We start from the raw sequence: 249,244 nt of genomic DNA, 5'->3' as shown, positions 1-249,244 counted from the left end.
ATTAAACTTTATAGAAAAGAATCATTAATTCAACGCTAAAAACAACTTACCAATGTACAATCATGTCTCTTCAGTGCCTACATGCTGTATTGCATATTTACATCCACCAGAGGGCAGCACATTATGACAGATTTACATGACAGATTTCACAGTTCTTGTGGGTGCCAGTTCTAATTGATTCAGAAAAGAGGTCATAACTTGTGTGAAACCAAGACCGCTACCACATTATTCAGGAATGTTTTGAGGCCAGACAAGACATGAGATACTAAAATAAAAAATATGTCCAAGACCGAGCAGTGGAGGAGAGTGAGGCCTGACGAAAGAGTTGACGCAGCTCGAGTCAACATGCTGGATGCAGGGAAACATGACAGCATACCGGGCTGCTTTTTGCTTTAATTTCTCACAGATAGCCTATTTAATTGAAGACAAAGATAGCGTTGGTTGTTTATGGGTGGATCCTCGATCCTCTGATTAATATTTCATTACATACAGATGTCCAGAGGGGAAACACATTGATGTATTTTTGATCAGATCACTGACTGATGGCTACTCCCTGTGGTCCTGCAGGTGCACTGATCTAATCACTGTGGCTTCACATGGAGCTTTAATTTCAAGGTGTGTGTGTGTGTGTAGCAGAATTGACATTTGCATTGGCTTGAGGTGTAAACAAGAGCTATAGCCAACATGACACGTTACTTTAGAATTTAGGCTGGCTCACAAATCATTTATGATCTCTAATTGTATTGTCATTGAAGTCCTTGAGTCATATTGTCAGAGTTTCGGTATGCATAGGACTTACTTCTCGTAAAATCTTTAATTTATGCTATATTACACTGTAATGATACTCACGTTCCTCCTCGTATACTGTCATTAATTGATGGAATATTGTCTGTGTTGAAGGTTTATTCCATGTAGATAAATGACAACAAAAAGAACTGTAAAAAATAAACAAGAACATCAACACAAACGGTACAAGTGAGAGAAAGAAAACATTCAAGAAAAAAAGAATAAGCTTCAAGATCTTGAATGACACAAAAAGGTGACAACAACACATACACAATGACATAAGCATGGTGTGGATAACGATTAAGAGCGAGAAAACTTTTTAAAATAATACACTGATAAATGTTCCAATGTCTCGCTGAGTTTAACTTGAAATTTCAGATGCCATTAAAATCAGACCATGAGAGAATGGTGCTGGGAGCTTTAAAGAATTGGAAAAGCAATTAATGTTCTGGATTTCACGCTACATACAAAGACATATTGATACTCACAGTGTGTGGGAGGTGTGTGTGTGGTATATGTAAGTATGTGGGTGGTGGTGTTGCAGGGATTGATATTTGAATTGTCAGCACATGTGAGTGATTATACACCACTGTGCACACTGAGGTGTTTGTGTTTGTACTAGCTCATGCATGAATCGTATAATTGGGTCAAACCGCCTAATCTAGTACATGAAAACTCTCTCCCTGTCTTTCTTTTTGCCTGTCTCTCTCTATACAAATATATACTGTAGCTCCACATATCATTGTTCATCACATGTGTTAAACCCTCACGGCGTCTCATGACACATTCGTGCTTCTTGACCTGGTGCAGCCATGGTGCTGTATGCCAACCATGTGCTATGCAGTAATTAACTCTTCTCCAGCCGTTCCGGCCATTAATGCTGTAAGGAGTGAGGTTGAGTAGAAAGGGCTATTTGTCCAAAGGTCAGATCAGACAGTCAGGCCTATTGATGAGATGCTGGAGCTAATCAGGAATAGTGTTTTCCATGCCCTGAATAGCAGCGTTGATGACGTTTTTTGAGGGAGAGAGGAACCCAGTGCCAGACAAAAGTACGGCTGTTCCCCCTCGTCACCGTTGCCACAGTCAGATTTTTTGTTTTCACATGATTGGGGCATCCAATTAAACTGCGTCTTGGCTGTAATGTCAAATTTTTGGCTTAGCATATTGCATCATTGAAGTGCTGTGACTTCAAAGGAGATAATGTTGATTTGGGTTTACAGAGATTGTTCAGTTTAAGGGACCAGAATCTGACAAACCCATGGATGCCTTTCTTCTGTCTCCAGGTGCAGAAATTGTAATTAGCACATGTATTAGTAAAAAATTAGTTCATATCAAATCTCCCACCTAATCCTCCAAACACCTCTCAGCAATAAAGTTTAACCGCATCCACAAACCACATCCTCCAAAAATGACCATAAAGTTGAATCACCACGTCTCTGAATCGGTTACAACAAAAATGGTACATTATAACCTTCATGAATTAAGGGTTTATTGCATTGCCTGTTATGTTAGACTGCATTAGTTTTAGCTAGGTGTATCTAATTTACTGGCAACTGAGTATGAATTACTTTCACTTGTGCCATTTTTGTTTGGTGGCTGCAGTTTGGATGTGGCAGGAGGGCGGTGGTAGGGTCAGCCTTTCCTCTGCGGTGTTTCCCTTGTTGATAAGTTGTGTTATCTGATGATGTGATGACTTAAGGGAGGGGTTGGAGCCATGGGCTTAACCAACATACACTCACTGTTTACCTGCGAGCTAACCACTTGGAAACAAACACTGTACATTTAAACATGCAAACACATGTGTGCACGCCATAAGAGGACAAGTACCGTTCATACCTTTTTAGATACAGTCTATGGTTCATCCATCTTAATTATATATTTTACTGTATTCAATACAATTTGCCATATTAGCATAACAAATCAATGTTTTATAAAGCTCTGTGAAAAGACTTTCCCAGAACTCTCTAAGGGCTTGTCAAGATACACACTGGGGCCAAAATCTCTAGTCTTTCCTTTCTTTCTGTCTTTTTCTCTCTTTTTCTCAATGCCCATGTGCTATATGCTATTGGTCCAGCCTGCTGAATGGGCCCCAGTGTTCGCCCTCTCCTTATCATGTGACCTTTGATCTGTTTGGACAGCGTGACCAACAGAGGCTACAAGGAGAAGAGAGCAAAGAGGAGCAAAAAAAAATAAAAAAAACGGAGTAGAGGAAACCAAGCACAATCACAAAGGAACTAAGTGAAATGCATGGATAAAAACAAAAAGTCTTCGGCATGTAACAAGCATCAAGATAACATTTATGTGGATAAAATGAAAATATGATCTGTAGGGTCATGATACCCTTTCGGGGTTTCACTGTGTCCCTGTTAAACTCTATATTGACCTCAAAATATTGGTCCATGACTCATAACAGCATGGCTTTGTACTTTCCCACATGAAAGATATGCCACACTTGTACCACCCAGCCTACACACTAATATCTCATGATGCAAGCTTACTTCTACATCAAGAAAACTATATGATATGATATCAACACAATATTTCTTCCAAAGCTCCATTTTTCTGGAACACCATGGCACCACTTTTGGGAAGAACTTGGGTGTTACGTTTAGGTTAAAAATAGCATATTCAGCCTTTGCCCTCGTAACGCTTTGTTGTTACACCCTCCCTGCCGTCCTCTCACCACCCTTTTACCTCTGCTGCCTCTCCTACTCGTCACCCTGCCCCTGTTCTGCTTCTCGCTATTGACTTAATGTAACAGTCCCTACTTTTTGTCACTTTGCATTGACTTTATGCATGCCACAGTTGACCCATTACAGTTGATATGAATCCAGATTTGCCATGCTAGAACATAGAAACTGAATTTTATGGCCTGTGGATTTCTAATTAAATTGAACATTTTTTACATATCCCTGAAACTGGAATTCAAGTATGGGAATAGCAAGTGACTGATAGTGACTGATAATTTGCCAATCCCAGCTATAATAATAATAATAATAATAATCTTTATTTGTAGAGCACTTTTCAAAAACAAATAGCTACATGTCATATGTTATTCTTTGTCATCTCGTTGCTTTGTCTCATACTCCTTATACATTTTAAGCATTTTATTATTCCACTTCTTATGTATAAATGTTTTTTTTTGATAATATGTTACCCACCTTTTTCTCAATTTTGCATGAACATTTTAGTGTGCACCATTAAATCTGATCTTTGATCTGTAAGCAAGACAAGTATGAACCAAGACAAGCAGACTTATTCAGCTTGACACAACATTTTTCCAAACATTAAAACAGGGATTTCATGCAATCAAGTTTTCCCACAATTTACTGGCTTGTGCCAGACAGATGCTGTGACACTGTGCAGTTGTGTGTTTGCCCAGTAGAGGGCTCAAGCAGCACCAAACTGCTGGGACATCAACACAGAAACAACACATCCAAATCAGGCAAAAATAGCTCTCAATGAAACATGCAAGACTTCTGTAAAACACTCCTTTCCCCTACAAGTTCCACTTTCTCTCCCGGTTTAATCTGCTTTCTTTCTTTTAAATGCTGCGATCTAAACTAATTTCCAAGTTGAATTGAGGATTTTTTTTTGCATTTTGACCACTTTAAACTGAAAATGAAATGATTTTCTTCCTAAATCATACTTTCGTTTTCCCTGTGGGACTGAATCATACTCATTAAGCACTGTCCATGGCAACCAGGCAACAACAAAAAGCCTCTGCCACCCTCTTAACCGCCATGGCCACTGTTGCCACGGAGACCCATTCAGATGCCCGGTGGTGACCTCTGACCTGAGGGGAGGCTGGTGAATGTAGCTGAAAGGGGTGGCTGGGCCGGGGCATCTGGGGTATCATCTGGCGCCTAACAAAGCCCCTCGCCAGCTGGGGAGGAGGGCAGGAGATAGAGAGAGGGAGCTGGAGGAAGGGGCACAGAGGAGAGGGGAGTGGAGAGAAAGAGAGAGCGCCCTTTTCTTCTTGCCCCCTTCAGAGAGAGTGGCCATTGACACTGTGCATCTCATTAAAATCTGTGCACCCCACTCTCCCCTCCCCTCCTCCTCTCTCTGGAGCACAGGGCCCAAGCAGCTGCCTGTCCTGCTCTGGCCATTCAAGCTCAAGTGCAGTCCACTGCAGGAAAGAGAGAAAAAAGGCAGACAGGGAGAAGGCTGGGAGTTGGGGGAGTGACGGGGGGTGGAAGAGGCCTTAGACATATGCCACCACCACTGGGAGAGGAGAGGCTGCACGGAGAAAGACATCGCCCTGCTGTTATGTCTTCAAATGCTTTCTTTTTCTTTCTTCTGTAAACTGTTTTTCAAGTTACAATAAAACAGAAATGGTGCTGATTAGAAAGGCGATGTGCACAGAGAAAAACAGCTACTTTCCATTTTGAATAATGTCCTAAAACAGTGCATGCCTACTGTATGATTTCAAAGCCCTCCTTCCTTCTTAGACAAAAAAAGAATGCCAGGCACAGCATGCATCCTGAGCTGTTTAATTTTCTTGTGTATTTTTGAAAGATGTAAGTAAGCTCAAGAGTGATGTGATGTCACCACGGCGCCAGACACAGCCTCATCCATGTGTCGATGGACAGCAGGATAAAACATGCAAACAGCTGCCGGGTGGCAACACGCGTAATCACAGACAGCAAACAATGACACACACACCCATCAGCCTCCCAGATCCCCTCTGGTGGCCCTACACCCCCGAAGGACATTGTGGATATGCACGGGGCTCTCAGAGGGTCATGGTCATGTAGTGTGTGTGTGTGTGTGTGTGTGTGTGTGTGTGTGTGTGTGTGTGTGTGTGTGTGAAGCCACAGCAGGACTGCTGTCAAAACAGAAAATCTTCCATGGGGTGCAAAAGGTGGGGGATCTGTAATAAGGGAGGAGAGAAATTACTGATATGAGAGGCGGGGCTTAAGTGTGTGTGTGTGTGGGGGGGGGGGGGTATGCTAATGAGATGATAATACTGCAGGTACTGGGGTATGAGCAGAGCTGCAATTACTCAGAGGACTATTACGTTTTTAGATGTGTGCATATGTTCATTTGTACTCACAAACACACTTTAGGCATGTGATTGTTTGAGGGATGTGTACAGAGCTGATAGACATCATGTCTCACATGTCTGCAGAAATCCATCTCAACTCTCCTTCCTCTGTTTTTCACTCTTTTTAAGCTAGTTTGGATTCCTGAATTCAAGAGTACAGCGACAGAGCCCCTTGTCCCCCACTCTCTCTTTCTCTCTCTCTCTCTCTGTCATCTCCGCTGATGAATGGGGCTTTGCGTGTGTATTTTAATTACTACTCTGTCGAGGTGGGAATTGGCCATGCATTAAATTGGAATGAGACACATTTTTCCCCTCAGCAGGGGAGGGAGGAGAATGGAGGGTAAAAGGAGAAGCTGGTTACTGTATATTAATTGAACCATCCAGCGGCAGAAAGTTCTCACATAACTGTGCAAGGCTAACAAAAAGGGGAGTTCGGAGAGAAGAAGTGCACATTTTTACATGCAGGATGAGCTATAGAAGTTTACTGAGAGGTTCTGTTGGATTTAAGTGAAGGAAGTCACATAGGGAGAGCACTGCAGGGCTCCAGCATGGTTGGCAAGGGCATATGCAGTTATGATGAAGGTCTATCTGTGTCAATTACCTGATTAAAAAGGACATTACATAGGTCATAGTCTGCCAGTAAAGCTTAGCAATATCAAAGAAAATTGAGCTTTGAATCCATTCTCTCTCTCTCTCTCTCTCTCTCTCTCTCTCTCTCATACACACACACACACACACAGGCATGGTATTAAGTGAACCAAGGAAAGCATTAGTGTTCCATTTTGTCTGTTTTTTTCCTCCAATTTCAGGAAGTGAAGTAAGGTCCAGTCTCGTTTCCTGTTCTTTACCTCAAACAGCACATAAAGCATCCTAGTTCTCGGGGGAAATGGTAGAGATGTTAAAGTTTATGACCCTGAAATGGCTGATAAAGTGTAAATACCCTTGGGATCCCATAGGGCAAGTTCAGTGATACCAGATTTTACAGCACGACTTCGATGTTTCACTCCAACACATGGGGGATGACTGACAAATGATGTGTAGGTTAAATATATCCAAAGAACTTCTATTTTCCGGCAAAGCCCTGTAATGAAAAACATATTTATGCCAACAAGAGCAAACGGTTAATCTTTCAATAGTCCAGTTCAACTGATACTATTACCAGTGTGACCAATAACCATCTGAGCTGTTTGATGTGGTTGTGTCATATTTAACAACTTTATGAGTTAATGAGTGAATTGCCTGCACGCTCCATTAAACAACTAACTGATTCTGTACCAGAATAACTTTTGTTGTGGCATATGAGGTGGCAAAATGTATATCATGCTCTAAAATAATGTTACTCATTCTGTCAAGTAGGAACTTTGGAGAAAGGTGGCTCATTTTGGTAGTAGGTAGGATCCCTATCAGAAGTCTGCTCATCTTATTCCTATTAAGCTTCATTTGGTAGTCCATGTTGATAGATATTTCCCACTTGACAGGATAGTGGGCCATAAAGCTCTTGTATTCCACTCTGTATGCAGAGGAAGTGACTCATATAGTCAGTGGTGGATTATGGGATACTGAGGGCTGCAAAGCATTCACTAGTTGTGTCCTCTAAATCACAAGAGGGCTTGATGTTCTCTGTCTCTGTTGAATTCAGTCAAGAAATGTTGGTTCTGGATGCAGACACAGTGGTGCACTGTTGGGTCTTGTGTTCCAGTCATTACATGTAGTTATGGCTATTTCCTGTGTTGGTCCTCTTTAAAAAGGAGGGTTTGTGGAAGATATGTGCTACAAACAACACATGCACTGAATAACGCAACAAACAGTGTTTGCTATATCAGTATCATTTGGCTTGTAATCTCTGTAATTGGATTTAGCTTGAATTGAACTTTGAACACAGTCTGGTGCAGCATGGATCATAACAAATATAAAGTTACAGATTCTGTGGATTTTCAACATGACAGCTCAGAAATCAATTTACAGGCATCTGAAGAAACTGCAAAAAGCGTAACAAATGCTGGTCTGCAGTGACTTTATGCTAAAACATGCCAAAGGCAAGAGTTAGATTTTTTCTAAATGACATCTGATAAAATGTTTGTGTGGTGAGTTTGGTGTTGCTGAAACATTTCAAAATGGAACTTGTCACCTCTTACCTGTGGGCTGAGATGTATTCCCGGCCAGGGCCGTAGCTACCATTGAGGACGTGGAGGTCATCTGTACTGACATTTTAATAAAGAACGTATGAAAAATGTTCGTATTAAATGATATTTAATGGTCTGATTACAGTATGTTTAGACTCAGCGTACTTAAACTTTTTTTAAACTACTTTTAGATCAACAAAAATAATTTATTTAAAAATAAAATATAAAGGATAGACTATATTTCTGCCATAATTGTGTCCCTTGGTGCATTGTAGTGGATGTAGACTCAAAACTTTTAAGATCCTGGCTAAAGACCTGTTCCCACCAGCGTACATACAAAACACCAGATTTTTTATTTAATCTACGTGATACTATCTGACCTTCAGGCTGAAAATACATGTCTATAGTAAATAATAACATGAAGTGAAGCTGATGTTGATGTTTATATCTTACTGTATGTATCCAAATTTAACTGTATTATCCTTTTAGGGATAGAAACTGATTCCAGTCCAGAATCTCAGAGCCAGTAAATGCTGCCTAAAAGAAACCTTTCTATAAATAGTATTGACATCATTCAGGTCACATTGATGGAAGGTCACTTCAGAAAACATGACTCCTGTCAGTTGGATATTGGGGGGGGGTGAAACTTAATAGGATCTCAGCACAAGGTAAGGACTTTGGGGTGCATATCTTATGGCAGTGTGTGCCTTCACAAAATTCTATATGGCTCTGAAGTGTAAAACCCAATATTGCTCACATTTTCACAGAGGTGGACAAGGTACACAACTCTATTACTTGAGTCAGAGCATAGATACTCCTGGTCAAATATTACTTCAACATCTGGGAACGTTGTTCAGTCAAATTTTAACTTGTTAAAACACGTGTGTGTGTGTGTGTGTGTGTGTGTAGAGGAGCTCAGCCCTGACACAGAAGGGGCTAATAAATTGCACCAAAACGTTGAAAAGTACAGATGAAAGAACAAGTAACGTCTAAGCTTATCAATACTGCAGCCCCAGGTCCTGTTTAATACCATGGTTTGGGTATACCTCATACCTACTAATAGTACTGTGTTTATCTGACACAAGATTTAAACATCTATTTCAGGAAGGACTTTAGTCAGTAACGTTAACGCTGCATTTTTGCAAGCTAACTGTTAGTATTTGTCAGCAGTGGATTTAGGACCCAGTCCCACTATGACAACTTGGTGGGCATAAGAAATTCCACGTGAAGAGCACATCGTGTGACATCGCATATTAGAAAAGAAAAGAAAATTCTACTGTTGACTTCAAAGCTATTCTTCAAAGTAATGAGTAACTGGAAACTGCTTGAAAATGTAGTGGAGTCAAAAGTACAATAGTTGTCTTTCAAATGTAGTAGAGTAAAAGTCAGTAAAATTTAAAAAATGTACTACTTAAGTATAGATACTCAGAAAAATTTACTTACTTACAGTATGAAGTCAACTTACTTCGTTATTGTCCATCCATACATTTCCAACAATTATTTACTTTCTCATGATAAGACCATAACCGGTCTCCCAGTCAGTGGGCTTTAACTCAAGGACTGAGCCGGATCTACCATGTGGATAATCTGGGCACGGGCCCCCTGTGAGGTTGTTTAAAATGTAAATGAAGTCTTATGATCATCTGTTTCATATTTCAGTTTGATGACTGGCCAGCTATCGATTCGGAGCAGCCCACAATGCACTCTGTAGATTGGCTACTGATAAAAGTAGTTGGGCATAGAGCAGGTGATCTACACCATCCTGATTCACAATCCATTTTTCTAAGAACAAGTTGAGATTAAAACAGTGGAATTAATTTGTAACTGATCCATGGTCAGATAGATTGTATTTGCGAGTGTAACATTAGTGTTCGTGGAAATGGAAGCGGTAGCAACCGAAAGCCCTGCGGAGCTGCCAAGAGAAAGAATAAAATGGATAAGAGAAAGAAGCGGCTTCAATAAAAAATGTCCCGCTAGTAAGTAGCTTTTTCAAAAAAGCAAGAAATAAAGATAAGCAAATGTTAGCTTGGAAGCATACTCTACCAGCTTTGCTCAGCCTCAGTAAGTTTACTGTAACGTTAGCTAACTATAGGAAAGAATTTGAAAAAGACAGAGATGACGCCCGTCAGCAAACAGATTGAGGTAACTCCACCTCAAGCTCAATGGCAGTGGCAGGCACCATGCACTATGGGGATTGATTAGAGAGAGCATCAGGGAGGAAATTCTTCTCAAGGGGATTTCAACCTTTCAGAATCTGTCAACTAACTATCCAGCATCATGGAGGGGGAACGAGGCCATCGGAAAAGACACGCTATTATTATATTATTATTATATAGTCACCGTCCACCAGAAAAATATATTTCTTTGCTTGTTGCTCGCTGGAGGACTTGAATGGCTACTTTGGGAAGAAGTTGCCCTGCTCACTTAGTGACTGTTCTTTTGCAAACTGCACTCAGCAGTGTTGTGTTATGACATTGTTGTATCTTCAGTCAGTCATGTTTCAGAAATATTAGTGTGCTTTCTGCTTGGGTGATTTTCAGTGAACACTAGTTTGCCATAACGTTAGTATTGAGCCCTATACACTGCCTTGGGATGATTTAATTCATTGTTTCATTGTATTGTGATTTTTGAGATGGATTGGTTTATTGAACTGGACAGATATACTTGCTGCCTGCTCAGCTGGACTAGTCATTCAACTTTTCACCAATATGTATGTGATTTAACATGTCAGCTTGGCTAGAAGTTCAAATAGCCTAATTAAGGTGGGCTTTAGCATCGTGTGTGTGTCTGTGAGTGTTGGTGGAGTCTGTCTGGTGGGGTGAAGGTTCTATCAGGGTCTTGTAGTTTGCTGGGTGTCAACAGCTTTGTTATCAAGAGTGTGGGTGTGCAGATGGGAGGAGGGTCATTCGGAGCTTCAGTGTCCAGGGGCCCCCGGGGACTTGCTCAAGGCTCAGCTGTTTTTAGGGGATTCATAAAGTTCTCTTGTGTTGGAAGATGAGCGTGTCCAGCTGACTCTGGTTCTGGGGCGAATGCAGCCTTCACATGATTTGACTGGAGGTTGCAGAGGTCAACGCATGGTCATCAGCCAGTTTCTGATAACAGGCCAGACGGGCAAAGGACAGGAAAAGCATGACTTCGCAAACAACAAGTGACCCTGAGTATGTTTGTTTATTTGTCCTCGTCTGTCCATTTTATTCTCTCAGACTTTCTCTGTCACTCCCCTTTGAAGTGTGTTATGCTCAGCTCTCTTCAACCAAGCACTTCTCCTCTCTCAGTATACTGAGTGCTCCAGAGATTGTTTTCTGAATTATTGATTTCATGTTGGGATCTGTAGGAGTGCTTCCTAGAGAGTGTTGAGTTTCTTAGGCCTGACGACCTGGAAGTAATGAGAAAGGATGTTGAACTATTAGGACCCTCGAAAACGAGATGGTGCATCTCAAGGGGTTTATCCTAATAAATGAATGTGATTTATTATTATCCCCAGTTTTAATTAGTTCAACACCAACAGAGTAAAAGAAATTTCACCAACTCTAATGCTAATGAACAGGGGTGTGACGAGATCTCATACCATAAGATCTCGCGAAATTAAATTATGACGATGTTTCTTGTCAGGGAAAAAGCTGTCTCGCGACATTTTTCACATGCTATCAAGCCACACATTAATTTTCTCACGCAGTGAAATGCAAATGTAATGATACTGATAAATACTGATAAGATAGACTCACAGAGTGAATCAACTTCGACCAGCTGATGCAACATCGGTGTACGCCCTGATAGTAATCAACCGAACCTCACCGCTCACGCTGTGAGTCCAGACAGCTGTAACGAGTGGTAACGAATAGCTGGTAGAGGTTTGCAACATAAACATCTAAAAACTGAGGCGCAACCTTGTTCTGTTTCGGACTGTGAGCTGCACTTTATCAGAGCTGCTGAAGTTAAAATGTGTGTGGATCTGTGGTGAGATTTCTGCCTGATCACAAGTGTTTCACTTACTTTCGGTTTCACATGCAGTCCCAAACTGTGTCGGTCAAACGGTCTGAAGGGGATAACGTTACTACCAGCGGATCAGTAATGCACCGCAGAGTAAAGGGCAGGTAGACTTCTCATTAAATGATGACGTTAGTGTGGTAATATTATGACTTTTTTCTGTACATGTCAGAGAACACAGTGGGAGAGATTCTGAATGTGCAGAAAGTTTTGAAGATGAGCAGAAAAGCTGCTGAAACACAAGAGCTAATAAAGTCCAGGAGTTTCTAATTGAATTAATCAGTCAATCAATCAATCAATCAATCAATCAATCAAAATTTATTTATAGAGCACTTTAACAGCAATCACGAAGTTGCACAAAGTGCTGTACAGAGATTAGAAAGAAAAAAAAAGAGCAAACATCAATTTACAGGTTATCACATACATATAATGTATACCGTTAAAACACTAACAAATGAGTTCAAATTAAAATAATTTATTATTGAGGTGAAAAGGTGCCACAGTCACATTTAAAGAGGTTACTTCCCCAAACAAAGACACTAAAGAGGAGGGAAGACTAAATCATGACTCAGCAGGGATGATATTAAATAAGCTGATCTACAGGAGATACAGATCTGAGAGCTGCACAGAATGACTGAGAGCTGCACTGACTTAGATTCTGGTAGAGTTAGGCTATAGAGTTTGAATCGTCACCTGCCACTTGAATTCTGTGTTTCTCTTTACATAAATAAAAAAAAAACTGGTGCAGAAAAATTCATCAGAATGCAGGAAATTAAGTGTTTAATGCTCTTTTATATAATTCAGCACTAGAGAGTTCTTAAAAACAGTGTTAAAATCTCGTCTCATCTCGATCTTGTGAACCCAATCTCGAATCTCGTCTCATGGGTTAAGTGTCTCGCTTAAGAATGTTTCGTCATGCTTTTAAACAAATGTATGTCAGATCCACTTTAAAAAGAAGTATTGATAATCTGATTACTATTTAATAACTGTGATCAAGAACAGTTACCAGTTTTCAAACTTACTTTAATCTCGTTAAAGTAATTTGCTCCATCTACCTTCTTATCCTATCAACCCAGCACTAATCTTCAGATTATAACAGAAATACAGTCACTGAAAAGTTCTTTCTGTCCTCCATTTCCCCAACTTTTCCCCCACCCTTTCTTTCGCCTTCGCTCCTGCTTTTCCCTCCCTTTTTTTCCCTCGTCACCTCCTATTTTTCCCACTCCTTCCTCTCTCCCTCCTGCTCTCCTTCTCCTCCTCTGTTTATTAATGGAGTATTGGCAGCGAGCCAGAGAAAGCCTTGGTCCGTAGGTCTTCCCTCCTTGGCAGAGCTCCCAGTGTGTGTGTGTGTGTGTGTGTGTGTGTGTGTGTGTGTGTATGGTGGTGGTGGGGGGGCTCTCTCATAATCACTGCCATTCAGCACCTCGGCGGAGTGTGGCCGTGTTTACATGAGAGGGGTCAGGGAGCAGGCAACAACTCTCTCTCTCTTTCACTTCAAACACATGCACACACAAACAAATGAGTGTGTGTGCACACACACAAACACACGCAACAACAAATGTCAACGAAGAAACATGGCACATAGTCACATACATATTACCGGTATGACTCTACACTCTGAAACTTCTATCTTGGTGTGCGACACAGAGGTTAAAAAGTTCAGTTTTTAGTATTAAAGATGACTTTATTCATTCTGTCAAAGATACTGTAATATATTTTATACTGTGACTTTTTGAATGTTTGTTTGGCTGGTAAGTTTCCTTTTAAATCACATAATACCTCAATCATAATTACACTATGAATCAACAAGGTAGGCTACATTAAACTGCTTTAAGGGATAGTTCAGGTTTATTATTATTGGATTATTTGATTGTATTTTCATAGGATCATTCCAAATAGTAATAATAATATAGCACTCACCAAACATAATTGTTGAAATTTGGGACCACTTTCACAAAGATATTCTGTTTTAATTTGCCCTTAGATTAGTCATATGCAACTTTGACAGTCACCACCCCACCCCGAGGCAAACTCAGAGCTAGGAGACATGGTAACAATCAGGGACACATGCTGATCAGTGGTGCTAGATGACAAAGAACAAAAAACATGGCTCAGAGTTTGTGGTTTGCTGTAGTGTGAGTAATGAGAATGGAAAGACTTTCTCGAGACTGCAAGGGCCCAGCCACATTAAGCCAAAGCATCTCAGTTCTGCTACAGGTGTGTTGAGCTTGCGCAGTCAGCCGTCTTTTTGGTATTAATTTACCCCCAATTCATGGCAAATGACAAGACAGCTTTGTGCAACAGATTAACCCACCATGCTTGTAGCTGTGCACACTTACAGTGTTCATGTGCAATAAGGGACAACATTTCTGGTGCACTCACTTTCAGTATTACCTCAAAAAAAGATGGTTCAGACAACTTGTTCTAATTAACAGTTTCAATACAGAACCTGTTCTGGCTTAATGTCACTGTTCTGCCCTGTCATATGTTATTTTTAGATCAATTGACAACTAACAATACATACTAGTAAAAGCAGCAATAAATACTATTAAGAGCTAATAGCACATATCGCATCAATGGGGTAAATACCTAAGGAAGGAAGGAAGAGTTAACAAAAATTGCAATCAATACAGGGTAATTATAAGGGGATAAAAGAAGAAGAGCACAGGAAGTGCATGTTAGAGGTTAGGAGTTAGAGTGTTATAAGGAAGAGATGAGTTTCCAAGAGCTTCTTGAGGTTAGAGGACACCCCTGCTCTGATGGCGTGTGTTAGCTCGTTCCACCATCGTGGTGTCACAGATGAGAACAGCAACAGATTGCTTTGTGTGAAGGGATGGCAGAGCCAGGCAGCGTTCGTTGGAGGAGCGTAGTGGCGGAGAAGGAACGTAAACTTGTATTATGGAGTTTAGGTAGATGGATGCAGACCCAGTAGTCACTCTGTATGCAAGCATTAGTGACTTTAATCGGATTTGGGAGGCCATGGGTAGCCAACACATCACTTGCTTGCGTGTCAATCAGGACTGCATTTAGTGGGTTGGTATTTATGACTAAAGGCACACTGACATCTGAAAAGCTGGCACATGTTGAAGCCATAATTTGTCTGCATCGCCCCGAGTGGTGTCACATATATGAAAAACATAAACTGTGCCAAAGAGTTCTATGAGAAAGTGTTCATGTAAATCTCTCAGTAGGGCAACCTGTATCACAGGTTTGAATGTACAGCTTCCCTTTGCTTACATTGTATTGCAAGGAGGTAATTGTCTTTGCACCAAAGATTCCCCCTGGCATGGAGGAATGTGGCTCGTTCTCTGTCTTGTTCTGTCTGTTTTCACTCTGTAATCTGTTACTCTTTTTTTCTCTCTCTCTAATAGCTACTCTCTGCTCTTCCCCCTGAGGGCCTGCGAGCCATTCCCTTTACATTTGCATGTTAGGAGTGGGCATGTGAGCAGTTCAACTGTCTCTTTGAATCTCAAATAGCCCAGGGATACACTACTCATCACTAGACGGCAATTCTGCTTCCTGGATGAAATGATGAAACACCTTCAACTGTGACATGAACTACCTTTGGGGCTGTCCAAACACAATTACCATTTTGCAGTGGTAGAGAGTTAATATTCATGATCTTGGTAACTGACTTTGGAGTGTGTTTTTATTAACTGCTGCGGGACCAGTGATGCCTCTTCTACCGGTTCCTGTTAGTATGTGTGTACAATATGTTTATGGTATTTGTGTCTGTATGTGTGTGTCAGCAAACATGTGCCTAAAGTGAGAAGTACATTTGCATCAGGCACAATAGACTGGCTGTGGGTTTTTTATTAGTTGTAACACCATTTAACATAATTTATTCATAACAAATCCCATTTAGTTTGATTTAGTGACAAACACTGCGAGGGGGACTGCTCCTGCTGTGACCCAAGTGGCTTACAGGCTGATTACATGTGACCCATAAAGTAAATTCAGGTAAGTCTGCTGTTTTCTCACACTACATGCCTTTTCTTTCCCAACAGATTTCCGTATTAAACTGTACTTATGTAATCATATGGGAACAGGACATTTATGAGAAACAGAAAAATGTTTATGGCATGTTCTATCTTTAAGACTAACCCTAAACCATACACAAGCACAAATAAGGTTGCTTCTTTCAATGGTTTCCTTTGTTCAGATATATTAACATATATAGAATATTAATGTACTTGGTAATAGTATTTTTTGTGTTGAACCAATGACAAATGTAATGGTATTCATACTGATAATATATGTATAGTTATACATGGAGTTGCCCATTCATTGCATTAAATGAGTAGATAAACTAGAACATTTTAGATAGACTTGTGAAAGCAGAAAGTTGCTTTGAATCAACCACATTCAATTATCAGAACTGCGCTGTCAGGAGCATCTTTTTCAGCCAAGAGGAATGATAGCCCATAGCTGATTATGACACAACATTGCTAAGGAGTGAGTCAACAGGGCTCCCAGGAAAAAGTAAAAATTTTAATTAAGTTTAATTGCCTGAAAACTAACGCTTGTAGCTCTGTAGGTATGATTGTTGCCCATATGAGCTCTCAACCTTTTGGCCTGACACAGAACCCCAGCCACAGAACAGTGCGAACCTCTGAGCAGTTCAGGTATCCCAGCAAGGCACAGCACAGGATTACAAAGACTTTTACAATATGAATGGCAGCAGGAGAATCTGTGGCTACATTTTTAGGTATTAGATGTGCTTGAACAGTTTCACATGACAAACTGACATGACTCACTGATGAAGTCTCAAAACGGCTGTAAAAGCTGTCCTTTTTTACTAAAATTGCTCCAAAACTATAAAAGATGACAGAGTACAAATTTTGAAGTTCAAAGACCTATGAATGGTTTAAGGTTTGAACAGAGTCTGGAGCCCAGCATCAGAGCAATTGTCTTAACAACATTAACATAAAATCATGATTTTCAAAAAAAGGGACAGCAAGTGATTCTGCAGAAGGATTGTTGACATTTGAATTCAACTGCGAAACAAATACACAAGTGACTTTGTAGTGGAAAGTGGTGAGGACATAAGAACTCAGATTAGGGGGGTGATGATACACTTGGATCACAAGACGTGAAGACGTGCAAGAGGAGAAGATTTTTAAAACTATTTTGAGGAAAAATGAAATGCTCCCCCAGAAAATTGGAGCATTAAACACTTAATTTCCTGCATTCTGGAGACAATTTCTGCTCCAATTTACGGTGGAAATGTCTGTATTTATATAAAGGGAAACACAGAATTCAGCTGGCAGGTGACAATTCATAAATATAAAAAGATAACAGAATATAATACAGTAATCAGCTGCTTGTTTTTAGCTTAAGCTACTTTCTTTGGACAATGCACATTTGTTTCTTCTATATTTAAATTGTGCTGCGTGTTTTCATATTGTGCAATTAAATCTTTCTTAAAACATTTTTATTTGTTAGTTAACATTTTTTGGTGCAAGGTATTTTCAGAAAAGTTTTTAAAAAATGCTTTCAGAGAGTGATGGGGACAAAATCAGCAATTTCAAAAAGTGGTGGGAACATGTCCACAGCGTCCCCAGTGTAAATGACACCTATGCAAATACACCCATACACAGTTTTCAGTGCTTCCTCAGAAGCTCCATCCGCCAAATATCAAATCTCTGAGGTTTCTCCAGCTTTGAAACACCATCGACCTTGCCTGATTATATAACTTTCTTCCCTGTTTATACTCTTCAGACTTTGTGCGGCAGTGTTCACGAGAGAGGGAGAGATGTAGCCTATTTATAAGAGCAGTATTCAGTAGTTACAAAACATTACGTTAACGCCACTCTCTCCCGACGAGTCCAAGCATCAGTGGCAGTAGCTGCTGGAGTTTCTTACTGTAAGTTTCACGTTGCTGTGCTGCTTCTGCAGTTGCTTCGTTAAATCAGATGAAGAATTGTTCGCTGTTGAAAGCTTACACTAGACGACAATGTTCTTTGCATCTTAAGTGCAATTTATACTTCTGCGTCAAATCGACGGCGTAGGTGACGGCATAGGCTACGGGGCTACGCAGAGGCTACACCGCCGCCTGACGTGCACCTCCTCCAAAATGTAACTACACGTCGAGTCGACATGGAGCGTAAGCTCTGTGATTAGCCGGCTGGGAAGCCTCGCAATGCCTCCGATCCGACCAGAAGTACCCCATGCTTTGAAGGACATTTACTAGCGGCCAAAACGGCGGCTGTAACACAGTGAATCAAATAATTGACCGTCGCAACCCGAGCGACATGACTCGTTTCGCTATCAAAATGATCAGCGGACATTAACAACAAAGTCCGGTCCAGCTGAGCTGTCGCACAGTTGTGGATTCACGTCAAGGATGGTGCGTTCAGTAACGAGTAACGCAGCGTTACTTGCCTTAGTAACTAATAATAATATTACTATTTTAGAAAAGTAATTAGTTACACTACTAGTTACTGGGAAAAGTAATATAATTACAGTAACGCATTACTTCCCAGTTTGATGTTTACATGGTGTTTGTAGTGCAAAAATGTGGGACTAGTTAGATTCAAAAAGACATACAGAAAAACAGATTTGCTGAACAGGAACAATAGTTTGAGTCCTGGCCTTTAGCTCATGTTAATAATCTACCCTCTGCCTCCCAATAATTCTCTCTTTATCCTTCTGTTACACTACTGGCATTTAGCTCTCAGAGTGACCGACTCATCAGCAATCTGCTTATACCAACTGGGTCATTTGCACCTAATGAGATCAAGGAACGGTGATCCACTACGAGCTTGAGATCACACTAGCAGCACTTTCTATTTGAATTTATATGAACACAACTGCCCTGTCTTCTAGTACTTATCATAGTATCAAAGTTTGTCAAACATTTGTGATGAAAGGCAGCTTGAAAACCTGTTTTGTATAAATAACTCAATAGTCAGTGTGGCCATTGACCAGTAGGTTTTAAATAAGGTCCAAAACACCAGTCCCACCTTTTTCCTTCATTGTTTTTCAAGAAACGGCAGCACTGAGCTTAGAGCTGGTTTCAGTAATTCTCCAAGCAGATTAGGATGCCTACTACATGCTTGCAGAGGATTGGGCACATGGGCAGGAGTCCAACAATACATCAAGACAGATTACCTATCCATAGTGGCACACGGCTGACCACAGCTACAGGAAAGACGTATTACTGCTCTTATAGTCTTACATTTAAAAACACTCAGGCATCAGGCATTCACAAACACTCATTATGCAACTCTTTGCAGCACATGCACACTGTACAATGCACACACATGCTAGCACACATACCAACATGAACACACATGTACACATACCCCACACACACCAGTACCTGAGCACTTGAGCATGGTCATCTGGTATTGATCTCTTCTGTTTGTACAGAGGTCATATTGCATTCTTGACAAAATTATCAACAAAAACAATTATATGAGCATTCACATGGATGTAACAAGGCTTGTTTTCATATTAGAGAAAATCACCTCTGGTGTGTAACGTAACCTTTAAATGGAAATGCCAACTGTGGTTTTCTCCAGTGCATTTCTACACTTATTTCATTTTTGGGTTTGCCGTGTTGCTTCACTTACTCCTGTGTCTGTTTGTGATTTCCCACATTTCCCAAAATGCCTGGTGTCAGTCCTCAGAGTACCTGTTTCATTCAGCTGTGGGTTGTATATGTAGAGAGCATGGTAAAAGTAGTCCAATCAAAATGTCCTGTCGTTTCAATGCATGCTGGTCTATTGTGCCCCCACTCACTGAGGAAACTGGCAACAAAATCTACTAGATGTGAAGACAGACAAACAAATTGTCTCAGAAACAGAAAATGAATCTGTGATACCTGATCTTTGTACAATATTAGGATATTCTCTTCTCACATAAACAGTCAAACAGAAACATCACAACAAGGAAAACTGCATAATAATTCCTGAACCTGTAATGATTTACAACAAAGAAATAAGGGATTTGTATGCAACTTGAATTTATCTCCATGGCTGTAGCCAGGTTTTAAGGAGTTCTGAGTTCACCTATATGCCATCCCCTACCTACCTCAGAAAACTAAGACCAAAAACAAAAAATGCTGTTTTAGTTTTAGTTTAATTCTCATTTACTCATTTTTATTGTTTAACATAAATGTCTAAATGCTGTTTAAAGCCTTCTCCACACTCCACAGTACTTAAATTCTGGTGTGGAAATACTAAATCTTTTACTTATGTAGTTATTATTGTCTCAAAAGTAGTAAACTAGTAATAATAATCTTTATTTAAAGAGCACCTTTCATAAAATTGTTACAATGTGCTTAGTAAACTAGTAAACAAATATTTTTGAGTCCTAAAATACTGAAATTAGCTTATGAAATACTCACCCACTTGGCTAAGGTTTTAGCTAGAATGTAAACTCCCACTAGATTGCTAAAACCTCTACATTTCTACAAAACATTACCTCAGTGCCCTCAGTGGTAGCTACAGCCCTGTCTATATCATGAACACAAGTATTAATTTGAACTATGAGGAAAAACACTGAACATTTCATATGTGACCCATCCTGATCTGCTCTGCTGAGGGAAAAATAAACACAGAGCTGCTGGCTATGTTTGCCTCTATTATTCCCAAGACTGTTGTTTCCTTCCAGAGCTACAACACTATAGGTTCTTATGAAAAAAATCACACTGGGAGTCAGCTGTCAAATAACCTCATATATGTTGCACAATTGCCCATTCATTGACTCCGAAATGTTCATACAAGTCATACACACATGCTCGAAGGGTGCTGGTGCTGCACTGGTGAAAGCTCTATCTGCCTGTCCACATACAGCAGGTCTGACCCAGTCTAAGGGCTCGGAGTCCCAGAGGGCCAGCGAGGGTCTCAAGGTCCCCGTGGTTGAGAATAGGTGATCTATATTCATTGGCCCGCTTTGGAGAAACCTGCTGTTATGGCCTCCCCACCCCCCATGGCAGACCAGACCAGGGACCTGCATGAGTGTACGTGCTGCTCATGGCACTAATGCAGTCTGACAGAGATGAATGGAGCTGGACCACACGGCTTTCAGCAACAAGGGGTCCAGAGACCTGAGAGCGGAGGGAGACATCTGCATAAAAAGGCAGAGAGAGAAGAGATGGAGAAAATGTAGATGGGGGGGGGGAGAAAAGATGTAGAGAGGAGAGACTGCCGGAGTGAGGAGAGAGAGGTAGGGAGAGGAACAGATAAAATATGGGAAAGAAGGACTATAGGGGGGAGGATGTAGGTGTTGGACAGGGCCTGCAGAAAAGATGGAGGAGGGGGATGTACAACCCACTCTTCATTGGCATTGCATCTGTGTTGGAGGTGAGGATAGTGGAGATCATTAAGGTAAGAGGATGGTAAAGACAAGAGAATGGCGACACTGAAAGAAGACATAATAAAGTAAGAGAGGACAGAAGAGGGGGAGAAAAGATTGACCATGCAGCGAGGAGAGAGAGTGATGGGCAGGAAAGGATTTTGCAGAAGAAGAAGGAGGAAAAATGGGAGCGGGCGAGCAGGGCGAACAGTTTGACAAATGGGGGATGGTCCCATTAATGTTAATCAAACAGCCTTGACAGAGCCTAATGAGAAAGTTATTCATGATTTCTCCTCATGCTCTCAGTGTCACATGTCCACTGCAGAGCTGGAGTGGCAAGAGTCGGAGTGTTCATCTTTGTTATACATTACTTAATGACATTGTTCTCTCAATTATAGTTTCCCACAGAAAACGTGATATTTCAAAGTAAATACAACAAGAACGAGAAAGTATAATCAAATGTGTATAGGTGCCTGCCGGGCTGCTGATAACAGCAGGCCTGTTTCAGCTCAGGGTCATTTTAAATCAGATTATATCAGAAATAAGCTTCTATGTTTGTCGCCATACACGACATGGCACAAGTATAAAGCAAGTGTGGATTATACTGATCAAATGAAAAGGCTCTCTCTCATAGAACTATCCTCACATTTTTTGAGATCTTTGCCTTTCTGATTATTTCCTACTACTCATTAGAAAAAACACCGACTGGGTGAAATTGCTCTAATACACAGAATTTAAGCGTAGTGAATGGTAGACTATGTCTTGTGGGATTACATTTTACATTCCAGGTTTTTTATTCTTAATGTTTCCAAGTGTTTTGGAGTTTAATTTGTCTTGTTTGTTTGTTAGTTAATCTTTTAGCAAGATTTTCAAAAACACTGAAAAATTTCACTGAAGTTTGGTGGATGGTAAGGTCATGGGTCAACGTAGAAAGCCTGAATTGAGCATCATCACAAGTTTAAATATGTGATTCTATATCTACTTGGGGCATAGACACATCAGACTGGAGTTTGGTCATAACATTGGTCATTGTCTGAGATGATTCACAAACACACAAAGCCACTTATCACATGTTTAGTAAATAAACAAAAACTGCTAAAACATTCTGGCAGAATGTTGACAATGTCAAATTTGTGTGAACAAAGCATGGTAAAAAATTGAGAAAGTAATTGAACTTTGAAATGCTCTTTTAATACATGGTGGATTCTGTTATGTCATTGTGAAATACTGACTGTTACATAGAGTAGGATGTGGGTGGTTTCAGGCTTATAGGATCTGTAAAGTATTACATATGTAGCTTTGTAGAGTGACTTTAAGACCACCATGTGTACACCCCATACCTGTGAGGATGTGCTTGCATACAATCTTTCGTTCCCTTTCTGCAGGGCGTCTGAGGTGGCAGCAGCGATGTGTTTATGTACCATATGCACCGTGCTGGTTCCCATTATGGACACGGGGCTCTCTCACCTCCCTCCTCCACTCGCCATGATTAACAGCACTCTCCTGTCAGACTAATGAACATGCCAGAAAGCAGAGAAAGAGAAAAGACCTAGAGAAAAAACAAAGAGTAGGTGGTTAAGAAAGAGGCAGAATGAGAGGGAGATTGTGAGATTCAAGAAAGGAAATTAATAAGGGAATGAAGTGAGGGGGGGAGAGGAGGCTACAGTAAAAGGGGGTGATGAGAGAGGGTGTCATTGTAGACAGTCAGCCATCAGATCTTGAAGCAATCAAGGTTTTATGCAGCGAAAGCAAATTCTCTGTATGGAGAGAGCCTGACCTGCATATCAGAGGTCAAAACAGGAAATAATGTAAAGAGAGATCCACAAATACTATAGGTCTTTATTGAAGAAGTAGATATACTGTAACACTAGCTAACAGAATTGTCATTGTTTCACTTGATTGATTTGTTTCTGCAAAGACAGGCCAGTTTGAGTCAGATGCTGAAGATGAAATTAAGGTAAACACTAGTGGACTGGTTCTTTTATAGAAAGGGAGTCCAACATATTTGGTATCGTTTTAAGTTTTATGGTTTGTCTTTAATACAAAATAATCATTTTCATGTGATTCTAAAGTTGATCACACGAGAAAGCAAATGCAAAACATTCATGACAAGATGTTTTGAATAATTTATTTCTCTGTATATTATGAAAAGAGCCTAGCGCATATTCATTCATTTGTCATTATGTGCTGATGTGCTGGTTTATCTGGTGTCTGTTTGTTGTATGTTGGAGGGCCACAATGGGAATAAGGCATTGGGCTTTATTGTTTTTCTATCCAAAATATATTTAACTACTGCAGAGCAGAGAGGTATAGTGCATTTTTAAGCAATCAAATAAAATATATGAATAAGCAATGAGCTATTCTGTAATTTCCTGCATACACACCGGCTAATTAGACCTGACCCTGAACCTCATTTTCTCTAGCAAATGTAGTGTTTATTCCTTTTTGCACAATAGAGGAGACCATACTTATGTGGTTTCTGAATTTTCTGAAAGAACTGCAGAAATGTCATGATTTGCTGTGAAATGTAGGATGAGAATGGGCTCGTTCCATCTGTCAGCCTTGTACCACTCAGACTGTACAATGCAGCTGCAGTCAGCCTTGAGTTAAACAGTGATGACAAGATTATTAAATCTGATAGTGCTGCAGATGTTGTGCTCCTGTTTTCTGTGTTAAATGAAAGAGAACCAAGGTAAGATGATAATGATGACCTCGGTGAAGGCCCAACCAGTAAATGCCTATTTGTACAGCAAATGAATGCATGTACAATGTCACATTTGAGCACTTTGAGAATTAATGTCCATGAATGATGATCAGGAATAATTCCATCAGCTTGTTAATAAATCATTTACTGCCGCTTCCCTGTATCTGGGCAAGATTAGTGGGGGAAATTCAAAAAATTAGGTTGCTGTGGCAACGCTAATGACACCCACCCCCTCTGTCTTCTTGTGCTGGTCCTTTCCTCAACATACTATGTAATTGCAGCTGCTGCAGAGGTTGGTAGTGCAAACCCTTATGGGAAAATCTTTGATTTAATGTGGTGTATATGTGAGGTGGCGTTTGATATGTCGAGAAGAAAATTCCACACTAAGACACTGGGAAATGGGAAACAAAGCACCAAAGGCCTTTTCATGGAACACGTTCTCATTATCTGATGAGTGTGTCAAACAATGGAAGAAATTCACGAGTACAAACGCTAAAACAAACATTTTACATTGTTGGCAAAGCAGTGTGCAGATGCACAACAGAAGTGGATAATCAGTTGATGAACTGCGGCATATAAAAGTCTCATACAGTAAAGTTATACAGTATGTCAGGTGTTGTCACAGTTGGGTGAAAATTTTGCAAAACAAAACTACAAAGAAAAGACATTTCAGATTGACCACTGTGCATTTTTGTGTTCATCAAGCGTCTGGTTTTATAAGTCCAAGGTCTCAACATGCAGCCCTGCAATCATGCAGATGAAGTGACAACACAGATGTGTTTGTGCACTTTAATGCAAGTTTCATGTTTAGTATGGTGAGACTGCTAGACGACTGTGCTCACTATCATTCAAATTAAATTCCTTTTTTAACTGGGGTCTTCTCTTGCTCTTTAAAATTATGCAATTCTTCAGAGCCAATCAAAGTAGCGATTTCCCATTGATTAAAAATCATTAGCCTTTTCCTGTGTGAGCAAAAGGCAGGCACAGTGATGCTTAGGCCACATCCATCTGACTTGAATGAAATGACTGAGGAGCTTGGGCTGTTGGTGCAGTGAGGGGCTTAGACCTATAGGCTGATTACTGATTACCACAGTACTGCTGAGTATGCTAAAGCACACAGGCTCAAGGTGGGCTGGGTCACTATGATTAAGGGAAGGGGAAGGTGGGTGTTGTGGATTGGAGTGCGAAGGAGGTGAGAGGGCCACTGAGACCCCGCCAAGAGAAAGAACTGCTGAAGTGGACGGAGTAACCCCATTCCAAGCTAAATCGTCTCCCTCCTATGCTCCCTGCGTTCCTGCATACGTATACAGGAAAATTCATTAGGAAACTGTCCCATTTTTAGAGGAAAGAAACCAGGAAATTACATAAATATAAGATAACTGCAATGTTTGGAACATTGCTTGAGGGATTCGCTGTTAAAAGTATCAATGCCAGAGCTTGGCCAATTTTAAACACTGGAATAAAAAGGCCACAAAGGAAACCAGGAGCGAATCCTGTCAATAGGTTTAGGGTCATGAAGTCTATTCTTGAGGGGAAGAGTTTCAACAGACTCGTAAAGAAACACACAAAAAAATTTGCTTTAGTAGAGGAAACACTCAAAAAAGCTTTAACTTTAATCCAGCGTGCATGTGTGTGTGTGTGTGTTTTCATCTGTCCCGTTGAGGTGGCTCATGGTTTTATTGCCTGTCGACTTATTGCCATGGTGTAACTGTCCAATCGCTGGGGGTGAGACAGTAATGAAGTTGCCTTTTATTGGTTTAACAGTCAAAGTCAAGAGGCCACTTCCCAGCTGTAGGACACAACTTGTATGCAAAGGTATGTGTGTGTGTGAGAGAATAAGAGACAGGAAGCAGGAGATAAAGTGAGTGCCACTTTATTGTTTATATACCAGTATATAATTGTAGAAAGAATATAGGCTTTCAGGCACACACTGTACACACATGTAACACAAGCAGTAACCCATCAGAAGGCTTCACAAGTGTTTTTGAGCCTATTTTTTCCACTGTTCCTGTTAGCCACTGGGTTTCATTCATTTAGCAGACTATCACAGCTTGGTTTAATTCTATAATAATCACAATGAACATCAAATCTGTTAATCTGTTGAAATGTAATAAAGTTACATTGCCTTGTGTGTACCACAATGTAAATGGTCACTTCTTCAAAATGCATATTTTCTCACTTACCTCTTGTGACCTCTACCACAGTGAGGTCTTGGCACTGCGTCCTTCAAGACATGTCGAGTTTTATGTTTTTTGTTTTTTTCAATGAGCACCACAAAATAAGTTCTATTAACTTCCACTGCATTGGGGTGGAGGTAAAACAAATCCCAACCCATTGACAAATAAAAACCAAAGAGGTTAGTGAGAATAAAGGTTTTTGTAACTAAAGTGAATTTGCTATCTGAGCGCACTTTTGACATGTAACATTGACACAAGCCATGCAGACTTGATGTTACACCTTTACACATTTCAAGCAGTTTTTAAAAGTCTGCTAATTGATTTTCACGTAATACAGGAATTAATGAAAACCAAAAGCGTCTTGGAAAGTCAGAAACACATGAACAAATCGAAAACACAAATTGGTTTACAAAGTCTGTAGATGTAAAGTATATGTAGTATTGTAGTAAATAGGCTAAAACATGAAAAACAAGTAGTATTAATTAAAAACATGTCTTTTTGTTTTTATGAAAAACAGCCTTCAGGGGCCATTCAAAGAGGACTGACCATTGAAGAAAAGCCACAGTCGAGGATCTTATGACCTCAGTCTCACTGCAACACTAAATCAATAATCTTTAACACTGTAGCTATGCAATGCTAATTACATACATAATTTTTTTTTAAATCATTACACTGCGTCCGACTAAAGGGGAAGCTAAAATGTTTGCTTTAATCGATTGCACGGTGCCCTTCTTACATATCACTGTACCAATGCTTTTGAGATATAGATCATCCACACTTTGTTTGTGCTCATCTGGGGAAAATTGATATTGCTGCGGAAGCACATATTAACACTAAATAGATAAGCTCCTTGTCTTTTGCCTATGTAGAAATCTGGAATCCACTCGTAGGTTGCAAGCCACAGCATATTTACCCTCCTGCCTGCTTGCCTGCCTGCCATGCACACACACACACACACACACACACAAGCAGTATTGCTGCCAGGCAGGGTGGAATTACCAGAGATGCGCTTCAACTTGCCCAACGACATTCCCCAGAAACCATGGCAACCTAGAAATAGTGAGAGCGTGTGTGGTGTGTTTACCTCCCTTTAAGGATCTCCAGTGCCCATCAGCCTCACACAGTCTGACTGACTGCACCAGCCCTCGCTGGAGCCACTCCACATCTTTCAGGAGCTGAATAGGGTCAAGCCTGCATGGCAACAATCTCTTCTTCCTTTGTGGCTCTCAGGAATCCTTAAAAGGAACCAGGAGGGCATAAAACTCATTCACTGACTCACCCACTCACTTGCACACACACACGCGCGCACGCACACACACACACACACATGCACGCACCTTCTTCCTTTCTTAAACACAGGGACATGTACAGCTGCAGAATGTGGTGGTCTTGTGAGAGTGGAAGGGTAAGTGCAATGCAACCTCAAACTGACCCTTGGTTGAATGCATTTGTGCACTCCCACACATGTACACACTCTCTCTAAAGAGGGACTCATAGGGAATCCAGCGTCACCATCCAACCCTTTCCAACTATCCAACTATCTTTAACTCTTTCCAGTAGCTGATATATTTTGATACCTAGGTTGTGTGCAGTTGGACGTGGATTCTTGAGCATGGCTGGCAACGGGTGGGGACAGCTAAGGGTCAGTTTACACATCTCTCCCTCTCTCTTTCTCTCCCTTTGCTCAATTATTCATACCCTATAACATCCTCTCCTGCTCCTAGCCAATCACCATAAGCAGAAAATGAGGAGAGGAGCCTTGGGGGAGGGCATGGGGAAACTTGGGAGTGAAGAAAGAACTGGTGAATCTGTTGGCTCTCTAAGAAGCTGCCACTTACTCATTCACTGTGGGCTCCATTATCTCCTGGAAGGTATCAGACGCGGAAGTATCTGATTCCACACACGCATGTACACATGTACACATGTACACTCATTACATACAGCAGGCCCTCCCTCCCCCCAATGCACACATGCTCAAGGAAGCCTTCACTGAGCAATACTGCCACAATTGCTGTGTAAGCATTAGCATAGTAATGGTGTCTTGAATACCGTGTCACGCACAGCTCTTAGGTTATTAGACCCACTCCAAGTGCCTTAAATATTAAAATGACCCTATTCATTCTATGTGTCAATGCAACATTTTTCTAAGGGCTCACTGATATTCATGGAATATATGCAACTCACCGTAAAGCAGGCTTTCTGTGGGATAACATGTGTGAAAGTGCAGAGGTTTTTGAGCAGGAGCCGATTAGAATTCTTGCCTGAATGAAAAAAATAAAGTGGCAGAAGGACCCAGAGCAATAAAAGACTGCTTGGCTTGCAGAATGGCTTGATATATATTGGAAAATAGAAAAACGTTGGCTAGGATTGCTAAGTCCATTTATGTCAGTGCTGTGTCTGTTGTGTCAGCGTTAAGCGGACTAAATAGAATTTCTATTTAGGAGGAAGTAGAAAAGGTCTGTGTTGATCGAAGGTAAAAAAAAGAATAAAAAGTGGTGTAGGCAAAAAACTTTAGGATACCTTTTCATCCAAAAAGGTATATATTTTCTATTATGTTTTTTACTTCACAATAAAAAAACAACAAATTTAAAGGTGTACTCCTCCAGTTTAGTAACACATTTTCATCAAGTTGGGGAACTCGCAAGAGATAATAAATGCCAAGATATCCAGATTTTTTATCCCTAATATATGTGTATACTATAAGCTCCAAAAACACTGGATACTACATGTCCCATAATGCAACTTAATGAAGACTTTTTGTAGGACCTCTCTGCCTCTGCCTCTTTCAAACCCCACACCCCCAGATTGTAACGCAAGCTGTCTGTCACAAATCACAATGACATTATCAGGGCAAATTTATTTCAAACTTTTGAAAGCTGGGTGCAACTGAAGACATTAAAACAGTGTTGTCACAGTGTAAGAAGCACTCCTCATGATGAACAAAGTGAACTTAATGTATACAATTGGTGGAGTATGAGGAGCTGCCTAGGCCAAAATTGTATAGCCATGTGCATGACAGTATGTATGTGTGTGCATGACAGTATGTACGTATGTGCGAGCATGTATGTATGTATGTATGTATGTGCAGGCGAAGTATTCAATTTTGGCCTAGGGGCTTCTCAAAGTGGAGTGCCCCTTAACAGACACTAGTCTACAAACCTATGAACCCTGAGCCATTTTGTACCATATTAGTAAGGTCAGCTCACATTAGTTACCATATTAAATTGATGAGACTTAATCTATCCATGAAGAGCGGTTATATATTAATAGGTTTAATCAGCCATATAGTGCATCATTAGTGGCATTTAGTTAATAGGTTCATTAAAATGAAAAATGTATTATTACTATATACAAAAAATTTATTACTAAACTTTTATGTCATTTTGTTTCCGTTATTTATCACAAAACAGATATACTTACATTGCATGAATATTGCATATTGTTGTGAGGAACTGAGCAAACAGCCTAATCACTGTTTCTCCTGTGTCTCTCTTCCCACAATGCACCCTGGTGGCTTCAGGGCAAAGGGTGTACGTCTGTGCCGCAAGGGACTTTTCTCCTGCGCTGTAACACGTAGCCCTTACCTTTATTCGACTCCTGTCTTCGTCTCTGTCCTTGGTCATCCTCTGTCTTTAAACACAAAGTAAAGAGACTGGAAAAGCAAGGGGCAAGAGAGAGCAAAGGGACAATGAACAAAGGCTTTAGAAAACTGTATTACATTATGGGGAAAAAGAGCAAGGCAGGGAGGTAGCCAAAAAATGGGAAAGGAAGGAAAAGAGGGGAAAAAAAAGAGAAAGGAAAGCAGATCAAATTCTGTCCAATTACAGCAGGAGCTGGGGCGTAAAGTGAAATGGTTAGGGGAAGGAGGAAGTATTCTTACTAACCTAATGTAAGCAGACAGAGAGCAGAGTGGGGGGTGGGGGTGTTGAGGTCAGTGGATGTTGAGTCAGAAGGGTGAGAAAAGGACAGGGCTGTGAAAAGTGATGGAAATGAAGAGGTGACAAAAGTGGCAGAAGACACAAGAAACTAAATTCCAAAATAATGATGAGTAGCTACACCAGTGCCAAAAAAAGGAATATGAATGGGTGCATTTAGGCTTATGTGTATGTTGTGAACAGTAGTTCTAAACTTCTGTTGATTTCTAAAATCTTTACTTTAACAACAGATTTATTGAGAATTTTTTTCAAGGCAACAGCAGTTTGGAATAAACTAAAGTCAACATTAATCTACAGTTGCAGGACAAACATGTCACTTGGTGTCCACACTATAAACACAGGCGTATAGGGACTTCTAAAAATAAAGCTAACACAAAAGATAAAAAAAGCAAGTAAATCGACAAAGTACACAAGATAGGGGATCAAATAAATTTTAGCAGTAAAGTAGCATTTATAAACTACAAACATTTAATTAACCATTTATGACAGACTATAATGCAGATGCAAGTCTTTATAAACGTTGTTGTCAACAACTATAATGGAGAATGGAGAATGTCTTTAGAACAACTAAAATAAACAAAAAAAGCTAAGTTTATTTTTAAAGAAAGAAAAACAATATGCTGCTGTGATAATAATGCACATGCATAAGCTATAGTTGCAGCTACCTACAAATGTTGGCTAAATTAACACATTACTGTTTTGACAGGCCTATAATACAAACGATGTAATACCTACCATTTGTAACTGTTAACTAACAAAAAGTAGAAGCTGATTCTGAATAACACAGTTCCTCGTGTAATAACTCCAAATGAGCATGCAAAGTGGGCCCTTTATTCGGCAAAAACTCATTATTTTAACATACATATAAAGCCGATAACAGCTTTGAATAGAGGGTCCCTTTACTCCATAGCCTCTGGGCCTTTAATGAGGAGGAAAAGGGAAAGAAAAGGTATTTTTCTGAAACTGATACACGTGTCTCTTCACAGAGTTTACCGCTTGATCTTCTAACAGTGCCAGATCTTCCAAGGCTCTTTCATGCCATCATCGTTAATCCTTTTGAAATACTCAAACTCTGAAATGTTTTTTACTCTTCTTTCACATGTACTGCTTTGATTTGTATATAGGGTCAGAAACAAGTGATCATGGGGGAATGGAGTATACGGGAAGCACTTAAACTGACATAAAAGAGAGTGATATATCCTACGTTTTATGTGAACTCTGATTGTGAATGCGCTTATCTGTTTTTCTGCTGATTTTTTGACATTGTAAAACACAGGAGGCATGCAGTAATGTTATTACTCATGTTATTAAATGAACATTTATGTTTTTAACTGTATGTAAGCAGTGGCTAGTAATCTAATTGTTATTTTTTCCACACAAGATTATCTGTGATGGTGCCTTTGCACGTGTGAGATGAGTGTTAATATGCACACTCTGATTAACACTCAAAGTCAGCCAGTGAATGATAAATTAGGAGCAAGTTTTAATTCACTCACCACCAAAAGGAAATTACAACCGCAATATAAACACACACCTACACACACACACACACACACACATACATACACTGAGGGGAAGAGATAAACAAATTAGTACAAAGGGGAGGAGATTAGAGAGCAAATGAGTTTACCCATGACGCTGATTGCTCTGAGACAAATACCTTTCCCCTCATGATTTCCTTGCACTGTTTATGACTTGATTGTACTGTATGTCTCATTATTGAGAGCAAATGAATGAGAAACAGTAGCGAACAGTGGTTGACCTCATATTTAGAGGACACTTTGCATTGTGAAGAGGTTTAATGTTTGCCCTAAATGTGGCTTTAATATTAGACTCCTGTTAACCAAATGAAGGATAGCTGCAATTAGCAATTGATTTCATGATCAATTAATCTGTTTCCTTTTTCCCCTTTTAATTAATGGTGTATTTGATTAAACATCATAAATATGCCCTTCACAGTATTCCAGAGCCCAAGATGACGTCTTCAGTTTACTCGTTTCATCTGGCCAATAGTCCAAGATTTTTCATTTACACTATAAAACAGATAAAAGCAGCAACTGCTCACATTTGACAAGCTGGATCTAGAATATTGAATGTAGAAGTTTGAAATTTTTGCTTGATGAATGACCTAAATGATATCAAAATTGTTGTTAATTTTCCTGTTGATTGAGTGATCAATTGAGTTTTAAAGGTCATCATTGACCTTGAGAACAACAGCTGACAAAACAATCTCACCTCAAGGCCTATTTAAACTCTATCAGACTTTCTCAGCACCAGGACACAAATGATTTTTTCTAGTGTTTTAAAATGTTTTGTCTGCGGCTGCTGAAACTTTCAAGCCAATGTGGACAAGATATGCTAGGGAGATTAAGTAAATAAATAAAATTTGAACATCTATGTATCCGCAACAACTGGGTATATTTTAGCTGAGACTGAGAGAGGTGAGATTGTTTTGTCACTTAATAAGCAATATTTTCATCCCTAGACTGAAGCTCCTTATGAAGGAGAACTGTTGCTAATTTTCAAAAAGGCACCAAGACTTCACAGACATAAGTTAGTTTTTGAAGAACCTTCAAATTAGGTGTGAAGGGCATCCAGCCTTCTTACATGTCCTTGGATCAGGTCATAAGTATTGCAAAACTTTTTAGAGATGACAGGAAACATTTACTCAAAGCCACTCAGATTTCTCTTAAAGACAACCACCAGCATCCCCTCACAAAATAAAGTGGAAGAAAAATTCACAACTGCCATTCTGACTGAACAAAAACCAAAAACAAAGACTGCACCTCAAAGCAGATCAGCCAGTCCCTAATTCTTATTTAGCTCTGAAAATGGGATAATGATGATAATGAGTATGATTACCAAAATGGATGTCTTGGAGCACAATAATCTAAACTGTCCATCACAAAGAGAAAAAAGGATCTCTGCATTTTTGTGTGTGCCTGTGTGATACAGCTTACAGTACTACTTTGTAAATGAACTGGCATTAGCATGCTCTGAAAGGAGTAGAGCCGGGGTTGAAGGGAGCAGGTGAAAATCTCACTTTGAATCATTTCCCCTCCCGGTCCCTGCCATTGTTCCTGTCCTCACACATGGCAGAGGCAGAAAGAAAGGATCCTATTATTCTGGCCCAAGCCTGTTCTCCTCGTTTATCGTTTAAAGAGGGGGAAGAGAGGGGGAATATTCTGATGGAAAGCAGGGCCTCTGTGGCAGCCTAGCAGTTGTGTGCCAGCTGAAAAGACTCCGCGGGCTGAAGCTGCGGCAGTGCCCACCACCTGCCGAGTTCTTTCTCCTTCATCTCTCCCTTCTCTCCCCGCTCTCTTTCTCTGCCTTTCACCGTCAAGCGCTCGGTGACTCAGCAGTCCAGGTTCAATTCAGGCTGAGGCCTCATGAAAAGAAAAAAAGAGCTGTACAGAAAGAGAGAAAAAAGATTAATTTCTTGAGTGGGAGAGTAAAAAAGGGGATGAAAGAAGCAGGCAGATACATAGGTACTGTATTTTGTTTTGCATTGAAAGCAAGCCTAAGCTGCACCTGGCTCTGGATTATTAAGTGATTTTCATGGGTGTTGAAGAAGGACAAGGTTTATCTGACTCTATCTGAACCACAACGTAATGCTGCTAGTTTGTTTAACACACGCCTTTTTGGCCTTGTCTTCTTGCCATACCTGCAACACAGGCCTTGGGCATCCTCCCCATGCTCCATAAAGAGACCCACTGAATTTAAGATCAGGTATTGATGTTGTGTACTCAGCACCCATCAATGCTGATGGGTTATTGATGGAGTGAGTGAATCCTTGTACCGCACCAACATGAGACCAGTACTGTTGGGGAAACATCTGCGTGTGTGTATCATGAAATAATGAGATAGAAAGCAAGGTGTTGTCATATATACGTCTGCACACAGCCAAAAATCAATGAAATCCTACACAAATGGAGATATATACATTGCCTGCAGCACTGCACTTTTGTGCCAAGACACGTGTCCTCCCAATGGGATGGGATCCATTGCACTCTTCCCTGAGGAAGAAGAAGAAGGAGGTTGGTTAGTTGCATGGATAGAGTGAACGACACCGCAGGGGCCAGGGAGATAAAACAATGCAACTATGAAGAAGAGACCTAGTGTTGGCACCCCGGCATGAACAGGACATAGCTGTGGTATCAGAGGGGAAAGCAGCAGTGAATCAACAATTCCCCGGATCTTTCCTCTGCTCTACCAAGAGCAGCATCTTATAATGGCTGTGAAGACAACTCCGGGCTCCAAGGCATTAATTCAACACATTGTTAATAATTGATGTGCATCAAAACATTGACGATATATATGCACACATAATCAGAATGCATGAATTCTACTTGTGGGTGAGGCAGTCCCTCTCTCAGTGGTTTTATCAATATAGTTCATAGGCAGCTGTACATCTTATCTCATTCTTTACAGCACGTTTGGACCAATAGAAGCCTCTTTGCATTCAGTTTCTGCCTGCACAGGGTTCTCACTACCTATAATCTTTTTTACTTAGAACTTTACTAGAAATACATCGGGTGATGGAACTGCACATCTCTTAAATCTAAAATGTCTCAATCTTTATAAAATCATGATGTTTTGCCAAGCATTGCTGAACCCTCAGAACATGAATATTCCACTCAGTACAAGCATCATATAGCTTCAATTAAGTACTAGAACAAGCTAATAATGTCAGAAAAAATAGGGAAACATGTATTTTTGATACATTTTAAGACTTTTAAAATGGAACAGAAAATACATATGGTATTTTAGGACATACACTTTCTTGCAAAGAGTTAAGAAGAGTGATACCACTGACATTTCTGTGCGGTAAATTTAAAGCTTCAGCCAGCAGCCGGTTAGTTTAGCCTAGCACAAAAAACAGATACAGGGAGAAGCAGCTAGCTTGGTTCTGTCAAATGCAAACAAGACCCACCTACCGGCACCTTGAGCACTCACTAATGAACATGTTATATCTTTTGTTGAATCCGTAAAAAATGTGTAAAAAATACAAGTTGTGGTTAAAACAGAGCCACTGACCAAGGCCTGGAGTCCTTCTGCTAAATATCAGCATGGAGACAAGAGGGTCATCTGGCACTGGAGATAAAGGTGGGTGTGGGTAGTTTGTGTGTGTGTGTGTGTGTGTGTGTGTGTGTGTGTACACCACTTATAACAGTCCATCTCCCTCGTCCACCATGGGTAGGCCAGGCATCTCTCATTCACATTCCTCAGATTATGGAGGGCCATCCCAGACTAGCAGAGGCAAGCCTGGACCCACCTGGGCAGAGCCTGGTAAATTCCACTCATGCTCGCAGACCCACTGGGATAAGAAAAGCTGGGGAGAAGTGGGGCCATTTTTAGGAATTTCCCACCAGATAAAATCAAAAACAGCATTTAAATCAGACAAACTTCATGCTTGTTCTCAAGGACCCAAAACAGCACTCCACATGAATGTCTTTGCACACACTCCATGCTCTTACTATTGTGTTTACTTGGCACTGATGTTAAGAGGGAGAGGGGCTCGGGTGGGGGAGGGCAGGGAAGGGCTATCGTCACCAGGGCCATTGTTTCTCAGCGACCCCCATTCAGGGTCATTTAGCATGTGACACATCTAGGGGCACAGAAAAGGAATTCATGTGCCAGTTCCCTACTCAAACCTGAACCAGGATGATGAAAAATAAGGCAGAAGTGATAAAGGGGAAAGAAGGGGGTTAGCACAGGGAGAGTGAAATTATAGACTCAAAATTAGGGACAAGAAAACAACAGAAGAAACACATAATGGAAAGATGGCAGTGAAATACACCTACATAAAGCAGACAAGAATGTTAAAGGAGATCAGCTACATACATGAGGAGGGCGTGTGGATGCGTATGTGTGATCTATGCAAGTGTGTGTTTACTTTAAGTGAGGGTCAGCCCAGCGGCCCACAGCTAAGGGCATTCCTGCCTGGGCATCAAAAGGAACATAAGAACGAGACACTGAGGCGGAATCTGACATTTTGGGAAAATGTAAGATGTCATTTTTGCCTTACGCTGAGAGTTAGAGAAGAAGATTGACACCACTCTCCTATTTGTTTTTCATTATTATGGTCAAATGTACATGCTGGACAGGCTGACAAATAGATCGACCAACATTTATTTCATTGATTCCCTCTTGCTGTGAGGCAACAGTGCTAACCACTGCCCCACCGGGTCACGGGGGGCTGGAGCCAATCCCAGCTGACATCGGGCGAAAGGCGGGGTACACCCTGGACAGGTTGCCAATCCATCACAGGACCACACATGGACAAACAACCACTCACACTCACACCTAAGGACAATTTTAGAGACATCAATTAACCTAGCCTGTATGTCTTTGGATGGTGAGAGAGAACCCACGCAGACACGGGGAGAACATGCAAACTTCACACAGGGCAACCGGGGTTTGAAGCCAAGACCTTCTTGCTTTGAGGCCACAGTACTATCCACTGGACCACCAGTCCAAGCAGTGATGAGGAATCTGCCGAGAGCTAATCATCATACACTCAGTGAACAAATCAGATACAGAAATGTACATGAACATGAGCTTAGCAAGATAATACTAAACCTTAAATGATGTGAGGAGGAAGTTTTTGTGCAGCAATCAGTGTTGGTATTATCAGGAGAGTAAAAGAGACAGTTAATAAAGGCCTAAAACACTTGTACTGTACACTTGCATATGATTGAAAAATACTGGTCACCTGGTAGCAAACATATAAAGCATCACTAATCCAATGATTCAGGAGTTTGAGGCATCATAAGGCAATGAGGTACAAAGAGGCCAGAGACTTCATATGTCCCTGTGCATGTTAGCATTGTATCTTTTGTCTATGAAGAAAACCACAAACGAGTTTTCATTTCACAGGAATTAAGTATACTTGCACACCAAAACATAACATGTGTCACTGAGGCATATTCATAGAATGTACAAAAATGAACCCCCGAGTCAAAGCGCGCAGGGTAGCAATAACTGAACTGAGAAAGAAGAAAGAAAGAAAGAAATGTGACCTGTGAGTTGGGAGACATTATCCATTAGATATCATCTACAAAACAGGATCCCTTACACCAAAGAACACAAAACTCAGACAAGTCAAACACAGAGTTGGTTTTCAATCAAGCTTTTAATGAAAAGATCATAAAATAACAGTTTATTTTTCCTCACTGCTGTACATTAAGACTGCAAGGTTGTGAGTGCTGAGGTCAGCTGTATTACACTTTTATGACACTTTGAGTTTGCGAGCCCCATCGCTATGCACAGCGGTGGCTCTGACCTGAATACGAGCTCTCTGAGGAGTGGAGATAAAGAGAGAGCCCAGCCTGGGTGCTGCCAAAAGCCACAAAAGGTTCACAGAATCTCACCACTTAAATACTGGTGTGTGCATGTTAGGCTGTGTTTGAAGTCTAGACGGTGGCATCTGCATTTGCTTGAGTGGAGGTGTACATGCATGCATGCCAGCAAAAGTGCACCTGGATGTGTACACCTTTGCATGTGAAATGTGTTTGCCAAGGGGGAGGGCTTCTCTGCCTTTAATTATTCATCAGCAAATACCCTACATGTCCATTTCAGAGGCTCTCAGCCCACAGATCCTGATACATTATTGAGAAGCTCTTCCTGAAGAAAACCGGAGAGGAAGCATGATACACGCACTTCATGGGCCGGTCCACTAATCAACTCTTCAAGTAATATCTTTTTAGCAGCTAATTATGTTTTTCCATTAATGTAGTGCACATCATGGTGACACTGTGCCTTTGCGAATTAAGTTTGAAAAAACTAGGTAAATTAATGGTACATATAAAATTATGCTGCAACAAACTCCATTTCAAAAAGCATATTTTGGTTACAGATGGACGGCAAAAAAAAAAAAAAAAAAAAAAAAAAGTATAAATGCTGAGATGTAATGGCAAGATAGCACATGTAAACACAGAGTTTTGAGGTAAATTGGTGTTTTCTGTTTGTCACTCACTACTGCACTACATCACTGGATGTACAGTAAATACTCATGTGAAATGCAAAATGCAGCAGAGCTGATGATACAGTCACCTGTGCAGTAAGATAGATTACAGAGGGTCAAAGAGCTAAAGCAGGGGGTCAGGTGTATCCGAGATAAAGCACGGAACAGTAAAGCTTAAGACATGCTTTAATGGCACTGGAGGCCATTTTAAAACTGGCTTTGGTTTAGCCTGCCAAGGTAAGAAGGATCACCTCCATAATAACTGGAAAGACCAGCCCCACTACTTTACAAAATGCCTGGAGAGAAACTTAATAGTAAAAACCGTACAATGTGTAACAACAATAATACCATGAAATGAGATGGAAACTTGAATGCGTAGAGCAGAGTCCAGTCTCTCGGTTGGCATTTCCTGCTTTGTATATTCATTTTTAAAGCTTTTGTAACACTGCATAATGATATGATATTTCAGCATTGACACAGGAACAATGATGAGGTAAGAAGAGAAAGACAAAAGAATAAACCGCCAGTTAAACGGAAACTGATACTTGAGCGCCCGGATCTTTCCAGAGGCTTTGAAAAACATACAAAGTGCACTTAGTAAAGCTATCTCACCCAACGTTTCTAAAATAAATGTAGAACTATCAGACACTAAAAACATAAACGTCATGTAAAAGAGATGGAAGAAGTGGCAAGTGGTTTAAGACAAGAAATGTAACAATAGTCACATGAACACTACCGTTCAGCGGAGAGAAGCAATGATAATGTGCATGTTTCTGCTGTGTGAATGGTTTTTTTGGTTTTTGTTTTTAATGGCAGCACCCAGGGAGAGCAAGCTTGAAAAGATACAGTAGCCTCCTTTCTGCACAGGCAGGTCACAGTGTCCCGCCTGTGTCCACAGACACACACAAGGGGTTAAAGTTCAACTCCCCTGGTGCGCAGTCATTCAGTGAGAACTCGAGAACACATGGGCAAAAACACCCACAGTGAATCACATGAAATAAAAACCCTACAGACTGTCAGGTGGAACTGAGAAAGAGATATTACATGCCATAGACCATTTTTGAATTGGGAAAAAAATAAATCAGTTCTCCCACAAAAAAAGTCAACCTCACAGATTGTGGTTAATGGCTATGTTCTGTGTCTTAGTTTTGATTCTCAGCTTGAAATCCTCAAAACAAAAAAAGGGGGTCCTGCCACCACCTCAGTCTCACACACTGAGCATATTCTTTGCAGAGGTGAGGGCAGGACCAGAAATAAATACATTCATCACTGACAATAGACATTTGATAAAAAAAGAACACTGTCAATAAGTGTTTGCACCAACTTTGTATGAGGCCCGGCCAGCCAGAGGTTTGTGCTGCTTTTACCCACAGAACACAGGCAGCTAAAAAAAGAAAACACAAAAAAAAAAACACAATAACATTCACAGTTAAGACTACCAGATAAGCCTGTTTACATGCAGTGAACAAATCAAAGCTACATTCCCCAGATAGGTTTCAAGAACCGCCAGCATAAGAGATGTACCATGTTACTAAAACAACCCTAACCATTCAAGCATCACCCACCCACTCCTACATATTAAGAGACCCAATCAGCCGAGGTCGTCCTCAAGTGCATTTGGGTAAACACAGAGACACAACATTGAGCTAAAGACCCTGACTAACAATGCCTTTTGATTAATACGTCAAGGACGCACCCCATTTCTGCGGTCCCATCTGAAGACAGGCCAGAGGGCAGGGGGGACTGGGGCGCAGGGTCACCCCAAAGCCAGCTGGTAGAAGGGGGAGGGGGATACCCCTAAACCACGCACCCCTCCCATTAACTGAATATGCAGCAGTTCAACCCATGTTTGACGCTATGTTTTTGTTATGGCAGCAACCTCTGTGGAAAAGCATCTTTAAAAAAAATTTAAAATACACACAAAACCACCTCTCTGGCTGGCCGAGCCTCAACTGAGGTCTGTAAAACTGTAAAAGTTCATGTAAACAATGAGATAAATACATATGTTTCTTTTTTAGAGCCACACATGGTTCCATAATCATTCAAATGTGCTTTGGTTTAAAAAATAGTTTGTGGATTTGGGTATGAGCTTTTTTTTTCTTCTTAGTTCTTTGTACAACTTTGCAACTATTTCTGAACATACTGTGTTACTAACTAAAATGTAGACTTGTTTCGAGCTGCCTCGCCTTTGTCAAGGCTCTTTGTGTTAGTTGAAAAAGTACCCCCCGTTTGTCTTAAATATGAAACTAGTGTTTTGCTTTTCCCATGATTAAAATACAGAGAAATCGATACAATACTATGTCTTACAAATGTAGCTGAGAGTCTGCATTCACAGATGCAGAACAATCCCTGAAGTATTTGAATAGTAGTAGTAGTAGTAGTAATAATAATAATAATAATAATAGTAGTAGTAGTATGGTCACAGTTTGGAGTTCGTAGTTTTTTTTTTCTTTGTTATTTCAAACAAGCAAGCATTCGAATGCAGCTGCAAAGTCTTTTGCAGAGATGGCTAGAGATCTTGTTGTACAAAAACACCTTTTGCATGACAGACATTTTGCTGTACTGCAGTAAGTGCTGACAAGTACAATAACGTTTGAAGGCAATGCATTGTGGACTCCCTCTTAAGCTAGAAGAGGTCACAAGCAACAATGGAGGCAACAAATAACATGTTTGTGGTAGGGGGGTGGGGAGTGTGAAAAATTCATAGATGTACCATGCAATCACTAAACAGCAACTGCTTAACAGCAAGACACCAACATCCAACATAACCAAGTAACAATTCTGGGAGTCCAGGACGCAGGTACCTTAAAACGGTAGTGATGTATGTGTAACTGTAGCTGCATCCCTATGATAACAAACATTTCACAGACCATAACATGAGGACGAAAGAGGAATAAAAAAAAAAAATTGAAAAGACCGTTAAACCTACATAATAGAGGAATGCCTATTCCAAAAACTTGTAGTGAAGGTTCATGCTCCACAGTGTAACTGTTAAGAGTAGATACACTGGACAGGTTTCAGTGAAACCCACAGACAACAGAGGGGCCACTCCCAACTTATGGTGGTTTATGATGAGGTAAAGCTTTAGAGGTTTAAAATAATTTAAAGTCATTCTGTGATACAATGGAATACAATCAGAAACAAAAGGATGCTGCGGGAAACCAATGAGTTGTCCAACTGTCCAGTGCATCATTGCTTCTCCCTTCTTATTACAAGTTTTCACAAGTCTGGCTCAAAAAAAACAAGCAACTTGAACTTCACATTAAAATTCTGATTATAATTCCTATCTTTTTTTTCCTTTTTCTTTTTTTGGTCTGAACAGAACACATATAATGTCATCAAGTCCTGTTTTTAAAGTCAGGGAATATAAAGTGATAAGGACTCTGGATACAAACAAAAAGAAACAAACAAACAAACAAACAAAAAAAAACACGTTCAGGAACATGTTTTTAAACGTTACCATTTTCGTTAGGTGGTAAGTTTTTATTATACCAGCCCACCAATCAGCACAAGCTTTCCTTGCGAACCACAAGAACCTTCCTCAGTATCAGAGACATTGGCCAAAACTCCATCAAAAGAGCAGATTTCTTTGTATGGACTTAGAATATAATTCATAATTTGTTTTATACAGCAAATAGAAATCAAAAGTGAAATAATTTAGTATGCTATATATCTTAAGTACATCTTTTTAAAGACTTTGGTTATGAACTTGTCTAGCAATGTTTGTTAGTTAGCTCTGTTCTCCTCAACATTCATAAGATCTTTGGAACACTATACATCTACACTAACTAACCACTATTTGCTCCATACAGGAAGCTACAGTACACTTTGAGGTGGGGCCACAATGAGCAGGGCACCAAAAAAAGCTATATTTGACAAGTAAAAACAACAGCTAAAAACAATATTAATGTGTAAAATCTATGAGCATTAAAAACCTGTGTTGAGAGATGGGCAGGTTAAAGCATTAGGTGAAAAGTTACCATAATCTACACACTTTTTACAATTAATTACATAGAAACTTTCAACTAATCAACAGAGTTCGTAAGAGTAATCAGAGGTAGCGAGGTCACAAGCCTATATAAATAGACTTCTTTTTCTGAGGGGAGAAAAGCTATACAGACAAAAAAATAAAACGTACCCACTGAACACGTTCAGTCTAAAACACCATCTTCTTGCCCCAATCAAACTACCCCACCCACCCCACCCCAACCCAACCTAAATCCCACCCCTCCACAAGAAAAACCCCAAGACCTTCCAGTTTAAACATTCACTGAAACATTACAAGTTCTTTAAGTAAAACAAGTACCTCAAGGGGTTCATCTTTCAAACCAGGGTTCATTCCTGGGAGCACTAGCAGGCAAAACCGAAAACAATGAAAATTTCTCTATATTACTGTGAACAGCTGTAGTGAGGACTTTGAGTATTTGTAGTCTGTAGAACTAAAACTTAATCCAAATGTCATCCCAACATGAACCTTCTTTCAGGACTTTCATTTAAAGCATGGAGATGGTCCCAAACCCAGTTACCACCCCCCCCCCCTTACACACAGATGTTACCAATGTAACAATGGATATAAAGCTGTAAGGGTAGAAATAATCTTTTTGCTGAATTATTGCCAGTAATGTTTGCACGGGTTTTTGGTCAAAATAGCACTGTAGCAGTAATGAGGGGGACTCATGAGTTATCAGTTTGAGGAACAACAATGCTCAAAGGTAGAAAGGAGAAAGGCTGCTGAGGGGTATGAGGTGAGGGGACTTGACATTATTTCAGTACCCACATTCACATTTGACAGACTTGCAACGCAGGCCAGAAGTCATGCCACTCCACCATGGCTTTGTGACTTTGGAGAGAGACAGGAGTAATTGTCCCTCTAGAACTCCTGAGAGGTGAGCAGACGTCAATGACATAAATGATGACATGATCCTTGCATCAACAAGATCCCACCGTCACCAAGAGCCCAATGTTGGCTAACAGCTACATCTTTCACTTAGCCAGGGTGTAGTAAACTGGAATTAATATGTTTAACTGTGTGTGTTTGCATGTGAATGTGTGCATGTGCGTTTCTTTGCTGTTGAGATGTGAAAAGGGTAGAGACATGTTTCTTTTTTTCTATTCCCAGAGTTCTTTGGCTTGATGCATTTCTAGGAGGGTGAGGTGTGCATTCTCAGGTGACTGATGAGGTTGCGCTGCTGGGTAAACTTCCCTCCACATAGCTGGCATTCATACGGCTTCTCCCCAGAGTGTACACGCATGTGCTCGGTCAGACGGTACTGGCGTGTGAAGCGCATGCCACACTCTTCACATGCAAATGGCTTTAGACCAAGGTGGCTGCGCATGTGGCGTGTCATGGTGCCCCTCTGGGTGAACATTTTGCCACAGATGTTGCAGGGGAAAGGTCTGGTCAGCCAGTGGCTCTTTTCATGTTGTCTCAGAGTTGCTGGGTCTTTGTAGCTCTTACTGCAGACTGTACACTTGAATGGACGTGTTTCAGAGCCAAAGCTTGAAGGGCCAACAGGGGCAGAGAGGTCCTCTGCCTCTTCCTCGTCTTCCTCTTTCACGAAGGTCCCTCCTTCCTCTTTGATGTAGAGCTCATCTTCAGTGTGCGTCTCCACGTGAGCATTGAGCTGCTCAGAACTGGGAAAGCCCTTACCACAGGGAATGCACACATAGAGGTTGTCTCCGAATGCTGGCTCAAAACCTTCCTGCCGGTACACGTAGTTGGCGCTTTGGTGTCCGCCTCCTGTTCCTCCCCCACCTCCTGCACTCTCTCCGTCACTTTGCCCACTCTCATCACTATGGTCCTGGCCATTCTCTCCGCCTTCTTCTTCATCTTTACACTGGAAGGACTGGTCAGAAGCAAAGCTGCTTCCACTGCCCCCTCCAACCCCAGTGGAACGGCCATCTTTAGGACCCACTATCACCCCATTAACGAGCGGCCTGTCATGATCTTCAGACTTCAACCCTGATGCCTCTCTTTTAGGCCATTCGTTCTTGCGAGCACCCTGCCGGGATTTCTTCTGAGGTGGGGGACCATCAGTCTGGCATTGAGTTTCCTCTGAGGCTTTAGAGGAGGAGTTGAGCTCCATGGTCTCTGAGCCACAGATGTCTACACCTGGTAGGGTGGTAGAGGAGTCATCCAGTGAGGCACTGTTGGTTGTGGATACTGAGGCAGATTGAGGGGATTCTTGGGAGTTGCTGTGTGGGCTGAGGGCATCAGTGGCTGTGCCCGCAGAGGGAGGGCTCTTCTTTGACAAGTCTAGTCCAAGGTCTGGCTCCCCGGCACTTCCTCCACTACTGAGATGACCATTACTGCTGCCATTCCCCCCATTCCCATTCCTTCCAGAGCTGCCAACAAACATTTCGTCATCTGAGAGCTTGTCTCGAATTCCTTCATCTGGCTGTGGCTGGTCGGCATCAGAAGGGGTCGGAGGATAGTGGTTGATGGGGCCAGCAGGGGTAGAAGAGGAAAGGCGCTGGTTGTTGAGGCGTAAGCGGCTAAGGGGACCTGGAGTAGAGGGTTTGCCTGGCAGGGGTTTCCCACCACTGCGCTTGAGCTTCTTTCTGCACAGAGCAGCGAGGTCATGGAGCTGGAGGTAGCTAGCTGCAGTTAAGAGGGCACTGAAGTTCTGCTCACTGCTCTGGTCCGATGAGGACAGGAGCTTCCCAGTGTAAATGAAGTCCAGAACTTGTCTGAATACAGAGGGGTTAACCATCTCTGTGTCAAGGTTAATGAGGTTATCGTGGAGGACCAAAGATTTGAAGTAAATGCTGCTTGCCGCCAGGATGTTTTTGTGGGCACGGAAGAGTGCATTCTCCACCACGATGATGACATCACACAGGAAGCCCTTGGCTCTCTGCTGGTTGAGTTGCAGCAGCAGTTGTTTGGCATGATTTGGCAGTTCCATTTCCACCTTCCTTCCTTCTTTCCTTCACTCACTCTCTCTCTCTCTCTCTCTCTCTCTCTCTCTTCCTACACGTGCACCACCTGAAGCTGAAAGAAAGAAATGAAAGAGGTTCTTAGTTTTACATCGTAGAGGAAGTTCTAGATACCATGACAGGTTGTTCAATACAGTGTGCAAGCCACAGTAAAAGACATGATAGAAAAGTAGTGGTCTTCAACAGAGCACACAAAATGTTTCCACACTCGAGATGGCAATTTATAAAAAGTAAAAAAATGCAGCATGCACAGGCTTAGCGGTATAACAGCCAGGATTTTCCCTGCCATTACATATTAGAAAGTAGCACGCAATTTCGCCAGTGAAAGTAATCCTTGACCAGTCACTCAGTTTGAATGTCGGGCCGGAACTGGTTGTTTGCTAATGCGCAATGATAACTGCTTAGGTACTATGCCGGTGTTATAAATTTAAAATGTTCCATACACTGCAAGTCCATAAGCCTATCTACCATACGCGCCGCTGTAATCGTCATCAGTTTATAGGCTCCAAGCAGTGGAAAATAAATCAATAACCCAACAATAGTAGAAACATGCTAATTGTGTTTAGAACACACATACAACTCACTGGCCCTTGCTGTTCGGTTAGGGCTTGATCATCAGCTGGTTCAGGTGTGTACATAACTAACCTTTTTTAAATTTTTTAAATTTTTCAAATTTTGTCTTTAAGCTTTTTGGGTGTTGTAATAACAATGGTCCAAAATTATATCAAATTGCATAGTTTAAAACCTTCAAAGCACCTAAGCCTTCTAACAACCTGGGGAAAACCCTGAGGGCTTGCATTGTTCAAAAGCAGTATGTTTTTGCACAAGTTGGGTTTAATCTTTAGTTTATTGCAGCCTTCACTGGGATTAGGACAGTTACAGTGCTTGCATGTCTGACATATCTAACAATTACACTGCATGTGTTTTGACTCCCACTGTGAGTACATCAATCTCAACCTTTAGCTCTCATGGGGAAATTAGCAAACTGTTAGCACAGCGTGCCACATAATCACACAGCGAGCTTAGAAACTGGAACCCTTCCCTCCCTCTCGTCTTCCTTTTAAACAAATTGCAACCCTACATGGATCAAGTTCTGATTGTACACATTGCCACTGTTCTTACACAAAAGCCAAAGGGGTGGAGAAGAAGAAAGGGTGAAGTAACTACTTTTCTAAGGTGCCTCAGCTTCTCTTCCTTATCTCTGTGGAGTAACTCTAGTTTCGGTGGGGTGCCCTCTTTGGAGAATCGGCTCCCTCGAGTCTCCATTAGGTCATGGTAATGTCAGCCCTGCCCCATTGTCTGCGGGTGGGGGTCAGTGACACAGCAGGGCCAGGAGGAGGGATTAGGTGACACCTGAGCAGGTAAAACTACACAGGAGCTGGGGCAGAAAGGGGGGGGGGGAGGGGTGGCTCAAAGACAAGGGCAGCAACACCTGATCCTCCAGAGAGGGACTCATTTATGGAATTAGGACAGATGAATTTAATTCAGTGTTAAACTACATACTGATGACCTACTACATAACACGATGCTCTATTTACAATCTGACTGAACAAAAAACACAAATTTTGTTAAAAGCAATTCAATGCAATAGATGCAAAGAACCTGTCCACTGCTCAAGCGTGATGGTAACAGCAGTAATGTGCTTAAGTTGTAGCAGCAGAGTCTGTCCTTGACTTATGTGTAACGTGTTCTCTGAGCCCTGGACATGCTGGGAAAATGGACACACATCTTTAATGCCCCTGATCAGAGCAGGTTATACTGTATTGCAGGAGATTACGCAGTAATGCAGAGAAATGCTTAACTCAAGCATGCATGTAAATACATGCCATATAGACCTAGTGCCAACCTAGAGATTTAGTGAAAATCATGTTTCATAAAGATGCAGCAGCAAAGAATGGAGTGGTTCCAATACTCAGAGTGACAGAAGCGCCAAGCTTGAATGCAAAGACATACGACTGAACTCTGTTTATCAAAACCCCCTCTGGAAAAGGGTTCATCTGAAGGCTGAAATTCAAAAGAATGCATCAGCCCAAAGCTGTTTCTCAAATCACAGAACCAAGGGCAGCTGGTACTGCCCGTTCTCGTGTTTCAAAAACTTCACTGTATTCTAACCAAATAACAACTGCACACAGATAAAGAATGTAGTTCAGCATCCCCACAAATTTTGCTTCATCTGTTCACCAACCAGTCAATTCAGTTTTAAATCAGGTTTAGCAGCCTGTGTTGGATCTGTATGCTTCATCAAGGAATCTGACATTTGCACAATAATTACATGCTTCACAAAATTCTTAAAGAAAGCCTTGGGTATACTGGCCACAGCCCTACAATTAAGCTCTACAATTACTACTAACACAGATGAAAACCACAAACTGCCATTGAAGGTGATAATATATGAAGCAAATTTGTCAGATCTGGATTGTAAGGTCAACACACCGCTGCAAAAACAGTTTATTAAAGGCAACACTGAACATCGTTCAAGAACAATGAGGTGGAAATTGTTAACTGGACATAGCTGGCTCTGTTGGAACAGTCGGGCTAGCTGATACAATCAGCTGGTGTGAGCATTTCTCTCATGTCCAGGCCTGGGCTTGCCTCCTCTGCTTTGACACTTCTACTCATGGACTTCTTCCCCTCCCCCGTCTTTCCTCTGCTCTTCTCCTCCTCTCTCTCTATCCCCTTCCCTCACCAGCCTCTCACCGGGCATGCAGACACATCCCCGGAACAGTTTTCTGTCCCCAACGTGAATTATAATGAGCTATTCTGGAATACATAACCCAGATCTGCAGTTAATGGCAGAGCGTGCTACAGAGGTGGACAGAACTAAACCCTGCAGGCAGTAATGGAGAAGAGGGCTGCTAGAGAAAGAAGGGCCTCTGCTATGATGCCAGCCAGGAAGCCATATATCAGTCAAGGCTCTCTCAACATACACACACACCTCTGCAGGCTTTGTGGGGGGATTCTAGAGGCTTTTCCAGCAGGCAGGCATAAAAAGGGGGCTGGGCTCAAAGTAGAGAAGGGGGAAAAAAGCCCTCCCTTCACCCCCTCCTCTTCTCGTCCCTCGTTTTCTCTCTCTCCTCCCCCCATCACCCACACGGCTACCCTCTCCCCCGGGCCCCACCAGTGCTGTGCTGTGCCGGCTGGATTCCAGGGAGCCGCTAATGGATTACGGCTGATCTATATGCAGTGAGGGTGGGACACGTGTAGGCCCAGCTCCCCTTCTAATGGTGCTGCCCAGGAAAGCAGGCTTAATACCACAGGGGACAGGTAGGCCTGCACCATCGTTGCACCTCCATGGCCCTCTTTTGTAGAAACATTTTTAATGCCATATCTAGGTTCTGTTACAGCGTCGGAGCCTCACAGTAAGAATGTAAAGTTAGGGATGGATAAACAATTTGGAAGACCCTACTAGAACAGTCAGAACGATGTTTCCAGTATGGAGGATGAATAGTTCATAGGTATTGCACATATTTGGACATTACACATTTACATTGCACATATTGTAATTGCTAATCGTTGCTGTTCTATATTTTTTTTATTGTCAATTTATATATTTATGTACACAATATTCTCTTCCGTTGCAATACGTCTGCACAACACGAACCGGAGTAATGCACATGTAAATATCTGCCACATTGTTCTTTCTCTGAAAATAGTTCTATTATTTTTTCTCTATTCTTTTATTATTCTTATACAACTTGCATTTGCTTATTCCATATTTATATATTTCTACATTTATTTATGTCACCTGTCTAAATGAAGCACCTTATCACCAAAGCAAATTCCTCATATGTGTAAAACACTATTTGGTAATAAAGCTCCTGATTCTGATTCTGTATAATGTTAGGTCATTGGAAAGTAGCATTTCCTGCAGGGTTGGATACGTGTTTTTTAAGTCCTCAACAAAGGCTGGCAGGGAGGTTGAGAGATGGCAAGATAGCTGGTCAGGAGGGCTGTGAGAAACAATACTTGCCCTGTCCAAATATGGCACCACATACCAACCAGACAGCTCTGGGCTTGGACTACAGATAGGGGTAGATGTTGCCCTTCAAGCACAGGCACAGGATCATCTTACCTTGCCTGCAGTGTTAACCTTTTCAAAAACTGACTGTGGCTTAATGATAGAGGGGGAAACCTCATTTTAAAAACACAGCATCCTACCGCTTATCCTCAACCTTGACTTGTTTCAGGAGCCTGCTGATGAGGAGATGAGCAGACCGCAATGTTTACACAGACTTGACGGACACGATCAGGACAACATATCCGTGTGTTGATTTGGGACTAAACTAGTGAGCGTCAAAGTGTCCCCAGCAGTTACTTAATGTCGGGCTCCTCTAAATTAAACTGGTTACATCAGAGACCTGCATGATTGGTTTATGGATTAAACAGCAAGCTAGTAAACCTTTTAGAGTCAGTGTTCATGTAGAAAAGGTGACTGAAAGAGCAGTGGGCTGTGGCACTAATCTCCTGAACAGAGTGTAGAGAGCCAGGAGAGAGGGCAGAGGTGAGGCAAAGTCCTGTGGCGCAATAACAAAACACACCCTACTACTGTGAAAGGTCATCTGCTAAACAACCAATAGAAAACAAGACTGAGTAGGATTTAAAAAAATATTCAACCTAAGCTTTATTGCAGGGTTATATTTCACAGTGATTCCTTTAAACAACATACACAGACTTTGTAAAACTGTATAGATGGACATAATGCAGGGAATGATGGGTAAAAGAGACAGATGTGCATGTCAAGATGCTTTGAAGCAGACAGAGAAAGAGAGCCAATCATGTACACGACCAAATGGACTGCTGTGTACACGCACTCACAGAGACAGCGCACACAGTACACACTTAAATACACACACACCAAGAGAGTATGCTTGTGGGCAGAGGGAGTGGGGGAGGGGCTAGGGGGATGGTACAAAGCCAGTTTGAAATACAAATACTGAGCAACCACCACTGAGCCATTTCAACATGGCTGACACTGCTGCATGGATATGGTTGATCCATGCAGGAGTTGTGGGTACTGCAATAATCTGAGTTTCACTTCTCTCTTGAGTGAGTGACAGTACAGCTCACAATACAGGAGGAGATGAAAACAAAAAGCCTGTGCTTTTTGGCTGCCCTCTCTATACATTTATTTTCACTTGTGTGATATCTCCTGCTTCGGAGGACATGCCGCAATCCTATCACAAATGTTTTGATAATGATTGTAGTTTTAAGAAACACTTTCAGAAACTTCAGTCCACACTTAACTGTGCTTAAATGCACTCACAAACACAGGTTACTGGCGCAAATCAGGTTAAGGCAGGAAATTGGAGAATGTGTTTATATGCACTGCAGTAACCTGGTGATTGTAACATTTGACGCTGTCATATATATTTAGTGTATTATTAATGGAGAATATTTTTTCCCCCAGAGCATTAGGTTTGGCATGTTTATTTCAGTTTAACTGGAGTTTGGATTGGTTACATGCACTTTACATAAGTGATGTTTGCTTTTTATCCAGCCACACTGGTGTCACAGCGATACTTTGCTGGTCTGTTTCCATAATCAGGTTACTACAGAAAGTTGACACAGAGTTTTGTGTATGCAAACATCCAATGTCACCAACACGAAATAAATTTAATCCAAAATTTTGTGTAATCTAAACTGTAACTAGATACAGTGATGCATCTAGTGCAGTACTGTGGTGCCATGGAAAGCAGAATGTGCAGGGGGTTTTTTTCCAACAGAGAATATAGAGGGGGAAATAAAAAATGAAGACACCTGCTCCTTCAAATTAAAACCTTCCAATACTCATGTCTCCATGGCAAAAGTTTGAATAGCTCTGATGCAGAGGATCTGCTGGAATTCTGGACACTGATCCAATTCTGGTTATAATCTCTTCAGAAAAGCTGCAGTGGGGATGTCCTGCATCACAAAGGCTCAAAACATTAAGACAAAAGGCTGATCTGTCCTGTCTTACAGACATGAATTTACTGCAGGATTGTTGGATACAAATGCTAAAGAACAGGTGCATGGCCCTGGTGCTGCATGGCTGAAGGGGGAAGTACATGAATTACAGTGTCCTTAGCCTGGATAGAACACATCCAATTAAGACTCATTTCCTGGCAGGCAGTTCAGCCATGTTGCAGACAAACAAGTCCTGCCCAGGGTGCAGTGGAATGAAAAGAGCCTCGTCCATTTCATCACCGGAGGGGGCCAATGGTTGCAGCATAGCCCAGATGTGCCAGTGCTGTGCAGCATGGGAAGAACAGGCAAGACTCTCTCACATTCACACACACAAGCACATGAATTCTCTTACATGTGCACAACTCAGCCTGTAACGAAACCCATGGATCCATTTGCGTGAATTTGTGCAATGGTCTAAAGAAAACTCATGTCTAAATAACACCTTTTGCATTTCAGGATTTTCTAGCAGCAGGGTTAGGGTTAACACCAGTGAAAACAAAACTAAAGGTTTTTCTGAAGATCAGATGATAAAGTAGTAGCAGGAGTCTTAACCTTTTTTCCTACATAACAACTTAACATGCCAAGATGTCCAATTAAAAAGACAGGCAGGACAGGCCAGAATGCCAGATTTAAGTATGGCTACAGGTATGATAGTATCTGCAGGCAGAGTTCAGCAGTCATGTGCATAAAACTGAAAGCACAATGCCAGAAGACAAATACATTTGCAAAAATACCTCAAAGTATGTTTCACTTTGTCATGAAGGGTTATCGTTTAAAGAAAAGTAAATATAATCAATGTTCACTGCACATTTTATGTGACTTATCTTATTTTCTGGTTTGACAGCATTTTATTGAATCTCAAATTGAGTGATGAATCCATTGATTAGAGGCAATTGCTTTCAAATGCCTTATTGAATATCTTTTGCTTTAGCTTTCAGCAATTTCAGGTTGAAAAATGTATACATGCATACATACAACATTTAAATAATAAAAAACAAAAAATCTGTGGGTGTTCTTTGTTAATAAAAAAAAAGATTTCTTGACTCTGAGATTAACAAATCCAGGTATCCAGATCTCTGCTGTCATGGGTTAATGTATGTGTGCATCTACATTCTGTCTCCATACTGTATTGTATTTTGTGGCTTGGTTGCTGTATTTAAAAAAAGTGTCCCCTGGACAAATTAAATAAAGACTGATATGAGACACTGAGACTTTCACTGAGACTACCAGCAATACTGGCTAGCAACTGGCACACACACACACACACACACACACACATGCTGCTTCCAACTGCATACCCTTGCCAAAAATGAGGTAATCAACCACTTCACTAAACAAGTGAACATATGATTGGTATGATCAACTGACCTCTGTCTTGAGAGAATGAACTTTGTTGATGAGATAACCCCCCCCCCCCCCCCCCCCCCCCCCCCCCCCCGCCCCGTAAAAAGCAGCAGATCCACATGACCTGGAGCCTAATGCTGTGGCTCAGGACAGAGGGCATGTTGGGTAAGAAGAGATCCTGTATGGTCCAAGGTTTTACAGAGCTGCCACCCCTCCTCCTCCTCCTCCCCCAACACACTTTAAACACAGCATAACCTTCTGGCTATCAGCACTACATTCCACAGACTGTTTCTTCTTCTTAAGGAACAACAACAACCCTGCCCTGAGGTACTTTAGCCACTGAACGAACCAAACCGCCCTCAAACAAGCAGCACAGAACAGACGGGACTGTACAGACACGACAGCCAAGCACAATCTATAAGTCCTCGTCTAACCTGTCAGCAGAACATATAGCCTAAGCAGCCTTACTGCATTGTGCTGCCCACACACACGCCACTGTAAGCCACGATCACAATGTACACAGTGCGTGTGCTGAGAAGGGGAAGGGACAAGTAGGGTGAGGCAAGACCAACCAGCCGATCATGAGGATCATGAGGCACACACAGGTCTCAAAATACCCTTCAGGCCACACTTTGTAGTCCATAGTAATCAATGAATCTACTCACACTGATCAGTTGACTTGACTTGGTCATTTTAATGGCCTAAATTAACTTGTTCAACAGTTATTACTAAATGTGCATATGTATAATGTATATTTAACAGCTACAATTTGCCATTGGTTAGGCTTGTGACTTTATTACACTTTTTGGTCAGTATTTCCCTCTCATCTCTGTTGTGTGTTTTGGTGGCACTGCTAGCTTGTTACACATCTGCTACATAAAAAATAAACATAAATGAAACATTTTCAGAGTAATACTTCATCTACTATCTGAAAGAGGAGTGGTCAGTTAAAATGTAACTCACACAAGTCCATATTTTTTTTTGTATACCTAAACACTTTAAGCTTTTGAAGCTTATTGCGGTTACAGATGCAGCATTGTCATCATCAACCACGTAAGTCAGTACAGGAGCCCTAATCACAAGCCTCAGCAGATTTGACTATCTATATGAAGTGTAAAATGTATTTGGATGCAACTCATCAATCCTTCTTGTGCTTTTATTGCTGAAAAGCACAATTCAGCTAACTGTTTGGCCAAACTGTAGGCTGGCTGCAGAGCAACTGCACATCAACAACACTTCTGGGTGGGTGTAACCAGCCAAAATGTAGTCCTACAATCTTCATATTACAGGCTACAGCACCCTGCAACTCTGAGCAGGATAAGAGGCTGTAAAAATAGATGGATTTATCTCCATATTGCCCTAAGGTTGTGACAAAACTTCCCCAAGGCAAGAGTCTGGAAATGTCACAGCATCTACAAAAACAGTGGAACCTTGCATTTTTCAGAATGCCTACAAGTTTATGCCGACAACAGCACTGGATGTATTTGAGAAACATTTATTACAAAAACTGGCTAAAATACTGCCTCACACACTGTTGTAACATGTATAACAGGTATGCCAGTTCCATTAACTACAGAATACAAGTGTCTTATTAGAAGCACATCTTGTGCACTGTGTATTTTTTTTCCTTGAAACTAACTTATGTAAAACCTATAGATCTAAAAACACAATAACAGGGAACCCACATTACTAACATTCCTGTGCCTTATTATCTCCATGGCCTTTTGTACTTTAACAACACTAATCACCTGAGAAGCCAAGCAGCCTTTACACCTGAACACATACATTGTTGTATTAGCTACAAAGAGATTTGTGATTGGTTTGAATTAGAGTTTAATAACCAAATATGTGGGTGTTTATTTCTTTTTTTTAATCATAACGATAATTTACGACCAGGAATTAATATCATGCAATACTGTTTCTATAAAGCACAGCTGTTTTTGGTCACAATGTAACGTTACACTCACACGGTGGCCGATCACAAAGATGGTCGATGTATAGCAGTAGCCCATCTATAGGCTATAAAGACACAAACAATCTCCTGGATCGATAGAATTTAACGTTTTAAACCAGAAAGTAGCTGCGTCTACATTGTACTGGATATATTTGCAAGTCAATCCTTTTAAATCATTTTTAATTAGGATAGCCCTACTAAAAAAAAGGTGACTTAACCTACATATAAAAGATGCAGGTTACACTACAGGCATCGACTGTAACGGTTATAAGGAACATTGCGCAAAACACATTGCGTAAAAGCCACAGAATCAGTCCTGTTTAATTTAACACATTAAGAGCAATGTACTGCTATTTGACAAAAGTCAGTGTTATGATCACATGAGAGCGATCGATTTAAATGAGATCGTCAGCTCATTACTATCCTAGGCTACATGTTTGTAAACACTTGAACATTTTGGAGTATAAAACATTAATAAAACGAGGTTCAGTGTGAACACATTCCTGTGAAGCGCTGCAACGAGCAGTTTGTGGATCCTTTCTGTCGCCCGATGTGCTTTGCCAGCCTTGTAATTATTAGGTACACCCTCGTCCTGTGGGGCTGGGGCATCTCTTGCTTATAAACCTACGACGCCAAAATAAACGCCGCAAAATTTGCAAGCAATTTACCTTGCGTTTTCGAGAAGGGGCCGCGATAAGGTCGAGCAATAAAGTGGGATTTCTCGGCTTGCCAGGCAGGCTGGTACAGCGAGAATATACACCAGCGGAGCCCCTTTTTGTTGGCACGACATAGAAAAAAAATATCACCGTAACGCCGAAAACCCTTGCGGTGCTTGCAGCAGGGAAAAAAACCGATCCAACCAAAACAGACATGAAAGCAGCACCGTTACGCATTTACAATCCACCTTACAGACAAATCATTCATTTTAAATACCTTATTACATCGGTAGGGTCGTTCTCAAGCGTTCTTTACCATCCTCTTGCTCATCTCACAGCCTTCGGGACGCCATGTTGCAAGCTTATGACGTTAGGCTTCCTCACCCCTGACCCACATTTGAATAGAAACCAGCCCAGAGTGCAGCAGAGAAAACATCCCACTGTGGGAGGGTTTGGCCAATTTCTCAGCCCAGGACCCTTGGCAACTTTACCTGCAAGATGGCAGAGAGACAGAGAAAGACAGAGGGAGGGCTACATGCCCTGTTCAGACTGTGGTCTTCTTCTTCTCCCAGCAGCGCGACTAGCCATAGCCATGGTTCTATACTGCTGTATGCAGGTCTACGCTGCAAATGTCTGACGTGACAAGTTATCATGTATAATGTATAGGCCTTATTCTCGAATTAAAAATAATTAAACAAACCAAATGTGTTATGAGAGGGTGTGAGAGAAACCCGCACGTTTCGAGAGCAGTTTCACCTACATGCTAATAACAATCTAGTGAATTGATTGATCAGCGATCAAGGGATTTCCTTTTTATTATAGAAAATGTTTGAATCAAAATGATAATGAAATCATCTTATATGACTTTAGCAGGGTTACATATAAAAAAGCTCGTTTCACTGCTGCAGATTAGGTAGGTAAACTGAGATTTTTTTTACTATGTTTCTCTGCAAGTAGCCTATTCACTAGTAGCCTGTGCAATTTCAACATGCAATGTATTTTATGTGCCTATCACAATCACCGAAGACAACTGCATCAACCCTGTTCATTCTTAAATCAATTTATTAGTTGGATTTAAGATAACAGTTGCAATTTGAGACTTCAAATTTGTCCTCAAAGCAATAACAAATCTCGGCCATTCATCATGATTGATGGCCAAATTATTTATAGGTATCTGCAGAAAGGAAGAGAGAAGGAGAGAGATGTTTCTGAGTCAAAAATTGGGCACCAGATGTGCGGAAGTGTGGTGATCTGTTGGCTCCTCCCCTTAGCACAGAGGACCCAGACCAGCCTTCAGCCAATAGAAAACAAGATCCAACCTACTCATGGTCTCACCTAGACATACCAATTATTGGACCTCTATCAACGAGATTACTTTGATGATGCCACTTGGCTGCTGAGATAATGGATATTGTTGCCCATCGCCTGCAGTGCGCTACAGAGACACAGATTGATCCACACATTGCACCAGTTTAATCTCCCATGCTTTATGCTTATAGTTCAAATTCCTTGAATATCGAAGTTATGGCGCTGTGCCAAAGTGCTCTTCTGACACTCAGTGGTTACCGCGGAAACTGCATCCTCTGCCTGGAGGCTCAACACACTGAGTTGCATAATCAAGGTTCGTCGACTCACTGCATGTGTTTCTGGATTATTGGTTGCCTAGGCTGCACCGTAGTTGAAGATCCTTCGCGATCACCGACAATGGCTATGAGGCAACCATGTGAAAACCCTCATAAAGATAGGCAAAATAAAAATTCCTAATTGCCCATGTCCGATGGGAATTTATACCAGAATTCAGTTAAAACAGCCAATCAGCCTGGCCACAGCTAATCCCCCTTTTGCCAAGTTTCAGTGACACATGGTTAGGTCTGCTTTAGCAAAAAAAACATGTTACTATAGCAAAAATCTATTTAATTAAGGTGTCAGGAAAATTACCAGTCTCTGGAAATATGCTGGAGGCTACCAAGTAATAGCTTAATAAAAGATTCGTCCAACTTTGTCCTATGCATAGGCCTATTTCACATTTAAATTGTTTCCAGTAAGGAAGCTTATAGATGTTGACAATTAAATTAAAACAAAATGGCTGTAATAACAAAATGTTGGCACAGTCAAGTTTCCCTTAGGCTATTGATTCATTTTTACTAGAGATAACCTACCTACTATAAATAACTAAATTAAAACACGTGTTTGTCATTTCCATCAGTTTTTTTGTGGAACAACATTTCTCATGGCAAGACATTCAGACAACACACTTAGGCCTAATAGAGACCTGAAATTCGTTCATTGCGATTTGAAAACAACAATGGAGATATTGTGCTTAACAGATTAGATGTGCTGAGCACATGATTAAACATTTCCTCTTCTTCCAGGAAATGCAAAGCCTGAATTGTCATCGTTTGACAGCAAGCGTGCTTTCAAATGAAACTTCCTCTTCAGTCTTTGATTAGTTTGGTTATAAAACAACGTTTACTTTGACATCCATCCTAGTTTTAAATTACGCTGCGGGACCTGGGTAGGTATAGGGCCAAGTCGTCCAGGATGTTGCCTTATGAAGAGAAAGAAAGAGAAGGGAATCAATTTCAGTCTCAAGACTCAATAACGTAGTATACGTACGTGTATAATAGTTGCCTTGGTGTTTCCATGGCAGACAAAAATACAGCAAGATTAAGAATTTCAAGTAAGATCCAACAACAACAAAAAATGAACAGGTCAAAACACATAATATCATAAAGTACAAAACTCTACTACAGTGTAACCGTGAGCTATTCATGTCAACAAGTGTGAAAAGTGGTAAACATGTGCAGGAACATTCAGAATATTGTCACAAATACATGATATTGGGGGTCTATAAACTACAATGAACTAATAAACGAATCCTAATAAAAATAAGTTTTCTGCCACGTTTATAAAGTGATTCTGAGCTTGGATAGTTGAGTAAAACATTTGAAAACTTGATTAAACTATCATGAAAGCCGTCTTAGGATAACACTGAGGAGCTAACAACGTGTCTCGTCGAACATCACCACCCTCTTACCTACTCTTCCTACAGCAGGGTCTCCACACTTTAGTGAGCAGGTTTGCTCTGAGCGCCGTGCACCCTCTGATGTACAGGAGGGGGGTCAGGGCAGCATTAACTCTGGGCAAAATGCGAAGAGGGTCAGTGCCTTCGTTCTTAAAAGTATAACACGTTGAACCAATGAAATTGCAGATGATAACATGACAGAATATGGGAAGCCACGTCCCCAAGAAAAACACAGCCACCACCAGTATGAGATACACCGATGAGCGCTTGCTCTCTCTCTCCTCAGATGGCGGTTCCCTCTCCAGCTGGAACCTGGCTATTACGAACAGTCTAATATTCAGCCCTATCATTATAATCACTGTGAATATGTTCCCCACAAACGTACCAATGCCCGTGATCTTTTTGGCTACCCCGACTGTGACCAGGTTGTGCACAGCCACGATCAAAAAAGCATAGACCCAGTAAACAGAGATGACCAGCAGGGTCCTGTTTCGGGTCATGCGCTGGGAGTATTTAAAAGGTGACACCACCGCGTGGTACCTGTCTGCCTGCGCGGCCAGGATGGCCATGTAAGACAGTCCTAGAAATGTGGGTGCAATATAAAAGGTTCTTGTCGGGGAGTCGACGTTATCCCTCACATCAAGAACGCCAACATAATAATATGACACGCCGGTGCAGATGTCACTGAAGCAGGTGCTCAGCATGTACATGAAGCGGTTCTCGCTGCGCAGCGCCTTGTGCAGCAGTATGGAGAGAGATACAGACACGTTGAGGAAAATGATGGTTGCAGCCAGAAAAATGCTGAAAAGAACTATCAACACATTGCCAAAGCTTGTTGGGGGCACCACAAGAGACAACACCTGGCTTATGTTACTCATCGGTGCGGTTAAAACGTGTGTGCAACTGCGGGTTTAGGTCTTCGTTGCACAGGAAAGACCGGCAGCAATGCAGCTGTGTGACTGTACAGCTCCCATTTATCTGGGAAGCGCAATCAGGCTTACAGGTGACTTTAATTCCCATGGACAACAAGTCAACAAGCTCCTGACAAAAACATACTGAGTTCAACAACTTCTTAAAGTAGGCCTAACAGGCCTAAATATTACACTGTAGTAGCCTACAATTTTCTTTTATCATTATCTCAGGTTATCAGTTTTAGGTTGACATTATCACCACATATAGTCCAGACTTCAGTGCCTCTTATGTTAAATTCTGAGGGGAGGAACATACTATCTGAAAAGATGATGTAATTTTGCAGGTTCTGCAATTTCACCCAAAGTCTGGAACAGCCTCCCTCTGGGTCTGAGGACAGCATCAAGAAAGGTCTTTTAGAAAGTGCAATAAACAAATCTTGTACCTAGAATCTGTCATTGCAACTTAAATACAATTATGTATCACATTGGCATTTAAAAAAAATCTTTCTCTTTGTAGAGTCTATTACTGAATGTAAACTAACCGTTGTTCTTTTAAATTGACTGCACTCGCTTTCTAATTATTCAGTTGTCTATTGTTTTCCTTTAATGTAAAGCACTTTGAAAAACATTTATTAGCTGACATCAACATCTGAAACTTCCTGCTTATTAACATGTTAGGACACAAGAAAGTAGAGAAAGTATAGAGATTACTTGCTATATACTTTGAACTGTTTTATGCAGCTGTTTCCAAAGTTTGTTGCTTTAGAGGCACAAAAGAACAATATTTAATAGAGAAAACTCCCTTACTCTTCTCATCTAACCTGTCTGCACTGAGCTTGCCTAACAGCTGCATAAGCCCTCTCCAACAGGCCTAATTATTAATAAGGTTAAGTAGCCTGAATATTTGGGCTTTTTTGAAACATGTAGAAATAAAACATAATTTGTTTGAATTAGTAATCACTGCTGCTGGAGACGACTCATGATTCATAGTGTCTGGATCCACAACAGTCTGAACAAAGAAGCTGTGTAATGCATGTGTCAACTGACATGACAGACTGACTTCTTTAAAGTGGTTAACGCAAATTAATGTTTCAGTGATGTCATATTTTTACACTCTAGACCTCATAGCCTATAAATCCTATTGTCTGTGCAGGATTTCATTTCAAGTGTATGTTTGTTGTTTGATAAAGAGAAAGCCTCAGTGGATAAAGCTGTGAACCAAAGCACCTCTACATCATGACATCCACTGGGAGGGCCAGTTTAAGACAGGATCAAACTTTAGGGTTTACTACTATTGAACTGAACTGACCTGGGAATCCAGACATTAAAAAAACATTCACAGGCAGGTATGGGACAAGAGTTTTACTTATTTGGTAAGATTAATGATTACTCCAAACAGTGGAGAGAAGTTATAGGCCATATAGCCTAGTGAAAAAAATATGTATTGCTCCCTCTAGTGGCCGAAAAACGCTTTGAATTCAGTCGGGTGAATATAGATCAAATGATTAACTTCCAAGGGGACAGACGTCGCAATATTAAGCATTAAAAAACATAAATGCTCAGATGTTTGTAAATGTTTGCAAAATGTACCTGGATTAAAATAAAACACGGTGTATTGTTGTGGCATGTGTTTACAGTATGTTGGTTAGCCTCCATCCATCCATTGTCAACCGCTTATCCTGCGTACAGGGTCGCGGGGGGCTGGAGCCAATCCCAGCTGACATTGGGCGAAAGGCTGGGTACACCCTGGACAGGTCGCCAGTCCATCGCAGGGACTCACATAGACAGACAACCACTCACACTCACATTCACACCTAAGGACAATTTTAGAGACACCAATTAACCTAGTCTGCATGTCTTTGGGTGGTGGGAGGAAGCTGGAGCACCCGGAGAGAACCCACGCGGACAACATGCAAACTCCACACAGAAAGGCCGGGGCAACCGGGGTTTGAACCCACGACCTTCTTGCCGTGAGGCAACAGTGCCAGTTTTTATAATTAAGATTGCCACTTCATGTCCATGCTTGGTAATTTGGATGAAATATGGCTATAATCATTGTCTACATTTATTAACACCTGAAAATTGGATTAGAGAGGACAAAACAGACATTTGTGCGTATTCTAATCATTCTCATCATCCTCCATTACAACTGTGAAAAAGGAAAGCCTAAAAAGCACTTAGACAGTCCTGCACAATAAAAAAGCACTTTCTCATTAAACAGATTGCCAGTTTAAGCAAAAGACGTTTTGTAATTTTGTTGAAGAATAGCAATGTTGAAACTAGAAAAGTTTATACTCTGCTCCGAAGAGAGGCATGTGCACTGAAGTCACTGAGGTCTGGTTCAGGATTATCCAGGGATAATAAGTTAATCACTTTTGTTCAGACTTTAAGGTGAAAAGAACTGATAGTTTTTACTCTCAAGGGACTTACAGTGAATAGGCTATCTGGCATTCGGCTGTTCCACCTGTTAACATAACACTTGTTTATAGTAAAGCCCCTGCGCTCTAGGGATGAGGAAGGATGCTTAAACTCTGAAGAGTATCGCCATTCATCTATAAATACAATGAGTGCGCGTCTTCTGGCGGAGCGTAAGGATGCTCCTCAACGCCACCGTTCCTCTATCGGTGGCTTTCGGCACTCCGGAGGACTTCCTCATCTTCATCTTCCATATCCTGTTCGCCACAAGCGCCGTGCTCGTCGCCGGCTCGGTGGTCATCGGTATATCCTCCTCCCGCTCTCTGCGAGGCCAGAACCGTTTTATATTCATGCTGAACACGAGCATTAGTGACACTCTGACCGGCTTCTCGGTCTACTACCTCGGCCTCTTCGACGTGCAGGAGGGCTATCCCTCGAGGAATGGGACTTACTATATTTTACCCTCATTTCTAGGTGTCAATGTGTTAACATTCCTCTTCGCTCAGTTTGACAGGTACTTCGCCGTGTGTCATCCATTCTTTTACAACCGCTACATAACGAGATCTTTTGTCATTGGGATTTGCGCATTTTGCTGGATTTACACATACTCTATCCTCACCGTGCAGAACATGGTGCCTGTTTCAAAGGCGGCTCAAATAAACGCGTTCGGTGTAATGACTTTACAGGTTATAGTTCTCATTAAAGTGTTGATGACAATTAAATTATATGTTATTGCCAGGAATCATCTGGTGAGAGAGGCGCCCAGTGCTGAGAGAGACAACAAAAATGAGTCGCTGCGCATCATTGTGTTTGTGGTTATTTGCTTCTTGGCCTTGTGGTGTCCATCCTTTGTCAATATAATTTTCAGACAGTTGAGCAGCAATGGTCTGAGGTTTCGGAATGAAGCCACTAACCTGTTCGCCACCATGGCGCGTCTGAACGCATTGGTCACTCCGGCTGTGTACATCTGGGGCAGCCCGGCGCTGCGGGCAGCCGTGTGGAGAATTGTGTGGCGGAGGGTGTGCCCCAGGCAGAGGGCAAGGTAAGAGTCGGTCTGAACTTCTGAATTGAACATTTTACTATTTACTCGCGTTATATAGCCTACCTACTGTTTTAAATCACTAAGTATTTGCTTTTTCTGTCCATTTTTTGTCTGAATAAGAAATAAGACAATTACTGTAACTCTCTCTCTGCCCACCCTACCTCTCTCTTTCAGAATTGGCTTAAACTTTGATGAAGTGACAAGGAAACGATAACGAAGCCGCCAGCATCAACATCATCATAAGGAGTATGGACTAAAGAGCCAGATCACGTGGCTGACGTGAAAATTGTTTCAATGACTGAATGAATTTATGTGAGTTTTCAATCGTTATGTTTTTAAAATGTCTGAAACAAAACGCACTTGCTAGATTGGTCAGATGAAGTTTCTGCGTGACAATCTGGATGTGAGAGTGAAATGTGGATTGTGTTTGAGATTAGGAGAGGGCTGTTGGTCGAAAATTCTCCCTGTAGGCCTATGTGTCACTGCCACATATTTCGACTGCAGTCCATTACAGTTTGGGACCAAGCCCACTAGTAACATTTCACTTGGGAACGACGTATTGTTGTCCACATGAAACACATCTATCATAAACGGGTTACATTTATAAGGTATAGGCTATACAAAAAAAATTAAATATTTAAATAAACCTTTCTGTAATATCTGCCTCTGCTTATCTTGAACTTAGTTTATGGATTGTGTTTTATTTTCTCTAAAATTCATCTTCATCCAGGTGCTAACATTGCATTTCCCTGTCTTCAGTGTCCTATTAAAATGTGGATGTCATTTTAATTATTAAACGTTTTGCAATAACAGTTGTTTAGTTCATCACACAACAGTAGCCTATAACAGAAATGAATTTCACCGTTAATTACCAATTCTACCGCACAACAAAACGTAAACATAAACGTTTGTTTAACACAACGAAACGAAATTTGAGCGAAGTGAAAACGTTTAAAGATAATGGACCCACCTTCCATTCAGGGGTTAATGTGACTATCTGTGTGAGGGAATCTGTATCACAGCACTGTGAATGTAAATATTCCTAGGTCTGAAAATATATAGTCTATTCAGCGTGGATAAAGGCTCCAGGCTATACCTATTCAGTTCAGGTGGATCATTTGTTCTGCTTGATGTCAGTTCAGCTGCTCGCTGTGCTGATCCCCGGTAACGCGATAAGCTATCATGCTATCATCATCAGTGACGGGATGAAAGTTTAACTGGACTGGCGGAAATGTCCGGTAAAATGTAAAGTTATGTTAGTTTATTCTGACTTATGGTAGGCTACCATTCTGGTATTTGTCCCGATCGTGTTCGCGAGGCTTCAAGCCGCGAAGCTGTCTCAGACTTGCTGCTTGAAATTGCCACAATTGGGCCAAAATACACAGTGATGCACAAACTGTAAAACAAAATTATGAGAAAGTAAACATGGGAATTCAGTGGTTGGACATATCACAGTTTAGTCATGAAATTGACATTTCCGAGCAGCAGCCAGCGGTGGCAGACCGGAGCGAGTAGGCTAGGCGGACTTAATCCTCTGTCCATCTCGGCGAAATAATGAACACGATAGCCAACAGGACGGACTACACTAAAACTGATTTTCTAACAAGCAAAGATAAACTAGGAAGACTCAACTAGGAGAAATAGCACAAGGTGAGGCCTATATGTATAAGTTCAGGTTTATGTTCGGTCGCAATTTGAAGGAAATAGCCTGTAGCCGCAAGCGACAATGACCGCGATCCAAGCAACTCCTGAAAAACATTTGACATTTTCAGAGGAAAAGAACAGATGCAGATGACTTAAGACATTAAAGTGATGAAAGAATTTAGTCTTTGAGATAACTAAGAAACGCAAACTTGATTTTTACAACTTCACCTTGAGATCTGTGTCATTATATATGTCATCTACTGGGTGAAATGTTCAACCCACCTGCAACATTTTGTGTTTCCAAGTTTTAAAGTTTAAGTTGCACAAACACTTTTTAGCAGAGAAAAATAAGAAGAAAGTGTCACAGGATCCAAACAAAACTGTGCGCTTAGACTCTCTATGATCTAAACACCCCCATTGTCAGCAAGTCTGAATTGGTCAGTTGGGGATTTGAACCCCCGCAACATCAAATCTCCAGAGTAGGTGACTTACTGACTGAGCCACAGGTTGCTTCCACGCACCGTCTCACAAGATGAGTTAGTGGCGTCACATGTGGTTGACCCGGATATTTTTGTCAGTTTAAACTTAAAACACTTACAAGAGTTAAGATGTTGGTGAGAAAATTCTGCAAAAAAAATCACACATCATTCCAAAAATATTTTGGTGGCATTTGATCCAAAACTGAGAAGAAAAAAAAAAAGGTGCCAACTGTACAAGTAGCAAGATATAGATTATCACTGCAGACTCACCGTTAGACCGAAAACCCTTTGAAACACTTGATATCGGCCATCTAGAGAATGTCTGTGTTGATTTTGGTAGCGTTTGAACAAAGACTTGTGGAGATATAGATTTTAATTGATTTAGAAAAATATAGAGTGACTGACTTCTGAATTGACCATATGGTTGCAGTGAGGCAAACGTCACATATCAGTGGATGTCTTTTTTTGAAGTTTGAAAAGTGTCAGGTGAACTGGCGGAACCGTCTGGGACAAAGTTTTAGAGAAAAGTGATAAAATATTGCATAATTTGACATTTTTAGAGCAGAAGACCACCTGCAAATAGGCAGATGAATCCAGAGATTAAAATAATCAATGAAGTTTGACTCTAAACGAAGCCGTTTCGAGATAATTGCAAAAACGTAAAGTTGATTGTAATAGTGCCACCATGAGGTCTAAGAGTGCCATTTTTTGCCTTAGTAGTGGGTGGAATTTGCAACCTATTTGCCAATTTTGGTGAGTTTTCGTCCAGCAGTTTTTGCTGCCCAAACACTTTTAGCGGAGAAAAAGACGAAAGAATAATGACAACAAAACTTCGCTGCTTGGATCCCTAATAAATCAGGACAAGAGTAGGCCTACGGACTGGAGTCAGTGCTTTGGACAGCTTTCTTGATGCGGCCAGCCGCATTCAGGAGCAGGTCGGCGGCGTGGCCCTGACGCTGATGATCGCATAAAGCAGCGCTGACAGATGCAGGTTCAGGACCCTGGTCAGCTCCGTCCTGTTGTTGTTGAAAATAGTTTCTCCAGACGGGCCGTGATGGTTTATGGTGCTATGCTTTCATAAATACAAGATAACTTAACGTATGTAGCTTTTTCCTGTAGTTGTTTGTTTGAATGAAATAAAGGGGATTTTTCAAAACTATTCAAAATAAAAAATGATCACATAAGGAAAGGGCGATGGGACGTCATTTACGGTCCACACGGTCATTGTCTCCTCCTACACGCCTCACACCCTCCAACATCACCATGGATCATTTACAGTCTTCATAACAAAAATAACTGACTTTAAAACAGGAGTGTTACTCTGTTTTTGTCGCAGTTCAGATTGGGCTGCTTCTGCGCACTCCTATCATGATCCTCTTTATCAACATAACGCTCATTCCTCTGTGTGTTGACTTTAACAGTCCGGGAGATTATTTTATTTTTATTTTTCACATCATGTCCGGGATTAGCACTGTGCTAGTGGCCGGTTCAGTGGCATGTGGTATTATTAACACCCATGCACTTTTAAGACAAAACCGGTTTATATTTATGCTGAACACAAGTATTTGTGATACAATGACCGGCTGTGGTATTTTCTATGAATTTCTCTTTGATGTGCGGTTGGGCTTACCTTTCATGAATGACACTTACTACATGTTACCATCTCTTCTTGGAGTTAATATCATGACGTTCCTATTCGCCCAGTTTGAACGATATATTGCCGTGTGTCATCCATTTTTTTATGGTCGTTTTATCAGCATAAGAGTGATTGTGGGTGTCAACGTGTATAGCTGGGTGCATGTTTACGGTCAGCTGCTCGTACAACACATGGTGCCACTTTCTACAGCCATGAAGATCGCAACATACAGCAGAATTAGTTTGTTGCCGATAATTTTCATAAAAATAACCATAACAATAAAGTTGCTTATCGTGGCGAAGTACCATCTCCTCCGAGAGCCGCCGGGCCGGGAGAGAGACAGTAAGAAGGAGTCCTTGTTGATTATAATAGTGGTGGTGGTCATGTTTTTTCTGCTGCTGTGGGGCCCATCCTTGCTCTATTCGATTGTATCTCAGATGACGGGGAAAGACTTTGTCTTTAAAAACGACGCCGTTAACCCAATGAAAAATTTAACCCGCAGCATCGCTCTGGGTACTCCGTCTATCTACCTATGGGCGAGCCCTTCACTCAGGACGGCCGTGTGGAAAACCGTGTGGAGCAAAATCTGCTGCTGCAAAAGGTTGGTCGGACTTATTATGTTAAGGGTAAACTAATGCTTTATTGACTGAGGAGTGTTCAAACTTGACAGAGAGTTCGTTTCAATGGCTGCATCTCCAAATTAACATAAATACAATTGAAACAGAACGTATTCAATTCCACCCAGTGTGAACATGCGTTATTTTGTAGGTTACTTTAATTTTAATAAGCAGAATGCAATGAGAATGAAACTGATGATCTAATTTAAATAACAGTGGCCGGAGGCTTTTACTGACAACTGAAAACTGTGGCAAAACCACAGCAGTGACCTTTTAAATGCAATGTAAATAATTGTTAATAATTTACACTGGAATTCAGGAAGCCAAAACAATTGAACGGCAGTAATACAGGCCTTTTCCACGGCAGATATTTTAGGTTTCAGGCCCCTGGTATTATGGATGACGTCTTGTCACATAGATTTTCAGGGCCAACCCGGTCTCCTATAAATTACGTGTATATGCTACTAATTTGCAACAGCAAATTTGTTTTGGAGGAAACGTTATGTCGGCAGGATTCGTTTTTCCCTCAATATTATGAGGATACGTTGTTAACTAACATATATTAATTTGAGCTTACCACAAGATACCAGCTCTTCCAATACAATATCAGTTCGTGCAAATAAGGCCCTATCTAAATGTATAGTTTGGAGTGACTTCACTCAAAAAAACGTAGCTTGTGGACAAACAGTAAACCAGATAATTAGATTTCTAACAATGTTAGAAACTGGTGTTATAAACATAATTTCTAAGAAACATACACGTCGCGCAAATTATTGTTTTATAGTAGGTCTAGTGAAAGAGGCATAATAAATCATCTAAATCCTGTAAAAGCTTTAACATATTAGACATGTTTTTTCTTTACATTTTAAATTATGACCAAATAAATTATGATTTTTTTGTATTCTAATACAATGCAGGTAGAATTTGATGTAACTTTATTGATTTAATGGCAGTTCAAGTTAACTATTTTTGAAATAGCCATGTTACTGTTACTTGAATTAAAATTAAATGTATTTTTTTAAGAATTAAAAAAAAGAAAATCTATAAATGCTATGGCCTTTTGGATCTGGTGTATTTTTTGTAGCAAGTCCTGGATTATTCTTTTAAGGATTTTAGCACAATGTCTTTCTAAATGTTAACGCTGGAGAGTATCATGTCAAACTGTATTTTACATACAATATAATGATAAAAAATAATTCACAATTGATGAACATTTTTGCTTATTAAGTTGGCGGGATGATTGGAAGATTCATAGTGACAAAGATGACCTCTTTCTGTCTTTTTGAGTGTTTACACACTTAGACTTAGTTAGCATAAGCTATTTTTTATTTTAAAATTGACCCCTTGGCGTCTCCTTTGAACGCATTGGGTATCCCTTTAGTGTAGGTTGCTAGCTTGACCGGATGTTGCATATTCTCTGTGGCTAATATGACTGCGGAGCCCTACACGTGCAAAAACGAGGCTGAAGGGTAACCATGGCGTTCAAAAGCGACGTCAAGGGGTTTTTGACCAAGCATCCATATGTGACGAGTTGGGATGAGAACAGGTTGCTAAAGGGCCTACTAACCAATACTGACAAAAGCTGTCTCCATGTTAAACAGGTAGGATATGACTTGAGGACCTATCCAGAAATACCGAACAAATGTTTCCATCTATAGATTGCTCTGTAGTATCAACTGCAACAGTTTAATCGAGGAGGACTAGGGCAGAAGCATGCCTACATCAGCCCTTCATCTGAATTCGCAGGTGTCATCCCAAGTAACGCTGGATCCAGAATAGTCAATTTTCTCATTATAAATTGTGAACACAGATTTGTTCATTTAAATCCGTTTTTAAAACTTTCTTATCCAAAGACAAAAATAAAATAAAATAAACTTGACCTTCTGGTTATAAAGTTGTCCTATACTCTTTGTGACATAGGCTAAATAAATTATAATATATTACTGTTGTGTGGTTGCAGAGGGAAGGCCAAGGATGGTTTTCTAGATCCATATTACCATGTTATGTCAGCCAAAAATTTAACTTTTTTAATATTTCCCCACCAAAATGTTGTTCTAGGCCGGATGGAAAAGGCAGAATATTAGAAACACCTCTCAATATAATGCAGTGCACCACCACCATTAACTTTGACCTTAATGCTAAAACATATAAGTGAATTAACACGTTTATGACTGTGTAAAAAAATCCTGGACATTAAAGGCACCATGAAAGTAGATTTTATCGCAGGTGTACCTCATAAAGTGGTCACTAGGTGTAGTTGGAGGCAGTGGCGGCTCCTGCCAAATCTCTCGGGGGGGGGGGGAATTGTTGCGATGATGGCTAAGGTGACCAGTTCAATGGTCTTAGTCTACTATAAGACAAGGATTGTTCCTTAGGCTACATACTGTACAGTATTTGTGAACAGCTACATCCTGAAGTTCATTGTCAATGTCTACAATGAATGAACAGTCCACAGTTGGCTCCCCGTGGCCTCCAGAATCAAATTCAAGTCACTAATGCTTGCATACAGAGTGACTACTGGGTCTGCATCGATCTACCTAAACTCCATAATACAAACTTAGGTTCCTTCTTGGCCCCTATGCTCCTCCAACGAACGCCGCCTGGCTCTGCCATCCCTTCACACAAAGCAATCCGAGTCCCGGCTGTTTGCATCTGTGACACCACGATGGTGGAACGAGCTACCACACGCCATCAGAGCAGGGTCCCTCTCTAACTTCAAGAAGCTCTTGAAAACTCATCTCTTCCGAGAACACTTCCTCTTATAACACCTCTAACATGCACTTCCTGTGCTCTTCTTCTTCTATACCCTACAATGATCTTGTATTTATTGCACTTTTTGTTAACTCTTACTTCCTTCCCTAGGTATTTACCCCATTGATGTGATATGTACTGTGAGCTCTTACTAGTATTTATTGCTGCTCTTACTAGTATGTATTGTCAGTTGCAGATCTGTATTTGATGCTTGTATGTCGTTCCTCAAATGTAAGTCGCTTTGGATAAAAGCGTCTGCCAAATGAGTAAATGTAAATGTAACAGATCTTTAGACCTTTGGATGTAAAGGCAACTACTTCAACAATAATGAAAAAAAGAATGACTCTCACAATCATCTGATTTAGCAGTGACAAACCTTTTATTTAGGATCAACAAATCCAGAATAAAGCGCAGTGGCACTGGGCTGATGATGTGTGATGAATAAAATTATTTACAGTTAATCTTGCGTTACTGGTAAGGGACTCTTCTCAAGTAACAGGCTACAGTAATGTAATAATGTCACATGTGCTGTATATGAAGGTGGATCAAACATAGCTAATCTTAAATATTTAATGGGGTACAGAGGAGCACAGTATTTATTTTCATTCTTTAAGTTACACACATTACACAAGACTAATAAGGTAAGAAGAGAGTAGTAAAAAATCCACTTGTTATCCTGTAGATATACAGTATTATTAGGGGTGTGGGCTGTATGTACTCTATAATCGCACAGTAACAACGAGCTATGTGCTGTTCTCCCATTCTCACTCTGTATTTACACAACAAGGCGTGTAAGGGGAAATATAAAAAGGTATATTATATTATTTTTGGTTTATTTTCTGTGTTGCTTTCCTTCTTCTTCTTCTTTTTACCCTCCTCAGACAAGATGCCAGTGGCGGCCACATCATGCTACCTCCTCTTTCTTCTTCAGTTTATGGCAATAAAAGAAAAAAACAACACATCAAATAATTGTTAACGTTACTGGTTAAGTGCAGCTAACTTTAAATTTACTCCACCACCACACATAAAACATGGCTTAGTAACAATCACATTTAACACAAACATAAGAGTCGGCTTAATAATAACTATAAAGATTATTAGCTTAGCCTATGGCCTTTTACGAAGCATAAATTAACCTAGTGGACTTTTCCTCTCCTCATAGTTTAACAAATTAGGCCTAACGTTACATGTATTACATACAGATGGCATTGCAGCGGGAAAAAACTGCCTTTACATGAGAGAGATCTGGGCGATTTACAACCAGACTGAAATCGCATCAAAAGAGGCGGGACTCCCCGGAACAGGACTTGGCGCTGATTGGACAGCGATATTCAGAGACAAGCTGTCTGTCAAAAAACAGTCACAGCTAACCAACAGTGTGGTAGAAAGTGTGAGAAAAATCCCCTGCCTTTCCCGGCTCGGCGGTGCGTCGCCCGGTCGCGCTAATGAACAAGCCGCCCCTGGTTGGAGGTAATTTAATTGAAAACCAAGGAACAGAATTTGCAAAACTACAACACAATATCAACTGACATTTTAAGGGCCATCAAATGGGCCATGTTTTATTTCTTAATCTTGAGGCATCTTCCTGAAGACCAGGCATATGAGGGAGGGGGACACTGACATTTGGTTTGTGTTATGATTTGAATTTAATTATTATAAAATTTGCGCAACTTGTGTATATATTTCATTATGAAGTGTGCATCCTCTCTATCAATACTGTAAAATCTATAGGCCATTATGTTTATGCTTATTTCATTACACCCCCACCCCACCAAATAAAATTGGAAAACTGAAATAAAAAAATGTAGCCTAAGCCAAGAGTTTTAATTGACAATGTCTTAATAAACAAAAAACAAACAAACAACAAACAACAAACATTATCTCACTTTCCATTGAAATGGAAAGTGAGATAATGTAATTTCTCATGGGGAAAAACAGCCTGGGTTCATGGGCAGTGGCTTATTAATCAGATATATATAAATACATTAAATTCAACCTGCATTATTGAAAGAATGCTCCTCTCCAACATCACTGAATCTCGAACTGGAGGAGTTCCCCTCTCGGTGAACTTCGAGAGTCCTGTAGATTATCTCATTTTTATTTTCCAGATTTTATTCGCCACAGCTACTATCCTCGTAGCAGGACCTGTAGTCATTACCATCTTGGCCACCAGAGCGCTCCGCCTCCAAAACAGGTTCATTTTCATGCTGAACACCAGTGTGTGTGACACGCTGGTTGGGTTTTCTGTGTATTACATCGGTCTGTTTGATGTTCAGGAAGGCTATCCTTCGAGGAATGGGACTTATAATATTTTAAATTCTCTTCTTGGGGTAAACATGATGACATTTTTATTTGCACAATTTGACCGCTATTTTGCCATTTGTCATCCATACATCTACACGCGCTTTATAACACGGCGAGTGACTATTTCTATAAATGTCTACTGTTGGCTTCATGTCTATGGTCAGCTGATGGTTATAAATATCTTGCCACTTTCCAAAGCAATACAGCTGTATGTTTTCGGCATTGTCAGTTTACAAGTCATTGTGCTCACCAAAGTGATCATGACTATCAAACTGTATGTTGTTGCCAGATTCCAGGTTGAAAGAGACCCTCCCAGCGCAGACAAAGAAAGCAAGAAGGAGTCATTAAGAATTATCATATTTGTTGTCACAAGCTTCTTGGTGTTGTGGGGCCCCTCTTTTGTTAATATCATCCTCAGACTGCTACTAAACGGAGGGCTGACATTTAGAAACGAGGCCACCAATCCTTTCGCCATCATGGCTCGTTTAAACGCTGTGTGCACACCGGCAGTGTACTTGTGGGGGAGTCCGGCTCTGAGGAAAGCCTTAGTGAAGACAGTGTGGGGAAGAGTGTGCCCAAGATGCAAGAAGAGGTAAGAGGTTAAATGTCGCTATTCTGAATTAAGATGCCATTCATTTCTCTCACTATTACACTTTCACTAAGCAGCTGTTTGCTGCTTTTTTCACAGAGTGGGCTCCTGTCCTGTGATGGGAAATGGCAAAGGAAGGCCTCTGAAGATTCACTGACTGTGAAAATCTGTTCCGATTTTTTATTTAAACTGTAAATGTGACAAAAGATATAAGTCACATGTTGCCCCGACAGTTTTGCCTGACCGTAAAGTTCAGTTTGGGATTTCCGTGCTTTATTTAGGCATTTTAAGGTTTAGGCTACTATTGTAGTTAGGGTAAAGTATAAAACACATTTGGCTTTCTAAACGACCTTTCCTTCCAATAAAACATGTTATACAGGCCTAATAATAATATTAAAATATTTTAACTAGGCCAATGTATTTTGAAGTATAATAGGGGATATTAAGTAGGCTAACCTATTGAGTTGTGTTTGCACAGCTTGGTCAATATGGAGTGGAACATTTAGTGTTACAGTAGCAACTAGTGAATGTAAATTTTGGGTTAACTATTGAGTTCAAATAATCGACTATTATTTACATTAAGTACATTATTTAATGGATTGCTATTTGTAAGGAAAGTACCCCCAAAAAAGGTCACTCACTTGTCCTTATAGCCTACTTTTTTATTTTATAATGTGGTTAAATACAATGTCATAATATGACATAGCCTATTATTGCTTTAACGAACACACTTTTCCTCCAGGCAAGAAGAAGCAGAGCAGGGCTGTAACGTCGATAATGCTGCAAGACTTCACATTTTAATCTGTTCTGTTAAAGAGCTCATGATCAATTGACTTTACGTCCCCACCTATATTTTCAAAGACGTTAAAATATTCAAAACATTTAAAAGTAAACGAACTGTCCAACTTTCAGTCTTCATTCTGCTCTGTACTCGGTGTCCCAATGGCCTATATAATACTAAGACACCTTATGTTGGTTTTTCCTTTAATTTGTCACCCATCTGTAAATGACAGAACAATCACTGTGGACAGATCCTGGTACTGATAAACCTACCCGGTGAACACCAAATTAATAACTGTAACATAAAAGCAAACGTCTCTTGGTTGAAATAGAGTTTTAAGTCCACGGCAACATTTTATTAAACGAGATTTAACACAAAATGAGGATGAGGTTTAATTAGGCTATTTATCTGCAACATGTCTGGCATTGGCAAACTAGATTAACACATACTTTGTTGTAGTTTCTTCTCCAAATTTTTACAAGGTGTATTCATATCACTGTGTTTCATGATGTCTCTGAGCTGATAAAATAATCGCTGCTTTTCAACATTTTACGAAAAACACACATAATTTAACACAATAACAAATGCTGCTTGAAGAGATCGCAGCACCCCCTGCTGGTGTTTTGAGATAAAATACTCCAAACGATTGATGCACTCGCAAATTAGACTGTTAATGTCGTGATGTAGTATGTCATCTGTTTCATTTAGATCAAATATTTTTTTTTAAACAAAGATGTCTCTATCGGGTTATATTGGGCCCCATATTTTCCAACAATCCTGAATTTGTTATAGCAATTAGCCTAGGAAACATGTTATGTTCCATACATTATCATATAGTAGCCTATCATTAGACCTGATTATTTTTATATTGTTGATGCATCAGGATGAGGATATATTGTTAAATGACAGCACACCAAAAATCATGTAGGCCCATAACAGCCGAATGTGCTGCATAAAACGATGATAAAGTGGTCGTGTCTTTCCAGGTTAAACTAAATTCTCTGCAGGACTTCTTGCACTAGGCTGGTGTTAAAGGGAGGATAAACGTCATTAGATCATAGCATCTCAATAGATCAAAGATGGTGACTTCAAGGTAGGAGGTCTATAAAATAGTCGTTGCACCACCTGCGCATGAACAATGCTCCACTCCAACATCACGGACTCTTTGACGTTTGGAGTTCCCCTCTCGGTGAACTTCGTCAGTCCTGAGGATTATTTTATCTTTATATTCCAGATTTTATTTGCTACAACTACTGTTCTCGTAGCAGGAACAGTAGTCATAGGCATCTTGGCCACCAGAGCGCTGCGCATTCAAAAAAGATTTATTTTCATGCTGAATACTAGTATTTGTGATATGCTGGTTGGGTTTTCGGTATATTATCTTGGTCTGTTTGATGTTCAGGAGGGATATCCGTCTAGAAATGGAACTTATAATGTTTTACCGTCACTTCTAGGGGTCAATATACTGACATTTTTGTTTGCACAATTTGACCGGTATTTTGCTGTGTGTTATCCATTCACCTACAGCCGCTTCATAACAAGACATTTTGTGATAGGCATTAACATCTACTGCTGGGTTTATAATTTTGCCCACTTGCTCGCTAGGAATTTGTTGCCACTTTCCAAAGCGATACAACTGTATGTGTTCAGCATCGTCTTCATTCAAATAGTTATACTCACCAAAGTGGTAATGACTATCAAACTGTATGTTATTGCCAGATTCCAGGTTGATAGAGACCCTCCAAGTCCCGAGAAAGAAAGTAAGAAGGAGTCTTTGAGAATTATAATATTGGTTGTTATAAGCTTCTTGGTGTTGTGGTACCCCTCTTTTGTCAATATTATCGTCAGATTTATGGTAGGAGGAGGTCTGACATTTAGGAACGAAGCCACCAATCTGTTCGCCATCATGGCTCGTTTCAACGCTGTGTGCACACCGTCCATGTATATCTGGGGGAGTCCGGCTCTGAGGGAAGCCGCGATGAGGACAGTGTGGGGTAGAGTGTGTCCAAGATGCAAGAGGAGGTAGGGGAGGCATAAAGGCACATGTTCATCAACACATACTGGGATTTTTTATCATTTGATGCAGTGGTTGCTTATTTAAATTGTCTTTAACCCCTTTTTTCAGAGTCGGTTCCAAAAAATGAACGGAAATAACAAGAACCCGACGACTCCATTCAGTACGTTCTTCAACTGTAGCCTATTTGTTTTTGCCATCTCGCGTTTTCTCTATCTTTTCTCTATCAACAACGGAGTCCGTTTTTATGCAAACACTATTTTCTGAAATATTTGTACCTTAAAAGGTCGGGCTAATGTTTCATCTGAATTAACTGTTGATTTAGTGGCAGCGTCCCTTTAATGATCCAAAAGATCGATCAGCCATTAGGCTACTATTAAATCTTAGAGAAGTAGTCGTACTGTAGTTTCTCTCCCCGTGAATCTGAAAAAATTACATTATATAAGAAATGTCAAACAAAGTGGAAAATAAACCTACGTAAGCTTTATATAAAGTTCAGGTACAATTTTAAATAGTAAATACGTTTGCACTAATCAATTATAGCTACTATAGGTGGGCAGAGCCGGAATGCTCAACTGGCGAGTGGGTATCTGGGTGATCTTATCCAGATTAACATAACAAGTGGACAGCTCGTTGTGCTGGGGGTAGGGAACATTAGGTAAAGGAAAAGCCTGGTGTTTCCACTGTGTTTCCAGCCATGTTAAATGTAAATTAGCCTATCTATAGGTTAATATGTAGATTGCTGTAAGGAGTGTCGCTGTCCATGGTGTGTGGTGCTGAATCGCGGTTAAACCTATATGTAAACACAGTAGAGTGATGAGCACACAAGTCATGCTATTTTGGCTTTTTGATGTTTCTTGCTGTTACACTGTGAATCTGTTATGGTTTTGGCAGTCAGCTTTAATAAATAAACTAAACGTTTACGGTGGTGTTAATGTTGTAGGCTACGTGTATGCGTATATCCGCTTTTTATACTCGGAGGTTGCGGCCCCGGCCTGACTGAGCAGGAGATTTGTTGTGCATTGACCTACAAATATGGAAAGCTTAATAATATGTCCATAACTTGAGATGTAAGTATCCCAATTGATTATTGATATGTAATCTTTAAAAAAAAAGATTAAGAAAAGCAACGGCTATGAAGGTTCGTTTGGAAACGGGAGACGAATAAGAATCATACCTGGTGTCACATACACAGTGGATGCAGTGGCCTTTCCACAAATAATTTACGTAGATGGAATAAGCCAGACCTCTAGCTAAATATTTTCACTGAAAATAATGCTTTTGTTCATTAATTAATCATTGTTATTTTTTTCAAAATGTTTATTATGAATTAGCCCCCCCACTTTTTTTAATTTTTTTTTTTACCGAAAATGTAAATGAACATAAACAAGTTTCTACTTTAAATTCACACATGAACAAACAATAATTAAGGCTTTTCCCCCTCATATTTTTTCTCCATGTGAAAAGACCTTAAATAAAAGCTCTTTTCAAATTCTTCATTTAAATACTTGAATTAAATGTTTGTTGTAAAAGGGCTATCTGAAAAGTTTGAAGCATTACTATTGAGGTCTAGCAGGTGGTGTTAACTTTAAATTCTACAAGAACCTCTTTTACTCCATGGGAGTGCAAAGGCCAACGCTTAGATGACGTCAGATTAAATCTCTCTGATTCAAACATTCACGCTAAATAAATAAAAGAAATAAGAATTTCAACCAACCCTTCTTAACGTTTTGTAGTTTAAGCAAAAAGAAATAAACACACTTAGACTGCCTTCTATGTCTATGTGTGAGCTTTCCAGGACACTAATACATCCAGCTTATTAAACACACTTACCGTATTGCAGACTTATCAAACAAACGTACCTTATTGCAGAATTTGGGGTGATGGCAAGCCAAAAATGTAGGAAACATGCATTACTCTAGTTGGCTTAAACTGGTGTTGCATAGTGTATTTGGTCTCGCGTGTATTTCAAAATACAGCGGTAGATGTAGCAGGAATATTAAAGCCCAGTGAATTACTAGTCCAACAGTAATGTGGCAGGTAGCTTGTACCCGACACATAAGTTACTCTAGGTAACTTGTACCTTGGACCAAATAGTGATTGTGTTTTTCAACACTGCACTCCAGTTATACGCATGTTCCTCTATGTTATTCATTCATCAGTGTGCAACCTATCTACAGATATCATATTTTACAGAGGTTTAGACAAATATTAGTAATCAGTTCCTCACCAAGCCCAAGCTCTCTGAAGACAAGTAAAAAACCTCATCACAAATTCATATGAAATTGTCAGAACCACCCCTCCACCTCAATGGAGGACTTAATGGAGACATGTGTATAATTTTATACTTTGTTTCCATGTTTGGTAACGTGCATTATCTAAATACTTTATATTTTTTATGTTGCTTGATTACTTCTTTTGTTTGTTTTCTGCAGCTACTGAGTTATAGGTCATATGAGGGTAGGGGCACTGACATTGGATCTGTTTGTGTTGTGATTTGAATTTAATTATTAAAAAACGTGCACAATTTGTGTATATTTTTGATTATGGAGTGTGCACTCTCTTTATCAATACTTTGAAATCTTTGAAATTTTATCTTTATGTTTTATTTTATTTCATTACACCCCCATCCCACCAAATAAAATTGGAAAAATAAAATAAAAAAACGTAAGCCAATAGCTTGATGCTCATGGGATGCATGGGGGAAAACCAATGCGTTCAGTTTGGGTTCATGGGCAGTGGCTCATCAACCAGCTATAGCCTACATAAATAGGCCTACATTAAATTCAAGCTGCATTATTGAAAGAATGCTCCTCTCCAACATCACTGAATCTGGAGGAGTTGCCCTCTCGGTGAACTTCGAGAGTCCTGTAGATTATCTCATTTTTATTTTCCAGATTTTATTCGCCACAGCTACTATCCTCGTAGCAGGACCTGTAGTCATTACCATCTTGGCCACCAGAGCGCTCCGCCTCCAAAACAGGTTCATTTTCATGCTGAACACCAGTGTGTGTGACACGCTGGTTGGGTTTTCTGTGTATTACATCGGTCTGTTTGATGTTCAGGAAGGCTATCCTTCGAGGAATGGAACTTATAATATCTTAAATTATCTTATTGGGGTAAACATGATGACATTTTTATTTGCACAATTTGACCGCTATTTTGCCATTTGTCATCCATACATCTACACGCGCTTTATAACACGGCGAGTGACTATTTCTGTAAATGTCTACTGTTGGCTTCATGTCTATGGTCAGCTGATGGTTTCAAATATCTTGCCAGTTTCCAAAGCAATACAGCTGTATGTTTTCGGCATTGTCAGTTTACAAGTCATTGTGCTCACCAAAGTGATCATGACTATCAAACTGTATGTTGTTGCCAGATTCCAGGTTGAAAGAGACCCTCCCAGCGCAGACAAAGAAAGCAAGAAGGAGTCATTAAGAATCATCATATTTGTTGTCACAAGCTTCTTGGTGTTGTGGGGCCCCTCTTTTGTTAATATCATCCTCAGACTGCTACTAAACGGAGGGCTGACATTTAGAAACGAGGCCACCAATCCTTTCGCCATCATGGCTCGTTTAAACGCTGTGTGCACACCGGCAGTGTACTTGTGGGGGAGTCCGGCTCTGAGGAAAGCCTTAGTGAAGACAGTGTGGGGAAGAGTGTGCCCAAGATGCAAGAAGAGGTAAGAGGTTAAATGTCGCTATTCTGAATTAAGATGCCCATTCATTTCTCTCACTATTACACTTTCACTAAGCAGCTGTTTGCTGCTTTTTTCACAGAGTGGGCTCCTGTCCTGTGATGGGAAATGGCAAAGGAAGGCCTCTGAAGATTCACTGACTGTGAAAATCTGTTAACCGAGGACTCAGCCAGCAAGGGTTCGTGACAACCGGACGTTGGAAATATTTAAACTGTAAATTTAACAAAATAAATATGAAATAATTTTCTTTGCCTTTTATTTTTATTTTATTTTATTTGTAGTGCACATGATCTGGATATTTTGTTAAGGTTGTGCATATTATTATTATTAGTAGTAGTATGTCTATAAGATATTTTAATAAACGATCACCAAACTAAATAGGTCCTGGTAAAATATGTGAGGACTTATAGGCCTATAAGGAACATTTGTGCAGGGAAGAAATTGGGCATCATTACAAAAAGCAGAGCAGGGCTGTAACGTCGATATATTTTAATGCTGCAAGACTTCACATTTTAATCTGTTCTGTTAAAGAGCTCATGATCAATTGACTTTATGTCCACACCTATATTGTCAAAGACATTAAAATATTCAAAACATTTAAAAGTAAGCGAACTTGGTGCTCCGTGTAGGCTAAAAGGTAAGTAGCAGCTACGGACCAGACCGGATTGTGGGCTAGTCTGGCTCTGAAAGAGTCTAACTCGGCCTACAAATGAACACTGAACGTTTTATTTACTACATCAAAGGGTTTAAGCACTGTTCATAAATTTACTGTAGATACTGCACAATGCAGAGCTCAAAGGAATCCCGATTAAACTACCCCCGTTACCATAGACAGACGGGGTGGCCTATGTCAATACTACACCTTAAGTTGTTTTTTCCTTTAATTTGTCACCCATCTGTAAATGACAGAACTATCACTGTGGACAGATCCTGGTACTGATAAACCTACCCGGTGAACACCAGATAAATAACCTTAACATAAAAGCAAACGTCTCTTGATTGAAATAGAGTTTTTAAGTCCGCAGCAACATTTTATTAAACGAGATTTATGTCTCACAAACACAAAATGGAGAGGAGGTTCCACTATTTGATCAGCAACAGCGTTTATGAGGTCTGGCATTGGCAAACTGTTGTCTTTTCTTCTCCATATTTTAGAAGGTGTTTTAAGTGGTTATGTCATTGTGTTAAATTATGTCTCCGTGTTGATAAAATATGGATGCATTTTAACATTTTACAAAAAACACACAAAATTTAGAGAATGCTGCTTAAAGAGATCGCAGCACCCTCTGACTGGTGGTGGTTTTGGATAAGATATACTACCTAAAACGAGTGATGGACAAATTAGACTGTTAATGCAGTGATGTGTGAAATCTAGGCCTATTTAATTTAATTCAAATATTTTTAAAATAAAGTTGTCTCTATCAGTATAATATATATTAAGCTAGATATTTTCCAACAATCCTGAATGTGTTACAGCAATTAGTCTAGTAAACATGTTATGTCCATTATCATATACAGTTGCATCTCAGGAAATTATATTTATAAAATATTTTTTTTTCTCCTTAATTTAAGACCAAATGTGAAACTCTCATATATTCATTACACATTAAGTTATATATTTCAGGCCTTTTTTTGTTTTAATCTTGATGATTACAGCTTACAGCTCATGAAATCAAAATTACATATCTCAAAATATTAGAATAAAAAATGTCTAATACAGAAATGTCGACCTGAGAAGAGCCTTTAATCTCTCAGTCTGATTTAGTACACACAACCGCAATCATGTCAAAGACTATTGACTTGAAAGGTGTACAGAAGACAGGTGGCATAGAGACAATCAGCCTGTGGCACTGCTGAGGTGGAAGCCCAGGTTGCTTTGATAGAGTCCTTCAGCTCGTCTGTATTGTTGGGTCTGGTGTCTCTCATCTTCCTCTTGACAATACCCTATAGATTCACTATGGGATTCAGGTCAGGCCAGTTGGCTTTGATATCATGCATAGTAAAACCATGGTCAGTAAACCAGTTACTAGTCGTTTTGGCCCAGTGGGCAGGTGCCAAGTCCTGCAGGAAAAGGAAATCAGAATCTCCATAAAGCTTGTCAGCAGATGGAAGCAGGAAGTGCTCTGAAATCTTCTGGTAGACGGCTGCATTGACTCTGGACTTGATAAAACACAGTGGACCAGCAATTGACATGGCACCCCAAAACTTCACACTGGACTTCACGCAACATGGATTATGTGCCTCTTCACTTGTCCTCCAGAATCTGGGACCTTGATATCCAAATGAAATGCAAAATTTACTTTTATCTAAAAAGAGGACTTTGGGCCAGTGAGCAACGTTTTTTCTCCTTAGCCCAGATAATACACCTCAGACGTTGTCTCTGGTTCAGGAGTGGCTTGACACTAGGAATATGACACTTGTAACTGACCCTAACCCTGGGCAAGCCTGTCCGTGGCGGCTATTGATGCAGCGACTCCAGCCTCAGCCCACTTCCTGTGAAGGTCTCCCAAGTTCTTCAATCTTTGCTTGGCAATCCTCTCAAGACTGTGGTCATCCCTGTTGCTTGTGCACCTTTTCCTACCACACATGAACCTTCCAGTCAACTTTCTATAAATATGCTTTGATCCAGCATTCTGCAAACTGCCAGCCCTCCTAGGGTGTGAGTGAGTGTCTCCTGAACCCCTGTCAAGTCAGAAGTCTTTGTCATTATTGATTGAGACTGAGATTAAATGCTCTACTCAGGTCGACATTTCAGTATTAGATTATGAATTTTAACTTCATACATGAATAAACAAGAAATAGCCCTATTTCTTCTCTTCACTTTTTTCTCCATGTGACCTTAAACGAAAGCTCTTACCAAATTATTTGCTGCATACATCCCTTTTACAACAATATGTTTATTGTTAAAGGACTATCTGAAGACTAAAGTTTGTAGCATTACTAATGATGCAGAGCAGGTGGTGTTAACTTTAAATACTACACTTACTCTTTTACTCCATGGAAGTGCAAAGGCCAACACATTGACGATGTCAGATTAAATCTCTCTAATCCAAACGCATTAGCATTCATTAAATAGAACTACAACCAACCCTTCCTAACTTTTTGTAGTTTGAGCAAAAATAAATAAAATATGTGGCCTTACAAGAATCTGCAGAAACAAAAGAACACATTTAAGTTGCCTTCAATTTATTAGTTTGATTTCTATGTATGAAGCTTTCCAGGACACTAATACATCCAGTTTATCAAACAATCTCACCATTTCGCAGAATTTGGGGGGGACCGCCATGTAGGAAAAATGCATTGCTCTAGTTGGCTTAAACTGGTGATGCCAAGTGTATTTGGTCCCTCCTTGATATTCAAAATACACCTGTGATCTAGATGTTGGAAGAACAATAAAGCCCAGTGACTTACTAGTCCATAATAGTAATGTGGCAAGAACAGCGAGAAACGAGGCTGTCAAGCACTCTGCACTCTAATCCAGTTATCTGCATGTCCCTCACCTCTTTTATATTATACATAATGTGTAGCCCATCTTATATTACAGATATAAATACACATGGGTTTACAGACCAATACTACCAATCACTTCTTGACCAAGCTCTATGAAGACATGGAACTCAACACAAATTTGCATGAAATGCAAATGTCAGAAACCTCATTTCGGAAAAAAAGACACCAGTCACTGCCTTCCATGGAGTACTGGAGTTGCAATCACGTTTAAATCCACGCGTATAGGATATGCTCCGTAGTAACAGAAAATACCATTTTTCTATTTTCTTAGCATTTAAAAGAGTGTTAAAAATGTATTGAATGAAATTAAAAAAACACTCTCCCAGTGGTTAATCGGAGTAGTTTTCTTTGAATACACCTTTCCCAAATGCCACACTGTATCAATCCTGCTTATCCAACTGCTAACCTAAGACGGTCAATAATGATGGCCTTTTATGCAAAAAAGTTATTTTATATTTATTAACCCTAAGAGAAACAATGTTCATTGCAAATAAACGGGAAATTATAACCAATTTTACAGTGAGATGACATTCCTTGTATGCTTTATTGTAGTGAAGTTTAGTATATGTTGTCATGGCCATTTTCTTCCCTTTATTTCCATAGAGGCCTATCCAACAGCATAAGCGTGCGTCCTCGCTGGGTTCAACGGCTCTATTTGGAGACTGTTAAAAGGTTTGCTCCACATTCGTGGCTGTGTGTCTAAGTGTGATATAACTATGTACCAACGGGGGGACAAATTAAAGGAAAACCCCGAATAAAAGAGTGGAGAAACATGTCAAATGTAGGTGCTTCTGTGTACCAGGGCTCAGTAGATGGTTTTGTGAGTATGAAAATGATGAGTAAAATGCTACGGCATGAGTTTACAGTCACCAGAGCTCAACCCAGTTTGACACCAATTGAAGATTTCGGACCAACATGTAAGACGATGCTCTCCTCCATCTCCGTAAGATTAAATGATATCATATAAATTCTCATCTTCAAATCCATTTAGTAGATGCTATATGTCCTTTTGTTATGTCCGGCTATGTTTGGTTTTCTTTTTCTTTCTGCCTGGTGCACTCAGGTCTCTATTGCAAAAGAGATCTTGATCTCAATGAGATGACCTCATTAAATAAAGGTTGTATATTTAAATGGAGGGAACATCTTGTGCATGGTGTTCATCCCTCCAACAAAGTTCCACAGACTTCGTAGAGAGCACTGAAGCTGTTCTGGTGGTTTGTGGTGGCCTGACTACTTACCAACTTTATGTTAGGTTTTCCTGTAATTTGTCACCATCTGTATGTTTTAGGGCTGTTCCCTAATAGTCGACTAAACTGTTAGTTGATGAGAAGAGTCTTACTCAACAAACTTTTCATTAGTTGGGTAATCATAGAAAAACCCTAAACACAGAGCATGTCCGAACACAGCCTCCAAGACTGACAGAAATCAGTTTGACATCAGGGAATACAGTTCTGACTGTTTATTTAAATAATTAAATTAATATCATAAATATGCCGCAACTAGTCGACTAATGGTTTAAACCAACAACTAGGAAAATCTTTAGTTGAGAGCAGCCATAGTATGTTCATTTTACTGGTTCACCACTAGTGTGTGTGAATTTGTTTAACCACCGCAGAAGAATTTGTCTGTGAGGACTGACAGGACATGCACTGATGAAACAATGTTTATTAAGTGAGGAAGTGCATGAAGTTGTGGGTGTGCGTCATTTCTACCACAGTGTCCATGGGGGTTGCTTCAGTGGGAACGAGGCCAAAGAAGAAACATTAACAGGAATAGAAATGACGGCCCACGGCAGTGCTAGTCTCTGAAGAGATCTTCTGATCATCATCCTAGAATACATGGAAAACCATTAATGTTTTTGTAATGTATTTTCTTAAAGCCTTTACAAAAAAAAAAAAAAGAATGATTGTTTGTGTAGTGATGTTATTTGTGTTTCCGCATTACTCTCACCCATCACGTCCCAGCAGGAATAGAGCAGGTATGCTTGGAATGGCAGCACTTCCATCAGTGATCATGTCAAGGTACTGACTGTCATTGTCCACTGCATTATCAGCAATCAGAACAGCTTTTCCTCCTGCTTCCTCAACATGTCGAGCCTTTTGCACAAAGGAGCAACCACTGGAGTGCACACAAAAACATGGAAGGAAACGTGAGAAATAAAAGCGCTTTATAAATACAGCCATTTAAACAAGACTAGGTTTGTTATATTTCGTTATCATTATAAGGGGCCCTTCACTTCTGTTTTTACACTGGATATTCAACCAAAATGTGTGTTTTGGACGATTGATAACATTGAGGGTCCGGCAGGGTGGGAGATTACGGTCGGTTGTATTCGTAAATCATCTTCCGGTTCGCACGGATTTATTTTTTGCGTTTAAGAGTGAAATAGGCACTCGATAGATCCCTGCGCCTAACGTTACAGAAAGGACTCACAGTCGCTACTCTCTGCCTGTCTAGTATTTTTGGCTATGCATTATAAATAAATACGTTCACCTACACTTTTAGTAAACAAACGTTTGGACAAACAGGATTTCACATTGAAAAAAATATCTTCAAAATTTAATACCTTGTTAAATGGCCTTAATTTTCGCAAAATTGATTTATTACCTTTTAAGACCCCGTGGACACCCTGCAGGAACATAACCTACAAAGCCAAAACAGAGCGCTGGAGAGAGAGAGTGTCACTACATGAAATTAATCCAACTAGATATTTTACACCACAAGCCAAAGCACAGCGCTGGAGAATAACTCCATGAAATTAATCCAACTACATGTTTTTTCTACCAGATCAGTAAAAGTTTAGCTGATGCTTCCATGCTGTAAGCTAACGTTTTATTGCCAATTACTGATCAGCTGATTGTTGCTGGAGAACAACAGGCTACATGAAATTAATCCAACAAGACATTGACAGGAGAAACACCACGGCTCTCTGTGATTATGGTCAGCTTCTAGCTAAAGCTATCAAACAACAGCTTTCATTTCCATCGCTAAAGTTTGACTAACTTTATTACCTGTCCAGCAGAAAACAGACAACTTCAGCTCCACTTTGAAAAAAATCTTACAGCTGTTGTATCTGTCCTACTCCTCTTCATGGTATAAAGATCCATAGGCTGTCTGCTCTTGTGCTAAATAACACGTGTGCACGTTCATTTGTCCAAATGTCACTTCTCTTATTACTTATAATAAACCAGAGGACTACTCAGAGACTGTATATTATTATTTCCTCTTCTTCTTCTATGGACACATTTAATGGAGGGACGGCGTCTACACTGCCAGAATTATAAAAGCAGAAGAAAAAGCCATGATGACGAAACGCGCTCTGTAGCGATGTTTGTCCGTTGTCGGCTACTGTAGAAACATGACGACAAAATACTGCAATGTGCATATTTTATGTTACCATATTTTAATACAGGCCTACACTTAATTATATGTTGTGTGTGTAGCATGAAGAAACAACAAATTTTGTTTCACTATGCAGCCTTGTGCTGTATAATGACTAATAACCTTGTGTTCATTGTTGTTCCGTGCTTGTAAAATCGCCACTGTTGCCATGTCCGCATCTTGTATGTAACATAGCTAATCCCACATCTCTCTCAGTGTTTCTCTGGTCACCAAATATACTTTGGCAGCTGTTAATATACCTAGGTGGCAGGCCCAAGTAAATATATGGGAAACACTGCATTTAAGGTTGTGTAGGCCTATATTTTATTACTTTACACCATACATCGATTTTATTGTCTTCCAACTGTGTGTGTCACGTGACTATTTTGATTCAGTCATGATTGAGTGATATGCCTTCAAGTTAGACTAGTTTTAAATAACCCAAGATGGATAATAATAATAATAATAAGACGAAGAGGAAGAAGAATGTTCCAAGTGTTAGAAAAGGGGGGGGGGGGGGGACACAATCCATGCGTGAACCGAACCGAATCGTTATATCCCTGTGTGTAGATAGGCCTACCCTCTCTCCACCAGAATCACTTGTCCCTGGATGATTTCTCTGTCCTCCAGGTCTGAGCAGCCATCTGCTGGGTCTGCCGGCACGAGGAAAATCTCATCATAAGATGATGTCTGAGGACCAAAAGCGAGAGGAGGAACATGATTAGATAAATGGTGAGTGTACATGTGTCTGAGGCTTGAGAATCCTTTGGCTAACAAGTGAAATTCAAAAGAGTACTAACAAAATCTCCCCCAAAATCTTTAGCAGGCGCCGCACTAAAGATGTATCCTATCTCCTCTGGACTGATGACCCGGAAATAAAGCAGTTCATTGATGCCAAGACCTGGAGCAGACCAAAAGAAGAAACACGTTACATGACTAGCTTATGTCAAACGTTATGTCATTAACCACATTATCAGTAAGTCAGTGTTGGTAAACCACAGCAGCAGAGTGATGCGGGATGGAAATTCACAGGGAATATGACACATTACACGTCGACACTTGACTTTAGAAGTGACGAATCGAGCTAACAACAAAACACTCTTAAACCCTTTGGCTTAACACTGACCCGCTAAATTAGCTGTTTACTACTAGCATTTGAGACTTGCCTCTGCCCCTCACGCTCACCTGACACGCCACTAAACTGCATGAAAACACTCCAGAGGTATAAAACTAAAGCTGTTGTCCGAACAACTATTGCCATGTTCAAGACATATGTAGAGCTCCTCAACATTTCATAGACAAGACTTAAGTGTGGCTCTATATTTGACAGCGATCTCCTCCATTGTCCATGTGTAACATCAACAGCAGCAGGTTAGCGACCACTTCCGCGCTTCTATTCATGCGCATGCGTATGTTGCAAAACTGGATTAATCTGCAGGGGGGGGGGGGGCTTTAGGAAAAGGTACACAGTTGTTTATTTGTCATTATAACGCACGATTATTCTTCTTCTTCTTTATACTGCCGACACTGGGTGAACTGAGTATGAAGCCGTCACCGGATCCTGGGTGAACGTCTGTCGAATATTCAACTTAAAACTAACTTCACCGCGGTTCATTAACCCCGTCCATCCATCCATCGTCAATCGCTTATCCTGCGTACAGGGTCGCGGGGTTCAGTACCCCCATTCACACACATTCATACACTGATAAGCAGAGTCTAAGGTGCCAAATACCCCCGAGATTTGGGAAACAGTTACTATCTTCACTGTGTTTGAGCACTGTCGTGAAAATTATATTATTGGTGAGGGGTTGAACTGTTGTATTTGAAGAATTTATTCAACAAAAAAGAATAAACAGAGAAGTATCCTACTTAAACACATATACAACTGGTCCGGGGACCTGCCGCCAATGACGGCTTCGGGCGTCTGGCCCTGAGCAAAGGGATGCATCATCATTTACACAGTCTAGGTTTCTATGTTTTGGGGAACAGAGATCCTCTCTCAGCTTTGAATGAACATTCCAGAAGAGGAGAAGAACAACAAGAGAGGAAAACACCAAAACAATCTCACAGCTCTGACCTAAACCCTAATAAATGTGGACGGACTAACATAGGAGTATAGGAGAAGAAAGGTTAAGGATAAAAACACAGTACATATATCTATAAGCCATAAAGAGAATAGTATATAATGATGATAATATTAATTCAATTCAATTAAATTTTATTTATATAGCGCCAAATCACAACAACAGTTATCTCACAGCGCTTTTCATAAAAGAGCAGGTCTAGACCATACTCTCATACTCATATGATGCTATTTACAGAAGCCCAACAGTTCCCACCAAGAGCAAGCACTAGGCGACAGAGGCAAGGAAAAAACTTCCTTTTAAGAGGCAGAAACCTCAAGCAGAACCATGGCTCAGGGTGGGCGGCCATCTGCCTCGACCGGTTGGGGGTGAAGGAGAAAGAGAGAGAAAGAGAGAGAGAGAGAGAAAGAGAGGGATGGAAGGAGAGAGAGGGGAGGGAGGCAGCCTACACAATATACACACACAGAGGTACAGACAGTAAAGGTGATGTTGCTATAGACTAAATGAAAAATGGTACAGATATTTATAGTAGTGTTAATGATAACAATCGTAATGTTAATGATTATAATAACAATAATAATAATAGGACTAGTAACAATAGTCGTTGCAGCAGAGGGTGTCGAGCAGGAACACGGGGGCGGCAGGTGACCCGCAGCCACAGATCCAGACTCCACAGCTCCAGAGCCAGAAACACCTGCAGGAAGTGATAGGAGGAGAGAGGAGAGGGACGAGAAAGCACAAGACTACCGGAAAGGGGAAAAGTTGTGTTAGTAACATGCAATAATGGGATGAGGTTGCATACAGAGGGAGAGAAAGTAGAGGAGAGAGGAGCTCAGTGCATCATAGGAAATCCCCTGGCTGTCTAGGCCTATAGCAGCATAACTAAGGGATGGTTCAGGACTCACCTGAGCCAGCCCTAACTATAAGCTTTATCAAAGAGGAAAGTCTTAAGCCTACTCTTAAATGTGGAGATGGTGTCTGCCTCCTGAACCCAAACTGGAACCTGGTTCTACAGGAGAGGAGCTTTATAGCTGAAGGCTCTGGCTCCCAGTCTACTTTTGGAGACTCTAGGAACCACAAGTAACCCTGCATTCTGGGAGCGCAGTGCTCTGGTGGGATAGTAAGGTTGTATGAGCCATTTTCATTCTGTATTCTTTTATGTAATTCTTGTCTTGTGCCACTAGGGGGCTGTATGTGCTTTGCAGTTCAGCTGATCTCGAGTCATGGCGGTGTGGGTTATTTACGTAGAGGAAACCCAGACACAGGTGTTGCTGATTTGGGAAGCAAACAGTTTTTTGACTGTGTTAGTGTCTAGCCTGGGGGTGAGCAAGGCACGATGGTGTTGGTTACATGTATTACGAGCAAAGATAATGCCACTGTATGAGATATGGAGGAAAATAAACTTGCTAGTTAATAGTAACATTACCGAAGTCCCCGTATGATATTTAAGACGCTGCAAGGGCACACGTCTAAACTTAATCCGCTGTAACTAGACTATGTTAGGACTATGTTAGGATTTAGTCAGTACACTTAAGGTCAAAAACTGCTTCAATTTGGATAATCGTTCATCGCGAGGACGCGGACCTGTTATATATATATATAGATTTAACGGTGTTCGTTTGGAAAATCCGAGATGTGAGGTGGGCAAATGTTTGGAGTTGCCGATTGTTGAAAGGAGCTGAACCGGGGCGAGTTAAAGGGTCTCCGGAATATCAGCATCATCACGTCGGGATACCATTCATCAAGCCGGCCAACGCTCTATTGGGGTACGTGGTGATCAGCGCTGATATTATGAATGGCCATGGTAAAATTGTGTGCACACATTCACGTAAAACCAACTTCTTAACAACTTGTAATCGTCTACAATAACTTTGAATGTTTAGACGAGGTGTTGCGCACAAACTATTTTTGCGGGATTATGGATTAATAAAACAATTCGTTTTGTGTGGTCATTATGGCCGAAAAGGAAAAAGGCCAGCTTGGCCCTGAGACTGAACTTTGTGTGAGCCAAGGGGTACAATCTGTAACTGAAAAACGTGTGGTTAAATTAACACCCAAAGCTTTGTTGGAAAAAATAAGTACTTTAGAAAAGGAAAGAAAGTCTAAATTTAGTAAACTGTTGACCGTTAAAAATTCTATTACTAAATTGATGAGCGATAAAGAGCATATAAGTGAGGTTGAAAATGAATTTGACATGTTCAATAAGTTGTGTGATGAAATACAGCAGGTACATACATCTTTATTGGGTTTATTGCCTGCTGAGGAGGCAAACAAACATGAAATATGGTACCAAGCTAAAATGTTGAGTTTCAATGAGTTTTTATGGGTACAAATCAATGGTTGTATGACACTAAAGCTTGTTCAGTTGCTAAAATGGATGATGATTTGACAGTTCAAGTTGAAACTCAAACTGTTGACGTCAATGCTGAAAATGGAAATGAGATTGATGCCAGCAAACCAAAAGGAACTGCTGGTGGAAAGGATGAGGAAGAGGAGGATCAGATTCAACCTCAGGACAGCATTTCAAACGTGCAGTCCCAGCTGCACGTTTGAAGATCCCACCCACCGCTCTCAATCTACAGGCCTCAGTATTTGTACCTCTGACCTCACAGCGACCTGCATCTCTACCACCTCAAAGCAATGTTTCACCATTCGTTAAGTCTTCTATCTGGCCAAAGCCAACTGTCAATCAAAGCTTTCAACCCCTGCAAGGCCAACATCAGACAGCAGGTCTGTATAATTTGCTGCAACAACAGAACGACATAACGGTTCTTCTTGTTAAAATGCAAACTTTACAACCGCTTCCACGCCGAGAAATTCCAATTTATGATGGAGATCCTTTAAGGTTCAATACATTTATGAAGGCATTTGAATACTGCATGGAGGCAAAGACCAGCTGTAAAGGAGACTGTTTATATTATCTTGAGCAATTTACTAGGGGGCAGCCAAGGGATATTGTGCGCAACTGCCTTCATATGACTGCAGATGAAGGATTCGCTGTTGCTAAAAAATTGCTTAAGGAGCACTTTGGAAATGAGTTTAAGATAACAGAAGCTTATATGGAGAAGGTTATGGGATGGCCATGTGTCAAAGCTGAGGACCCTAAAGCGCTTAAAGCTTATGGACTCTTCCTTCGTGAGTGTTCCAATGCTATGAAGGATCTTCAGTACTTGGAGGAACTTAACATGCCAGCAAACATAAAGATTCTGAGTCAAAGGCTTCCGTATAAACTCAGAGACAAGTGGAGAACAAGGGCATGTGAGATACTGGAGAAAACTGGGCGAAGAGCACGATTCTCAGACATTGTGGAGTTCATCGAGCGCCAGGTTAGAATCACTTCAGATCCAGTCTTTGGCAACATACAGGATACTTTACCTGTTATCAAGGGAGCTATAAAAGCAAACAAGTTCCAGGTAAAACCTCTGTTGGGAAGAAACAGCTTTGCAACACAGGTAGTCATTGAGGATGGATACAGCAAACCAGATAGTAACAAGAAGGAAAAGGCTCAGAAAGAAGTGACATCCTTTACCAAGAATGATTCTATTTCCTGCCTGTATTGTGCTGCTGGTAATCATGTTTTGGAAAAATGTTTTAAACTGGGAAAAAAGACACACAGAGAGAAACTGGACTATCTAAAGGAGAAAGGATTGTGTTTCAGTTGCTTGTGCACAGGACACTTGAGTAAGAATTGTGATAGGCGTATCATTTGCAATAAGTGCAATCGAACGCACCCCAGTGTTTTGCACGTAGGAGAGAAGGAAAGGATTACTCAAAAGGATCAGAAGAATGGTGAGCACAAAATTGCTGAGCAGTCAAATACTTCCGACAGCTGTACAACATCCTCCGCTTGTTGTCTTACAGGGGCTGGCCACTGCAATGGAATTCTTTCCATCTTGCCTGTTAAAGTGAAGTGTTTAAAGGGAAACAAGGTTATTGAAACCTATGCTTTTCTGGACCCAGGGAGTACAGGAACTTTCTGCACCAGGAAGCTTGACAGGTTAAACATGGAAGGGCGTAAATGCAAGATTCATATCCGCACTTTGGGCCATCATAACGCAGTAGATAGCTCCATTGTGGATGGTGAGTGCTACTATCCACTTTCCAAAGTGTGTACCCTGAAAGGGATGCCTGTTTCTACAGCCAATAATCAGCGAAAGGGAGCTGAGAAAATGGCCTTATTTAAAGGAGGTAAAGATTCCTCATATAAATGCTGATGTTAACCTATTAATTGGCACAAACGCCTCCAAGTTGATGGAGCCTTGGGAGGTGATTAACAGTCGTGAAGGTGAAGGACCCTATGCAATCAGAACCCTATTGGGATGGGTAATAAATGGTCCGTTACAAGGAAGTAGCGACTGTGGAAGTGACCACTCTTTAGTTCATGCCAACAGAATTGCCCTTGATAGAATTGAAGAACTGTTAACCAGCCAGTACAACTATGACTTCAATGAGCAAGCTTCTGCAGAACAGGAAGAAATGTCAAGGGAAGAAAGGAAGTTTGTGGAGATAATGGAAAGCTCTGCTCAGTTTAAAAACGGCCATTACACGTTTCAAATGCCTTTCAAAGGGAAAGATGTTACGATGCTGAACAACTTTGGTGTTGCCATGCAACGTGTTCGTGGTTTAAAAAGGAGACTTCAGAAAGACGCAAGCTTTCATGAAGAGTACAACAACTTTCTTGCTGATGTTATTAGCAATGGCTATGCTGAAGAAGTGCCGCAGCATCAGTTGGAAACGCCAACAGGGAAGGTGTGGTATATCCCACACCACGGTGTGTATCATCCACGGAAAAGAAAGCTACGAGTGGTGTTTGACTGTGGAGCAGAGTACAAAGGGACCTCGCTCAACAGTCAGCTCTTACAAGGACCAAACCTCACCAACTCGTTAGTTGGAGTTCTTATGAGGTTCAGACAGGAACAGGTGGCCGTAATGGCGGACATAAAGGCTATGTTCCACCAGGTTAAGGTGGCAGAGAAACACCGGGACTACTTAAGATTCTTATGGTGGCCTCATGGTAACCTGGAACAAGGTCTTGTAGAGCATTGCATGACTGTTCATTTATTTGGAGCGGTTTCATCATCTAGTGTCTTTGCTCTTAGAAAAACCGCGGAAGATAATCAGGCCAACTTTCCAACAGAAGTAATTGAAACGATCAATCGAAACTTCTATATGGATGATCTATTAAAGAGTCTGCCCTCTGAACAGGATGCAGTCACCATGGTTAAGAACCTTATAACCATTTGCGACAGAGGAGGGTTTACCCTCACTAAATGGATTAGTAATAGTCGAAGTGCTTCAAGGCCTACCAGAGGATCTTAAGTCTAAGAACCTGCATGAACTTGATCTGGATAGGGATAAGCTGCCATTGGACAGAGCTTTGGGTTTGCAGTGGTGTATCAAGACGGATACTTTTAAATTCAAGCTGAAAGTCAAGCAGAAGCCAGCAACCAAGCGAGGCATGCTATCCATCATTGGTTCCGTCTACGATCCATTGGGGTTTCTGGCACCTCTAATACTCCCGGCCAAGCTGCTGTTGCATGGGTTATGCAGGGCAAAATGTGACTGGGATGATCCAATACCTCCAGCTTTCCAGCAGAAGTGGAATAAATGGCTGATAGATCTTGAGAAAGTGGCATATTTCCGGATCCACCGATGTGTGAACCTGCAGGATTTGGGAGGATTGTCAGCGCCCAGTTGCATCACTTCGCTGACGTGAGCGAGAGCGGCTATGGTACGGCTACTTACCTGAGCATGCAGAACATGGATGAGAGGGTTCATGTTACATTCTTATTTGGCAAATCCCGAGTGGCCCCCTTGAAGACTATCACCATTCCCCGTCTAGAGCTTACCGCTGCCGTTGTTGCAGTATGAGTGGACAAGATGCTTCGAGCGGAGCTTCAGTTTCCACTAAAGAAGACCTGCTTTTGGACAGACAGCACATCAGTTCTTAAGTATATAAAGAATGAGGATCGAAGATTTCAAACCTTTGTAGCAAATAGAGTAACCACCATCAGGGTGAACTCGGAAATTGAGCAGTGGAGATACGTTCCCACATCCCTGAACCCTGCTGACTACGCTTCACGTGGATTGAAGGCAGAAGATCTTGTGAAGCAAAGATGGATACAAGGCCCGGAATTTCTACAGCAACCTGAAGAAAAGTGGCCAACATTTCCAGTAGATACAAGTGTTACTGCAGAAGACCCAGAAGTAAAAAAAGGTCTGACGGTCAATGCAATACTTGTCGACACCAATGCTACATCGCAATTGATGACCCATTTCTCTGATTGGCAAAAATTGAAAGTTGCAGTGGCGTGGCTCATTAAGCTGAAAGGAACTCTGCTCAAACTAAAAGAAAAAAGTTGGAGCATGCAAACATCAATGCTATTGCAACAGCAAGGTTGGATGTGCAAAAAGAGATGCAAGCTTCTCAAAATTGCTTGGGAATCAGAAGGTGACACTGGAAGATCTCTTGGAGGCCGAGATCTCCATAATCGCTTTTTGCCAGCAAGAGAGATTTCCCATTGAGTTTGCTGCACTAACCTCTGGCAAGTCACAAGTGCCAAGAAGTAGCAGCCTCCTCAAATTGGATCCGGTTCTAGAAGGAGGACTTCTACAAGTTGGGGGACGGCTGAAAAGGTCAGCAATCCCTGAGGACATTAAACACCCCCTCATTCTGTCAAAGGACCAACATATCACTGATCTTATCCTCCGTCATGTCCATTTACAGCTTGGACATGGAGGTAGAAATCATGTTCTTTCTGTTACAAGAAGAAAATATTGGATCACAAATGGACCTACTGCAGTGAGGAAGATTATATCAAGATGCCTCATTTGCAAGCTCTATAGTGGAAAACCTGGTGAGCAAAAAATGGCAGACCTGCCAGAAGAGAGAGTGATTCCTGATCTACCGCCGTTCACTAACGTTGGCGTAGATTATTTTGGGCCAGTTGATGTAAAAAGGGGGCGTAGCATCGTGAAAAGATATGGAGTAGTATTCACTTGCATGACAAGCAGGGCTGTGCACCTGGAAGTGGCCTATTCTCTTGACACAGACTCATGCATCAATGTGTTGCGAAGGTTCATCTGTCGAAGAGGACAAGTCTCGCACTTGAGATCTGACAATGGCACCAACTTTGTGGGTGCAGAAAGGGAGTTGCGAGAAGCCTTAGCCCCTTGGAATCATGACCGCATTGAAAGAGCCTTGTCCAAAAGGGGAGTCAAGTGGAGCTTTAATCCTCCAGCTGGGTCACATCATGGTGGTGCATGGGAGCGCATGATACGGATGATCAGGAAGATCTTCCATACCGTGCTCTGTGAGGCTGAAGCTATGCTTAATGATCGCCCCATCACAAGACTGTCAGAGGATCCCAACGATCTTGAGGCATTGACTCCTAACTATCTGTTACTCCTCAAAGGAAAACCAGTTCTTCCACCTGGATTGTTCAATGAAAGGGATGTTTACGCAAGGAGAAGGTGGAAACAAACCCAGTACATTTCGGATCTGTTTTGGAAGAGGTGGATCCGTGAGTACTGACCACTTTTACTGGAGCGTCAAAAATGGAACAAGGAGAAGAGGAGTTTTGTTCCTGGAGACCTGGTCATGGTGGCGGACTCTACAGCACCACGTGGGTCATGGATGCTAGGAAGAGTCCTGGAAACCTTCCCTGATAAGAGGTCTGGTACGTGTGGTTCGTTTGAAGACCAAGACAAACATCATTGAACGACCCATAACTAAAATATGCTTGCTTAATGAAGCTAAAGAGTAATTGGTTCCCTTGGGCCATATTTCTGGTATTTATGGCTCTTTTGAATTTGGTGTAATTGCTCTGGCAGACGCAATTAGGGGCTGGAGTGTATAAGCCATTTTCATTCTGTATTCTTTTATGTAATTCTTGTCTTGTGCCACTAGGGGGTTGTATCTGCTTTGCAGTTCAGCTGATCTCGAGTCATGGGGGTGTGGGTTATTTACGTAGAGGAAACCCAGACACAGGTGTTGCTGATTTGGGAAGCAAACAGTTTTTGACTGTGTTAGTGTCTAGCCTGGGGGTGAGCAAGGCACGATGGTGTTGGTTACATGTATTACGAGCAAAGATAATGCCACTGTATGAGATATGGAAGAAAATAAACTTGCTAGTTAATAGTAACATTACCGAAGTCCCCGTATGATATTTAAGACGCTGCACGGGCACACGTCTAAACTTAATCAGCTGTATTAGCAACCAGTTACTAGACTATGTTAGGATTTAGTCAGTACAAAGGTACTATGAGCTCTTTGAGATAAGATGGTGCCTGAACATTAAGAGCTTTGTAGGTAAGAAGAATGATTTTAAATTCTATTCTGGATTTTACTGGAAGCCAATGCAGAGAAGCTAAAACAGGAGAAATATGATCTCTTTTCCTGGTTCCTGTCAGAACACGTGCTGCAGCATTCTGAATCAGCTGAAGAGTTATTGGATTTTTTCAAGCAGCCTGATAATAAGGAATTGCAGTAATCCAGCCTAGAAGTAACAAATGCATGGACTGGTTTTTCTGCATCATTTTTAGACAGGATGTTCCTGATTTTCACAATATTACGTAGGTGAAAAAAGGCGGTCCTTGAAATTTGCTTAATGTGAGACTTAAACGACATCCTGATCAAACGTCCTGATCAAAGATAACTCCAAGATTCCTCACAGTGGTGGTGGAGGCCAGGTGATGCCATCAAGGGAAACTATATCTTATATAATGCGTCACGGAGGTGCTTAGGCCCCAGAACAATAACTTCAGTTTTATCTGAGTTTAACATGAGAAAATTACAGGTCATCCAGGTTTTAACATCCTGAAGGCACATTTGAAGTTTAGCTAACTGATGAGTTTTATCTGGCTTGATCGATAGATATAACTGAGTATCATCTGCATAACAATGAAAGCTTATGGAATATTTCCTGATAATATTGCCTAAAGGAAGCATATATAGTGAACAGGATTGGTCCGAGGACAGATCCTTGTGGAACTCCATGACTAACTTTGGCGTGCATGGAGGACTCATCGTTAACATGTACAAACTGAAATTGATCTGATAAATAGGATTTAAACCAGCTTAGAGCGGTTCCTTTAATGCCAATGAAATGTTCCAGTCTCTGCAATAGGATCTGATGGTCAGTGGTATCAAATGCAGCACTAAGATCTAATAAAACCAGTACAGAAACAAGTCCTTTGTCTGATGCAATAAGGAGGTCATTAGTAATTTTCACCAGTGCTGTCTCTGTGCTATGATGAGTTCTAAATCCTGACTGAAAATCCTCAAATAAACTATTGCTCTGTAGAAAGTCACACAGCTGTTTAGCAACTGCTTTCTCCAGGACCTTAGAGAGTGGAAGGTTAGATATAGGTCTATAGTTGGCTAAAACATCCGGATCAAGTTTGGGCTTTTTCAGAAGAGGTTTAATTACAGCTTCTTTAAAGTACTGTGGTACATAGCCTGTTGATAAAGATAGATTGATCATATCTAGTATAGAAGTGCTGAGTAAGGGTAAAACATCTTTAAGCAACCTAGTCGGGATGGGGTCTAAGAGGCAGGTTGATGGTTTAGATGAAGAAATTATTGAAGTTAGTTGGTATAAATTGAGGGAAGCAAAACAATCTAAACATATTTCTGGTTCTACAGCTGTTTCTAAGGTTCCTGAGTTTAGAGATAAGTCGGTGCCAGTTGAGGGCAGGTCTTGGTGAATTTTGTCTCTAATAGCTAGAATTTTATCACTAAAGAAGCTCATGAAGTCGTAACTATGAGAGCTATGGGAATACTTGGCTCAATAGAGCTGTGACTCTGTCAGCCTGGCTACAGTGCTGAAAAGAAACCTGGGGTTGTTCCTATTTTCCTCTATTAATGACGAGTAGTACGCTGCTCTGGCATTACGGAGGGCCTTCCTACAAGTTTTAAGACTATCTTGCCAAATTAAACGAGAATTTTCCACTTTGGTGGAACGCCAATTCCTCTCAAGTTTCCGCGATATTTGCTTTAATTTGCGAGTTTCAGTATTATACCATGGAGCTAACCGTCTTTGTTTTTTATTATTTTCTTTTTTAGAGGGGCTACAGAGTCGAGTGTCATTCGCAGCGAGCCTGCAGCACTATCAACAAGATGATCGATTTGGGAGGGACTGAAATTAGCATAGGAGTCCTCTGTTACTTTGTGACTTAATAATGAATTTAGAGCTATCCTTAAATTTAGCTACAGCACTATCAGACAGACATCTTGTATAGAAATGTTTGCCCAATGGCGAGTAGTTCAGCAATACAAACTCAAAAGTTATCTTTGATCAGGACATGTCGTTTAAGTCTCACATTAAGCAAATTTCAAGGACCGCCTTTTTTCACCTACGTAATATTGTGAAAATCAGGAACATCTTGTCTAAAAATGATGCAGAAAAACCAGTCCATGCATTTGTTACTTCTAGGCTGGATTACTGCAATTCCTTATTAAAAGTTCAAACAGTGGTCGGACAAAGAGGGATTCTGTGGGAACACCACTAAATGTTCAATTTCAATACCATACACCAAAACAAGGTTGAGGATGTGGTTAAAACAGTGAGTCGGTTCATGAACACTCTGAGAAGCCAATGGAATCTAACAGAGAGATAAACGCAGTACTAAAGCTGTCATTCTCATCCACATGAATATTAAAATCCCCTAGAATAATAACTTTGTCCGTTTTAAGGACTAAAGTTGACAAAAACTCAGAGTACAGGCCAGGTGCTCGGTACACTATAACGAAGAGAATTGGTTGCAGTGATTTCCAACTTTGGTGCGAAAGACCAAAAACAAGGCTTTCAAATGAGTTATAGTTTAGTTTAGGTTTAGAGCTGATTAGTAGGCTAGAGTCAAAGATAGCTGCAACTCCACCTCCTCGGCCTGTGCCTCGAGGAATGTGAGTATTAATATGAATAGGATGAGTGGATTCATTTAGGCTAACATATTCTCCATCACCCAGCCAGGTTTCAGTAAGACAAAATAAATCAATATCATAATCTGATATTAGTTCATTTACTAGTACACCTTTAGAAGAGAGAGATCTGATGTTTAAGAGTCCACATTTAATTTTCCTATTAGTTTGCACTATTGCTCTTGTGGTTTTAATTTTTATGAGGGTTTTTATGTACAGCTCCTCTTCTGTTTACCTTTGATTTAAGTGAATCTAAGTAATTCCTGAAATGGAGGAGTAGAGAAGTGTGTTAAACTGCGACTCTGCCTCCTGGTCTCAACTCTGGGTTGTCATGGATTTGGTCCACTAATAAACTTGGCCAGATTTCTAGAAATGAGAGCTTCTCCTTCCCAAGTGGGATGGATGCCGTCTCTCCGGATCAGACCAGGTCTTCCCCAGAAAGTCTGCCAATGATCTACAAAGCCCACATCGTTTGCTGGACACCACCTCGACACCTCAATATTTCTGTTTTAAATAAAGAGTACTCACTCAAAATATTGCATAACAAAAGCTGATAATGAATGAATAATTCAATGCGACATGGGGCTGACTGACAATTGTGTGGTGTTCTGATTTGCTTTCTTGCCCAGAATTGGATGAGAAGTTCAATGCCTGTTTCTAGTATTTCTGCTAGGCTAACTAGCTTCTGGGGGTCATATTTAGGCTATCACCACCACACCATTCAGCTTATTTAGCGGACGCTTTTATTCATAATTGCTAAATGTGTCTTGCTCAGGGACACAATAGTGGATGGGTCACAGAGGAAATCAAACACGGGTCTCCCACACCAAAGGCATGTGTCTTATCCATTGCGCCATCAACCAACCCATGTACCCCACATACCCCAACACACCATGCATAATAACAGGAATCTGAAACTCTGAAAAGTGAAAAAGATTTGAGATACAGTATGCAACATTACAATAATATAACACAGAATGTCTTAAACCGTGTTCACAATGGGGTGTCTAAATTGGGCAATAAGCATTGCAAGGCCCACCTTATGGATCTGGACAGTGGATGTTGTGCTTTAGTGTTGCATATACAGTGGGTACGGAAAGTATTCAGACCCCTTTAAATTTTTCACTCTTTGTTTCATTGCAGCCATTTTCCAAAAATCAAAAAAGTTCATTTTATTTCTCAGTAATGTACACTCAGCACCCCATCTTGACAGAAAAAAACAGAAATGTAGAAATTTTTGCAAATTTATTAAAAAAGAAAAACTGAAATATCACATGGTCATAAGTATTCAGACCCTTTGCCGTGACACTCATATTTAACTCAGGTGCTGTCTATTTCTTCTGATCATCCTTGAGATGGTTCTACACCTTCATTTGAGTCCTGCTGTGTTTGATTATACTGATTGGACTTGATTAGGAAAGCCACACACCTGTCTATATAAGACCTTACAGCTCACAGTGCATGTCAGAGCAAATGAGAATCATGAGGTCAAAGGAACTGCCTGAAGAGCTCAGAGACAGAATCGTGGCAAGGCACAGATCTGGCCAAGGTTACAAAAAAATTTCTGCTGCACTTAAGGTTCCTAAGAGCACAGTGGCCTCCATAATCCTCAAATGGAAGACGTTTGGGACGACCAGAACCCTTCCTAGAGCTGGCCGTCCGGCCAAACTGAGCTATCGGGGGAGAAGAGCCTTGGTGAGAGAGGTAAAGAAGAACCCAAAGGTCACTGTGGCTGAGCTCCAGAGATGCAGTCGGGAGATGGGAGAAAGTTGTAGTAAGTCACCCATCACTGCAGCACAGTCGGGGCTTTATGGCAGAGTGGCCCGACGGAAGCCTCTCCTCAGTGCAAGACACATGAAAGCCCGCATGGAGTTTGCTAAAAAACACCTGAAGGACTCCAAGATGGTGATAAATAAGATCCTCTGATCTGATGAGACCAAGATAGAACTTTTTGGCCTTAATTCTAAGCGGTATGTGTGGAGAAAACCAGGCACTGCTCATCACCTGTCCAATACAGTCTCAACAGTGAAGCATGGTGGTGGCAGCATCATGCTGTGGGGGTGTTTTTCAGCTGCAGGGACAGGACGACTGGTTGCAATCGAGGGAAAGATGAATGCGGCCAAGTACAGGGATATCCTGGACGAAAACCTTTTCCAGAGTGCTCTGGACCTCAGACTGGGCCGAAGGTTTACCTTCCAACAAGACAATGACCCTAAGCACACCGCTAAAATAACGAAGGAGTGGCTTCACAACAACTCCGTGGCTGTTCTTGAATGGCCCAGCCAGAGCCCTGACTTAAACCCAATTGAGCATCTCTGGAGAGACCTGAAAATGGCTGTCCACCAACGTTTAGCATCCAACCTGACAGAACTGGAGAGGATCTGCAAGGAGGAATGGCAGAGGATACCCAAATCCAGATGTGAAAAACTTGTTGCATCTTTCCCAAAACGACTCATGGCTGTATTAGATCAAAAGGGTGCTTCTACTAAATACTGAGCAAAGGGTCTGAATACTTATGACCATGTGATATTTCAGTTTTTCTTTTTTAATAAATTTGCAAAAATTTCTACATTTCTTTTTTTTTTTTCTGTCAAGATGGGGTGCTGAGTGTACATTACTGAGAAATAAAATGAACTTTTTTGATTTTTGGAAAATGGCTGCAATGAAACAAAGAGTGAAAAATTTAAAGGGGTCTGAATACTTTCCGTACCCACTGTATTGTCCCAAATCAATTTCCAGGAAATTGTTATTTTTAAATATATATATATATATATATATATATATATATATATATATATATATATATATATATATATATATAATAATATATATATATATATATATATATAAGTTGTTGTTGACTCAGTAGTTTGTTATTTACCAAGGTGCCATGTAAATGCAATAGGCCTATGTGGGTTTTTTACACTTATGTGTAGGCCTAATATTAACGGAGACATCAAGTATCAGTATATTGCACAGACTTGCTTATATCAGAAGAATCAGCATCACAATCAGATTTATTGCGACGTGTTTACACATACATGGAATTTGCTTTTGGTGTTTTGGTGCGTAATAATGGACATATAAAGAAAGATAAATATAGAGCAAGTACTGCAGGCCAAGAAACATACATACAATAGGATAAGAAAAAAGTAATATAGGATACGTACAAGGGATGGGAAGCCATGTTTGAAAATGGCTTGCATTTCTAACCTCTTGTGAGATTTTCATACAAATACAAAACTCAACTACAATCGTTTCTCTGTTTAGAAATAAAAATTCCCACCACCAATTGCAGTGCAAGTTTTTATTGAACATCTTTTTAAGATGTCTGGCTCCTGTTAGGATCTTTGATCCTTTTTTTCTTCCATCTCTTCTTGCAGCTGTTCAAGGACCAAGATGGCAACGCCGGACAGCAAGGTTTTGCTGAGTTTCTGCATTTATATTGGTTCCTTTTCCCTGTTCTCACCTGCAATGAGTTAATGACAGATTAGGGTCTGAAATAACAAGAAAATTGAAAAAGCAAAGCAAACTTATATGTGAATGTGTAAAATTCAATTTGTCTTTGGAAGTTCTGTCTATCTATATCAAGAATGTCTCATCTTATAATACGTAAGAGTTACTGTTTGGTCACTTTCTGTACTAAGTAAATAAGTTCTGCTTCAGGTGTCTCTATGTGAGGTCGGGCTCTCATGAAAAGATTTTTCCCTGTTAATGAGTTGTCAGCAAATACATTGGTTTTAGGTTTTGGACAATCTGAACCAAATGTTGCTATGATAAACCGTTGCTATATTTGACTCTTTGCTAGCTATAGTTGGTACCTTAGAGGGTCTTTATTGTTTGCACAAGCGTATCACTGATGAATGATCATATAAATATGTGAAAACTGAAACAGACATTTAATTGTAGGTTTTACTACTAAACATGGGTCATAGTATCAGAAGAAACTGTTTACACCCTGATTGAGCAGATATCTGACTGTAGCTTTCGTTTGAGATCGCAAACTCTGCTCCCCTTACTTGGAACAGCCTTCAAAAAGAGAATTAAGAAACCAAGAAACTAAAAGAATTGGTCTCTATAGCGGATTTTTTAGCACTTATAAGTAAGATGATGAATGACTCGGTTGGTTCTTGTCACTTTGCATAGTTATTTAAATTTTTGATGTGTACATGTTTTGTGTCTTATATGCTTCTTGTGGTGTTACTGTCGTCTGTAACCCATTTCATGCTGCTGTCTTTTCCATGTTAAATATGGGTTAAATACATTTTTTTTTAAACTAAAAGCATTATTTGATGAAAAACCACTACTGCTCATTCAATAGCTTCTAGTCTTCAATAAAGAGTAACATGCTTAGCAATAAATTAATTAGGTTTGAATTAAAACAATAAGTAGTCATCATGATAAAATAAGACATTACTGAGTATTATAACCAACATAATAATGATTAGTAACTAAAAGTATTGGCATATCATTTTGTTTCTATAAATCTAATTTTAGCGTGTAATAGTGTTTCCTTTTTAAAAACATTATTAGTTTCAAACATGTGACCTTGAATGCTGCTGCTTTGACTTTGACTTTCAGGAACATGTAGTATACACCCTGAGTGACTGGTGTTTCTAGTCAATTGTCCACCCCCCATGTACATTAAAAGGGGATTTCTATTTCTCTAGTCAGTAACTTTACAAGAACACAAGACATGAGCAACACACGAATAAAGAAGGAACATGCATAAGGAAGGAAGCACAAAGCTCTTTAATAGCCTTTTTTTGGGTCACAGCGCCAAACCACCAAAATACACAGAAACGCCAACACACATGTACAAAAATAACAGGACAGGAAACATACTGTGTGAAAGTCTGTCTAAAGTGCAGATTGAACTGGACATCCTTCAGCTGAAATGCAATTTTAACCTCTGATTAATGTTAATTATATGTTTCGGTCATTTTTTTCTGCAGAGACCAATTTTATAAGATTTTGTCCTGTGAAACCCCATTGGACATTTTTTGCTGGTAGACACAATTTCATATTGAATCACAGACATATTGTTAGTTTGGAGGTAATAGTGACCAATGTCTAGTGTCTACATGTCCTACAGACCACCATTCAAAAGGACCTCTGGTGGTTACCAAACTCCAAATTGGGAAGCAGCAGTGCTTTTGTTAGTTTGTTTACAATTTTTACACATTTCACAGTATGTCTGTAAAGGTGTTTGCTTTACTTTTTGTGTGTAGTCTACAATTTAAAATAAATAATAAATAAATAGACAAATAAATACTTTGAGTACAGTGAAAATAAAAATGTGTAAAAGTGTGCTGTAATGACTTTCTGGTGAGTGCTGTGTTATCTCTTTGCCACAAGAGGGAGACAGCCAGAAACACATAGTGTAAAAAACAGTAGTTGAGACGACATTGTAGACATGTAAGAACAACGAAAGAGCAGGAGGAAACAATGTTAGGTTCAAATAATCTTAGTAAGTTACATTTTTCCAGGGAGTCCACTGGCTCCAGGCTGAGAACACCAGCGAGTCTCTGGAGCGAACCCTCAGCTTGCTGATTCTCTTCGGTATCAGAAGAGATAAAGAACGTCCAGTCTAAAGGCAGATAGGTCACACAATAAGAACAAAAAAATGCAATGGAGAGAATAACATACATGGAGAAATCACCAGATTTAGTTTGAGTGCAAGTTTGAGTGTACCATGCCATCATCTTTAAACACGTATTCAATCTCGTGCTCCAGAGAGAAGAAGCTGTGAGGAGTTGACCAGCTGGACGGTGGATCAATGGTCACGTTCAGGTCCTGCTCCACCTCCTGACACTTCACAATTCGGGGACTATCGGGTTGAACTGGACAGAACAAAATAAAAACGAGGGCCAAAGTGTATCAGTATGGAATCATCAAAGTATATAAATGAGCAAATATTTGACTAATAAAATAACCTTTTGTTTACTGATGAGCAATGACACAACTGCTAACAATTGCATTCTTTTCTTTTTAGTGCTTGAATTTGAATGTTTTTGAAACTATTTAAACATTTGAAAATAATTTCATTTTACAAGAACTAATATGTAGTTTGATAATCTGTTGAAGAGTCTAGTTTACTTCATCAGAAAGTGACTTTACAATATACCATTGGGACCAAATATCCTTCTAATTTCCTGATGACTGAATAATATCCTGATATTTAATTTTGTACTTTATAAACAGCTTTGTTGGTGATTTTTGAAAAAGATGCTCTTTACGCTTTAATCTTGATAATCTTCTGTTGAATGCCTTTAATGTAGCTCAGTTTCAAGTAGCTCACCAATGTCTCTGAGATAAAATCTCTTGGTTCTCCTGAGGATGTAGAAATTAGTGATGGCCTCAGCAGTGAGTTCGAGCATGCTGCTTTCCTCAGCGTAGGGTGAGAGGGAGTGGGGCAGCTCAAACTGGAATCCCCCACCCGGTAGCTGCTCACTGCTGCTGACCCAGTGACACGACTTCCTACCTTCACTGCTACAAAGACAAGCAATAAAACACTGATATGTCACTTTGTGACATATGTAACAGACTTGTTGGTCTATGTTCATACACTATATGTAGTACTTTTAGCCTCTGTTATGTCATTTGTCCCTTTATTTTTCTTTACCAGTCTTGGCCCAGTCCAATGCGCACTGCTGTGTATTCACTTTGGGTCCACTTGCAGCTGAAGTTACAGTGATACGACTTTGCCCGACAACTGAAAAAAGAATCTATAAAGATACACAATGTGAGTGAAAAGTTTAATGGAAAATGTTTGGATAATAAAACAATACATGAAAATATCACAAAATGTGATACATTTATGTTGGAAGTGCATCACAGAATAGTTTAATATGTTTTAACTTTCACTGTCATTCTCTAGAAAGAGAAATATTCCACCCAGTACGATATGCAGAGAATTACTGACGGTGCTTACTTTGGATCTGTTCCTTTATTTTTGAGATTCCTGTCATGTACAGTAGCCTATATAAATGAAAAATTAAACTAGAGTATCTCACCTGACTCACCTAACTCTTCGTCGTTAGCCTCCAGCAGTAGATATGTTGATGATAACATCTCTCCTCCTCTCCAGCAGCTGTATTTTCCCAACATGGGTGGCTGTAATTCTGACACAGTCAGACTTTGATTGTGCTGCTGGACATTGTCCTCAAAAAAGACATCCTCCATCACGACCCCGTCAAACTTCCATGTGACAGGTTCGTTGGTCTTTGTACCGCAGGCCAGTGTGACATTTGCATCACTCCTTTTTGCCACCACAACTACACAGAAGTAGATACAAACCAAAATGTAAACACCCCCACACACACTCACAAACATAAACATGTACAAAACACATATATTATCATGTCAAGATAAACAGTTTCCTAACCATTCAAGATATGGAAAAATGAATAAATATGCAGAGCATAAATAAGACTTACAATTTTCTGGAAAGTCCTTGAGCTCATGTGCTCCCGTGAGGCTGGTGCACAGAAGCCCAAGTATCCACAGTGACACAGGCTTCTGAGACAGCAGAAGATCAAAACATTATCATTACTTGCATTAAAACATAAGTAATTATCCCTTGATTTGCTAGTGATTATTGTTAATTTCTTCTTTAATTGAGAAACAAAATAATACATCTGTTCATGAGACATTTCAACTGGCTGAATTCTTTCAGTTGAGAAAATGTGTTATATCATAAAACCAGCATAGCAATGTTGGCCATTAACTTCCTTTTACGCATCTAATTCACTGCATTGACTCCCGGTAGTTATTTCTTACCATTTAGATGAACACTGAAGTGATGCTATAAAAAAAATTAAGAGCAGAAGTTCTTGGTAATCCTGATGACTGTATGCTCCAGCTACCAACTGACCATCGTTTTTATATCATCGCACACATCATCATCATGACAACTTGGTGAGACAGAAACTGATCTAGTAAACTGATAAGAGCCTATTGACACAGATGGCGGGCAGCATATTTCCTCTACTGTTTTGCAATTCAAATTTTGTGAACAGATAAACTGTGAATTTCGCATAAGGGACGGAGATAAGAAGTGTTAAGTGTGGGTGTTCAGTGGGGTGGGGGGTTGCCCTTAGCCTTTATGCTGAACTCTACAGCAACTGAGATATACTGTATCTGAAGTACAAACCTGGAAGCACACACACACGCGCGCGCACACACACACACACACACACACACACGTGATCTTCAGTCTTTATGAGAACTAAACAAAATTAACAGAAAACAAATATCATACCTGTGGGAACAGAACATATAGAACAGTAATGGAATTTCTCATCTGAAGATGATAGATTCTTCTACAATAGTCTAGTGGGAACGACTTGACAGAGCATTGATCTGCAAATATTTTGATCAATTATTTTAATTTTTTTTGTCCAAAATGCTAAAAGAAAATCACTGATTGTTGCTTCTCAAATATGAATATTTACAGTTTTTTTTCTACAATAAAGTAAATTTGAAGACTTGGGGGTTTTGGATTGTTGGTCACACAAAACAAGCCATTTGAACATGTCAACCTGGGTATTTATCACTATTTCTTTATACTTTATAGACCAAACAATCAGCAGCCCTACAAGAAAGATAGTGTATAAAATATATTTACAGTAAAAGTCTATGCCTGTGTCGCATTAATGATAATATTTTCTGATCCTAAATCTAATTTCTAGAATTATTTGGGCCAAAGAGAAAACCAATAAAAATGTACTCCTATCAGAGGTTTTTCCCCATCATATCACACACACACACACACACACACACAGACAGACAGACACCTACAAACACCTTCACACAGGAAAGGCGAGAGGGTGAGACACCAGGACTTTCCCTGCCTTTAGTCATGTATGAGGTAATCCATTTTTTTCTGCCAAATGTCAGCAATGAAAAAAAGTAGAGATTAAGTTTAGAAGCGAAAAACACATTTTGCTCAAATGTTTATCCTCACACTACGTAAATCATCAGATCCAGAGTCATGTGTTCAAATGTTTGTGGAGTATTTCCATAGTAAACAAAGATTTGCAATTCATGTTTGCTGGAGGGCTGTGTGGTGTTAAAATTCTCTTTAGTCCTCTTACAGTTTGGTTGCCAAGTACATTAAACTGCATATGTGATGATATTTACCATCATCAGTATGACATGCATATTACGCCACTGCTGAACTAAAATTCTGCGAAGCCTGTTTCATCATTGAAACAGAAATAGTCAGTTTTGGTTTCATTTCCTTAAAAGCCAAAATAGCATTTCGCAATAGCATAGATCTTTTGATGTAGGTCTACTCGCTTTTCTCCCCGCCTATACTTATTTATATTTTTATAACTACAGTGACGTTATTGACAATAATCTGTAGCTACAAAATGGTCTAGTTATTTGAAATGTTCAAGTCCAAAAACCAACCCTAAAACCCTAACCCCAGCCAGACATCCTTGGGCAAGATACTGAACCCTGAATTGCCCCTGGCGGCTGTTCCGCCAGTGTATGAATGTGCGTGAATGGTGAATTCAGATGTAGTGTAAAAGGGCTTTGAGTGGATCGAAAAGACTAGAAAGGCGCTATACAAATACGGAGCATTTACATTTAACTATGTATTGGTGGAGGAAAGTAACGAATTACAAGTAGCCTACTCACGTTAATTGAGTAGGCCTAGTTTTTTTGTGTAGTCTACTTGTACTTTTTAAAGTAGTTTTTTAAATCTGTAATTTTACTTTTACTTAAGTATGTTTTGTTTAAATTACCAGGATTAAATATTGCAGTAATGCTACAGTCAGGAGAAGACACAGTGAGCTGTTAGATAAAGAGCAGCATGCGACAGGCTGCACACCTCCACTTCTCAGCCAGGTAACCAACTCCTGTCACTTTCACTGTTCGCAGATGTTGTGTTCAGCATAAAGTCAGATCATGACTGCTCACCTAATGATGGAAAATACCAATAACTGCCTGAAAATAGTTTGTTTAGCTGCCCCAAACGTCTGTGTCCTGTGGTATGAAAAGAGTGTAACGGGCAGCTGCATAATAGCGTCAAAACCGGTTGATTAATACCAATATCATGCCAATCAGAGTTACATTTATAATGACAGATTTTAACCATCACTCCTCAGTGAACTCCTTGGCTGCGGGCTGAGAGCATTTTCTATTTAAGTAGGCCTATGTAGAAGCCTATGTAGATTTATCATTAGGGATTTAGGCCTACCATGTGTTTAGGAGTCTGGTCAAATTTAAGATACTAAAAACATTAATTGTGCTAAAGTTGAAAACATTAAACAGTAATGTGGCAATTACAAATGTTTTTGAAAGTCCAATTCCACAGTTTCTGCTTAGAAAAATGTATGCCCTTGAACAAATGTAGTTGAGGACGTCTACTTCCATGGTGGTTAAAAATAAGTATCATAGTTTGGTAAGTAAAAAAGACATTGGTGCATGTCAATGTTGGTTGGCATTAGCAACTTGCTGGTAACTAGTTATTTATTACACTAACACTTAATAATATCTAATTAAAATTACCACCTGTTTGAATGTAAATAGGGATATGACTTCATACACAGTCCAGTGTTTCCTGTTACACAGTCCAGTGTGGCCCCACCAGAGTCTAATCTGTCCCGCCACAGTTTCTTAATGAAGCAAAAACATTCTCAAACTTCTCATTATAACATAAAATATCAATGTGTTGGCTGTAGCTCAGGAGGTAGAGTGGTTCAATTCCCGGCTCCTTCAGGCTCCATGTTAAAGTGTCCTTGGGCAAGACACTGAACCCTGAATTGCCCCCGATGGCTGTTCCATTGGTGTATGAATGTGTGTGAATGGTAGTTCTGTTTAAGCACTTAGGCTTGGTGTATGAATGGGTGAATGGGATGTAGTGTAACAGCGCTTTGAGTGGTCGGAAGACTAGAAAGGCGCAATACAGAGCATTTACATTGTTTTTCACTATTGGCAAAAAAGAGTGCATATAAAGAAGGTATAAAATAAATATAAAGTTATTTTAGGAGGTTAAAAAAGTAACTTTTGAGTACATTTTAAACGAGCTACTTTTTACTTGAGTAGATTTTTATACTGGTAATTTTACTTGTCCTTAAGTAAAAGTTCATCAAAGTAATCGTACTTTTGCTTAAGTAAAATCTTTTTTTACTCTTTTCACCTCTGATTGGTGGGAAGCATATTAAATATATTGTTCTACCACTACTTAAAATTTGATTCGATTCAGTCATAATGTTATGAACTTAAACTAATGAAGCACGTTTATACACAAATTTTAATTAAAGATCTTAATCAATGTTTTCACATAACATTTTCACTTGCACTGGAATCATACATGTTCAATACCAAGTGCATCTTGAAGTTCAAACATTACTTTGAGTAACCTAACTTCATCCAAATCTGATAAATGAATGTGAAAAAAGCCAAAATCCCTGACAGCTCAAAGTATTACTTGCATATGCATAACTCAAAATGAAATCATTTTCATATTTACACAGTTTGCAGTACTATGCCAAGCTCTGAGGTAATTTCAGTCAACGGTCAGCAGTTTCAACATTCACCTGGTGTTCCTGTTTCAGAAAACCTTTTTGGACCCATACATGGGTGAAACCAAGCCAGATGAAATGCTTTTCTTACTCTGAATACATAAGAGGAGAATTTAGATTTATAGCATTATAATCAACAATATTTGGGCATCCACAATGTGGCATTATGAAGAGGGGAGGCAAAACACAGCAATCACTGTACTTTTCTTATTCAAAAGAGCAGCACTCGCCTGAGTTTTGAACGTACTGTAATCTTGCAATAAGTTTTTTGGGAAGACCAAGAAATAAAGCATTGCAATAATCCAGACGTGATGTGATTAATGCATGGATTAAGATTTCAGCGTCAGTTAAAGTGAGAGAAGATCTTAGATGAGCAATATTCCAAAGAAGAAAATATTTTCACATCGGATCGGCACGAATCACATAGGTGACCTATTTTGGTTTAAAAAGGGCGAATTTCGCTGAAAGGTGAAGAGTTTGAAACCAGGAATTGCGAAGAAAGACACATGGACACATTTGTCTTGACTGAATACGTGAGTTATTTAGAGATATGAGCATCCATATAGCCCCGCTAATCAACATTTAGATTGTCAATCTATATCAATCCGTTGCTTTCCATCTTTAGTATTAGTAACTAAACTTCGACTGGTACACAACATGCACAGTTTAAGGATAACACGGTCCGATTCTCGTAATGGCGCTAGCTGTTTAATGTCTCCCACAGCTTGCTCCTCGCTCTTGCACGTCCCTGATGTGTAACTGCAATCTGAATGTTTCTACCAAGCTTCTGTTTTTCACACTTAATATAAAATTGTGTTGGGCTGTGAAGTCTGTAAAGCAGTACTGCTGGTATCAAGGGCCCCACTTACAGACATGATGCCTTCGCCAACAAAAACAACAAAATAAACATGCAACTCTAATTCAATGTTGCAAAGAATTGTTGCAGCATTAAAAAAATTAAATAAAATTGAGAAACTGAAATGTAATCTTTATTACATGATTAATTCTACCAATACATTTTTGATGTGTAGGCATCACAATGCGCAGGAGAGGCAGCATGAGAAAAGTTAGCACATTCCACTGAATTAAATAATTTCACCTGTATTGCAGAATGAGGCAAATCAGACAAAAGGGTTGGTAACGGTTGCCATAAAAAGTCTGTTTACTTGTTTCAGCCCAACTGTCAAGGTTACAATTAAAAAGAGATTTTTTTTTGTAGCCACAGAGCAATAACAGATGAACAATGACTAAATGCTGCTGTGTCAAAGTACGGGGATTCCAGAGGAGCCTTGAAATGTTTGCAGGTCTTTATTAGTTTGCTTCGTTCTTTGAAGCCTCGTCAAAGTTTTCAACAAGATCTGAAAGCAGAAACAGGAAGAGTGGAAGACAGAACAGACAGAGATAAGAAAATGTCTCAATAAGCATATGACTGAAATAAAACTGAATTACGAAATATGAATGTAACAAAAAATGAGCCATCTGAATTAATGCATGCATTCAGTCAGTGACAGAAGCTTGTCTTATATTCTTAAACATAAATGCATACATTCAGACTAAACGTATTTGACCAAATAAGATCATGTATGTTCTGTGAAATAAGACACAAACAGCCCTTTCTGGCCTATTTCTGTATATATTTTAATGCTACATTACAGAATGAATGCAAATCTTTGTTGTTGGGTGTGTACATTTGCTTACCAGGAACCTCATCATCCTCCTCTTCAACAGCAACCATGGGGGCTTTGTTCTCTCCAGCTATGAGTGTGTGTGGGTGGGGGCGGGGGTGGGGACACCAAACAGAAAATTGTTGATGGACAACACACAAAACTACTGATACATGTAAACAGATCAATTAAGAGTGTTGTAGGTACCTGGTTTTGGCAGGGTCTCTGCTAATCTCCTGAGGCTGGTAAGACTGTCGGCTCCCAGCTGGTTTAGGATTCCTGGGAGCATCTCTGTGAGCTGCTTGTTCTCAGCGTGCCCTGTGATCGTAAAGGTGTTGGCAGCCAAGGAGGCCTGAACCTTTGGGTTATTGAAGTGGATCACTGTCCCCTGGTTTGTGAACATATTCACCTACAGTTAAACAGAAAAGAAAATGAAGCGGGAAAAGGAAAAGGTTGGGGTCAGTGTCAAAAAGGATGATAAAACAGCTGGTAAGACTTTGCCCTTGCCAAACACCCCTTTCAACAACGGACAGATTAAAAACACTTTAAAAACTTATGTTATTTGTGTTGATGCTAGACAAGAACGGGTTTCCAATCAATGATACAACAACATACTAACAAACAAAAAGTTTTTTCCTTATAAGCTGTCAGCAAAGGGGTGAAAAGACTTTGCATTTTATATATATTCTGTTATTTAAATAAATATATAATTTCTGCTGCTAGGGGTCTCACATCAAAACAATAACAAGAAACATAGTGAAGTAGCGTGGGATCATGGAAGTTGTCGTCTTCATTGGTAAACAACCACCATTGCTGATGAAATTCTATCTGAGATACAAAAATCATGTTCCCGGGCGAGGTAATGTATTAAAGTTTTATTCACGATACATTTAGTGACGTTTGCCAACTTCCTTCCTCACTCTGATATATCCTGCGTTTCCCTGGAAATTAAAGCAACTAGAGGAGGTAGAGGGGCTAAAGGCGACAGGCAACCAAATGAAACGCACCTTAACCTTGATTAAAGATTAAAAAGATAGATTTCTGTATTTGAACATTGTTGGAAACATTTGGGATATGTAAGTACCAGAGATGGGGACTCGAGTCCGACTTAAGTCGCACACACAGTGAGTTCAGTCTCAACTTGAGACTGGTCCTCAAAAGACTTCAGACTTGACTTGGACTTGAGGTGCGGGACTCATGAACAATGTTTATTTTTAGGAAACGTCTGATGAGCTTGCTGTTATTCACCTCCCTCCATTACCTATAACCTGCCTAGGTAACGTAGTGGGTATCAGCTGTGCGCAGCCACACGTTAGAGCGGACAACAAACAGCTGCTGTGCCATTCATTCAACAAGACCCAAACAAGCATTGAATGCAAAATAGGTTACCTGTGGTGAATAAACCTGTTTAGCTCAGCATTGCTTCAGCTACGACCTATGAGAGGTTAACTCCGACTGTCGTTTGTTATGTAAAGATGAATGAGTGTTTGTCCACTTGCCAAACTCGAGGGGGTTTATTAACGTAATCATTTATGTCCTGCTGGCTGCCATCATGTCAATTATCACAGGTAACAGGTTTATTGTTGATCATATAACCTTACAGTTTTATTTAGTTACACGTTTGAGAGTCTGGGGTATGTGTTGACTGACAGTAGTTTATAAGCTGTGATTAGTTGTAGACGCATTAAGCTTTATTCATACTCCTGCGTAGGGTCTACATGCGTAGCTACGCCGCTACGCACGTAGCCATTTAAACTTGTGCGTCAATCTGCAATTACACCCCCCAAACGCTAGTCGGCAGTAGCGCTACAGCGTTCCACTGTGTTGACTTTTGCCGGAAGAGCGGGGTAATTTCCGGTTTAGCTCTCCACTAACGTTAATGGGGGTACAATTGTAAACGTGCGGCTGGTGTAGCCTTTTCAAATGTTATCAACCGAATGGATCACATTCTGATAATGAAACGAGTCATTTCGCTCAGGTTGTGACGGTCAAATATATTGATCTACCGTGTTACAGCCGCTGTTTTGGCAGCTAGTAAAAGTTACTTCAAAGCACGGGCACTTCCTGTTGGCTTGGAGGCATTGCGAGGCTACCCAGCCGACCAATCACAGAGCTTACGGTCCGCGTTGACTCGACATGTAGTTACATTTTTGAGGAGGTGCACGTCAGGCTGCGCCCTAGGAGACGGCTTAAGGTAGGGGGCTACACAGTTGATTTGACTCAGAAGTATAAATTGCACTTTAGGCTACATGGTTGTGCTCTGTAAGTAAAACCGGTTATAGGTTAATTGTTGATCATGTAACGTTAGTTTTATTTAGTTAACGTTACACTGAGTTTGAGAGTCTGCAAGGTGTGTTGACTCACAGTAGTTAATTAGCTGTCATTAATTGCATTGCACATTACATGGTTGTGGCCTGTAAGTGAAAAACAGGTTACAGTTACAGAATTCCTTATAGCTTTGCAGTTGTATAAGCAGCCAGGATTGAACACAGCAGGTGATACAACATTAATTATAACCATAAGAGACTTGAGACTTGACTTGGACTCTAGCTCAAAGACTTGTGAGCATCTCTGGTAAGTACAAAACTCAACAAAATATATAGGTCCAGTTGTTTTTGGACATTTAATGCAGAAATGTTACATATTATACCTTTAAATGAACCAAGATGACAAACTGAAATGTCATAACATACTTTTTTGGCCATCTTTTCATTGCTAATTGTTTCAGCACTAAAACACAGCAATTAAGGGTTGTAATCTGATGACATTCAGATTTTTCCAGTCCTATTTTTTGTCAAATGTGACTTCATGTATCACATTATATTTATTACTTTATTATTAAATATAGAACCCTGACTAACAGCATCAATGTCAAGAAGAACGCCTGTCCATCTACAAGTTGTGCATTTCAGAAAGGATTTGCTGTACCTCCTCAATGCCAGAGATGTTGTTGACTCCAAGTTTCTTAAGGGAGAACTGCAGTTTCTTGTCATCTGCTGTAGCTGTTCTGTGCACCACCTTCTTCTTCCGGCGGGCTGACCCCTAGAGAGCACAACATTGAGATATAATATAGAACCCATAGACCAACCGCATGACCCACAGAAAAACATTTTCTTTCAGTCCTTTGCCAACATGTTCTCTAACTCACCTTGCCGCCTATGCGGACCTGCTCCTGCAGTTTGGCGAGCTTCTCCTGGTTCATTATTGACTCCTTCATCTGACACAAGAAATAGCACATACATTTCAACAAGTTTAATATTTCATCACAAATTTCAGTTATTTGGAAAAAACTAACCCTCACTTGACACAGAACTGGTGGACATTTGAAAACACCAATAGTCATTCCACTAAAGCAATCCTAACACTAATGTGACATTTAGTTTCGGGCTTTTTCATCCAGATGCACACTAATAGTTTGATCTTGAAATTAGAATAAGTGATAGATAAATATGCCTAATGGGTGATTTCAGCAGTTCACTGGAAACTAAGGTGTGTGTAATTACAACGAAGTGCACAATCTAAAACTCCCCAAAATCCCCCAGTCGTTTAACCTTTTGGCAAAGCAAACTAACAAGAATGCACAACTGCCAGAAGGCCAAATTTAGCTGCACGCTTTTTAGTCTCGACTCAAGTTCTTCATGAATCAGAGGTGGTCAGCTAAAGTTTGTGCCCAACTTAAGCTCGCAACGTCCTCCAAAGCTAAGAGAAATCAGTTAGCTATAAACTTTATTAGTTAACTGTTCCTAGTGTGCACTAACGAGAAGATGTGACATAGACTCATGCTTTATCTTTTAGCCTCCGAGACTAGGAAGCTTGTTTGTTTTTTAACTTCTGATAACGTTAACTAAATGGCCGGCTAGTTAGCAAGCCAAGCTAAACAGCTAACGTTATCTTAGGCCTCTTCAAAATGATGCTAGCATTCAAGTATAATTTACCTTTTCCTCGCACCTTAACGTGTAATGTGACACAGGGGACTGTTCCTTCTTTATAAAGTAAAAACGACACGACACTGAGACCGCTTAAAAGACTACATAGACGTGAACCGACCTGGGAGTGTGTAAACACGCGGGTCACACAGTCGATAGAGGATCGGAGAAAGGAGTGAAGGCCGGAAGTGACGTGATCAGATCGATAACTTGCCGGATGTGCCCGCAGTTTTTCAAATGTATGTTCATAATTTAACGTGATTTAAATCTTAATTTATAGTATTTTCTGTTGTTAAATATGTAGTGTTAGATTTTTTTAGCCGCAGATATGATTCCCCCCAAATAAACTGCTTATACTAAAAGTAATGTTGGTGAAGTCTTTTGAAAAGAAGATCATTTTTATTTTTATGGTAGTAGTAATTTTAACAACCACTTAACTTTATTAAGCAGAAATTGGTCAAATTAGTACAAGATTCCAGTCAGATTTCACCGAAAAGACAGTGTGTTTAATTTGAAATAGTACAATGAATTAAGATAATTAATATGCGGGTATATAAAAAAAGTAAAATACTAAGTCCACCATCAGTGCCATTTAAAATATTAAATTAAAAAACAAAAGCTTTTCAGGTTAAGGTAAAGATCCGATGTGCTACTCCTAACGGATGTAGTCACGTTTGTAATCATGGCGTCCTCTGGTGCACCGAGAGGCAACGTGATAACGCTTTAAAATGAGAAATATTTGGTTTACTTGGACAACCAATATCAGTATCTTCTAATTTATACACTCCATATTTGAAAACAAAAATAAGTCTGCACTTCTGGACGATTTCTTTTAAGGTGAGAATCATTAGAATGCATTTTAGTAGAAAATGCTAGCCGGCGAAAGCGTAGTATGCTAAATACTGAACACGTTGGCTCAGGTATCTGTCTAATACGCTGGTTTTGTTTTAAAACTAGTAACATAACGTGTAGTTTTAGCTTTTAATAAAAAGGTTGTCTGTAGACATGTTTTATTTGCATCTTAAGTCATAAACCTCAGTGAAGAAATCAACTGTCTTGAAATAGTAAACTCGTTAGCTTAGCCTTCTAGCATAGTTTGGTGGGTTGTGATACTGTTTGGTAAAAAATTAAATTCAATATGAACTCTTCCCGTTCATTCCATTTTGTTGAATTTGATGTCTTATTTTTGCTGATTGTGTTCTTGTGGATCAGGAGAGAATAGTGCATAAGCTATTAACCATTTACCATCCGGGTTACCACGTTTATTTCAGCTTGAAGGTTGTAAAAAACACTTTATTCCACCCTGTCTGACGGTACCAATACTCTGTGTATGTTTGCTCCTGCTCCTTAAGCTTACATTGAGTGAGATTATCAATATACTCTCGGACTCTGTGTTTTTACCGTTGTACCAATCTATCAAATTAAATATTATGAATGTATTGTGCATTATTTTATACACCTCACACCAGATTCCCCCTAACATATTTGGTATCTTTGTACATTTTTGAATTTCCACTAAAACTGAAAATACATTTCTGTGGGTTTGAACATTGTTGCACAGCATGAGTTTGTAAAAAAATACCCACCAGCATTTAAGTTGGGTTTAAGGTTAGCAAGCCCAGGTGCCACTCTCGTACAACCCATCCATGTTTTACATTTGTTTGTATCTTACCAGACAGAGTATTTTTGGATCAGCAAGGAAATGGCTTCGTTTAAACCTACAAAAATCCAATTCTATCCTAAACTTGGAGAGAAAGTCACACAAGACACACTGTACTGGAAAAACTACAAGGTGAGTCTTCTACTGTCTTAATATTACTGGAAAATTGAACACTGAAAAGTGCATCCTTAATTATGTTTCTCAATCTTTGGTTGTCTTCTCACAGGCTCCGGTCCAGATAAAAGAATTTGGAGCAATCACAAATATAGACTTCTCCCCAGTGGCTCCACATAACTTTGCTGTGACAGCATTCACAAGAGTATGTTGGCTTCTCTTTTGTGTTTATTCAAAACCATAAGTGTTCACCTGTGTGCAACAGTTGAGAGATTTCTTGTCATTTTAACTCTCTCTACAGATCCACATTTATGGGCCATTCTCCCAGGAGCCTGTAAAGACATTCACACGGTTTAAGGACACTGCATACTGTGGCAGGTTCAGGTCAGACGGCCAGCTTCTCGTGGCAGGATGTGAGGACTCTGTGGTCCGGCTGTTTGATGTCAGCGGCAAGGTGGCACTTAGGATGTTCAAAGGGCACACAAAGTAGGTATCTCACGTGTCACTGTCTTCTAGTGTTTTAGTTGGGCTGCCCTGGCCTGAAGACCGAGTCCCTGCAGAGGCTATGTTCAACGTTAGGTGAAATACTTGTTATGGGGAAATGTGTGGAATGTCAACGCTTCTGGCCAGAACTGTAGGGCAGTGTTGCTGACCAGCCTTTGAGTTTTGCAGAGTAGTTCTTAATATTTGTGTGTGTAAATGTGTCTTTTAATAGATGTTCCCACTGTTGTTGCTCTCATCATTTCAGAATGATTGAAGGAATGGACGAATAATCCCTTTATTTTATGCCTTAGAGCATACAAGGGGAAACCATGTAGATTTATACTATATTTGCATATAGCAATAATGTGAAAATTTTGTTGACATGCTGTTAATAGTAGAGCTAGTCCCTGACAGTTTAAAAAGTCTGCATATGTTGGTATTAGCATGTACAATATTGTTTTTTTGTTACCAAAGCCAAAAATACATTTCAGACTATTCACGATAGTTCTAAGTTGCCATCCTGTCGAGGGGCGGACAAGGCTTTTGGCTAGTATTGATTGTTTATTCTGGAGTTCTTGCATTAAAGGAATTGTTTAATTGTTGAGTGATCCATCAACTACATTTCATGATGATCTCAAGAATTCTGGCAACCTGTAAACTCTCTCACTGACCTATAAAGGCCCAGGCCTTAAAGTGTACTGATGAGATTTTGTCTATGGTTTAATTTTTCTCTGCTCAGGGCAGTACACATAACAGACTTCACCTCAGACCGTTACCAGATCCTCACAGCGTCAGACGACTACACCTGTCGACTTTGGGACATCCCAAATGCCACTGAGCTCAACACCTACCAAGAACACACAGATTACATTCGTTGTGGTGTGACGAGCAAACTCAACAGAGATCTCTTCATTACTGGTGAGATGGAAGAAAAAATAAATTTTAAATAGTGCTGAAAAGTGAATGGGAGGACAGGAAATTAACATTGGTCCATTAGCATCAGTGTTTAGTGTATCTCAGTATTATAATTAGAGAGAGAGAGAAAACACACTGGCTTTTAGATCAAACCGATGTAACAGCCAAAATCTACCAACATTTGGACTTTGACTGGTCTTCCCCACCAGGTTTATGGTATACTAGCATCATGTTTTCTGCACTATATGCTGCAGAACCTAAAAACAAGGTGCTTGAAAGGAAACAAATCAAAATAAAGTAACAACAACCGTCTACTTTTATAAAACGTCACTTACATACCTAGTATAATTGAATAATTAATATGCAAAGTCAGTACTGTGGTGGGAATGAGTGTGTTCAAATAAACAGCTCAGGCAGACACTTAATTGCAGAAAAAAATAATAATCACAGTCACAAATGATGCAGGATGTACGAGTTTGGTCTTTCTTTGTGTGTGACTATCAATTTATGTTGTTTATCCCAGGATCTTACGACCACACACTGAAACTGTTTGATGCCAGAGTGGATAAGAGTGTGATGACCATGGAGCATGGCCAGCCAGTGGAGAGTCTCCTTCTCTATCCTTCTGAGGGCCTCCTTGTCTCAGCAGGTAGCCAGCGGTATAATCATTGTACTCAGTTGGCGCATCCAGAAAATGTGGCAACTTGTTGTCAGACCGAACACAAATTCTGTTAACAGCGTAAAATGATGTATTTGAATTTAATGGGGTTTCCTCAGGTTGGAACGGTTTGTTGTGCAGGACATAACAAAAAACTGTATGAAATGTTCCAAATTTGGATGGGCTGGGCTGTGACAAACGGGGAACAAACCCATTTAACTCCATTATATGGTTGGTTGTGACAACCTAAAATAGTTTTTCCTACACAATTGCCTCCCTGCAAATGACTGCATTCGTACACAAATACTATATATTTACTGATGTTTATCCCGGGCATTAAAAGTCAATCTCTCTCACTCTCTTTAGGGGGGCGCTATGTGAAAGTGTGGGATCTGCTAAAAGGAGGCCAGCCTCTGGTGTCACTGAAGAACCATCACAAAACTGTCACCAGTTTGTGTCTCAGCAGCAACGGACAGAGACTGCTGTCTGCTTCTCTGGACAGGTACGGGGGATGAGTGTATATCCACTAGTGGCAAAGAAAAAATGTTCTTAACAGTGGAAGTCAGAGGCCATTTATTCTAGCCTGACTGTTGCATACTTATATTTTTTATATGAATCCGATTTAATGCATAGCCTCTGTTTGTCCTACAGGCATGTAAAGGTGTACAACACGGCAAACTATAAAGTGGTCCACAACTTTGACTATGCTGCGTCCATCCTCAGTCTGGCCTTGGCTGTAAGAAATTACATTCACTTCATTCATGTTTTATTATTAGTTTTTCATGTGTGCAGATGAATTAAGTGTATAAAGTTGTTTTCAGATAAGTGAAGCAATTACTAGTTGATTAAAGTAACCCAAATGGGAAACACTTTATTTGGCCGACTATAAACATGATAATTAAAATTTCAAAAATAACTCCGTATAGAGGGTTGAAATTTGCTTGTATCTGAGGTTCAGCCTCAGAGGGCGCTGTGATTTGAGAGACCAGCTCGGAGACTGTAAAGTAATGCCGCAGCCAGCAGAAATATCTATTTTTGCCAGATATTTAAATTGAAAGGAGGTGAAACAGTACATCCTCTCCTCGTGGTGTTGGCAAGGAGGTGTAGGGTTTCTGGAACACTGCAACCTCAGAGTGAGCTGACAAGGCATTTTTTACTTTGGCCTTTCAGTGCTTTTGGATATTCCCTTTTGATCATCACCACAATTTTAGTTTTCTTAGGAGCATGCCAGCTAAAGCCATGGTCTATAATAGGCACTGTGTTTTATATCATATTGATGATAATATACTATATTGTTACATCAAGTATAGCACATCATTAAATGGATTTTCTGGCCTGCTCACTGCTCCTCAGAGAGATTTGACAGTTATTGACAATAAAACTAAGAATACTTCTTTCTCTTCAGCCGGATGATGAGTCCATTGTTGTGGGTATGACCAACGGTATTCTGAGTATCAAACACAGGAAAAGCCTTGAAGAGTCGAAGGAAATCTCTGGCCAACAGAGGCGACGGCCATCATATCGTGTTTTTGTGAAGGGGAAGAACTACGTCCCTAAACAGGTACGTTTACATTTAGTAACATGCAGTAGCATGATGATGACATGATGTGGTCTGTGGTTATTCCCCCAAGAGACACACTGACTTATTGATTTCTACAAAATACTGTTAATTATTGTCTTGGTTCTCCATCATTTTCCAGGATGATTATCTTGTCAGTAAGCCGGTGAAACAACATTTGGCCAAATATGACAAGCAGCTCAAGAAATTTAATGTATCGAAGGCTTTGGACACAGCCCTGGAGGTACACCTTTCATGAATTTATAACTTTAGCAACAAGGTTAAATCAGTTTATCATTTTCTTGAGGTTCCTTGTTGTTTTAATTAAAGTTATCTTTCTTTTTCAATTTGCAATATAAAGCCGTGACACATGCTACTTTCCTGTCGCTGAGTTGTACAAAGTGAAATGGATATCCTGTATGCACAAACATATTTTATTTTTAATCATAGACATGGACAAGACTGAGAAAGCCAGAGATCACAGTTGCTGTTATAAAGGAGCTGGATCGAAGAGGAACATTGAAGAACGCTCTGGCAGGAAGGGATGAACAGGGACTTTCTCAGTTGCTCAACTTCCTCATAGGGTAAGATCCAGACAAAACATCATTACTCAAGTAGATTTTACCAAAAAATGTTATTGGATGCAATGAATTTGGTATCTTGCAGGTGCATGTCAAATTGTGCAGAAATATTTTGCAACATGAATACTTAAACTTGTTTCTGTTTTTTCTCCAGGAACTTGGTTGACCCCAGGTTCGCTCCTGTCCTCGTAACAGCGGCTGAGATGATCCTCGACATCTATAGGCCAGTAATCGGCCAGTCGCCAGTCGTGGACCGACAGCTGCTGCGTCTGCAGGAGCTGCTGGAGAGAGAGATCGACTACCAGCAGGACCTTCTGGAGGTGCTGGGAATGTTGGACACAATGTTCGCCTCCTCCCTCCCTAGGAAGGAGGTACCTTCCCCGGGCATCAGCAGGTCCAACGGCCTGGCCCAGGGAGAAGCAAATACCTCAAGACCACAGCTTCAGGCCACCTGAGGCTTGAAGGGGGGGGAACTGCTTTAGACTTGGTTAGAGTGCCTTTACAACTCTGAAACCTCTTTTTGAAACATCAGACACAAATCTCCCAACATGACAGGCTGCATGTCATAGACTAATGACCAAACAGAAGCATTTTGGTACAGGTTTTCAGAGGCTAACAAACTTGTGGTCTCACTCTGGTGTTTTGACTGAGCGTGACTGAAAACACAACAGGCAACAAGGAGAACATGCATCTACTGTATGAAGAATCTCCTAATGTGTGAATGTAAAGTGTTGCTTTTATTGGAAGTCTTATAATTACACTTTCGTGTGTGTACGCTTGTGTTTGAATGATTTCTCTGTGAATGTCTGCTTTGTGTGTTCATAATATTTGGCATTGACAAATGTTTTATAAGCAGATGAAAATAAATCTTTGTAATATGAAAACTGACTGATCATAATTGTGTTAAATTGCCTTTACTCTGTCTGTGTTACATTTACACTGATGATACAGATTTCAACATGGTATTATTATTATTATTACCCTTTTCCGTGGACTGTTTTATCGCCTCCCATTAGGGGTCGCTGTAACCTCAAAGAAACGCTTCACTTTGACACATATGGGGGAATTTGCATTTGTCTAGACCAGACGGAAGACAGAAAGCATCAACGCTGACAGAGAGGAGGATGCTGTGTCAGTGGACGCTGCAGCTCAGACTGGAAACAGCTGCTGCACCGGCTCAACGCCATCTCTGAACTTGTGGCTCTAACAGCAACACTTCAATGAGCAGTTAGCAAAATGAGAATGAATCCGAGTTAGGTGGTGTTTTCTTTTGCTAAATTTAAGCGCAGTATCAGGTTTCTTCTGCCAGAGTTTGAGCTCCTTTGAAGGTAAGTACGTCAATATGTTATATTCACCCCTTTTTTACTAGCTTTTGACTTTTTTTCAACGTGGTTTGTTTCCTGTGATATGACAGTTTGCTAATATGTCAACCCTGAAAAGTAGCCCCAAATAGAGCCTCATATTTTGCAGCTAAATAGGTCAACATTAACCTATGAGTTAAATTAATTTGAAAGCAATAAGAGCGATATTGTTGTGATGTGAAATTTAATAATGTTCACTATAGTGCCATTAAATAATTAAATTGTGTCAAACAGCTAGCTCACTTCCAAAATTGCACAAAGTCCTGTCCTCTCGGTTTGTGGATGCTTTGCCTTTGCTCAGTAATATTTGGTCTAATATAGATATATCATTATAAATGTCAATGCAAAATGTGATTGTACAGGAAACAATTTCTTGAAAAATGGTTATGTTAAGATCTTGCTGTTGGTTCCACTTTTGGATGTGACAAAGTACAGACTTGAACCCTGCAGCACTGAAATGCAGTAGATTTCCTACTTTAACACACACAAACACACATGAAGGAGTAGACTACACACTGCCTGTGTGTTTGGATGTGGGCATATTTGGTATTCTGCCACTGTACGCACCAAGGTAGAAAGTATCATCATTAAAATCATTATTCTCTTACTTGTGATCAAAAGATGATCCTCTCTCATCAGAAACCCTCTGCTTGGCACGGATATGGTTTGATAATCTCTTCAGGATCAGAGGATCAGGCAGAATAACCATATAACCAAAGAAGTAATGCGGAGTCACATGGCTGAGTGCGAGTTTTCATTTGTGGCTCTCAAATGTCTGTTTAATGTCTGTCCTTGCCTGCAGTTTCTGTGCAGATGGAGCTGAGCAGGAGAAAAGTGCCTCTGTATGTGAGTATGTGCTCCAGTTTGCAAGTCAAGTTTGAGACCAGCATCTTCAATTACTCTCAAGAGTTACTTATCCCTCTGGAAAATGTCTGCAAATTGAGTTTGGAATGCAGTAAAAGATCAGCAGCTTCATTTATAATAACTGAAAGTCTCAAAGTTTGTTCTCATGACCAAACCCTTATGCTTAATAAAAATGCTTGCAAAGGATAGCCTTGTTTTTGGTTCACACGTCAACACATTACATGTAATTTCATAAAGTTATTTCATAAAGTTCACTATGTATGTGCAATTGAAAAAAAGAAAAAGAGACTTCAGATTTGGCATAAGGGTGGACGAGGACATCATGATGACAGGGGACGGATGTTTTCGACTTTGATCAAACAGGGACTTTGGTCTTTGAATGAAACATGTCTGGTTTTGCTGTTGGATTGCATTAGCATTGAATCATAGTTTTTCAGGAAAAAAATAACCTTATTCATCAGCACAGCAGTGACAACAGCAGCCTGGCATTTTTGTGTATAACTTGCAAATCAGTAACTCTGTGATTCATTCACAGTGATGTTTTTTTATTTGTGTTTTAATTAGTCAGAGTTGGAAAGGAACTTTCCAATTTGCTATCAGTTTGATTTGTGATGTTGTCTCTGGTCGTGTTAAACCTTTGAGTGGATTTGTCAGCCGTTTTCATTTTACGTAAAGGTTACCAAATGTTGTAATGTGGACATGCCATCTTGAAATCAATGAAGCACCTACTTCTCAGATACTGGGCTTGCTTTCTATAGAGGTTCACAAATGAATTAAGCAATACATTTATGCAACAACTCAGTTTTACTCTGTGAGGCTTGGAGCAAAATGCGAACTGCGTGCTAAGATGTTTTTGCACGTAACTCTGTGCACCATGGAAATCTATGCCAGAATGCATGGCCATCCATAGTTATTGATACATTAAAAATGTCAGCATTTCTAAAGGAAAACTCAGGAGATCACTAAAAGTCAGTAGGCTTCATCCGCTGAATACATGTGCACACATCCACCTGAGAGTTTTTTGGCTTCTGTTCAAAGTCTGGAAGGCAAAGCAAAGTGTCATATTGCTAGACTGGCACACATCCTATCACTTAATGCATCATCAACTGTTTTTGCTTACAAAGTCAGTTCCTATCCATCTTTCCTCTGCCTCCAGTAGTCCCCACTGTTGACTATGGTGGCCCCAACATCATTAATGGTCAACCTGGTTAATCACATCAACATCTGTCTTAATGAGGGTATATATACATTCTAAAATTGGTGGTAAACCTGATGTTCAATCTCTCAAAGATCCGACGACTTGGGATAAAGAAATGGATAAGGGATCCTGAAGGTAGGATTAGGTGAGATGGTGAGACACGGAGCCAGGATTACTCACAGTGTCTCTTTCTGAGACAGCAAGAGAGGTAAAGAGAAAAGCCTCTCCATTTTATAGCGTGAGAAATCAGGTCAGCTGTTGAGGTTGATCCAAGGCAAATAGATGGCTTGCTAAGACAAAGAGAGATACTACTTAATACCCTCATTCTTATACCATCCGACCAACAGGAATCTTAAATTAGGAAATATAATTTACATTTATTTGCTGTACCCTTCTTTTATTCAACCTGTCTCCTCTACTCCTGCCTCAGTCAGTTTGTTTCCAAGAATAACACACACAGTGTGCCTTGTGGCTCCATTCTTGTCTGGTCTATTGAGGCCACTGAGGTGGACAAATTGATATCTTCTACAATAGATTTCTTCCCCTGCCACTGTTTGATGTTTGTGGAAAGCGTTGGCTCCAAGAGACTGAAACTGAAAGCGCATGTTTAATCTTTATGTTTAAATTGTAAAATATATGAAACTCAGTTACAGTCACATGCAGTTTAAATACTGCAGCCATTTATCCACAGTAAAGAATCATCAGTATCTTTCTATTAACATTAAATTCAGTTAAATGACTTTGTGTAGTGTGAAAGGAGTCGCTCAAAGTGATACCCGTGAAAACCATAGATAATTATTACCCAACACTGCAGTTCTCCTCAGCTCCCCAAAGCTTTTTAGCCTGTGTTAGCTCAGTGATTTGGTTTTACAGCTTGTAGTTTGGGTCGAGCGAGCCCCACCACTTTCATCAACCCATTGTTTTCAACCAAAAAAAAAGCTCTGATTTTATGTTACCTTCCTAGCACCAAACAGTAGACCGGGAAAGATAACAACCAGCTGGTGAACACGATGGAGAATTTAGCTGCTGAAGAGCCAGATATTTCCCTCAGGTGTGGGTGGAGACCAAAAACAGAGCTAAAAAGTGAATATTGGACTTCCATTCCTCAGGTGGCTGGAAACATGACTCCAAATAAATGCATGAGTTGCTTCGTGTTTTCTGGATGTGTAATTAGGCAACTGTTTGCCAAATCCACTTTAAAAGATGGCAAAATGGGATGTCTGTGTTGTATGAGTAACTGGTCCTGCTGTCTCCAAGTGCACAAAAAACAATTCATACTGCTTTAAATATTTTAAGGTGGGTTTTCTTCAAAGCTCCAGTATCCTAACACTGATGGGTGCATGTTCTGTAGTTGTTAATAGCTCAGTGGCTCTCTAAATAAACTTTTCTGCATGTTGTGTCTGTGGTTGGGTGTCTAACCTCAATACTTTAGACCATTTTATTTAGGCAAAGACTGTGTACAACTACATTTGAGAATGCTCTCCTCTTTTTCAAAACAAAAAGAGAATAATTTTGGAACTCGTGACCAAACTCAGGTAGTGCATCAGCTCTAGTATGAAAACATTTTTAACGATACCCAGCCCTAGATAAATCAATGAACAGCTCAGCCATGCCATCTTAAGTGAGGATTTACAGTCTGGTGACGCTGATATACAACATAATGTCACACCCACATCTGATATGCACAACATTTTTAAAAGGATGCCAATGTGTAACTGTGCTTGTGTAGTTCACCTTCTTCTGCCTCAGATCAGAAATCTAAAGTGTTCTGACCTGTTGGGATCAGGGCAGGTCTTTGGAGTAGAGACTAAGACATTCCTGTTTTTATTGAGGGGGGAATGCTTTATTTTATGCTCTAGAGGAATGCTGTCAGGGGATTTGGTGTACTTCACTGAAATGTAGAAGACTGCATTAGAATAGAGTCTTAACTCTAAAATGATCCAGTATCTTTAGGAACAGAAATATTGTTTGCTCTCCAGCATCATTCTTCTTTATTTCCTCTCTCACCTTTCTTTATCTCAGGGCCAGGCGAAGGTATTTGCATTGCTGGAGGGTTTAGACTCGCTGCCAGAGGGTGCAGAGGTCTATGTTGTTTTGGAAGGATCCTCACTGGTCCATGTCACCAGGGCTCACAGTGATGTCATGCTCTGCTTTATAGTGCCTGGTATGTGCATGTGTATGTCTTTATGATGTGTACTGTATTACTGTGTTATTGTTTGTATGTTTGTATACATTTTGGGGTGCATTCTCATGTTTTAAATTAAAAGGGGAGAATTTATTTATCAAACCCATGTTCAGACATTAAACTGCACATCCTGACAATCCCAGATTTTCCACTCCTGTATGTGATATACTCAGGGACAGCGTATCACTATTTTAATCTACACACACACACACACACACACACACACACACACACACACACACACACACACACACACACACACACACACACACACACACACACACACAGTGTGTCTTCCGGTCTGGAAAGGCACAGAATCTTATCAGCTTCTCTCTAGAGGGAAACAGTTCCATAAACAATATGTCAACATTACTGAGCCTCTGTGTAGGTTGACACAGACAACCGGCAGTCCTGCAGGCTTGAGCACTGTAGCTAGAATATTAAAATCAGGTCTCCTTCTCTATTGCAAAAATGAAATATCCACCTTTATAAGTTATGAAATGATAAAATGAAAATCTGAGAACATTTTCAGGTAATTTTTTATGGCATTTAAGCTCTGTGCTGAAATATAGGTGTTTTAAGGACTGGTGGTCTTGTTACCAATATACTATATATTTTAAATTATTTTCATTCATTTATCACAGATTATGAATATTTTTAGATAGATTTTGTTACGCCTGGTGGCCATCAATTTCAGTGGATTTTAATACAGTTTGAAGCAGACTTGAAACGTGTTGCAGGCAGTGCCTTTTATCAGCATTCAGGAAGATAATAAGAAAGAAAGAAGGCTTTGTGGGTCTCACACTGCATATTGCAGCTCATATTAATATAAAGAGATATAACTCTGTATGGAGTAAAGTCTGGCATTTGCTGCATTGTGTCCCTCTTTAGGACATAATCTGGCTGAGATGGTGTCTGTCCAGGCCTACCTGTGCTCTGAAACCACACCCCTCACCTGGGTAGGCGGAGCTTCATTGGAGTATGTCCAAGATGATGCTCAGGTAAGGAAGAAACAAAAAAGATCCTTTACAGTGCACATAGGTAAAAATGTGGTAAAAACGACCTGCTCGTACACAGATTCTTGTTCACAGATTTTTCATGCTGTAGGGAAAAAAATCCATCTTACCCCGACTGTAGAGTGTAATATTAAGTTAAAAGGCGTTTGCTAAAAGGATGAAATTGTTGTTGAAACATTTTTACATTTTTAGTGTGGAGTGTGTCGCTCATCTCAAGTCGTAAAATTCTCCAAACATGTTTTGCATCAAAAACAAGTAAAACCATCAGGACAGTTGCATAGCTGTTTTGACATTGCTGTTTTTATTTGCATTACACACCAGTTATCACAGATTGTATCTTATTCATGACTGCTTCATTCTCAGGACCTGGCAGAGCACCTGGTAATCCACGGACATTGTCTAAACTCCACGGATCACAAGGAGCTAAGCAGCCTCTTCAACCTGGGCCAGGAGAGCTCTCGCAGGGCTATGGATCGCCGCGTGGCCCTGGCCATGTCCAACCTGGATATCCCCCAAAACTGGAATGTACTCGGGAACCACAGTGGAGATGGTGAGAGCAGGATTATCTTATCTTGCTGAACTGGCATTCCTGCTCAAATATGTTGATCAAAAGCACCTTGTGTTTGTTGTTTTATTGTATAACAAAGTCTGCAAAAAACTGTACATATGAGATGGATAATACACTGAACAAAATTATAAACGCTTTTGCCCCCATTCATCATGAGCTGAACTCAAAGATCTATGACTTTCTCTATGTACACAAAAGGCCTATTTCTCTCAAATATTGTTCACAAATCTGTCAAAATCGGTGTTAGTGAGCACTTTTGCCAAGGGACCACATCCAGCATCTTCACCTCCAAGGTCGTCTGAGACCAGCCACCTGGACAGCTGCTCCAACAATCGGTTTACAAAACCAAAGAATTTCTGCACATACTGTCAGGAACTGTCTCAGGGAAGCTCATCTGCATGCTCGTCGTCCTCTTCAGGGTTTCGACCTGACTGCAGTTTGTCGTCGTAACCGACTTGAGTTGGCAAATGCTCACATTTGATGGCATCTGGCACTGTGGAGAGGTGCTCTCTTCACAGATGACTCTCGGTTTTCACTGTACAGCTCATGATGAAAGGGGGCAAAAACAAGTGTTGCGTTTATAATTTTGTGAAGTGTAGATAAATAAATGAAACTTTGTGGTGCAAATTGACAGATGAAGAAGGTCAAGGAATGCTTTTATTAGGAGAAGATGGTTGAAAGACACTGTTTGGTCTAAAGTGGGATTTACTATATTTATGAACAAAAATGTTTGAGGGCAGTTAGTGAGCAGAGATGCAGTTGGCAGGTATCGTCATCACCTCATTTCTCAGCAACCTTAACTCGCTCCTCTCCACCCACCTTCTTCTCTGCCATCATTCCCATTTTCCGGGCTCACTGGGCTGAAATCGGAAGTGAACATGGTCACATGTGTGCTTCTGTTGGCTTTGAATTCATCAACGCCAATTAAGCAGCATGTAATGTGGTTAATAGAGCATTTCCATCTGGAAGTAGCTCTAGGCAGAGCTCAATAAATCTGAAGGCAAGTGTGTTTATGTGTGTGTGTGTGTGTGTGGCTTGTGTGTGTGCTGACCACCATGTTTACTAGATGCCACCATCTGTTTGTATGATCTGAGTGTTTGTGAGGGGCCACCTACATAAATAACAAACTAGATTTAGCGTTAATATAGTTATGGCAGTCTGTTTCATCGCAACGTCTCCCTCTAAATGTCTACAGTTAATTTGATAACACTGCTCATGACATCACTGTATTGGCAATGCTGCATGTGAATCCCTTACTTTCCTTTGGTTGTAACATTTGCTAATAGTGCATTCTGCATTTTTAAAGGCACTGGAAAAACTGAAATCCTGATGTCACAAAATCTGCAAACTGCACCTATGCTTGGAATTATTATGTTCTCTCTGGAGTAATGCAGCTCTGAAAAATTGAGCATCAAAAATGTTGACATACAGCTGGCAAAAGTGTTAACTGCGCCCTGATGGGTTTTGGATAAAAATTATCATTGGACATAAACAGAAGAACCGAAGTGGAGCCTTTAGATCTGTAAAGTAATTATGGGTTAATCTCTTTTATAAAGGTACATTTAAGTGTTTATTGCACCAGTCTTGATTCATAGATTGCCCTACAGTATGTGGGTGAAAAACGCCTGTCCTCCTTATGTTTTCTAACACATTCTAGTGCCGACTATAATACAAAGGCAAACAGGACCGAAATATAAATCTTAAATAAATAAAGTAATTTTCAGGTAGTTTTTATTGTAAAGATCCAACATCAATCCCAATGTGTAAAATGGCATACTTTGCAGTAAAATAGCCCCTGCAGGAAATATTGATTGTGATGAATGATTTTCTGAGCCTGTAGTTTGTGGTGTTGCTAAGCAATATCCCATTAAAAGTCCTTCAGTCAGTGTTTCTCTTTGTGAATTTTCCCTGTGACTCACAGGGAGTTTTGACTCTTTTCCTCTTTACACATTTTTGCAGTGTTAGTGACTGATGCATAATCAATTCAGACAGCATGTCTGGCCTCTTTTATACCTCTGTAAGTTTGCTCATGTTGCCTTGAAAACTCTGTTAGGAAAATGGTGACTGTCCGGCCTTTATAAAAGCTGTCAGACACTACTTATTGTTATTCAAGTTAATGTGACTCATTTCTGCAGTTACCTTTATAATTACTTATTGTCGTAAATCTGAATTGCAGTCACAAATTCTGCAAGATTACCAGTGAAAGTTACAATGATCTTGATGACCTATCCCAAACCCAACTAAAACTGAGACAGAAGCAGTGGTTTCACTAAAATACACTTAACGAGATATTTGATTAACAGTCAAAACAAAAACAAAATTGTAACCTTCACAAAACTGATATAGTCTACAGAGCTTGTATTGTAGAGCACTGTAAGGTGCTTATATTATTTCATCCATCCAGTGGGACTTTCCTTTGATCAGGCTGAGATGCACTGACTTTTTTACCTTTTAATAATATTACGTTCATCCTGAAGAAATGTTCAGAGATGTATTTTAAGATTATAGTGAATGCTGCATTTTTAAAAATTCAACAGTACATATCTAAGCTTACCAGTTGCTTGCATGTAACAGACACAGGCCAGGTACTTGGATACAGATTGCTGAACTGCATTGAGTGGCAGCCACACAAATAAGAATCTGTCACCACTTTGTTGAAGAGCGTTTATGTCTTAAAATGGGTCAGTGGAACAGAGGGATCCAGTGATGTGCAAGAGTAAAAATCAATCATTGACATGTAGGTTAATTATCACAGGGAGGTGGTTATCAAGACGAGATTCTTGACACATTAGTTTCCTCCTATTTTTGTCACGATGCTGGCTTATTTAATCTCACTTCCCTCTTCCATTCAGCAGCTGTTTTAGATCCAACTGCATAGTGTTATCTCTGCAGACTTAAGTTTTTCATGTTGTTATTATATTTCTTCCCTCATCTCCAGAGCACAGTCTCGGGGAGTCTCCCTTACACCTGGCCGTGCGATGGGGTCTGTATCGGCTGGCAGAGCTGCTTCTTTGTCAGCCAGGGGGTCTGATGGCTGTCAGTCTGCCAAACGAAGATGGAGTCACACCGCTGCAGCTGGCACAGACAGCAGACAACACTGAGCTACTGGAGCTGCTCACACAGTAAGATTATGAGCTTCAACGGGGCACTTCAGGAAGGGACACTGACAAATGAATCACTGTTTTGCTGTAACATTATGTGTTCAGTGCAGAGCTTTCCCCCACAAAACAATAAGGAAAAGCTTTCCTTTAAATGCAGAAACAGCCCATCACTTCCCATTACCCATTCATTAGTTTATCCTTTTAGAGGGTCAGAGAATCCAAAACAGGTTGCCAGTCAATCACAGGGCAACCCTTCACACCTATATTGACAACAATTTAGAGTTGCCATTTAAACTAACCTATATGTCTTTGGACTGTGAGAAAAAACCAAAGCAGCCGGAGAAAACCCATGCAGGTAGGGAGACCATGCAAACTCAATGCAGAAAAGCCCAGAACCTACTTACTGGAAGACAACAATGCTAACCACAGCACTACTGGGCCGGCCCCATGCTATTACCCCGGATAATTTGCATTCTTTCAATCTCTAAAATACTGTAAATATACTGGTTGATCTACATTTTTTGGACATATAAAATGCTAACACCTATAAGGATCCATAAACCTTTAGCCCAGCATTGTTGGCCGGTTTAATTGTTTGGAAAAAATCATCATCTGCATTGAGTGACAGTACTTGTGGAGATTAATTTATAATGTCTAATGGCTTTGAAAGTCTCCACAGTTTTAATGATGAAAACACTATTTTTTAAGAATATCAATACTCATGTTTTTTGTTGTGACTTGTGGTTAAACTTACCCACCCGTTATGCTACAGTCCACCCAATCCTCTAGCCACACCTCCAGCAGGTCTGTCTCAGGTGTGGGCAGACCGGTCCCGCTTGCTGAGGTTCTGTCATGATACGGGGAACCTGACTCTGACCGTCCGACAAAACCTGAGGTGGAGCACAGAGGAGAGCCGGCACGCTGACATCCTGCTCCTCAGAGACCGGCTCAGAGATGAAGTCTTCATCAGAGAGGTGAGTTTGGGTTGTCACTGCTGTCTGTTGCTGGTAAAGGCATGCAAACACAGCATTAAAACAGAACGCTGTTTATTATGGTCAGATATGCAAATACACCTGGCATTTTTATAGTCAAAATTAATGATTGGGCCTTTCATTAGCACCTCTACACTAAAACACCATCAAAATAAAACTAGTTGGAAATTGATTAATTTCACATATAAAGTAAGCATGGAGTCAAAATCAGTCCATATATATTCAGTCTATAAATTTTAGTTCACTGAACCCTCTCACTTAAACATTACCTTTCCTCACACAGATCAAAGCACTAAGGAGGGAGCGTGTGGAGACCGTCTTAGGGAAGGAAGAACTGTTGGATATCCCTACAGAGAACGGTATCATACCTTCCCTCATCTGTATGCTTGTTGGGACTTGAGAGATCTAGTTGAACTTAACTACCCTGTCTTAACTCTTCTCTTTTATGTTGATTTGATCTGCCAATTTTTGTTCTAGTGGTTTTTGAGTCTAGATACTGTGGCTTGAATCAGGTTAGAGTATTGACTGCCCTCCTGTGTGCTTTTGAGGTATTGCAAGTCTGTGGGAAACAACTTCAGCATCAGAGCCAGCTGGCATCTCTGTATTAAACTTGAGTGAATGTGTTTTATGGTATCATGCTGAGGTACAGAAAGAACTTTGTCAAAGTAAGGTTGTTTAGCATTTTCCTATACTTTACATCTTCTCCCTTCTCAGCCTTTGCTTTTTACGTCTCCTCTTGTCACGTATTTTCTGTCTCTGACGTTCTCTCTCAACTTTTATATACTTTATGGGTCGCTGCCGCTTCCCTCTCCTACATTTCCTGCCTTTATATTTTTATGTGACCCCAGGCCTCATGTCGAACCACCCAAACATTAATGTTTGCGTGTCGCTGCTTTGTTTCTGGTAAGCAGTCCTTGCGTCCTTTGATCTGGGATGCACGTGGTAGTTAATTGAAAAGAAAGGAGATCAAGGCCGCATGGTAAAGATCTCCCCAGGTTATGAAAAGAAAAGAAAATAAAGACTTTACATGGTGCATACATCATTAAAAACGGACAAACATCTGTGCTTACTCGAGCCTCTTTTACGTTTTATGGCTGCTGTATAGCTGTGACTATGTTTTCTCTTCTTTCAGCACTGTATTCTGATATTAATGGAGGGAACTCTGCTGTAGAAGAAAATGTGAGTATTTGATGCAAGGACAGGGATGGATTTTCTCATAATAATTTACATAAACAGAGAAATATGACCTGAATCTATTTTACTCGTATTGTAAATCTCCCTGGAACTTGTGTTCAAACACCTTTATCTGATGAGATCAGTCATATGTTTGCTGTCCTTCCAAACACTTCCAGACTAATCTGGTGCTTTTATTTTGCAACAACAGGTGTTACTTAAAAATAATCCTGGATATCTGATTTCAAATTGTAAAACTCTCAAAGCTCCATTCAGTTTCCATGAACATCTGCATCAGCCAATGGCAAACTGCGGTCATGGCCCCAACAAGGCACTGACTGCCCATCAGTGCGCCACATTGTTTCACCCTTATTGTTAAGGTGTTGGAGTTGGCACCTTGCACATGCCACTGAATAGCTAACTTTGGGAGCAGTCAAGTGTATATTTCAATGTTTTGAGAGGTGGCGTGTGCACGTGATGCTGGTCATCCAATAGGACCTGTTTTATGTGATACAGATGGTTACCTAATTGATCTTTCTCTGTCACACACCTAGGCTCTTGCCAAACACATTTGTTTTTCTACTTAGCTCTACTCGATTTTTTCTAACTTTTGTGGCGTGCTTGTAGCCTGATGAGAAAGTCTCACTGTGGAAATGTGCGTGCTATTTGGTGAAAGGTTCCCTGTTTTTTCACTCAGGTCTATGAGGAGCCGCTGATGTTTTCCCTGAATGAGGAGGACGAAGAGGACGATCCATCGCGGTGTGACTCTGGTAAAGATTTTATTTTTAAAAGTCTTTTCAAACTTCTTTCTAAGCGAGGTTACTTTCTCAGAAGCCTGTTTTTAGATGTGGTTTTAATTTTAGAGCTTGTGGTGCATCAGCTGTAGATCATGTTTTGTGCAGACTGAAAGTGATCATTGTTGTTATAGGTGGTGTTATATTCATAGGAAGTTATCCAAGTAGCTTCCAATCATTAAGTGAGTCCAACTGCAGGAAACATTTCCTTTCCTGAACAGAACTTGGAACTCAACTCTAATCCTCGACTATGGTTGTCAACCATCCCCACAGACTATAGGATCACATTTCAGCCCCCTGGCTTGTCTTGCCCCCCCCCTCTCTGGAGTTTTTGGAGTTTGGTCCCCCTGTGTTTACAGTGACTGTGGCTGTTTTTAATACAATATGTAGTGAACACTCCTGTAACCAATTCTGAGTCATCCTATTCCTGCCAGCAGTGACATGGGAGCATAAATGAATCCTAACTAGGTGGCTGAAGGTGGCTTCACTCTGATTCTGGACGGGAAGGATTTGAGAGTGGGAACATCCTGTGGGTTAATAATTGGCTTGTATTGCTGCAGAGAAGACTGATGCCTCAGTGTAAGAATGCTGTGGTTACAAGCTGAGGCTTCAGGCTTTATAACACTTGGCACAGGACATCTGCAATCTTGACTTCCTGTGGCTGGTGTTGTTTTCCACGCTATATGGTTTAGCCATTTTGTACTCTGTCTGCATATGTGTATTTGTGAATGTGTGTGTATGTTTGTTGGCTGATTGAGGACCTTTTCTGTGTAGACTTTGAAGACTGCCTGCCTGTGACCTCAAACTCTCTTTGTGGTTCAGACGAATAACACTGGTCACTTGAATCCTGTTTTTCTCCAAGTTTCCCCTCAGTGCCATGTTTGAATTAAAAAAATAGCTCAGACTGAAAATGATTCAGGTTTTATACATGTTATTCTTCCAGGATTACAATGCTTATTTGACCTTTGAGGAATTTCAATTCCTCATTAGACATTTCTAAGCGGTTGGGCCTTAGTGGCGAGCAGGTTGTTTTTTTTAACAAAGCAGTGAAGCATATAGTGGGATTCCAGTCTGTTTTTATCACATGCAATATAGCCGCTTGACTTGAGCTAATGCGTCATCAAATACACAGACAGAACTTCTGTACACAGAGCTTCGGCAAGGGATGAGGAATTTTGAGCATAGATGTCATGTTCCGTTCCCTTCCTCTTCTTGATGTCAGCTCGGTCCTCCCTCGAATTCAAATGACTGTAACTTTGTTGCCAGGACTGTAATGACATACAGTACTGCCACAACAGGTTGTACAAGTTTTAGAATGTAAATATAAAAGTTCTCTATTTTCTTCCACCCTTCCACTCCCCTCCTCTTTCCCCCACATCTGCCCTCCTAATGCCCCCAAAATTAAAATACGCGACCAAAAACACACACTTGCTCCCAAATACCTACATACACACACAAACAGACAGACTCATGCACCCATACACCCGTGCCCCCGAGTCCCACCCTCCCAGGTCAGCATTATATCGTGAGTTTAGTGAACAAACAGCAAAGGGCCACTTCATCCCAAGGAGCTCTGCTCTTCGAGGAAGGAGGTTGATGTGTGTGTGTGTGTGTGTTGTCAGTGTTTGTGTGCACTTGTGGGGAAGAGCGCTTGGAAGGGGGCAAGGGGTATGGGGAAGTGAAAAAAAGGGGGCGTTTTTGGCTGAATGGGGGTTGCCAGGGCTTTGCCGAATGCAGTCTTCCAGCAGCTTGTTGAGATCCCCAGGGAGAGCAGAGCGGAGACTGTGAGAATGGTGTGTGTGTGTGTGTGTGTGTGTGTGTGTGTGTGTGTGTGTGTAATAGGGGGGAAGAGAGAGAGACGAAGAGAAAAAGATTTATGATATGGATAGTCTGGCAGGTTGACAACAGACGATGAGTGCAACGCCAAGAACGCTAACAAGAGTCTTCGACCCCGGCTGAGGGATCTAATTGGAGAACGGAAAAAAAGGATTAAACCTCACAGAGACCCCACAAAGGCAGCATTAATGTTCACTAGTACAGTGCCAACACCCTGTATCACCCCTCCCCAAGCGCACACACAGGAACTACTTTCTATAGTTTCTGTGGACTTCTGTTTCCTGCCTATATTCTGCCTACAAAACTCTTCTCATCCCTGTTTTCGCTCTCTCTTTTTTTTTATCACATTCCTTCATTTATGTGCGTTTATAAACCTATGTTGGGCCTCTTTCCAGAGTGCCATTGTCTGGTTTGTCTCTTAAACCCCCTTCACCATCCCATTCTCTCACTTTTACCACCTCTAGCCAAACTTCTATGTGTCCTTGCTGCTGCAAATTGAGCACTGTACTCCTGCAAGTTGGCGAGGGGTGGGGGGGAGGGGCATGGAAGAAGAAAAAAACAGCAGCGCTCAGTGCTGTCTCCATGGTGAGGCTGCTGACCTGGCAGTCCCCCCCCCCCCCCCCCCTCTAAACCCCTTTCCCCCTCAGCTTGGCTTTGACATGCTAAAATACAGAGAAAGAGACAGCGTCTGAAGAGCAGTCTCTTCAGACGTGGCATCAGGCATATTTGGGGTGAATGGCTTGTACCTTGGAGTGTGCAGCTCTGCAGCCTGGCATCTCTAAGACAATCATGAACTCACAGGGTTAATGATTTCTCCCGTGTCTGAGACTCACCTCTGCTGCCCTTGTGTTTGTCTTCACTGTAGGTTCTGAAGTCACTCCTATATTTGACTTTGTCTCTTTCTGTTTCTCTCCCTCCTTCAGTCACTCTTTCCGGCCGTCAATATACTCCTCCCCCTGCGCCTGTCAGCATGTGTTGATCTCTCTCCCTCTCCCTCCGTACTGTGTGTGGAAGATGAGTGACTGAGGAGGACAGAGAGACACTAAGAGACCCAAAGTTTGGCACAGATTTGAGAAGAGAAGTCAGAAAGTCAGGACACACTCTTGTTCTTGAGATAGAGAAAGCTCAAGAACAGGAGCAGAGGGAGACGACAGGGTTCGGTCCTTGCGCAGTTGGACAGTTGGGCAGAGTTGTGGAGGGGGAAGGGGTGGATTTTAGGGGGAGGGGTGGTTGGGGGAGACAGAGGGGAACATGCTGGCTCACTCCTGAAGTGTCAAGAGTGTCTACAGCGAGACTCTGGAAAAAGGAGAGAGAACACTGCAGCCAGTCCGCAGTCTGTTCATCCTTTGGGAAATGGATGTAAACTGAGGCGCTGTTCATTTATTTATCAAACACCTTGAGCTGGATAAAGATTTTCTTGAAGATTGCGAATCATGGATTCTGACTCTGACTCTCCGTTCAACTACTCCTGGCCCTCTTTTCCTAAGATGAGGATGCGCAGGAAGACGGGCAAAAAAGGTAACACTGAGTGGTGCTGTCATTAATAGATGTTGAAATCTTAATTTATTAATTTATAGAAGAACTGTGTCTCTGTCATGTCACACAGAACACTTATTTATTGGTTGTATGAGTAGCCATTTATTTTGACAAGGTCACATTTAATTTGACAGAACAGAAATATTAACTGACATGTTAACTATTGCAGTGTTTAACAGACATCAGATGCATGTGGATCAATGTCAGAAAGAAAACGGCTACCTGTATACACTGGCCAGTTTTTCTTTTTCCATTACATCTCTTTTCTTATAGCTACATCAAGTTACAGATGGCAAATGGAAAACTTTACCGCTAAAATGCCTCACCATCACTGTGGAACAACACAGTTAAAATTAGACTGTTCCCATTACACACTCACTTATTTACAGGCCTCCTCTGCAGCAGCGAGTCAATCAGAGTGAGATAACTGCATGTTTGCCAGTGATGTAACCTGATATCTGACAGTATGTTGGGGAATGTCAGATGTCTACTCAAGGCTGATTAAGTGGTTTGGGGCTTTTGACATCCTCCAGCCACACTGTTGCATGAATGAACCTCACTGAGGAGTCGTGGCCTCATGTGATTGCTGGGTCCATGAAGTGCAAAGGTGAGGCCCAGTGCTTAATATATGCATTCATATACCTATGCTCAGGTAAACAACAATCAGGTTAATGTCATAATCAATTTTTGTTCATATGTCACGGAAGTGGTGCCAAAAGGCAGTGTTTGCCACAGTTTATTGGTGATTTATGAGAAACTGAAGCAGAATCAAGTTAATCCTAGTGCTTAATCTTGGCACACAAGTTTGTAGCTTCATCATTAGTCATGGGAGAGCTGAAGTGAATGCCTAAAATAGTGCAAAATTAAACCAGAATGGTTAAACAGTTCATTGCTTGTGTGAAAGTCACTGTGTGTGTTTGTTGGGAAGAGAGACAGCGAGAGAAAGACACAGAGGAAGATCAAGTTACTGCCATGTCTGTGTCATGGCTTGACTCCAGTGCTCTTTTCCTCATCTTTCACCATAAACCTCTGCAAGATTATCCATGCATGTTATTGCCTCTTAATTGTGATTGACATCGGCAAATTTTATACACACTGCCTGTCTGTGCTATTCAGTTGCAGAGCTGAAACATCGGCACTATATACATTTTTTTAAACTGACCTTACATTCTACAAGTGGATTTAGAAATCTGAAGTGAAACATTACCGGTGTAACAATGCACCTGCAAAGTGAAATGTGATTTCAGGTGTACAGAGCCTCAAGTTTATTTCTTCACTCTGAGGACTGATCGCTGTTCGCTCTGGGTTTACCTCTGCCTGAATCTCTCGGGCCGGGTGACTCACTGAAATGTAAGCACAACAGGAATGCACGATGTGATGCTTGGACCGGGATGTTTGACCACAGGTGTCACAACTCAGAGTGGGTTTGTGGATTTTGGTGCACAATCGTTTTAATGATTTAAACAGCCCTCCGTGAACACTGAAGTCAAATAATTACCTTGCCCCTTCTATGAGGTAATGACACCCTCTGTTGTGCTTTTTTTAGACTCAGCTTGTTATTGTACTCTCCCCCAGCTCTAAGTGACAGTTGTTTAGTGCGGTGCTCAAAAAGCAACTTACATCATAAAGAGAAGGGACAGCATGGACAAATAATCTCTTTATACTCACAACAAACAAGCCTAGGTGTTTACACAATTAACAATTATAATTGTCTCTTCATCTTGATCTTTTTTGTTTTGCCATTTTCAGCACACCAGCAGCTCCCAAACAGAGCGAACCTTGAGAAAGAAGCCTTGTGACAGCCTCCCCCCTTTCCATCCTGCCTCCCTCGATCTCTCTCTCTCTCTCCCAGGGGTGTGCATGCGTTGAAGGGTCACTCTCTGTGTTTAACTGCCCTGGTCTGGAAACCTGGCACTGACTGCTCTCTTTGTCTGGGACTCTATAAAGCCTGAGCTCTCTCTTTTTCTCTCTGCTGCCGCTCCAGGCGCTGCTACTGTATAGGGTTGGCTCTCGCTCAGGGACTTTGAATATCACATCACTACAAATATAACATCTGTGAGTAAAATCCTAAACAAATAGCCCCACACACAGCTTTGCATTCCTTAAAGCCTTCTTTGAAATGGCAACCTGTGGACAGCGCTCTCCATCTCAGTGATAAAGACAGCTGCTCCAGCACAAAGATTGATTTTGTGCAGCACTAACTTGTTAGTAATATGACCTCCCTGCTTCTCCGTTATTCCTCCAGTTAACTAATGTTAAACACAGATCGTAGCGCCTGACAGTAATGTTCACTGAGGTGGTGTTTATGGGTCAGAGGTGTGTGAATCATTGGACCTGTGGCAGCCAACTGTGGCTTTCGAGCTGGCCCAGAGCCTTGACTATTAGTCCTATCTGTCAAGTTCCTTAAGTGGGCTTATATGAAACAATATCTGCTTTCAAATGTTTTGACCCTCATCCAGAATGTGACCCCCTCCCTGGATTTGACGTTGGACTAAAACTAATCCTGCAATATATAAGTAGAAGGTCTAACATGACTTTATGCAGGTACTATGGATCAGGATTCAGGTTCATAAGCAGTATTGTGTTTTTATGTGGAACTAAGAGGACCCAGAGGTTTATTTAACAACAGGTTGTAACGTTTATATTTTGCCATATTCTGCTGATTTCAGGCTGTAGTAACTTACAGTACAGTACATTTTTGGAAGATATGGTGCAGTTCGAGAGATACTTCAGAACTTGAGGATCAATGCGGAGTTGGCTCTGTATATCCTTCAGTGGTTCAGCTCGAGTCTATGTCTTTACATTTGACGTTGATGAAACAGGAGTCATCTGGTGTCCTCATCAATGTCTCCCAGTTGCCTCAGATTTATTGGACTCACTGCCTACAGGAAGCACAGCCAATTGTTGGTCTGATTTATTCTCTGCTACAAATGCTGGACTTCTCTTCTCCTACTCTGTGGTGCTGGCAGCTTGGAAACTATGGAGAAACTATGGATTGTTTTTTTTTAAGAGGTTTAATACCAGCTTGAGGGGTTTGGGTGGAAATTGTGGCATTGTCGCAGGCATGGCTTGGCCAGTATAAGGTCATTAGCAACATAATAATATAACTAAGCTAATGAGGTTTCCTATTCTGGTTAGTATGTAAGTAAGTGTAGCACTGTTACTACCAGTTGTTATGTGGTTAGTTTTCCCAGTCAATGCTTTTTTTTCATTGCTGCACTTCACATGCATAATTCTGTCGTACACGTGAGCCACTGAAATTTACCATAATCTATTTCTGTGTGCTTACTTAGAAGCTCCACATGAGCACTGAAGGGGAGTTGGTAGATTTATGAGTCATTGGGGGGTAAGTTTCTTGTAATTTGGTGATGTAGTTTTCTTAGTGCTGTTCATGACCAGGTATGACTGGAGTTTGACAATGCAAACATTGTAGATTCTTTAAAGATCAATGGTAATCTTTAAACTTTGGTGTCAGTTCCTCAGAATCAAAGAGCAATGGCTTCTTTGAATAGATTGAATTGACTGTTTTGAACTAATATTCAGCAATCATACAGCGGAAAATTCATAATTGAAGAGACAGAGGCACATTTCTCCACTGATTAATGGCTGTAAAAAAAAGAAAAGAAAAAGGAGTATATTAAAGTAGACCAGAATGCTGGTTAAGGTTTGATTTGTAGTGATTTTGACAGTCTTTCACAAATAAATGTTGCAAGCTGTTTTGACAAAGTTAGAAAGAACATTCAAACAATGTTATGTATGGTAACACCTAGTGGAAACTACCATACATCTGAGACTTCACATACGTTTGAAAACAAAAGGACCAAACTGAGGTTTTGATCAAAGAGTGATCACAAACAACCCCAAGTCATTCTTGACTTTGAAAACAGCTGTTAACAAAACAGTCGCACCTTAAGGTCCATTTAGTAGCTGTTTTTGGAGATCACGTCACATGCTCTTCATCAGCAGATGTTGCCCATTTGTAATAGAAATGTAGATGTTAACATTTCCATTTTTACTGAGGAACTTTTCGTCCATGTTGACTTTACAGTGGAGTTCATTTTTGACCTTTGGAACCGCAGCTGACAAAGAATCAAACCTTAAGATCCATTAAGGCCTAGCTGCTGCTGTGGATCTTTCGATCATATCACATGATCCCAAACCTTCATTTTCAGCAGTTATTCCCACCAGTTTATAGCTCTTGTTCACTTCCACTTTGTATTTTGTTTGGGACAGTGCATCATGAGCATTCAGTTTAACTAAAACAAATACTGTACATAGTACACAGACATGCAATAGATACACAGTGGCAATTTTGTGTTAACTTTAATGTTTGTATTCATTCTTAACATTTAGCCTACATTGACATTTACATGTTGAGTTGGAATTGTAGTACATTAGTGTTCATGTTTTAGTGTGAACCCATGTTTTTTTTCCCAATCTGACCTCCACAAATTCATTCAGTGTTTACTTTATTATAGTTCATTACATTGCACAAATAAGCTTAAACAGTACTTAACTGTACTGGATATATGTCCCATCAAAGGTTTGTTGTGGTGAGCGCTGTGGTTCGTAATGTTCAGCCTTTTTGTGTTTGTGTATTTGTGTAGACTGTTTTCTAACCTAAATTACTTTCTAACAAATAGTGTTTTAGAGAAGCTGTGTTTTATACAGAGCAATATCCCAGAGGGAGCTGTGTGTGCTTTCAGAGCAGGAGTGTTTCCCCCTGTTTAATAGCAAAACCAAGTATACTGCTCACAGTGACTCCACTGTATTGAAAGGGTTCCTCTCAATGCTACTGTGTGCTCACCAGGAGTTATTTCCACTCGCTCGCTGTATTGAAGGCAGGGTGGGGAAGAAACATGCCTACAGATGCCCACTCACAACTCCATGCACACCCATTCACGTGTGTGTGCAAAGAGCCGCTCAGACAGACACACACACTTACACAGAGACTCTTGGTCCTGAACAATGACATGCAACTGCCCAGGATGTCTATGTCATTTCCCGTGTTTGTAAGAAGTTATTTGGTGTTGCTGTGGAAACCAAATGTAATATTGAAAAATCCACTCTCTCTCTCTCTCTCTCTCTCTCTCTCTCTCTCTCTCTCTCTCTCTCTCTCTCTCTCTCTCTCTCTCTCTCTCTCTCTCTCTCTCTCTGGCTCCCCCCTCTCTGTAGAGAAAAGCCAGTCCATAACGGAGAGCCAGGCCTTGTCCCCGACTCTGGCTGCGGCTGCCAGACTGTCAGCTATGATACATGGCAAAGACAGAGTGTACGCTAACACCATGCTAGTGGACCAGGTGAGTCAAGCTGAAATTTGTGTTTCTTTCTTTGTTGTGTAAGCAAAAAACTATGCTATGTAAATCAACTTAAAAACAGACTTGGCTCATATGATATGATGTAAAATATTCCATTACAGGAGCTACAAATCTGCCTGTGAGAACACTTGTCATTGCCTCATTGTATCATTGTCTCACTTTTCTGTTCCAGGTGGATGACGCTGACATTAAATACCGCACTCCAGGGGAGGAGGAGATGAGCCATGCGCCCCATGTTGGCAGCCCATGCTGGGACTCTTTCTCCATGGCTCCCGCTGACTCAAGGAACTGCTCTCATAATGGGGAGAGGGGAATCCAAGGCCTCGGCCTAGAGAATCACAGGGAGCCATCCCCTCGGGTCTCTCCCTCCTCTCCCTTTGCTTCCTCCCCGTCTTTTCCTTCCTCCCCACTGGCTTCCGCCTTCCGTTTGTTCGAGGGAGCACAGAGGCGCCAGATACAGCCGTGTCTGCCAGTTTCTCCTGCTTTGAATCACAGAGGATGCAGCTTGACGGAGGCGAGTCGGGGCCTGAGGTAGGACGCTATTGCTGTTAATTGTTAAATAAAAAAATCAAAGAGTGAACTTTTTACAAGTGGTCAAGTTTTTTTTATTTAAAGTGAAAGAACAAACACTTTATGCCCATTATGGCCAACTTGATTCCTTGAAAATCAGTGCACTGATTTAGAAACTTGTATAATCTCATTGATAAGAAGCGCAAACATTCCTGTGACTAACCCATACTCAACCAAGTATCGTCTGTTTGCAAGTGTTTTTTCTTAAATTTATTTTTCAGTGATTGTAGTCAGTGAAGGTGCGGAAAGTGACAGGAAGCCTGGACACAATTGAGCTGTTTGTGTGTTGAAGTTGCTTAACATTCCTTCCAGTTTCCTCAGTACTGCAGGATCTTCTCTGTGAGCACTGAAGCCGTCAAAATGCTACGCAGATTAAAGCCTGATTGTGGCCTGGATTTGGCCATGGTGATTTTTAAGATCAAGGTCGTCAGTACAAGGTCATCATAGACAAAGGATCAGCATAGTGTCTTGTACCGTGCCTGAATTTAGGATTTATATCTGACCCCAGTTCAGTTATGGAGCAGTTGGAGGCATCATGATCATATCAGAGTGGGTTGATTTAAGACTGCTTTATGAACAAATATGAATGTGTTGCTGACAGGAATCTCATCATGTTTATGTCCACAACTGTAGCGTGTGATGCCAAGACATTTAACAGTCTTTTTGGTTGTTCCTAGCTTAATGTAATCACATACGTAGCAACAGTAGCACCTCTGAATTTTGTGTTTGCATCTGTGTGTGTGTGTGTGGGTGTAAATAGTCCTAGTCTGGAGTGTGACAGTGGAGAAGATGACATACTGGGACATTCCTACCCCTGCTCATCTTTGAAGAAGCAGTCCATCCTGCGATCCAGCTCAGGAGAGGAGAGGGACTCTTTCGACACATCACCAGACTTTAACCACACGCACTTTGACCGCGCGCACAAATCCACCAAGGTGCACTCTCATTAGACATGTTGTATGAAATAGCTAGCGACAATGTTTTCCTCCATGCAGGTGACAGGAGATAGAATGCCTGCAAAACCTCCCCTCCTGGTTCCTCTCACTTCTTTATTCTAAACAATAAATTAAAACACTCTTTATAACCATCTTGCCCTCTAGACAAGATATTTAAAGGTTTTTGATTATTCGTACTGACTACCTACTTCTTTAAATTCATAAAATAGCTTGTGAGGCAATCAACAGTTTGACTATGAACTTCAGCTGACAGATGGGCAGTTTACCTGTGTCTGTTCTCACTGTGGCATGATGTGCTGAATGGATCTGAGGTATCGTTCTTTGATTCAATTATCAATTAATTATAAATCAATTGCAGCAGGATTTATAGGAAAAGGCTTTACAAGCACAATAAAATATTAAGATATCATACAGTAAAATAACAGCCAGCCTCACAGACAGTCCTCGGCTAACATGCTCAGACTATCAACAGCTCAATAATGTGAATGAAAGGTCATATACATGGAGAACTTCTGCTTTCTGCTCTGCCTGATCTGTTCCTTCTGATCTACTCTCTTGCCCAGAACCCAGAGGATGCCGAGGTTCGCCTGCGCTCCTATTCCTACTCCTCCCCAAAGTTGAAGCCATCACGGCCGCTGCTAAACCGAGAAGCAACCATCACTGACCTGGCAGAAGGTGAGTGAACTTTCACCCCCTGGCCGCGTGACCACTCTGCTCCCAGGAGCCAGCTGAATGGACACATGTGCCACGTGTCACAGGGGGAAGACCAGACAGGTGTCACAAATCAGCTGAGCCTCTATAAAGTGTGTTTATTGTCAGTTCTGCTTTGATACAGCTTCACTACTCATGTGTGTAAGTACATACAGTATGAGTGCGCAGAGTTAAGGCCATGCTTTGTCCCGTGTAGATGGTGCGTTCAACAGCAGCAGTCGTTCACTACTTCAAGCTTTATCTCTCTCTAAATCCCTCTCTCTTCTCAACCAAGTTAGTAAGTACAAGAACAGCATCAAGCAGCAATTTGGCTGCCCGGTGAAAACATTTCAGTGTGTATTCTTGCTTTTTCTGGTGAACCATTTAATAAACTGGTGATTATCAAGAGCTGCACAATTAAAAGGCATACCTGCTATATTTAAATTTTTCATGAGCCAATGTTATTTAAAAGTTAATATTTTACAAAAAAGGACTGTAGTACAGTGATTGAAACAGTCTGGATTGAACCAAACCACTTTGCTACATGTTTTGCTGTAAAATTATTTCCCTGGATATTTTGATTATGCAGTTTTGCAAAACAATGTTGTTTCTCATTGTGGCCCAAATTGTGCAGCCCCTATATCTGTGGTAAGATTCTGTTTTTGGTGGTAAGTGGGGCACTCATAATGTGCAATGCACAAACCACCGTCTCAGAGAAGAACACATATTCATTATTATTCTGAATTGCTGGGAGAGCAAGAACAGACTTTCTCCAAAGCTTGACATCAAGACTTTTTTCCATCGTAATAAAACAATAGTCATCCAAACTCCACTCATTTATATAATGACTGACAAGTAGAGGTCTGAATCTTTTAAGACTATGCGTTTTTAATATCCTGAGGCTTTGGAAAAATTCTTTCGACCTAATGCTTATAGATCATCTGAAGGAGGGGCTGTTTCTACTCTGAGGGCTCTGTTGCTTTCCATCTGGGTACATATTTTGTTTCCCTCTTGGTTTTGGTTTTCTGTCTTTGGTGTCATCTGGTTTTCAAGGCAAACTCTATTACTTTGTTCTTTGTTTGGGTGTCTTGTATTTGCTGAATTCTGATTGGGGGTTGTGGTTTTTAATGACCTCAATAACGTCTTCAATTTTAGTGACATGCATTTCTGGCTTACTCGTTTGTCTGTCCTTGTTTCTCTACCTTACAGAGCAGAGAGTATTCAGCCTGACTGAGACTCCCAGAGAAAAGAGGTAAAACCAGTGTGTCATTTCATGAGCTCAGGAGCAAAACACTTAACTGTGCTCAGCATCTATTGCTCACATGTTCCTCCCTTTTTAGGTGTCAGTGTTGACCAGCGGTTAGAGATTGGCTTAGAAGGGCCTGCATACATGTATTTGTGCATTTGCATATGTACCTTCAGTATTAAAACTGTGGCTGGGGTCTGACTGGGCAGGATGTGACATACTTCCTGTTTCAAGGCCAGAATATGCTCTGATTGCAACCTCAAAATAAACCTAAGTAAACAGCAAAACTCATGGGCTTTCATGGACTCCAGACCACAGGAACATCTAGATAATTCCTAGACCTCATCAATAATACAGATTTTTTTTTGTATGTACATATTGTAGAATGCATTTTCAATATAGATTTTAACACTCACATACTCAATTAACATTTGCTTTACAATCCCACCATGTGACACATTTTGCTTAAGTGTATTTCATCTCACTGCCTCATAAATGTATCATGCGCTAATACATTTTGTTTGCTAATAACCATGCATTGCTAACAGAGGAAACATTTTAGCACATCACATTAGGCAATTATATTAGCATTGTAGATTATTAGATTTCTGTATTAGACTAGATTGTATTAATACTACAATATTCACCAACCTGATCAGACTCACCAACCATTTTTGTGTCTTGCAATATCAGTATCCATCCAATGTTAACAAATTGTGGATGTTGCCTCGGCCTTATGCATTGGTAAATATGTTATATGTTTTACTAAAACAGTATGTAGCACAAAACTCCATTTGACTATCCACATTAAAACCTGAAGTCATCTTTCTTTTCCATAATCACTTTATTAAGCCCAGAAATGATATGTGTGGACTCCAATCTTAGATGCCACACACATTATTAACATTTTGAGTCTCCTGATGATCCAAAACATGACAACCTAGCCTGAGGTGTGTTATATCCATGCAGGATTTTGGGTTTCCGTAAGCGGGCCCAGTCAGCAGAGGAGGAGAGCAGCGCATCACTCCAACATCTCACCCTCACAGAGTTCCTCAAAGAGTATGTTTTCACCAAAATGGCCTCATAGCCATGCATGTATGGCTTAACTCATTCTAACCCCACCATAAAACCATTCCCCAACTGATCCATTAACCACATTGACTCTTTGAAGCTGTACTTTTTATGTCAGGTCACAGTGTAGGTTTGATGTGATATTGCATGCTTCATAGGTGGAATAGATTCTGTGACTGTTGCCTTTCACATAGACTATCTAAACTTAACTCACATAAGTTGCTGTCAATAGTTGACACATTATTAATTGCATCTTGCCAAAGTCATACTATAAATAGCATCCACTAGAGTCCATAGTGAATTCCAAGCATGCCAGGCATGTTGTTAAGAGTAATAGTCTGTAGACCAGGGGTCCTGGAAGACTGTGAGGACATTCTTTCATTCCAGCATGACACCAATGTACCTGATTATTAAACGGTTCTTAGTATATTGAAAGACTAAAATAATAATTGGTTTTATGAAGAGTGTGCATGTTGGGCTTGAAAGCTGCAGTCTTCCACAGGCCAAAATGATGGGAGAAGTTGTGAATGACTGCTGACTGAAATTTTCACACTTAAACAGGATTGAGGATGAGGAGTGGGATAAATACATAGTCCCATCTAAGGTTGAGTCAGAGAAGTACAAAGTCAGCCGGACCTTCAGCTTCCTCAAGAGCAGGATGTCCAGCACTCGCAACAAGACCAAGGTAAGTCTACACAGTGGACTACACCACAGTGGAAAATATGATGCCTGCTGGCTAAGATTTCACCTACATGTGTTTAAAACATGACTGAGAAATCCCCATTGTTGAATGTATATACAGTACTGTGCAAAAGTTTAAGGGTAGGTGTGGAAAAATGCTGTAAAGTCTATTTCAAAAATAGACATGTTAATAGATTATATTTATCAATTAACCAAATACAAAGTGAGTAAACGGAAAAAACAATATTTGGTGTGACCACCCTTTGCCTTCAAAGCAGCATCACTTCTTCTAGGTGCACATGCACAAAGATTTTGTAGGCATATCATCAGGTGTATGATTAAACAATTATACCAAACAGGTGCTAATGATCACCAATTCAGTATGTAGGTTGAAACACAGTCATTAACTGAAACAGAATCAGCTGTGTAGGAGGATTACAACTGGGTGAGAACAGCCAAACTCAGCCAACAAGGTGAGGTTTACTGTCAAAAGTCATCCACCATGGTAAGACTGAGCACAGAAACAAGACACAAGGTAGTTACACTGCGTCAGCAAGGTCTCTCCCAGGCAGAAATTTCAGAGCGGACAGGGGATTCCAGATGTGCTGTCTAAACTCTTTTGAAGAAGAGAGAATCAGAAACTGGGAACGTTGAGGACCGTAGATGGAGTGGTCGGCCAAGGAAACTATTTTGTTCGCCGAAAGGCTGGAGAGTGGTACTAGAAAGAGTGTCTGCAGGCAACAGTGAAGCACGGTGGAGGTTTCTTGCAAGTTTGGGGCTGCATTTCTGCAAACAGAGTTGGGGATTTGGTCAGAATAAATGGCCCCATCAGTGATGAGAAGTTCAGGCAGATACTTGTTCATCATGCAGTACCATCAGGGAGCCATTTGATTGGCCCCAAATTTGTTCTGCTGTATGACTGTATAAACATTATGCAGTATAACTACCATCAAACATACAGAGAAAGTAATTAAGAACTATCTTCACTGTAAAGAAGAACAAGGAGTCCTAGAAGTGATTTTATGGCCCCCACAGAATCCTGATCTCGACATCATCAGGCTGTCTAAATCCACAGAAGGACTGTGGGTAGTTGTCCAAGATGTTTGGGGCAACCTGCTTGCAGAGTTCCTTCGAGAACTATGTGCATGTGTACCTAGAAGAACTGATGCTGTTTTAAAGGCAAAGGGTGGTCACACCAAATTTTCATTTGATTTAGAGTTTTCTTCTGTCACTTACTTTGCATTTTGTTAATTTATAAACATAATATATTAACATGTCTATTTTTGAAGGCATTCATACTTTATAGCACTTTTCCATACCTGCCTAAAACTGATTAAAATACTGTATATAAAAACAAGGTCAGAGGCCTCCTAATGTAGTGCAGTAAAAGGATTACCACCTCTCAGACAGGCCAGGTCAGAATTCTTGTGCTGGGGAGCCATTGTCTGTGCACAGTGCCTTTATTTGGTGAGGGAGAAAATTCCCTCTTCTCAGGTCTTAGCAACAGGACACAGTGAACGTATCCTCTTACATAACGGGTAGACCCCCTTCACACAGCGTGAGGAACCAAAACACATTCCATAGTATACTCTCAAATCTTATAAACACGTTTGCATGTGTTCAAGAACATGTTTCCATGTATATACAGAGACACGATGCACATGAACAGAAAAAACAAACATGCACTCTTAGACTTCCTTGTAAAGTTTGCTAAGAAAATAAACATTGCACTGTCACACACATACACAGAAGAATCCCCCTAATGTCCCCCTAAGGATAAAGCACCACAACAGCAGCCAGTCTCCATGGACCTTAACAAAGTAAACAGTAACGCTTGCTCAGAGGCCTCTTTATCTCAACTAACTCCACTTTCGCAGGTGTGTTTCAGCAAGAACATGACCGCTATATGCCTCTTTCTGTTTGTGGCTCAGAGTCATGTTTTTTCTACTTTGGTGGTTTACATGATATTGTGGCCTTAACTTCAGTAAATGTCAGCAGAATGAGTACATTTAAAATATTTATGACTTGCATTTCAGGTGAGGGGGAAAGAGGTGAAAGAGGGAAAGGAGAAGTCAGGAGCCACTAATGGACACCAGTTTGTTCCTGTGTCTCCATCTGGTCCCGCTCTCTGTGTGGCCTGTGATAAGTCTGTTTCTGGGAAGGAGCTGTTGCAGTGCTCCAGTAAGTACTAAACTGTCAGTACTGTTGTTGCTTTATGTCGGCGGTGGCTGAACTGTTTGGGTTAGTGTAAATCTCTTTGCACGTGCTGCATTGATGGTTTTGTTTACCAGAAGACATGAAGTCAGTTTTCTTCCTCCTACAAAGACAACATTGATCGTGAGGAGCAGGGCAGTTTGACAGCCATCTGGACACTGAATCCAGAGATGTGGTAATTTTGTTTATTGTCATTTTGCTGATGAAGTTAACTGGGATTTCATCTGCCTTTGTAGACTGTTTCCTGAACGTCCATAAAAACTGCAGAGAGTCTGTTGCAGCCTGTGGAAAGGTAACCACCAACACACCTCATTTGATCTCAAAACCAACACGGAAGAATAATGAATGATTTCAAAATAACAATTTCACTCTAAATTTAGACTTTATCAACATTAAAAAACAGCTGTTGGTGACGGACAATGCATATTTGGGACTACTTTTTCTTTGATGATGTTTTTACCTTATTGTCATAACAACCCAGGTACAAATAATGTGATGTCATTTATTGTCAACAATTATACTTGGGCTTCTTTTTCAATCTTGCATGACTTCATGAGTCTTTTTCACCAATAAAGGTAAACACTACCACATTTGCACACATAGGTCAGTTTATTTGTCAAAGTTAACATTACTCAGCTAGTGACTACAGGTGAATAATGTCTTCTTTGGCTCTGGAGGAGATTTACGAAGTCTGAGGAAATAACTTTTATGATGTCATCTCGGTTAACTCAGCTTGAGCTTGGATACTACAAATTTGCACCAAAAAGGGTCTAACAAAAAGATACAATAGATGGCATTATAGAAAATGCAGGATCTAGCATTATTGGAGCTCGACCTATACTGACCCATGGGCACCGCAGGAGGTGCAACAGGCAGTGCATTCAAATTTGAACATGTTTGTTAAAAATGCCTTTTGAAAATCCTCTAAATATTTGGAAGCGCAATACTCCATCTCTGGAATACACTTGCTCAAAAGACTCATAGACGTATATTGTATTGTGAATTAAAGGTGCCCTGTGGAGTGTTCTTGTACAAGTTATGTTTACATTCAGAGATTCTCACTAAAACGCGTTTTGTCTGTCTTTGAGATCTAACAAATATGTTTAGTTCATTTCCTTTATCATAAAACATTTGATTAGCCATATTTTAAATCATGCTTTGTTTACAGATATGTTTACAAGCGTGCAGTCTTCTTTTTTACTGCGTTTGTTGGTATATTTCTAAGTTTCTTGGCACGTTACCGCCACTAATTGTCAAGCAGCAGAATAGTGTCGAAGAATAATACAAGCCACACAGGCATGCATTATTGTGCGCATACATGATCCAAACAGAACAGGTGCCCACTCCAAGAAACATTGCTCCATAGCGCTACTAGTGGTCAAAAATTCCACAGGTTGCCTTTAAGTATACAAATTACACTTTTTGAACTGAATAAAAAAAGTATGTGCACTGAAACCTTCGGGAGTAAAAGGCCAATACTTCAATACACATGTTCAACAAACATAAACATGTAGAAAGCGAAATTTTAATCTGTTCTGTTCACAGTCCCTCGCTGTGTTTTACACAAGCACAGCATGCTAGCCCAGCTAATAGCTAATTGTTACAAACAAGGTAAAACAAAAGCTGTCTGTCTGTAATCCAACTGTGTTGCTTAGTTTGCCGTGTACCTTAAAATTAGGACATTCTTGTAAACAAACCAGACAAACCAGCCGCTCTTCTCTCTTCCAGGTAACATTACCTGTATGTAGTGAATAACAGCAGCAGGAGGAGGACAGGAGGAAGGACTGATGCTGACTTCTGAGTTTTTTTATTCTTTCTAAACTTAACTCAGTATTTTGATGCAGGAATATAATTTATTTTATTTAGATTTGTTTCCATTGAGATATTTTTGAGTTTATATAGTGACTTGACTGCTGGTTGCTGGTCTAGAAACTACATTTAGTTATATTTAAAGAGGTCAGTTATGATTTTTGGCTTTTTCCTTTATTGAGTTATTTTGAGTTACTTTTTTGAGCATGTAATAGGTTTGCAAAGTGAAAATGCCCAAAGTCCACACCAAAGGGAGTTCCCATCTCCCACAGCAAACACTGCTCTGAACTGCTTTTGAACAACTTGTTTGTAGTCAATCTTTTTATTCCGCTTTCTTGTGAAGTCACAAGAAAGAACGCGTCATAATGCTCGCCAAGTGTCTAGTCCAACACGCCCTCAAAAACACCAGTAGAAAAACACACAGTTACAAGACATCCGCCTGCTGCCTCTCCTCTCCCTTCCAAACACTAGCTACCCTCCAGGCAGTCAATGGACATAAAGTTGTTACTGTGATGTAGAGACAGAGCTTAGTTAAAACTTTATGGATGAAAGATAAAATGTTTAATAACTCACCACTCTGAAACTGTTGCTCCAGTACATGTTGCTAATTTGGTAAACAGCTGAACCGAAGCCCTGTTTACCAGCTTTTCAGGATCCGCCCTACTCTGCTTCTGATTGGCTAGTAGTCCTTAACTAGAAACTGCGCATGTGCGACTCCCAACAAAGATCTTGTAGAAGTGAGATGCATCACTCCACAGCTAATACACACAGGGTAAAAACAGGAGCTGCAGCAATGTGCAGTGTGACAAAAAATATGTTGTTTTTTGAAAATGAAGCCATGTAAACCTGTTCTGATTCTGGTGGTAAAGTGATGAACCTGAAAATGAGCATACACTTTAAAATATTTAATTCTAATCCTGTTCTGAAGTTAAAGACAACCAGGCATCTAATATGCACACATCAGTATTGTACGTGTGTTTATCACAAATCATGTTGTCATCGCAGTATTGAACAATGTTATCGCACATTGCAGGTTTCCATCATGTTGTGCAGGCCTATTCTGAATCCAGTAAGTTCATATATGATCTCTCTGGGTTGTCAAAACCTTTCTCGAAAAGTGGTAGAAATCTGTAATTGTCAACCGACCATGGGTCTTGGGTGGCAGCAACATCCCCATTTCAAATCCAGCTTTTGTTGCCCTCTGTTTCTCCATGTGTTTCCTGTCACACTCTGCTGTGCTGTCTGATAAAGGCAAAATGCCAAAAAAAGGAATAAATCTGTCACTGAAATAGAGGCAGCTTGAGAGGAAGTGGGAACAATGAGAAGAGTAAATTCCAACACTTACTGACAAAGGAACTCCTGGAATGTGTTGAACATGACAAACTGATGACGTTTAACAAGAGCATCTGGGTGGGTGCGCGGCTCTCTTTACTTTTTTGAGGGATAAATTGACTCCAGTATTGACTCCAGTATTTGCTGTCAAAACAACTTGATATTTAAAGCACAAACAATATGATTTTCAGCTGTTGATGTTAATATAATTTTCTTTTTCCCCAGAAGCAGGAGAGGAATGCAGTGCTGACGAAAAGCAAGACCTTGTCTCTCCCACAGAGTGAGTCAGAAATTACAGCATGCGCCCCCCTGCCATGGTATCCTCCCTTGTTCATAGATTAATCCAGTTTTTTACCTGTCCTCCCTTGCTTCTCCTGTAGTATATTAAGAAAGCCTTTGCCCCTCCGCCCCCCCCCAAACACACACACACACACACACACATACGCACACTCGTTACACACACATACCACTCTCCCCTCTTCCCTGTTGTTCTTTCCCTGGTAAAGTTAAAATTTAATCTGTCGCAGTGGGGGATCTTGCCTGGATTGTGTTTAAGTGTGTGTTTGTGCATGAGAGCAGAGGTTAAGTGTTTCTTTTGCATTGGCAGGATCATTTTATTTCTTAATGTGATTGTGCTCTGTGTCTTCACTGACAAAGGTGTCAAGGTCAAAACAAAATCTGCTTCAATTACTACAACATATTGTCACAACTGCAGGCTGCATGCTCAGTTGAACAATGAAAGATAACTAATGCACACTCCCTCACAGCTTTATAATCCAGTTAGTATTACATACAGTGGCTACATAGATATATACAAAGCATCTGAACAGAAAGCAGACATTTGAAGTGTCTATTTGTAGAATGGAAAAGCCTCCAAGGTGTGAATGATGCCTCATCCTGCTCAATGTCCCGATCTGTTTTTCAGACTCTGCGAAAGACAACTCTCCAGCCTCCATTTTCTCCTCTTCCTCTTCACTTCCCACAATGACCAAAAGCCTCTCCATCTCTATAGACAGCAGGTAGGGTGGCAGTGTTACCACTATACTGTACTGTATATTAACTAATATATCAGAATGATGTTGATATTGTTATATGACTTATATTTTTACCATAGAATGGGTGGGGTAGGCCAACTTGCATTAACTGATTTAATAATTCTGGATCTCAGTGAACTTTTGCATCTGTAAATTCAGAGGGAAACTGCACATTGCCACAAAATATCAGCCAAATGCAACTTCTGTCACCAAATACTGGAATCAGTTATAAAATGGCAAATAAAACCTTAGCTGTCGATCACACGCCCCCATGCAAACACTCACTTAGTCAAAGCAGAATTAACTTACTTTGTTTCTGTACAGACGGCTGAGTGATGCAGCAGGGGTGGACAGTGAGTGCAGTGCAACAGCTTGCACCAACAGCTCATTGTCTGATGAGGGAACACCGGTCACAGCGACTCCCCCGTCATCTGAGCCGCCAATCTGCACACAGGGTGAGAAAGACGAGCTTGCATCATAACTTGCCACACCTATACACACACATAATATTGAAAATAACTGGAGAGTGGATTGTGGTTTGGAAGAAAGACATTGTTCATTATATATGTTCCTGCAGATGGTGTTGACGCTTCTCTGCTGAGCGACCTGTCAGCTGACCTGCTGGGACTTGAGGTGGAGTCATGGAGTCTGGCGGTCAGTCCGGAGTTTTGCAGGCAGCTTGACAGGCGAACTATTAAACGACAGGATGTTATTTATGGTGGGACAATTCTTCTTAATACACTAATTTATATAAGCATTATGCATTATGGAAACTGTATCTGTATTTGTAAAGCAGGTTTACTGGTTGAGTCAAACTTCAGTGGGAGACACTTTTTCAGTAGTCAAGCTAGCTAACTGGCAGAGATAGTGCCTTGAAACTTGACTTGGACTTCATCTAAATGACTTAAAACATACTGTGCACACTGCCAAGTTGGAGGCCCACAAAACATTGTTGAAATTAGTTACAGAAGCAGGTATGTAGTCACTTTGCGGTTCCACTGGGCTTCTGCCAAACCTTTGTTTCCCAGAGTAATCCAATTGTCCACGGAGGTTTATTTCAATCAATTAAATTATTTCAGCCACTGAGAATCCTTCGCCCAACTCAGCGTCTCACCTCACATTCATTTCATTTTCCATAATCTACTATGACTGCCCCATATAGAGCTGATGCAGACAGAGCTGCACCACATCCAAACCCTGACAGTCATGTCAGAGGTGTTCAGGAGAGGCATGGTAGAGGAGCTGCAGCTAGACTGGGACTGTGTGGCCCGGATCTTCCCCTGCTTGGACCCCCTGCTGCTTTTTCACCGAAACCTCTTTGGAGCGCTGCAGGAACGCAGACAGGCTTCAACCCAATCTGACAACCCCCAAAATTACCTCATCCATCAGATTGGAGATGTATTGCTTCAGCAGGTTGGTGAAGATGGATTAATGCACATAAACCCACACAGATACATGTCTTTAGTCAATGTTTAATGGCGTCTTTCTCAGTTCTCAGATGAAAATGCTGAGAAGATGAAGCAGGTGTACGGAGAGTTCTGCAGCCATCACACTGAGGCCGTCAATGTCTTCAAAGATCTACAGCAACAAAACAAAAAACTCCAAAACTTTGTCAAAGTAAGCACCTGCTTCCAGACCTCTTGTGCTTTTTACGGCTTTTCTTAATCGCTTTGGCACAATTGTCGAATGACTATTAAACTTTGTCAAACTATATAACTATTTATATGAACATTAGGTCAGTTGTTCACATGATGATTCATAATTGCTTTGGCACAAAATACACTGAGAAAGCCTTGCATATCAAAATACTTTGCATTTGTTTGCTATTGAATCATCATTTCTCTCAAATGCAATTAGACACATGTTCATTATGTAAATCCCTACATGCTAAAAAAGAGACCAACAATCACAATAACCTTTCACACATAAGTAAGGGTTTTACTGTAAAATGTCTTGAATGAGCAGGTACTCATTTTGGTGTTAACCTCTCTGCTCACAGCAACAGAGCAACAACTCTCTGGTCAGACGGCGAGAGGTGCCAGAATTCATCCTGCTGGTCACTCAGCGCATCACCAAGTACCCAGTGCTGCTGGAGAGGATATTACTGTACACTCAGGGTACGCCACCTCTACGATACGATGTCCTGTATAGCAAAACACTGGTCTAAATTTTGTAACTTGATTCAGATATGTGCTGCAACATCCCATGTTTCAGGCCAGACTATTACATGAAAAGCATCATCAAAGTGTCATACTAAGTCAAATATTTTTTGCATTGTGAGAGAATATTATCAATTTGGCTTTCTTCTTCTTTAGTGCTATATGGTGTTGCTGTTTTAAAATTCCCTGCTTGAGAATGATATTTGCTTTTTAAAACTTATGTCAGTTAGCAGTCAATGGATAGAGAAAGTGTCTATAAAATTGCTATGTAGGCAGAGCACTGACTTGTGCTAAACACTTCTGCTTTATGTAGAATATATATAAAAAGAGTCTAAATGTCTGAACTTAAAGTAGAATGCTGTCTACTTGAGAAACAGTGTTTTGTACAGGGCAAAAAATTATTTTATTGTGATCTCTCTGTTACCTTTCTCACCCGACAGAGAGAAGTCAGGAACACTCTGACGTGTCAAGTGCCCTGGCTCAGATCCGCGACATCATCGCTGCAGTGGACCTGACTGTAAACAAGTATGAGAAGTTTCAGGAGCTGCAGGAAGTGCTGGCCAGGCTGGAGAATAAGAACTTTGCCAAGCTAAAGAATGGCAAGGTGTTTCGCAAGCAGGACCTGCATAGCAAACACAGGGATCTGCAGCACAAAGGTCTGGTCTACTGGAAGACTGCCACGGGACGTCTAAAGGGTATGTAAGATAATCTGTGCCACAAGATCTTTTGAGTTCAACAGAAACCCAATCTACATGTATTTCTACCCATCCATTTTCAGATACTTTGGCTCTCCTGCTCACAGACGTTCTGGTATTCCTACAAGAGAAAGATCAGCGCTTCATATTTGCTGCTGTGGTAAGTATCGACCTGAAATCAGAGACATCTTGTCCAGCTATCTGTCCATTTATCTCTGTCCTTTAACCCTTCATGGGTTTTATCTGCTTTTTCAGGACCAGAAGCCTCCTGTAATCCCTCTGCAGAAGCTCATTGTTAGAGAAGTAGCTAATGAGGAGAGAGGGATGTTCCTTATCTCCGCCTCCTCAGTGGGACCAGAGATGTATGAAGTTCACACCACCACCAGAGACGAGAGGAATGCGTGGATGAGACACATACGACAAGCTGTAGAGAGGTGTGTGTGTGTTTGTGTGTGAGAATGTGTGTCAAGTCAAGTCTAAGTGTCCCTGCAGGTATGCATATGTTTTGGCTTCTCCCTGGAATCTGTGTGCATGTGTGTGTCTGGTTAATGTGTGTAAGTTACTCATTATCTAACCTACTGGTCTACCTGGCAGTTGCCCTGAAGAAGAGGAGGAGGAGGAGCGAAGTGCTGAGACAGAGGAGGCCAGGAGAGCTGCAGAAGTGAGAGTTCAGAAGATCACCAAGTTCCAAGGTCAGCAAAGACTTCATAATGTTCTCTGATAGAACCATAAACAACAAGAAGTCCTAATCTTAGTGTTTGTTTTGTGTAGAGACACTGTTGGGTCAGGACCAGCGAATCTGCACCAGTCTAGAGGAGAAGTTACAGCTCTATGCTGAGCTCACAGATTTAACCCTCCGCTCACCAGAACCTGTACCACATCGCCATCTGCTGGTACAACCAGACACCGACAGTGAGACACCACGACAGGCCTCCTTGCTGCTCACAGCTGCACTCAGAGAAGGTAAAAAAAAAAATTTAAAACTGGGTGGACTAAAGGGTGTGGGCTGCATGATGATATCAGTTTTGACAAAAATGTTTCACAAGGTTAATCTTAAACAAACTTACTCAGTTTCTTAAAGCTCTTTGTAGATAGCCATAGTACAACACTGGTATTTAACTTTTTTTGTTGCACTTATTGACCTTTTTCACAGCAGACATTTTGACATGTCATGAATGGCTGCATCCCCTTAAGTTTAGCCATTTCTAGGTCCTTGTTTATGTGAATGAATACTGGCTGCGTATGGCTTCCCGGGACACTTAAATTGAATGATCCAATCATTCATTTTATTGCTTAATTTTATTAGGCTTTTCAGTCAAGTCAAAATGTCTGCTATAAAAAGTATTTTGTGGCTGGACCACTCGCACCTTTATCATTCTTATCTGTAGTTGATGAGAGTGGAGACATCATATAATTCCTTAGCTCAGCCCAATTTCAACCTGAACTCTAAACAGTAAAAATAAGAGAAAACTCCTGTGAGGACTTTTAATCAATTGAGATGCAGTTTTTCAAATATATTTCTTTTAATCAGACTGGTGTATTAGACTGACAACCTTTTTTAAAATTTAAATTGAATTACTCTGCAACTATCAATATGAAAAATGCCATAGGAAACAACATAAGTGCAAGTGCAAGTGAATGATTTAATAAAAGTGATTGGGTATGCTGCAGGTTTGTATTATTTTCTTGTTTGGAAAACAAACTTGTTCACAGAATAATCCTGAGTTTTGAATGATATTTGCTTCTTCTGCAGCAGAGAACCTGATCACCATTCTGCAGGCTCGTGATTGCCCGTCTGTGCAAAGTCAGAGCTCTCCTGTCCGAGCACCAGAGGGCTGCAGCTACAACAGCCACGGCAGCAGCATCCAGGAGTCTCCCTCCGAACGTGAGTCACAGATATACACTGTAATTCTGAATGTCAATGTTTGTCCTTTAGTTAACTTTGCTTCCCACATACTACTTGACCTTTACTGATGCGGGTGAGCCACATTGCAGGTAGGGACATTTACTTTGGTCTTTCCTCCTTGTTGATACAGCGGATTATCTGAGCACGCTCAGTGTGAGCTCCACCTCTCTTGCATCAGACAGCGAGCTGACGGGGCTGGACAGCGCGTTGTGGAGCTCTGCTGTCGAGCTGAGAAGAGGAGACACCAAAGGGACACTGTTAAAGGTTAGGAATGTTTGTGGATAAAACAAATATGCATTACTGTTCCCCTGTAATAACACAGTTTTCTGTAGGTGGCAGAGAGCGTCCAGAGTCTGACTCAGCTTCTTTATAGTTTGCAGGTGAGAAAAGATCTTTCAGTATCTGAATTGATTCAGATTCAATAAGCAAAATACTGATTCATCAAAAACTATCCCGACTCTAAATGACAGCGGTTAAGTTATACAGGTAGTAACTGGAGTGTGATCAGGTGTCTCCTCATTGTGTTGGCAGGCTGCCGTAACCCTCCAAGACAGCTGCCATGAAGTCCAGAAACTCCTTCTCCAGGAAGGAGAAAGACCTCAGCTCCGAACCCTCACTTCCCTCCAAAACAGTCTGGTACCAGTCAAAAATTTTATTTTGCTACTGACTTTGTAACATGGATCAATGTTTTGAGAAAGTTAGACTAGAATTCAGTTGCCTCTTGTTGAAATACACAATAAAGATTAAACCAGTTTCTGTTGTAACTCAGGAGCAGGAGAAGCAGAGAAGTATGGATAAGAAGAAAGAGGAAGTGGAAAAGAAGCGTTCAGAGAAGAAGAAAGAAGAGGTGGATGAGGTGCGGAAACGCCACGTGAAGCTGAAGCAAGAGCAGCAACGCTGGGACAAAGAGTGTCTGACCAGAGAGAAACAACAGGTATGCAGCATGCTGATGTTCTGCTGTCAAAGTAAATAGTAAAAAACACATGAATAGAAATATACAGATAATAAGTAGATTTCAGCAAAATAAAAAAATTAAGGCTGTCACATATCAACAAACCTATGATTTCACCTCCCCCTGATCAGATACTTAGATACGAGCAGATATCAAAAGTTGCCAACTATAAAGAAGCTGAGTCAGACTCTGGACGCTCTCACAATTATTTTGTGGTGAGATGTTGTAACTTCTTTTTTCCTTTGACTGAGTTTCTGCCTGTACGTAAAGCCAACTGGTTTTCTAAACCTTTGCAACACATATACTCTCACATAGCATGTGGTAGCAGTGCATTCAAATTGGCTGAACTGGAGTCTCATACTCAAACACACTCACTGTGGCAGTGTGGCGTAACAATACAGCCGTATACTGCATAAACACAACCGTGCATCTCCCCACAGAACAGTTCTTGGCCCTAGCCTTCAATCCCATCCATTGATACATTTTGTGAAGTACATACGTTATTGGTGTTTTGTTTAGCACTATGCATTATTTATTGATATTTCCATAAGCAAAAACAATCTAACCACTAAGTATAGTTTTAAAGAGTTTTCTATCATGCAGAGAAGAAGGTATTTGGCTAATAAGTAAGTGAGACGCAGTGGAAGACAGCAGCCTCCAACATCTTACACTTTTGTCTCACAATTCTGATGTTTACAACTGTACCGATTTGCACTTGTTGCTTTATCACCACACTTTGCTATCAAACTCAATGCATGGTGATTTTATTACTTGTGCAGATGAGAACAGTTGTTACATTATTTTAGGGTGCATTGATCCCTTTACAATTTCAAATCCAACACTCAGTATGTTTGTAAAGTGTTGCGAGGACATACTGTATCTGAACTTGTTAATCCCAATCACAGTACTGGTAGTGTAGAAATTCTGTCAGAACAGGAAGAAATAATACGTGGCTGAACTCTCTGTGTTTCCAGAGTGAGCAGGAGAGCATGCTGGAGCAGCGAGAGCAGCAGTGCCTCCTGGAGGCCGAGCGTCTGCGCTGTGAGCGCGAGGAGCTGGCAGCTCAGCTGCTGGAGTATCAGCAAAATCTGGACCGACTGAGGGAGGGCCAGAGGATTGTGGAGAGGGAGAAGGAGAAGATTGAAGCCCAGCAGAGGCTATTGCAGAGCTGGAGACACAACCGCCAGAGCAGCCTGCCTGTTACGATACCATTGGATAGATACAAGGTAAGAAAGGGAGTGGGAAGGAGAGACAGGAAGGTGACAGAAAGTACAATAATGAAGAAAAAGAGGAGGTGTGTTGTGAAAAGTTTTTTAAATTAAAACATTGGACACTACTAAGAAATGTCCCTCTGCTTTCCGTGGTTGTTTCAATGTCCCAGGTGGCCGACCACAGCCGCTCTGGCAGCCTGGATGGTAACTGCTCTGTGTACGAGAACGAGGCGGCTTTACTTGCTTCCCTCCAACAGAACCACCTCCACCAGCCCGCCAACAACAACCAGCACCAGAATCTGCTCTCTGTCCCAAGAAAGAACCATGACGGCCCTCTGCACAGCTCCAGCTACACCGCGAACCTTGGCCTCAGTGCCAGCCTCTACAACAGCCTCAACACCCTGCTGAGCCAGGCACACAGCAAACAGCCTCCGGATGGTCTGCCATACCCAAACTACAGTGACAGCCACGGCTGCCCCCGGCCTGTAAATGACTCCATCCACCCCTTAAGCAGAAGGGTCACTTCACAGCCATTAATGACCAACAACAGTAAGTGTACTCATATTCCATTCCATGTATATAATTCTGGAAAGCAAACAAACACATTCAGTCATTTGCAAGTGAGGCTTCACAGTACTTTTTCAACCCAGTTTATGTGACAGTAGAACCTAGCTCATGAAACAGACAGTAAACTGAATTGTGCAATAGTGAATGTGTTTTAGAATAGTGGTATATTGTGGAGGCGGACATGCATCAGTAAGGTATAGTGAGAATATTGGACACATTGATTGTACAAAGTTTTCAGAGAATTCAATGAAACATTTGATTCTACAATGTGCATTCAGGGAAAAATAAGTACCTCCCTCCAAAACAGTTTTTTTCTTAAGCATTTCTGTTGTTCTCCTTCTAGCAGACTTCAGCCTGCCATTGGACAGGCGAACCCTGGGTCCCTGGAGTTCAGAGGTCACAGGTCACAGACTTTATGAGGACGACTACTCCTTGTCTCCCTCTCTTACCCCCCTCCTTACCCCGCAGGCTTACCTCTCTCTTGAAGGACAGAATGGGGAGGAAGCAGGCGAGGAGAACGTTGTTTATCTCTGAGAATCCTCATAGAGAGACCTGCAGTGCAAGCTGTCTTACATATAACTGGACCCACAATAATATATCTGTTGCTTATATGTGTTTGTGTATGTGCGCCTTTGCATCCATCTCAATGTGATGGATTATGTTCATTTTTTAAAAACTGAATATGTAAATAAGGGAATAGTTGCAGGGAGGAAGTATACATAGATATATGTGGCGGCCATTAATCATTCTCTTCCTGCGTGAAGAAACCATTGTGCCTTTTTGCAAACAAATTCTTTGCAAATCAGCTTTTATACTTGTACTCCCTGTGTTTTTACTCCTACTATGGTTCTTTTTAGTATCCGTTGCACTTGTCTGATGGCAGAGGTACCTTTGTGCCCCGAACACTGGGACCGACACTACCAGGACATCTGGACTGAAGTATGGCTGTTATTTTCCCATATGCACTTATAAGAAAATATTTGAGAGCCAAGTCAGCCCTTCCCCAAACTATGTATAAAGTGCTATTATTTCTCCATGTGATCTTTAATAATATTTATAAGGGATTGTGAGCATCTAAAAGTATACTGACATTATTGTATAAATATTAAATATGTGTATAGTTTTATGGAAAGGCTACCTATGCACACTGTGTTGGATGAGGAACTATTCCTGTCATTTTTTTTCTCACTTAAGTGCCAAAGATTTTGTCTGATACTGTAGGTGATTTCTGTAAAGAATAGCTGTTTGATGTTCATCTGCTTTTCTGATAATTTATTGTGTACATTGCTTCATGCAATGTCAACATTAACATTTTGTTTGATATGTGTTCTCTTGTAATCTCTGTAATCAGAGCTGTGATGTGTCATATTAATATTGTGATGTACATAAAACTATTGTGGAAAACATCTGTGTTTCAGTCTGACATTTACACTCCACTCATGAGTTCCACGGAAACGTTATTATGCAATACTCTCACAGTATTTGTGGGCGGGCTGCAATTAATCATTGACTCATGAGACTTTTGGTTAGTGTGTGCATTGAATGGCCAGCCTTTCACTCTGCTTTTGCTTTGATCGTTTGTCTATTGAGAGGATGATAGGTTTCAGAATATCCTTGATAAACCTGCTAAGGTTGTATCTAATATTGTCTGAGGCCCACGGTGGAAGCTGCTTGGATGCTGGTGAGTTTAATTCCTGGTCTCATCTAACATTTTAAAACACCTCAAATGTGTCCTTCAACTTTGCATTCATTGAGTTTCATTGTTTGCTAGTTTGGCAGCCGCCAAGGCCGAACATCAGTCATCTGCGGGCCATCAGTGACAAGCAAAGCCTCTTGGTGAGCTGGTTGGTAAACCACAGTGGCTTAGTGGGTGACTTTTATGAGATCCAGATCGGCCGCACTGAAAACCACACCATTATTTACAATGTGGGTACTGATAGATTTGTTGTCTGGTCTTACTCTGGTGATGCTATGGATAATCACAAACTCCTGTGAAATTCATGTGCTATTTTTGTGTTTAATATTTTTGGTAATTTAGAGAAATGTAAGTGTATTTTCCGCGGATTCAGATGAATACACATGGACATGGACCTCTGATCTGCCTCTAGAGTGTGTCGACCACTCGGTCAGGATACGACATTTCTACAATCAGTCTGTCCCGAGTCCCTGGAGCAACTGGATAACCAACTATAGTGAGATGATGCTAGTCTGATTCTTAATTGTCAATGTCCGTGAGTAAAACTAATCCACAAAATACATTAAAAACAGCTCAGTTTCTTGTCTGCACTGTTTCACTGATAAGATCATGACACATAAGCAAGATAAGATTCTGTTCTCTCGGCAAGAGTCATGCCTCCATCCTTCTTCTTTTCCCTTTCACCAATCTTTATATCTGTATTTCTCAACTGTTGCGGTGCCTGTTGCAGTCATTGCAAATGTCTGTTGCAATGCATGTTCTGCTTGGCCATAATACACTTGGATGGAACATTTTTATTTTTTATAATTTGTGAAGGCAGTATAAAAACAACATTATCTCATTAATGATACATGAGGAATGTGATTGTGAGTGGTTGTCTGTCTATTTGTGGCCCTGCGATGGACTGGCGACCTGTCCAGGGTGTACCCTGCCTTTCGCCCAGTTTAAGCTGGGATTGGCTCCAGCCCCCTGCGACCCTGTACGCAGGATAAGCGGTTGATGATGGATGGATGGATGGATGATACATGAGGTTTTTCACTTGTCTAGAGGGATTTCTAACAGCACCCCTGCTTGTACACTCTGCCGGCCAAATCCTCACGAGACTGTACTCTGTAACTCTGCTCTGTGACCTGTAGAAACCCAGGCTAAGGATAAGACCAAGATCTTTCCGTTCCAGCGGGTGCTGAGAGAGGGTACCAGTGCTATGTTCTGCTGTGTTCCCCCAAGTGGAGTCGATATTACCAGCATGACCTTCAATAACAGCAATTACCCTCTGATCAGCATTGGAGCCAGAGTCAAGGCTATTGCTGTAGACAACCTGACCATCCCAAAAGGAATCTTTAAAGTTTATTCACTCATATGCACAGATACAACAGGCGAGAGCCATCCTGTCTGGAACTACATCAGTTGTATGTTTGAATAATTATTATTTTTATTTACATTCTTTTAATATTATTATTTCAAATGACTTTTACATATATGTGTGTGTGTGTGTGTGTGTGTGTGTGTGTGTGTGTGTGCTGCAGTTCCTCCCCAGAAGCCCAGAAACCTCAGCTGTGTGACCTCAGACATGACAAATGTCACATGCACCTGGGATTCAGGCAGGCAACGACACAAGCACGATCGCAACAAGCAAACACACACTCTCTACATAGAGTAAGCACTGAGGTTTTTTTTGTGGCAGTATTTTTGTATGTACTGGTCCATTATGTGCAGCATATATGAAATGAAGAATGTCTGTGACCAAAACATCAGCTACAGTCAATCACAATTTTGTAAAGAGATTCCTGATGCAGCATATTGTTGTTATTTGTTTAATAAAAGTCAACAATAAGGTTTCAAATATAAAATGGATGTTTAATTAATTTGGCCTCCATGTTCTTCAAACTAAAATACAAAAGTAAACCGTACTCACCTTGATGACACTCTAACTAAACCGAGCTGAAAAGGTTAAGCATATTTGTTCTTAAACAAATAGCCTACCAAACATCCTTTGTCCTTTCTTTGTTGTTATAAAACACAGGAACCAAGCTCCCATCAAATGCAAGCCGTCGTCTTGTACTTTCCAGGCCATCTCACAGTTGGAAGAATACAACATCATGTGGTGGTTAAGGACCAGCTGGGAGAGGAGACAGAGAGCTACAGCTTCAACATCTCTGACAGAGGTCAGAGGTCACGCAAGCATCTAAACAGAATCAGGAATACACACATATATATATATATATATATATATATATATACATATATACACATATATGTTGTTACCGTACACTTTCAGTTTTGTTGTTGAAGGGTTAAAGACTTTAAATACTGTGCTATAGCTTTCATCAGATGTGTGGATTTCATGTGTGTGTTGCTGTTAGTGTTTCCTGTTGTGGAGTGGGAGCGAGTGAGCCCTGGGGTGACAGACACTACTCTGTCCTGGATCGTACAGGGGAACTTGACTCAACTGAACCTCCTCTGTCAGGTCACCACAGACCCAGACAGCAGCACTGAGGTGAATTTAAACTAAAATATTTATATAGCAGAATTGAAAGTTTCTGCAGAATTTTAGTGCATGGTGGGGTTGTTTTTTTTGTGTTTGTTGTTGTTTTTTTACCTTCTGTCTGTGTGTAACAGCTTAGCTGCCATAGTGTGAGTGGTCTCTGCAAAGTCAAACTGGACCATCTGCTTCCCAACACCCGCTACTCAACCAGGGTTCGCTGTTCCGCCAATGGCAGGCTATGGGGAAAATGGACAGAGCCCATGTCCTTCACAACCTGTGAGTACAACAAATTGTGTATTACCAGGATTGTATGCAGGGTGTGGTCAAGTCCAAGTTCATCGCCGTTAAAGACCAAAAATTTCAACCTATCTCAGGACAAGACAGTTGCATGATGTCCATCTTTCTTTATAGATGTATAGATATATATCCTTTATTTTAAATCTGGGGTAGGCAATGTTATATTTGTTGAAATATTTTTGCTGAAAACCTTGTTGTGTGTGCTGGACAGAGAGGACCAGAAAGCAACGCTCAAGTGAAACAGGTTTTATTGAGGGAAAAAGGGGTTGAGGAAGTGGAGGTGAGGGAGAGATGGATGCTGGGGGAACACGGGCACAAGGGACTGAGGAGCAAGTAGGGCAGAGGCAAGGGAGCCCAGGAGCACCAGGGGCCGAGGAGCAGGTGGGACCAAGGAGGCTGAGACAAGGGAACTGGGAGGCACCGGGGGCCGAGGAAGAGAGGAGGCACGGGAGAACTGACCAGGGGGTTTGTGGAAGAGTGTGGTGGCAGGCTGACTGAGGGGAGAGGACAGGTAGGCGAGCCCAGTTGACTCGACGGAAGATGGAGGTGAGTGGACCTGGGGAAAGGAAGACAGACAGGCAGAGAGAGAGAGAGCACACGCAGGGGGAGAGGAGGAGACACAAACAGGCAGGCCAAAACACAAGGGGAAAACAGAATCACAAGAAAAAAGGAGAAATAAACAGGAAACTCACCATCAGCCGGGCTGCCACCACCACAAACCTGCCACCAATCACAAATCAAATAATGTTACATAAAAAGGAAATAAATCAGGTATCTGTGGTTGTCACAGAACTGTAATAAGAATGGCCAATAATTTCATTCAGTTGGAACTGGCTGGCCTCTCTGCCTCTCTACCTACCTGCACACTCTATTGCACATAAAAATGTGTTTGGGGGGAAGCCTGAAGGGAGGGGAAAAGAGTTTTTCAGTTGGTTACTTTCTAGCTGTCTCTTGCTAGTTTCTCCAATGTTGCCTACCACAGCTTTAAGCAGGCAAGAAACAATACAAGCCAACAATTCAAGGTCCTACACATCACAAAGTTGGTTCGACTATAAACTACTGGTAATACTCCAGTCCTACAAAAAGTATGCTGATACTATTGAATGATCTCCCATGCCTGTTATGCCTAAAATAATAACCTTCATGTGCTTTCCTCAGATTTTTTGGTTACCTTGGATGTATGGAGGCAAATAAAACAGCTGTCCGACCCAAACAGTCGTCAACTTACTCTATTATGGACTCCAGTGAGATGCTTAGATTGTCTGTTTACTTAATGTTTTATTTTACATAAATAGCAGTGTAAAACTCTTTGATTGGATTAATTAAGGCATTATATGTCACAGCAGCATGCACCTTTCCTAACTTCTATGACTACCTTTGTTCTCAGCATGTTCCTGGCTCAGCAGCCACGGTGAACATCCAAGGCTACATAGTTCAGTGGTTGCAGGAAGGCCAAAACTGGACAGAGTGGAAGGAGAGTAGACAAACTGAGGCAGAGGTCTCCATTGGTCCAGGACAGTATAATTTCACTGTCCAGGCTGTTGTCCAAATGGGCTCCACCCCACCTGCTCACATCACCATCCCACAGAGGGACGATGGAGGTGAGCAACACATGTGGAATCAGCTGATATTCAACATTCTGAAGTTCAACCTCTGTGACAACAGCAACCTCTAAAATCTAAAGTTTACTTTCGTGAAAATTTTACAGTTTTTGTTGTCGTTAATCAAGCTCTATGAGCTGGAACAGACTTTTGCAAAATGTAGTGTTGGATTAGATGTTGGTAGTGGTCCAGAGCTTGAATTTCTGCCGTTAGATAATCATCATACAGTGACAATTAAATCATATTAAGATTAAGTTTGGGACAAAGATATTTGGTCTAACAGTGAGATGAAAAATAGTTCAGTGGTGGAGATTTTTCCCTGTAGTTGATTTGTTTGTTTATATTGATCTTCGAATTTACCTACACTACCTGTCAAGTTGTACCACAACACACAATCAGCACCACAATCTGAAATATGTTTCTCCATCCAGAAATCCTCCCAGTGGAGAAACGGTTGAGCAGCAGCAAAGCTGCTGGTTTTAATCTGTCCTGGGAAGAGCAGGACACTGCCACCTGTGGCTATACTGTGGAGTGGTGCATTCTGGGAAATGTAGAGAATTGTACTCTGCGATGGATGAAAGTGCCACAGGGAAACAACACATTGTTCTTACCTGCGAGTACGTGTTTTTTTTTTTTATCATTGTTTTCCTTTAGTGGTCTCTGTAAACCTCTCCTTTAAGTTTATCCTATTATGGCATTTATTGTCATTCACCTTTATTTTGCAGGGAATTTCAAAGCAGGTTGTGGGTATACATTTAAGATCTATGGATGCATTGCAAATGAACACAGACTTCTGGAGATACAGACCGGATACTCACAAGAACTCAGTGAGTGTTATTACTCATTAATAAGTTGTACTGAAAATGCATGTCTGTCTTCTAGTACTGTACAAAAGTTTCAGGTAGGGGTGGGAAATGCTGTAAAGTAAGAATGCTTTCAAAAATCGACAACCTAATAGAGTATATTTATCAATTAACAAAATGCAATGTGACTGAAAAGGATAAAAATATAAATTAAATCAATGTTTGCCCTCAAAACAGCATCACTTCTTCTAGGTGCACTTGCACAAAGTCAGAGATTTTGTAGGCATATCGTCAGGTGTATGATTAAACAATTATACCACACAGGTGCTAGTGATCACTAATTCAATTTTTAGGTTGAAACACAATCATTAACTGAAACAGAAACAGCTGTGTAGGAGGATTACAACTAGGCGAGGAACAGCCAAAGTCAGCTAACAAGGTGAGATTTACTGTCAAAAGTCATCCACTATGGCAAGACTGAGCACAGTATTTCTTCATGAAGTTATTTGTCATTTTGCTTGTCTCACAGCTACATGGTAGGGGTGTTTAAGATATTTAAGGTTTAAAGTTCTAAAAGATTTAAAAGGTTTAAAGTTCTAAAAGCTCTAAAGTTCTCCGAACTGGTACCTCAAAAGATAGGGCGGTGAGACACACTGCAGGAGAGGTCTTGAGCACAGGGCCAAGAATTCAACGTTTAATAAGGTGTGCCAGATAAAGTTTTGACACAGGATGTCTTCGTCAGAGGACACCCCCCAGATGTTATCTACTGTATACACAAGACATCATTTTTGGAAGTTGTATTGTTGCTTGAAGTCTGTTGCTTTAATTCTAATTGATTCAATCGGTCTCCCTTCCTCAAAAAATAAGATGCTGTACCGTCCCCGAGTCTGATTGAACCTGTTCAGAGTACTTCCTCGTCTGTGACACTGGAGTGGCATTACAATGAGGATGATCCGGCTCATCCTGCGTTCATCACTGGGTACCTGGTTACAGTGCAGGAAGTAGGATCTTATACGCTCCCGGGTCATGCTACAAGTGGGTGCAGAGGAAAGCTTTCAGTGTTAATAATTCTTGATTTGATCACTAACTTATATACACTTTGTTTTTGCCCCCATTCATCATGAGCTGAACTCAACGATCTAAGACTGCTGCTGAGATAATCCATCCACCTCACAGGTGTGGCTTATCAAGATACGTGTATTTATATATTCTAATTGAAATCTGGCTTAAAATTTTCCAATTTGTACTAGAACCAATAATTCTATATGGTAGCGAAATCTGGGGGCTAAAACTTAATAATGAATTTGACAAATGGGACAAAACAATCATAGAATCTTTCCATACTGAGTTCTGTAAAAGCATCCTGCAAGTGCAGAGAAAGACACCAAATAACCTGTGCAGAGCAGAGCTTGACCAATACCCCCTCCTACTAAAAATACAGAAAAGATCACTTAAATTTTACAATCACTTAAAATCTGTTAACCCCCAGACATATCATCACAAAGCCCTAACATACCAGGAGCTGAAACCAGAGAAGAGTCCCCTCAGCCAGCTGGTCCTGAGGCTCCCAACAGCCTCAGGACAGCAACACCAACTCGAGCAGACCAAAATATATTGAATACTGGAAAGAAACGACCAAAACACAAAGTAAATTACAATGTTATCTGACCCTAAAAAGAGAATTCACACTGGCAAATTACCTGAGTGCAATAAAATGTCCCAAACTAAGAAAAATGTTGACATACAGACTGAGTGAACACAGCCTGGCCACAGAAAAGGGTCACCACAGACAGAACTGGCTACCACAAGAGGAGAGACTCTGCTCCCTGTGTGACAGGGGACAGGTAGAGACAGAGCTGCATTTTCTAACCTCATGCCCCAAATATAAAACACTAAGACAAAAACACTTTGCAAACATTTCCCAAATATACCCCGAATTCGAATTCATATCAGACACACAGAAACTCCCCTGTTTACTGGAAGAAATGCCCAAATGTGAAATAATTGCAGCAAAATATGTCTCCTCATGCCATGAAGTGAGGACAACCAGTGGAAACCAGTGATAAAATTTTTTACAGATTTTCAAATTATTATTAATTTGATCGTTTGATATTTTAGTCATTGTTTTGTTTTTACATTTGACACAGATTTTGTTTTTATTTTTTTTTATTTTTTTTAAATTGTCTAAAATGTTTACACACACACACACTTACTGTTTTATTTATTTATTTTATTTTTAAAATATATATATTTTTAAACACACACGCTTACTGTTTTGTTTATATTTTTAATTTTTTTAATATTTTTATTTTTTTAACACACACACGCTTACTGTTTTATTTATTTATTTTAATTTTTAATATTTCTTCGTTTTTGTTTAACACAAACACACATACGCTTTGATTACTTTACGCTTTAATTACTTGTTTAATGAAATGTATGGGGTTGATTATTCTTATGTTGTATGTATGATGCTTTGGCAATATTATTGTTACACATTCATGCCAATAAAGCTAATTTGAATTGAATTGAATTGAATTGATACTGATCAGACAGCATGGGTATTGCACAGGTGTGCCTTAGGCTGGTCACACTAAAAGTCCACAAATGTGCAGTTCAATCAAACAGCAAAATGCCACAGATTTCGCAGGTTTTGAGGGAGCGTGCAATTGACATTACATTAGATCTTTGAGTTCAGCTCATGATGAATGGGGGCAAAAGTGTTTTGTTCAGTGTATCTACTCTAAACAATCATATGTTGACATTTATTTGGAAGTTAGAAGCAATCTCAGATAAACACTGGTTTAAGTCGCTCTTGAGCTTTGATGCATTAGAAATAAGGCATTTATAATCTTGTGTACATCTAGATCTGTTCAATGTGTCAGTGGAACACCCTCGCAGGAAGTCTGTAACCATAGAGAATCTGCAGCAGAACCAAGAGTATACTTTCTCTGTGAGTGCTCTCACTAAGGAGGGGCCTGGACAACCAGCCAGTATCACAATTAGGACCAGAAGCAACTGTGAGCTCCATAACATCCAGTGCACTCAGAGATACAACAATTCAACAATGTTGATTGATTGGACTATTGTTTTTTTTCTCTTTTGACTAAAAGTTCTAAAATTCCAGTACACATACTTGAATTTTACTAGTTGATTGTATAAACTGCTCATCTTTTCCCCTTTCCTCTTGTAGACTCTCCTCACTTGGTCAAGATACTGACTCCCATCTTTTTACTGCTGGGCTGCACCATTCTTCTGTGGCCTCAAAGAAAAATGTGAGTAACTTCATCTTTAAATCTTCATTTAAACATTAAATCCTGCAGAAGACAACCTGGAGCCCTCTCTCCTCCATCTTTTCTGTTCTGCTTCTCCTCCAGTCTGACGAGTTGGCTGAAGGACATATTTGTTTATCCTGCTGGTATGAACATCAACATTCCTGAGTTAGACAGCTTCCTGCATGAGGTATGTACAAACCATTGAAAGAGTCAAATCATGCATAGAGAGGAAACAACTGCTATGTGTTTACCGTAACATACATTTAGTACATGACATGCATGTTTTTTAATCTTTGTTTGGAGAGCATGGAAACTTTAAACTATTTCAACAAACTGAATGTGATGCAGTCTAAAGCATAAACAACACTGTGTTCCCTCCAGAGCGGTTTCAAAAAGTGATTGTTTGCGCTTCACTTATTATAGATTTAGTAATTCTACATATTCATTTGGCTCATAACCTTTTGCATTTTTAAATTCCAGTTACTGGCTGAATTTTCCAGGATAATGTTTTGCAGGTGAATTCAAATAAACCATTAGAAAGCACCTCATCGATCAGCTTCCAAAATAAGTAAAATAAGGTTTTAAGAGCATTAAAGGAAAAATTCTGTTAATCTGCATAATATTTGTATATTTGTTGTCCATTGTGACAAGTGGTCATGATAACATTTTACTCACCACCTCCTTGTAGAAATTTGTGGAGCACAAATTATATATGCAGATTCCTGCAGATTTCCAAAAAACTTAAATTCAACAGAAATAATTTTAACATTTGTCTTTGCATCTGGATGTAAACACAGAAAGCAAATTGCATAGCAAAATAGATCCACATCTGGGCCAATTTACCTGTTACCTGCTTCTGTTAACTGAACGTGTGTAATTATTTTTACAGTATTATAATCCCCTCTGTATGTTTGTACAGACTATTGAGAAGATGCAGTCTCAGAAGGTGGAAGAGTGCAGCAGCTGTAACATTGAGATCTTGAATAACAGACCTCCTCTGAATGAAACAACCGCACGGAGCGACCCTGAACCCAGGAACACAGTGCCCTCTCCTGGTTCTCAGTCCTCTCCTTCAACCTTGCCACTCTCCTGTGTGCTACTCCACACAGATTACTGTCCACAGTCAGTTACAGTGCTCTGGGGTAGGCCAGCCCTTCAACAAACAGCATGCATCACCAACAAGACTTATTTTCAAACCATGGAGATGGGAGATTGGTCTGAGGCACAAGTCATGTTAAATGAAACCAGTGCACCTTCTGAGAGTCTGCAAGAATCATGTAGTGTAATATATGGTTATATATCCAATGATACTTTATAAATAGACTAAGCCCAAAACTTATATATCATATGTTTTACGTCTGACTCAAAAACATAGAGGTCTCTCAAATTTGACGTCCCTGTACTTGTTGGAACAGGTCACTCAGTAAGAGCAGAGAGCTCTACTGACATTTTCTACAGTTATGATTCCCATTTCCAGAAAATTTGCACTTCATCTCCTGACATTTGTTATAACTAATCTTGTATAGTCTCTCCTTGTGCACTTCCAAAGAAATTAGATCTTTGAAAGCCAGACTGTTTTAGTCATTTCAAAGGCATCCAAGGAACTTAGTGAGGTGTGTTCTCACAAGTGCAGCTTCATCAAGAAACACACAGAACCGGTTAATTAAATTAGTACATTAACAATGTGTGAGTGTGATCTTGGTTTTGCTCTGGGTAGAAATCTAGGTTAGAATAAAGAATCACACTGATTGGAAAGTAGTGAAGACAATTTATACGGTTTATTGATTTAAAGTTTAATAAAGCATTTATTAGATGTACTGTAAACAGTTTTTACTCAGCAATTTTCCATTTAAAAAACTCAAGGTTTAGAACATCATCTATGACTGATCATACAAATGATATATCTTGTACAATCCCTGGAGCTGATACATTAAAAGTTGTGTCTCACATTTAAGTATAAAAAGTATATAATATCAACGGTACTAAGGGCAGACATCCAGTAATTAAATCAGAATTTCTACACCATATAAAGCATAATCCTTGGCTCAATGCAATTACCATCCACCCTTTCAGTGTAACTATTGTCACATCTTCCCTGATGTTCTGAAAAAATGCTGATGCACTTAGTTTTTATCAAAGTCAAATGTTTGACTGGATTGCACATTTCAAATGATTAATAGCTGGTATTTTGGTATACACCAACCCACATTCCATGCTCATTACTTAGTTCAACTTCACTGACAGTTGCACAACTGGTTCGGGAAAAGTGTCGTGACATGGCCATGACAAAGTCAGCTACTCAAGTAGCATGTAACAAGCATATTAAGGAGGGTGGTGCAGAATGTGCCCATCCGGCCCGGGTAACCACATAAATGAATGGCATACAAAAGGCCAGTTTTTCATGTCTTCTCTTCTTGATTGTATAGATTCTGGGATTCAGCAGCTTGTGAACGTAATCTGACCTGAGACACACTTATAAAAGAAAACACAGATGAAACACAGAAAACCTTTCCCTTTACACTCACACTGGCACATCATCAATGGTTAATTGCTCGGTTTCATTAAAGTTTCTGCATTAATCCATCCATAGAACTTCATTCCTCATTCCTAAGCCAAGTTAGAAAAACTAAATAAAAGATAGGAAAAAAGAAGTGGTTCAGTCTCTTTTAGAGTTCCACCAAATTGTGACTCTGTCGCTTATGTTAGCATTTGTTTATATTCACATTCCACTAAATGTAAAAAAAAAAAAAAGGAAAAAAGTCCCAGTTTATTACAGAGTCAAATGTCATACAGTAGTTACAACATCGTGAGTGAAGTGAATACACCATGTGGATTTCAAAGAACCCAAGGACCTATTTCTAGATTCCCACAGTAAATGCTGACTGAAGACTTGATTAGATATGATTGGCTGATTGCCCTGAACCCCCTGGCAGCTTTCCAGCTTTCCCCCAAAAAATGTTTAAGAAACAAGGACAGATTAAAATGGATGCAAATGATACCTACTGTGGCCATTATGCACTTTTGAAAATATAAAGAAACACTATGCCAGACATGTTTAAACTGCAAATGTCCATTTGGTGCTGTTGCAAAACATGCAAAAAAAATCTACATACATTAAATATCCCTAAATCTCTGTTCCAGACACACATACACACAGCTTATTGGTCACTGGGGTGAGCTGTGGCCTGAGCTGCCCCAGCCCTCAGTAGTGCAGAGTTCAGAAAAACAAAACAAAAGCAGCACAATCTGACTGGCCAAAACCACATCAACATGGAACTGGGAGTCAACAGGAGCCACCAGCCGGCAGTAAAGCTGAGGGAAACTGCTGATCCACTCAGCTGAGTCCTTTTTGTGGTTTGACCTTTGGATCTATTAGGAGGATCTTCTTCAGTGGCATATTGTCACTGGTGCTTTTCTTTGACTCAGAGCAAAGTCTGCTCTCAGATTTTAGTCCACACCAATAAGATCCAAAATGACCTGCATAACAGAAGCCAGTCTTCACACAGAAGTCCTCTGATGAACCCTTACCCTCACCTTGCCGTGCTTTCTGAAAGGAAAACACGGATGTGTGTGTTTACATGACAACTGTAATAAAACAGTAGCACAATTATATATGTAGTGGAAAGAGTGCCCATCATGTGGGGTGGTTTGTATTTCTCTGATGAGCTGGGATACAAAGTTCAAACATGTGACACTAAAAGGCAGGTGAAAAAGATCACTGTATCAACAAAATCAAAATGAAACTCCAGCAAAATCAAGTTAGGGCTTGTTGTCTGTTCTTTACCGTTGTGGTGGTGACACCATGCACTTCCAGAGAACAGCGTAGAGAGCAAGTATAAAGGCAATGAACACTGTGGCTGCAATTGCACCTAAAAGCACACATACATAAGTTTATTTGCACATGTTAAAACACAACTACACATATGCTAATACATGAGGACACATGCATTCACCAAGTGCAGTGTAGCACTATTCGCAGGGATTACTGCACAATTAATGCGTTTACCTTTTCCTTCATGTTTAGGTGAACGAACCAGTCCCTACACAGAAAACCAAAAACTATGTTTTATACTCATATGCATATCTGTGCTCCTCGTTTTACCATCCCTCTTCACTGTACTGTATTAGCAATAATAATAATAATAATGCTCTACTCTGCAACAACATCTTTTCAGTTCTTTGGGAATTTGTCACTTCCTGTCAGAGACTGTTTCTCTCTTTCAGAGCTCTGCAGATTCTACTATGCCACATTCATATTATTATATTACTGACCATTGCTGACACCTGAGGAATTTCATGGCCCTTTCCAAATGTCTAGTCTGATAAAGTGGGTTTGCGTAGAAGCAAAACTTTGAGATTCAACTCCCAGTTTGGCCCTGCATCTGCATGCTCTCGCAGTGAAACACTTCCACGCATGTACTGATAGGGGCACATTGTAGTCGATGCCCTCCCCAAGCAAACAAAGGCTCCCGAGGTCACCAAAATGCAAACGTTCTCCAGTATAAGGTTCAAATGATAAGCAGGGAGCAGATGTGAGAAGTCACCAAAACACAGAATATACAAATGGACACAGAGACAGAAGTGTATTTCATGGAATAAATCAGGTCTTATAGGGTCTGTAAAGACTTTGGTCTAAGTGGGGCTTACCAGGGATGATTCCACTTGTCCTGGTTGAAGAGCCCTCTGTGCGAGAAGGATGAGTGACAGCTGCAGTTGAACCTTCATAGGGAGGAAAAAAATAGAAATACTTGACAACAATGTTAATATAAAATACTGTATGTATGTTTGTGTTACAATTGTCTGCATAACTGATTCAGAAGACTATATAGGTTTGAAAATGCAATTAAAAATGTCTATGTGAGTCTAAAAGGTAAATGATCTAGCATTTGAATGGCTCATTAATATTGTGCAGGCGCGTGAACAAAGTAATCAAATACACCTTGTCATATATGACCTAAATAGCGCCTGAATGATTGATAAATCCTGGAATATGTGGATTTGGATGCAGCACTTTCATTCCAGCTGTGATGTGCAGTGTTTGCTGCAACTGTGTCAGAGTTGTTGATTCAAATCTGTGGTCATTTTTGAATAGTAGGGTCCTGTACAGTACCGCAGTGTACTACAGTCACTTCTTTGTCAGTATAGGCACTGACCGGTTTGTGATGACCCTCATGTAGATTTCTAAATTATTTAGGTATTTATAGTTAAGGCCCTTGTTTTGTGTGGCACTGTGGTAGTGGACATACATGTAGTTCATCTTTTTGCTTGAAAAACTAAAAATGACAATATAGCAGTGCAGATGCTCACCATTTCTCTGTTGAACTGTGTGTAAAAGATGCCTTGTAAGGAGATCTGCGTCAATCATCTGAAAATGTAGCAAATCATGTGTTTGAACAAACACTGTAGCACTGACAGGACCAGAGATACTGCCACTCCAGCTCAGATACTTCACTCTTTACTCCACTTTACAATTGTTTTTGGACACAGAGAGAAAGAAAGAAAATACGAAGTAACAGGAGGTGCAGGCTATATCAGCAACAGCTTGTGCTTCTTGTAGCAGAAGGACACTTCATGCAGGAAGTCCTACAATGTGGAAAATGTGAGAGCGATTCTGGCAAATAGACTCGTATAGATAAGAAAAATATGCAAGATAAGAATTTCAGCAGCTAACCCACATATTTCCGAAACATTTGCGTCAACAGCCTACACTTCCTGTAGCAGTGTGATAAAACAGCTTCAAGTCCAGGTGAAATCCTTGATGAAATACTAATCACTGGGTCCTGTAAACAAGTAAATCAGTTGTGCGTCAGGGTTTTAGCCGTCGTAAAGTAACGTTAGGACTACATCCACTGTGAGGGGCTCGCTCTTGGATCAACAGACTTGTTTTGGTAGATTGCTACACTTCAGAAAGAGGAAAAGGGCGTCTGTTTTCCTCTAACTTCTTACCTTTGAGCTGTTTCCGTTGTTTATAGCAGTCTTGCTCTTGTTTTTCACATCCGTCCACATTTTTTAGGCTGTGCGGTCAGACTTCATCTGCTCATGCTGTTGTTGTCTTCTCACCTTTTTGCTGCAGGCTGAGACGCGCCTCTCCTGCTGCATTCAAGTGCTTCTTTTGAACTCGTACTTTACAATTAACATGAAAGAACATCGGGCCTGGGGTTAGGCGCTTCAGAATGTGAGGCAGTCAAGTAATGTTGATACACCGGTAAGTGGTCTAAATTCAAGATTTGTTTAGTGCTTTGCACTCCATATTCCATAGGCCAAAACGGATATTTGAATGCACTTACACATGGGCTAACATTTAATAACACCTGTTGTTTGTAACAATTTACAAGTTAAACTAGAACTGCAAGTTGTTGTGGTCCAAGCCTCCCGGCGCAAGCCGCGCCCCCCTGGCCCCGCCGTGGCTAGGGGAGGCCTGGAGAATAAATGACCAGAATTATAAATTAAAGGGGCTTGCGGTTATGGAGATCTGAAATGAATGTATGTCTATGGGAGTGTTATTTGATTTCCAATTAATAGCGCCACCTAGAGGCCGATTAACGCCAAATTTCCCACAGCCCCTCGGAGAGAGCGTGCCAGATAAGGTCCCCGAGTTTGGTGTAGATCAGCCATTGTAAACATCTGACATGACATCCTGTTTTTAGCATTTGCGCAAACATTTGTTAGCTTATAATTGAGACATCAAAATTCCCTCTACAAACCTTTATCGGCTCGTTCCAGAGATGGTCCGTGCCAATCGGACTTCGGCTTCGGAGTAGTTAATTGAAATAGGTTTTTCAGTTTCCGCGATTTATCGAAATGAAAACATCATTGCACAGAGGTCCTATACCATAGGAATCGGCATGATCCCCCAAACAGGTAGACATAAGGTTTATGAATGTGCGATGTAGTGGCGGATAGTTATGAGGCAAAATGTCCTTTGGTTCAAAATCCCATTGAAATTAATGGGATTGTCTGACTGTATTTGAGCTCCAATTATAGCGCCACCTTTTGGCTGAATTGCACGAAATTTTTGAGCTGTCATCAGGGCCCCATGGGGAACAATTGACCCAAATTAGGTATGAATCGGACCTGTGGTTATGGAGATATAAAATGCATGTAAGTCAATGGGAATTTTCGAACGCATGGATATAAGGTTTTTGAAATGCACCTTCATAGACAGGAGTTCCAAGCCTAAACGCGTTGAGCTTGCTTATAGCGCCCCCTACAGGTAGAAGTTTGTGGATTTTGGAGTTACGTGCAGTGGACTGTACCTACCCTATAAGTTTCGCGTCCCTAGCAGTTACCATCTAGGCTGCAGTATGAGTTTTATGCACGGAAGAATAGTCCAACCTATTCAGTTCCTATTAAAATGCGACATTTCCTACACCTGAAGGCTGCATGAGCTTCTAAACTGACCTTCCTGTAGAAGGGCAGAGGAGAGCCCACACAGGTCTCAGCAGTTTGCTGATTAAAGGATATTAAAGATAGTACAGTTGACTGTTAGACAACAAGTTTACCTTTACATTGTTTAAAAGGATTTCCTGCTACACCTCACTACGACCTTGGAAAAATCGTTTCCACTTGGATGCCTGAAAATACAGCCAGAACACCAGAAGCTGTTTTTTGTGCGTTTATCTCAGCAAGATTACATGTTCTGTAAACAATTAGTGTATGAACAAATCAATGTTCCAAAACAAAATGTTAATACAGACAGGAAAATACAGTTTATTATCTGAAGTCTTTGTTTTAAAATTTGCAGAACACATCTGGATCAAAATGTTTAATGCAGACTGTTTAACACACTGGTCAGAAGGGCCTGACTGCAAATAGCTACAGCATTACTCCATAGATTTCACATATTTTTAAGTTTTGGAAATTTTGAAAATAACAAATTAAATGTACATCTCAGAATCAACCCTGGACACGCTACACATGGGAATTAGAATACCACATACAAAAGGTCAATTTACTGTCCTTTATAAGAAATATTTCCATTTATTCACCCTACTTTAAAGAGACATACGCCAACAGTCTGCAGAGATATTGCACAAAAGTTTACACTGTAAAAGCAGAAAGAGCAATTCAGATCACGCACACACACAAACAACAGTCCTTACACACAGGCACTCAACATCAATGCAGCCTGCAGATGTTGCACATCAGCAAATCGTACACGCATACAGCAGAAAGCAAGCACAAAATACACAACTGAAGGCATCTCTTTATCTTAAACTGATCAGCAGATCCTGAAGAAAGACATTTCTTCCCAGTCAGACTTAAATACAAAGCCAACAGCGCTGACAGTAAAATAAAAATATGTCAGCTGTGGAGTGTCTTAAAATAAGACTGGGATGTGAAAATCACTCAGATTTGTAATATCACTCAACATATGTCTATTCTCTTTTCAAAAGGTCTACCTATTTTAGGAGAACTGTGACTATCATACAATAAGAAGCCAGAAGGTGCAACAGCACCTGAAGTTTTGCTAGAATCCCCTCTGTCACAATTATTGATGGTAAAGATAGGGGTAAAGATAAGCCCCGGGCTGCAGAGGTCTGATAGAACTCTAAAATCCTGCTGAAGTGTCACATGTTGGCTGTCAGAGTGTAAAGCATGGCTACAGTACAAGTACAAGAGAATCCTTCTCATGAGACAACATGTTAATACAGGACAGGGGGGTTACATGTTAGCCACACTAATGATAAGGCTGCTATGAAGAAACATCTCTACATTTTACATCTATTCTCCCACCACGCATCAGCTTTAAGATGCATCATCACTCAATAACACACTCACGCCAAAGTGGGAATGTTTACGATTTCATTTAACACTATGAGACAAGGAAATGCAAATCATGTGCATAGCTTAATCCAGTCTAGCTAAGATGTTTCAAAGTCATTGAAAAATTCTATGAGATTTTGATATCGCATGTCCAAGCAGCCACTTGCTGTCTTGGCTCACATTAGCGTTTTTAAGATTGAACTCAACACTGAGGCTCACCGGAACGATGCAGTAAATAAACAGGCCACCAGGTCGGCCAAAAGGTTATGCCCGCAAGATAAACAGATCAAGTTTGGAAGAACTGAACCGAAAACTGACACATTTTATGAATTCACAAGACTGTGAGATTGTCGGAGTTGCCTTGAAGCACAACCGTGGTTAATGCTCTTTCAAAATTGTTAAAGAGTTGAAATCAAACTATTTTAAGATTTGACTGAATCTGAATAACATTAAATAATATGAAGATGTTTCAACGTCACTGATACACATCACACACGTCATGTCCTCAGCTGGTATTGAAACACCACACAGATGTTTCCCCTTTGAAAGGTTAAAAATAATTCAAATGTTAATTCTTCCCCGACCACACCCCATCACTCCTTCACCCCCCATCAGTCACAATCCGGATAGTTCACGCTTTGACTTCCACCCTTTCTTGCTCTTATCCTGGCACCCCATCCCGGATTAGACAGCATCCGTTCTGTCCTTTGTGTTGAGAGCAGGCGTCTGGTGCGTGATGGGAGTTGGAGGAAAAGCAGAAAGGCAGAGAGAGGCGTGTCCACGAGGACGAGGCAGCTGCATCACATGATTTCACAGCACGAGTTCTGTTTCCGTGCCTGCAGGGTTAACATGAACCCACATGCATAGGTCAGGCATCTGAACAGTGAAAGGCCATTAGACTTGTTAAGAAGGCGAGATGCCAGTACTTACGGTCTTGTAGAAGGCTTTGGACTGGTTTCCCAAATGTTCTGACTTTGCCACAAGATCATCCAGTTTTTCCCCTCTCTCCAACAGACTTTCCATGGTGTTGTGCTACAGAAACAGAAAATATTTGTTGATGAAATAGTGTGTAGTGTAAATATTTTGACTTGACAAGGGCTCTGGAAATGCTACATAATGCTGTCAGAGGGCAAGACTCTGGCAAGACATAAGGAGGCGGACTCTAGCCACGTTTCCACCAAAGGAACTATTCCCCGGAACAAAGAACCTTTGGAGGAACTCACTGCATTTCCACAGCAGACACCAGGGTCTAAATTTTGTTCTGGGGGGGGGGGCTTGCCTTGTAGTGAGTTTCTGAATGGGCGAGTGGAGGCTATTGGCTTTAAATCAAGCATGCTGGCTGTTTTTCTATGACAGCTCCTTTTCCACCGTTGTTTGCAAACCAATACATCACAATCACAAATACCACACGTCTCGCCGATATCCTTCTGAGATCATACGTCGGCATTAAATTTATTGCTCGGAAACAGCAGCCCGTGTGCAGCGGTGTGTTAACAGAGAACAGCTGATGGAGTTGTTTTTTTAAGTTTTCATCGGTCAGTAGGTTTATGCACAGAGCACAAGTCGGTCTCCTCTCCAAAACAAGCGGAAAATCTGATTACAGCAGGTAATAAAGCATGTTAAACATCACATTCGTCCGACACTCTCGCGGACACAGACACGAGTCTGGCCACCTGATCTGCAGCTCTTGTCGTCTGGAAATGTTTTAATAACCTTCCAAACAGTCACGATTTTATTTTTGTGTTGCTTTCTCTGTGCTGGAGTTCTGTTAAGAGCTTTATGGCTTTATCCAGTTTGTTATTAAATTTGTAACAAACTTTATCTCCATTATACTCCCACACAAAAAAGCTGTTTTTAATGGTCAAGCAAAGCCTATAGTTTTTCATTATATTCCAATCAAATCTGATGTTCATTTACAAATTTTGCTCATGGATCGTGGTAAGTAAATAATAGTGCATCGCTTTGTACAGCATATAGTCAGCTGGTTAATTTGCCTAATCTTCGCAGGTCTTTAGACCACAGTGAAAACACACACGAAAAGAGATCCGGGGACTAAAAAGTCCCGGGTACTTTCGGTGGATAAGCGGCTTCTGTGTTTACATTTTTTCTGCTCAAACACAGTCAAAATGGATGGACATTTTTTTCCCCAAATGTCAGAGTTTAAATGTGAAAATGAAAACCATATTATGGTGTGCTTGCTGCTGTTTACCTTACCCCAGCCAGTGCGCTGCTTACCAGCATCGGAGGCTGGAGGGGTGGGGTTTTATTTTCGTTAGCCAACTTTTGAATTAAACCTCAAATTCATTTTTTTTTAGGTTTTTGAGATAGACTCATTAATTGGTGGTTGAACTTTCTTTATAGAGCGTTTACTGTATAATACACTGTGGTGAACTTAGTTTTTCTTGTGGACTGTAGGTAGGCTGACCTGATGATATTATATCATATTATTTAATGCCATGACTTGACTCAAATTATCTTTCTCATATTATTATAATTTGATATTTCCTCTCCACCATTGCCCATAATAATAATTCATGCTTCACTTAATTTCATCATAACACAGGCCTGACCCACAAGAAAGATGTTATATGTATGTTAATCTACCTAATATTGTGTTAGTCATACTATACACTGATTTATTGCTTGTCCGTTTTGAATAATACAGGAGGTAAAAAGCTTAAACATTTATTGCAATCGCAATATTATAATAAATATCGCCATTAGATTACTTTCCAAAATCGTTCAGCCCTAAGCTATATACTGTTTTATTTTATATGTTAAGTATACAAGTTCTGTGTGGGTAGCATGAAGGCACTACAAACTTTCTTTATACTACATTGATGTTCCAGGAATGTGGAGCCAAAATTTGGTTAATAAAACCAAAGCACTGAATACAGAATCTGGTCTGAAGAATTATTTTCCCCCCACTGTCATTTATCGTGGCAGTTGTGAGGATGAGAACTTGGGGCTGCAAAGACACTTGCCCCTCTCAGTTTACTACTCTAAATGTGTGTGTGTTCTGCTATAATTTCAAACTAAAACTATTTCTCTCTAAGTGAGTAATGTGCATATAAATCAGCCTCTTGATGTAAGTGTTGGGCCTCAGCTTAGGGAGGTATTTTACCAAAATGATCTTTGTCTCATCCAGTTCTGCCTGCACTTTGGTCATTGCATCCGCTTCCCTGGGATTCTGCAGAGATAAAAAAAGAAATAGAACAAGCTGTCATGTACACTGCTATTCTATGCTAATCATTTGGCAACATTTTGTAAACAAGCCCTCTGATTGGCCACAAACAGATTAATGTATATAATTTTATGCTTCCATCTTTATGTTTATTTCAGAGCACTTTTCAATAGTATCTAGTAAACAGTATCAAATGACATAAGAAGTTTAGAAAATCTGACAACTATGAAGGCACACAGGTGAATCTAATATTGTTCTCAGTATACAAACATACTCTACTCATAATCACAGGCTATCAGGGTTTCCTTTGATATGTTTTCTGATAAACAGATGACAAACTGACCTGGTATTTAGAAAGGTGAATATCCAGAGCTTTGTAGTTTATGGTTTCAGGATTACCAGAGGGCCAATCTATACTGTCCACTTGCCTGGAGAACTCCTCTAATACCTTAAAAAAACAAAAAAACAAAACAAAAACAAACAAACAAAAAAACAAAACAAAAACAAACAAACAAAAAAACAGACAGCAACCTCAATATCAAAGTTGACAGCAAAGTGCAATAAGTATGTAGCTTTATTTACATGTTTTAGTACCCACCTTGTCTAGCAATGTGAAACAGACTCTCTGTGGGTATTCAGTATCTGCGATGACCACAGCACTCAGGCTGTCATTTCTGACATACACATGACACAGGTACTCTGAAAGAAAGAACAAGAAACTGTGTATGGTATGATCAAAACATCAAGTGTGATATAAAAGCCATTTCCTGGTCTTATAGTATGAATGAACCCAGAGCCACTTGGCGCACTTTAAGAAAAGCATAAAAACGGATAGATTTTCAAATACATGTTAGCACAATGTTTTCCATACAAAGACTGATATGCAATCATTGTCCACTGTGGCTGTGATTTTCTTTTTTATTATCTAACAAAACATTAGCTTCATGAAACATGTTACATGTCTATAATTTTTTAAATAATAAAATGTAGCTTGCTTCATGCTGAGTGACCAAAAGGGGCGTTTGTGTGTTGCAAAACAAGGGACCAGGTGTATCTATGTTAGAGCAGCTAACAAAGACAAAGGGAGCAAGATCCTGGCTGACTTATTTCCTTAACCTGATTATATTTGTTCTGTTTTTTCAATAAAAATATTTAATATTTTAATTAAACAGTTGACAATTATGATACAATGGAAACAAAGGGAGGATGAGGGTATGACATGCAACAAGTCCCTGGCCAGAATTGAAGCAGTGATGTGGCTTGTTATATGAAGTACTTCTTAACCACTCGGCCACCAGGACAACACCCTTGTAAATATTAACTACGTGCTTCTGCTTCACATATTAACACCACAAAGTTACTTGACATTGAGTCAAATTAGGTAAAACTTGTGTTAAACTGAAATTAAGTTACCAAAAATGTAACTTGTGAAAAACACAGACTGGGCTGAACCCGATCATTCTTACCTTGTTCTTTGACAGATGCACGGCTCCCTTTGGATGTCCGTTCAACAATCAAGGCACTGGTGAAGGTCATGAACTCCTGAACACTAAATAAAGAAAAACAATAATGTCACTGGTAGAAAAGTATCCCAGCATGATCAGGCAACATTACTTGTACTAAGCACTGTACTGTGACTTGTAATCAATTAAATTCAAATTGGCTTTATTGGCATGAATGTACAACAACAATATTGCCAAAGCATCATACAAACTACAACAACAATTATCAGATTTGCTTCAAAAACAAACCACCTGCCGTAAGACAGAGCACAATGTTAACGTTACTATTTACATACATACAGACAATGAGGACAAAAAAGATAAACACCAGTTAATATTCAGATGTTGGTTACATTCAGTCAGACCCACCTGGAGCGCTGAAAGAAGCTGAAGGAGGAGAGGTCAAAGGCCGCTTTGAGGAGGTTGGCTTTGGTCGCTCCTTTGTGGTGGATGCTGAGGCTGTAGAGCTTCATTTTAGCGCCGGATCAGTTCTGGTCAGTCACAGCAGATAAGATCACACAGCCCTGATGATCTAATTTGGAAGATGACACAGGCAGAATCACATGAGAGCGTTATCCCTTCTGTCGCTTCCCTGCTAACAATAGCGCAGCTAAAGAAACTTGGGTGAAGTAACGTTACAGCTGACTAGCTGCTAGCTTCCAGTGAAAGTATATGCTTTATGATCAACTACCAAGCTAACAGAGTGCTGTTAGCCACGCTCCGTTTAAGTAAATCTTTTTCTCCAACAGAACACAAACTAGTTAACTGGCAGTAAGTCGTACACACTTACCACCGACAGGTTTATTATATGAATAGTTTAAATGGTTTAACGTTAAAGCTTGTATCGCTAACGTTACTGCTAGCTACATAACGTTATGCTATCGGGTCTTCGTGAGGCCTCAGCTAACTTACCACACAAATCAGCTGTCTGTTTGATTCCAGTCAAAACAACCAAATAAACTTTTTTTCACATAAACTAAAAATCAGACAGCAGACGTGCAGAGACCTAATCACAAGACAGTTAACGCTAACTAAACAGTTTTCAGTAAGCTGCTAAGTGACCAATCACCACGTCACGTCACGACACCCAAACGGTCCAACGGGATGTTTGCACCGGGGGAAACAAACACGCCGCTATATTCATAGTTCCGACAAGATATTGCGCTTCAAATAATATTCAACTCGAGACGGATAGTTAACTAAATAGAATGGGGTTTGAAGGAAGGATTTATAACTGGATACTAGACTTTTTAACAGATAGGAAAATTAGAGTAAAGGTTGGATCAGAAATTTCTACAGAGTTTAAGGTAAATAATGGCATTCCCCAGTGGAGCGCAATTAGCCCTATATTATTCAACATTATGATTAATGATATATTTTCAGATTTAGATGGACACATCAAATCAGCGTTATATGCAGATGATGGGGCCAATTGGATGAGAGGAAGAAATGAGACATATGTGTTAGAGAACATTAGGAAAGCAATAGGGAAAGTAGAGAAGTGGTCATTCAAGTGGGGATTTAAAATATCAACAAGCAAATCCTGTTATATGGTGTTCACAAACAAGCATGTAGAAAAGCTTTTTCTATATCAGCAGCCAATGGAAAAAGTAAATGAATTTAAGTATTTGGGATTGTGGTTTGATAGTAAGTACACATGGAAAACACACATAAAGCAATTGGAAACTAAATGCAAACAAGTTATTAATTTACTAAGAGCGGTGGTGGGATGCGACTGGGGTGCAGATAAACAGTCACTAATTGACATATATAGAGCATGCATGAGGTCATCAATAGATTATGGTTGCATAGTATATGATGCAGCAGCAAAAACAACATTGGAAAACATTAATAAATTACAATACAGAGCCTTACGGATATGCATTGGAGCCATTAAGACAACTCCCATTAACACAATACTCATAGAAGCTGGAGAGACACCACTGGAGTTAAGAAGAGAGAAACTTTTGGGTCAGATTGAAAGGAAGTGGGAAAGAAAATCCTGCAAAGGAGATAAAGGATTGTTGGGAATATTTCAAGTTTCGGGGCATGGGTTTGGATGGACAAGGGGGAAAAGAGAGTCAGGGAATACGGAATGGAAGCATTAGATTTCACCACAGTAACATTCCACCTTGGCTCTATCCAGACAGAGGAAGTGGGAATACGGACAAGCAGCTATCTGAGAAACAGTTTCCATAATTATCTAAAAATCTATACAGATGGATCTAAAAACAAACAGGAATGTGTGGGAATTGGAATACATCTACCAGAATTCAAAATAAATATCTCAAAACGGTTATCAGATAGGCTATCCGTATATACAGCAGAAATAGTGGCAGTCATTATAGCTTTACAGTGGGTTGAAGAGGTCAGACCTGATAGGGTGATATTATGCACAGATTCCTTAGCAGTTATTAAAAGCATTCAATGACAATCTGTCAGAGAAGACCTATTGACAGAAATGTTTCACAGCTTATTAAGATTACATCGGGGAGGGATAGATGTTCAGTTTTGCTGGGTGCCAGCTCATGAGGGAGTAAATGGAAATGAGATTGCAGACAAACTAGCAAAAGAGGCATTACAAAAGGAAATAACAGTTCAAATACCGCTAGGAAAAGGAGAAGGAAAAACAGCCATTAAGAAGAAAGGTACTGAAATATGGCAGAAATGGTGGGAGGAAGACAGGAAAGGAAGGAGTTACTATAAAATACAAAAGTCTGTCAGTAATAAAAATTATAGCGAAAGGACCAGGCGGGAGGAAATTATAATGACAAGACTAAGAGTAGATCACACAGGACTGAATGGCACCTTGTTTTTATAGGGGAAAAGGAATAGTGAAAAGTGTGAAAACTGTGGGGTTAAAGAAAATGTTGAACATATCATTTTGCACTGCATATTGTTTGAGTTGGAAAGACAGATATTTCAAGATAGGGTTCAGGAAGCAGGGCAGGAATGGAACGTGATGGGTGTAGTGGGAACAGAAGGAGAAGAAAAGGGTATAAGAATCACCAGGAAGGCATTATTTAAATTTCTTAAAGACACTGGGTTGGTGAACAGAATATGAGAGCACCTTATTGAGGTTGATAGCGGAGTGATATGATGTTACACACTCCAGTACAGTAGGTGGAGGTATGCACTTAAAAGTTGTTTGCAATCCGCCATTAACTAAGAAGAAGAAGAAGTAGAAGAAGAAGAGACGGATAGTAGGCCTATTAACATTTCTTCAAACATATAATAAAATAGAAATTGTTGAACTGGTGGCTGCTGCGAAATCTCATCATGAAAACGAGAAGCATGTTGGTGATCATTATTATGACTTCAGACCCCTATATACATATAAAGCTATACTGCCTATCATGTTAATAACGAAGTGTCTGATAGAATTAATTAATTAATTCAGATTAATTCAGGTTCGCGTCTCCTTGTTGGGAGTCAGTGTCCTTACATTACACATACATTATTTTGGAACAATAAGATCGCGTATGAAGTGTTTGAGGGAGGTTTTAAGATTTCAGCAGGCTTTACAATGTGTAGTAGCAGATAATAGATTGCCTATCAAGTGTCTCTTGTTAAAGCACTTTGTAACTTGTTTTTGAAAAGTGCTCTACAAATAAAGATTATTATTATTATTATTATTACTTTTCTACTCAGCACCTGTTGATGTAAAGCAAAAAATAAAAAGCCTTTCAATAAGATTAGGATCTTGTAAATAGTGCCTATGATGATGATTATTAGTAAATAATCACCCCAATTAAACTCTCAAAAATAAATATAAAAAGTTGAAGCATTTTAGATGTTCGACAATAATAATAATAATAATAATAATAATAATAATAATAATAATAAGTTTTAAACAGCATGGTGGCCTTGTAAGTTTTTTGTCTACCAAAAACACGGGACCCTCAATTGATGTTTTCTCTGGCAATCTTGCTCCATTTAACAATTTCTCCTGGCCACTTAACTCCGTGGTAAGTGTTTTCCATGGCAGAATTCATTTCCAAGGCAACACATTGAAATAGTTTTGGCATGGAAACCGCTAAGCCTTTAGGTGCTTCTGTTGACAGGTCTCCTGTAGCGGGAAGAAATTACTTTTCTTTCCTGGAACTGTTTGGTTGCGTTAAGATATTGAAGTAACGTGGTCAGTAAGAAGGCCTGCTCTGACTGGCGGTTTGCTCCATATTTCCCCGAATTTTCTTTCTATAAAATTGAATCGTTCATCACTTGAATTAAAATTCAGTGTTTTAACTAATTTTATTTTTTAACTTATTGTTGGAGCTGATCGCACATCCAGTGCGCCGATGCGGATATTAATTGGACCTATTAACTGCAAGAATGAAGACAAATCTACAGGTTTTTACATAATATTTTTGTAGGAAGATGAATCCGTAATGTTTTTTCCCTAAATTGTCTGTTTTCTTAAATATTTTATTTGAATGTTAAGCAGCTAGGCCTTGAAAATACAGCAGATATGTAAATGTGTTTGAGACTTACTGCTGATCATTATGTAGATCGAACGTGTGCCTATTGGGAATATAGTAGCGGTTGGACCGCTTCCCATAAAAGGATAACATTTTCTTTACGTTTGATGCACGGACGCCGAGTTAAAACACCATTAACAGCAGAAATTTGTGAATCTACAAAACTCCTGAAGAACAAGTGAACTTCCACTGCAGACTACTGATGGACGGCAGGACACTTTAACGATTTAATCCTCGTGATACGATGGATAAGGTAAGAAAAACGAGTTTTAGTTCATGAATGTCAAGTTTGTATTTTACTGATGACATATGGCTTATAGGCTATAGACATTCTACACATTTTGCTTCTGTTCTGCCTCTTACATTTACATTTATTTATGCTGTGTCATGACAACTGATTAAAATGTTAGGAAAATCTCTATCTATCTATCTATCTATCTATCTATCTATCTATCCACATGCCTTTCTATCTATAAACAGGTAAGATATCAAGGTTTCAATTTGTTGTGATGTTGTATCAGAACAAAACATGTCTTCTGTTTAAATATTTCACTCAATGTGAAGTCATACAGTTTCAATGAAATAACTAGGAGACACTTGATGTTTTTTTTATAAGAGGTACATTGTATGTGCCTTTAAGTCGGTGTCCCTATTTGGGTTTACTTAGAAATCCTGCAGTCAGGTCACTGGGGACAAGGGTCCCAGTTACATTAGAGACCAGAGCTAAGAAAAGCTGTGATCTCTGGCATGTAAACAAGTGGAGCTGATAAGCACAGGAGGCCTTCACCTGCAGCATACTATTGTTAGTTTTAGAGGTCATTCATCCCTCGCTGTTGCTAATTTTAGACATGTTTCTAATTTTACAAATATATGCTTAACCCTCTCAGGCCTCTGAAGTTCCCTCGTTGAGCAACCCCGTGGTGTTGCTTGTTGCTCCTCTAAATGAAATATTATTTGTTTTTTTCATGTTGGTGAGCTGTAAAATGTCTTGGTTCATTGGTGTCTGTTGGTTCATTTACTAAATGTATCTTTACTCTTTTTTGCGTTGTTAAAAGGCCATCTGAGATAGTGTATATACCTTAAAGATAGTAAGTTCTTCACACTGAAAAACCATGGTGATTATCATGAGATTGAGCTTTTGTGGGCTTTTGTTACCTTAAAACAAGGAAAACCTCACAACATAGCAGCAATTAAACTGAATTACATGCAAACAACTTAAGGCAGAGTACCCAAAAATATAATATTTTGTGGTAGGTTTAATCATCAACATTTGTAAAACCATTTAAAATATAATCATGATAACACAGGATTCATAAAACTTGTAGTTCAGATTATGATTTATTGTGAATAAGTATGTCATGAATTAAACACTTGAGTGTCTCTCTTGGTTATTAAGGTTTCTATGGTTCATTTGAGAATTTGCTTTTTCAACAAAACAATTAAATAATTACGTATATTGAATCATAACAAAGCCATATGTAGAAGCAAGACATAGATGAAATATATTACTATATGTATGCTGTGTCACGACAACTGATAAAAAGTTTGTGACACTATCTATTGATGCTGTCAAACACTTTTGAAGAATCCTCTTTTTTCCCAAACGTAAAATTAGTTAAGAGAACATTTAAGGAGAAAATTAAGTTTTAAGATGCAAATTGTATGTGTCTGCAGTCAGGTCACTGGGGCGAGGGTCCCAGGTACCTCACAATAGAGGCCAGCGCTAAGAAAAGCTGTGACCTCTGGCCAGGTAAACTAGTGGAGCTGATAAGCACAGGAGACCTTCACCTGCAGCATACTACTGCTAGTTTTAGAGGTCGTTCATCCCTCGCTTTTGCTAATTTTAGATGTTTCTAATTTTACAAATATATGCTTAACTCTCTCAGGCCTCTGAAGTTCCCTCGTTGAGCAACCCCGTGGTGTCGCTTGTTGCTCCTCTAAATAAAATAAAAAGTTCAGAACACAAGGATCATGTTCAAATTTATTTGATTTGTCATGTTGGTGGGTTGGAAAATGTCTGTTGGTTGGGTGAGCTCTAGATCACAGGCCTCCTTGCAACAGAAGGCAAAGAATAATTTACTAAATGTATCTTAATTTTGCTTTGTTAAAATTCCTCATGGATATAGAGACATAGAGATAATTTATATACCCAAAAGGTAAGCAGTGTTAAGTTCTTCACACTGAAACATCACGGTGATTATCAGGAGATTGAGATTTTGTGGGCTTTTTTGTTCATTTAATCTTAAAACAAGGAAAACCTCAGAAGATAGCTGCAATTAAACTGAATTACTGACAAATAACATAAGGCTGAGTGCTCAAAAAGATAGTATTTTGAGGTAGGTTTAATCATCAACATTTGTAAAACCATTGAAAATATCATTATTATAAAACTAGTAATTCAGAATATTATTTACTGTGAATAAGTATGTCATGTATTAAAGAAGTGAGTGTCTCTCTTAGTTATTAAGGTTTCTATGGTTCATTTGAGAATTAGCTTTTTCAACAAATTAATTAAATAATTTTGTATACTGAATCATGATAAAGCCGTATGTAGAATCAACTCATAGATGAAATATATGATCATATATTATCTAAATCTATCCAAATGTTCTGCCAATCAATTATATGTTTAAATTTTCCTCCCTGAAATAAAACTGAACTGTCCATAAAGGTTAGTCTTACTTTTTTGAAATGAGGTCAAATAAATTATTTTTGGATATTCTTTTCCATTATGTACAGAGGTTGTACTTTTTGTTTTTGTTTGAACCCCGATCACCAGATGGGGTGACATTGGGAAGGGGTGGGCATTTGCGTCTGGTGTGGCCAGCCCACTTCACCTGAGCATAAAAACAGCTGAGTTTCTCATTCAGTGGTATTCACACTTCACTGACTCTGCACACACACAGGGTGGACACACACTCACCGCAAACCTAGAAACACACACAGAGACTCATTTAGTGAAACCTGTGAAGATGCCGTGTGTCTCCTCTCATCTCGACCAGATTGTGAAGATGCCTTGTAGCTACAGCTCTGTAGTTGATAAACTTCTCATGGTAAGATTTGCTTTTCTGTGTTAATTTGTATCTTTGCTATGATTTGTGTTTTTAATGTGACTGTTGAATTAACCATAGTCTTTACACACAGACTGCTACAGACTGTATTGTCCAGTACATCTCTTTACTACCTCTCCACTTAATTTTATTGTGTTGCATTGTTTTAGTTTTCTCTTATTCTTTCTATAGCATCAAATTTTTTTGTGCCCTGATTTCTTTTTTTGCTGTGACTGCTTCTGATTTGTAGTTGCGTGTCTCCTGACCTGCTCTTCTCTCCTCTCACTGCAGGTAGAACAGATCCTGTCAGAGTTCAGGCTGAGTAAGGAAGAGCTAAAAGAAGTCATGAAGAGGATGCAGCGTGAGATGGACAGAGGACTGCGTTTAGAGACTCATGAAGAGGCCAGTGTCAAAATGCTTCCAACTTATGTCTGCTCCACCCCCGAGGGATCAGGTAGATACTCATTCTTCAATCGTAATAAAATCATGCAGATGTCACCAAGATGCAATCTAATGTTTATCAGCATGCCAGGTTAAGCCTCTATGTGCATTCAGATTTAGTGTGTGTTTTGACAGAGGTAGGCGATTTCCTGGCTCTGGACCTGGGCGGGACAAACTTCCGTGTGATGCTGGTGAAGGTGGGTGCCGATGAGGAGAGGAGCTGGAAGGTGGAGACCAAGAACCAGATGTACTCTATTCCTGAAGATGCCATGACAGGCACTGCCGAAATGGTTAGAGACTCTAGTATTTACATAGCAATTCTTCCTCACTATCAATATGTGTTGATTTTACGTTGCTGTTATTTGTACTTGTCCATTTCTAAAGCTGATAGAGCTCTGTGGTGGTAAAGTGTCTAATCTTCTGAAAAACTCTGGCATAGCATTGACCTTAAAGCTCTCCAAATGAAATTAGCAGTGTGTTTTTTCCATATCTCATATCTTCTCTTTCTCTCTCTGCAGCTATTTGATTACATAGCAGAGTGCATGTCAGACTTCTTGGACAAACATCATCTCAAGCACAAGAAGCTTCCTCTGGGTTTTACCTTCTCCTTTCCTGTACGACATGAGGACCTTGACAAGGTAGGATGTCATACTGTACACTGGACATAATTTTAAACAATAAGGGTAACAAGAACCTCCTCCATCTTTTCCATCAAGAAAAATACTCTCTTTGATTTATAAAAGTTCTGTTTATTATTATAAAGTTTATACATTCATGGTTTGTCTTTTTCCTTTCCGCAGGGTATCCTGCTTAACTGGACCAAAGGCTTCAAGGCTTCTGGGGCAGAAGGGAACAATGTTGTGGGTTTACTCAGAGATGCTATCAAGAGACGAGGGGTGAGTTATTGTTTATTAGAATATTTTTATTTCTTAACAAACAACACAAGACTGATTTACTGACTGTTGTTTAACACTCGTATACAGCAGGCCATCTCTAAATGCGTTGTGATTTGGTGTTGTCATTTAGGACTTTGAGATGGATGTGGTTGCCATGGTGAATGACACAGTAGCCACCATGATTTCCTGTTATTACGAGGACCGCAGCTGTGAAGTCGGGATGATTGTTGGTAAGTAGTTATGAACATGAACACTGTGCGCAGTGGTGGAAAGTAACTCAGTACATTTACTCAAGTACTAGACTTCTACTTCACTACATTTCAGGGGCAAATATCGTATCTTTTGCTCCACTCCATTTATTTAACAGCTTTCCAAAATCTGATTATATTAATCAATAAGATTTTATTTATCCCCAGAGGGAAATTCACAAGCTATACCCAGCATAATATAAAGCTATATATACAGTATATTAAAAAAAGAAATAAATAGAAATTAGCTCCACCTTTATTACATAGTACAAAGTAAAGTGATGTACATGTTAATGCATCAATGATTATAATCCAATAATATAACATACATTATTTTGAAATGGGCCATTCTGCATAATATTTTAAGTACATTTTAATGATAATACTTTTGTACTTTTGTTTAAATGCAGGACTTTTACTTAGTAACAGAGTATTTCCACACTGTAGTATTACTACATTTGAATTCTACTTTTACCACTGCTTATACATAGAAACATGCGGACTCAGGCACATCTAAGGTTTGTATTTTTGTTTCTTTTTTTCGTTGTTTTTTTTAACCAGGTACTGGTTGTAATGCGTGTTACATGGAGGAGATGAGGACTGTAGAGCTAGTGGAGGGGGAGGAGGGCCGGATGTGTGTGAACACAGAGTGGGGGGCATTCGGAGACAACGGGGAGCTGGAGGAGTTCAGACTGGAGTACGACAGAGTGGTGGACGAGACCTCAATTAACCCCGGACAGCAGCTGTGAGTCAAATAATGAACGCAACGTTTGACGCAAAATGTATGTCTTGCAAATTCATCTTCTGTATGCACATGCACTCAAGTGTTAGTCACCAGACATTCAAGCTTTGAGTAATTTGTCATTAAAGGTGCTGGGAGGGACAGATTCCCATTGTATGGGCCGCACACTCCCTCCCTCATTCTCTTATTGTTTTTCTGAATTAATCATCCTTCTTTGGCAATGCTCACCCGACTCTCACCTGAGGTCTCTGTGTAGTTACTAAGCTACCAGCTTTTTCCCCGAGGATGTTTGTAAACGGCCAGAGCCCTCATACGTCAGTGGTCAGTCAGCGGATGGAGATGTCAGATTAATGATCCCTCTCTGCTGCTTTGCATAGTGCCTGTTGGGCCTAATGGCTGTTTACCTTTTGCACTGGCAGCCCCTTCACACAGAAAACTGCAGAGCCCAGACCCATTCAGCCTCTTTGGCAATGACATTGCCATCCTTATCCGCTCCCCTGCTTTCCCAGCACGTGTAGAGAAAGGAAGTTGTTTGCTCATGTGTTTTGTGACGTGCATATGCCTCCTGTTTCTTCTACCATTTCAACATCCTCTCTTGAGTTAATTTATATTAAATATTATAATATTTTTTAAAGTTTGTTTTTTAAAGTTGTTTTTAAAGTTAAACCTTTCTCTTCTTTTGTCCTTGCCTCCTGTAGTTATGAGAAGCTGATCAGTGGGAAGTATATGGGTGAGCTGGTCAGGCTTGTTCTGATGAAGCTGGTGAACGAAGACTTGCTGTTTAATGGTGAAGCCTCAGAGCAGCTGAAGACACGTGGCAGCTTTGAGACGCGCTACGTCTCACAGGTGGAGAGGTGAGCATCAATGATTCCATACCAGGCTGCAGTTATCCACTAGTTTAAGACAAGAGCTTTAAAAACAAAAATATTGTCTATAAGCATATGCTGATGACATAAGATTATACATCATTGTTGACGGGGAATACGGGGAAGCAGTTTGGTTTGCTTCACTTACTGTTGTTATTTACTGCAGTATTTGAACCTTGATTTAAAATTTTAATATGAGTACAAAAGCATAATAAAAAAGGATCTTTCTACCATATATAGACATAGTAGTAATATCAGTTGTATGCATTATGAAGATAGTGTAACCATGTAAATTGTGCATCTAGAAACATGCACTCTTATTCATTTGGCTTTTGCCATTTTTTTCCTAGTGACACTGGGGATGGAAAGCAAATCTACAATATCCTGTCTTCGTTGGGTGTTCTGCCGTCAGAGCTGGACTGTGACATTGTGCGTCTGGTCTGTGAGAGTGTTTCCACTCGCTCTGCTCGTATGTGTGGTGCAGGGCTTGCTGGTGTGATTAACCTGATGCGAGAGCGACGCAGCCAGGACGCCCTGAACATCACAGTGGGGGTTGACGGATCTGTCTACAAGCTGCACCCATGGTGAGGAATGCTTTTAGACTTTTGAATATCTTAGTTTTCTGAACATATCAAATTACCAAGCAAACAAAAAAGTCAGTCATCTGAAGTATTATTGACAGTAGATGAATTAGTTGGATAACCAAACAAAGGTGGAGAGAGTGAAAAGGGAGGTGGGACAGATGGATATTGAACTACTTCTGTACACTAAATGTGTTTTTTTCTCTATCTCAGTTTCCGTGACAGGTTCCACAAGATTGTCAGGGACCTCACGCCTCACTGTGAGATCACCTTCATCCAGTCGGAGGAAGGGAGCGGTCGAGGAGCTGCTCTTATCTCAGCAGTGGCCTGTAAGATGGCTGCATGTATGCTGTCACAGTAAAAGGAGCTGAGCACTGAGCTGTCTCCCAGCAGGACAGCAGTGAGTCAAGCCTGAACCCTGATCTGAGAACACTGATGACATGTCATCCATAGTCTGCAGCTCTGGCCTTTTTCGGGCTCTGAGCTATGTGTGTCAGCAAAGTGGATGCTCAATACTGGAAGATGTACAGAAAAGCAGCAAACAACTTGTATTATAGACTGTATTTGGTAGTGGTAGACCAACATGTGGCAATTTCATTGTTTTGAACTTTATGAATTGTTTTACTGTGACAGACTGGCCCATTTAAAAATGGCTGATGTATTATTGGTAATACAACACAAGGATTCTTTTTATAAATGCTGTTGTAAATTATGACTAAATCAAATTCCTTGCTTTGTTGTGTAGTAATTCCTGTTTGTAAGCAAGGAAATATTTATTTGGTATTGTATATTAAAATCTTATGTTTACAACCTTTTGTGTGTTAGCCAGTAGGTTGTAGTTTTTCACATGTGTATGATGAAATGTGTTTTGAATGTGAATAAGCTTAACTGTAAATAAAATTGCTAAATTAAAAAAAGTATTGAGTGTTGTACTTTCACTTTATGTTTTTTTTTCCATTTCCACAACTAATATGATGACTTCCAAGTCATGTAATACACCTTTAATATAATGTCAAAATTAAAGCTATAGATGTAATACTCATATTAATGTTACATTGATGAAGTAAAAGCTACCAAACATTTTTTCTTGTAAATGCAGAATGTAATTGTAATGCTAGATTTTGTGCTTTCATTAAAATAACACACCTGAGAAATGGATCTATTACAACTATTTAGATAATCTGTTCGTAATCTGTTCATAAGAATATAATCCATTTATATTCTGGTCATTACTGGGGTAATTTATTTGGTGCTGGCAATTGAGATAATCAAGTCTTGATAATAGTGTGCATAAAACATAATTTAAGTTACGTTTAGAGCTTGATTTGACCTCTGAAGGGTAATTTTATTTGGTTGAGTGCTTGTCAGAGGTCACTTTCCCCTGTCTTGACTCTTCTCTTCATATCTCTACTTTCCAGCCCCAGAGGAATCCTGGCTGCTTCACCTCTTATCAGGTCCCTTCGGTGATACACAGAGAGCAGCCATGGCCATGTAAGGGACTGTGCTGCCCATCACAGGCTATTATAGGAAGGTAGAAGATAACATGGGCCATACATAAAACCCACCCCAGCATCACATCTCAGCTGGGAGTCCACATACAATCACTCGGACATGGTAAGTCAGTCAGTGTTTTCAGTCTTTTGATTCTTTCAGTCAGTGATGATTTAAAAAGAAAACTAATTTAGGAATCCTCTTATTGTATGTATTTAAGCAATTGCGTATTTAAGAACATCATTTTTCTATTGTGAAAACAGTTGTTTTGGATACTTATGACTTATTTATATGCAGACACTGTGCAGTACACAAAACGTGACCTCCAGCAAAAAAAGAAATATGTAAACACTCTGTGTTCATCTTCTCAGGCAAGTAAGAAAGCCTCCAATAAGAGACAGAGGGGAGGACAAAAGTCTTGCTCCAATGTCTTTTCCATGTTCGAGCAGTCCCAGATCCAGGAGTTCAAAGAGGTAAAGTACTGAGTCTTGTCCTGCCTGGAGACAGCTCCCTTTAAATCTTTTCTTGGAGGAAATTTGCGTAGGAACCTGTGGTTTTTGAATTCCAAACATTTACTTTAGTTCAAGGTAATACTGTGCAAAGATATGTTTAATGCTGTGATTTGTTACCTGGAAACCATAAATCAGGGTTGCAAAATGCTAAACTACCTGTTTCTATTTAATTAATTTCGTGGTAATAGTCTCTACTTGTACAAGCCACAGCATTAAAAATATCATTTGTACAGTACTACCTTGAAGCAAATGGAACATAAGAGAGAATGAATTTTAGCATTATAATTTGGAATTCCAAGAATTTTCACATGATTTTGAAAGTACTACGCTCATTTTAGCCTATAATATAGTAAAAACATCAACCTATATTACCCCATGATTATCAGGTTATTACCCCATTAATGTCACCTTATTACTATTATGTAATCCACATATTGTACTCATATAACCATGTTATTGTTAAAATGTTACGGTATTGTTACCAAAATGTAACTATAATATTACTAAATAGTTTTACCTCTTATTACCCAGATATACCCATTATTAATACCAAGCTATTACCTGCTTACTACTTTGGTAATTACATGGTGTTACTTAATTATACCTCTTAATTATCAAACTACTACCCCACTATTACCTTCTTATTACCGAGCTGTAATGTAAAGTGCTAACAAACGTCCTTTGGAAATGCACTAAATAAAGTTCTGAAGCACAGATTGTGAAGCGCTAATATTGTGTTTGCTATCCATTATAATGCTTTGTATGACTAAATTCACCTCCCTTTTCATTGAGAATACAGAAACACCTTAAATTAAATTCAATGCACATTCTTACAATTGGTTAAAATGATTATTGTAAACTGTGCAAGGTGAAATACCTACTTTTACTGAACGATTACCAGCTTGCCTGTACTTGAATAAAAACAACTTGTAATTCAATAGAAAACTGTTTTAAACAATCAAAAAAATGTATCTATTTCATATTTTATTTTAATTCATCATTATTATTTTTGTGCACTTTATCCTACAGGCTTTTGGCTGCATTGACCAAGACAGAGATGGTGTTATCAAAAAACAGGACCTCAGGGAGACCTACGCACAGCTGGGTATTTTCTTCACCGTTAACTCTTCATCATTTTAATCTTTTAACATATATCGAAAAATAAAAAAAGTGTAGGATCTACTGACGTAACCTGTGTTTCTTATTGCATCTGATGTATTGGTTTACATTGGCTTACTCTGTGTGCATCTGCATGTGTGTGTATGTGTGTGTGTTATTGTGTACCAGGGAAGCTTAACATCCAAGATGAGGAGCTGGATGAGATGTTGAATGAGGGGAAGGGTCCCATCAACTTCACTGTGTTCCTGACTCTTTTTGGGGAGAAACTCAACGGTGAGAGCTTTTCACAAATGTTCAATCAAGTCTCTGACTTTCCTTTGATGAACCTTTAGAAGATGCTGACGGCTTGTTTACCTCCAGGTACCGATCCTGAAGACACTATACTTGCTGCCTTTAAACTTTTTGACCCCAATGGGACGGGCTTTGTTAACAAGGATGAGTAAGATACATTTTATTTATTAGCTTTAGTGTTATTCATATTTTCCACATGAACCGTAACATTATTTATTATTTATCCTCTCCTTTTTTGTCTTTGCCAGGTTTAGACGATTACTGATGAACCAGGCTGATAAATTTACAGCAGAAGAGGTTTGTGTTCTTTATTTTAATAGTGCCTCTCATACTATTCTTTGGAGACAATAATTTTCACTAGGCAAATTGTCACTCTGTCAACCTCCAGGTGGATCAGGCCTTCGCGCTCGCTCCCATTGATCCTACTGGCAACATCGACTACAAGTCACTCTGCTACATCATCACGCACGGAGATGAGAAGGAAGAATCCTAACTCCTAAGGACTGTAATTAATTTAGTCAAGTCAGTTTTCTTTTACACTGGCTGGATATAATTCAAAAACTTTGATGGCTGGTGGACTAACGTTGGAGTATTTGATTCATTCATTAACAAATATCCAATGCTTATAAATGCTGCATTAAAAATTGGCTCCGTTGTTTGTATGCTATTGAGAATAAAGTTTTGGGCTCCTCAAAAGCTTCTTTGTTGATTACAAATGTTCATTTTGTTAAGCACCACTTTAAAAGACTAAAAACTCCTTACCATAAATGTGACCCCCTAAAAGTAAAGGGAAGTTACATAAAGAAAAGGGAGAATTACAGGGTTTAATACATAACTCAAATATTGGTGTAATTCTTGTTGTACTGTAATGTTTGTTCCTCTGCATATTGAGAGTCACAACAACCATGATGAAACCCTTTCAGGACCAAGTGGATAACCTCTAAAATAGCAAACTAAGACAAAGGCTGTTTTTCTTTGTTGGTAAAATGTTTTGTGATAACCTACTTTCCACAGGCTGCTTGTAGAGGCATACAGGACTTTTTCTAAATGTTTTATATTAAAGTAAAGTAAAGTAAACGTCAGTGGTTCCTTCACATCCACAGAGGCCTGTTCTATTCTCCATCTTTCTGGACACTGTTGCCATGGATGCAACAACAAACACCTCCATAAACTCCACAGCCACATTTTCCTGCTCACACAGCAAACAGCCAGTCACCAACAAGAGGGCAAGGAGTGTGTGAAACTCTACAAGGCAAGCTCTACTTTCAGCATATTTGCACCAGCAGAGTTGTATCCAAATGATTGTGAGTTTATTTTTGATTTCTGAAATCTGCAGTCCTACTGGTCAAAGATGCCTATTGCATCTGGAGCTGCAGGCAGTGTGGATGTAGGAGTAGATACAAGCACAACATGGACACCAGATGGACTGAAGAAGAGGACCAAACCTGCGAACAGGAACTATGACTCTTATCTGCAGCGGTGGGTAACTAGATTACTGCACATGTGTACTGAAAACACACTAACAAGTGCACATTTCAAACTTAGCTGAAGAAGACTTGCGATGTTTTGAATCGATGGATAAGATACGAAACACTATTGCCGTGCCTGTTCAGCACACTGGACTTAGAGTATTCTCTCTTCTTCAGTTAAAGCACATTATAGGGATGTCAATGCAGGAAATACATTTTAAGAAAGTTAATGGAAGTTTCTATCACATGTATTTTGCTGATAAAGAAAATGCATGTTTTGTTACAGGCCCACTCTGTGATTTTGTTAAACTGTTAAACTGCAGGTATATTCACAAATAATTAAATAGTTGCCCATCCTAATTAAACATCTGTATTTTGTGTGGAATTATATTTGGTGACCTCCAATTTGGTTAGTCCAACTGCAGATGTTTATTCCCCATTTTAAAACTTACTTAACTAATTCACTAGCAAAATTTTAAATCATATTCTGCAAGTAATACATTTAATGTGATAACAGTTTGTTAACGCCAGGGCTGTTCTGAATGTAGAAACCACTGTATTCAATAAGGTAAAACCACTATATGCCACAGAGCAACTTTACTGGCTTTTATTGCTAAGAGATAAAATAATTTAAACACTGCCGGTCTTAATCAGCAGCAACCTGTTTGTCATTTGAACTGTGCAGATGGAAACACAGATGTGGGACACTAATCAGGCGCATAAATATTTCATTATACCATTAGTTTCTCCTGGCTAGTTCACTAAAAGGAAGAGGCAGAACGTCACATTTCACTGGCTGTTGTCCACTACACATCACTGTAAATAAATTAGACTCAGCTGACTTTCTTGGCACTCACATCTAAACATCTTTTCATGGTTGACATTTGCAGATATCAGGAACAGAGAAAGAAAAACAAACTTAACTTGTTGCAGGTAAGTACTGTCATCAAGTATTGGCTCATAACGGTTACGTGGCTGTCAGACACCATGTGGCACTGTGACGTGATTAAGTGATGTTTGTTTTTACACAGGGCGTGCAGGACAACACAGGTCCCAGTGATCATGAGAATGATGGTGAGAACGCTGATCATTAGAAAAAAGAAAAAGAAATAATCTGGATTGCGTCGACATTCACACAGTTAAAGTGAGTGAACTTAAAACAAACCTTTTAATTTGCTTTAAGGATCCAAAGAGGTGAATCCACAGGAAAATGGCAGCAGTGAGGGTCACACCTCGGGAAAACCATCCAGTGCAGAGAGATCCAAAAAGTCTGCACTGTGTGTTCTCCTTTAAGGCTGTAACATCTCATGTGGATATTTAATGAACTTGGCTTTTACACGCAACATTATCCTGTATTATTTAAGTGCCAAACTCTTGTGTCTCTTGTGTCCATGCGTTACCTTTGCAGTTCTGTGAGAAAGGGTGAGCAGTCACGGTTACCAGAAACACTGTTCAAGAAGTTTTTGAATAACTAAAAACTAAAATATATGTCAATCAGTGTTAAATCCAATAATGGAAGATTGTTCAAACAGGTTGTCTTTTAACTGAAAACTATGTTATATAGGTGCTTACCAGTGTTAATTATGTCACAGTATAACACTGCAAGATCCAATTTTCTCTTTGTTAAATGTGTTAAATAATATGTCATGTTATGTTCTAAAACAGTACTACTACCTCCAGGCTCGCCACTGCACAATCACACCGTGGGTATTGAAAGTGTAAACTGAAATTTATTTTAAATAACAATGAATGAGTCGACTGACTGAAAGAGTTTTTTTAACCTGTAGCTTGTCTGAAATCACATACTTCATTCAGAGCATTTTCTCAACATTAACATTCAATCACAACTGTAGCTACAGTATCTTCAGCAGCAGTAAAAACAGAGAGAGATTTCCCTTTTCAGCACATCTGTTTCTCATAAAGTTCAATACTGCATTTGTGTTTTCTGTGAATCACCTAGACTCTCCACCTTTTAGCTGTACCTAAGGCTTCACAGTGTGTTTAAGTCCACTTGGCAGTATTCCCCCATCAGTTCTGGCTAATGAGATTATACTAGAGGAGAGAGGCCTGTTTCCAGTGCATATTCCCCAAAAACATGGCCGGGATCTCAGTCACTGTTGCTGCTGCTGTCTTCTCCCACCACCATGTTGCTGTACTGCTTCTGCTGCTGCTCTTTAAAGGACTCCTTCACCTTTGCTCTCTTCAGGCCTCCATCCCTGCAGAGGCAGCCAAGGAGTGACAAACAAAGGGTGCAGCTGATTATTTAACCACATCTGTCCCATTTCCATAAATATCTCTGTAAAGCTAAAAACTACTTTTCATGTTTTACATGTTTGACATTCAGTTAAAAGATTGCACATTCCTCTGTGAATTAATATTTTTTCATCATTCCTATTGGAAAAAAAATTCTGTGAATTCAAAACTTGTTGATAAAAGATTTTCACCCACCAGCTGTAATAAAGAAAGTGAAGAAAGGGAAGAGGTTGAATCTTACCACTGTAGATCTACCAGCCCTCCCTGGTGAGCGATGGCTGACTTAACTCTGTTGGCAAACTGGACAGCGTCTTCCCCCTCCTGCCATTTTTGAATGAAAATAAACTCAGTCCGCTGTGCTGTGTCTGTGCATATACATATATGGAGAGGTAGAGGTGGGACCTGTGGGCTGTGTACGTGGCTTTATGCATGCATGTGCTCCCGTGCTTCAGCAAATGTCATACACACCTGTTGGTGCATAGCTGGTAGATACCAGACATTGCAGACCAGGGCCCAGCTGGTCATCATCCTCAGCAGGTAACTGACCATGCTGTACTTGGAACTGTTCCAGAAAGCATCTCCGAACTTTGGGTCATACTAAGAAAAGTTCAAAAACACATAAAAAGTCCAGTGAGGAACTGTACTTTGAAATATGTACTGTAAGCCAGTAGGCCAGAAACAATCTGAAGGAGGCATGAAGCTTGATTGATAGACAGGACTTAAGTACCTTAATGGCTACTGGGTATATCGTTGCTCCAATTTCAAAACTTCCCTTTTTAAACATCATGACAGATGTGTTGTTGATACAGGTTCCTGTGGAAACCAGACATCGGGAGATTAAAGGGGACAGATTTGTGTGAGCTCTCTCCAAACCCACATAAAATAGCTACTCACTTGTCACTGCTCAGTGGCCAGACTGCCATCAGCCAGTGAGCTAAAACAACAACACTCTCCGAGTCTTATCTTTGATTATATAAAGACAAACCTAAAACTGGTGTGGATAAAGTAACTATCTCTCTACATGGTCACACTCACCTTCGGGAAATATCAATATGGGAAGCTTTGTCTTGTCATTCACATGATCCTTCAACCTGGAAGCAACACAAAGAGGTAATGGAAACCATTTCTTGACTATATAAATTACATTGCACCTATGAAGTTTTTTTCACATTTGGGAGAATTCACCAAACATCTGGTATGAGTGTCCCAGATACTGATACTGGAGATACTGGAATCCAAAATGTATAAGTCACTGTTCAGTAGCAGCGTTCCAAAACATATCTGTTCTTGTTTGGATAAGAACAAACACAGAAACTTTAGAAGACTTTACTGCCAGGAAAATGCCAACCTCTCTTAGTACCAGAGCAGCCAGAGAGAAAATACAGGCGAGAAAAATATGCAAAGACAAGCCTGAAAAAGACGTGCTGAAGTTATGGAGTGGAATACTGACCTTTTGGTCACTAGGTGGCGATCTTTCATCTCTGCTCTCTCAAACCAGACATGAGGACAGGACCTCTCCATTGCTCTCTGGACAACTCCCATCAAACCTCCATGTACCTGACCCACCTGACCAACACGTTTAGGCAATTATGGCAGCACGTCATGATTTAGCATGAACAATTACCCATCAGTGTGGAAATGTAAAAAGAAAGTTGCTTCCATACCATTGCATAACACCCATCATTGCAGAGAATCACAATGTCGATAGGAGAGGTGTGATTGGCGACACAGATTCCTCCTTTTTTGGGTTTATTTTCCCTGTTGTTGCGAAGTGACGACACAAAGTCAGTCTCTGAACATATTCTTTATCTCTGTAAAAAAGGTAAGGAGGCTCACTTACCGATTGTGATAGAGGATGGCGGCAGAGAGTCCTCGAGCACAGATCCTATAGCACATTACATGGACCCATTCACTGAGCCACAACTTAATCCTAAAAACACACACATTAACAAACACAATGAGGAGGGAACCATTTCCATGGGAAAAGTTAGATATGGACCATGACTATTATTGAGATGATTATAGTTTGTAGTCACCTCCAATTTGGAAGTAATCCGACTGCAGACGTTCCTATGACCAACCAGCTGAGGCCAATGCACGCCAGTGTTATCCTGGACAAAGCAGAACACACTGATGTAAATGCTGAACAGTAAGACAAAAATTTAAGAAGTCTTCTTGTGTGATTGTAGGCCAAATGTAAGTGAAAACTAACTTAAGTCAGTGACTCATATTCAAATAATTATTATAAAAATACAAAGAAGCATGGTCTGATAGCAGGTTGTCAGAGAAATGGCTGGTTTGAATGTACCAACAATGTTATTTATTAAGTTGAATTCAACAGGTAGAGCCAAATGTCCACAGTTCAGTGCATGACAAACTTATTAGAAAAAGAAAAAAATGGGTCAAAGTTTAAACAAGAGAGTGCATTTCTGCATTTTATGATTTTGCATTTCTTGTTTCCCTATGAGCTTTAATTTCAGTTTAAACATAATGTTTCCTAGAACAAACAGTTCTACATCTCCACCCGCTGAGGTTTGATTCAACTTTATTTCTGCCTGGGCTGCAATGCTGTATTGTATTGTATGAAATTTAGTATTTGTGTACCTGAGAGGGGCGAGGATGCAGTATCTCACAAGGATGCCGAGGCCATAGACAAGAGTCAGCTTCAGACTGATGTGCTGGAAATCATTGTTGGTGCGAGTCAGTAGGTTCCAGGACACCAGCTCCTCGGACGTGAACCGCTGTGTCACCTAAATTTAAAAATGAATGAAATTAAAAATCACACTACCGTAACCAGACCACTTAAAGTCTGAAATGCAAAACCAGTGATTATAAATCACATATTACCATTTATATTGCAAACTGTGTTCTTGTTAATAAAGTAAAAATGTACCTCATCCTCTACAATGCTCTCAATTCCTCTCCGGGTGAAATAGAAACAGTCACAAAGTGTAAAATCACCGCCCACGGGTGGTTTGGGGCGACTGCGTCTAAGTTCCTCTAACTCTTTTTCCATAGAGCCATCTTCCCTCTGGATGAGACCTAACACACATGCAGTCAAACTCAATCATCTGATAGGAATCATTATCTTAGTAAAGCAATCAGGAAGGTAAATCAGCTTTGTCGTATCTTTTTAGATTGTATTGATAGTGTTAGAGGATGAAATGGTTTGAGTCAATAGAAGAAAAAAAATGTTGTTTCAGGAAAGTTTTTCTTTTAAGGATGTTACATTCTGTACTTAGCAAGAATGATATAAAAATAAAAAACTAAAAGAAATTATTATATTATATCAAAGCATAAAACCATTCTGTGACAAGCACTTTAGAGAAGAAAGAAAAGAATCAACAGCAACTCTGTATCACCTACAGTAAGAATGTGTTAACAAGTGTCATTTGGCTTAAAGAGCAGATTTCAGCTCTGATATAGTAAGAGCCCAGATAATAGATTGTATTAAAGTGTAAGCGTGTGTAACTTTCTCATCGCCGCAGGGACTTTCGAAAAAATTTGCTTTAGCCATCAACCCACATAATACATGGCCTTTCAGCTTTTGACCTGAAATACATATTACTAACTGGAGAACTAAGCTGTTCAGAGAGCAGTCCTGAGGAATGAAGGTTACACTGCCTGTGATCTATTATTATTGACCTAACAGGTCTCAGAACAGTTAAGAGTAGACCTCAGTTTAGACTCTGCCTTATCTGATAACCCAGCCGGCAAAGTCCAAAACCGTGAATTCAATATTCAATCAAGACGTTTAACAACTTTGCAGAGGCCACATTTTGCTGACATAACTAACGTCTTTATGTGTTACAGCGGGGGACAGCACCCTTTATAGCTTAGTGACTGATTAAGAGTTGAGTGATTGCATTGTGTGAGATAGGCAGAGTTCCCGGAGCAACTTTACTTTGTTGCCTATCATAAAAGTCCTCAAGTTAACTGAGTCATGCTGCCAGACAGAGACAGTCCTGCAGTCCAAATTAAAGCCATTTAAACCTGCCATTAAAGCTCACAGGGCTATCATCCCAGAAGTAAGTATGCAGAAACAAAAAGCGTTCTGAAATGTGTAAATCAATTACTCTTTAAAAACTGGGCAATATTGTTGCAACATGCTTACAGAGACTCGTCATAAAGTATCTGATGAAATCTAGTGTTGCAGCACATGTACCAGTCTCTATATCTTTCACAATAGGATATGACTACAAATTTTCTTAAGCGCCCTTACCACAAGGATTTCTTTTCTTTAAAATCTATCTACTCACCATTAGATGCAGAGGCTTTGAGTGTTTGTTCTTCTGCATTTGCCTTCTGTATCTTCAGAGTGGCCCACTGCAGAGGAGGACAAACAGCAGTCATTCATGGCCAGGTAAATGTGATCCAATGGATGAGAATCGGAATATCTGCCTAGCTTAAATCATGTAGCCTACATCTGCGAAGTAAACAACAGTACCTCTAAGGTTTTGACAAGGATGGTCATGTAGGTCTCGGAGATGCCCAGTGAGAAGCCAAACATGGCTGGGATCATGATGAGGCTGATAATGAGGTACAGCCAGACGTACAGCACCCAAAGCACCAATGCCCAGAAATCCTCCATCTCCACCTTATTCCCTGAGGTGCACAACAGCAGCCCCTGTGGCTCAGATGTAGTGTAGTCCTGTATGTGGGAAAGAAAAGTGTCATATTTCACTACTGTCACCAAAGAAATACAGACAAGATAGATTCATCCCGTGGAAGACACAACAACCACATTGCCCAGGGGAGCAAAATAAACACTCCAGTTAATTTAATCAGGAGTAAAGCCTCAAGTGGTCATAGTGCACTTGACAGAAACACACAATGACACAGCGCACAGAAACAAATCAAAATCACATGTAGTCCTGCCAAAATAAACAAACCCATGAATAACAAAACTATGAGAAGATGGTACAACAGGACTGCATAGTTCTACAAAGTTTCAACGCTTTAGCAAATTACACACGCGCATCTTACCTGTCAAACTTGAGTCCTTTTTTCCTGAGAAATAACTCAAAGGACTGAGCTCAAGTTCTACAAAGTTCTAAAACTTTATTTTCAAGTTACACGCGCGCTTCTTCTTCTACAAAGTTAACAATCTGTTCATCTTCCTAAGAAATAATACAAATGTCTGAGCTCAAGTTCTACAAGGATAAAAAACTTTATTTTCAAGTTACACGCGCTCTTCTTACCTGTCAAACCTGAATCCCGTCCATTTCCCGTCTTCCTGAGAAATAATCCAAAGGATTGGGCTCAGAGAGTAAACACGCCCATTTTCTACTAGGACAAAGTTCAGGGTGCAGCACCCGACAGGGACCCCTGTGGACAGAAAGGGAAGCGCAGTCGACATTCTCTGTACAGTGAGACAAATTCAGGCAAAGGCAGGCAGTGGTGGGCAGTCATTTTAAGTCCAAGTTATGTCAACTCTATTTGGAGTGTTTCATCCGCTGTGCATCAAGTTAGAAATAGTATGGTGCAACATGGTTATGTCTAATGCATTTTGTATTGATTGATGTTGGTCATCTCTAATTTAGATATTTCTGTTCAATACAATTATTTTACATATCAGGCTTTTTATGAAGGCATTCAATTCAATTCAGTTTTATTTATATAGTGCCAAATCACAACAACAGTTATCTCATAGTGCTTTTCATAAAAGAGCAGGTCTAGACCATACTCTGTGATATTATTTAAAGAAAATCAAATCAACAATTCCCACCAAGAGCAAGCACTAGGCGACAGAGGCAAGGAAAAACGTCGAGCAGAATAACGGCTCAGGGTGGGCGGCCATCTGCCTCGACCTGTTGGGGGTGAGGTAATGTTGGTACAGACTGAATGAATAATGGTACAGATATTTATAGTAATGTTTATGATAATAATCATAATGTTAATGATAATAATGACAATAATAATAACAAAAGGACTAGTAATAATAATTGTAGCAGAGGGTGTCAAGCAGGAACATAGGGGGCAACTACTGATCCAGACTCCACAGCTCCAGAGCCAGAAACACCTGCAGGAAGTGATAGGAGGAGAGAGAGAGGGACGAGAAAGCACAAGACTACAGGAAAGGGAAGAAGGCAAGTTAGTAACATGCATTAATGGGATGAAGTTGCATACAGAGGGAGAGAAAGACGAGGAGAGAGGAGCTCAGTGCATCATAGGAAATCCCCCAGCAGTCTCAGCCTATAGCAGCAGAACTAAGGGATGGTTCAGGACTCACCTGAGCCAGCCCTAACTATAAGCTTTATCAAAGAGGAAAGTCTTAAACCTACTCTTAAATGTGGAGATGGTGTCTGCCTCCTGAACCCAAACTGGAACCTGGTTCCACAGGAGAGGAGCTTGATAGCTGAACGCTCTGGCTCCTAGTCTACTTTTGGAGACTCTAGGAACCACAAGTAACCCTGCATTCTGGGAGCGCAGTGCTCTGGTGGGATAGTAAGGTACTATGAACTCTTTAAGATAAAATGGTGCCTGACCATTAAGAGCTTTGTAGGTGAGAAGAAGGATTTTAAATTCTATTCTGGATTTTACAGGAAGCCAATGCAGAGAAGCTAAAACAGGAGAAATATGATCTCTTTTCCTGGTTCCTGTCAGAACACGTGCTGCAGCATCTGAATCAGCTGAAGGGCCTTAATGGACTTTTTGGAGCAGCCTGATAATAAGGAATTGCAGTAATCCAGCCTAGAAGTAACAAATGCATGGACTAGTTTTTCTGCATCATTTTTACAATATTATGTAGGTGAAAAAAGGCGGCCCTTGAAATTTGCTTAATGTGAGAGTTAAACGACATGTCCTGATCAAAGATAACTCAAAGATTCCTCACAGCGGTGCTGGAGGCCAGGGCGATGCCATCCAGAGTAACTATGTCTTTAGATAATGCGGCACGGAGGTGAACAATACAGAACAATAACTTCAGTTTTATCTGAGTTTAACATTAGAAAATTACAGGTCATCCAGGTTTTAACATCCTGAATGACATTTGGAGTTTAGCTAACTGATTAGTTTCATCTGGCTCGATCAAAAGATATAACTGATTATCATCTGCATAACAATAAAAGTTTATGGAGAGTTTCCTGATAATACTGCCTAAAGGAAGCAAATATAGAGTGAACAGGATTGTCTTTGTTTTATTATCTTATTTTTTAGAGGGGCTACAGAGTCGAGTGTCATTCGCAGCGAGCCTGCAGCACTATCAACAAGATGATCGATTTGGGAGGGACTGAAATTAGCATAGGAGTCCTCTGTTACTTTGTGACTTAATAATGAATTAAAAGCTCATGGAATCACATCCATAAATTTAGCTACAGCACTATCAGACAGACATCTTTTATAGAAATTTTTGCCTAATGGCGTGTAGTTCAGCAATAGCAACTCAAAAGTTATCAAATAGTGGTCAGATGAAAAGGGGTTCTATTAAATATTCAATTTCAATACCATGTATCATAACAATGTCTAGGGTGTGGTTAAAACAGTGAGTCGGTTTATGAACAATTAAAAAAACGCAGTACTAAGGCTATCATTCGCAACGTCCACATGAATATTAAAATCCCCTACAATAATTATTTTTCTCTGTTTTAAGGACTAAAGTTCACAAAAACTCTGCAAATTCAAATAAGAATTCAGAGTACAGACCAGGTGCTCGGTACACTATAACAAACAGAATTGGTTGCAGTGATTTCCAACTTGGGTGTGAAAGACTAAGAACAAGGCTTTCAAATGAGTTATAGTTTAGTTTAGGTTTAGAGCTGATTAGTAGACTTGAGTCGAAGATAGCTGCAACTCCACCTCCTCGGCCTGTGCCTCGAGGAATGTGAGTATTAATATGAGTAGGATGAGTGGATTCATTTAACATATTCTCCATCACCCAGCCAGATTTCAGTAAGACAAAATAAATCAATATTATAATCTGATATTAGTTAATTTACTAGTACAACTTTAGAGGAGAGAGATCCGATGTGTCAGACTCCACATTTAATTCTCCTATTCTTTTGCACTACTGCACTTGTGGTTTCAATTTTTATGAGGTTTTTATACACAGCTCCTCTTCTGTTTACCTTTGATTTAAATAATTTCAATTGCATACATGAAGGTGTCGAAAATATACATTTTTGCAGACTGCCTTCCAACAGGGCCACCATGTGGCAAAGTGTGCAGTCACTGGATTTGAGTTACAGTGGTGTGAAAAAGTGTTTGTTCCCTCCCTGATTTCTTACTTTTTGCATGTTTGTCACACTGAAATGTTTCAGATCATCAAACTGATTTTCTAAACTTTTGCATTTGCCCATAGCTCATTAAAATATGGCACAGCGCCCAGGTAACCACGCACACACAGCTTGTATGATAGCTCATTTCAGTTAATGTAGCAAAATGAAGAATAGAGTTCAGACTAGTAGTAACAAATGTATAAATGGCAAATGTAGTAAAGTTTAAAGTACATTACTGGCACAAAAACATGCTAAAAAAGAATTTGAGAAGTCACTGTTCCTATACATAATTTTATTTTTTTAATTTTTTTTCAGAGATTGTTCACGTCTTGATACAAAAATTCTTGAAATTCTTGACAGATCTACCCCATGAGTAAATAATGACTGTGGGAAGACTTCATTACAGTACATTAAAACTTCATTTTTGGGACAAAAGCAATGTCTGCAATTGTTTCTGATCAGGTTTGTGTAGTTCTTCTTCTGCTGTACTCAGGTCTCTCTTCAGAGACCTTGATCTCAATGGGATGACCTGATTGCATAAAGCTTGTAATGATAAAATACAATAAAACAAAACTAGAATTTATTGGTTTATTATTGACTTTGGATATGTCAGAATGGCAAACATTTTATTACGTGGTCCACTTAATTGATTCTTCTGGAGTTTGTCATGAGAGAAATTTGCTCTTAGCAAACTTTATCCACTGATGAAAACCACAGGATATGACTAATAGGACCTTGCAATAAATTTTTTTTTTTTCTAAAACTGAACATTTTAACAAACTTTAATCAACTTGGTAGATCAACTTTATTTCATTAATTTAATTTTTCTGTCTATGGGAGTCACATGATGATTTTCAGTTTCTCTTGTCATTTGAGAGCATCAATCACTAAACTAGCGGCTAAAATACTGAAATTCTGACCTGAAACTGATGCATTTTGTGAAACAGTAATGCTTCTGTCATAAATGGCACCAAACCTCCCAGACATGTTACTCACTAAAACAGAGGGCAGCCTTTATGAGGAATGTGGCTACAATGTCTCTGTGTAAAAGACTCTCTCTCCCACCTAAGACTAACAAAAGGTCCTGATTATTTTCCAGCTTCAGACATTTCACGGTCTGTTGCACATTACTGTAACAGGAGACTTCAGGGGGTCAGTTTGGGTAATGTCTCTGGGAACGATAAAATGGCAATTCATTCTGGGATTGAGCCTAATCCAGAGAGCTTTCTGGACTACAATCTGGATACTTGCAATTACATATTTTCAAAATAAATCTGTCTGCCTGACACAATATGAGCCATATGATTATGCAATTCATGTCTAAAATCTGTCCTGTCATCCAAAAATATGTGATCACTTTGATTTAGGGAGACCCTTGGGAGCAATAACATTTCCCAGTCCTGCGATTTCAGACAAGAGGCAAGAATTCCATGTGTGTAAAATACTAGCCAACAATATTTGTCCTTTAAAGTTAGGGTGTGTTAGTCCCAGTAAGGCAGTGCTTGTTAGTTCTAAAATAGTTGCGGTTTTCTTTTTTAAACTTAAAGCCTCAACACAATGAGCTGACTTCTAATGTTGCATGCTGGTTTTATTGGGTCCTGTTGGGGGAATACCCCACTATGCACCATTAGTCATGTATTTGTGTTTGCCAAGTTATTTTTAGCCGGGCCCTACATTTTCCAAAATTATCTTTTGTACTCCAAAACCGATTTCTGAGAGACACTTCCATGTTTAAAAGCGACTGCCCCATTATCCAGCAGTCTCATGTCCAGTCAAAGCTTTGTTTCAAAAATAACTAATTCAAATCTTCCTTGACATTTGGGCCTTTGCCAAGCTTTGAAAAACACTGCAGAAGAGATGGATCTAAATCTAACATTTTTTTCTTTACCTTATCCATCATAACTATTTCACATTAACAGGAAGCTGCAAAACCGCTACTATAGACAGATGTATGGTGTAGCACAAAATTCTGGGCCTTATGCAGTTTCCTCTCCTGATCCACACAGTACACAGCGCAACTGCGCCAAGGTAGATTCCTGGCTCACTGGCTTCACTCTAAACACTTGCTGAAATTAGCATAAACCATTTGTAAACAGGTGTGCTCACCTTTCAAAACTGTTTTTCCTCAGTTAGCTGTTTATTATTATTTATTATAATTAAGTATCAAGTTCATGCCTCTCTATCTCTATCTCTCTATCTCTATCTCTCTCACTCTCTCTCTCTCTCTCTCACACACACACACACACACACACACACACATTCATATATAAGTTCGTCTAGCTCCCATTTGCCTCAGTGGGGCCTTTGCAGTTGAGCTCAATGGAGACCTGAAGTATTCTCAGGCAGAACATGTCCATATAGAAACCAGTGTTCAAAAACTGCAGCAGCAATAGGGAATGAACAAATATTTGCCATTTGTTCTTCAAATAAAAGTAAAGAATGTGTGTGTTTGCACAGGATGTGTTTATTGTTTGTATTGTTTATTCGCTTTTAGACCTTTTCGTCTTCATGGGATTAAGAGCTCTGCAGAGATGTCACAAAAAACCACAAACATTAGGCCCTAAGCAAAATTTGACGACAACGATTATTGGAGTAGGGTTGTGCTCACTTTCCCAAGCCTATGCCTTCCCACGTGCATCTTTATTAGACTGTGGAGCACTAAAATGTATGGACAGGTCAGGTACAACTCTGCATGTACTGACAGGAATGTGAGTCATTCATATGCATTTTTATAATGGAACCTACAAACCTATCAACACTTCCATTCACAAGTGTTCATTTCTGAGTGACAGGTACTATTTAGTCTTATCATGAAGCTGACATAGTTGACATCAGGCTAAAAAATGCAGTTTGAGGAAGGTTATGTTTGTAGGCCTAGGCTATGTTGTAGCTTACGAGGTAGAAAAAAAGGTCTGTTTGAAAACAGTAGGCTGTAAGAAATGTTTATTTTAACACCTTACTGCTCATGTTTAACCAACTCTAATTAACAGACTAATTATAAACACCAATGCAGTAGGAAAATAACTCCTCCTTGCACCCATAAAGTTTCATCCTAAATGGTAGATGTCATTTGCTCAAGAGTTTTCGGGAGTAGGCGTTTTTTCTCGCGTTATTGACGTGCCGCCGGCAAGTTGGGCCTATTCAAATCAATGAAGCTTCTTCCCTCTGCAACAGCGATCCGACTCTGCTCCCTCTCGCTCCTGCTACAACAGTAGACACTGGTCCAAAGAACACTCCTCCCCTCCTTCCTCCACAGAGCCGGAGCTTTCTCCCTCTCCAAACCATGATCTGGCTCCCAGTGTTGCTCGATGCATGCTTCCCTTCGTGAGGGCAGATTTCTGAGCTTGTTCATGACATGACACAGTGCAGCGCAGGATCGAAGTGGTCGCCTCTAACGCCACTGGAACACCAATGCACAGGACTCTTTTGCAGTGCTCTGAGTTTGGTTACATGAAATATGCGATGTCCGCAGGAGTGCCCGATTCTTTTTCTGCTACACTTTGTTTTCACTTTGGCTGCCGGCCACGAAGAGCTCTCCGACTCTGGCAGACTCTTCTCCCTCTTTGCAGAACAAGGTCAGTGTGGTGCAGTTAAGAGAAGCTGTGTATCTGTGCTTGTCTCAACTGAATGCATGACTGGAAAAGTGCTATCAATATTAATATGCAGTAAAGGACCCCTATCTATTGTGCTGTATTTTTTCAACTGTATTTTGCAGGTCAGTTGTCCCAGTCAGAGTCAGATCGGTCCATAGTCCACCCAGTGAAAACCACCCCTGATGGAGAGTTCATCTCCCACTCTCTGTCTCACCACTTCAAGGGTGGGCGAGTCAGGCGTGACTTACGACCCCTTGGTTTGGAGGGACAGGTTTACTACAAGGTCAACTACAAGGGTCGCCCTTTAATGTTCAATTTGACTGCAAACAATCACCTGGTTTCAAGAGACTACATCCTGGAGAGGAGGAACGGCAGTGCCAACAGGACTGAGCATCGTCTCCCTGAGGGGAATTCCTGCCACCTCCTTGGCACCGTGGAAGCATCTGATTTGAGAGGAACTGCTGCCATCAGCACCTGCAAAGGACTGGTAAGGAGTCACATTGTCTTACATTCATAAAAGGGCAATTTTAAACCTCTGTGTCATTCATCAGATTGAATCCCCTAATCTACATGAACCATTAATGCAGCATCTTCCTCCCTAAATCTGCACTCAGTCATATCTCAACTACAAATGTAGTTGCTTTTGGATAGGAAGGTTTTTTTAATGGACAGGATAAAGGGGTGTATCACTCTGGAGCGGCTGGTATGTGGTGTAGGCAGTCATAGGCTGTTAAACAAACCTTTTCCATCTGACAGTGCCCTGTGTGTTAGCTTGCCCTTCAAAGACTTCCTGACACTATTTGCAGAATGACTGTGCTGCAGACCCGCTGACGGCTGCTGCTTCTCGGCCAACCATGAGACCCTTTCTATCTTCTTTGTCTCGCAAATGTTTTCCTTTATACTTTCACCCTCACTCACTCATTCATTCATTCATTCACATCGCTGTCTGTTCCTGAAGAAGCTCTCTGCAACCCCCACCCTTGGACCTGCTTTGTTCTACACAGAGACAGAGCTTCAGTAATAGATTTTGGCACATTTCTATAGACTAGACCAATACAGTATGACAGATTGAGAGACAGGAAATAGGGCCATACTTTTTCTTCAGAGAATTTTTGCTTTTTTAAAAGACTTCAGCAGCAATGTTTCTAATCAAATACATAGTTCAACCACAAAGGAGAAAAGACAGCTGGAAAGCAGAAAGACAAGGGAGCAGCTCACCCTATGAAGAATGTTAATTATGAAGAGAGATATGAACCATATGAACATTTCTGGAAAAAATATATGGTGTGTTTATGGCTGAGATTTTGAGTTTTTCATGCCTTTATTCACCAAATAATAGTCGCTCAAAATGTAACTGCTCAAAATACACTCATGTAATAATAACTGATTCATTCGATTTACACCCGTATTTTGAAACAACCAAATAGGAGGAGGATGTGGAAGTGGAGGAACTTCCTGGTTCAGAAATGATGGAATGTTTCAGTTTCAGTCATGAAGAATCTTTTGTTGTTTGTGTTTGATTATGTCACAGCAGGAATGCCTCTCCTGGAGGGTCTCTCTCCTGCCTCTCTGCTATGTTTGTGTGGGTTGCACTGCCTCTTCCTGACAAATCTTGTAAATGCAGTTAATTTGAAAAGTGTGCTATGTCGCTGTAAATTCCAATTATCTGCAACCTTCCTCATTTAGAGGACGATTTTTTTCTGCAATGCCGACTCCTCCAGTTTGTCCCTTCTCTCCGACCCACATGTGGTTACCCACAGGGGAAACCACCATGATCTATTGCACTGATTTTCTGCTCTTTGGAAGAAGGTTTATAGCAGCTAAGACCACAGAGAGACCACTAAACAGCAAGACTCAGCCAGACAGATGTGGGAGGGAAACCCTGTCAGCTGCTCTGGAGGTCATTAACAATCCGGAGACAGATAGAGATGAACTGCTTCAAAATATAAATTCATGATAACGGTTTGTGAATGCAGCATACGACTGAAGTTACTATAGGTATAATCAATGCCATGAAATGACAAAGACAAACATTTACAATTGGTTTAAAAAGTTAAAAATGAGATAGGATTCATCACTGATTCCTGTAAACTGTCAGTAATGTAATGGTATCAAAGAGAGCACTCCAATTTGGGCTGCAACTAATGATTATTTTCATTCATTCTGACTATTATTTTCTAGATTGAATGATTTTTCATTTGGTGTAAAATATAAGAAAATAATGAAAAGGGCCCATCACAGTTTCCCAGAGCCCAAGGTGACATCTTCAAATTGCACGTTTTTTTTTTCCAACCAAAAGGCCCAAACCCAAAGAATTATATAATTATCTTATATAATTTACTTTTATATAAGAAAAATAAAAGCAGCAAATCTCATTTTAGAAGCTGGCACCAGCCCATGTTTTGCCATTCTGCTTGAAAAATAACTGAAACGATTACTCAGTTGTCAAAATTGTTGACAATTAAATTTTTTATCGAAATGAATTATCTGAAATTATTGTTCCTCAAAAACATGGAGAACACGCACACCTCTTGTTTTGATCAAAATTATATTAGTGCCGGCCGTCTCACAAATAAATTGCTGTTTGTGAAGCAAACCACTTAGCGATATGTTTGCACAAAAGAACGAAGTAGCTGCCTACCTCGTGAGGTGTATTTGTAGGCAAGTGAGATGGTTGCATTGTCTACAACCTGATCTGTCGTCTGGCTGCTCTTCGGTGGGCTGAACAAAATAAAGGAACCATGGCACAGAACAGGCGAGACAGCAAGATCATGACTTTTAAATGCCATAAAAGCGAGAATGTGGTCACTACTGCTATATTATGTAATACCTCTACATCGTGTCATTTAATCTCCACTATACTGGTTGAGAAAAGTCATATTTGCTCAAACATATAGAGCTCTGCTGCTGTGAGCCATATTTACTTTACAGGTGATTGTGTCTTTACACAGTTCAGATTACCCTTCACTTTTCTGATTAACTGTACATGTGGACCAGAGTAACTGGGTGGAGGTTGCTGTCTCTGTCCTTTTTTTGTTTCCATGGGAAAACCCTCAATTCAACCAAAGCCGTGGAGTCTTTGGCAATCCCTGAAGCACAACACAAAGCAAGAACACACAAGTTCAGGACTATTATATTGGAATTTTCCTCACTTAAATGCATGTTTTGTCACACTATGCAGATGAATAATGATAATGTCTTTGACCTCTGAGGAAGAAATTAGCTCACAGGCAGTGTTATGTTGTGAAGTAAAATAAAACTGAGGACATGAAAGTGTAGTTAAATGTGTAATTATCAAGAAGAAGTCGTCTAAAAATAAATGAAAGTTTGTTTGGCAGAAAATTGTTGTGATTAATCATATTTGCAGTAATGAGCACCATCCGCCCCCACCTCTCCTTTGGTACCACTAATCACTGCTGAGGCCACAGGCTGTGTAACAGCAGAGACTTTATTCCAGACCCAGTTGGCCAGCACTACAAAACCCACAGAAGCAGGAAACAGAAGTAAAGCAGTTCCACATGGCCGATGTATTTAGAACACAGACCTGTATTATGGTAACCTCCCCTGGCTCTGGCACCTCACACCCAAACACGCTTCCACTAGGTCAGAGGAGGGGGGATTAACGGAGAGGAGGAGGAGAAGGGCAGTAGGTGTCGGAGGGCAATGAGGTGGTGAAAGTGAACTTTGTCTGAGGCTGTTTCAGCTGGCAGAGCATTCAGGATTTGGAGCAAAAACTTTTCCAGGATAATCCCCTATTTTTGTTCAAATGGAAAACAAAATCCTACTTGGTATCCTTTCAAGTTGCCTTTGTTTGTTGAGCACAGACATCGCACAGAATCTCTACATGGTAATTTTCAGGATCACAAGTAAGACCATAACCACACTTTACAAGCAAAGCCTTGCAGGCTGTGTTGCACAGTAGGACTGCATTTGGTATGCAGATAACACAGATCATGCAGAGCAATGGTCTGAATGTTTGGATGGGCCTCTCTGTAGCATTCCTTCCTGGTTGATCTCCACCACCTGCCTTTTTTCTGCTTAGACTCGCTTGGACGTCTAAGACGACAGAGAGGCATGATAAAAGAGAATACCAAATAATCACCCTTATATGTATCATATGTTTTTGTGTGTGATTTGTCTTGCAGGGAGCAGGGAAAGAAATCTGAATCTGGTAAAACGTTAGTCTGTCCAATAGTGTGAGAGCGATGCAGTGATATCAGCTGAGTGTGCACAGGGCCTCTGTGTCGCTTTCCCAGCTGAACGTAGACACATCAACCTGCATGCTTTGTAGATGAGTCCACCACAGCTCAGGGACCCCTGGCTGAAGGCCACGCTCTGAGTCAGTGGAAAACCCTTTCTCAGTACAAAATCGGAGTTTGGAAACAAATAACCAAACCTCAGACATATACAGATAACTTTTGTTTATCATTTGTTATGATATTGTTGTTCTTCTGGTGGTTTCACAAGCCTGAGCAGCTTAGTTGCATCCCACAAAGTTTCTGTTCCAGATTGTGGATACTTTCTCATTTTACAAAGTTCAGTGTAACAGGTGGAGCAATATAGCCTTTCCAAAGGGAGGCTCCTCTAGATTTGTACTTTCTGAACTCCCTGAGTGGAGAAATCAGAGCTCTGCAGACTGCTGAGTGAATGTGGTTGAAACACATGTCTGGGGAACACATGTAAAACTTGTCAGGATGACCCAGAAAGCTGAAGAGTGAGTAACTGCAGCAAATAGCTGGGTAGACCCTTGGAGCCACAACTGGCCAAACTGTAAGCACTGCATGGCCTCATTTTTTACATCTGCCTTTGGCTTCTCAAACACTGAGAAGAGATCCAAAGATCAGATGCAACATTCATAAGAACTGTTTGTGTTGGTTTTGTTTGACTTACATGTGCGTATTAAGTGAATTCTTAAATGATCCTGGACTTGTTTATTTATTTGTATGGACATATTAACATGCAAAATTCCTGCTGATGAAAAAAAATTGTTATTGTTATTGTTATTCCATCCATTTGGCCCTTGAAAGAATTATATTTCTCATTTTGTCTTTTGCAAGTCGGGTTAAGGGGAGAGGGAGGGGTTCAGCCCGGAACAGTCTGGGCTTGTTTGGACTCAGCTTGACACAACCCCCCCAACCCCCCCCCCCCCCCCCCCCCCCCCCCACACACACACACACACACACACACATGCACACAATCACCTTAATAAACACAACTTGCAAACAGTTAGGTGGAGGTGGAACATTCATAATGCGTGTGTTTACAAGGAAAAGTGGGTGTGTTTGCATGTATGTATATGTTTTCGTGTAGGTGTGTTTGTGTTTGGGGGTGTGTCTCTGTGTGTGTTCACCAGCAGACCTCACCGATCCGCAAGGAAATAGTCTGCGCCAGTAAGAACATGCATGGCATACTTAGGAAAAAAGTCTCTCTTGCTGCTGCAGCAGAAGGAGAATGTGCCTCAGGGAAGGAGCAAGGCTCATATCAGGATCAGCAGGCTTTGCAAGAGAAAGTCCAACCTCTCACCTTTTAACTGCGGGAATTATTGAAACACTACCATTTTTGGTGTTTGGTTGTACTCATAAATATTACTATAACACAAAAGCATGCAAGTTACTAGACTGTAACCTTTCTGCTTTAGTCACAGTCTAAGAATGCATGACATTACAAAAGAGACTTAAGCTGCATTAGGAAAGATTTTAGGCTAAAAAAATAATCTTTTTAATCTTAAATACAATGTGGACCTGTGACTGAGTAGAAAACAATATACGTAATAATTGAGACAATATAGGTTTTCCCTATTTTTCAGATTTGGGTATTGTGTGGGACATGTGTGTGTACAGGAAGAGACTGATCAAAGCCTAAACTTGCTCTTCACAGACTCAGCCATTTCTGCTCAATGCATTTTAATCTATTTCATTTTTATTTTCCACAGAGAGGCTTCTTTTCACTGCCAGAAGGACACTTTTTTATTGAACCTTTCCAGAAATATCCAAATGATCCTGCAGGGACTCCAGAGCCCCACGTGGTCTATCCAAGAGTTACTACAGAAAGTCACAGAAAAAAACGCAGTCCTCAGTCCAAAGAGACACCCAGCCCCTGTGGAGTTCAAGGTGTGTGTCTGAAGTGTGTGTACGTGTGCAATTAATGGTACACAAGTGAGTATAGTTTTGTGTCCAGCAATGATAAGCCACAAGTGTACTGAAAGTGATGTCATTATCCATGATTTAGATGCTCCAAGTGACTCTGTCCAGGTGGAGCGGGAGAGGGAGGAATGGGAAAGGGAGCAGCAGCGTGGGGAGGACCAGGCTCAGTCCCGCTCGCAGCGCTCAGTCAGCAGAGAGCGGTGGGTGGAGACCATGGTGGTGGCTGACTCCAAACTCATAGAATACCATGGCAGCGATACTGTGGAGTCCTATATCTTCACCATCATGAACATGGTGAGGAGTACAATTTAGCTTTTTCATTCCTTACACTTGCACTCACTCGCTGAACGTTTCTGCACAAATGTTAAGTATTTAATTGTTTTTGTAGTGAATGATTTCTATGTTGTCAGGTGGCTGGGATCTTTCATGATGCCAGTATTGGGAATGCCATCCACGTCATTTTGGTCCGCCTCATTCTCCTGCAGGGAGAAGAGGTAACACTTTCCTGAAAGAGTTTTCTTTCTTTAAAGAAACTTTAAAGTGATTTTTTCTTTGGCAACGCATATGTTGAGATGGAACAAGAAACGCCTGTGCACATCTTAAAGCATTCCTAATTAGGGTTCAATCTAAGAGATGCCAATAATGTGCTGAATTAGATTTCTAATTCTACTGTTTGTTGCAGAAAGGGTTGAAGATTGTTCATCATGCAGATACCACTCTGGCTAGTTTCTGTGCTTGGCAGAAAAACCTCAATCCTCAGAGTGACACACACCCAGCTCATCATGACGTGGCTGTGTTGGTCACCAGGCAAGTGACACACACATATATGCATTTGTATGTCAGCAATTTCAGTAGATAAATGGATAAATTGGCATGGATACACATAATATGCCCATGTCCCCCCACAGGAAGGACATATGTGCTGGAATGAACCAGCCCTGTGAGACACTGGGTCTGTCTCATCTATCTGGGATGTGTCAACCACACCGCAGCTGCAACATCAATGAGGATTCGGGACTACCTGTCGCCTTCACCGTCGCTCATGAGATGGGCCACAGGTCTGTGTGTGTGTGTGTGTGTATTTGTGTATTTGTTATTGTTGTGAAACCCTGTATTTTCAACAATGTGCTGTGTGACAAAGGAAGCATCTTGTTCCCATGATCAGTTCCTATAGAGGAATATACAGTTGCATTAGCCCATTAGTGAACTGGCTGGATGCAAATAATTGCTAGTGTCTAATAACCAGATATATAAAAAGACTGATACCTGAGAAGATTGGTGTGGTGTGGGTGTAGATCATTTAATAGCAGTAAAAGTGACATTGAAGTTGGATTTGTTTTCAGTTTTGGATTACTGTGACATTGAAAACCATGTTTGATTTAATCCCATTTTTCTACTCCAGCGCATTGTTGAGGTGTCACTTCAGTGTCAGTTTAATCAGAAGACACCACTTTATGAATATAAAGTTTTGCAGATAAAATCAGAGTTAGCAGATATTTTCAGTTAACATCTGATTATGAGGACTGTTTGACTGAATTGAATGAGAGGAAGAGTAGCAGGAAAATATATGAAAGAGTCAAATTTATTTATGGTTTAAATGGAGTAGTGAAAGGACAAAAAACAAATCATTAAAGTGCTTTACCTGATGGAACATTCTCTAAGCTCCATTCAACCTGAACACCTGAGCTGAGACGAAATTCCACACTATATTTCACTCCATATCACAGGATTGGGACACATCACTTTTGAATTCTTTTGAGATCAGCCAGTTGTCTGTTCAGAGGCACAATAACAACAACGCAGCCAGAGCATGAGGGTCATCTATTCTTTTAAAACATTTCTTTGTGTAATGTATGTAATGATAGTATCATAATTGGTCAAGTTGGTTGTGTTTGAATGCAGCTTTGGAATTCATCATGATGGCCAGGGCAATGACTGTGAGCTGGAAGGGAGGCACCCGTTCATCATGTCCAGACAGCTGATGTATGACAGCTCGCCCCTCACTTGGTCTCCCTGCTCCAAAGAATACATCACACGCTTCCTTGAGTAAGGCTGACTTTATTCCGAAGCCATTAATCTTAAAATAATAACATGATTCACTCAGCTTTAATACTGTTTTTCTTTGTGGGTAACACATGAGTTCTGTGCATCCATCCATCTTATCCAGGGCCACATGCAATTTGTGTGAATTTTCTGAAATTATGGTGAAAATGGGAGTAATTCCAAACGACACTTACTATTCCTGGACGCAGATAAAGTGGATGTGCTGGTGCAGATTGGAATGGTGAAAATAATCCATAAAACGCAAAGGGTGTGGTGTGTGTTGGAACGATACTAAGACACTGATGTGTAGCAAACCCTGACAAACTTACGTTTTTTTAAAAAGAGCAACAAAGAACATTAGTTTAAATATGCTGAACGAGCACAATTCATTTAAAGCCACAAAATCCAGCAAATGACTGAAAAGCAGGAGGAGCCTGAAGGAACATTAGAAGGTGGTCAAGCTTTGCACAAGTATCTGCAAATGTTTGCTGGACTCATTATTTTCTATTGAAAACTGCGTCAATGATGAATTCGAGAATTACTTTCTGACAACGACAATTTTACCTCAATCTCCTGTGTTTTTAGAATAGTTGCCTTTTTTATAATAATAAATATAATAGTTTTCATAATTCTTCATAAATGTTGCTAAATGTTCAAAACATGCAAGTAGCCACAAGAAGGTATTCCTCTCAAGCAAACTCCACCATATGTCTTATGTCTTATGCTGTTTTCTCTTTTTGTTTCTCTGTGAGGTTTCTCACTCACCACCACACCTTGTGTCCCTTTCTCTTTTAGTCACTCGCTCAACATCACAACTTTGTATTTCTGTCTTAGTCGTGGCTGGGGTTTTTGCCTGGATGACCGGCCTTCCAAGAGGGACCTAACCACCCCACTGGCTCGCCTCGGTGTCCGCTACACCACGCAACACCAGTGCCAGCTCCAGTACGGCCCAAATGCCACCTTCTGCCATGAGGTTGATGTGAGTATTGTACGCAAGTACTAACTGAAAGCTGAATGTCAGAAATCGTTTATAAAATAGTCCTTCTCGTTGTTGATTGGATTATGTCTTTCTTTCAGAACGTTTGCCAGATTCTTTGGTGTTCAGTGAATGGCTCCTGTCGCTCCAAACTGGACTCACCTATAGACGGCACTCGCTGTGGATCAGAGAAGGTAGATGGTGCCAGTTGCTTTGTCTTTTTAGGGTTTGGATTTAATTAATCTGGGAATGGAGATGGTTAGCACAATGAGGGTGATACCGGCGCAGAGCTTTGAGTATTGAATGTGTCATATTGCTAGCGTTATTTGAGTGATCTTGACAGCGTTTTTTCTTTTCAGTGGTGTATCTCAGGAGAGTGTGTGATTGTGGGTAAACTCCCAGAGACGGTGAATGGAGGCTGGGGACAGTGGAGTACCTGGTCTCACTGCTCCAGGACCTGTGGAAATGGAGTTCAGTCAGCAGACAGGGAATGTAACAACCCTAAGTAAGAGCTGACTCTAGATCTGCCTCACACCACAAAGCATATTTGCTAACTATTTTTCACTGTTTTTATAATTAAACCTTTCTTGCAGTTCGTTGGCATGTCTTCCATAATAGATGATATCCTGAAATGATACTGATCACATGGTTGATTCAAACTGTGATGCTGTTTCCCACAGACCAGAGTTTGGGGGCAAGTACTGCACTGGGGAAAGAAAACGTTATCGGACCTGTAACACAAAACCCTGTCCGAAGAATAAACCAACCTTTCGAGAGATGCTGTGCAGCGAGTTTGACACTGTGCCCTACCATAATGACCTCTACCAGTGGATTCCTGTGGCCAACCCGTGTAAGTGGTCAGAGCCTCAAATATACAATTAGATACTACAGATAGACAGCCCTTTTTTGCACTTCCCCTTTTCAGATCTGTAGCTGTGATTGTCACCCAAGAGGGGGCAGCATTTACACTGAAAAGCCCTCAGTGATGCAGCTAACCCATATACTCAATCTTAGCATACAATGTTTCAGTACAGTTCATTGCAGTCTTTTTGTGTTTTGTGTCATTTGCCATGTTTATCACTGCTAATACAGGAAACATATCATTTTATTGGGCTCTTGAGCTCCAAAAATGTCTCGTCATCAATGTAAAGTATGCTTCATCATCCTGACAGTTGGACTTGACATTAGTTGGATGGACTCACCATTTTATTGGAATGAAACAGAATTAGACTCCTCTTTCCCCCAACCCTCAACCGTCTTTAGTACATCCCTGTGAGCTGCACTGTCGACCGGTCAATGAGTATTTTTCGGAGAAGATGCTTGACGCTGTGACAGACGGAACGCCGTGCTTCATGAATAACATGTCCAGGAACATCTGCGTCAACGGAGTGTGCAAGGTAGTGTGGCTGGGTAAGAGACTAAAAGATACTGGGGATAGTGGAGCAGGATACGAGACAAGCTGCAGTGTAGCTACAGAATAATGGAGGGAAGAGTCTTTCTGTGTAAACTTCAATCATATGTGACTCTGTAACGTGTCTATTTGTATTTTTACGTATTTTTGTGTGTGTGTTTTGTAGGACGTAGGCTGTGACTATGGCATTGACTCAAACGCAGTGGAGGATCATTGTGGAGTCTGTTTGGGCGATGGCACAAGCTGTGAGAAGATCTACAAGTTGTTTGATGAAGGAGAAGGCTTCGGTGAGTTCAACACAAAGGATGTTTAAGCAGCTGGAAATAAATTGAATTATCTAGACATAAGAATTAGGACAATTATAACATTGTAGTAATACAAAACAGACAACCTATTAATGGGGAAAGGCTTTGATGTACCCCCAGAACAGTGTGAAAAAGTGCAGAATTTAAATTTATGTCTACAGGCGGAAAGTCATTTGAGGACAGTTCATTAGCATTACGCCTTTGTGTTTCCTTGTTGTCATGACAGTCTTCTTGTCCACACTGCGCAGCTGTTTGTCCTGCTGTACTTGGCTGGTGTGATGTGTGTGTGTGTGTGTGTGTGTGTGTGTGTGTGCGTCTGCGGGCCCATGTTTGCATAAAGAAAGACATGTGTTTGGTGGATTTTACTGGGCTTGGAAAGCTATAACTTACATGCAGAATCAACACCCGGCAGAAACAGATTAATAGAGAAAGAGGCTCTAAAACAATATGGACATTCCTCCTTCTTTCCCTCTTTCTTTCTCTCTGTCTGTGTGTGTGTTTGCCCCGCACAGCATCCTTTCCAGATAACCAGCCCAGATGTGTGAGACTTCAAAAGGCTTAGACCAAGGGCAAACCTCCCCCTCCTTTGCGCAAACATAGAAACACACACACCTTCCCACAAACATCATTAAACTCCAGAGACCTACTCATAGCTGCTTTCGTCCTCCCCCATCCAGCCCCCCCATCCACTCAATAAAAAACAGAGACAGGGCAGTGCCCCCCACGCCGAAAATGCACACATACACACACACACGCCAACCACCCCCACAGACTGAGCCCACCCTCTATTAAAGATCAGAGAGAAACTGTCTGGTAGTCTGGAGTGTGGCAGCAGCCATGGTGGGCCATCCATTACCACGCTGTGACTCTGACTCCCCTCCTGACTCTCCCAGGGTACGTGGACGTTGGTGTGATACCTGAGGGGGCGCGGGACATCCTGGTAAAGGAAGTGGAGGAGGCAGGTAACTTCCTGGCTCTGAGGAGCGAAGCATCTGAGGAGTACTTTCTCAACGGCAACTTCATCATCCAGTGGAACGGGGAGTATGAGGCTGGCGGGACGACGTTCTACTACGAACGCAGCGGGAACATGGAGAACCTCACTGCTCCTGGACCCACCAAACAGCCAGTCATGCTCCAGGTAGGCCATCACAATACAGAGGTTAATGTCTTTGAAGAGAGTGGAGGGTATTCCTTTTTAGGGGTTTTAAAGTATGTCACTCTTCTGAGATTTACAGATGTACATCAGCAATTTATATTTTTTATGTTTGTGTACAGTGATTTCAACCAATCAGGGATAGAGAAAAGGGATAGACATCACGGCCAACCAATTAGAGCATACAAACTTTGCATGTTTTTTTCCAATTCATTATTGAGTCAAAATGATGAGAATGTTAAAAATATATTTTTTTATTTATGTCATATATCTAATGTTGACAATCTAGATAGTCTTGAAATGATACTTAGTCATGTGGTTGTACAGTTGCTGTTTCAGGAAAAGAACCCAGGTATAAAGTATGAGTACACCATCAAGAAGACCAAAGAGACAGGAAATGAGATCATCGAACCCATTTACAGGTGGAGACACGGGGCATGGACAGACTGCAGCACCACCTGTGGCTTAGGTTGGTGTTGCATTTGACAAGAAAAATTCTAAATTTCAGTGACGTTTTAGTTATGACATGAGCATCTGCTGTCTGACTTCCTGACTGGTTTAGGTGAGCAGCATCAGCCTGTGCGGTGCTTTGAGATGGACGTGGGTGTAGTGGACGAGTCTTTATGTGACCCAGACAGCCGTCCAGAAGACAGACACCGAAAATGCAAGACCATGGATTGTCCTGCAAGGTCTTCACTTTCAAATGCTCTTTAATAGTTTTTTGTCACCGTCAGTACTATTATGACCTCAAAGCATATTGTGCTGTGGCTTTAGTTATATAAATGTTTTTTGATGATCGTTGCAGTTATAATATTGGAGAGTCACCAGGTTATCTAACTAGCTACTGTACAAACCCATAGAATATTACAGTTGGTTTGAAAGTAAAGGGCGAAAACTGCAGTGCCTAGTCTAGATTTTTCAGTTTGTCACAAGAGTGATACTGAGTTCCATGGATTTCAATTTAATAACAAACAGCAGAAATTCAACCAATTAAACTAATTATTTCAGTCACTTATATTTACATTGTTATGTATGGAACCTCACTATGTGTTTGTAGAAAAACAAGTAAAAGTTGACATTGATAGCCTTTATTTAGTTTAGTTTTATTAAAGTTTTGCACAGTCGCTTGTGTTTTGAGAACATATACTATTTCAGAAGTTTGGTTTCTTTTGGTAAATGAAAACTGGTTTTGGCAGATAAACATGTTTTTTCCTCAAAGCAAAGTATTCCAAAAACATATTGTTTTGGTCTTAGTACTGAAACTTATATTCAAACAATACTCAGCCCTGTTCATTGTTAGATAAAGATGACAATGTCGTCTGCTTGCCATGTGCTCCTCATTCATTTTTTTAATGCCATAAAATCACATCTATCAGAAGTCTCTCTCTACACCCTCTTTTCCTGTCTGTCCCCTTTTCCTCAGATGGTGGGTGGGTGGCTGGCAGCAGTGTACAGCCACCTGTGGATCAGAAGGGGTACGGAAGCGAACGGTGCTCTGTGTTCGTACAGTGTCAGGGGAGGAAAGGGTGCTTCACCCAGTTGAGTGCAAGCATCTCCTTAAACCCAAACCTGTGGTGCCATGCAACAGAGATGTGCCTTGTGGACAGGACTGGGCTGTCGGCAACTGGGAAGAGGTATGTTTTTTTTTCTACGTTACTCTGTGGCTATCTGTTTTCTTGTTTCTCTATAGCTTTTATCTCTCAGACTTTGTTTTTATTTAACCTTTTCTGAATGAATGCATCATTTGTGTTCTTCCTTCTTTGCAGTGCCCAGTCACATGTGGAGGAGGTGTTCGCTCACGTACAGTCACATGTGGACTAGCACCCATGAAGACTTGCGACCTCTCAACCAAACCCCGGTCCAGGTCGCTGTGTGCCCTACAGAGCTGCCCTAATTCAGGTCTTCGTAGACGGCCCGGGCCTCCTCCTATATACCGTCGCATCCACCCACCTAAGAGCCACCCCAACAAGCATCCTGGTACAACTACCTGGGCTCCCACAAGCACTACGGCCATAACTGCACCCACAACTGCTACAACTGTGAGGAAGAAAACAACCACCAAGGAAACTACAACGGCTTTCATCTCAACCACCACATCCCTTTCAACCCCTGAAAGCACAATCCCTAAAATCATAGACACAGATGATTATGAGTTCAATGTTGAAGTTTTCCCATCTACAACCAATCCTGCTGAAAAGGACAGAAAAGCAACTGGTGTGGAAAAGGAGACGGTAGAAAAGAGAGAGGAGGGAGAGGAGGGAAGCACGCCAAATGTGGTGATGTACACTCCAGGATATGATTATGTTGTTGACGATAGGACAGCAGAGGAGGAGGGGATTATTGACCTGGATGTTACCACATCTACATCACTTAAACATCCCCTTAAATCAAACACACCGACACCGCATATACTCATCACACCCACTTTACAGACAAGTCCACCTACCATTCACACAAGCAAAGCTCCCACCTCCACCTACTCCACCCCACACACCAGTACTGAAACATGGGCAAAGACCACTCACCTCTATTCCTTTTCCAACCACCACATCACCCCTCGTATCAATCCATACAGCCACTGGACACATAGGGTTCCCCTCACCACTGCCGCGTACAAGGACCACCTAGTCCCAACAAAAGCTGGCTTCCACACAACACAAGCTCCCTCCACATCTGCAAGAAAAACATCCACCATTGCACCACCACCCCAGCCCACAGTGAAGATCATTAAACTTAAGAAGCCTTCTGTGACACCGAGGAAAAACAGTTCTGTCTCTCGTGCTAAAAAGCCCTCTTCCTGGTCCAAAGGCATTCGCTCCAAGAGCCAAAACAAGCAACCAGAAAGTCCCATGAGCAGCTCCAACCGTGTCCAAAGCAACCTGATGGCCAGAGAGCCAGTGAGCATGGATTTATTCTGGCATGTAGGAAACTGGAGCGAGGTGGGTACAGACATTTTATGATGATTTTATATCCTTTTCTCTAATCCACCATACCAGTCAGTTTGCATGTTTTAGCCCTTTAACTACAGACTTGATAGTAATTCACACGAATTACTATCAAGTCTGTAGTTAAAGGGCTCATTTTTCAAGGCATCTAACTTTTTAAGATTGCCCCCCCACCTTCCAGGCATGCTATGACTACTGTGAAATTGAACGCTTTGAAAGTGGACCTACAGAGACTTGAAAATAAATATTTATTTAATAATAATAATAATTATTTTTTTTTTGCATGGAAATGAAGTTGCTAGTGGGGACTGAAAACTCTCTTCAGATGATTTAATGAAGTTTGATATTGAGCGTTAAGTTGGACTTGCCAAAAAGTATTATGTTAAGCAAACATGGATGATGGGAAAAGTCATTCTGTGGTGAATTATCTAGCTGTTCATGGTCTAGTTATTTTTGAGTAAAGTTATTTCCAGTGGCCTCTTGGTGGTTGGAAATCAAATGATGTATCATTTACAAAATTGTTACAATTGCTTTTATCAGGCTAAATATGAAAAACCACAGGTACAGTCCTTGCGGCAAATAATTATTAACTCACATGTCGCTTTAATCATTTTGTCACCCAAGTACAGGCATAAACCCAAGCGGAGATTTAATCAGAAAATACCCCTTCCTCCCCAGTGTTCAACAACATGTGGGATTGGAGCAATATGGAGGACAGTAGTGTGCAGCTCCCAGAATGATGAAGACTGTGCCAACATGAAGAGACCTGAGCCTGCACGTACATGTCACCTGCAGCCCTGTGCCATCTGGCAAAGTGGCAGCTGGAGCAAGGTGAGTAACGTTAGATTTCCTCCAGTCACTGAATCCGATGATTACACTTAATACTTAATTGTAATTCCACTTATTATCTGTTACCTTTCCAGGTGACTAAAAGAGTTTGTTTATGTTACATTTCAATTCAACTCAATTTTGTTTATTTTATATCATATAGAGCAGGTCTAGACCGTACTCTTTGTAATGTTTACAGAGGTCAAAGAATTCTCAACATGCGCCAGCAAACCTCGAGACCAGAACCTAGACTCAGGGTGGGTGGCCATCTGCCTCCTCGACTGGATGAGAGAGAGAGAGAGAGCGAGAACACTGTAGCACAACACAAGTTTTCACTTGTCATATATTTGTGAGCCATTTATTGCACTGTTCTCCACAGTGTCCAGATCAATGTGCGATGGTGGGAAGGAGGTACCGTGATGTCCAGTGTGTCGATTCTCAGAGTAAACGTCCCCTCAGACCTTTCCACTGTCAAGCTACGTCCAGCAGACCCCTCAGCACTATGACTTGCCCCCACAAGCCCTGTATGACATGGAGTATATCACCATGGGGACCGGTAGGAGCATAATGTACTTTTTTGGCATACGTTTTATAGCATTAAAGAATTACATGTTTAGATAAATATACATGTTCTCTTACCTCAAGTTGAAGCAGATAGTTTTGCTTTTGAGATAGTCAAGATTTTTGGCAGCAGTGTTTTTGTAATTTGGGAGAACTGAGCCTTTAATTTAGAAATTATTATCAGTGTCACATGTTACCTAAATTGCCTTTTGATAACAAATCTGCTGTATATGGGAATTATTTGTATTTTGTTTCTACAGTAGTATAAGCTATTCATGTGCATTTCATCCCATTTTCTAGCAACCATTTCACCATGGTTCACAATTATTGCTGTTCTGTCGCATAATGTAGCCTTTACTATTTTAAACTGAGGCTTCAGGGTCACCTGTGTAGTCACACCCAACTCCACAAATGTATGAATAGTGTCACATTTGTGTGCCATGTTACATGTCCCATGTTATACATTGTTGATTGTCAATCTCAGCAAAAAGCAGATACCTTCCTTCAATCCATGTGTTTTCTTCAGTGCTCTGGCAGCTGTGGCAAAGCCATCAGGGAGCGCCTGGTGTACTGCCCCGCGCCTCATCGCTGTAGCACAACACTGAGGCCAAACAGCACAGAGCCGTGCAGTCTAAAGCCCTGCACTCACTGGCAGACTGAGGACTGGGAGAAGGTCAGTCACACACGACTGACATTTCCTCGAGGCATTGAGGGCATTTCTAAAATGTTTGCAAAAAATAATTAGGCTGTCGGTGAAATGAATTGTCGCTCTTTGTGTGTTTATGTGTGGCTTTGCAGTGCTCTGTCAGTTGTGGTGGGGGTCGGCAGCACCGGGAAGTCAACTGTGTGAGTGAGCAGGATTTGGCTTCAATGCCAAACAGCCTCTGCGAGAAGATTTCTAAACCAGAAACACTCAGGAAGTGCAATATACAGGAGTGCAAGACCAACACAGGTTTGTACGCTACGCTCAATCTGTCTGTCTTTTTGTCTGGCTTAGTGGAGGATTCAAAAAGCAGACTTGCTATCAAGGCGCGTGGAATTTCTATTACATTACAGTGTATTTTGACCTTTGAGTCATGTTCCTTGTTATGCAGGTCCAGTTTGCAGGAAGAACACCATGTCCTCTCGCTTCTGTGACAAGCTGAAGCTGCTGGGTCGCTGCTCTGTCAGGTCGGTCCAAAGACAGTGCTGTGTCACCTGTGGGTCATAGCCAGGGTTACACACCCACATATATCACAGTGGACACAACTCAACTACATTACTGTATTCTTATGCAATACTGACAGAAGGCCGCTCCACCCACAGACTTACACGTCCAAACCAAAGTGCTAATGACCACAACACTACAACAAGCACGTCTTAATCATCACAAACAAATGTGGGTCGACTAAGATTATGTTTGTATTGTGTGTATTTTGTATTGTATTGTGTAACTTTTTCCAACGAAAGATGAAAGATTTTGCGAGGAACCATGAAAAAAAAAAAAAAATGGAGCAAGAGAACAAACCAAAACATGCTGAACATGATGAATACATGTGTGGACCACAAATGTTAATGCTTAAAGTTCATTGGGCCATGTTGACGTGAGCAGAAATCAAAATTAAAACTATTCTTTTATTAAAGAGTTTTGATGAATTTATTAACAAGCACATTTCAGGTGCTTAAGGACAACCTGCAAAATAAAAATCAACTGGTGCAAAGTAGAATAATTTAGTCAAAACATACTGAACAAAAACATTAAAAAAGTAAAATTACTACTTTAAAAAATAATCAAGAAGCATAATTCAAAAGTTACCAAAGCTCAAGCCAGTATAAGATCTACTCCTATATTATAACACACAGGGTACAGTATTCACCTTCACTAATCAGTAAAAATCACTTATGACCTGCAGAACATATCTTTCTAGGCCAAAGGTGCTTTTATAATCAAGGTGCTGATGATTCACAGCTTAACAGTCAAGTTATATTGTTAATTCAAAGTGAACTGGTACGGACAGAATGTAAATAAAGATATTTTGTGACCTCTTTATTAAATAGCTTAAAATAATGATAATATCTGTGTTTTTACTTTGTTTTTTATTAATTGTTTTGTTCTCAGAGCAGGCACTGTGTGTTCACATTATTCTGGGTACAAGTTCCTGTTTTAGTCATTTTTGTTACGATTGTGGTAATTAAATCAGCTGCAGAACCTGCACAGTTCCGCAGTCGAACCTGTGGTGCTCCTCCTCTGGTGTGAGATTGACCTATATCAGAGAGAAAGAGGTGTTGCAGGTCATCCCTCTCTTGTCCCTCTAAAGATGGCCGCTGTGTTTGTATGATGTTGTACAGGTATTGCTATTGTCATGCATATGGTACTTGACCTTGACTGATTTGTACTTCACGTGTCTCCATCAACAAATGTGACGATAAAAGATGCTTGTGACAAAACTGCTTTGTAACTGAGACATTAAATAAATTTTTCGTTAAATATTTTAAACGTGTTGGTATGATGCATGTAGACTAGTCTGGGGGATTTCCATCCATTCACCCCATACATCCATACATCCATCGTCAACAGCTTATCCTGCGTACAGGGTCGCGGGGGGCTGGAGCCAATCCCAGTTGACATCGGGCGAAAGGCGGGGTACACCCTGGAAAGGTCGCCAGTCCATCGCAGGGCCACACAGAGACAGACAACCAGTCACAATCACAGTCACACCTAAGGACAATTTTGCCTGCAGTCTTGTACACAGTGTATTACATGCTACAGAACAGAAGTAACCGAAATCGAGACACAGCTGTGGTCTTCGGCTTTGTGACCTTTCATGTCAACAAGGTCATTCTCGCCTGAGAGCGCCAGATGCTGCTGGACTTGTAGCACCAGAATCAGCTCTGTTTCAGGGATCAGGTTCAGATGACCCAGATTTCCCAGGCTCCTCTGTGCCAGATAACTTGACACGGACGGACGCTGGCCCGCTCCATTCACCCTGCTGCTATCATTCAAGCTAGAGACCAAGAGTTAGTCAGCAGTAATGGAAGGAGTAACATAATACTGGGTCAATGTGGAGCATCATGTCCTAAAAACCTGAAGTGTGTGTTCATGACGAAGCAAACACAATCCAGTTGTATTACCTAATCCCATCTCTCGTTCTGTTATGTCATTACGTGTTGCTTAATTTGTAGAGCTGCAAAATGGAAAAAAGCGATTAATCTTAAAATCAGGAAATGCCTGAAATTAGCAGAGAACATCTCAGATTCTGTCTTCACAGTGGCTTAGCAGTGAGGCAATTTAAACAAAACTTTGCTTATTAATGATTTAAAATTTCCCCACCAGTGTTCTAGACATGTTCCTGGATGATAACAGTACACATAGATCAGAGCAGGCTAAAATAAAGTCAATGAGCAAGTCAAATTAACTTATTTTCTATAAAAGAATAGTTCAATCAAATTTGAAAATAATGTCATCTTTACTCATCAAAAAATCACTATGTTTGATGTCATGACGTGGCACAGCTCACTTTCTGCTGTTTTCAAAACAACATAAGGGGCTGATGACTCTAAAAAGGGCAAGCCATAAAATTACTCTTTAACAGTTTGTGCAATACAAGCAATCTAAAGCCAAACAATTGTGGTTTTGGATACAATTGTCAAATGTTTACTTCATTATTGGTAGATCTTCTAGACTTTCTCTGTACAGTGCCAACAGTAGCAAACAGATGTTGGCTCCAAAGCTTTAGGACCTGTAACAATAGTGGTTAGAGCATGCCTGATCAACAGGTTAGTGGTAAATACAAAATGCCAACATATGACATTCATCTAACTGATTTGCTCTCAGGCGTGTATTCTGCTGCAGCACTGAGGACATGTGTTCCACTTGGGTTTCAAAACCAGTATTATATAAGCTGCTTGTGTTTAAGTGTCTATTTTGTTATTTATGAGTAAAAGGTACTCTACTTGGACTTTCAAGAAAATCAACCACCAGATTGCTGTAGTGTAAACTGAGCTCTGTGAGCTTAGAGAAAATGTAGGAGATACTTAAATAACGTAAATATTGGAGTTTTGGATGCAAAGAGGAAGTGTCAGGCTTCAGAGCTCAATGCAAGTCTTATTTGTGGTCAAATAAACAATTTATAATATATACCATTACTAGTTTCATCTGATTATTACAATCCATGATGCATTTTGATATATTTTTAATTATCGCTACAACTCATTGTTCGGTTGGGGTCGGCCATATGGATACAATCCTTTATTACACCATGTTATTTTATATTACGATGTCAATAAATATTTTTAATTGAAAAAACAAGCAGACAGAAGTGACAATGAAATACCTGACAATACAAGGTCACATTGATGCATAAATTATTAGAAATCCACTATTGCCATAAAGCAGTCCCGCTCATTTAGTTGCCGCTTTGCTTGCAATGCCTAATACACCAAAAGCTGTTAAAGGGACAGCTGCCATGTTATTAACAGTATGGCAACATTTCTGATGGTCAACAAATGTATATTCTTTCATATCGTCATATTGGCTGCCATTATACTCATTATGGTAAAAAGTTATTTTGCAAATTTTCTGCATTGTCACCTCATATTGCCCTGAGAAAGACAGAGGACAGTTCATTGCGGATCAGCTGATCTAGTGTTTGACCTGTAAGTAAATTCATCCGCCCTGCTGAAACTGACACTCAGCAGAGGTGGATGATGTAAGTACTTGTTCAGGATGGGGAAGATAACACGACAAACATCTATTGATCACCAAAAAGCAGGAAACAGCAACCTCATCTTGTAGGTTACCAGACACCACCAACACGACGGCCAGGAACATATTAAATATTTACATTTGATGACCAACAGAAAAAAAGAGGCCTCCAGTATGAGCCGAGCACATGTTTACAAGTGATGTCTCGGAACATGAGATAACACAATGTTCTTTGATCTATGAAAAGCTTTAAAGTACCATTAAAGGAGAATGTTACTTTAATCTGACAGTTTACCTCTCAAATCCCAGAGTAAACCCAGAGAGAGGTTCAAGGAAGAAGGCAGTGAAACGTAATCCATGCACCGACCGGCTGTTGGTTTGGAGAAAGAAGTCCAGTCTGGTGGCTCTCATCTGGACCCCATCAGGTTGCATGTCCCCCGGCAGTCGCACTGGCATCCTTGTACCAGGCCTGTTTCTTTATTAAAGCCTTGGCCTCCTCTGACCCAGTACACACACTGTGGGCCCCAGGGAATGCAGACAGACTCACACATGGTTCCCATAGGTCAGTTTGGTTGTTTGTGACTAGCGCGTTTGACTCCCTCATAGACCACATATGGATTTGAGTTTAAGTAACTCAGAGTGAGGTGCTTTTCTTTGTAAAACATCTGCTTAATAATAGTGTACCAAACGGGAGGGGCCAATATACTTACAATGAGGTCAAGTTAAATAAGAGGCACATGAATAAGTTGAATATCCACAGTTCAACTTGCTAATGTGGTACCGTATGTGGAGCAGACAGATTGCATGGCACTCAGGGCTGCATCCACCTGACGCCACAAGGATCAGGATTAAGCAAACAAATCAAAACTAAATTGGATATGTATTCACTTGGTATGCTACACTTACGTACTCTGTGTAAGATATGGTCCGAATCAAAATTTCAACTAACATTATCAATGGTATATCACTACCGTTAGTTCAGCTGAGAGATATGTGGGAGTGGCGAGTTCGCTATGTTACCCAAGCTCTCTTAGCTTTTCCTTTTTCTACCAAATAGACAAAGGAAACAAAGAAAATGTCAGAAAAAAAAATATTCTTACACCTAGTCTAGTTTCCTTATCAAACAGAAAAATACAACCTTGCACTTTCTGAATTCAAGTCTCTCTCTTTCACCGAACTAATTGCTTTGTAAACTCATCTAAAACACGTTTCATTCAAACTCGACAGTAACAAAATAAAACTGACCCCGACAGTTGTGGGTTAGTGTTTGCACTGTTCCAACAATCACCAACTCTGGTTTGGTCAAGATAAACCTTTAATTCACAGAATGTAGATGTAAAAATATTCTTGCTGTCGCTGCCTTTCTGATGCCAGAGCTTCCTCTCGCTCCACTATCGGCTCGACACCTCTCCTGACCGCAGTGTCTTCGCTGTCCGCAGACTCAGATTATGAACAGGAGTCCCAGCTCTTACACATTGTACCTTTAAACGAGAGCTTCAAATGTGAGATTCTGCTTGCAAAATACCTGCTGTCAGAATAAAAGTTTCAGTAACAATCCAACACTTGCTATTGTCCTTTACTTTAAACATTTGGGGTCAAGCAAGTCTTTATCAAGGAAATAAAATCATGACACAGAGGAAGTGATCCATTTTATGCTGGCAGGCAGCAGCAGTTTAAAAAGAACTAACACGCCTAGTTAGCATGACCAACGATGACATCATGACTTTACAGGAAGCGAAAGCAATGACAGCCAGAGAAACCCAAACTTCGTCAACAGAAATCACAGTTGGTTTTGTGATAGATCACCAAAGAATGTACGCTGTCAAAGTAAAAAGGGGGGGGCTCACCAATTACCATCTGTAATTTGACCAAAAATGGTTGTTTTATTTCTGTGACGTCGTACAACAGCATTGACAAGAGATCAGTAAACTTGATTTCTATAGTGCCTTTTATTACCACGGTTACAAGGTGCCTTACAGGCGCGCACAAAATATAATAAAATAAAATACAACAAGAATTTTAAATAATGGTCAAACATTCAAAATTAAAATATTTTAACAAATGCATAAATCTATTGAATAAATAAATAATACAAATACAGGTGGCTTTATTAAGTTGCCTCCAATAAGTCTTCGTGCTTCACCCCAACTTTTGCCTTAACCAAATTTTTCTACAAGCAACTAGCATTGTTTGGAGATGTCCATCTTGCTCCCACATGGTGATATCGTTACTATTAGCAACACTGATTCTTCTAAAACTGTCCTGAAAAGTTCACCAATGATCGAATGTTTGTCTGTTTGTTTTTCCGTGTTCCTAACTTGTAGTAGTGCAATACAAACAACATCTGAAGGCTTTTATTATTTTGCCAAATAGGGAAAAACAAGAGTTTGCTTTTGTGAAACTCACTTACATTACACACTAAAAGGAATAAAAGGAATATTTCCATGTGTGTTTCACCTTGATTCATTTTTCTTTTTGGCAATTGGCACTGTGTGAAATCAAATCTCCACTGACACGTATAAATTTCCGGCACATGACTTTTCATTGCCTTTATTATAATTATGTTTTTGAGAATAGCATACAAACCCAGCTAGAGCCACAGCCTGTAGGGAGGGATCAGAAGCACATTTGTCTGTTCTATTGCCTATTGTTTTGAACTTTGAAATGCAATTCAGGGAGCTAGATCTATAAAGATACACTAAATGCTAACGTTGTAAAGCAGGGAGGGAGATGAGACTATCTCCAGACCCTGCAAATCTCACTTATATTGCACACACGCACGGCTTCGTTTACAAAGAATTTGCTCCTTGGCTTCTGAAGAAATCCTGCAAATCTTGTGAGTCTGTCAGCATCATTGCAGGCCTACATCCCTCTGAGGCACCTGCAGAGGACATCACTGTGTCAGTGGCTAGAACAGATGAGCTGTGAATGTGAAATAATTTCAAAATGCATTCCTGAAGTTTACCACACCGTGCTTCAGCTCTCAACCTGCTTATGGTAAGTATTGTGCTTTAGGATTTAACTGTCCAGTGAGCAAATAATACTAAGCAAGGATGCAGTTTGCTAAATTTCATAACAAGGTATTTAATCTAGTATTTATCCCAAAATATGATTTCATGGACTTTCTTTCCTCTGGGGGACACTATAATTTATTTCAAGATTTGCCACTTAAATTACTTTAAAAAGTGCTACGGAAATTGGTTGAAGTTTTTTTAAACAAGAAAAATAATTATACAACATGACTTAAAATGGAAATCTGTGAATTTGGTACTACTGTGTTTAGCATTTTTTACAGTACAAGGTTGCAAACAAATTGCAGACTGTCATGTGTCAAATTAGAAAAGAAAAACCCATATTGTTCTTATTTAATCACAACACAGTAAAGAAGAAGTTATAAACCTTTAAATGAAGTTGAAGATATCTACCTTCAAATTTCAGTGGTGGAAGATGAATTAGAAATACAAAACTTAAATAAAGTTCTCATTATGTCGAATCATTGGCCTGTTTCAGAACCATATTTAAAATATTACTGAATTATAATAGTAATAAATGTTTAATGTTGCAGCTGGTAAAGGTGGAGCTAATTTACTTTATTACTTTATAAACCGCTGGGTAGCTTAACCTATAATAATATATTATCATTTATGAGTTGATTTATATTTTTTATTATTAACCTAAATCTGCAAAGTAGCAATAAGCTATCCAATAGATTTAGTTAAATTAAAAGTGCAGCATTAAATGGAAATACTCAAGTAAAGTACAAGCGCCGCAAAATTGTACTTAAGTACCGGACATGAGTAAATGTACCTTCTTAGGCTACTTTTCACCACCATCAAATTTAAATTAAAGAACTCATAGTGGACAAGTTCAATATCATTTAGGTTAGGAGGAGGCCATTTTAAGCGATGCAAATAAATCTGGAAAAAAAACATTGCTCCACTATTATTGCTGCTACAATAATCACTATACTGTAAATGATGCTTGCTCCTCCCAGCTCTGTTTCCCCTGCACTGACTCTGGTTATCACAGTGGGAAGGGACACCACAAAGGAAGCGCTGATAAGATTACTTTGTTTGTATCCCCAGATACAGAGTTAAGACCAGACTGCTGCTCTGGCTGTAGATCGTTGACAGACATTAAAGCAGGCACTAAAATCTGGGACTTAAGGAAAGGAAAGGAACAGGACAGACCCTGGTACTAAAGACACAAAGATCAGGGAGAATAGATAAGACTGCCAGCACAAGTTTTGTTTATCGTAGTGGATTGTTAAAAACTTTCTCACTGGTACTATTGCACTATCCCTGTGTTTTTCAAACTGTTTCAACTTCAACAAACAGCTTCTCTACACCTCCTCATGTGTAATCTGTGTTGATTTAACAGGAAAAATCAATTAGAGATCATGTCTTCATCTGGATTTGCCTCATGAGTGTACTCCAAGAGAACAGTGACTAATATTTTGCACATTCACTATGATATTTTCCATCCTGTGCCTGCCTTGCCTTGACGAGCAAATGATGCATTTGTAAAAGTCAGTGTCGTTGGCTGAGGGCCACTCAGACACCTGAGTCACAGAGGGAGGCAGGGGTCTGATGAGTGAAACTGGAGACCTTCATTGCATTACAGCGCTGCAGGAGAGATAACACACTACGATAAAGTGCCTTGAGGGAAAGAGAGAGGCCTTAGCAAGATGGTCGTGATAAGCCAGCATCCAGACTGGAACCGGCAATAGTAACGTAATATGATTTTTATCTGAAGAGACACAGGAGGATGACCACTTGTCAGATTGTCACATCTTAATGAGTAATAAGTCCATTTCATTTTTGTGACACTTTAATGCTCAACCATATAGGCACATGGATGTACTGACTGACAAAAAGTAACCTACTGAGTGAAAAATACAACTGGACCCCGTTCTTTTTCAACCATACACAGTAAAAACAAGACCATAGCGATTGATCCAATACTACCCCACTGCTTGTTCTTGTTCTGCTGCATCTATTTAGATAAACCCTGCCATCACCTCTGCACCCACTCTCATAAGTTAGATTTGCTTGTATGTAAGCATGCACACACACACACACACACATACCCACACACACACATGCAGAGCAGTACTTGCTCCCATATGTGAGAGGGGAAGTGGAGAAAAGTAGGGAGGGATCAAATAACTAACAGAGTCACACAGCTACACACAACACACAGTCATTTTCTGTGATCACCAGGACTCCTCATATCAAGGACCTAACGAACAGGAGGCGGACAACTCTGACTCAACCCTGAGACGGACAGAAAGACCTCCCCAGACCGTTACCTAGATGCTGTGTGAAGGTGGAGTCTTTTAGGGGTAGAGAGAGAGAGAGAGAGAGAGAGAGATGAGAAGAGAGCGAGAGGAGCAACAGAACAAGACAGATGATTATCTGATATCCGCATGGATTTACCAACGTTCCTCTTTAAGTCTTAAGTCTTGAATCCTGTTTACTCCTCAGAGTGGAATCTGAAAATGCTTTCCTGCACATGTGAAGTGTAGCGGCTGTTGGACAGGTAGATTTTGTGGTGCACTTTTTTTTTATTTCGCTGGAACTAAGGAATTTTACACATGGCAAACTTTCTAACTGGACATCAGTAAACTTTAAATTTTAAGATTGTTTTCTCCTTTACTTTTTTTTTTTTTTTTTTTTACTTAAATTGAGCAACTGCCTGGAAATTAAAGCGTCTTACTGGAGCAGCCAACAATAACAGTCAAAATTTCACAAACTATTTAGAAAGAATTAGAAAACAGAAGGAATGTGAAAAAAAACGGGTTTATTACTGGAATACACACACTAATTGGTGGATTGTTTTTATGTAATCTTTGTTCATTCAGACTGATTTTTTTTTCCAAAACAACCTTGGACTGCAGACTTTCTGATCATCAGCCTGAAACCCTTCCACAGTGGAGAAGAGAGGTCAGTGGAATATCAGCGTGAAACACAGTGACTTACTGAACAGTCATCACACTATCAAAAATAATTCTAGATATTGAAGAATTTCATGTAGGTGCTAAATAATTTGGACTTTGCACTGGGACCATCTCGCCCAGTCTGGACTGTGGAGGGTTCTCCTCCCTGCCCTCCCAGCCTATCCTCGCCCCCAGCAGCATGTCCCAGGCTCTGAGGTTGCCTCTAGTCCTCCACACAGCACACTACCATGATCAGATGGGCTGCTGGAAGGAGTAAGGCTGCCTCTGCCTCGTCCTTCTCCAGGGCTGGGTTAGGGGCTCGTTTTGGTTCTGGGACCAGCTCCAGACTAAGGCCAACACTGCTTTCCTCCCTGTCTTTGCCTCTCCTGGTTGCCCTTGTGGTTTTCTCATTCTTACCTGGGGCAGCCTGCCATCAGCTGAGCAGAGACAGACTGAGGCTCGCCAACCCACGAACTCTGAGGGTCCCACTGAACATTTCGGAGACTGAGTTTGTCTCTAGGTCCAGGGCCACTGGGGGCCCACTGGGTGGGACTGGGGGATCGCAGGGTAGGCATGTGCGCAGCTACAATCATCTCCAAGGGGACATCCGTAAGAGGAAGCTGTTCTCTTTCCAGAAGTTTTTCCTGAGGATCGATAAGAATGGAAAGGTCAATGGGACCAAGAGCAAGGATGACCCCCTCAGTAAGTAACTCACTGAATAAATGAATGCACAAAAATAGACCACAAAAAGGAATCAGACCCCGAAGATGATCTGAGTCTCTGTGGTGGCTGCAAAACTTAAAAGTGGCCCGAACCAAGGATCAATGTAAAATCAAGGCTTTTAACCTCTGCAACCAAAACTTCTGACCTTGTTTTGATTTCAAGGCATTTTAAATTTTTGGTTATTTGTAATTTGAGAAAAAAAATCAAGTGTTCTTTGAGAAAAATTCTTGTCTTACCCAAAAAAATGTCACATAATACCCACACAAATGTATAAATTGGATATGTAAACATACAAATTGGCATAAACATTGAATTTAAATTTCTTTAAAAACAGTTGTTTGTTCATTTCAAGAGACTGCCAGCCTGTCCATTAGTTGGTCATTTGAATGAAGCAATCCCCGATTAGAGTCGTCTTTTTGTTTTAAACCAGACATCCCACTGATATCTCTCCTGTCCAAACACTCAACACAATGATGGTAGCTCTCAGATGGCTTAAAAAGGACCAGGGGCAGATAACCCGGCCATTATCAGGCAGTCTTCACAGCCCAGGGTAAACAGCACTGATAACAACAACAGAAGAACAGGGCTTTGGGGGAGTGAGTGGAGGATATGGATGTCAGTTTCATTGATGCTTTTAGACTCTTTCTGCCTCTTTTTGTCTGTGTCTCTCTCACTCTCCCACTCAGATTGCCCGTCTTGCCAGCCAGTGTCAAGCAAATTACATACCCTCTGTGACAGATCAGACATTTGTTTAAAGCAGTTTGACATGCTTGCTCAGAGAAACACATTTTTAAAGTGATTACCTGTTGTATGTTTCTGAATATCAGTCAGTAAAATAGCGTTCTCATCAGTCTCCCAGCCGAGCAACATGTGTGTGCCTATCAGCCAGCGAGCACTCACATGCTCCAGTGGGTGTGTGATCATATAGCAGCCACCAGCACCACATGTGCTTGCTTATTACCCACTCGCACATACATCGCTTCCCTGCCACATGCTTGTTTTCTCCATCTTTCTCCACCTACCCCGTAGGGAGTATATATGGAACGTTTTAACCTTCCTCTTGGGAGAGCTAAACCACACATTCAATCAAAGTGACTGAGGGGAAATGGCACGGGGAAGCAGAATGTCATGGGAGATGTTTGTTTTGACATGTTCATGACAGAGGCAACTTTATTTCCTGACTTTATTACATCGTAATGCTTCAACTGTCACCTTTGGTAGTGGTTTCTTTTAAGTTGTAAAACTGAAGTGGTGTGAGGAAGTCTGACTCAGTTGGTCATCACAGTGGTGAGTGAATTCACTCTAAACTTTATATATGTTTGGAAGATGATTCACCCCTCTGTCTTCATTGTTTTATGGACTCACAACGTTAGGAGTGTGTTGCCTTTTTCAAGAGTCAGGTTGAGTTAGTGCAGATTGAGCACTGTGGGAGGAGGTGAAAGGGAGCACTGCACAGGGGACTCTCTAGTCGTACAAGTTCATGAATGACATGGCAGAACATCATTGTGGCCACATCAAAGCCGTGCGTCTTCGGTATCAATGGTGGTGCCATCAAAAAAGCTGTGTCCTGAGGGGGTCTGGAGACACTGTGTGTGGATTATGTGCCCTCATATCAGGTTCTCACAGTAAAGGATACTACACAACAGCAGCTTCAGTCTGCTCTGGCCCCTGGGGCTAGACATGATCCCAGGGCTGATGTCCTTTGTAGACCTTCGATGGGTCCCTTGAAGTGACAAAATATCACATTTTTTCTGGATGAGTGGAGGACGACGTGCATTTTCCTGAGCCAGAAATGGCAAGGCAAATTTTCACGACACATGAATGCATACATTTCTCATGCTTTGTGTAAGAGGTGTATGGGATGCGGAGGCTTTGGCTTTTGGGTGCTGCCTGTGGCCCTGCGAGGACTCGGCTCACTGTCTGTTAAAGAGCCAGTATCCAGCCTCCCACAGATTTATGGGGATGCCAGCGCAAAACTGTCCCACATGGCTTTCCAACCCGCTGGGAGCCTGTGCTGAGGTTACAGAGAGGCAGAGAGAAAGGGAGGGAGATTATGTTGAAGTCAGCTAAGTAGCTATCTGCATGGCCTGAGCATGTAATTAAAATATCTGTGATTCACAGCTGAGTCCTCTTAAATTTATAGAAAACTAGTAGCTCTGAGTGACAAGTGAAATATTGCTAAGTAAAGGTAAAAACTTGGTGGTAAAAGAGGTTTGGTTAATTATCCACAGCTGTGATGGTGTGGGTGAGCCTGTCAGGATCCTATGTGTGTGTGCGTGCGTGCGTGCGTGCAAATGTTGCTCTTATGGAGGTTTGAGGAGACATGTGTAGCTTTTCTCTGAGGTGGGGAAGAGGATGGATATCCCTTCAATGTAAATACACTCAGTGTGGTCCTTATCAAATGTTATTACTATATATCCTGATTTACGCCTCACTCCACACCATTTTTCTGTGTGGGAATGGCACCAATCAAAATTTGGATTTAAGAAAAAAGATTTTATTTATCCGTTCTAATGTTACTTTGTGCAGGCCCCAAACATTAACTTTAAATGGAGCAAAGTAAGAGTGAGAATGAATAACAATACAAGCTGCAAAGCACATGGTTTTTTGGCATCCCACTGTGGAAAAACCACCTTTAATTCACACTGGCATTGTGTGCCTCCATTCCACAACCAACGCACCATTTACTGCTGTAACTCCAAACAGAGCGTATCAAATAAGCCACACATTAAGAAAAAGCATACTAAAGAAAAACTGCTGTCTCCGTACACAGCTGAACCTGGCTGGCTTTAGGCTACGTCCTTGTTAGTGTAAACCTGCTTGGCAACAAAGCTGATTCTGATTCTGGTTTCACATTTGTGGCTTCAAAAATTTACCTCACACAAAGCATTGTTGTCACATTTACAGCTTAATATTGTAATCTGGAGGAACAGCATGGTTTTAGTTATGGTATTTTCCCATACTCACAGCCAATAGCTCAACTAAGGGCCCAAGTAAGCATTCACCAGCAAACAGATTTTGTAGTTTCACAGCCAGGTTGAGTGTGCAAGTTGTGTGCAAGTGCACATTCACCTGCTACAATATTAACTGTGTGTGTGTGTGTGTGTGTGTGTGTGTATACAACCTGTCTCGCCTCTGCCTCCGGTGGCTGACTTTGATCAGTGATCATTACAGCCTTACTAATCCTCACTCCACCCCCAGTCTCACTGTCATGGCTCCTCTGTCCTCCTCTGTTCTCCTTCCTTTCATCCCTCCCATGTTTACAGAGCAGCCAGAGACTGCCATAGATTGTCTTACATCCTCACTCCGTACCTGACACCTGATCCCATACAGAAATCAGCTCCTCTCAGATCTTCAATGGCCGTTGTGTCACAGTCCCCACCATCGCCTTGCCACTTCAGACCTCACTGCCCCGAGGTGGCACTGTTTGAACTAGAAACTGATACAGTCAAGACCTCACGGACGAGGAGAGAAGCTGCTGTACTTTTAAGAGAGGGATTGTTCTTTGGGGGCACACCTGCATCCTCAGCTGTCCACTCATGTATGAGGTGGGCCGCTTCAGAGGCCCCCCACCCACCGGAGAGTGGGTCTGACAGTAGAGCAGGCTGCCACACAAACAGTCATCGAACAGAGGAGGGGCTGCTGATCTGATCAAAGGATGTCGTCGACTCTCTGTAGTTCACACCCCCACGCTGGAGTGTGTGTCTGAATGTGTGTGCGTACACATATGTGTACTTATCGAGATAAAATAACGACAGCTCACAGGAAATGGGGAAAGGAAGTCAGGGAGGGAGGCATGAAATCAAACATGCCATGGGAACTGGGGAGGTTCACACACACACACACACACACACACACACATACACACACACACATCAGAATAAGACGAAACAAGTGGGTTCTGTAGTCAAAGGACTAGTTTATATCCCTCTGACCTCTCATACTCAGACCACACAAATAACCACAGATGTCTGCAGCAAAAGGTTGCCCTTGTTAACTGGGGTATAAATTAACCCGTCTAATAGCCTATTAGAAACCTGAATTACTTATATTAGGATGTGGAAACCTAAATACCTAACAGAACATAAACATCCTGAGAATCTCTGCCTAAGTATCTACCTATTAATTTTCAAACTAAATGGCCTGCACAGATGGAATCTGCTACACAGGTGTATGTTGTAAAGTCACTTTATAATATCACTCAAGTGAAAATGTGCTCAAAGAATAACTGAAATAATGACCTTACACATGATTCCCACACTGTGTGTTCCCACATGTAAATGCCCTGAAATAAGCCTGCAATATATTTTTATCCATTAGTTACTCCCAGTGTCTGTGAAAATGTGTGGATTTATCCCAATCTGTATCCAGACTCTGAAGTGTTTGACCTGTGACTGCTGAGTGTCGATTGTTAGGAGCTCTTATGCTCACTCTGAATGTTGACGCACATTGATGCAACCATCTTTTTCTGATTCCCAGGTATTCTGGAAATCACATCGGTGGACGTGGGAGTGGTGGCCATCAAAGGGCTGAACAGCAACTACTATCTGGCTATCAGCAGGAAGGGAGAGCTGTACGGAGCGGTTAGTATCCGGGTCAGGGGTCAATCTGGATGCTCCAGAGACAGAGATAGTGTAATTTTGACCTTATCAAAGTCCTGTTCTTATCTTCACTTCTCCAACTGCTGGATCAACTGTGAATCACAACCAGGGCAGTACACATGATTTTTCTTTTCCTTAACTTATATTTCTTAATAGGAACTAAAGGAGAAATGTGCACTTTTCAAAATGCACACTAGTTTCTACACAAGAAACACAAAGCCAAAACATGCAATGTAGATTAAGGAGCCAAACAAATAAACAAGGTACCACATGCAACCAAAATGG

The 249,244-nt window shown here is 40.4% G+C and overlaps 20 protein-coding genes and 1 long non-coding RNA gene across 34 annotated transcripts in view; 12 read left to right on the top strand and 9 right to left on the bottom strand.

Annotated features, from left to right (window-relative positions):
- Positions 1–31,523: 31,523 nt before the first annotated feature.
- Positions 31,524–35,388, bottom strand: LOC119892522. 3 transcript variants are annotated; one of them, XR_005442563.1, is made up of 4 exons: positions 34,996–35,388; positions 34,006–34,078; positions 33,727–33,897; positions 31,524–33,469 (listed from the first exon to the last, which is right to left on the bottom strand). It is a non-coding gene; the product is annotated as an uncharacterized LOC119892522 (long non-coding RNA). The 3 variants fall into 3 exon arrangements; XR_005442561.1 differs by having other exon boundaries at positions 35,000–35,388; XR_005442562.1 differs by having other exon boundaries at positions 33,727–33,882; positions 35,000–35,388.
- Positions 35,389–42,259: 6,871 nt separating this feature from the next.
- hic2 (hypermethylated in cancer 2) lies at positions 42,260–55,533 on the bottom strand. The gene is made up of 2 exons (XM_038704515.1): positions 55,139–55,533; positions 42,260–45,019 (listed from the first exon to the last, which is right to left on the bottom strand). The coding sequence occupies exon 2, from the start codon at positions 44,931–44,933 to the stop codon at positions 43,170–43,172; it is 1,764 nt and encodes a 587-aa protein (XP_038560443.1). The 5' UTR covers positions 44,934–45,019; positions 55,139–55,533; the 3' UTR covers positions 42,260–43,169.
- Positions 55,534–55,908: 375 nt separating this feature from the next.
- LOC119892314 (beta-2 adrenergic receptor-like) lies at positions 55,909–59,320 on the bottom strand. Its single transcript, XM_038704516.1, has 2 exons — positions 57,899–59,320; positions 55,909–57,409 (listed from the first exon to the last, which is right to left on the bottom strand). The coding sequence occupies exons 1-2, from the start codon at positions 58,762–58,764 to the stop codon at positions 57,331–57,333; spliced, it is 945 nt and encodes a 314-aa protein (XP_038560444.1). The 5' UTR covers positions 58,765–59,320; the 3' UTR covers positions 55,909–57,330.
- A 2,071-nt stretch (positions 59,321–61,391) lies between these two features.
- Positions 61,392–62,854, top strand: LOC119891719 (G-protein coupled receptor 183-like). Its single transcript, XM_038703548.1, has one exon. The coding sequence runs from the start codon at positions 61,392–61,394 to the stop codon at positions 62,256–62,258; it is 867 nt and encodes a 288-aa protein (XP_038559476.1). The 3' UTR covers positions 62,259–62,854.
- A 2,830-nt stretch (positions 62,855–65,684) lies between these two features.
- Positions 65,685–66,857, top strand: LOC119891268 (tachykinin-like peptides receptor 86C). The gene has a single exon (XM_038702731.1). The coding sequence runs from the start codon at positions 65,746–65,748 to the stop codon at positions 66,646–66,648; it is 903 nt and encodes a 300-aa protein (XP_038558659.1). The 5' UTR covers positions 65,685–65,745; the 3' UTR covers positions 66,649–66,857.
- A 4,536-nt stretch (positions 66,858–71,393) lies between these two features.
- On the top strand, positions 71,394–72,281 carry LOC119891718 (G-protein coupled receptor 183-like). The gene has a single exon (XM_038703547.1). The coding sequence runs from the start codon at positions 71,394–71,396 to the stop codon at positions 72,279–72,281; it is 888 nt and encodes a 295-aa protein (XP_038559475.1).
- A 1,909-nt stretch (positions 72,282–74,190) lies between these two features.
- LOC119891102 (G-protein coupled receptor 183-like) lies at positions 74,191–76,407 on the top strand. The gene has a single exon (XM_038702435.1). The coding sequence runs from the start codon at positions 74,194–74,196 to the stop codon at positions 75,079–75,081; it is 888 nt and encodes a 295-aa protein (XP_038558363.1). The 5' UTR covers positions 74,191–74,193; the 3' UTR covers positions 75,082–76,407.
- Positions 76,408–76,475: 68 nt separating this feature from the next.
- LOC119892152 (G-protein coupled receptor 183-like) lies at positions 76,476–78,786 on the top strand. The gene has a single exon (XM_038704275.1). The coding sequence runs from the start codon at positions 77,877–77,879 to the stop codon at positions 78,756–78,758; it is 882 nt and encodes a 293-aa protein (XP_038560203.1). The 5' UTR covers positions 76,476–77,876; the 3' UTR covers positions 78,759–78,786.
- Positions 78,787–83,723: 4,937 nt separating this feature from the next.
- Positions 83,724–87,049, bottom strand: LOC119892153 (protease-associated domain-containing protein 1-like). The gene is made up of 5 exons (XM_038704276.1): positions 86,846–87,049; positions 86,461–86,561; positions 86,241–86,350; positions 84,230–84,397; positions 83,724–84,108 (listed from the first exon to the last, which is right to left on the bottom strand). The coding sequence occupies exons 1-5, from the start codon at positions 86,949–86,951 to the stop codon at positions 83,988–83,990; spliced, it is 606 nt and encodes a 201-aa protein (XP_038560204.1). The 5' UTR covers positions 86,952–87,049; the 3' UTR covers positions 83,724–83,987.
- A 14,615-nt stretch (positions 87,050–101,664) lies between these two features.
- Positions 101,665–106,608, bottom strand: LOC119892504 (interleukin-12 subunit beta-like). Of its 2 annotated transcripts, none has more exons than XM_038704775.1 (8): positions 106,448–106,608; positions 106,105–106,186; positions 105,682–105,942; positions 105,291–105,393; positions 104,967–105,157; positions 104,360–104,508; positions 104,145–104,255; positions 101,665–102,134 (listed from the first exon to the last, which is right to left on the bottom strand). In XM_038704775.1, the coding sequence occupies exons 1-8, from the start codon at positions 106,448–106,450 to the stop codon at positions 101,988–101,990; spliced, it is 1,047 nt and encodes a 348-aa protein (XP_038560703.1). In that variant the 5' UTR covers positions 106,451–106,608; the 3' UTR covers positions 101,665–101,987. The 2 variants fall into 2 exon arrangements, with proteins under 2 accessions (XP_038560703.1, XP_038560704.1); XM_038704776.1 differs by having other exon boundaries at positions 105,691–105,942.
- A 4,730-nt stretch (positions 106,609–111,338) lies between these two features.
- On the bottom strand, positions 111,339–116,021 carry LOC119892173 (transcription factor BTF3-like). 3 transcript variants are annotated; one of them, XM_038704314.1, is made up of 6 exons: positions 115,914–116,021; positions 115,015–115,083; positions 114,795–114,908; positions 112,074–112,275; positions 111,901–111,957; positions 111,339–111,560 (listed from the first exon to the last, which is right to left on the bottom strand). In XM_038704314.1, the coding sequence occupies exons 2-6, from the start codon at positions 115,081–115,083 to the stop codon at positions 111,514–111,516; spliced, it is 489 nt and encodes a 162-aa protein (XP_038560242.1). In that variant the 5' UTR covers positions 115,914–116,021; the 3' UTR covers positions 111,339–111,513. The 3 variants fall into 3 exon arrangements, with proteins under 3 accessions (XP_038560242.1, XP_038560243.1, XP_038560244.1); XM_038704315.1 differs by having other exon boundaries at positions 115,802–115,944; XM_038704316.1 differs by lacking the exon at positions 115,914–116,021 and adding an exon at positions 115,815–115,898.
- Positions 116,022–116,468: 447 nt separating this feature from the next.
- Positions 116,469–122,647, top strand: LOC119892175 (U3 small nucleolar RNA-associated protein 15 homolog). Its single transcript, XM_038704318.1, has 12 exons — positions 116,469–116,629; positions 117,468–117,584; positions 117,679–117,771; positions 117,868–118,052; positions 118,789–118,967; positions 119,488–119,613; positions 119,989–120,124; positions 120,274–120,358; positions 121,028–121,183; positions 121,323–121,424; positions 121,631–121,764; positions 121,916–122,647. Exons 2-12 carry the CDS (start codon positions 117,495–117,497, stop codon positions 122,214–122,216), a joined length of 1,587 nt encoding a protein of 528 aa, XP_038560246.1. The 5' UTR covers positions 116,469–116,629; positions 117,468–117,494; the 3' UTR covers positions 122,217–122,647.
- A 210-nt stretch (positions 122,648–122,857) lies between these two features.
- Positions 122,858–164,199, top strand: LOC119891489 (rho guanine nucleotide exchange factor 28-like). Of its 7 annotated transcripts, XM_038703175.1 has the most exons (41): positions 122,858–123,089; positions 123,925–123,968; positions 127,207–127,348; positions 128,261–128,370; positions 128,749–128,935; positions 131,892–132,075; positions 132,827–133,028; positions 133,330–133,405; positions 134,179–134,225; positions 134,917–134,989; positions 143,561–143,682; positions 143,873–144,231; positions 145,031–145,205; positions 145,790–145,901; positions 146,134–146,214; positions 147,126–147,168; positions 148,132–148,221; positions 148,795–148,918; positions 150,951–151,095; positions 151,365–151,420; positions 153,971–154,006; positions 154,495–154,549; positions 155,195–155,288; positions 155,628–155,758; positions 155,881–156,021; positions 156,466–156,716; positions 156,795–156,920; positions 157,303–157,420; positions 157,903–158,157; positions 158,241–158,317; positions 158,413–158,591; positions 158,752–158,849; positions 158,929–159,120; positions 159,911–160,042; positions 160,194–160,327; positions 160,396–160,443; positions 160,595–160,699; positions 160,833–160,997; positions 161,990–162,241; positions 162,397–162,775; positions 163,137–164,199. In XM_038703175.1, exons 2-41 carry the CDS (start codon positions 123,936–123,938, stop codon positions 163,325–163,327), a joined length of 5,520 nt encoding a protein of 1,839 aa, XP_038559103.1. In that variant the 5' UTR covers positions 122,858–123,089; positions 123,925–123,935; the 3' UTR covers positions 163,328–164,199. The 7 variants fall into 7 exon arrangements, with proteins under 7 accessions (XP_038559103.1, XP_038559105.1, XP_038559104.1 ...); XM_038703177.1 differs by lacking the exon at positions 146,134–146,214 and having other exon boundaries at positions 122,859–123,089; XM_038703176.1 differs by lacking the exon at positions 153,971–154,006 and having other exon boundaries at positions 122,859–123,089.
- Positions 164,200–164,313: 114 nt separating this feature from the next.
- Positions 164,314–174,672, top strand: osmr (oncostatin M receptor). The gene is given in 18 exon segments (XM_038703183.1): positions 164,314–164,474; positions 164,565–164,719; positions 164,832–164,985; positions 165,626–165,898; positions 166,016–166,145; positions 166,513–166,586; positions 166,589–166,654; positions 166,853–166,986; positions 167,109–167,250; positions 168,430–168,515; positions 168,659–168,872; positions 169,304–169,489; positions 169,598–169,699; positions 170,543–170,710; positions 172,543–172,695; positions 172,869–172,950; positions 173,053–173,137; positions 173,870–174,672. Coding segments are annotated over 18 exon segments (2,742 nt in total). The 5' UTR covers positions 164,314–164,335; the 3' UTR covers positions 174,269–174,672.
- Positions 174,673–174,727: 55 nt separating this feature from the next.
- sb:cb288 lies at positions 174,728–179,291 on the bottom strand. The gene is made up of 5 exons (XM_038703184.1): positions 178,897–179,291; positions 178,258–178,315; positions 177,598–177,669; positions 176,735–176,819; positions 174,728–176,497 (listed from the first exon to the last, which is right to left on the bottom strand). Exons 1-5 carry the CDS (start codon positions 178,954–178,956, stop codon positions 176,449–176,451), a joined length of 324 nt encoding a protein of 107 aa, XP_038559112.1. The 5' UTR covers positions 178,957–179,291; the 3' UTR covers positions 174,728–176,448.
- A 1,261-nt stretch (positions 179,292–180,552) lies between these two features.
- ykt6 (YKT6 v-SNARE homolog (S. cerevisiae)) lies at positions 180,553–187,515 on the bottom strand. Its single transcript, XM_038703174.1, has 8 exons — positions 187,315–187,515; positions 186,772–186,934; positions 186,367–186,449; positions 185,499–185,599; positions 185,244–185,348; positions 184,841–184,906; positions 182,647–182,748; positions 180,553–182,552 (listed from the first exon to the last, which is right to left on the bottom strand). Exons 2-8 carry the CDS (start codon positions 186,873–186,875, stop codon positions 182,517–182,519), a joined length of 597 nt encoding a protein of 198 aa, XP_038559102.1. The 5' UTR covers positions 186,876–186,934; positions 187,315–187,515; the 3' UTR covers positions 180,553–182,516.
- Positions 187,516–193,742: 6,227 nt separating this feature from the next.
- On the top strand, positions 193,743–198,636 carry gck (glucokinase (hexokinase 4)). Of its 2 annotated transcripts, none has more exons than XM_038703172.1 (10): positions 193,743–193,933; positions 194,222–194,384; positions 194,492–194,661; positions 194,890–195,009; positions 195,172–195,267; positions 195,398–195,497; positions 196,077–196,260; positions 196,956–197,111; positions 197,474–197,707; positions 197,918–198,636. In XM_038703172.1, the coding sequence occupies exons 1-10, from the start codon at positions 193,853–193,855 to the stop codon at positions 198,063–198,065; spliced, it is 1,452 nt and encodes a 483-aa protein (XP_038559100.1). In that variant the 5' UTR covers positions 193,743–193,852; the 3' UTR covers positions 198,066–198,636. The 2 variants fall into 2 exon arrangements, with proteins under 2 accessions (XP_038559100.1, XP_038559101.1); XM_038703173.1 differs by having other exon boundaries at positions 193,744–193,933; positions 194,507–194,661; positions 197,918–198,065.
- Positions 198,637–198,996: 360 nt separating this feature from the next.
- Positions 198,997–201,813, top strand: myl7 (myosin, light chain 7, regulatory). The gene is made up of 7 exons (XM_038703705.1): positions 198,997–199,318; positions 199,567–199,668; positions 200,737–200,812; positions 200,995–201,099; positions 201,187–201,265; positions 201,366–201,414; positions 201,506–201,813. Exons 1-7 carry the CDS (start codon positions 199,316–199,318, stop codon positions 201,608–201,610), a joined length of 519 nt encoding a protein of 172 aa, XP_038559633.1. The 5' UTR covers positions 198,997–199,315; the 3' UTR covers positions 201,611–201,813.
- A 2,483-nt stretch (positions 201,814–204,296) lies between these two features.
- agpat9l (1-acylglycerol-3-phosphate O-acyltransferase 9, like) lies at positions 204,297–210,180 on the bottom strand. 2 transcript variants are annotated; one of them, XM_038703703.1, is made up of 14 exons: positions 210,041–210,180; positions 209,287–209,490; positions 209,099–209,165; positions 207,733–207,881; positions 207,444–207,589; positions 206,876–206,950; positions 206,680–206,769; positions 206,504–206,597; positions 206,290–206,405; positions 205,875–205,930; positions 205,567–205,652; positions 205,308–205,436; positions 205,081–205,160; positions 204,297–204,802 (listed from the first exon to the last, which is right to left on the bottom strand). In XM_038703703.1, the coding sequence occupies exons 2-14, from the start codon at positions 209,428–209,430 to the stop codon at positions 204,694–204,696; spliced, it is 1,341 nt and encodes a 446-aa protein (XP_038559631.1). In that variant the 5' UTR covers positions 209,431–209,490; positions 210,041–210,180; the 3' UTR covers positions 204,297–204,693. The 2 variants fall into 2 exon arrangements, with proteins under 2 accessions (XP_038559631.1, XP_038559632.1); XM_038703704.1 differs by lacking the exon at positions 210,041–210,180 and adding an exon at positions 209,826–209,981.
- Positions 210,181–216,022: 5,842 nt separating this feature from the next.
- On the top strand, positions 216,023–235,485 carry adamts12 (ADAM metallopeptidase with thrombospondin type 1 motif, 12). The gene is made up of 24 exons (XM_038704068.1): positions 216,023–216,630; positions 216,771–217,135; positions 222,581–222,758; positions 222,877–223,085; positions 223,202–223,285; positions 223,474–223,598; positions 223,700–223,849; positions 224,694–224,837; positions 225,669–225,813; positions 225,912–226,004; positions 226,170–226,315; positions 226,491–226,660; positions 227,074–227,207; positions 227,388–227,508; positions 228,420–228,664; positions 229,007–229,148; positions 229,242–229,368; positions 230,103–230,313; positions 230,446–231,618; positions 232,303–232,455; positions 232,832–233,008; positions 233,540–233,686; positions 233,812–233,965; positions 234,108–235,485. Exons 1-24 carry the CDS (start codon positions 216,513–216,515, stop codon positions 234,221–234,223), a joined length of 4,827 nt encoding a protein of 1,608 aa, XP_038559996.1. The 5' UTR covers positions 216,023–216,512; the 3' UTR covers positions 234,224–235,485.
- A 7,427-nt stretch (positions 235,486–242,912) lies between these two features.
- The window catches only part of fgf10b (fibroblast growth factor 10b), a 7,195-nt gene continuing 863 nt past the window's right edge, over positions 242,913–249,244 (top strand). Inside the window, exons 1-2 of the mRNA XM_038702531.1 lie at positions 242,913–244,337; positions 248,838–248,941. Of these exons, the coding sequence (XP_038558459.1) occupies positions 243,884–244,337; positions 248,838–248,941 (558 nt within the window). The 5' untranslated portion in view covers positions 242,913–243,883. The remainder of the gene's footprint in view (positions 244,338–248,837; positions 248,942–249,244) is intronic.

This window comes from Micropterus salmoides, unplaced genomic scaffold, assembly GCF_014851395.1.
Source record: "Micropterus salmoides isolate LMB-PRFRI ecotype aquatic unplaced genomic scaffold, ASM1485139v1 Ms_hic_scaffold_7, whole genome shotgun sequence".
In the NCBI taxonomy this organism is placed as follows: Eukaryota; Metazoa; Chordata; class Actinopteri; order Centrarchiformes; family Centrarchidae; genus Micropterus; species Micropterus salmoides.
The sequence above is the reverse complement of the archived record's forward strand: the minus strand, read 5'-3'. Positions and strand labels throughout refer to the sequence as shown.

Bases quoted from the DNA above. Each gene is read 5' to 3' on its own strand.
- LOC119892153 (XM_038704276.1), bottom strand. From the start codon at position 86,951: ATGTTGAGGAGCTCTACATATGTCTTGAACATGGCAATAGTTGTTCGG. The intron at 86,562-86,845 runs GTGAGCGTGAGG...GGTCTGCTCCAG, and splicing joins GCAGTTTAGTGGCGTGTCAG to GTCTTGGCATCAATGAACTG. The intron at 84,398-86,240 runs GTAGGCCTATCT...TGTGCACTCCAG, and splicing joins GTGATTCTGGTGGAGAGAGG to TGGTTGCTCCTTTGTGCAAA.
- myl7 (XM_038703705.1), top strand. The intron at 199,669-200,736 runs GTAAAGTACTGA...TTTATCCTACAG, and splicing joins AGATCCAGGAGTTCAAAGAG to GCTTTTGGCTGCATTGACCA. The intron at 200,813-200,994 runs GTATTTTCTTCA...ATTGTGTACCAG, and splicing joins GGAGACCTACGCACAGCTGG to GGAAGCTTAACATCCAAGAT.
- adamts12 (XM_038704068.1), top strand. From the start codon at position 216,513: ATGCGATGTCCGCAGGAGTGCCCGATTCTTTTTCTGCTACACTTTGTT. The intron at 227,208-227,387 runs GTAGTGTGGCTG...TGTGTTTTGTAG, and splicing joins GCGTCAACGGAGTGTGCAAG to GACGTAGGCTGTGACTATGG. The intron at 229,369-230,102 runs GTCTTCACTTTC...CCTTTTCCTCAG, and splicing joins ACCATGGATTGTCCTGCAAG to ATGGTGGGTGGGTGGCTGGC.
- LOC119892314 (XM_038704516.1), bottom strand. From the start codon at position 58,764: ATGAGTAACATAAGCCAGGTGTTGTCTCTTGTGGTGCCCCCAACAAGC. The intron at 57,410-57,898 runs GTAAGAGGGTGG...TCTCTTCATAAG, and splicing joins CCCTGCTGTAGGAAGAGTAG to GCAACATCCTGGACGACTTG.
- LOC119891719 (XM_038703548.1), top strand. From the start codon at position 61,392: ATGCTCCTCAACGCCACCGTTCCTCTATCGGTGGCTTTCGGCACTCCG.
- LOC119891489 (XM_038703175.1), top strand. From the start codon at position 123,936: ATGGAGCTGAGCAGGAGAAAAGTGCCTCTGTAT. The intron at 127,349-128,260 runs GTATGTGCATGT...GTCCCTCTTTAG, and splicing joins GCTCTGCTTTATAGTGCCTG to GACATAATCTGGCTGAGATG. The intron at 151,421-153,970 runs GTAACCACCAAC...CGCACATTGCAG, and splicing joins CTGTTGCAGCCTGTGGAAAG to GTTTCCATCATGTTGTGCAG.
- LOC119891718 (XM_038703547.1), top strand. From the start codon at position 71,394: ATGCTCCTCTCCAACATCACTGAATCTCGAACTGGAGGAGTTCCCCTC.
- LOC119892152 (XM_038704275.1), top strand. From the start codon at position 77,877: ATGCTCCTCTCCAACATCACTGAATCTGGAGGAGTTGCCCTCTCGGTG.
- LOC119892504 (XM_038704775.1), bottom strand. The intron at 105,158-105,290 runs GTAAAGAAAAAT...TTGTCTTTGTAG, and splicing joins ATTGGACTGGGCCAAGACTG to CAGTGAAGGTAGGAAGTCGT. The intron at 104,256-104,359 runs GTACACTCAAAC...ATCTGCCTTTAG, and splicing joins TGTTTAAAGATGATGGCATG to ACTGGACGTTCTTTATCTCT.
- LOC119891268 (XM_038702731.1), top strand. From the start codon at position 65,746: ATGATCCTCTTTATCAACATAACGCTCATTCCTCTGTGTGTTGACTTT.
- gck (XM_038703172.1), top strand. From the start codon at position 193,853: ATGCCGTGTGTCTCCTCTCATCTCGACCAGATTGTGAAGATGCCTTGT. The intron at 197,112-197,473 runs GTGAGCATCAAT...TTTTTTTCCTAG, and splicing joins TACGTCTCACAGGTGGAGAG to TGACACTGGGGATGGAAAGC. The intron at 197,708-197,917 runs GTGAGGAATGCT...TCTCTATCTCAG, and splicing joins GTCTACAAGCTGCACCCATG to TTTCCGTGACAGGTTCCACA.
- agpat9l (XM_038703703.1), bottom strand. From the start codon at position 209,430: ATGGAGGATTTCTGGGCATTGGTGCTTTGGGTGCTGTACGTCTGGCTG. The intron at 209,166-209,286 runs GTACTGTTGTTT...CCTCCTCTGCAG, and splicing joins TCCTTGTCAAAACCTTAGAG to TGGGCCACTCTGAAGATACA. The intron at 207,882-209,098 runs GTGAGTAGATAG...CATGTGTGTTAG, and splicing joins CAAAGCCTCTGCATCTAATG to GTCTCATCCAGAGGGAAGAT.
- ykt6 (XM_038703174.1), bottom strand. From the start codon at position 186,875: ATGAAGCTCTACAGCCTCAGCATCCACCACAAAGGAGCGACCAAAGCC. The intron at 184,907-185,243 runs GTCAGTTTGTCA...TTATCTCTGCAG, and splicing joins TTCACCTTTCTAAATACCAG to AATCCCAGGGAAGCGGATGC. The intron at 182,749-184,840 runs GTAAAATACCTC...CTGTTTCTGTAG, and splicing joins ATGAGACAAAGATCATTTTG to CACAACACCATGGAAAGTCT.
- sb:cb288 (XM_038703184.1), bottom strand. From the start codon at position 178,956: ATGTGGACGGATGTGAAAAACAAGAGCAAGACTGCTATAAACAACGGA. The intron at 178,316-178,896 runs GTAAGAAGTTAG...CTACATTTTCAG, and splicing joins ACAACGGAAACAGCTCAAAG to ATGATTGACGCAGATCTCCT. The intron at 176,498-176,734 runs GTAAAGAACAGA...TTTTCCTTTCAG, and splicing joins ATGGTGTCACCACCACAACG to AAAGCACGGCAAGGTGAGGG.
- LOC119891102 (XM_038702435.1), top strand. From the start codon at position 74,194: ATGCTCCACTCCAACATCACGGACTCTTTGACGTTTGGAGTTCCCCTC.
- hic2 (XM_038704515.1), bottom strand. From the start codon at position 44,933: ATGGAACTGCCAAATCATGCCAAACAACTGCTGCTGCAACTCAACCAG.
- LOC119892175 (XM_038704318.1), top strand. From the start codon at position 117,495: ATGGCTTCGTTTAAACCTACAAAAATCCAATTCTATCCTAAACTTGGA. The intron at 117,772-117,867 runs GTATGTTGGCTT...CTCTCTCTACAG, and splicing joins CTGTGACAGCATTCACAAGA to ATCCACATTTATGGGCCATT. The intron at 121,765-121,915 runs GTAAGATCCAGA...TTTTTTCTCCAG, and splicing joins TTGCTCAACTTCCTCATAGG to GAACTTGGTTGACCCCAGGT.
- LOC119892173 (XM_038704314.1), bottom strand. From the start codon at position 115,083: ATGAAGGAGTCAATAATGAACCAGGAGAAGCTCGCCAAACTGCAGGAG. The intron at 114,909-115,014 runs GTGAGTTAGAGA...TGTGCTCTCTAG, and splicing joins AGGTCCGCATAGGCGGCAAG to GGGTCAGCCCGCCGGAAGAA. The intron at 111,958-112,073 runs GTACCTACAACA...ACACACTCATAG, and splicing joins AGAGACCCTGCCAAAACCAG to CTGGAGAGAACAAAGCCCCC.